At 43.0% G+C, this 288358-nt stretch overlaps 1 protein-coding gene and 1 pseudogene across 2 annotated transcripts; one reads left to right on the top strand and one right to left on the bottom strand.

The window, feature by feature from the left end:
• Positions 1-53350: 53350 nt before the first annotated feature.
• SFMBT2 (Scm like with four mbt domains 2) lies at positions 53351-262987 on the top strand. Of its 2 annotated transcripts, none has more exons than XM_067700782.1 (21): positions 53351-53517; positions 73186-73337; positions 88177-88271; positions 90922-91162; positions 149764-149852; positions 151505-151751; positions 159720-159817; positions 181488-181589; positions 185720-185867; positions 201155-201237; positions 207598-207724; positions 217690-217803; positions 220668-220710; positions 222520-222590; positions 225199-225338; positions 238254-238363; positions 244123-244298; positions 246368-246534; positions 246914-247177; positions 247932-248060; positions 258105-262987. In XM_067700782.1, exons 2-21 carry the CDS (start codon positions 73238-73240, stop codon positions 258243-258245), a joined length of 2685 nt encoding a protein of 894 aa, XP_067556883.1. In that variant the 5' UTR covers positions 53351-53517; positions 73186-73237; the 3' UTR covers positions 258246-262987. The 2 variants fall into 2 exon arrangements, with proteins under 2 accessions (XP_067556883.1, XP_067556894.1); XM_067700793.1 differs by lacking the exon at positions 53351-53517 and adding an exon at positions 56262-56436.
• Positions 262988-285354: 22367 nt separating this feature from the next.
• Positions 285355-286747, bottom strand: LOC137204274 (solute carrier family 25 member 36-like; annotated as a pseudogene).
• Between the last annotated feature and the right edge of the window lie 1611 nt (positions 286748-288358).

The following is a 288358-nucleotide window of genomic DNA, read 5'->3' as shown; positions in this document are numbered from 1 at the left end:
CGTACTGGTCCTGCCAAGAGGAAGTCTCCAAAAAAAGAGATGTGCTTCGTATTCCTGGAAATGATTTTATTTAGGAGGAAAGCAGAGCACACACTTTGAATAGAATCAGCTGAGGCTGCAGACAGCATTTTCATGCAGCTCTACGATGTAGGCAGGGACGCACAGCCTTCCTTAAAAGCATATGTACATTATTGAGAAGGCATATCTCTCCGTTTTCAGTAGGGGAATATCCTGGCTGGGTTTGGGTCTTACTGCATAACCAGGGCACAGAATTGCAACACAGTTGTCCGAATTCTCACACAAAATCAATTAGCAAGCACTTCTGACTCTGAAGCAAAGGGTTAATATAGGGCCTGGAGGGACTCCTCTGGTGGTCCAGAGGTTAAGACTCCGGACTTCCACTGCAGGGGGCGCAGATCCGATCCCTGTTCGGAGAACTAAGATCCCACATGCAGGTGGCCTATGTATACATAGGCCACTCTTACTAAGACGTGTATTTTTATGCTTGAATTGACAGCATTCAGTGCTCAGTTCTAAACTTTACCCATCTGGACACTGCCCCTGATGACTGATATGAGACCCACAGGCCATCCGTTAATTAAAAAGCTGGTCTCCATCACCCACTTGATGCTAGATTTTGACCCTCTTCACTTATTCCTGTTACTTCCACCATCCTAGCTCCTTCACTCATTGGCTGTGTGACCACCAGAAGTCGCTAGACCTCTCTGAGTTTCTGTTTCCTCATCTGTAAAATGGGGTAATAATCTCTACTTCAGGAACGGAACACCTCACAACAGCTAGTTTGCAATGTACCCTTGACAGTATGGGTTTCAACCTCCCCTTTTACTCTCCTCCCCCAGCTCTCCCCTCCCTGGTCCCTGCTGGATCTCCATTACTGTAACTCCCAATGCATTGTTTTACTTCTTTCTCTGGCACAAGACCAAAAAAAAAAAAAGATAATAAAATAATCATGTGAATTATAGGTTGCAGACTTCTGTGGCCACCAATTTAAGACTCTCCAGGGACATTTCTGAATAGGAACCAGGTCGATGGCGAAGTCTGCAGTCCACTAGATGACAGCATTTCACATTCAGATGATAACTCTTCTTATTCCACCACACGAAGGATAGGGTGATATGCATCTAGAGGTCTAGAGTGAATTTTCTCATCATTGCCTCTGTGCAGTTTTATCCACGGGAAAGATAGGAATAGATACAAGTCTTTGCCACCTGAGTTACCTAATATTTTCTTGTCTCATTTTATCCCTAGTAATTTTTAAGGGCTTAAATAATGCAGGTGAATGTAACCGGGATGGAAATATTTTTAAATAAATTTAATCTGAGATGAAACTCCTGCTTTGTTTCCTAGAGAAAGAATGGGTTCATAATTGGTAACTTTCAGTCAGCCTAAAATTTAAAAACAGTTTAGTAATGGATTTTGTCTTTCAGTATATATATGTTGCTTTGTGTCTCCATTTTATGTCGTTTAGGTATTTGATTTCCAAGTGCCACGGTGTTTCATTTTTGTTTTCAACGTGCCCAGTTAAAAGTGAAAGTATGTAAGTATGTAATCTTAGGTAGGTGAACTCCTTTCTAGTTGTGACATTGAAAGAATAAACCATAAGGGAAAATATTACTACACAAATATAGTATAGACCATACGAATTTGTATAGACTATACTAATATATTTTAATGTATATCAAAATATCATATATTAGGAGGCAAATAATTAACCTTATTTAATTAAGGTTACCTTAAAGGTAACCTTAAAGTAAGTGAGAATCAAAATTTAACTTCTTAATTTTAAAAAGAGAAAATACTCACAAATCAAGAAGACATAAATAAACAAGTAAATAAAAGAAAATGAGTAAAAGGCATGAATGAGCATTTCATAATGGAAGAAGAGTGATCGAGCAATAAATATATGGAAGTATGTGCAACTCCAGCCATCAAAGAAACAGAAATTAATACTGAGAGACAGTATTTTTAGCTAATTTCATTGGCAGAATGGCTTCTTTTTTCAATTGTCAACTTAGTATCGGTAAAGATGCAGAAAACGGGAATTTTCATACATAACAGTACTGGGAATGATATTCATTTCCTTTAACCCATCATTCCTCGTCTAATAATGTACCCTAGGAAATATTTGCAAAGATCTAGCTGCAATGATATTTACTTTAGTGATCTTTAGAATAGTTAAGAAAAGGAAGCAAATTAATATATAACCAACAAGGAACTACTTGAATTATGATTTTTTTTATGCAAGAGAAAACTATGCAGCTATTAGAAAGGACCTTATAGATTGTCTTAGTCAATGCTCTTCAGTTGAAATTCACTTAATAAGTAAAGTAAGAATGTAAAATATTGAAAGGTCAAAATAAACTTATGAACACTGGAGGAAACAGACTCACCAGGTCACATAGGAGCTGGAAGCGGAAATCAGGTATCAAGACTACTCACCTTTTCACCCATAGATACCTGTGGTCTCCCATCCTTGCCTCTCCATGGATCACGCTGTTACCCTGCTTCTATTTGTAGATCAGCTCGCTTGCTTTACTCATGATATCTCTGCATAACTTCTGTTTGCAGGTAGCATTTTATCTTGATTTCACCAGTCCCAGCCAACTCACAGGACAAATCAGTACAAAGACCTCCATCCTGGTCATTATAACAGACCAGACTTTCACAGCCTGATTCCAAATTACTGGGAGAGAGAATCTGATTGGCCCCATCAGGGGAGAGAGAGAGAGATAGAGAGGGAGTGTGTGTGTGTGTGCGCGTGTGAGTGTGTGTGATGTGGAGTAGGGGGACACTGGCCGTGGAGTGAGTGAAGAGGTGTTATGAGGTGTGATCATGAGGCCCCTAAGGTCACCTTTTCCAGTCCTAAACTGGGTGGAGAGGGTAGAGTCTCTACAGATGGACTTGGCATGTCTATTACACAGAAGAATATTTAGCGATGTAAAAAGACATACAAACTCTAGTGAATGTAAAAAAGAGTGTGCTAAATATGGTATAATCCTGATTTTTTAAAATAAACGTGCATAGAAAAAATTACTGGAAGAATCCCTGGTGGTGGAATAATGGAAGACTTTTTTAAGATTTCTCTTTTCTAAATTTTCTATAATTTTTTTTTTTTTTTTTTTTTTTTTTTTTCCGGTACGCGGGCCTCTCACTGTTGCGGCCTCTCCCGTTGCGGAGCACAGGCTCCGGACGTGCAGGCTCAGCGGCCATGGCTCACGGGCCCAGCCGCTCTGCGGCACGTGGGATCTTCCCAGACCGGGGCACGAACCCGTGTCCCCTGCATCGGCAGGCGGACTCTCAACCACTGCGCCACCAGGGAAGCCCAATATATACATTTTAATAAAGAAAATAAATACAGTAAGGGCATACAAAATTTAAATGAGTAAAAGAGCTTAGGATCCTAAATTAATCCTTATGACAAGATAATCACCCGTATTAACGGGAGACTACTTTATAACCTGGCAGACAACAATACTGTGGTGGGTAATATTCTGAGAATCTCAAGGCAAGGAGTCCTTTTGCCCTAAAGTTCATTACGGTTCTACTTGGGGAATGTGGGCAGTGAACATTTACGAACATGTGTAACCTATAGGGAAAATATCAATACTGGGAAGTTTTTTTTTTTCTTCTAAGATTTCTTTTTTTTTTTTTTTTTTTTTTTTGCGGTACGCGGGCCTCTCACTGCCGTGGCCTCTCCCGTTGCGGAGCACAGGCTCCGGACGCACAGGCTCAGCGGCCATGGCTCACGGGCCCAGCCACTCCGCGGCACGTGGGGTCCTCCCGGACCGGGGCACGAACCCGCGTCCCCTGCATCGGCAGGCGGACTCTCAACCACTGCGCCACCAGGGAAGCCCTCTTTTTTTTTTTTTTTTAAGAGCAGGTCTAGGTTCACAGCAAAACTGAGAGGAAGAGACAGAAGTGTTCCATATCCCTTTGCACCCCTCTACAGCCTCCCCATTACCAGCATCCCCTATCAGATGGTGCATTCGGTACAACTGATGAACCTACGTTGACAAGGTCCTAATCACCCAAAGTTCATAGTTTGCATTAGGTCCGAGGGTTCACTTGCTGTTGTCTCACACGTGGTAGTTTTACGGCCCTAAAAGTTCTCTGTGCTCCATTTATTCATCCCTCCCGCCATCATCCCACCTGGCAACCACTGATCTTTTCACCATCTCCATAGTTTTGCCTTTTCCAGAACATCATATGTTTGGAATCATACAGTGCGTAGGTAGCCTTTTCAGATTGGCTTCTTTCACTTAATAATATGTATTTAAGCTTCCTCCACGTCCTTTCATGGCTTTATAAGTCATTTCTTTTTAGCTCAGGTTAATAGCCCATTGTCTGTTGCACCACAGTTTATTTCTCCATTCATGTGTTGAAGGACATCTTGGTTGCTTCCAAGCTTTGGCCATTATAAACAAAGCTGCTATAAACAACCCCGAGCGGTTTTTTGTGTGGACACAGTTTTCAGGTCATTTGGCTAAATACCAAGGAGTGTGATTGCTGGATCTTATGTTAAAAATATGTTGTTTTACAAGAAGTTGCAACGTCCAAAAGTGAGTGCACCATTTTGCATTTCCATTCTGATAAGTTTTCTAAACATTTACATATCTGTTACAGTTAGTAATCCAAAAAACACTAAGAAAATGTACAATTTTAGAAGGGAAGGAGAATATTTAAATGCTCTAGTAGTTAGGACAAGACCCTTTCCTTACAAACTAACTATATTCTTGTTTAAAAACACACTTTTCCCTCCAACCCCCTCACTTGTCTGTTGGCCCCCAAACCTATAAACTGCTCATAGGCCCTGAAGATCAGCTTGGTAACAGCCTCCTATATCTCTCCCAACACAAATCTCAGTTCGCCAGCAAGAACGACCTTACTTTGTAAGAACGTTTATCTCAAAGTGAATTTTTAAGAGATGCTGAAAACTCCCCACTTCCATCCCATTCTTCCTAGAAAATAAATATCCATTGAAGATTCACTTCCGTGTGTTAAGACAGTGCCCAGAAGCCAGCATTTAAGACGCAAATGGCCCTTGGAGGGGAATGCATTTAACCACGAGCACTTTAGCGTGGGTACTTGTACCAGGATATGCTGTCCAGTTCCCTTCCGCAGCCCCGAGAGAAGGAGGGAGACGAGTGGCCTTTAAAAGAAAAGAATCCAAGATTTGAATGGTTGCCAGGCGGCCTCTAGGAAGAAACAGCTGGGATCAGCAGGAAGGCTCTAGACACTTGGCAGGAATCTACCCTGGGCAGGAGATGGGGGAGTCAAGGTTCAAAGGCAAAATAGCAAAGCGTTTATTTAATTCACAGTTATTCCCGAGAGGTGTCCCCATCTTTACAGTTAACCTCTGGAGTTTCCGATCATCTCCCGTTATACAAATCCGGATCAGCGGGAGAAGCCAGAGCTTTTTCCTCACCGGGAGGTGGGTTGGGTTGGTGGATCCCCAACGGGCTGGCCGGCTGCCACGGTGCTATCCCCGGGGCCTAGGGCCAGTCGTTCCTGCCAAGAGTCATAAATCAAGAGTTTTAACCTGTTGCTCTGAAGGTCGAGTCCACAGTTATTTTTCTTGTAGTGCTTTAGCACCCAGTTGAGCTCATGGCTCATGAGGCTCACAGGAGCCAGGGCACAGCTTGCTCCAGACTGTGTTGGCTGAAAAGTGTCCCTAAGACACACTGCTCTGATGTGGCTGCAACTGAGATTTGGGGTTTTAACATTTTGCTGCCTAGTCGACGCCTACAGTACTTAAAAGGCATTCCATCTCACTTAACCATTGGCGGAGCATATTAGGGGTCCTGGGGTGCCGAGATACTTGCCTTCAAGCCTCTTCCTATCCAATAGGAGTGCTTAAACAAATGCAGAATTAAGTTGTTCATGTGAGACGGTTCGTGATAAATAGTAAGAAGGATGCCGATTTCCACGGAGGCAGCGATGGATGTGGTGGAGAGGGGGTGGGAGTTGTAGGGGGTGTAGGGAGGCAAGGGATTATCCAGTGGACTCAATGCAATCCCGGGGTCCTTGTAAGGAGAAGGCAGGGGACACAGGGTGAAAGGAGATGTGACAACAAAGGCAGAGATTGAAGCGGGTGATGTATTTTGAAGATGGAGGAAGGGGCCACAAGCCAAGGAATGCAGGCAGCCTCCAGGAGCTGGAAAAGGTTAGAACAAAACTCTCCCCTGGAGCCGCCAGAAGGGATGCAGCTCTGCTGACATTTTTACTTTGGGCCAGAAGACCCATTTCTGACTTCTGACCTCCCAAACTGTAAGACAATAAATTGGTGTTGTTTTAAGCCACTAAATTTGTGATAACTTGTTACAGCAGTACAGGAAACGGAAAACACCCAGGGATGGACCATTTCAGTTTGCAATTTTATTTGGGCTGTTTGACAACAGAGAAGGAAGGTTAAACACCCGGACTCTGGAGTCAGATGGCCAGAAACCAAACCCTAGTGGGCAGCTCTGTGAATTGGGTACATTACTTAACTTCTTTGGGTCTCAATTTACATTTTTTGGTAAAATGGATCCCGGTCGTAAGGATTTACATGAGTTAATACAGGTAACATTCTTGGAACAGTGTCTGGTACACAGCAAATGCTCGACACATTTTAGTTCATTCATATAATATTTTGCAGCACATTTCAGCAAATGTTGTAGCTAGGATTGTGTTGAGCTCTCTAATGCTGCTTTAGGATGGCTGCTACTATAACCATAGTAACTGCTTAAAAATCCAGAAAATGGGCTTTTTCAGTACTCACCCCCAACAGATGCTGCACGGCTGTGATGACTTTGCGGCTCGGGGAAAGCCCCCCATTGCTCCTCCACAGCTGCACATACTTCCTTGGGAAGGATTCTCTTTCTTCTTCCTCTTTCAGAGTCTCTGAAGAGAGGATCAGAACATTCGTGCCATCTGGTCTTGGTAGTTCTGTGGTTCTTGAAACCCAGTTTCATTTCTGTTTATGAAGGTAGAAAATCCTCCAGGCTATATTTAAAACAGTTTCAAGACCAGCCTGACTGTACTGTTCCTGGCTCACCCTGGGAAATTGCCCTTCCTAGTAATGAATTTCTTCTCCTTCCTAAACTGAAGCATATACAGGATTTTTTTTCTGGGAGCCCAAACTTGGAAGAGACTGATCTGGGCTTTGTGAGTGGCAATGAACAACGTGTGTGTGTGTGTGCGTGCGTGTGTGTGTGTGTGCACGCACGTGCTCACGCACTATCTAAGCGGGCATGCAAGCATTCAGCTGCACCGTTAGCTGCATTTCAAAGCTGGCACTTGGAGCTCGAACTGTAACAAGAGTAACGATTCACTGACTGTGGAACCGATCTTCAGAGCTGTACAAAGCAGGAGCTTTTAAGGTCAAGCATACTGTTTCTGGGGGGAAGGAACTATTGCCTCATCCCAGGTCAGGAAGATGTTTACCTATGTATCCTTTTAAGAGATTTATGGTTTTAGCCCTTACACTTAGGTCCTTGATCATTTTTGAATTAATTTTTATGTATGGTGGGAGGCAAGGCTCAAATTCATCCCTTTGTATGTGGGTGTCCCATTGTCCCAGCACCATTTGTTGAAAAGGCTACTCTTCCCCCATTGAATTGTCGTGGCACACTTACTGAAAATCAATTGCCTGATAATGCAAGGGCTTATTTTTGGACTCACTGACCTGTATATTCATCCTTATGGCAGCATCACACCATCTTGATCACTGTTTTTTGTAGCAAGTTGTGAAATTGTGAAGTGTGAGTCCTCCCACTTTGTTCTTTTCTCGAGATTGTTTTGGTTATTTGGGGCCCCTTGTATTAGGATCAGTTTGTCAATTTCTGCAGAAGAAAGGTGGCATATATATATGTGTATATATATATATATATATATATTTTTTTTTTTTTTTTTTGCGGTACGCAGGCCTCTCACTGTTGTGGCCTCTCCTGTTGCGGAGCACAGGCTCCGGATGCGCAGGCCCAGCGGCCATGGCTCACGGGCCCAGCTGCTCCGCGGCATGTGGGATCCTCCCGGACCAGGGCACGAACCCGTGTCCCCTGCATCGGCAGGCGGACTCTCAACCACTGCGCCACCAGGGAAGCCCTTTTTGGATAGAGATTGAGTTGAATCTGAAGATCAGCTTGGGGAATATTGCCATCTGGACAATCTTTCAGTTCACGGACGCATCCTTGAATCCTTTGACAGCCTTGAATTCTGAACTAATGTCTCTAATATGTACCTGCCTGCTTAGCAAGGGTCAGGCAGGTGACTCTGACATGTCTAGTCAGAGCACTGAGCAGTGAATTAGTTGGATTTGGGGATATTCACTATCTATGCGCTTTTCTGGGCTGCTTACGTCTCTAGGATGGAGCATGGCACCAAAAGGCCAAACAATTTCACCAGTTCAATGACCACAGGCTTTTTCCCCAGTCTCAGTCAGGTATCAGTCAGATGCTCGATGTTGGTAGGATGAAGTACGGTGAAACTACTTTTCGTCTTCATAGTCATATGCTGTTCTTTTGGGGATGTCATCTACTCCACGTGAGCCTAGATAATGCTTGGGTGGCCTCCTGTGTCCCATCTATTCATCTACCAAAGAGTTTCTTCGAGTCTAGAGCTGGAGAGGGGTGTTCTCAGAGGAAGAGCCCAACGGTCCAGTGAAGATAGTTGCAGTAACTACATCAACCCTTGAGCATCAAGGAATTAGGAGGACATGACAGCTTCTGGTGTCATTTTAGGAAAGCAGGAGCTGGTAGACCCACACTTTCGAGCTGTAGGATTCGAACCATCAATGGGGCTGTGAAATCAATGCAGCAGTTCCCAACCAGAATTCGTGAGAAGTGCAATAACGAATAGAACAAGTTCATCGGGAAAGGTAAGAGTATGTTTTGTTTCTTGAAACTGCGAATACCAATGTAAATAATTTTTGAGGTTTTGGCGCTTTTGTAGCTGCTGCACGTTTGTTACCTCAGCTGCCCTTGTCTCTTTCTCTACAGTGATGAGCAGAAGAGGTTTAAAACAATAAGATCTGAGAATTTAGCTCTGAGCTCGTTAAAAAGAGCAAAGCACAAGGAGATTGAGCTGGACGGACAATGACTCCATTAGCAGTGGGTATTCTGGAAGGGGAGAGGCAGCCTGCTAAATGACCCAGTCCTTTGGAAATAAAGAAAAGAACTCATTCACGAGAAACTGGCCTGGGACTGAAAAATGACCACAGGATTTTACCAGCAAGAAGCCTAAATGTTCCTCCTCATTTGGCCACAAGGAAAACAGACCCAGAAAGAAAGGATTTAACTATTTCGGTTTAAATACCTAAACTCACTCTAACTATGGCCAGTCATGAAACGTGAAAGTTGAAATTGACGATATATGCACTTCTCATGCTAGACAGGCACTTTTTTTTTTAACAGTTTTTGCCATGTGGAATAAGATAAGGACAATTCGTATGTATGAAATTCCTTTGCGGGGAATCAAGGGTAAGAACCTGACCCCCAGGGAATAATGTGCTCCAAATCCGAACTATCTGCTACATCCTTAGCTATTAGGTCAAGGGCTTCAGGCAAGGAAAGTCCTTCAAAATAAAGATTAGGAAGGCATACAGGGCACCTGGGTGTATATCCAGGAGTTTCAAGTGTTTTTTATTCACTAACTGAGACTTAACACCTTGCTGGACAAGGCGGCGGCAGGTCAAGTGTAAGTGAGGACAAGATATGACGTTTAACTCCCATCAAAAAGAAGGCAGGTTCTGATTAAGCCTCAGAATGTGGTCTGAGGAAGCAGAGGTATCATGTGTGTACATGATATTCTGGGTCCAGCAAATCCCCTCCTCCCACTCTTCTCCTGAGACCTCAGGGGACATAGAAGCGCATGTCTATATATACGGTAACGAGTAAAGGACGGTGCACCTTCCCAAGAGACCCCACTGGGTGAAACCTTAAAATTTTCAGTTGTTGAACCCTAAAGATCAACTTGCACCCTTCCTATAAAAGCCCTTCAAGCCCAGGAATAAAAATGCCATCGGGTACAACTCAGCGCTCTGGAAATACGGATTCCCCCCAGCCCAGGGGGTGAGATCCAAGGAGGAGTGTGCCTGCCACGTTGGTGCCTAGATTCCATCCCTGGCACTCCTAGCCACACCTCTTCTCTGCTCTATTTCTTTCCTTTTTTTTTTTTTAATTCCCCACGCTGTACCTTTCATCCCCTTGACTCATTTATTTTGTAACTGGAAGTCTGTACCTTTTCATCTCCTTCGACTGTTTCTTTCCTCCACCAGCCCCGCTCCCTTCGGGCAACCCCCTGTTTGTTCTCTGTATCTATAACTCTGTTTCTGTTTGGTTATGTGTGTTCATTTGGGTTTTTGTTGTTGCTGTTGTTTTTTAGATTCCACATATAAGTGAAATCATATAGCATTTGTCTTTCTCTGTCTGACTTATTTCACTGAGCAAAATACCCTCTGGGTCCATCCATGTTGTCCCAAACGGCATGATTTCATTCTTTTTGATGGCCGAGTAATATTCCATTGTATGTATACACCACATATTCTTTATCCATTCTTCTGTTGATGGCCCTAGACTCTATCCCTGGCACTCATATCCACACCTCTGTTCTACTTTTAGGGAAAAAAAACCCAAAACAAAACATATTTAAAAACCATGAAGCCCACATTATTTGTGGTCTTATTTTTATTATTCTGGGATTCCAGCCACAGTCCTAGTCTGCTCTTCCTTTTTCCAAATTGCCCTTTCTACTCAATTCTTCTTTACACTTTCCCATTTTTGTCATCAACCCTCTCTATTCCTGATTTCTATATGTTCGACTCTTCTTCTTCTCGGGCTGCCCCTACTTCTGAATCCTATGAAAAGGCTTGTGATGGGGGAGGGGGAAAAGGAGACGTAAAACGTGGAAATAAGACGTTGAGGAATCATCCCAAAGAAATGGGACAAATCCGCCCCACTCCCCCAACCTGAGTCCCACAATGAAGTTTCCACTTTGGTGGTTTTTGCTTCTTTTCACTGCCTCTTTGATACATTTCCCAGATTTTTTTTTTCAAGTCAAGGTCGTATCTGCCAAAGATTGAAGGGCAAAACCCTCCACCCAACAGATAACCCACTACATAACATTTTCTAATTTGTATCAGAATGTGCTTGGAATAAGTCTTTTTTACTTTTTTCCCCCAGAGTCGCTTTACCAAGGTTTTCTGGCTGATTATTTGGCAAGAAGCCTTGATTATATAAAGTTAAACAAAGTTTTAAAAATGTAATTTCCTTATATAAACAACAAGTGCTACACTCTGATAAATAACTTCAGATTTGTTTGCTGTTTTATGTAGGTCCTTAATTCCCAATCCCTCCCACTAAGTCTTTCCTTATATCAATTCTAATTTTAATTTTTAAAGTAAGCGCTGCAAATGATCATAGGTTGAATGAGAGCAAAACCATTCTAACGAATTAGTTATTAAAAGGAAGGACATATGGACTATGTGTTAGAATTTCGTATAAATTCACATCTAAAAGTGATCATCTTATTCATTCAACTCATTTTACAGGTGAGAAAACTGAGGCCCAGGGGTGCGGCAAAATTTGCCCAAAGTTGCACGTGAGTTGGGGGATGTCCTGCCTCCCCTCTGGGCTTCTTCATTTATAGTTCTCTCCACCTGGAAACTAAAGGCCAGCACTTAACCCTACCTTCACCCCCGCCCCTTTTCTCCTTCTCAGCCTGGTGGTCACTTTCCACAGAATAATTTCTGTGAAAATCCACCAAACCCATAATCTAGCAGAGCAGCCCCTGCTTACCTCTCTCCCACTTATGGCAACGTGGTGCTTTTCGGTTGTTTATTCGTCAGTCTCGGACTCTGAACTGTGAACACTTTTCCTTCGTTCTTTGACACAGAGCTTCTTACAGTCCCTGAATAAATATTTGCTGGGGGATTTATCCAGGTCTCCGGCTCTCCCAGACCATCCTCTTACTTTTATATCAGGACCTGCAAAACTTAGAGTGTACTTTTATTTGGGACCATGCTGCGCAGCTTGTGGGATCTTAGTTCCCTGACCCGGGATTGAACCTGCGCCCCCTGCAGTGGAAGCATGGAGCCTGAACCACTGGACAACCAGGGAAATCCCTAGAGTATAGTTTTCACATTGGTTTTTCATTCTCTTCGGCGAGTTTTAGGCAAAGAGGTGGATTCCCACTTTTAAAGTCCTTTGTAAAGACAAAATCTCCACTGTGGTCCTCCTGACTCTTAGCTTAGAGACCTATCCAGGATGCTGGGACGCCCGGCAGAGTGTGAGGGCAGTTCCATGTTGCTCTGTGTTCACATGCTACATGTTAACATGCTACTACCCACAGTCACATCCACCTAAAACTCTCTCACTGAGATTTTCAGAGAGAACTTTTCTCCGTTAGTCTTTGTTGAGGAGCACACCATAACTAATTTTAAAATGTAATTCCATTTTTTGTTATACTGGAAATCATTCATTATCTCTCTGGCATTTCATCCATGTCAGCAACTGCCTCCAAATGGTGATGTAAGGATTTTTTGATGAAATGCAGTATTAAAGACTGACCTTTCCCCTATCTTTCTTCATCTTTAAACGTCTGTGTCAAATATATTTCTGCGTTTAGGCGCCTCCAAAAGTTGTAGAACTTGGCAATTCTTCAGCAATGACCTAATCTGGCCACTTTACTGTATAAATGAGGAAACTTGCTCATCACTGAGCGCAGCAAAGCTCAGTGTTTGGTGGAGCCTCAGTCCACTGAGCTCTCTCTGTTCAACCTCCTCCATGCTCTCCCCTGCACGTATGCAAGCCAGTCATGAAGAGACATCCAACAATGGCTTATTCTCTTTGGTTCCATTTAATTCACGTTGAAGTGCGTCCATGACGTTAAGGCCCTGTGACAGCTGGATGTAATGGGGATGATGTTAGTAACAAGGCCACTGATGCACTGTCCTTCTAAATGATTCCCCTTTGTCATTCTCTGGGGATCATCACCATTCTATGCCAAGAAGCTAATTTTTTCAGGGAAGGAAAAGGCGGATACCACCTAAAATGAGACGGCACCTTGTAGCACAGGCAGGCTTGCATGGGGGTTGAGCCAGCCTGTGGGTCCGCGTCTCCCTTAGCTTGGAGGGGTGTTGAGGGTTTGAAAGTCACTGCTGGTGTGGAATACAGCACCTGGGGAACCAGTCTGCCACTCCAACAAAAGTTCCATTCAGAGTAAGGTTTTCAGTTTTACTCAGCCAGGTAACATCTGAAATCACCAATAGCTGGAATGGTGACAATAGCATGAAACTGGACCTGGAGATGGTCTCCAAGTCTATGCAACACTTCTCAAAACTCTACGAGCTGAACGTTAAAAGGAATGTTACTATAAATCATGAAGATCCTATCTGGCTCAAGGGAAAAAACTAAAAGCCTGCCCGGGGCTCTGTTTTCAGGGCCTCTGATGATTTCAGGATATTAAATGTCAGTGACACTCTTGGCCATAAGCTCTTTGACAATGGGTCCGTGGCCCCTGTTGAACAGCAGGCATGTAGCCACGTTACTGAAGATCGCAAATTGGCAACAGACAGAAAATCTAGGTTATGGACTGTAAAATGCCCTCAAGCATTTTCTCAACAAATGCAGCATCGTGGGAACGATCTACAAGGACGCAATATTGTAGTAAAGGGAAAGTTCTCACAACAGGAATGAGGGGCGTCTCGCCCGTGGGAAACCTCACTCCTCTTCTGGTGCCTTAGGTTGTTATAGAAAAGCAGGTGTTGATACAAGAAGAGTCTGACTTAGGAATAAAGTAATAAAGTAGATCAAAGGCAATAAGCAATCGTCCCAGAAACCAACTGCTCGAGACGCTGGTTATTAAACACTGATTTTTGCTCCATAACTGACTATACAGGAGGCCTAATCCAGTCACTAAGGTGGTGTCAGATACTTCGTTTATTCGTTTCTTTATTTAGCAGGTATTTTATTGAAAGCGTATTGTGCCAGGCATTATTATAGACTCCAGAGATAGCAACGTGGAAAAAAGAAAATCTCTGATCTCGTGGAGTGTGCTAAGTAAATTTGAATTCTTCCTGATCTTTGGGCGTTTTTACTTTAGTATAACAGGTGGGCCTGGGAGAAGCTGAATTACGGTACTGGCACAGTTTGAATCTACAGACTGATAGAGTTAATCCTCTTCCTAAAATACACCTGGAGTACCGTGGAAGGCTACACATCTGGTTTTCAGTACATGAGCAGATCAAGTTACAGTGCTATTTATACAATGGAATCCCATTTTGTTCAAATGTATCTGCGGAGAAGAAAGTACCAAAAGGCTTAGCCCAAATTTTATTTATTTATTTTTAATTAATTAATTAATTTTTGGCTGCATTGGGTCTTCTCTGCTGCGCGCGGGCTTTCTCTAGTTGCGGAGAGCAGGGGCTACTTTTCGTTGCGGTGCGCAGGCTTCTCATCGCGGTGGCTTCTCTCGTTGAGGAGTACAGGCTCTAGGTGCACGGGCTTCAGTAGTTGTGGCTCGCGGGCTCAGTAGTTGTGGCTCGCGGGCTCTAGAGCTCAGGCTCGGTAGTTGTGGCGCACGGGCTTAGTTGCTCTGCAGCATGTGGGATCTTCCTGGACCAGGGCTCGAACTCATGTCCCCTGCATTGGCAGGCGGATTCTCAACCACTGTGCCACCAGGGAAGCCCTTTTGTTTTTTTAAATTAATTTTTATTGGAGTACAGTTGATTTACAATGTTGTGTTAGTTTCTGCTATACAGAAAAGTGAATCAGTTATACATATACATATATCCACTCTTTTTTAGATTCTTTTCCCATATAGGTCATTATGGAGTATTGAGTAGAGGTCCTTGTGCTATACAGTAGGTCCTTATTAGTTATCTATTTTATATATAGTAGTGTGTATATGTCAACCCCCATCTCCCAACTTATCCCCCACCCCTGGTTCCCCCTTGGTAACCATATTTTGTTTTCTACATCTGTGACTCTATTTCTGTTTTGTAGATAAGTTCATTTGTACCCTTTTTTAAAGATTCTACATATAAACAATATCATATGATATTTATCTTTCTCTGTCTGTACACCCAAATTTTAAAAGCAACCATGGGATAATGGAGGCATTTCGTTTACCTCTTGAGGCTTGTCTGTGTTTTCCAAATTTTCTATACTGGGGGTGGGAAAGGAAAATGTAAAGGAAGGAAAATTAAAAAGGATGCGATAGCGAGAAGATAACACTGCAGGCACCTGGGGCTCAGCCCTCCTGAGACGTCTGAGTGTCTATGTAGAACGTACACTACAGTTTTCTCCCCAGGAAGCAAGAAGGCTGAGATTTCTATCCATCAACTTCCATCCCTTATTGGCTAAGGGTTGCTCTCAAGGCATTAACTCTCTAGCACTTCTTACCTGTTCTTTATGCAGGACAAGCAACGCTTGTGCCCAAAGAAAGCCCTTGGGTAGAGAGAGACTGGCTCCTTGAGTAAGGATCCTCCAGATTGAGGCTGCAGGGAACCTCTTGGGTGGACTCAGGGGGTGAAGGTGGGGCAGTGACAGGGTCTGAGACACCTCTGGGGCAGACGGCTTGAAAATCCCAGTGCTTTAACACCATGCGAGTTCCCTTTTTGCTCATGTACAGCCTTTACAGGATCAGCAGCTCTCCTGGGCAGCGTCCACGGTGCAGTTCCCCCATCTCAGTGGCCCTTGCTCCTGGCAAGCAGACAGGGAGGCGCAAGGTCATGGAAGGTGGTAAGGATGTCTGGTGGCCCCGCCTGGCAGGGGAGGAGGTCGCTTCTGCATGTGATTCATTTTCCCAAACTCAGCCATGTGGTCCGCACTGAACCGTACAGGATTTTGGAAACCCCATCTTCCTGCAGAGTTGGCAAGCATCTTGCAAGGCTCGAAAGTGAGTCTTGTTTCCTTGCTGAACCCATGAGAGTTCTCTAAATATCTGGTGCTTACTGGGTGCTCAACGCTTTTTAGAAAATGACCCTGAGTTCTTTATACGGGCTATTTCAGATACAAATAATTCTATGTCATAGTACTGAGAGGCACAGAAGAGAAACCGAGGTCTAGTGTGGCCAGTGCCTTAGACTGGAAGACAGAACAGGAGCTCATTTTGCACCTGCTTTGGACAAGGTATGTGACTTTGGACATATTAGCCTCTTGATTTGAAAACGAATAATATCCTGGGACTTCCCTGCTGGCTCAGTGGTTAAGAATCCACCTGCCAATGCAGGGGACACAGGTTCGAGCCCTGGTAAGGGAAGATCCCACATGCTGCGGAGCAACTAAGCCTGTGTGCCACAGTTACTGAGCCTGCGTTCTAGAGCCCACAAGCCACAACTACTGAGCCCACGTACCACAACTACTGAAGCCTGCGTGCCTAGAGCCGTTGCTCCGCAACAAGAGAAGCCACCACAGTGAGAAGCCCGCGCACCGCAAGGAAGAGTAGCCCCTGCTCGCCGCAACTAGAGAAAGCCCCTGCGCAGCAACAAAGACCCAACGCAGCCAAATAAATAAATTAAATAAATAAATTTATTAAAAAAAGAATAAAGTCCTTTATACTTATAACATTCTATGATTATTTAAGCTAAATAGCTGGTTTTATATATATATATAAAAAGAATCTATATTTTTACATTGATTATATATGTGTGTATATATATATATATATATACACACACACACACACACACACACACATTAAAAAACTCTTCGTATTTATGTTGGTTAATTTTTTTTTTTTTTTTTTGCGGTATGCGGGCCTTTCACTGTTGTGGCCTCTCCAGTTGCAGAGCACAGTCATCCAGACGCGCAGGCTCAGCGGCCATGGCTCACGGGTCCAGCCGCTCCGCGGCATATGGGATCCTCCCAGACCGGAGCACGAACCCGCGTCCCCTGCGTCGGCAGGCGGAATCCCAACCACTGCGCCACCAGGGAAGCCCTATGTTGGTTAATTTTATGTGTCACCTGACTGGGCCACAGGGCGCCCAGATTACACATGATTTCTGGGTGTGTCTAGGTGTGTTTCGGATTGAGATTAACATTTGAATCAGTGGATTCAGTAAAGGGTAAAGAAGATCACCCTCCCCTATGCAGGAGGAGCCTCATCCAATCCGCTGAGGACCTGAATAGAGCAAAAGGTGGAGGAAGAACATGGGCCCCTTCTGCTTCCTGTCTACCTGCTGAGCTGGGACACTGGACTTCTCCTGCCCTTGGACTGGGGCTTACATCCTGGCCTCCCTGCATCTCAGGCCTTTGGACTCAGACTGGAACCACAGCACTGACTCTCCAGGGCTCCGGCTTGCTGAACGCAGATGGTGGGACTTCTCAGCCTCCATCATGGCATGGGTCAATTCTTCATAATACATCTCTTCATAGATATTGGTTCTGTTTCATATATTATTGGTTCTGTTTCCCTGGAGAACCCTGACTAGTAAATATAGAACAGGGCCAGGTGGGTTACAACCAGGACTTGAGCGCCCACTCTGGAATGTTCTGTACTTGTTGAATGACCCTGGGTAGTCATACACCTGTGTGTGTTGAACTTGACCCTTTCAGTCATGCCATCTTATTATTATCTTGCTTTCCCCTCAGAGAGGAAGTGTGTTCATCCCGTGGGACAGCCAGGCAGGTGTGTGTCGTCAGAGGTGAGGGAATGCTGGCAGCGGCAGGGGGCAGGGGTTGCATCCCTGTCCTGTGGGCTGTGACAGTAGAAACAACACAGGGCCTATTGAGAAACACGCGGAGAGCACAGCCCTGAGGTCATCTGGCCTCACCCGCAAAGCCGTGTGCCTTGCTCAGTGCTAACGTTTCTAGGGTGAGACGGGCTTTGGATATTTATTACGCACCAGAGACCAGTAAACCACATGCCGATTAAAAGGCTACATTTTTCTAGCTAACAAAACAGTGCGCAGTGCCAAGCAACAGGGAAGTCTTTTTTCAGCAATGTTAACACAGACAAGGCAGTCGGCGAAGGACCGTAATTCCAGGAAACTCAGCTAAAAGAATTTGACATTATAATAGGAACAGTTAGTTATGCATTTAGAGCCCAGTTTATCTCAGAAAAAAAATACTGAGTGTTTTTCCTATCAGATATGGGAAACCATATGAAACATCTTCAGTAACTTTTTCATTCTTCATTCATTTGTTTCATTCTTCATTAAATTCTCCAGATATTGACTGAGTGGCATTTCAGCAGGCATCCATATGGGCCCTTGACATAACCACCATGGGACTTGGGGGTCAAGGGGCACCAACACAAGCTAACATGAAGCTCAATCTACGACTTTTGTCATAACAAAGTCCTTTGTCTGTGACCCTGGGGTCTCCTGTCTTCTACCAGCATCTGTGAAACACTATCAGGAAAGCTCGATAGCTTGTAAATAGAATAAAATCTCAAATTCTACATAATTCCTGACAAGGCCACACAACCAGTGAAAGGTGAAACTTTAATTTGAACCTTAATAGTTTGTCTCTGAAGTCCGCAGTCTTAAACAAACACTTTTCACACTGCATCAAAGCTAGGGAACTAATTTTTCCAGTAGAGTGAAGGCAGGATTTTAAAGGGAATGCTGCATTTGGATTGAATATTGGAGAACAAACGGGCATGTAAGAGAAGACAAGGGAGGAAGGATCCTCCAGGCAGAAGGACTATAGTGCAAAGGCTGGAGGCACACAGTAGGTTCCAGACACAGTGAGAAGGGTGTTGTCAACTGCAGTGCTGCGGAATTGCCTGGGCAACGGGGCAAGAGAGGAGGCTGGGAAGAAAGGCAGAGGCCAGAACATGAGTGGGCATGTGTGCTCACTTATCTTTTCTAGTGGGCTGTGTGTTTGTGTCTCTGCCGTCAAAATCATATGTTGAAATTCTAACCCCCGTTGTGATGGTGTCAGGAGGTGGGGCCTTTGGGAGGTGATGAGGTCATGAGGGTGGAACCCTCATGATGGAATTAGTGTCCTCATAAAAGGACAGAGAGAGCTCCTTCGCCCCTTCCTCCAGGTGAGGACACAGTGAGAAGATGCCATCTATGAACCAGGAAGAGGGTTCTCCCCAGACTGTTGGAGCCTTGATCTTGGTCTTCCAGCCTCAAGAACTAGGAGAAGTAAAAGTCTCTAATGATTAGAATCTATGGTGCTCTCTTATAGCAGCCTCCATGGACTAAGACATTTGTAGAAATTATTTTAAGGATTTTAAACAGGGAGATGACATGACTGGATTTGCGGTTTTGCAAGCTCCCTCTTGAACAGTGAGCAGGATGAATTGGGAGAGTCAGAGAGATCAAGTCAGAAGCAGGTGGGATCATCTACGTGAGATGTGGTGAAGGCCTGAGCTTTGCAGCATATACGGTTTAGGTGCCAGTATGTTAATGTAATGCCTAATGGCAGTAGCAATGAACTTGGAATTACTCCATTCAGAATACTTGTGTTTTTAGTTCCTGAGCCTTGATCTTTTCACTTTATAAAAGAAGCAGAGAAAGTCAACTGAATGTCATGATATTGTGTCTGCCAATTCCAGATGCAGAAGACGACTGGGGAGAAGCTGAGTCCGCAGGCCCTGCGACTGAGGAAAGCATGTATGATACTGAGGGACAGGCTCTCTCTCCTTACTTCACTATGGCCAAGAAACACGGAGAAAAGCTAGCAGAGAATTCCTATCCAAAGAAGAGATCCTCCAACCTTTCCGAGCAGGGCCCACTTAGGCAGAATAACATAGCCCATAGCACATATAACTCACTTTTTCCTCTTTCTTCATAGGAAAAACTCTGGTGACAACAAAGGTCATTGCAGAAGCAAGTTAGGGGTATCAGTGTGAGCATGATGGATTTATCTCTGTTTTGGCAATAGGATGTGGATAATTTATTCTTGGTTCACAAATCACGTCCTTAATTTTATTTTTTTAGTAAAGTATAGTTGATTTACAATGTTGTATTAGTTTCTGGTGTACAGCAAAGTGATTCAGTTTTTTACTATAAATATATATTCTTTTTCATATGGTTTATTACAGAATATTGGATATAGTTCCCTGTGCTGTACAGTAGGACCTTGTTGTTTATCTACTTTATATATAGTCGTTTGTATCTGCTAATCCAAAACTCCTAATTTATCCCTCCCCCACCCCCTTTCCCCTTTGGTAACCATAAGTTTGTTCTCTATGTCTGTGATTCTGTTTGTTTTGCAAATAAGTTCGTTTGTGTCATATTTTAGATCCCACATATAAGTGATATCATACGATATTTGTCTTTCTCTGTCTTACTTCACTTAGTATGATAATCTCTAGGTTCATCCATGTTGCTACAAATGGCATCATTTCATTCTTTTTTACGTCTGAGTAGCCAAATAACGTCTTTAAGTTTAGTTACGGGAAAACTCTAGTCCAAAACCTTGTTTATCAAGATATGCATCACTACACATTGTAGGCTTAGCAAAACAATCCACAACAAATTAAATTGATAACAAGGACACAAAAGAAACAGTAATCTGTGGTTAAAAATCAATAATACCAGCAATTGAAAAAGATAACTTGTGCAGGATCCCCTAAGTGAGTAATATCCATTCATTCTTCCTCTTTCCTAAGAGAGCCTGGAATTTGTTTGAGGAATATACTCTCCCCTACACAGCCAAGCATTTTACGAGAGGCTAGTCCATTCCTAGCTCCTGATGGTAGATTCTAGTTTGCCACCATAAGCCCCATTTGCCTTGCTGGTGATTAATTTAGGTCCGGGCAGGTGACAAAGGCTCTTCAGGACGCTGCTGTGTCAGAATGTATTGCCCGGGAAAGCTTTCTCTACCTTGCAACCTTGAGAGGTGCCGGCCTGTTACAGAGGAAGGAGAGCCAAGGTAGAGCTAAAGAAGTGAGCTCCCACAGCTTTGGACTTCTTGTTTTATGGAATAATAAATGTCCTTATCGTTTAAGCCATTTGAGTCAGATCACTATATCTGTTGTAAAACCCTCCCGATACATTGACACACCTAGAGTGATCATGTACTGACAACAAAACCCCCTTCCAGAAGCTTTGCACTAACAAGCCCCCAAAGAGCAGTCAGGCTTTTGAGAAGAATTCTGAACTGGAATCTTTCATTAGCTCTAGAAATTGCTGATAGGCGTTTGTGAATACCGAGTGTTATTAATCCTGCTGACTCGCTCATTAAGTTACTACTAAGGAGACCTTCCAAGTGAACGTAACATGAAGGTTTAAGAGACAAAGAAAGAATGTCCATTTTTAGACCAGCTCTTGGCAGAGGTTGGAATACAAACATTAAAAAAACAAACAAACAAAAAAAAAAAACAAAAAAAACACTGTCCTAAAAATAACTGGTGACATCCCACCCCAGTAGAGGGACTGGTGGGTAATTTCTCCTACAATAAGTATTCCCAATAGGAGCTAAACTGCTGTTTGTTGCATACAAGCTGTAGATAAAACACACTGCTAAGTTCTAACTACCAGGGGATGGTTTATTATAATTACGGTAATTTAGAAAAGACTCCCATAAACTCATTTTGGCTTAGAATGCACAAACCAGCAAAAAATTCTTTCCTGTTCCTCTTCTGATAGTTATACGCAGACTTTCCACCAGATACTTGTTTACAATCTTCATTAAAAATTTGGACTGGCTCATCAAAGCCAACAATCTGTTCTCTTTGATTTTTTTTTTTTTTTTTTTTTTTTGTGAACCAACGGGTAGTATTTCGTTCTCTTTGCATTCTCTCTAAAGAGTTTGTGAAAATTTACATAATTTTAATTGAAAGATAAGGAAGCAGTTGCCTAGAAAGAATGTGGGACCCTGGGAAGCGGCCCTGTGCTCTCTTCCTCTGCCAGGCTGGGTTCTTCCCTCTGCTTTCACATAAAATGTTTGTGAAATGTACCAAAAACTTAGATGAGAAACCATATTGTCTCAAGGAATTATGTTAATTTTCCTCTTTCAGTTTGCAAGGAATAGAGACTTTCTCTTACTTCAGATGGTGATTTATTAAAGAGGAAAGAAAAAGAAGAATCAGGAAATTACATCAATGACTGGATAGCCACCATGCAAAGGAAAAAAGAACAATGGCTTTTTATCAGTTAGGACACAGTAACAGCATCAGTGACAAGAATTCTGGGGACCAGATAGCTTTTTGTGTCCTCAGACCTGGACATCTGTCACCCTCTACTTATTATGGCCACACTTGTGTCTCTGTTTCTTCTAAATCTGGTTTGCTCTACTGCCATCTACTGCCTCTGAAAGATAGTTTCTCTCTACATAGAATTCCAGGTTTTGACAGTGGTTTTGTTCTTTTGTTTGTTTGTCTGTTTTTTAGCACTTTAATGTTATCATTTCATTGTCTTCTGACTTGTGTTGTTTCTAATGAGAAGTCAGTTATCATTCTTATTGTTGACATTTCATTTTTTAAAAAATCTCTTTCCAATCTCTGACTTACCTGGATAATTTCTATCAACCTGTGTTCAAGTCCACTAACGTTTTCTTTTGAAGATTCAAACTGCTGTTAATGTCATCTAGTGAATGTTTAATTTTAGGCATCCATTTTAGAGTCCTAGAATTTCCATTTTGTTTTTTAGAAATCCCTTTGCTCTCATGAAATACCCCTATCTCTTACCCATTATATTCACCTTTTTCTGTAAATTCTTAAAAATGCTTATAATAATGGTTTTTAAATTCTTGACACTAATTCCAATAACTGGGGTTAACTGCAGGTCTGCATATATTGACTATGTTTTCTCTTTGTTACTGGTCATAGTTTCTGGCTTGTTTGCATGTCTCATAATTTTTTTTTACTGTATTTAAGATATGTGTATTCAAAGACAATGAAAACCGAAGTGTAATAATATTTTGATTTTATTTCTCAGAGAATGCAAGCCCTTTTCTTCTGTTGACAGGGTAAAGGGCTAATTATTTAAATTCCTTCCAGAGTCTAATTGACTGGGTCTTGGCTGAAGTTTTAATTAGATTGAGATGACCTATGCTTAGACCAACCCTCAGCTCCCACACAACTGTTATCTTTTTGAAGTTTTCCATATTTGAGCTAATGGGCTTCCCTTTTAAATATTTTTTCATTTACTTTGGATTCAATTCAGCAGAGTCCTGGAATCCAAGCACTGTGTGAATGCCAGGGTCTTTGTGAGTTGCTCTGAATGTTAGCTCTTTCTTCACTGATTTTTTTCTTGTCAAAGTTTGAGGGTAAGGGTCAGAATGTGAGAGTCAGTTGGGCCAATTTGTTTTTGCACTTGGGACTCTTCCATATTCTGGTTCACCTCTCTGGCCTCCACGATCATCTGAATCTCAGTTAATTTCTTCTCCTCCCTGCAAAGTCTCTCTAGGACGGCCCTGCCATCCTTATTCCAGAAGCTCTTCCTTATGAGCAGAGGCTGTCCTGACTCTCCCTTTGCCAAGAAACAGCTCATTTCTCTGAAATCCAGTTCATTAAGCTTTCTTCTACCCCCGATCTTTGTTAGCCCCTGGGGAGAGTATGATTTTTATATGTCTGGGTTTCTCTTGGTGTTAACCATGTGAGCAAAGGTCTTTCATGTCCTTCTACATTCTAATCTGAAGTGGAAGTCAGGGTCAAATTTGAATTTTTAAAAGTAAAACCATAAAATCACTAAAAGAAAATGGAGGCTAATTTATTTTAAAATTCGGAGTGAAGAAAGTCCTTTCAAAGCAGGATCCGAACCTCAGGATCTCACAAGTCAGAAGGAAAATGATTTACTCTCTCTCTCATATATATGAGATACATATATATCTATACATACATATATTTCTATATGTCTCTTCAACTTCAGTGTAGTAAAATATACCAGAGACTGAGATGACAAACTCAGAAAGAAATACTTGCAACACATAAGACAAAGATGACTTCAAAACATATTAAGAGACTTTTAAATAAATAAATAAATATTTTTTAAAAATGGAAAAGGTAGGTAGCTAACATAAAAATCATCATAAATAGAGTATCCTCACAAAAATATGCTCACACTCACTGAAAATTAAGGACTGCAAATTGGACTGAGACACTATTTTTGCCCCTCACCTTGACAGAGTTAGGTGCTAGCAAGGGTCTGGGAAACCAGCTCTCATACACACTATGGACTGGGTATAAATTAGCATAGCATCCTTAGATGTGTTCGCTTTGTGTTATGTTCAAGTGTTTTTTGGTGATATCTAACAAAGTTAGAAAATTAATACAACCTTTGACCCAGCAATTTCAGTTCTAAGAATTTATTCTACAAATACACTGAACATGCACATAAGGATATATGCAAAAGTGGAACCATTGCTGTATTGTTTTCAAGAGGGAAAACTGAAAATAACCTTAATATTCACAGTAGGGTCCTGGCTCAAAATTTACAGCTTATCATCTCAGTGGAATATTTTGTAGCTAGAAGGAAATTAGTAGAGCTGTGTATGCTGATACAGAAAGATCGCCAAGGTATATTGCCAAGGGTAAAAATCAAGTTATAGAATAATATGATTTATATGTTCCCATTTGTATATATAAATAAGAAGATCTATGGATGTGTATCTACAGGACAACATGCAGAAGGTACACAAGGAATTGTTAAGGAGTGGGACTAAGAGTCTGAAGGGCTGATTTTTCATTTTAAACCGTATTATTATTTGAATTCTTAAAAATCAAGGACCGGGGCTTCCCTGGTGGCGCGGAGGTTGGGGGTCCGCCTGCCGATGCAGGGGACGCGGGCTCGTGCCCTGGTCCGGGAGGATCCCACATGCCGCAGAGCGGCTGGGCCCGTGAGCCATGGCTGCTGAGCCTGCGGGTCCGGAGCCTGTGCTCCGCAACGGGAGAGGCCACAACAGTGAGAGGCCCGCGTACAGCAAAAAAAAAAAAAAAAAAAAAAAAAAAAGATCAAGGACCATAGTTATTTTTATAAAATAAAGGCAGGAAGTTATCACTATGCTATGAAATAGGGCATTTAACAATGCTTATTACTGACTTACATGGATATCGTGTCGTAGACCACATCATATTCTCAAATATTCTCAGAGTCCCTTGCAGAGTCTTGCACACAGGAGAAGCAATGTGCAAATGAATGAACACGTGAAACGATGATTTTTTTAATGAATTTTTAATTTATTTATTTTTGGCTGTGTTGTTTCTTCGTTGTTGCGTGCGGGCTTTCTCTAGTTGCGGCGAGCAGGGGCTACTCTTCATTGCGGTGTGCGGACTTCTTACTGCGGTGGCTTCTCTTGTTGTGGAGCATGGGCTCTAGGCTCACGGGCTTCAGTAGTTGTGGCTCACGGGCTTAGTTGCTCTGTGGCATGTGGGACCTTCCCGGACCAGGGATCGAACCCATGTCCCCTGCAATCGCAGGCAGATTCTTAACCACTGCGCCACCAGGGAAGTATCGAAACGATTTTTTTTTTTTGGACAGTATGTGGGAGATACGCAAGTTTGCAGAATCTATTGATAATGTTAAAATGCTGATAGATTTAACAAATCTCCTTCTTCAGTTGGCCAGGTAATGACCAACTTTGCTGACCTGAATTCAGAGTTCCTCGTCCGTCATAAAGGTTTTGAAATAAAAATAAACAAACTTCTCCTTTTGGGGGGGACTGAGCTGTCATTCCAGGAGAAACAAGGATCTCTTGTCTTGCATGAACTGTGACAGTATTTTGGAAATCAAGGGCCACTGGTCTCAGAGTCAGGATTCTGTGTTCTGTTGTCTTCGCTTTGCTACTAACTGGCGTGTAACCCAAAGTGGGTGACTCTTCCTCTCTGGGCTTCATTTGTGAAATGTTGGCTGATGGCTAAGGTTTCTTATCCCTTTACAATTTTTTTTTTTTAAAGGACAGCCCAAAATAAATGTAAGGAGCACATTCTTCATTTATACTTAAAAAAAAATTTTATTTTTGTACAACAATCCAAATGCTAATTTACTTCCCCAGAGAGGCCAAACCCAGTTTGTAGACTTTGCTCCTATAAATCTGAGGCTGGGTTTTCATTGTCGATGGAAATCTTGGCTCTCTAAACTTTGGCTACTTCGTTTTCTGGGGGTATATATAAGCTCAGAGACATGCATTCAACACGTTTCTGGTTCCCTATGTTACCGATGGATATATAGATGTATATACCTATTTTGTGCTAAATTTGTTTCAGTCATCTAGGTGAAGGAGTATTTAACCTGATGAGTTCACTCCGGCCATTATTTAGAGCTTCCGAACTTCAGCAAGAAGCTAGAGTAAAGCTTAAGTTCTTTTTCTTACACCTTCAAATGAGGTTCCCCAGTGACTCTGGGGAAAAGCCATTCAGTATCTGGCTTTCTGATGTTCCAGCTAATAACTGCTGAACTCTGCTAATTTGCTGAGAAACCACATCGATTGCCGGGCGCACTAGTCTCTGCACAGGGGACATAGTTAAGATAAACAGTGGTTCCTTCCAGGGCTTCGTTTAGCTCTAAAACTAGAAAGGGAAAGACTATTCATCAGTAGGTGAAACAGGACTGTGCCAAAGGGAGTTCAATTAGGCAGAGACAAATGCGGGAAAAGGGAGGGATGGGGTCTGTATCCAAGCACCGGCAGGATCTCCTTAGAAACGGCGGGTTCAGAGCAACCACAGTCCAGCCCCATCCCAGAGAAGCCTCTGAGGACAAAACCCGTGTAAACCAAGCCTGTTTCCTCTGCCCAAGAAAAATGAACTTGTAGCCACCTTGCAGGGCTATTTTAGGATAGAAATGCAGCTGGCTCCTTAGGGAGCAGTTCTGTTTTCTTGGTTCTTTATTTATTTGCAATAAACACAGTTGGGAAAAAAAGCCACTTCTTTCATCACAAGGGTTTTTATCAAGTTATCTTTCCTCTTCACTAGATCAATGGTCCCCAAAAAGGGGGTGATGGAGACCGTTGAATAGTGCATGGGAAGAAAATTGAGAACTTCTAAGTGAGTTTATTTTCCTCTCATCCTTTAAATTCTTCTCCCCCCTTTTTGGTGTTTTATACTGTATCTAATACATTAGTAGATAGTAATATATTATTAGAATTATATTAGTAATAGTACTGTATTAGTGCATGATGACATTCTATAAATTAATAATTACACATTTAGTAAAGAGTTTAGGCCCAGTTATTTTTTATAATTTTTTTGCAGGTAGGGGTATGATGCAGTACAAAATTTTGGAGACCAGACCTTTACAATCTAGAGTCTAAATCCTGGCTCCTGGCTACTTAAAAAGTGACATTGAGTTGCAAGGAAACACTGGCGATTGTGGAAACGTGAGTATCTCCGTAACCCAGCCCAGTGTTATGACAGGTTTTATCGAGGAATAGAACAAGGAAAGACAACAAAATACAACAAAAGTAACAATTCAACGGAAGATAAGAAGAGAGATGCAATGCAAATTATGAGTATAAGAATTTAAAGTAAGGATGGGAATGAAAACAATTTTATATCTTGGGTTACAAGGTGCATAATCATTTATAAAATGTTAAAAATGTATCCTTTTTCTGCGATGGAGAGGTCTCCAAATTGTGGACTCTGGTTCTCTACGTGTCCTTTTTACCACCGTGGAGTAGAAGTAGCTGGAGGCTCCAAGCCAGCTGAGGACTGGGTCTATGGACTGTTACGCTTGCAAATGGTTTGCCCGACCCACTGGTACTCGGCCTTTGAACATCTCACTTAGGAATCATTTGATTGTTTGTTGAAGAGGGTATTTTAATACTAAATTCTCCCTCAGGTTATGCAGGGGTAATGAATGATGAACTTTGAAACCTTGGGACACGCCTAGTGTGTGGATGGTGCCCCAGCAGATATGGCTGTCTACAGCCAGAGTTGGGGGACTTCCCTGGCGGTCCAGTGGTTAAGGCTCTGAGCTTCCAATGCAGGGGGCGTGGGTTCAATCCCTGGTGGGGGAACTAAGATCCCACATGCCATGTGGTGTGGCCAAAAGATAAAAATTAAAATAAAAGAAGAGCACAGGTGGGCCCTGAGTACTTCCCCTGCTTGTGTGTCAAAGCACCAACTCCTCTCCAGCCTGACACTCACCGCTTTGACTTGTTGCATTTCCCACAACAAGTTGAGAGCCTCAGCCTCCGCATCACTTGGTACCCTTAGCTCTTCCCTTCTCACTCCCCACAGCGTCTCCTTGGTCACCTCCTAAGCCCAGGCGCAGCCCTGGTCTGCATACCAGTTGAGTAGTTCAAGGGAAGCTCCATTGGGAAGGACGTCCAATAGGGAAGCAGAACACACATGTGCAAAACCAAAGCTAGGTTTCTTTGAGAGAATCTGATCGATGGAGCTACTGTCAGCCCCTGGGCCTGGAGGCCCGTGAGCAACATTGGATGGGTAGTGCAATTACGAAAGTTACTGGAGCACGGTGCTGATTCCACCCAGCAGGAATGTGGGGCAGTCCCCAGTGTGGCACTGACTACGCTTATGAGGTGGAATGAGGTGTCCCTGGGCTCTCCTTTTGACCGGCAGGGAGCCAGGTGGGGACCAGGTCAAGTGTTTGGGTTTTACACCGATGCTTCTGACTCCCACTATAATCTTTCTGGATCAGCTCCTTGCAGGCTTACTGGTAAAGTGGGCTATTTGATTGTCGCCACATGTGGTTACATTTCCTGTCCAGTTTACGGCATATTCATTTTTCACACGTTACAGGGATTCCTGGACCGAGTGCCCTTTTCAGAGTGCAAGAAACCCACACTCAGCCTGGAGGAAATAACTGAGTGACTTCGGATCCCTTGGGTTCTAACACACCCAAGTGCTCAAACGCCTGAAACAGTGAGGATTTTTTTTTTCCTGTTGGGTAGGTACTTTTTTTAAATACAATTTTTAAAACTTACTTTCCATTTACGATTATTACAAAACATTGGCCAGTGAGGGTTTTTTGATCTTGTTTTGATTTTTGCTTAGAAGTGGGAATCCATTTTTTAACTATTCATTTTAACTAAGTACTACCTGCTTCTTTGGTCTCAGAAATAATGCAAACCTTGAACAGAATACCCTATAGCAATCCTGTGTCTCCTAGCAGTTGCTAAGTGTTCCCAGAAGGCCAAGTGATCTGAGGAGATGTTGTGCATGATCTTAACATGGGACTGGCAAAAGAATCATTTTTCTTCCATGCCATCACCTCCATTTCCCTGTGACAAAGACCAGTGGGGAGGTGCGGCTGGACTCAGTCGCCTGAAAGCTTTGTAAATTACACTGGTGAACAACTGATGGATCATTTCATGGCCAGGGGGCCAGGAGAGTGGGGCCCTACACTTTCCTGTTTCCAGTCTCTGTTCTAATTTCATCTTTGTCCCATCTTACTCATTCTTCTCCATCTTCCTAATCACATTTTCTTCAATAATTGCTGGGGATGCTTTCCATGGCAAAAGCAAGCCAGGGAACTTGCTTCAGAAGAGAGGGCCAAGAGAACAAACATAAGGATACCAAGGGGGGCAGGGGGGTGGGATGAACTGGGAGATCGCGATGGACATATATACACTGTTGATACTATATATAAAATAAGTAACTAATGAGACCCTACTGCATAGTACAGGGAACTCTACTCAGTGCTCTGTGGTGACCTAAATGGGAAGGAAATCCCAAAAAGAGGGGATATATGTATATGTATAGCTGATTCGCTTTGCAGTACAGCGGAAACTAACACAACATTGTAAAGCAACTCTACCCCATTAAAAATTAATAAAAAAATAAAATTTAATTTAATAAAAAGAAGAGAGAGCCAAGAAAAGGCCAAGGGCTCTGTGTGTGTGTGTGTGTGCACGTGCACACACGCTGTTGCTACACAACGCACGCCTAGAGGTGTGATCTCTATTATCATTGTCCTTTCTAGTTAAGTGACTGCCACGCGTTATCCAACCTTGGGCAGCAGTGCAGTGGAAAGAATGTGGGCCTCCAGAGTTCGTCCAACTTAGCACTGAATTCCAGGCTCCGTCACTTATTAGTGGGCATATTCTCTGAGCCTTAATTTTCTGATCCCTAAGAGGAGGATAAAAGTCCCCACCTTGCTGGGCTGCCGCTGTAAGGACTGTGTTCAGGGCATTAGGGACATTAGTTCTCCAAAAATGAGCAATTCCATTTTTCAGACTCTTACACTGTGATGGGTAAGAAAATAATAAATCAGATCTATCTTCTTTTAGGGAGAGTGTAAACGAGATGAAGAAATGATACTTTTTTTTTGGATTAATGATTTCAGCGTCTAGGTAAGGCTCTAGTTGGAGTATTTGAATAACAGATCTCCGTGTTAGCAGGGTCCTTGGTCCCTAAGTTGTGGCACGTGTTTTATGAATGTCATCAGTCCTAATGCTCCTGTGTTTGCCCAGTGGAGAAACAAAGGTCTGCATACTGACAAATTAACAAATAAAGTTCTTCAGCTACTGCTATAGTCCTTGCCAATGTTTCAAGACACAGAAAGAAAAAAAACACACGTACACCTCGCCAAGACTTATAAAAACTGCACAGTCGTTGCAGAAACTTTCCAAGCAAGGAATTTCTCCATAACCTATTTTTTTTTTTTTTTTTTTTTTTTCTGTACGCGGGCCTCTCGCTGTTGTGGCCTCTCCCGTTGCGGAGCGCAGGCTTCGGACGCGCAGGCTCAGCGGCCATGGCTCACGGGCCCAGCCGCTCCGCGGCATGTGGGATCTTCCCGGACCGGGGCACGAACCCGTGTCCCCTGCATCGGCAGGCGGACTCTCAACCACTGCACCACAAGGGAAGCCCTCTTCTTTTTTTTGAAACAGAAAATATGTTGCTTGCTTGAACCAATTCCCAAGTTAAACGTCTGCCTTCATCACTCATTTTTATTACCAGTCTAAACACAGACTGTTTCAATGGAGCCCATTTACAGCAGATAGTAAAAAGGATTCATTACTCATTTTCCTCTTATTATCTTTCAATTGCTCGAGCTCGAGATAGGCTTAAAGTGGACATGAGGCCCCGGTAGCCAGGACATTACAGGAATGCAATTAACAATGATACTCAACACCCTCCAACATCCAGACAAGGGAAACACTCTCTCTAATTCCTTAGCTCGGGCTGCCTTTCCTCACATTTATTCCACTTTCATCTCATTAAACTTCACTTTTTTTTTTTTTTTTGCGGTACGCGGGCCTCTCACTGTTGTGGCCTCTCCCGTTGCGGAGCACAGGCTCTGGACGCACAGGCTCAGCGGCCGTGGCTCACGGACTCAGCCGCTCTGCGGCATGTGGGATCTTCCTGGACCGGGGCACGAACCCGTGTCCCCTGCATCGGCAGACGGACTCTCAACCACTGCGCCACCAGGGAAGCCCCATAAACTTCACATTTTTATAGGAAGTTTTCCCTCTTCTATTCGCTAAGATGTCTCCCTCTCAGTCTGCAATCGTCACAGGACCCTTTCGATGAGCTTGAACAATCTCTTCTTCAAAAACTGCACACAAAACACCGGCCTTGTCACTCTCATCATTAAGCAGAATTTCTCTAGAAACAAGCTGACAGCAACCACTAAAAATTTAGTGGGAGATTGAAATCCAGCCCTGCATGCAAATAATAGCTGTTTTTGCATGATCGTCAATGGTTATGTCATAATCCGAATAGAGATTACAAGCCCCAAATTATGTCCTGGTATTTCTCCCTCGGACTCGTCCCTTCTCTCCAAACCATCTCGATCTTCCTCTGTTTGATCCCATTATACTCATCATTATTTTGATACTTAAATGGAGTTTATTGAAATTGGAATTTATAAATTCTAAAAAAATAGATGCTGAAAAGTCTCTCTGGCTTTTTTTTTCCTCTTAAAATTTTTTTATTGAAGTATAGTTGATTTGCAATATTGAGTTAGCTTCAGGTGTACAGCCAAATGATTCAGTTATATATATATATATACATATTTTTTTTGATTGTTTTACCTTATAGGCTATTACTAGATATTGAGTATAGTTCCCTGTGCTATACAATAAATCCTTGTTGTTTATCTATTTTATATATAGTGGTGTGTATCTGTTATCCCCAAACTCCTAGTTTATCCGCCACCCCGCCCTTTCCCTTTGGTAACTATAAGTTTGTTCTCAGTGTCTGTGAGTCTGTTTCTGTTTTGTAAATAAGTTCATTTGTACCCACTGACTTTTATAATTCAAGTTAATGTCACCTCGCTCTTTTTTTACTCTTTTATTAATGTACTCTTTCATTAATCATACTCATATGGCAGCTTTCTCTATGAAGCTCTAAATCATTTCTAAATCTCATGGTTCCCTGGGGGTTAACTCCTGATGTATTTAATTAAAATGTAGTGGGCTTATACAAACAGGAACTGGCATTCTCCACTTACAACTTACCGTCTATGGGACCCTAAATAAGTCAGGTAAATGCTCTATACTTTCATCTCCTTGTCAATAAAATGAGAATAATAATGCTTAGTTCTTAGGGTTGTTGAGAGGAACAAAAAGGATAATGCCCATAAACTACTTATTGCCGTGCCTGGAGTGTATTAAATGCTTCATAAATAATAGCTATTACGTCTGCACTCACTACTTTTTAGGTGACTATTATGTGACGGGCGCTTTTATGTGCTGTCTTAATTAATCCTTACGAAATTCTGTATAGTTGTCATTGTTCTCCCCATGCTACAAAACGGGAAAACTAGCTAAATGAAGTAAGTTGCTAGTATGTTTTAGAACGGCCTTGGAACTTGGTCTGCCCATCTCCAATGCCTTGGAGGTATGTGTTTGGGTTTGGAAGGAATTGGAGTCCATGCCATAAACATCTGGCCATTTCCTACCTTTACCATCTCAGGCTTTTCTTATGGCCACTTAGTGGCATTCCTGAGCCCCTGTGATAGGTTAGGCTGTCCTGGGTATCCCGTTGCCTGGAGCAACAGAAGAGGCTCATCTAAATGAGAAATGCTTATTGATGATTAAATTAAAGAAACTTGGTGTGATCTTCTAAGAGAAACACTCTTTAGTCTTGGGTAGTTTATTGTGCTAGAGGAAGGAGGGGATGGATTAATGGCAGAAGGTCTTTAGCATGATGTTAATATCAATGACTGCATATAAGTTCAAAATAAGGCAAAAACAATACCGTTTGGGTTAACTTCGATCATACAAGTTAATTCTGTTTTTTCATGATATAAGTTGAGCTTTGGAAAATGTAGTAGGGATTTAAAATCATTTAAATATTCATCTCCTTAAAAGCTAGGCTTTCTGAATCAAAAAAGTTAACTGAACTTTGATTTCTATCTGAATAAATCACTATAGATCAGATCACTTAAAAAAATTCAAAGTGTGCACAAATGAACATCATCAATTTGAGTAGAAGGCACATCTGGCAGTGTTTGGATTGACAGCTCCACTCTTTAGAAATATCACTGAAGTAATGACTCATCATTTGAAAGTGCTGCAGGAGGTCAGGTGGGTTTTTAGCAGTTTTTTGAGCAGTTGAGCCTCTCCCTTTCATAGGAAGTGGAAAGAGAAGGAAAAGGGGAAGGAAGAAATGGAAGGAAGAACTAGGAGTCTGCTATAAAGCTCCAGGCCAGAACCCTTCACATTATCTCATTTAATTCTCCCACTGCCTCATCGGCTACCTTCCTTTAAGCTACTGCACTGGTCCTAGCAATGTCATACCTGTTCTGTACTTGTTTCTCTACTTAGGCCCATCTTTTGGAGCATGCCTCACCCATGTGGATTTGACCTGTGCTGTTGTCTTCCCAGCTACAGTTGGCTCTTCTCACATTTTTCACCCCAGCCTTCCCACATTCTAAATCCTACTTCTGATTTTACCTTCCTCCCTCCTCATGTCTCACACTCCAGCCTGCCTGCTCTACCTCTCCTAACCAGGAGCTGCCCTGCAGGTGCCACTGCTGCCTCTCTCTCAGCCTGGAAATCATGACCTGGATGACACCTTCTCAACTCAGTAAGGTGGGAAATACTCGTCTTATTTTATAGATAAAGAAACCAAAGCTCAGAGTTAAAAAAAAATGAAGCGCAAGACAACAGAGCTAGTTTGGAAGCCAGAATCTGAAGCTTGAAGTCATGTGTTTGACAAAGTAATTACTTAGTTGATCTATAAATACAAGCCTCTCTTATGCCAAAATGCACGCTTTTAAAACTAAGCCCCACGGAGCACAGATAACAAGATACACTAGTTGAATCTTCTATGATAATTCTGGCCCACGGTCTCCACCTAATCAACTCTTCATGTATGTTTGGGGCCATGGCGGGTGCTGAGAAAGGTAGTCATATGGATGTGATCACACCCATGGCGGGAGCTACTATGAGTTATAGTTTAAGGACATAAACACCTATATCGGCAAATATGTAATGAACCAAAATACACTAGCAATAAGGAATAGGGAAAAGAGGCCTCACTTTCGTTTATCCTTAAATTAAAAAGCTACACGTGGAATATCCGAAAAAGAGAAACAAACAATACCCATCTCTACACCCACTATTATTATTCCCCCAACGTTTAAACCCATACTTCCATTTTCAAGTTAATAAACGTAGGCCCTTCAGTTGAGACAAGTCTCTTGACACTTTTATTCAGCCAGCTTTAATCCCTGAAAATGGGAGAAATCAGGATGGTGTTGGTGTTGTCAGTAAATATTAGATCATAATCTGAACAGAGTGTTGAGGGGATGCTTTGATGGCAGGAGGAATGTTCAGCGGGCTGATTGGCCCTGGCCATTGTTGGGCTCGGGGTCATTCACCCTTCTCTCCTACCTTCTCCCCCGGGGACCTGGAAAGGCAGTATTGGGCACAGAGGCACCTTCCCTGCTCAAGAAACACCCTGGGCTTTGTCATCAAGGACACTGCCTTTCACTAGCTGTGTGGCCTCTAGTGAATTCTAAACCTCACTCTGTCTTGGTTTCTTTCACTGTAACTAAGCAGGTCATAACCACCTCACATGGTTTGGGGGAAAATTCAAGAAAAGAATGCTTGTAAAGCTCCCAGCTTTCACAAATAGAAAAAGAGGACACAGTAGATTCTTAACACTACCTTCTTTCTCTCAAAATCCACCACAGCAGGAGAAACAAACTTTTCCTAATCCCAAAATGAAAGGACACACTCAAAAAATTATAGAGCCATCCCAGATCCTGCAGATATAATCATGACACCATTTAGTGGCTAACTCCATGTTTTCTAATAATATATTTGATGCCTAACTCATCGAGGGAGGCTTGCAGACCGGATCAGTTTCTCTTCCTGACACCCCTACTCAAGGAGTCCGTGGAAAATAGGTTCATAGATTTTTCCCGAGGGTAGCTAGAAAGTAGAAACAAAACTGGACTGTGAATGAAGCCAAATGAAGACTGAAACCAGCCAGTGTGCTAAAGTCAGGATTCTACACTTTATCAAGCAAACCATTTTCTTAATTGCATACATGGTTAGAGGTTGTTAGGGTTATTTATAAAACACTTAGGTCCCTTTTTCAGTATGGCGCTGGTGAACTGCCGGCACTGGAGTCTGTATGTGTGTTTTCATGCACATGTTGGTGACCTCAGCAAGGAAAGCATTTGTTCCGTCCTTTTCAAACACAAATATCTGTGGCCTCCTTTCATTTGCTTCCCTCATGGAGTACTGTGTCCCCGCTTCAGGTCTCCCTTTGTTTATGCTGATGTAGTAAACTGTCCCCACGGAGCTCTGGCTAAACATATTAAATAGTCAGCAACATAATCAATTATTTTACCAGCAGGAATGGCTTGTTTATTTAATCTCTCTTTTAAAAATAGTCATTTCTAGAAAGGCATTTCGTACTTTACTTATTTTGACAGCATCAGGAAGCTCCATTGTTAATCAGAAACATGTTAAATCACACAGACATACATAAAGGCAACAGCCAAGATCTGTCAGCTGGATTGACTTTTACAGTGTAAATCTGTAAAACATTTTATAGGAGGAAAACCCTATAGCAGCACGGTAAGCACATACTGTGTGACAAAGCTCAACCCAGATGAATCCACAGACGGAATTGGGCATTAAATACCCAATTTCATTTTAACACACTATTTTCATAGGACAGGCGTACTTGGAAATGAAACTCTAATGATGGGAAAGAATATTAAGAATTAATGAATGTATAGAAAAGATAAAGAGTCAGGGATTCCGAATCACTAAATGTATTGGTTGATTTATTTTGACAGGTGCAGTTTAGTTTTAATGATTTCAAATAACACTTCATAGTAGGGTATTAAAAATCCTGCTGGGTGTGTGTATGTGCACAGTAATAAAATCTTGGTAATGTGAGTTTCACTGTAAGCCTTAGCGGCTAAGTCTTCATTAAGAATAAGTTTCTCTGCAGGTGTGCATGTCAGTGAAGTGAAATTTTGCAGGTCTCTTCTACTTCCTGATTTGATCTTTTTGATCACCATTATTTACGTCAAGTTCGGAATACAATTTCTTTCTGAAGATAACAGTGAGAATTAATCCCCTGGCTAATCATTCAAGCTCTGGTGCTAAGTCTTTACGTTATTTCAATATGTCACTTTGCTTTCTGCCTCAGTTTCCCAAGGAGGCAAGATAGGTAAATTCCTGGTGAGAGACCTAGTTAATATCTGTAAAGAACTTTAAGGTCTTTTTATGAAAGAACTCTTCATGAGGAGAAATACCATGCCATATTAGATAAAAGAGCAAAGACTGTCGATTTCAAACACTGTGGAAGTTACTGAAGAATAAAAAAAGTACCAGAGGCATATAATTATCTTCAGAAAGATGTCTATCACCGGGCAGACTATAATACAGTGATGAAAGGTATATTCAAAAGGTGAAGCCTTCAGGGAATTAAGCACCGTGTCATCGACAAGACTACTAAGATTCATGTTGTAAAAACTTTAAATCAAATATCGTCCATAAGACTGAGTAAAATGAGATAGATCAGTCACATTATAACCTAAATGTAAGCCTTCTAGGAATCCCCCCAAACCTTTCAAGGACTCGTGTTTTCCTCGTGCCTCTTGACATATCATAATTCATGCTTCATTTTTGACTCAGAAAACCCTTTCCATCCTTCCTTATAGACCCCTTTTATACCCTTCCTTATAGACTTTTTGCTTCCTAGTCTCCCTGCCTTGGGTTTCGGGGGATAAGAAAGGAAGATGCCATGTATGTTTGTCTACATAACTTCAGTTTAAATGGAACTTCACTTTGTGCTTGATAACTCTCCCTCAAAAAAATGGCTTATTTCTTTGGTCAATACACAGCCCATTTGGTGCAGAAAGCATCCAACTTTTGCAAAGTCTTGGGAAATATCATGTTTCATTTTGTCAAGGACAAATAACTGAAGCCAAAATATTCTTTCTGAAGACGACCTTGAGAGGTTGGCTCCGGAATGATAATTCCAGCTCTGACGGTAATTTCCTACACGGCATCCACCATTCTCTGCAAAAATACATGCATAGTGAACCACCAGGGATATGGTGGTCTGAAGGGACCATGGGTTCCTGGAAGTGTCTCTGGTCTTTCATTTTTTTCCAGTAGTGCTGATCGGTCTTTAGCCATAGACCATCAGGAACTCTCAAATAATAAGTCACTTGAGTGAGGAAAACAAAATTTCTTTGGAATAAATCCCAGATGAGGATCATTGTTTTTAGAATCTTGAAACTCATGGTCAATTTAAAAGGTAAACACGGACTGAACAGTCAGTGTGATAATGTAAGTGGAAGCACCCACTACATTGCTGGGTACACAGTAAGAGTTGAAAATATCCCAGGTGAATCTTTTATGCAGAAGGAAACGTGCTGAGAAAAGAGATGGATAACAATCTATTACGTGACATGGACAAATCCAACCAAATTCTCTTACGCAATGCGGGTATGAATTCAGGCGACTAGAGCTGGATGTTGTTATGAACTGAATGTTTGTGTCACCCCCAAAATTCACAGGTTGAAATTCTACTCCCCAGAGTAGATGGGGCCTTTGGGAAGTGACGAGGTCATGAGGGTAGAGTTTCATGAATGAGATTAGCTTGCTCTCATGCTGGGTGGTGTAAGGACATGGTGAGAAGGTGCAAAGTGAGCCCTCATCAGACCCTGATCTTGGAATTCCAGCCTCCAGAACTGTCCAGAAATCAATGTTTAAGCCACCCAATCTGTGGTATTTTTGGTATTAACAGGCTGAATTGACTAAGAAACAGGTCAACAACTATTTTTCTGTTCAGCTTTGTTAAACACTAACAAGTGTCGCGTTTTTCAGGCAAACTGTTGTACCTAATTACTTATCTCTAAGCATTCAGGGGGCTATTTCAATTTTCAATCTGCTTCTAAATACTAATTAATCATGAACCCCTCCCAAGAAGTTAGAATTGGGACCAACCATGTTTAAATAACCTATAATTGCTTTATCTCTCCCATGGATGAAAATATAAATGCTTCTGTCCTCCAAAAGGAAAAGAGAAAAAAATTCTAATAAATACCTAATTGATTTGATACTGTTTGGAAAATCAGTTGAGCAATGGAAATGATTGATAATCCTAGTGTACAGCTAAGATATTGCATTTCACATTTATATTTTTAGAAGAGGGTTACATTTAAAATATGGCAGTAATTATCATATCATGGAGAAAACAGCCTAAAAAAAATTTTTTTTTTGGCAGCTGTACCTGAAGACAGGGGAAAAAAACTGATGCTAGGAAAATTGCCCTCACTAAGGAAATACATTTTGCCCAAGACATTTTATCCCATTTGTAGAGATAAGCATGGCTAGGAGTATATTGATTATGGGGTTCAACTGGTTACAGAAAAGCTGAAGTTACTTCCTATTTCTACATCACCTCGAATTCCCACTTATAACCACAAAAAATATTAATATGCACAGTGGTAGTTTAGAACTCCGTGAGTAAAGCTATTTTGTATTAGTCCCTTTATATTTTCCCATTTGCATTTTAATCTTGTCTCTATGGAACATGAGCCTTTGAGTTTGGCTCCTTGGTAGCACTCAGTTTTTTCATCTGAAAAATAATGGAATTAAACTAGATCAGTGTGTCTCAAACTGTAATGGCGCATTTGAACCATCTGGGGGTGTTGATAAACTGCAGATTTGAATTCAGGAGGTTTCCGGGGTGGGACCCTGAGCACCTATCTACTCAGCTACGAAGCAGTACCAGTGATGCTGGTCCAAGGACCGTGTTTTGGTAATGATGGTAATTCACACCTTTCCTTTCCTCTTTATAAGATATGTCGTTAGACGACCCAAGGATTCCTGGGTCTGTCATCACGTTGCTTGAATTGTCTGTTGAATTTAGGACACTCGGTACCTCGACTGCTCTCAGCATCCTGGAAGAAAAAAAAGTCCAGCTTAGGTTTTTCTGTGAATTATTTACAGTGTCTCTCTGCCGTCTACATCGAATGCTGGATGTGGTTAAGTTTTAATAAAAACCACAAGCTTGGAAAAGTCTAAATTCAACTCACCTAAATTTGAGACCACAGACCCTGGCATTGATACAATGACCTCGCTATCCAGTAACTTTCTCTTTGACTCCTTGCAATGTTTTTTGAATACTCAACGAACACCTCATTAAATGGCAAGCATTCGTCACATTTCCTTCCAGTTTCTTGGACTGTGGTCTGTCACCTGTAAATGAGGCAACTCTTACTCTTACAGGTGAGGGAGTGTGGTCTAGATGCTGTAGAGCAAGAGGCAGAGATTCAGGGCTGTCCGCTCCATTGACAGCCCTGTCAATGTCAATAACTATGAAGATATCTATTTTAGGCATTACAACAAACAACAACGTTAAGTGCTGTATTGAAGCACGGTTTTATTTCTCTTTGTCTGCTATGAAATACTTTAAGAGGCTTAGGTGAAAAGTACTGGGCTACTAACATAAGCAACACCTCTCCAGAGCCCATGTGACCATCTTGGGTGAGTTATTTAATTCCTTCCATGCCTTGTATTCCTTATCCTTGTAAAATAGGGTAACTTTTTGCCAGGATTGTTAATACTGAGTTAATACCTGTCAAGTGCTTAGAACTACACTAGGCACAGAGTGAGTACCATGGAAGTGTTTGTCAACACTGCCACTTCAGATCAAACTGTCAGATCTTGTTTCAGACCATATGCACTTATTTAGCTTTTAAGGAGTGATATATTTCTTGATTGCTGTATACAAATTATTATTTAGCAGTCATGATAATCTCTAGTATTAATAAAACCTTATAACATGAAATCTTGATATAGTATAAATATTATTTTAATTTATTTTATTGTACATAGGCGCTGTGGAGGACACAAAAATTGCATGACACCAACTCTGTCCTCAGAAAAATGTATATGCATAGTCTTATGAGGGAGAAAGACACATACCTAAATAAATGCAACATAACAAAGAAGGCCTGTTCCACACCCCAGAGTTGGGAAATATATTCAATATTTCCTGTCCACTGCTCTACTGCAAAACAAAGAAGAAAATCCAAGTCGTTATATTACTACTTTGGGTCCCTGATTTCAAGTTCAAAGAGTTAATTTTAATTTTCCTGAAATTATTTTTTCAAAATGGAACCAGTATTATTGTTTTTCTGATATGGAAAAGTGTAGACTATCTCAGAAGATTAAAGAAGATAGAGGAAAGAGTAATTGCCTCTGGAAGGGATTGTAAGAGGCAGGGAGTCTTAATTCTAATTGTTTTACTCTTGTGTCCTTTAAATTTTGTACCTTGTACAAGTATTATCCATGAAAAACATTTTTCTAAATTAATGGATGCACATTGTAATAGACATTACATGATATATATAGAAAGATATAAAGTAGAGAATGAAAGTACTCCAAATGCTACCATGAACACAACACTTTGGTACCCGATTCCTTCTTTAGGCATACGTACGTGTATTGTTTTTATGAAGACAGGATTGTGGTATATATGATATTTTAAAAATGCTTTCCATGCCAATAAATATAAATGTACAACACTCATTTTTCATGTCTGTATTATTATACACACCAGGCTTGGCTGGTTTAATTGACCCCGTATGGTCCTGTGAGGAACATCTTTGTACATACATATTTGTGTGATTGTCTTGTTTTCCTAGAATATACTTCTAGAAATTCAACTGCGGGGCAAAAGGTCTGCATGTGAAGTTGAGATTGAAAAGAAACATAACATGAATAAAGAAATGAGCTCTTTCCTTTCAATTCTCCATCCACGGGAGAGAGGCGTATTGTGGTTTATAGGCAGGAGAAAAGGGATGGAGTCACTCTTGCTTCCCCATGGCTGGGAGGCGCAGGTGTTTGCCACTAGCATCACCTTCAGTACCCAGGTAGGGAAACGGTGGAAAGGATGAGAGTGGGTCTTGGCTTTAAGTTGTGAGCGAGTCCCTGGTTGAATTTCATTTCTTTTTCTCTGTTTTCCAAAAGGAAATTCACTGCTTCATCTGTGAAGTAGCATTAGCTCTCCTTCTGCTAATGGACTCCTAAGTAGTTAAGGTGAATATCGTGTTAATGCTTTCCTTAAGGAGGGTGGGGCTGGAATTTGAAGGGGATCAGAAGAGCTCTTTAGATGGTTCAGCCTAGATGATAAGAAGAGGAGAGAAATGTGGGGGGGGGGGCGGAATGGAAAATATTAGATTTAGAAGGCCTCATTCAAACTTTAGTTCCCCCTTCACCCCCCCAATATGAGGAAACTTACACTGGAAGGTTACATCACTCATCAAACTCATAAAGCTGCTGAAAGGCTGAGCAGGAAAAGGAAGTTAAGCCTAAATTGTGGTTTAGAGTCATTTGCATTAAACCAAGCACCCTAATTAGGCTCATGTAGAGTTACTAAAGACTAGATGGTACTGCGCATGTCTTTCACCTAGGATTTGCCTTCCTGAATGGTGCAAAAGTTAGCTGGGCAGCCTTGAACTAACACCAATAGCAGCTCTAATTTTTTTTTTTTTTTGCGGTACGCGGGCCTGCCACTGCTGTGGCCTCTCCCGCTGCGGAGCACAGGCTCCGGACGCGCAGACTCAGCGGCCATGGCTCGCGGGCCCAGCCGCTCTGCAGCATGTGGGATCCTCGCGGACCGGGGCACAAACCCGCGTCCCCCGCGTCGGCAGGCGGACTCCCAAACACTGCGCCACCAGGGAAGCCCAGCAGCTCTAATTTTTGCCAGCCTCCTGAATACTTGAGCCCTCCTGGGTTATTTTGAAAGGATCCACTCTCTTCAAGTGCTGGAGGATAATGTGGCATTGTATTCAAACTATTAAAGTAACTGATGCGATAAGTCTGGGATAATGCCTGCAATCTACCTTCAAACCTGAAAGAAAAAAAAGTTTATGAGCAGAAAACACTTTAAACATTTTCTTTTGGAAGTGTGGGAGCTTCACGGAGAAAAGGAAGATCATTTGCAGCTCTGGCTTCAAATCCTATCTTGGAACCATGGCAAGGATCAAACAGAGGTGTTTTTTTCATAAGGTAAAGTGGGCAAGTGCGTGGGGTCGCTTGGTTTCTTGTGTGCTCACTGCAGAAGCCTTCCTCAACTTGTAAGTCTACCCTCTGCTCTCCCTCAGGGGTTCAGAAAATGCGCTGTACTTGAACATGTCCCTGGTTGATCCACATGTGCAGATTCTGTGAAATCTAGAATTTATGTAAGCCACGTTTCTTCAGCCTTATTCAGGTAGACTTTGTGGTCTTTCTTTCACCTTTTATTCAACAGCTATTTATAAAGCACCTACTATGTGCCAGGCTCTGTTCTAGGGGTGGAGGATACAGCCATAGTTAAGAGAAAGTCCCTACTTTCGTGGTGCCAACTAAAAATTGGCACTTGCCATCTGCCTCTACGAGGATGAGGTCACTGGCAACTGTAGCCGCTGATCTTCAACACAGCCTGACAGTTCAGGGCAGAGATCAGGAACGAGGCCCTCTGTGCTCCGGGAAAACCGGCAGAGCAGGCCTTCCGATAGTTAGATATTTTCAGGAGAAGATTTTATGAGCCCCAATTCTTGTATTTCCTCTCATCTAGAAAAGCACTAATCGTTAACAGTGACATCTGCTCCTTCTGAATAGCAGCGAGTCTCTGCCAACATGTGTGCTTGACGCACGTGCCCCTATTCACTAAAGTCATAAACAATACTGACCTCCCCTCCACCTCTCCGGAGCAGTTCCTCAGAGCTATCTGAGATGCTATCTCCTGGGCTACAGTCCTCATTTTGCCCCAAATAAAACTTAACTTGTTTCTTAAAAATAATATGATATGGATGATGGTAAGTCCTGTGAAGGAAAATAAAGCAGGATATAGAGGCTCTGAGGGAGGTGTGTTTTTAAATATAGAAGGAAGTAGAAACCTGGAGGAATTAAAGGAACAAGTGGGCCAGTACTTGAGCAACCGTAGTCCAGGCGGAGGAAGGGTGAAGGCAAAGGCCCTAAGAAAGGGCTGCGCTCAGCCTGTCCAAGGAACAGCTGACCCAGCTCTGGGAGAAGCCAGGGAGGGGAGCAGAGTGGACAGGACAGAGAGGCAGGCGGAAGTAGGAGGCACAGAGGCTGTGAGAGGATGTGAGATCTCACCTGGGTCAGGTGGGAAACCACTGGAGAGTTTTGGGCAGTGAATGGTGTGGCTTGATTTCCTCTTCAAGGGCTCTCTCCTGTGCCTCTGTGTAGGGACCCGACAGCTGGGGGGCAAGAGGAGAAGCAGGAAGGCTGGTTTGGGGGTCACTGCTGAGCTGGCTGACCTGGAGGCTTGGGGAGCCTGACGGCTTGGACTAGGGAGGGAGGAGGTGATGGAGTATGGAATACATTCTGAAGGTGGGGTCGAAGCACGTTGCAGCATACAGTGACTGCCAGACTGCTATCTGTTTACCGAAACAAAACTGAAACGTACTAGGTAAAACATGAAAGTATCAGAAATGGGGACTCAACTATAGTCGTCAATATGGAAGTTTATAAATATAATGATGGATTAAAAAAATCCACCTATCTTTAGTCATTAATAATAAAATAATGTGGTATGATAAAATAACATGAATAAGTACCAGAGCAGAAAACTGGAATCAGATGGGCCATATACCATACCCAGGGGTTCATCTCCTAAGTGGCCCCGGAAGAGTCTAAATCAATACTTGGCCAAGCGTCGGCCAGTTGTGGCAACTCCACAGGCCCATATCATCGATGCCGAGATATGTCAGGTCAAGTCTAAGGCTATCCCTTGCAGAATTCCCCCTTGCTTAGGGGAGGCCAGCCTTTGCACTGCTAAAGCCATCAACTGATCAGATGAGGCCCATTGATACCATGAGGATAACCTGCTTTACTCAAGATCCACCGATTCAAATGTTTGTCCAATCCCAAAAAACACTTTCACAGAAACATCCAGAATACTGTTTGACCCAACATCAGGCACTGTGGCCCAGCTAAGTAGACACAGAAAATTAACTGTCAGAAACTCAAGTTCCTTTCACTCACACTTTTGCAAGAGGGAAGAAAGTTGAGGGGTTTAGGCATCACAATGCTGGTTGCATTTATTTATCCCCGGTTTTATCCTCAAGCTGGTGGTCTAAGGATAAACCTTTCTAAATAAATTCATTTACAAATGAATGTGCGCGCTTTTCCTGTGATAAACTGGAAAATTCACCTTTCTACTCCCGACCATGACTGCATAGGACCTTTTTACCATTAAAATTTCTGGCCTGGGGCCATGACGTTGAATGCCAGGTGAACAATAAAGAAAGCCACCATAAAAAACATGAACAACAATGGGAAATTTACCTCTTGTGAAGAGGAAGGCTCACTTCTCTGAACTATTCGCTCTTTAGAGTGTCCGTCAAGGTGGACACCTTACTTTTTATTTTTGTGTGTGGGTTTTTTTTTTTTTTTTTTGGCTGTGTCACACAGCTTGTGAGATCTTAGTTCCCCAACCAGGGACTGCACCTGGGCCCTGGGCAATGTGAGTGCGGAGTCCCAACCACTGGACCGCCAGGGAATTCCCCTCACCTTACTTTTTATTTATTTTTTTGTGGGAAAATGGACATTTTAATTTAATTTTATTTTTTCAATTTAATTTAATTAATTTTTTAATACAGCAGGTTCTTATTAGTTATCCATTTAATACAGATTAGTGTATATATGTCAATCCCAATCTCCCAATTCATCACACTTTTTAAAGCAATACAATCAGGGTTGTGTCGAGACGAAGTTGCCAGTGTACCAGCAAGTTCTCTCACAAGAGCCCAGCACTGAGGCTCAAGATGGAATAACAACAATATTAATAGTGGCTCAGACCTGCATCATTCTTTGAAGCTGGCAAAATGCTACTGCAGCGTTGGCGATGAGAAAGATTTTGAGGTCTTTACACCTCGAAGGTTCCCCAGTTTGAGAGTCATTTATCCACAGATTTTTAAGAGTACACACCACACTGCAGGGCACAGCATCCCCACATTGTTTTGTCACTAAAATTCAGTTTATAAAAATAGCTTTCTTATTAAAAGCATCGGCAGCCTGCTGCTGGGACTTCTACCCGGCAGTCTCTTTCCTCCTGTTCCAGAGCAACAAAACATAAAGTAAATAAACCCGAAGAGTGCAAGCAATGGGTCACTCAGAAGCTAGGCAAACAACCTTTGCTTTCAAAAAACAGAATCCTTATCATCCTTTTCTTCCAAGAAGCTAAAAAAGCGACAAAACTGATGACTTTCATACCATCTTTCCAAAAGTGTATGCATGATAATATCCCACTCCTTTTACAGAAGGGGAAGAAAGGGAGGTGCCTCACTCCATAGTTTACATTCAGGTCAAGGCCAAAGCCAAGACCAAATTCCACAAACATTCACTGAGCTTTTTCTGTGTACAAATTACCATGGTAAATGTCAGATTCAGGTTGTGATCTTCAGATACGTATTTTTTCACTACGAAAAATTTGTCAGAAGCATTCTTTTAATTGACAAATGGAATGAAGAGAAAAAACCTGGCATTTTTTTAAACTAGAAAATATTGGCTCTTTCAATGTGATTTATGCTACTTTGAGTCAAGAGAAGAAAGATGGAGATATTTCTGTCTCAAAGAATTCCTGGTTTCACAGATTTTCTTTCTTTCTTTTGTTCTTTTTAGCAGCTGAAGGCACACCAACAAAAGGTTCTTAAGAAAGAACAGCCATACATTCCATTTTTATAGGTCTGTTGCTTCTAAGAGTCCAGAGCAGTTTGAAACCAGTACAAATATGAAAGCAAATAGTGGGTAGCACAGTGCTTAGAATAAAACAGACAATAACTTACAGTGACTTGGACTACAGCATTGCCTCACAACATGTCTTTTTCTATGATTTCTTTGACTCATGATTTGGGCTAGACTTGGAAAACTTAGTTTATTATTAAACAAAGCAGGAGGATTAAAGGAAATGTGTTTGTATTTTTATTTTTTAGTACCCAAGTCAAAGCTTTATATCACTGGGTATATTATTACAATACATTTCCTTAAATTCTCTCATTCCTATGAGGTAAGAAGCTATTATGTCCATTTCACAGTTGGTAAATCTGAGGCTCAGAGAAATTCATTGACTTATAAAGAATCTATTAGGGGACACCCCTGGGATTTGAATGCAAGTCTCTTCATTCCTTATACCTTTTCTCCACTATTTTGGGCTGTAGTGTTATTCTATGATCCATCACATGTGAATCTGAAACAGTTTTCTAGGAGTTGGCTATTGTTGCTGTTATCTGCTTTTTGAACTGGGTGTTAAAATTCGTTAGACTTTTAGAGATGGACAACTTTTCACGGAAGTAGTATAGCATTGGTATGTGTGAACGCTTTGCTTCCAATAAGCAGAATGTAACTTCATATGAAGTTCATATGAATCAGTTGCTAGCCCCATTCTTGTTCTGGAATATTTTATTTGCATTTTCAGGAGAGGAAACTATTGAATAGTGAAGTAAGAAAGAGAAATTTAATCCAGTTTTACATAGAGACAGGTAGAGAGGGAGGAAGGAGAGAGAGACACAGAGACAGAGAGACAGACAGACCGAGACAAAGGGAAACCAAAGATGGCAGAGCTGGGATTTAAGTACAAGTCCTTCTGGCTTCCAGTCCAAGTTCTTTTTTTTAAAATTTTTGGCCGTGCCCCCAGAGTGAAAGCGCAGAGTCCTAACCATTGGACTACCAGGGAATTCCCTGCCCAAGTTCTTTCCATTCTAACGTACTGTCTTATGGGGCAGATGTGGATTCAGTAGAACCAGGGAGTTTTCTGAAGGCCCCTGGTGAGTTTGGCAAAAAGGTACCTGTTAGCTTTGAGTAATGCCTAATGCAGCCCAATCTTCAGCACGCAAACGTTTTTGCCTCTTAAATAACATGAATATAGACAGCACTCAATAAATATTTGAGGTTGATTTTTACTTACCAGGAGTTACTTTTCTTCTGTATCTAATTTTTAATACATTTACCTTGTCAAGAAATTGGCTTGGGAAACCTTGAAAAATCCTTGAGTCCCTCCCCGACAGGGTATGAAATTAAAATGAAAACCTCTAAGAACTTACCAACTTTATTTCAGAAGCATTTATAAGTGTAAAAATTAATCTTTACAGGGATAAGGAAAAAAATCACAGCACTCTACTAAAAAGCTACTTGTAATGACCCATTTTAAAAAATGGAAGAGGTTTTATTTTCCAAAGAAACATGTTATGTACTGTATATGTTATTCAAAAACGGAATGATTTCATATGAATATATTTCAGTTTACTTAAAACTAGAGCTGCCAAATTGTTATCTCTAATCAAATATAGTAAGCACTGAATTCTTCCTTTACCCCTGATAGCTGCATTCCCAACACTCCACAAAAAAACTATATAAAAAAATCTGAAAGCAAAAGTCAAAATTTGTTTCCAGTAGATGGCACTGCAAATCAAGGCTTTATTGGTCTATTAACTATTATTTCTTTGACCAGAATAATTATTTCTGTAGTGAGATGCACTAAAGAGACGTATACAGTAAAATCGAATAGGTTGGGGGCTTTGAGGCTACAATGAAGCTGCATTGTCCAGTGTCCTGACACTGATATTTCTTCTCTATTTAGCATAGTTGGGGATTTCTGAAGGTAGCAGGTGCATATAACAAAAGCTGTCTACTTGCTTTTACATGAAACCCACTTTTTGATGCGGGATTTTGGTTGCCCATTTTAATTTGTTTAGTCTATTTTATGTTATACGTCCAAGGGGACTTTTTCTACTTTTGCACAGTGCCTGATTCAATCTCACTCAGGTTAGTTAACTTGCAGAGGCAAAACTGAGCCCGGGTCATAAACCATACCCCTGACCTGTGCTGGTTTTTGGTGTGTGTATGTGTTTGTATTGGGCAATAAGTAGCCTCAGTTATAGAGAATGTAAATAATTGCAGACAACTCCAGTTCTGCCACGTAAAACGTGACACATGCTTACATGACACATGGCCACGGATCAGAGTCCTGCTTTGTATGTTAAGGAATACATGCTTAAAACATATTTAAAAACCATTTAAAGGAGACATTACACAAAACAGAGACTAGAACATATTAAATGCTATCACGTATGTAAAGACACCTAGAAGAGCGTCTGGCACAAAATAGATGCTAAATAAATCTCCCCTCCTCTTTCTACTTCTTTAATGGAGTGCAAGAGTGAAAGGCCAGGCCCTGCTCTGCAGCTGTAGGTGAGACCTCTGTCATTTCACCTCCCTGGACTCAGGCTTCCTTGCCTCTCAAAAGGGCTGGAAGCCAGGCTGCAAGATCTAGAATATTCTGCTTCATATAAAATAAGACTCACAAGTGGAGTATGTGATACTAGGCACCCAATGCAAGTAGCCTCAGAAGCTGGATGTGACTTTCGTCATAATGTTTGTTTTCTTCAGTGAAAAAGAAGCCATCAGTCAAAACTGGCACTTTCACAGCTAAACCATCTCTGCTCTTTAAATAAATGTCCTAGGAAAGTTCAGACATCACGATTTTTTTTTTTAATACACCCTGTGTGTGCGCTGTTATTTTTTTCTCTTGTCAAGGAAGGCTGAAATTTCTTCATACTGTACAGGAAGCAACGGTGGGTTTCTGGAATTTTTAGAAATGGATGAGAAAGTGCTCCAGGTGATATCTTTGTGGAGCCTTTACTCACCACTACGCTCATTTATCCATTTAAACAGTGAGCTCCATCACCCAGGCTTTTCTCAGTGACTCTCAGGTACCTCGGCCCGGACACTTAGATGGGCAAACAAAAACCCATACAGTAAATACAAAAACACAACAGTAATCTAAATGAGGCAAAAATATGACTCGAGCAATACCTTTACTGCTGATCAGGAGGGCAAAGAAGGTGTTTGCCCTACAGATCTGTTCCTTTGTTTTCCTCTTTGTGATCCCAGGGTTTACACCTTGGCTATTTTTAGTTGGTAGAGATGGTGCTGGGATATTACAGAAAGCAACTTGTGGCTTTAGGTTGATAAGCACTCTTTAGAGTTTGAAAGGACTTTACAGAACATCTAGTCCAATCTCCTTTACCCATGAGAAAAGAATGGCTCAGAGACATCATTTGATTTACATAGGTCACACAGGAAATTAGTGAGGAAGCGGCGATGAGGTCATTTGACTCCCAACCCAGGAGTTAAGTGCTTGAATGGGTATAGGGGAAAAGGGTGAAAAAATAAGGGAGTGTCTTCAGATTTCATTCTTAGTGACCTCAGGAGGGGTGATAGAAAAACACAATCTCACCTGGCCTAAGAGACAATGTGTTAAGATCCCAAGCCTACAGCAGAAAGAAGATTGCATACATTCTTCAAATATTTGTTTATTTTCAGGGGCTTTTGGGGGACACTTTTCCATCCTTCCGCTTTCATTTTAAGCTAATTTGTCTAATATCTCAGATTCTCTATGTTAAGGAAGCAAAATGGTTCATTTTCATTAGGGCGTTTCCTCCTACGATAACTTAAACATGGAGTAATTATGAGCAAATTGACCGACATTCTTCTTGGTGTGAAGATTATTGTGACAAGATTTAAGTAATCATATGTCTTTAGCGTAAATAAGGTAAATAATATGCATATAGTTTTCGACTCTTCTGCGATACTTTTTGAAACACACAGAATAATGAGTGGGAAACTTTTCAACTGTTATTTTTATTCCTAAATATTTCCAGTTAGCAAATATAATTTTAATATTTTATATATTTAGCCTTATTCATAGGAAAGAATTCCAAAGTCCCTTGGAAGGCATAAATTAGATGTGTAGGTGTATTTTAAAAGTGATATAATTCATGGCGTCACCATTGTTTAGGCATGAAGTAAGTTACACTCAGTTAGTGTGATCAAAGCCTTATTTTTGCCAAGATTTTTAGAAAATGTTAACAATTTATAGAGAAATCTCGTGGCGTTTATGATGAGATTTACGTGGTTGAACTTCTCTGATTTGGAATGTATTAGACCTTCTTTACTTTGAAACAGTCCTAGTTTTTACCGAGGCTTTATCTTTGGCTAACTCTGCTGTTTTCTCTCCCTCCCACCCCACGCCTTTCTTTAATTGATTTAGGGTGGATTCTACATCTGGAGACTCACATCCCTAAAGTATCTGCTTCTGAAATAAAAATGAAAGTGGGAAGGTATTGGAATGGGATGAAGGGCCGTGTTAATTACCTCGGGGAGTCTTCGAACCAATTTCTTCTGCCTCATTGATGTCCTTGGATAGAGGAGAATGGAGACAGGATGCAAAATAACGAGCCAAGGAACGTTCAAGAAGTCACGTGGGAAAAGCAATATGAAAGTAGAAGGTTGCCGAACTTTGAGAAATTTCACCCTAGACAACGTTGAGATTCTTGGAGGTAACAATGTGATGACCATCGTGTATTGTGGCTTCATGATTTTATTTCTTAATCGCGATAACTATAAAAAATCTAAGTCCTCCACATAGTTCTCCAGACTCACGGGCAAAGTTATACAGGGGTCTGAGTACCAAAAACATAAAGAGACCCCAGTACTTTGGAGGAATCGTAAGATAATGTATACACAGGCTATCGAGTTAGGGATTCGGTGTCCTTTTGCAATTGTTTCTTATTTTGATGAAATAACGTTCCGTTTATAATAATGACTCAAAACGGGTAAACAAACCTAGAGCCAGCGCAATGGCTGCTGCAGCTCACGTCGCCGCAGCTCTTGGAGAGGGAAAGTGCATCCTCTCCGTAAACTGGAGCCGCCCGGAAGTCCTGGCGGGGGGTGGGAGAGGAGCGATCCTCTGCCCCCTCCCGGGCCCGAGCCCCGCGGCGAGGTTTGGGGCACACAAGGGAGAGCCACGGCCACCGCGGTGGACGCAGCGCGGCGGGGAGCCGGGTTGGCTGGAGGAGGGGATCCGCTCTCAGGCCCCTCTGCTGCGGCTGCGCTTCAGCGGTGCCGGAGCTGGTGACCCTGTCGAAGGGAAGGGCGCGCGGGGTGGGTCTCCCGCGCTGTAAGTCCTCTTGGGATGGCACCGTCCACCGCCCCCCTCCCTGCCTACGGGCCAGACTGTGTGTTGAAGGATCGAGAAGACGAGACCCGGAGGTAGAGTCCAGAAGCCTGCCTGGAGTCCCCATTCTGGATCCCTAGTAGCCGCGGTGCACACATGGACTCATTTGGGAGCCGTCTCAGAGTACAAGAGGGAGGCAGTTTGGAGGTGCAGGCAACAGGGTTAATGTGCAGGAGCGGGGTGTGGTCGGTTTGAGGATGCTTCGCCTTCAGTGACCTTCAGGTGAAAGGGGTCGGATGTCCCCAAGAGGAGGGTACCAGGAAGCTGGAGGGGATGCAGACTCCGGCTGGAGTTTGAACTATGAGTCGCTTGTCCTTCCTGAGTCTCAGGTGGTACCTCGAATGAACGTGTGACAGGACGAAGGCGTTTTATACCTCGCAGAGCGCCCTCCAACATGTAGGGAAATACAATTTGCCCAGACTGCAAGTGCACTGCGTCTCACTGCCGCCGAAGCCCCCGAGGATCTCCGAGCTCCGCCCACCGTTTCAGTGGAGGGGCCCTCGCGACCGCGTGGCTTGGCTGGAGCAGTTTCCCGGCACGTCTCTCGCGCGGTTCTTCTAGACCAGCCGGGCCCCGCTGTCGGGGAGAGGACTCGCTAGGGCAGGACCCCGCCCGTCCCGCGCGCGCTCAGACTCTGACCTCCTCTCTCTCGGTCCTCCCCGCGCCCTGTCCCCCGCCCTGCAGAGCGTCCACCTATCCTCCGAGGACCTCTAGCGCCTGAGGTCTCCGGTCCGCGAGGACTCGCGGGGGTGGAAGGACGTGGAAGGACGGGGGAGGAAGGGCGGAGCTGCGAACTCGAAGCAGCCTGGGAGCGCAGGGTCCTCTGGCCCCCCGGCCCGGGCCAGGGGAGGGCGCGGCGAGAGACGTTCTTAAGAAGGAGATGGACACAATTGGGAGACTCTGGGGAATTTTACCCCTTGTGACAGTAGAGCAAAAACCCTGACATAACGTGTCAGTTCTCCGTTTCCCACAGAAATAAATTCTAGCCCCCAGCAGCATCTCCTCGCTCCTTAGTACAGCAAAGCCCACCTTCGGAAGTTCTCCGTCTTGCCCACTCGGGCGTCGCCAGCATTTCCGCATTGGGTACATTACGTTCAGTCTCTGCCCAGCCGTTGCTCGGGCCGGGGAGCTCCACTTTGTCCTCCCCCCACGCCCCGGGCAAAGTGCCCGCGAACCCGCACACGCCGCCGGGAAACCCTGCCCTGCGCCCGTCTGCGCTGACCCTGTTTCACTCCCACCATCGCAGAGGGCCACGTTTTTCTCGGGCAAGATTCCTTTCCCGCCCTACAAGAGCCAGCCCAGGCCAGGTGCCCTCTGCGGTCGCCCCGGCCCGGACATTTCCCCAGGACACGCAGTGGCGACCCTCGTTACCTGTGTCCTGCCGATCTCAGCGGAGAACTGAATTTTCCGACCCCTCTGGGCTCGTTTCCCTGGAAAACCTTTCCCCGACCCCCTCCCGCCATCCCTAAGGGGCCAGGAAATGTTTCAATCTCCATAGAAAAAGCGCAGTTTAAGTGCCGGGTGGGGCGCAGTGGGCGGGACGCGGGTCGCGGAAAGAATTGGATTTCTCTCCGCTCGGAACCAGCCTTCGGCGGATAAAGCGCAAGTTTGTGCATTTGGTCCACGGAGGGATTGCAAACCGACGAAACAGAAAGTGTTCCAGTGAGATGCGGAGTTTGCCCAGATTTCCCTGCAGATGGGTGTGCGGAAACGCCTGTGATGGGAACTTTGTGCAGATCGTGTATGGATGGGAGCTAAAGAAAAAAAGGGAGGGGAGCGGGGCGGGGAGGGGGCAGTGGGAGCGTGAAATGTGCCTCTGTGTGTGTGTGAGGGGGGGAATGTGCCCAGACGCGGAGGCGTCACGGGGGGGCGTCACAGCGGGGGCAATGGAAGGAGTGCGGAACGTCCCGCAGGCTAATTGGCTTAAGACGTTCTGCAAGCGCTTGGAAAAGGTCGTTGAAGGAGTTCGCTGCACACACACAAAATAATAATCTTAAAAAAGAGTGCCGGGCATGCGCACAGAGAGGATGCCATATTGGAATGAGGCTGTAGTGGGAGTCGGCGGAGTGGAGCGGGCGCGCTAGGGAGGCGGCGGGCAGGGAGCGAGCAAAGCAGAGCTAGCGGGTGAGGCCGGTGTCCCCCCCCTCCGCCCACGGCGGCGCCCGGGGTCTTGGTCCACGCCGCGGGGAGGACGAACTTCATCAGGTAGGACGCCGCGCGGTCGCTGTCCCCGCGCCCAGCCAGCCCAGCGAGCAGACCTCCGGCCCGCAGGTTGAGCGCGCCGGTCAGCTTTTTTCCAGCTCCGAAAAAAAGGGAAGCTGGAGCCAGCCCGGGGGTGGGGGGCTGGAGGAGGGGGTGCTGAGGGAGAGGAGCGAAAGGGAAGGACAGGAGGAGAAAGCGACATTACTGGAGCAGAGCCCCAAAGTCCGCTCTGCGCTCCGGGTTGTCATTTTTGCTCCCTCTGTCCCCTTCCCCCGGTCCCTCGGCTTTGCAAAGCCCGGCCTTGCGGGGGTCCGTCCGTAGTTGCAAAGTGTCCTCCTACCAGGGTGCAAGCTGTCCCCTCCCGCCGCCCACCTTCCTCATTTGTGCGCTCATTTTAGCGACGCAGCCGCCCTTGCTACCCCGCGCTCTCTCGTTGGGGTCTCTTTCTTCTTCTTCCTTTTTTTTTTTTTTTTGGTGTGTGTGTTTGGGGTGGCGGGGGGACGGGGGGAAGAAGATGTGGAGTGAGGACTGGAGACCAGCCATCAAGGGGGTTAAAAATCGTGGGCACATTCGGAATCCCCCCTTTGGAAACATTTGCCTGTGCAGCTGAAATGAAATTGTCAGTAGTAGTTTCGGAGCGTGCTCCCGCAGGGATGATCTTTTTGTTCTTTTTTTTCTTTTCTTTATTATTATTTTTTCTTTTACGTTAAAGTAATATCCTGTCACTTGGGGCTTTCCTGTTGTACTCTCATATGACCTTTCAATTACTAATCTGATCTGGTTTGGGAGTTTATTTTTTTACTGTGTGTGTGTGTGTGTGTGTGTGTGTGTATGTGTGTGTGTGTGTTGGTAAAATCCGCCAAAAAAACAACTGTAGGAACTGCTAGATATATTTACCGATTTTTGACCCGAGGCGGCGGGAGGGGATTAACCGGAGAGAGGGGGAGCCTTAGGTGAGGGAAGTGGTTGATTTGCGGTGGCCAGACGCAAGTCCAGAGCCCGATCCGTACTCGTGTTTTCTTGGAAGCAACGGCGGCGAAGGAGTATTTAGAAGCTGTGCCAGTTTCAATATGGCGGGCTAAGGTGGCTTTTAAAAACTGAAAATAAAGGTTTTGAGGTGGGAAAAAACCCAACCGTAGGTGCCATCTCTTAGTTTCAACTCTCTTTGACTACTCCAGTAGCTGCTTTAGCGAATTAAATGGGAAAAAAGAGAGGGAATGAGCTGCCCCAGTTTTTTCCGTGGTTAGAGTCTGCGTGTGTCCAGTCCATTGCTAAAGGGCAGAGGGGTACCGCTGGCCCGGACCGAGGCATCCGAGCACAACTGCTCTGTGTGCCTTTGGATCAGTGTGCATACCTGTGTGTGCAGTTGGCGGGGAGGGTGCCAAAGAGATCCACCCTGAATTCGTGTGTGCGTCTTGGAACCAGACCCTACCATGATTTGACATGACAAACTGCTGACACGTGGTGCAAAATACATGAGGGCAGAGGGAATGATTTATTTCGGCTTTCTAGGAGACCAGTTCTCTTTCTCTGTATGCTGGATCCTGTGTGCGTAAAGCCCGGTAGGTGGAGCGGGGAGGTGCTTATTAAAAGGACTCACTGTCCAGGGTTTCGGGTGAAGTCGGACTGCAGACGTCCGTGGGGTTCTGTGTGCAGGGGGCGCGCTGCAGTTAGCGGTGGGCACCTGGTGCAGTTCGCGCCGCGCCGCGGTGGGGTGGGAGGTGGGGGGGCCGGCGTCCGGGGCATGGTGGGTGGGTGGGGGGAGTGAAAGTGCAGCGGCGGAAGGGCGGGGCGCGCGCGGACCTCCGCTGCAGAGCGTGCATGGGGGAGGGGAGGAGTTGCTTTTGGAGTTGCGCTCTAGGGGCGGTGGGGGATGGGGAGAGCGTTAGCGGAAGAAAGTGTCCCTTGCTCTGATCGGGCTCCGAGAGGGCTGGATCCGCTAGGGGCCTTCTAGGCGAGCGAGCGGGGGTGTCGCCTTGGGCTTTGAGAGGGCGGCGAGGTGCCGGGGAAAGGCCGGCCTCCGGCCCGGGAGAGGGTCAGGGAGCGGAGTTTGAGGGCAAAGTCGGAGCTTGTGAGTGGAGCCCAAGGGAAAGCAAGCAAACCGAGCGCCCTTAGTTGGGAACTGGGGTCCCCGACAGGGGTCGCTAGTGGCCAGGATGCAGCCGCGGAGCGGAGGTCGCGCAACTGTGCCAGCGGGGTGGACCTGGGGGACTGGGGCCACACGGCGGCCGCGCGCCGTCCCCAGGGCCAGGCGAGGGCCGGTCCGGGGGACCTTCTCTGTGCCCGTGGCCTGATGGCGCGTCTTCCTAGTGCGCCAAGATGATTTTAAATCATAGGATTAAAAAGATAGCGCTGGCCAGGTCTGCAGTTACCGCAGAAACGTGGTCTCTGGGCATTTTCAGAGGCCTGGAGGGAGGACCGGTGGGGTCAGCTTGTCTTCCCACTTAGACGGACGCCGCGCTGTCGGATAGGCCAGTCCCTCGCGGTGGCCCGTGGGTGGGGCCTGGGGGGAAGCATCACCAAGATGCGAGACCCCGCGGCAGATTTTCCCTCCGACCTGGGCGGCGGGGCTGAGCGATCCGCGACCCTCAGGCCCAGACGCTCTTCGCACCCCCAGCTCCGGGCCGAGCGCGCGGCGCGTCCCCGGCGCTCCGGTCCCGCGCGTCCCCCCGGGGACAGCTCTCCCGTGGGCTTCGCCCAAGTGGAAACCAGCCTAAGATGGCTCTGTGCTTGTAAACTGCAGTTTCAGCCGGGAACCCCTCCCCTCGTCCTCCTGACGTCGCGGCTGACAAGCGCACAATTCACTCCAACGCCCCGAAACCTGCGATTTTGCACCGAGCTGTGCGTTGGAAGCGAACATACAACCGACTGCGAAGAACATTCCACAGGATTCTCGCAGGGCCCAAGTTTTCCTTCTCTTGGGTAGGAGCGGGAGGAGGGAGGAACCGAGACGAGGCAGGAGCACGGCCGACCCCCGCCCCGAAACCGGGGCTGGGGACTTTCATGCGTATAAAACGCAGGGAGGTGCCCCGGGGACGCGGAGGGTGGCCTTGCGGAGCGATGGCCACTCTCAGGGCCGCTCGTCCTTGACCACATTGGTGGTGTCGGGAGTCCGGACACGACGCCGGGAAGCCTGGGAGGCCGTTTCCAAACTTCTGTAGACCTGCTTGCAGTTTCGCTTTCGAAATTTTCGGGATCTTTGGGTTTATAGAGTTGGGTGGGATTCCAGGAAGGGCAGGGCGCCAGGGGCTGGCCTCAGGGCTACTCGTTCCTTTCAGTGCAGAAGTGAGACTGCTTACCCACCCGGGCGTCCCCCGCGGTGCCTCCCTGGACCCCGAGCGCCGGCGCCTTTGAGGGTCTGGGGCTCCAGGCCCCGCGCTCCGCCCCGACTCCGGAGAGTTTGGTCCCCGCGCCGCGTTTTGTCGGTTCCAGCGGCGCAGCCGCGGCGGATCCGAGCCCACTGGTGGGAAACTGCCTCCGACGCGGGCAGACCCTGCCTGAATCCAGATCCATCGCCGCCGCTCTCTACCTTCCCTCACCCTTCCACCCTTGCACTGTAGCGGAGGGACCCGGGGGACCGATTGGCGTGTCTGTACCAAGCAAATGGACCCAGGTTTCACCAGGTCGGAGAAAAAGCGAAAACAGGCTCAAATTCGGCCCCGTTTCCTGGGAAGTCTTTGGGGGTGGGGAGCGAGGTGGAGCGGGTAGGTGGGGGGGAGGGGAGAGGCCTTGGTGGTCACATAGAATTGCTGGGTAGGCTGTCCTTTGAGATAGGAGATCTGCTACTTTCTCCGTTCGAAGCATTAAATTTGCACACACTCTGCTTCCTCCTTTCCATAAATAAGTAGTCTCAGATTTTTATCTTAGTTCATTGCTGGGACCCTGCCGCTGCCTGGAAGGTGGCCGGGGTGGGCGGGGGACCATACACCCATGCGCACCAGAAACCCTCCAGTCCCCTACCCAAGCTGTGCGCAGAACCCATTCCAGGGCCAGTGGAAACCACTGCCCAGTGGCAGGGCGATTCAGCAGCCCTTACCCCAGAGAAGAGTTCCATCAGCCAGTCTGTCTTGATGTGTGTTGTTCTAGAAGTGCTAGCTGAGACCTGCAGGGGTGACAAAGGAGTATTTCCCCTTTCCCATTAGGTTACCCACATCTTGAACCTCAAACGAGCCATCTGCTGGGACATGAATTTCACTAGTGATGGGAGTAATTGATCAGAGAGGGCTTTTCCTCTTCATGTTTTCTTGCAGAAATTGTGGACTAAGTTTTTGGGAAACCTTGCTGGTTTCCCCAAACCAGCTTTATGATAACTAGCTTTATGATTCTTGACTTAAAAAAAAAAAAAAAGCTGGAAGCAGAAGAGGGACCTGAAGAAAGGGGAAAACCATGGTGATTTTTTTCCCTTTTCTCTTTATAGTAAGACTTTCCTTTGCTGTCCTGGGAGTGCTGTTGGGTCATCAGATCCCATTTTGCCCACTCCAGTTGAGGAGGCATTTTCCACCCTTCTCTCTGTGCCATTGTCCCCAAAGGACTTGCCAAATCTGAGCAAAAATGCTGGGTGATGGAAACATGGCTCTGAGCAGTAAGTGAATGAGACTTCCCTTGAATTGATAGACGGTGCTTTTGGGATCAGAGAAGCACATGTAGTGAAAATGCAGAAGATTTCAAAGTAAAAGAGTTCTTTTTTTTAAAGTAATTTGAACAAAAGTAGTCTACTGTGGAATTTGAATTACCTCCAGTTCTAGTATTAGATACCATTTCTTTCTTAGTATTTCACTATTTTTGGAACTTTTGGAGTTCCCGTAACAGTGTAGAGGCCATAAAGGAGAACTTGTAAAAGGTTCTTGTCCCCAAAAGAAACTAGGACCATAGTTCAAGACACATTCAGTGTTTTTTTTTCTGACTGTTCTTAGGTCGACATTGCCCTAGTAGTAACTGACTGTTCCCATTCTACAAGTAAGAAAAACTGGTTAGGGAAATGATACTTGTCATGACAAACCATCTGTGCATTTGTAGTGGTGACCCGTGATCTGACAGCTCTGTTTTGTAAGGAAGATTCCTGACAGAGGAGGCGATGACAGAATCAGGAGGAAGCCTGGCTTCTAGTTTCAGCGATGCTTCCATCTGGCTGTATGACCTTGGACCAGTTACTGGATGTCATCTTTCTGAGCCTCAACTTCCTTATCTACAAAATAGGTGCTTTGGACTGGAATCTCACTCAGAGATCCCCATGGTTCTATTTGGGGGAAAAAAAAAAAAGATCTGTGGTTCGACACATCTATGCAGACCTGTTCAAGTGATTCATCTTTCAGACTCTTGTCCGGAAGGTAGGGTGGAAACATTACTGGCCATCATTACAGAGGATGTCTTTGAACGCAGGTCACTGTGCAGAAGTAACGTGGTTATTGTTAAGGGATGCAAGTTCCACCCGGGGTCATGATTTCACTTGTGCTCTGGAAAAGGAGAGGTGTAGAGAAAATCGAGGCACACCCCTCTAGCCTTCACATATAATCCCAATAATGGTAGGGCCTGGGCCAGGTCATAAAGAATACAGGCCATAAAGAAAAACCTGATTTGAGTTTGCTCTAATAATTCCTAGGACTAGAAGGGGCCGTTCCAAATAGCCCTCTCTACCCCGCCTGCCCAGACAGGGTGTGTGCTTGGACCTTATTCAATTATATTCATAGTGCGGGTGGATGGCTGCAGCCTCCAGGTAACCCAGCCAGTGAAAGAATCAGATCTGACCCTCCATTTTCCATTCCTGCCCTTCAGGCTGGGCCACTGGGCAAGTACTTCCTCTCTTTGTAAGACTGACGATGTCCTGGGACATTCTCAGAAAACTTGATCTTGTTGGCTAAACCAAGTGTTGGCTGTTTGGAGGTCCGTGTAAATAAACAAGATGTTTATAGACAGGACAGTGTATTGTAAATAAGGGAAGATACTCAATTTAGAGCTTGCGGTCTAAGAGGGAATGTTATATGATTTATATAAAGTTATCAAATAAAATCTTAAAGGATTGGTTTTGCATGATCAGTACAGCAGTGTTCTGATTAAAAGTTGCCACCATCCTACTCCCCATCTGGTTAGTCCGTAGAGAATTTTAAAACGTGCTAATTCTTCGCTATACATTGATAGTTAGGGTCCTTCATGTTACCGTAAGATGATACTCACTACTGTAAAGGTTTTGCTCTCTTGTCATGTAGGTTTCTATTCTTGTGATAAGATAGATGTCTTTGACACTGATTTAAAGAAAGAATCCATTGTGCTTTTGGTTTCATTCTTTTTGATTTTCTTAAAAACAAAAGTGACACATTTTGGTAGATGCCTTGCATTTGGTGAATTCTGAAGTGTCAGCGAGTGGCAAAGAGCTTCAGCAGTTGTGACTACAAAGGAGGGGTTTGGAGCTGGTGGGACGGGGGAAGGTGGGACAGATTTGTATCCTGTGCTATTTTTCCCCCTGCAGTTGTATTGGCTGAGAAAAGACACATTATAAGGTTATTTAAGCATCCTTTCTCATAAATTTGGCAAGTTGTTGTTTTTTTTTCTGTTTCATTCAAAACTGAATTATGAACTCAATCACTTTCAGCTACAATACGAGCATCTGAAATTCCAAGCGCAAGTTCCTACAAAGTCTCATGCAAAAGATAATTCAAACAGATGCTCACTGAAAAAACACACACTTGGATTTGAAAGGGTTGTGGGATTACTCTGATTTGGAATTATCTGTTTACTCAGACTAATATTAAAAAAAATAGTAACTACTTATTTAAGCATCTACTATTTGCCAGCCACTCTTCGAATTGTTTGTATTTGTATATCCTCGATTTTATGAGCGTTGTCACCTCCATTTTGCACATGGGGAGATGGAAAGGGAGCCTGAGTCATTTGCTAGCAAGTTTGAGCAAGAGAGAGAGTGAGGATTTGAATCCTAGTCTTAAACTGTCTTGAAACTGTGTGTATTGATTATCTGCTATGTGTGAGACACAGCCTAGCAATTTAAGTACAATAGCTTATTTAATCATTATAGGTGAGTGCTGGTATCTTTATCGGTAATTTATTGAGGCTTTGGGGAGGTTATACAGGGCCACACAAATAGGTTTGTTTTTTTAAAATATTTTATTGAAACAGTAAGACTAGAGCATTTTCCTTTTGCATTCAGTTCAGACAGTCATGGGAGAACAGAGCTTAAGTCACTGTTTTTAAATTGTGAAGTGAAATTACGCGGTGTTCCTGGGTTGGGAAAGAATGTTGTTCATAGTCACGTGATTTGACCATTAAAGCTTTGGAAAGTGTTGAATTTCTGAAACTTCATCTTGATTTAAAAAATAATTGGGAATTCCCTGGTGGTCCAGTGGTTAGGACTCGGTGCTTTCCCTGCCGTGGCCTGGGTTCGATTTCTGGTCAGGGAACTAAGGTCCCACAAGCCACGTGGCGCGGCCAAAAAAAAAAAAATTGGCTTTAATATAAGTCTGTTTTCTTCCCCCCTCCTCTCTGAAAGACACTACCCACTAATGAGGGTGAGAATATGTTTGAAAATGTAGAAGTAGTGGAGAGTGGAAATCAGACAGCATGGAAAGCTGGGGAAGGAAGTATGAATTTTCCCTTCTAAGTAGCATTGGCCACTCGTGAGCACAGTCTCCTAGATTCTACTGAAGTTCTTGATGTTTTATTGGATTATTTTCTTCTGTGGTATGAAACTGAAGATAAAACCCCAAAGCTGTTCTCCCTGGGACGTCTAGGTCAACTCTGCTTCTCTTTGCTCTTGGGTCATCAGCTCCTTTCAGGCTCCTCCAGGGATGAGTTGACGTCACGCTTGAAGCTGACAGCTCAAAGCCAGCTCCACTTACCCTATGTGAGTGGAAGTTGATTTCACTTCCTTAAAAGTCAAGTTCTGCCAACCAAAGTAGCTGGATTTTCATAGAAAGTGGCTTTGGCATTATTTTAGAAAGTGCACTAAAGATGGTGTGAATACACTATGGCCGGATGGTTAGAATGAACCAGTCTTGGGAATTTAGAAACCCCAGTTCTGGTTCAGAGCTTTTCACGTGACCTTGGTCCAGTGGGTAAGACTCTGCTTCCACTGCAGGGGCCACGGGTTCGATCCCTGGTCTGGGAACTATAAGATCCTGCATGTCTCTCGGCCAATAACAACAACAAAAAAGAGTGGAATGGTAGAAAAATCTAGGGAGGTGGAGGGAAAAGCACAGTGCCACAATTTCGGTTGGATTCCTCTGGTGTTTGCATACATTTCTGTAGGGAAGACGCTGCCTTTCTAAGGGCAGAGAAGTGGACAAGGGCAGCCTTAGAATGAAGGTACGTGGGGGGTGTGGGGGGAGGTGAGGGTTTATCTGGAGAGAGTTAACCTGTGTCTTTGTGAACTGGAGGACAGGGGTCTTGAAGATGATGTTAAGAGATCCAGAGTGCAGATGTTTACTGTTCCAGGCATCCCACTTGTTTTCTTAATTAACATCATGGTTGATATTAACTCACTAGGTTAAAGTTCATCTGTTTCTAATCATAGTTATTATTATTATTATTTTTTTGCGGTACGTGGGCCTCTCACTGTTGTGGCCTCTCCCGTTGCGGAGCACAGGCTCCGGACGCGCAGGCTCAGCGGCCATGGCTCACGGGCCAGCCGCTCCGCGGCATGCGGGATCTTCCCAGACCGGGGCACGAACCCGTGTCCCCTGCGTCGGCAGGCGGACTCTCAACCACTGCGCCACCAGGGAAGCCCCATAGTTATTCTTTCATAATGCATCATCTTTTATTTGTAAACATACAAACCGCAGATGTAAAATCACTACCCCAACCTCTAGCTGTTTGTTGCAGGCTAATGGTTGGACCCTGTTTTGCTCATTTTGCCCAGATCGATTTGCTAAGATTTCCACTGACCAGTCAGCCTGATTTTGGTCCTTTTTTGAATGCTGCAGGCCTCATCCTGCATATTTTGTCTTTGTCCATCTTATTCTCAGTTCTCAGCCTTAATTTTCCACGTGGCCTAATTAAGAAGAGGCTTTTTAAAGCCCCAGAAGATAAAAAGATGTGTGTTGGAGAGACTTACCTCCCAGGTTTTTTGATTTTTGTTTTTTGTGTTTTGGGGGCTGATTTTTCAGATATTTATCCAGTGGCAGGTGACAGGGAGAGGGCTCTTCTAGCTGAGTAGAGTTCTGGGAGGGGTCTGTCAGCCAGGTCCAGAGTCTTCCAAGAAGCATTCACCTCAGTGTGCTAACGAAACAGAAAAGAAAGTTATGCAGAACATAGCTGATGATGCTTCATACTGAAGCTGACAATTTCCCAGATCCTTCAGGGCCACACGCCTAATGGATTGAACCCCTGCCAGATGTGCTCCCCTGACTTCAGGGAAGGAGATGTGAACAGCTGGATGCCGTCATTTATTTATTTACTTTTTGTTGGCGTAGAGTTGTTTTACAATGTTGTGTTAGTTTTTACTGTACAGCAAAGCGGAGTTCCCTGTGCTATAGAGCAGGTTCTTATACCTATTTTATACGTATTCGGGTATATATGTCAATCCCAGTCTCCCAGTTCATCCCACCCCCCGGATGCCATCATTTTAATAAGGCTGATGGTTATGCAGCAACTTGTTTTTCTCTGCTCCCCTCTACCTTGGTCTCCAGCAGTCCACAGCACTGTTACTAAAAACAGCCAACTCTGGAATCAAACCTACCAGCCCTGGTTTTCTGTGTTTTTTGATGTTCTGCTTGGAGGCCAGAGAGTGGCTCAGCGGTAACAGAATGTTTGGAGCCTTGAGTTTGGGTCCTTGTCATTTATTGTCTTTAAAACTTTAACTTAAATATGCTTTATTCTTCCCAGCCAGCTTCAAAATGCAGACTTCCCTCTTCCCCTTTTCATCCCTGCACTGTGAACTAGAGCGACTTTGGGCAGTGTAGCAGATTGTACACTTTGAGTAGCCAGCTGGGCATTGGGGACCCGACCCCCGCTCTTTTACAAAAGCTTTTGGGATCCAGTTTAGACCATGGTGACTGTTTCCTTTTTTGAGACTTTATTCCGTTGGAGCGGATGCTATATTGTTCTCTCCTACTACATACACTTTTAACCAGGAAGGTCTGGGAAAACCCAGATTTCCTGAAATGTTTGAGTGGGAGGGGAGACTTTAGGAGGCTTCTAGAACAGTCCCTGTGTTTTGCAGATGAAAACAGTGTTGCTTGTTGTTGCAGTTAAAAAGGCCAAGAGTACATTCTGCTAAGTGATGGTTACATTATGGGGTAAAACCGGATCTTCTGCAGTCTTCGGTAGGGTTTGTTACCTTTCCCAAGTTCTTTATAACCAAAGTAAATGAGGGTGTTTTTCTTGACTTTGCATAACGATTTGCAGTTGGATGGGCTCCACTTATTACTATCTGATTATTTACTATCTTATTACTCCAGTACATTTCCTTTCTGCATTTAAATGATATCACTGATACCATGTGATTGGTGCCCAGTTTTATGCATACGTAGCTGTGGCTTAAAGTCAGCACCTGAAATGCTCTTCAGTTCTTTTAGGAATCCTCAGCTCCGTTGCAGAACCCTGCAGGCTGCGGTGACTCTCTGGCCGCATCCTTCAGAGGTGGGCTTGCAGAGTCCTGATGGGTACTCTTCATCGTCGGTGTCTTAGTTGAAGGCAGGATGACCGCGTGGTATCCCCAAAGCATCACTGCTCTGCGTCTGTCTTGCTCGAAGTCATCTGATTCATAAAAATCCCCTCAGAAAATTAGATGCTGATGATTAGATGTTATCTATGCATGTCTAGCTTACAGAAGGGTCCTTTGTAAGGTTTCTTTACTTCTTGAGTTCTCATGACTGTGCGTACAACACATGGGCTAGCTTCCCTAAAATGACTCATGCACACGTGTGTGATGTGAGATGCAATTCTCCTGGAGAATATGAGGTTACTTAGCTTTGTTGCAGCCTTGAATCGCTGCTCGAATTCATTCCTCCTAATATTTGTAGGTGACGGGGAAATCCTATGTTTGGAGTTTGTCCAAGATGTTAGCACTAAATGCGTTAATTCTGAAACATCATGCTTCTTTGATAAGGTCCCACAACCAGGCTCTTCTGTGTCAAGTACTTCATGTCAGTCATAAGCTAACCTAAGGTTGGTGTTTACCTCCGTGGCTTGGAAGTAAATTTCTGGTGTAAGAAACCCTGTATCACTACCTTGATGCAAAGACTGATTTATAGTAGATTTAACTGGGTCTTGAAAGGCCTCCGCCGTCTTGACAGTAAATAAGTAGTGAATCATACATAAATAATTGATAGATAAATAGTTAATAAATAAGTAAATGAACTTCCAGGATGGGGCACAGCTCGTCTGCAGTTGGATTAGGTGTTCTCTTCTCTCGAGCGAGTAACTTGGAAGGCTCATTTTCTCATTTTTCTCATGCCCGCTTCTGAACGACCGATTTTGCTCCGTCTGGAGTGATACACTTGCCGTTTGGTTGGGAGGTTAAGAGGTGACAGTTAAAACCATGAATCAGAGGACACAATTTGCTATTGTGGGAATCGTAGGCCACCGCCAGCCCTGGTATTTCTTCCTCAACCTCCTCGTATCCCCTACATCTCTTATTTCCTAGGACGGAGGTATGAATCGGGATGTGAAAACTTAGCATTTCTTATGCTGGGGCAGCAGTTTGCGTCAGATTTCAATCTATTTAGAGTGAAAACCCGATGAAAACCAATTGCAAAATGGCCAGGAGATTGTGGTCCTAATCAAGGTAAATCAAGCTCTGAGCATATGGTAGATGGCAAAATTCCATGAACCTTGCGCCCCAGAGAATCAGTTCGTCTCCCTTGATGATGGAATCGGGAAGGCCTGTCTCTTCTGAGAGAGGCTGTGTTGGCTGGTGAGAGTGGGGAGAGCTGGGCTTCATCCTGCATTGTTAACAGAGTGATCTGCGTGACAGGGTGCGTGTAAAGAGAAGGGAGCCTTCCTTGATAAGTGCCTGGGCGCTTAACCCCTCTTTGCATCTTCAGAGCCATTTACAAATATGGGACTTGCAGATACTCTGTGATTCCAGGCTGTTATTTGCATGTTGCTTCTTAGGGAAATGGAAGCAGTGATTTTCAGAGATCAGGTTTTGGTCACAACGTGGGTTGTGCATCCTTCCGAATCCTCTGAGATTTTCCATTTTGATGGAAATGTTTGGAAAGGTCTTAGCTCAGATTAGGTGTCCTGTGCTCATTTTGAAATTCCTGGAGTGTGAAATGAGGCAGTTTTCTCTGTGATTTAGACATGCTAGATTTCCAAGGGCAGCTAGAGTATGTCTGGAATTCCATAAGCTTTTAGTTTAGGCCTTCACTTTAAATTTTCAGTTTGGGGAAGAGTCTCTCTTCAGAGTCACATAAAAAACAAAACAACTGCACACATTTTTTTCCCGTTTCTGAGTAGCAAGCTTGAAATTGTAAGCATGTTCATCGGTAGGAAAATTGCCCGTTCCTTGAACTAGTTTAAGGCAGGTCCCTTTGAAAGGACTGGATAATTGGGTAACTGAAAAGAAACGCGACATTTCTTTTATTGCTATTATAATAATGCTCACTGGAGTGAGTCCTTCTGAGTAGTACGCCTTTGGACCTTGCCTTTCAATGAATGGAGAGAAGAGTGATTTCTAATGCTAAGGTATCTTCATTAATCCAATGTAAAGTTTCACTTTTTCACCTGAACTTTGAGAATTTTGGTTTCAAAGTCTAGTTGTACAATGATAGTTTAACATGTATCACGTCTAATAAAGAAATCAAGGAGAAAAATGGGGTACTAGCACTAGCTTAGGGAAAGGAGAAAATTTATTGACACACGTCTGGAGATCTGAAATTGGGGCTGCACAGCTTTTTAGTGTTGTGGATTTAGGAGGGAGATCTTGTTTCTCAGAGCCTACACTGCAGGGAAGGAAATGACTGTGTTTCTGGGATGTTCCCTTCTAAACCAGTGTCAGGAGGTGGGAGACCCCCTCCCAGCCCTCGTGTTAGCATATGGGAGAATCCTCTTCTGTGTAATTTGACCAACCTAAGAGCAAAGACTTAAAGACACATTGGGGTTTCCTTTGGGAAGGACACAGCTGGGTCTCTGTGCAGTGGTTCCCAAGGTGTACAGTCTTCACCCCTGCGCACTGAGATGTCAGTCAGCCTTTTCATTCCCCACTCATAAACGTGAGAAACCACAAAGTATTACCAGACTTCTGAGGTAGGCAGCTAATATAAAACAGTAGAGACCAAAACTAACCAAGGGAGAGAAATACCTGCTCTTACAAAGGAGAGAAGAAACATCTTACAAAAAAAATCATGAATGGCCTCAGGGATATAATAGAAGATTTTACATCTATGGAACAAGGTAGGTTGGAAAAAGGGAATATTCAAAGAGTTAAAAAGAGCCTCTTGAAATTAGATTGTAAAACTCCATAGAAGAGCTAGAAGAGGAATTCAAGGAAATACCCTAGATGGTAGATTAAAGAGTAAAGGGGCATAAAAGGGAAAATGAGGGAGGTTAACGAGATTCAACATTGGAATGACTATTAGAACGAAAGAACAGAGAAGACGGAGGGGAGGAAATTGGCAGTAATTCCAGGAAATATCCTGGAACTGAAGACTAGTTTCCAATCTTGAAGGAAGTCATTCAGAGCCCCCAAGCCACAAGCAGATCACCATTTGGTACCTCATTGTGAAATTTCAGAACATCAGAGGATCTGGTCATTAGGATGGGACCAGACTTCTCAACAGTGGAAGCTAGAAGACAATGTGGGGAACCCTCAGAATTCTAAGAGAGGATGTTTTCCAGTTTAGGATTTTTAATTGACATCTAGGTGATTACAATGTTGTGTTAGTTTCAGGTGTACAGCAAAGCGATTCATATATATATTTATATATATTTGAAGATTCTTTTCCATTATAGATTATCACAGGATATTGACTATAGTTCCCTGTGCTATACAGTAGGTCCTTGTGGTTTATCTATTTTGTATATAGTAGTGTGTATCTGTTAATCCCAAACGCCTAATTTATCTCTTCCCCTGCTTCCCCTTTGATAACCATAAGTTTTTTTTCTATGTCTGTGAGTCTGTTTCCGTTTTGTAAATAAGTTCATTTGCATCGTTTTTTAAAATTCCACATATAAGTGATATCATATGATATTTTCCTTTCTCTTCCTGACTTACTTCATATAGTATGATAGTCACTGGGTCCATTCATGTTGCTGCAAATGGTATAATTTCATTTTCTTTTTTGTGGCTGAGTAGTATTCCATTGTATATCTGTACCACATCTCCATTATCCATTCCTCTGCTGATGGACATTTAGGCTGCTTCCATGTCTTGGCTATTGTAAATAGTGCTGCCATGAACATTGGGGTGCACGTATCTTTTCCAAATTAGAGTTTTGTCTTTTCCAGATATATGCTTGAGGAGTGGGATGGCTGGATCATATGGTAAAGAATATTTTTTACCCACCTAAACTATGGGTTAAAACGTGAGAACAGGTTAAAGACATTTTTATGCAAGACTGCACATGTTTCTACTAAATCTTTTCTTAGGAACCTTTTGAAGAATGTGCTACAGGAAAAGGTGGGAGAAAACCAAGTGAGGAAGACCTGGGACACAGAATAAGAGGAGAATCTCATAAAAGAAGTGAAGCAAGATCTCAGGATAACACCTGCTACCAGGCATAGAAGGCAGTTAGTCTAGATTAGAGCAGAACAGAAAGCCTTGGTAGAAATTACTTCAAGATGAAATTAAGAAAATACCTATATATCTCAGTTTATCGAGAGATTTAGACAGTGAATGGAAAAATTGGCTTTGAAAGGGTGAAAAGTATGTAGAAAGCTAAGGTCATGGAAGAAACAAGGCCATCATTAACTCCAGGGAAAACTTGGGTGAGAAAGGAAAAGTAATCATAGTACACCACATGGATCTGCTGTAATGTCTTTTTAGAGCCATAGTAATGGGATCATACCTATTAGGAGGATGTATATATATATGTATGTATACACACACACACATATATATGAAAAGAGAGAGAGAGGTGATGTGAGTGGTAGAGTATCACCTGGTAAAGACAAAAACTGAACAATTAATAAGTAAGCTGTTATTCAGAGATGAGATGAATGCCAAAACAATCCGCTAATAGAGTTGGAAGTGATTGCCTCAAGGAGGAGAAGGGCAGGAGACTGCTGTTTCTTTTTTGGGGGGGGGGAGGGGTGTATCATGTACAAGCCTTGTAGAATATTTGGCTTTTGAAATTATATGCAGACATAACTGATATAAAAAATCATCTGCTAGTCTATTATATCTCAATAAAGCTGGGGAAAATATCTGCTAGGAGTGAGGGACCTAACACAAAGAGTTCCTAGAGATGATGTGATCCAATCTCCTCTCGACTCTTGAGAAAACTGAGGCTGGGAAAAAGAATTTGTCCAGATACATTGCTGCACGAAGAGAATGGCTCTGCCATGAACAATCAACACAATAAGTTCTTGGTACTGTAATTCTTGTCGAACTTTTACGGACAACAAGCTCACCTGACTTCAGGCAGATGGTAAAGCAAATCTTGACTTTGCAAAACAATGGCATTCAGAGAACAGGTATTCTATAAGGAAAATGATTTATAATGCAAAACTAATGCACGTTATTTAATGCAAAACCATTTCTACAAAACCCAACCTTCCTCTCCCCACATTTAAATGACTGCAGAAATATTATGTTCTCTACTGTACTTAGGATAGATACATTTTGATGAGGAACTATTTTTCTCTCTCTAAACAACCCAGGCAAAAATCTTCCTTTAATAAAGCAGTGGTTCTTAGGATGTGGTCCTTGGACCAGCAGCAATCAGCATCACCTGATTAGAGGTACCAGATGACTAGGCATTATCCCAGATCTACTGAAGCAGAAGCTCTGGGCAGGGGGCCCAGCAGTCTGAGTTTTGATATGCGCCCCCCAGGAGATTCTGCTCTTCCTTAAATTTTGAGAACCACTGAATAGTCGATGACATTAAAGGCAATGCTGACCCCCGACTTCTTTAGAAGTTAGGCTCATGGGGGTGAGTCCCCGCTGCGTGGGGATCCTTTTTCATTTCCTACAGACCTCATTCTCCTCGAGGTTTAAGCACCTGGTCAGAATTTAATGTGAACCGCGACTTTTTCGGGGGTGGTGGTGCAGAATAAACCAGAGGCAGCCTTTGGCGTTATTGATGAAAAACTTAGAGAACACTCTGAGTTCTAGAGTACAATCCAATCATCCTAATGACAAGCTTATTACAAAGGGGCGTGGTCCTTCTCGGGTGTATTTGTTGAGATTTGGGATTGGCTGTGTATCAGGGACCGTCAGATAGAGCCGTGTAAACAGGATAGAAGCTTATTTCTCTTGAAGTAATCGTCTGCAGCTGATGGCAGAACCAAGCTCTGCCATCAGTGGGGCCTTCCTCTGCGTGATCTCAGGTGGCTCTGGGGGTGACTGGTAAAGGCCTACCCCTCCTCCAAAGCGTGTGACCTTCTGGTTGAACTCATTCGCTCCGCAAACTTCCCACTGGCCAGAACAGAGTGGTGCGACCACATGCAACTTCGAGGATGGCCCGGCAGTGTTTATTTTGGTTAACTAGTTAGTCCTCCCTGCACACAAAGGAGGAAATGGAAATTTGGGGTGGGAGATGCTTAACAGCCTCTGGTGCACGGTCATTTCTACCTGTGTGCAGGTTCTGGTACATTCTGTGCACAGTAGAATGCCGTGTGATGATCAAGCCATGAGTCTGGGTTCCCAGGACATGCAAAACCTTTGTCACCCCTTTATAAACCTACCTTAAATGGCCCCAAGTTCAGTGATCGCTGAACTAAGGATGGGGGAATGTATAAACAGTCATAGTTCCTATTTTGCTGACTTTTCTCAAAATTAAAGGAAAGTTTGGTGCATAGAAACACAGTCTTGTACGTGTAAGAATTTCATGGATGGTAAAGACAGGGTATTAAAAACCCAATGGGGTAGGAATGGATTATTAACTGCGGGAGGTGGTCAGCTCAGAACTGCACCGCACAAAGTATTTGAGCATAAACATATGGGGACATAGGTTAAAAATGTAAAACTTGAAACCCTAGGGAAGTTAAACTACTGGTATCTTACAATGGCGGAGGACATTTTAGGAATACAGTTTTTAGAAGAAATAACGTGAATTATGGATTGGACTAAGTTAAAAAAAACAGCTCACGTTCCGTACATATATCAGAAGGACCCACTAAAGGGAGAATTGGGGAAAATATCTGCAAGAGTTTTGTGGGATAAGATACGTAGAGCTCTTAAAAATCCATAAAAGATACCAACAAAGTTAAAATGTGGGAAGGATGTGAGAACGCATAGTACAGTGTTCATAATGGTGAAAAATAAAAAAAAACCTTAATGGCCAGCAGTAGGGGAATGGTAAATAAACAACCTGTTCATATTATAATAAAAGTCATACAATCATTTCAAGTCAGGTTTTCAAAGAATTTTAATGATGTGGGGAAAATGCTTTCTATGTGATGTTTAAATGGAAAATGAATTAAAATTCTAAATTCCATATGAAGTAAAAAAAAAAAAAAACCCACAGAGAAGCTATCAGGAGGAGATACTATAAAAATAAAAGAGATTATCCCTGGGTGTTAGAATTACAAGTGATTTTACTTTGTTCCTTTGTAATTTTATTTTGCAAGGCTTCTAAAGAGAGTACAAAGTTGTATACCTTTTATGGGAAGGCAAAAAGTAAACATTGCCAAGGAAGCGAACGGTGACATGTCATTTGCCAAAATAAATACATTTTTGCAACCTGGGGGTAGACAGAGCCTTGCCACTTGCCCTTAAAGAATAATGTGGGGTTTTGGTGTTTATGTCGTTGCTTTTGACTTCTATTTAAAATGATGGGTCTGGTGCATTTAAATTGATCTTATTTTATAGTCACCGATTACCTTTTTATAGTATCTAGTTAGAGGCAGATGGATAGAGTTGAATCAATAGGAATCTTAAAAACGTGAAAAAAGTAAACTTTTTTCCTCCTTTAATAAGGGCTTGACTGATTTACTAATAGTTAGGTTTACAGATTTTTCCTTGAAGAAAAACTTTCTGCCTGGTTACATTTTGAGGTGAAATGATTTTCTTGAATTTGTAAATGAATGAAAAAAGCAATAATAGTATAACATAACTTAGCTGCTAAGACTATTTCTCTTTTGAAATTGATGAAAACCAGCACATTCACTGAAAGCCTACTACATTAGGAAGATTGTGATGAAAGATTTGTGGAATATTATGCAGAAACTGCTCAGCCTCCTTTTGAAGTTCCTTAGGTTTTAAAATTCCTATTTTCTCTTATAACTAGCTCGCTGTACTACAACCTTCAAGAGAGCCAAGAATTGGTGATGATTTAGGACATGTTCCAAACTCAAATACAATAAACTCCTGCCTGCTTAGGCAGTGGTCTGGCTGTTCACTATGGAAGCTGCTAGCCACATATGGCTTTAAAATAGATATATAATGGAATATTACTCAGCCATGAAAAAGAATGATATTTTGCTATTTGCAACAACATGGGTGGACCTGGAGGGTATTATGCTTGGTGAAGTACGTCAGACAGAGAAAGACAAATACTGTATGTTATCACTTATATATGGAATCTAAAAATATATAATAGACAAAGTGATATAACAAAACAGAAGGAGATTAACAGATGTAGAGAACAAACCAGTGGTCTCCAGTGGGGAGAGGGGATGGGGTAGGGGATTAAGAGCTACAAACTACTATGTAGTAATTTCTCAGTTTTTGTCTTAATCATGGGATGCCCTACCAGTTGGCACGTTTCTGTTTTTAGTCTGTTTCCATTCAGCCTCCCCTTGTCTGTCCATCTGTCTGGCATGCAGCTGCCCAAATGATTTTTCTGAAACAAACCTGATCATTTCCCTTCCTGGAATGAAACCCTGCAGTGCCTACTGCCACCTGCAGAGTGAAATGCAGGAATCAGGTCCTTATTTTGGCAAACCAGTCCTGAGGGGCTGACCCTTAGTAGTGAATGTGTCTGGGTATTTCATGGGCTGTGATGTACACAAACTAGATCATAGGGTTCGGTGAGAACCGGCTATAATTTTACCTGTTTTCTCACCCACTCTATCAGAATGTAAGTGTGAAATAGCCATGTTACTACAGGAAAAGTCCAGTTGGTCAAAAAGCACGTTATTTGCAAGCATTGATTCTTTAACTGGTTTTGGTAACGAATCACCTGTGAGACCGCGGACACCTTACCTGTGTGTGGGGATGCTGGGGTGGGGGCGTGTTCCTGCTTCACAGCATCCAACGAGAGAGGAGGGAGAAGCAGGGTGGTGGAGTGTCTTGCCAACGCTGCCAAGGTAGATTGGAGGTTGGCACATCGATTCTATTTATTGGTGAAAAAGTGTCCATCTTAGGGGTGATGATGACCTGTAGAAAGTGGATGCTTCTGTGCCGTGACCTTGTTGTTGACCGTGTGTAGATATGTGCTCTTTAGTCTTCAGTCCTGGTATTTTCTGTTACATGACATTGCATTTTGCCTGTTGTAATGAGGTGGTAGCAGTTCTGATGGGACACCGTTATTTTTGGAGAGTTGAAAAACGCGTGAATACAGTGTTTTCACAGTGAATTACAGTGCCCTGATTTCTGTTGTTGTTGGTTGCCCTTAGGTAACTCTTCCTTCAGGATGAATTAAGAGAGGACGATCCATAGTTGTTAAGAATGGAGAACAGCGTGTCAGCTTCTAGCATGCGGGACCCTTCGTCTTCACCCTTGGAAAAACATCAGAGCTCAGCTGACCGTAACGGAGATCTTGATTCAGGTGCGATTTTGTTTTCTAAATGCATTTGGCCTTTTGACGTCTTGACCAATATCTTCCTGAAAATGTTTAGAAAATATTGGGGCAGCATTCTAGACCTCACATACTGCCTGTTCCTGGGATTTGTGGGCACGTTTATAAGCATATAGCAGCTCGAAAGTTATGCAAAATTTGGTTAGAAATACTGGGCACAGTGGGCTACATTATAGTGAGGTGACCCATCACTTCAAAAACTCAATGGCTTTATGATCCTGCAATCCCACTCCCGGCTATATATCCGGACAAAACTATAATTCGAAAAGATACATGCACCCTAATGTTCACAGCAGCACTACTTACAATAGCCGAGATGTGGAAGCAACCTAAATGTCCATTGACAGATGAATGGGTAAAGGAAATGTGTTACATATATACAGTGGAATATTACTCAGCCATAAAAAAGAATGAAATAATGCCATTTGCAGCAACATGGGTGGACCTGAAGATTATCATACTAAGTAAAGTAAGTCAGAGAAAAACAAATATCATATGATATCACTTGTATGTAGCATTAAAAATAGTACAAATGAACTTATTTACAAAATAGAAACACTCAAAGACACAGAAAACAAACTTATGGTTACCAAAGGAGAAAGAGGGGGAGGGATAAATTAGGAGTTTGGGATTAACAGATACACACTACTATATATAAAACAGATAAACAACAAGGACCTACTGTATAGCACAGAGAACTATATTCCGTATCCTGTAATAAACCATAATGGAAAAGAATCTGAAAAAGAATATATATATGTATAACGGAGTCACTTTGCTGTACAGCAGAAACTAACACAACATTGTAAATCAACTATACTCCAATAAAAAGAAAAAAACTCCATGGCTTAATGCAGTAAATGTTTATAAATGGTTCACACTGTTGGAGCACAGTCAGTGGATGCTCTGTCCCACGAGTCATTCCACACCCTCTTACAGGGCTGCCATCTCAACATGGTGCTTCAAGGTTTGTCCCTGTAGGGGATGAGCAGGGCTGCAGGGTCTTGAATCAGCAATTAAATACTCCAGCACAGAAGAGGCTTTTGCTCAGAACCTCTTGACCAGAATCAGTTGCGTGTTTCTTTCTTTTTTTTTTAACATCTTTATTGGAATATAATTGTTTTACAGTGTTGTGTTATTTTCTGCTGTATAACAAAGTAAATCAGCTATATGCATACGTATATCCCCATATCCCCTCTCTCTTGCGTCTCCCTCCCACTCTCCTTATCCCACCCCCTAGGTGGTCGCAAAGCACTGAGCTGATCTCCCTGTCCTGTGCCGCTGCTTCCCACTAGCTATCTATTTTACATTTGGTAGTGTATATATGTCAATGTTACTGTCTCACTTCGTCCAAGCTTACCCTTGTCCCTCCCCATGTCCTCAAGTACATTCTCTACATCTGCGTCTTTATTCCTGTCCTGCCCCTAGGTTCATCAGGACCTTTTTTTTTTTTTTTTAGATTCCATATATATGTGTTAGCATATGGTATTTGTTTTTCTCTTTCTGACTTATTTCACTCTGTACGACAGACTCTAGGTCCATCCGCCTCACTACAAATAACTCAATTTTGTTTCTTTTTATGGCTGAGTAATATTCCATTGTATATATGTGCCACATCTTCTTTATCCATTCATCTGTTGATGGACACTTAGGTTGCTTTCATGTTCTGGCTATTGTAAATAGTGCTGCAGTGAACATTGTGGTACATAACTCTTTTTGAATTATGGTTTTCTCAGGGTATATGCCCAATAGTGGGATTGCTGGGTCTTAATGGTAGTTGTATTTTTAGTTTTTTAAGGAACCTCCATACTGTTCTCCATAGTGGCTGTATCAATTTACATTCCCACCAACAGTGCAAGAGGGTTCCCTTTTCTCCACACCCTCTCCAGCATTTATTGTTTGTAGTTTTTTTGATGTTGGCCATTCTGACCAGTGTGAGGTGATACCTCATTGTAGTTCTGATTTGCATTTCTCTAATGATTAGTCATGTTGAGCATCTTTTCATGTGTTTGTTGGCAATCTGTATATCTTCTTTAGAGAAATGTCTGTTTAGGTCTTCTGCCCATGTTTGGATGGGTTGTTTGTTTTTTTGATATTGAGCTTCATGAGCTCAATATATGTTGGAGATTAATCCTTTATCAGTTGCTTCATTTGCAAATATTTTCTCCCATTCTGAGGGTTGTCTTTTTGTCTTGTTTATGGTTTCCTTTGCTGTGCAAAAGCTTTTAAGTTTCTTTAGGTCCCATTTGTTTGTTTTTATTTCCATTTCTCTAGGAGGTGGGTCAAAAAGGATCTTGCTGTGATTTATGTCATAGAGTGTTCTGCCTATGTTTTCCTCTAAGAGTTTGATAGTGTCTGGCCTTACATTTAGGTCTTTAATCCATTTTGAGTTTATTTCTGTGTATGGTGTTAGGAAGTGCTCTAATTTCATTCTTTTACATTTAGTTGTCCAGTTTTCCCAGCACCACTTATTGAAGAGACTGTCTTTTCTCCATTGTATACTCTTGCCCCCTTTATCAAAGATAAGGTGACCGTATGTGCATGGGTTTATCTCTGGGCTTTCTATCCTGTTCCATTGATCTGTCTTTCTGTTTTTGTGCCAGTACCATACTGTCTTGATTACTGTAGCTTTGTAGCATAGTCTGAAGTCTGGAAGCCTGATCCCTCCAGCTCCGTTTTTCTTTCTCAAGATTGCTTTGGCTATTCGGGGTCTTTTTTGTTTCCATACAAATTGTGAATTTTTTTGTTCTAGTTCTGTGAAAAATGCCATTGGTAGTTTAATAGGGATTACATTGAATCTGTAGATTGCTTTGTGTAGTATAGTCATTTTCACAATGTTGGTTCTTCCAATCCAAGAACATGGTATATATCTCCATCTATTTGTATCATCTTTAATTTCTTTCATTAGTGTCTTATAGTTTTCTGCATACAGGTCTTTTTCCTCCTTAGGTAGGTTTATTCTTAGGTATTTTATTGTTTCTGTTGCAGTGGTAAATGGGAGTGTTTCCTTAATTTCTCTTCCAGATTTTTCATCATTAGTGTATAGGAATGTAAGAGATTTCTGTGCATTAATTTTGTATCCTGCTACTTTACCAAATTCATTGATTAGTTCTACTAGTTTTCTGGTAGCATCTTTGGGATTCTCTATGTACAGTACCATGTCACCTGCAAACAGTGACAGTTTTACTTCTCCTTTTCCAATTTGGATTCCTTTTATTTCCTTTTCTTCTCTGATTGCTGTGGCTAAAAATTCCAAAACTATGTTGAATAATAGTGGTGAGAGTGGGCAACCTTGTCTTTTTCCTTGTCTTAGTGGAAATGGTTTCAGTTTTTCACCATTGAGAATGACGTGGGCTGTGGGTTTGTCATATATGGCCTTTATTATGTTGAGGTAAGTTCCCTCTATGCCTACTTTCTGGAGAGTTTTTATCATTAAATGGTGTTGAATTTTGTCGAAAGCTTTTTCTGCATCCATTGAGATGTTTATATGGTTTTTCTCCTTCAATTTGTTAATATGGTTTATCACATTGATTGATTTGCGTATATTGAAGAATCCTTCCATTCCTGGGATGAACCCCACTTGATCATGGTGTATGATCCTTTTAATGTGCTGTTGGGTTCTGTTTGCTAGTATTTTGTTGAGGATTTTTGCATCTATGTTCATCAGTGATATTGGCTTGTAGTTTTCTTTTTTTGTGACATCTCTGTCTGGTTTTTGTATCAGGGTGATGGTGGCCTCGTAGAATGAGTTTGGGAGTGTTCCTTCCTCTGCTATATTTTGGAAGAGTTTGAGAAGGATAGGTGTTAGCTCTTCCCTAAATGTTCGATAGAATTCGCCTGTGAAGCCATCTGGTCCTGGGCTTTTGTTTGTTGTAACATTTTTAATCAGTTTCAATTTCAGTGCTTGTGATTGGTCTGTTTATGTTTTCTATTTCTTCCTGGTTCAGTCTCAGGAGGTTGTTCTTTTCTAAGAATTTGTCCATTTCTTTCAGGTTGTCCATTTTATTGGCATATAGTTGCTTGACGTAATCTCTCACGATCCTTTGTATTTCTGCAGTGTCAGTTGTTACTTCTCCTTTTTCTTTCAAATTGGAGAAAGGACAGCCTCTTCCATAAGTGGTGCTGGGAAAACTGGACAGGTGCATGTAAAAGTATGAGATTAGATCACTCCCTAACACCATAAACAAAAATAAGCTCAAAATGGATTAAAGACCTAAATGTAAGTCCAGACTATCAAACTCTTAGAGGAAAACATAGGCAGAACACTCTATGACATAAATCACAGCAAGATCCTTTTTGACCTACCTCCTAGAGAAACGGAAATAAAAACAAAAATAAACAAATGGGACCTAAAGAAACTTAAAAGCTTTTGCACAGCAAAGGAAACCATAAACAAGACAAAAAGACAACCCTCAGAATGGGAGGAAATATTTGCAAATGAAGCAACTGACAAAGGACTAATCTCTAAAATTTATAAGCAGCTCATGCAGCTCAATAACAAAAAAGCAACCCAATCCAAAAATGGGCAGAAGACCTAAATAGACATTTCTCCAAAGAAGATATACAGATGGCCAACAAACACATGAAAGAATGCTCAACATCATTAATCATTAGAGAAATGCAAATCAAAACTACAATGAGATATCATCTCACACCAGTCAGAATGGCCATCATCAAAAAATCTAGAAACAGTAAATGCTGGGGAGGGTGTGGAGAAAAGGGAACACTCTTGCACTGCTGGTGGGAATGTGAATTGGTACAGCCACTATGGAGAACAGTATGGAGGTTCCTTAAAAAACTACAAATAGAACTACCATATGACCCAGCAATCCCACTACTGGGCATATACCCTGAGAAAACCATAATTCAAAAAGAGTCATGCACCAAAATGTTCATTGCAGCTCTATTTACAATAGCCCGGAGATGGAAACAACCTAAGTGTCCATCATCGGATGAATGGATAAAGAAGATGTGGCACATATATACAATGGAATATTACTCAGCCATAAAAAGAAACGAAATTGAGCTATTTGTAATGAGGTGGATGGACCTAGAGTCTGTCATACAGAGTGAAGTAAGTCAGAAAGAGAAACACAAATACCATATGCTAACACATGTATATGGAATTTAAGAAAAAAAATGTCATGAAGAACCTAGGGGTAAGACAGGAATAAAGACACAGACCTACTAGAGAATGGACTTGAGGATATGGGGAGGGGGAAGGGTAAGCTGTGACAAAGCGAGAGAGTGGCATGGATATATATACACTACCAAACGTAAAATAGATAGCTAGTGGGAAGCAGCCGCATAGCACAGGGAGATCAGCTCGGTGCTTTGTGACCACCTAGAGGGGTGGGATAGGGAGGGTGGGAGGGAGGGAGATGCAAGAGGGAAGAGATATGGGAACATATGTATATGTATAACTGATTCACTTTGTTATAAAGCAGAAACTAACACACCATTGTAAAGCAATTATACTCCAATAAAGATGTAAAAATAAATAAATAAATAAATAAATAAAAGAGGAAAAAAGAAAAGAAAAAAAAGGCTTGGCTATGGGGGCGGAGTTTAGGCAGGGGTGGAACTTAGGCAGGGGCGGGGTTTAGGGTGGGGCTGGACCTATGCGTGTGGGGGTGGCGTTGGAGCATGGGGCGGGGCCTTGGCTCAGGACCCTCAGAGCTGGAAAAGGCCCTGGAGGTGGGGCCTAAGCGGGGCGACTTGGGGCCGGGCCTCCGCTTAGGACCTGTGCGGAAGGGGAGAGGCAGCATGTGGAAAGGAGAGCCTCTGGAGTGTGGGTTGCCTGAGTTTGGAGGTAGGGCCCTGGGCGAGGGTGTGTGGTTGGCGTTTAGGCCCAGCGCACTGGAGGGGGTCTCAGGGTGTAGAGGTGGGGCTCTGGGTGGGGGTGTAGGGGTGCGGCAGGAGGGAGGCTCCGAGGGCAGAGGATTAGGCCTGGGAGCCCAACAGGCTCCCCGGTGCCTAAGTGGACACGGAAAGCACTGGCCCCGTTCCCTTCCGTTCCTTCACGGCCCTCCTCCACTGTCTTCCCCAGGGTCTCCCCTGTCGCCGCTGGACCCCTAACCATGGGTGGGTCCCGCTGGGTGTAGGAGCTCCTCTCCTCCCCCAGCCGCCCCTCAGGGGTGCCGGTCCGGGTTTCCAGCCTTTACTTTTGCTCCCCCTTCCCTCCCTCCCACTCCCTCCGGACCCACGTGGCTGGAGGGGGCCTCGGTGGGCAGAGGCCCGGCATCTCAGCAGGTTCCTGGGGGCCCAAGTGGGCCGGGGAAACCTGACCACGCTCCCTTTTGATCCTCTGCCCTCCCAGGGGTTCCCCAGTTCCCCGCTTCGGGCATGGGATCCCTTCCCCTCCCTCAGCCGCTCTTCAGGGGCGCCAGTCCCGTCCCGCCTCCACTTCTCCTGCCCCTTCACTCGCCCGAGGCCCCACATCCTACCTGGTCACTGAGGGCTCTTCCCGTCCCCTTAGGTGTCCGTGGTCCCCCACTGGTGCCTGGTAGGTGCCCTAGTTGTGAGGAGACGCGAATTCTGCGTCCTCCTAATAGCAATCTTGACTCCACCTCCAGTTGGCGTGTTTCTGCCACTGCAAGGGAGGTGGGGAAAATAGAATTTTCCCCCATGTGCCCGGAAAGAGAGGGCAAGAGGATCTGCCCAAGCATCGGATGCCCCTTCCCAAGACCCTTTCTTTTTTTTTTTGGCTGCACGTTGAGGCTTGTGTGGTCTTAGTTCCCCCACCAGGGATTGAACCCAGACCACGGAAGTAAAAACGCTAAGTCCTAACCACGGGACTGCCAGCGAACTCCCCCTAAGACCTTTTGAAAACCTGGAAGGAATCTTTCAGCAAAGTGCATGATGTAAAAGTATTTAGGTCATGTGAATTTGCACTAAAATATTTCTCCTTGTAAGAAATCCCAAACAAAGCAAAAAGCAATCTTTGATTGAATTTCATGTTTAACCAAAGAATTTATAAATGTAACTACTGACTACTTACATGATAGTTTATTTTAAAAAGATAATTTTTTAAAAAGAAAGGATTGCGTTATTTTCATAACAGCAAATTATACAAGGACAACTCAGCACTCTGAATCGTAAACGTTTGCTGTGGTGAATTCATGTAAACAGAAAGCATTAACTCACTGGGCGATTTGACCCCCATCCAAAAGTTATGAGATGTGTCTTTGCATTTTGATGAGACCAGGCAATGACAGGATTACAGATTGCTTGATATCATTGAGTTTCTTAGATTATGTTTCTCAAATAATATCTGTACCTGGAATTATCTTTTTATCTGCAAAAAAAATCTGGAAAACCCTGAAATAATTGCCTAACTATGTTGAAAGATGTTAGTACCTGTTTCAAAAATGGCTTAGTTCTCCCCACTTGTGTTTTTCTGTACATAAAGTAGGAGTGAGAAAACTTCTCCTAAAAGGAGAGCTGAGCCTGTGTCTCCCAATGGAAATGTGGAAATTCTCTTTCAGAGAGAGCATAGCCTCATAGCTGAAGGTTCATCCTAATTATTCTACTTTTATTTAAGTACAACTATACTTTAAAAAAGTCTTTATTACGTTTGCTAAGTGAGGTTATCTTCCCACACTTGGAGTCACTGAGCTTTTAATGTATTTTTGTCGAGCACACATCTGATGCCTGTTACTGCGTTGTTTTCAGCAGTGTGTTTTCAAAGCTGTTTCAAAGCCAACCGTGTGTTGAGTTTTCATTTTCTTGCAGCTGCGGTATAACTCAAGCATGAGTAGATCCTGAAGCCATTAATGGTAACATGGTGTCGGGAATATTATTTGTACTGACTTTCTTTTGGGGCGATTCCATGACGGGGGAAAGCATGAGCGTCAGGTTTGGCACATCTTCAGTGGGGGGATGTGTGCAGTGGGGAAAACTTATCCGACACACGTGGTTAGTTCTTGCTCTTGTGTGGGGCAGCCTGCGTCAAGGTGTTAAGATCTTTAGTAGAAATAGTGGCTCTAAATTACCTCTAAATGATCCTAACATTTTTCAGATCTTGGTCCTGACTCACTTTTTTTTTCCCCCTATATGCCTAACCTGTCCTTTCGCCTTGGAATTTCCCTATGTCCTTGTGTAGTGAGGAGGCATTTAGAAGGTGCCACAAAGATGGATTTCCTAGAGAGGAAACAGATTTAAGGCAGGATCTAAACCTTCGTGGCGAGCAGAGGCCGACTTGTGGAAACTCGAATCTAGTTTGGAACATAGAGATGTTAACAGACTCAAGTATGAGTCTTCAAGTGGTTTATTTTCCCTAGGAGTTTCCTTTTAACCGGTTCATCAGTAAAATAGTTTCCGTTCTGGAATCGGTTGTGGGGCTGTTTGGTTCTGGGACCCACTGTGACGTGCCTAGGGCTGGATGGCATCTTGGTGCCAAGGTTCTTTTCCCCAGAAGTTTCCAGATGAGATTCGTGTGTTGCATGAACCAGAGAAGGCACAGACAGCCTGCAGCTGCTTCTAAGTTGGCTGGCAGGTGCGCGAGGAGAGGTTTGTGGTCCTGAGTTCCAACTGTGTGACAGGCACTCTCTTAAGTACTTCCCACGTGCTGGGTCCCTTCATCCTTCTGCAGCCCAGTGAGACAGCTGCTTTTATTAGCCCCATTTTATAGTTGAGGAAACATCGGATGACAAGTCACTTGGCTCTTGTGTTCCAGCCAGGATTTCATCTCAAGCATCCCGAGGCTCTGAAACGCTGGGCTGTCCCTGTCTTTCGGTGCAGGGAGAAGTTACCCTCATACATACGTGTTCCTGTGAGCACACTTCCCCTGCCCCTACCACCCCACACTTTATGGGACCAGGCGCACCTCAGATCCCTTCTTGTCCTCTCCTCCACTTGTCCCCCGTCCCTCTCCGGTCCCCATGTGTCATGTGACACACAACTGCATCTGCCTGAGAAGCAGCTATACTCGGGCTCTTCTCTGCCAAAGTTTTGGGGCCATAGGATGGAGTCTAATGTGGTTGCCCTGGGGGTGTGCGCATCTGGTGCTGCTGAGGTCCGCCCCCTCACCCCCAGCTGCTGCGATTCCTTGAATGATGGTCCACTTTGCTGAACTAGAAACTTCAGCTTAAAACAAATGACTCGTATGAACAGCTTTTTTATTTTTCACTTTTGCCTCTTTGCCTAAGGGAGGCTCAAAGAGTGTTGGGGTCCGTGACTGACACTCGCGTCCTGTCAGTGAAATCGGCAGCATGTAAAATTCCTCCTCCTCCTGGGGGGCGCCGAGGCCTCGCCGGTAGACAGCCTGGGCGACCCCGTTACAGGGCACAGAGAAGGAAGGGGACCGGGATTGGATTCCTGGAGTGCTCGGTTTCTCCAATTGCAATTTGCTTGCTGGTGATAAAAGCAAGCAAAATAGTGTGCTGACATAGTGATCAGTAGATTCCTTGACATTCTTTTTCCAGGCCAGCTAAATGTAATTTGCTGATGAAGTCTGCAGATAAAGTGGCATTGCACATTTAGACGGGGCAAGCCACCGAGTAAAAGAATTACCCTGGAAACGTGGGCTTGATTTTTTTTTTTTTTTTTTGGGACTAGGAGTATTTAACCAGAGTCCCATGGGCTCTTCTGTTTGGGGAAAGGAGTCAACATTCTTAGTAGAAAAATCTGGATCTCTTACTCTTCCAGCTGGGGACTAGTTCAATGTGACTCAATAATATTTCTCCTCTTCCCCTTTTTAAAGTGTCTTTTGAATACTTGTTGCCTCCCCTAGCTAGGTGGTGGGGTGTTTAGTTTTTTCTGGAAAGTCTCTCTGGCCCTCTGGGGTCTGGGTGGCCAGGACACCCTCGAGGACCTTGTGTTCCGGTGTCTGTCCTCCGGCCCTGTCCCGTCCCAGCCCCTGCCCCCCCAGGTGTAATCTTGCAGCTGTGAACTCAGACCTAGGATTGATGTTGGCTAGTCCTTTCTGAGTTTTATCGGTACCCTGTGTCTGTTTAATGTACTCACAGTGCAAACATTTTCTAAACCTTGTGATCCTACCAACCGACTATCAGCAGTTAAAATGACAAAGATTGAATGTCTTCTTCCTTTCTCTATCCACTTAAAAAATAATATCTAGCGCACGAGAAGGTGCCCTGTAAGATTTCATTCATCGTGAACCTGCTGATTCTCTATTCCTTGACTGGGTGCGGATGACAGGTTTAATATTCTCCTCTGCAAGATTAGTCTTATTTCAGCTTGTTACATTCTACAACCCAAGATCTGATGACTTAAAAAAAGGTAATGAGTCCTGTGTTGATTCCATTTTTCACTGTAAAGTCGTTTGCACTCCCACTTGGAGTATTCTTTTTCTAGTTAACATGAACGATTCCAGTCACATACACAGCTCTCTGTGTTCTAGAATTGGATCGCCACTAAAGAACACTCCCGCCTTCTTCTGAGCTGTGACACTTCCTTAGTAGCTTTTCACAGTCTGCTTGCATGACATCGTGGGGAGATGCCTCTGACCATTTCCGATGCGGAGAAAAGAGGCCGTCAGAGTTTCCTTGATAAAGTGTTTATGGGTTTAAGAAGTTTATGAATCAGCTGTAAATATTTGCTCTGGGTTTATGAGACCTCCACTCATAAACATGGCGTGTCTGTCTCTTGCTCTTTGAAATGTCTTTAGAGAATCAGCTGCTCAGGGAGGGCATAGGTGGCAGAGGAAGTGTTAATATGTTACAGGTTCCGAAAACCCTCCATTTTGTGTTTGTTTTATTGTTAAAACAGCATACTTAGAGTTAAAGGCATAAATCTTTAAAGGCACAAAGGTTTTAATCTTTAAAATCCCATTCTAGGCCTGACTCTTGGTTGCTTTTGAAAGTGTTTGTTTTGATGGCGGAGAGCAGCAGAGTTTTCCTGAGCACTGATCTCACTGACTCATATGTGGGGCGGGGGTGGGTCCCAGTGGTACCTTTTCCTTTCTTTCTTTTTTTATGGATTGTATTTATCTATTTGTTTATTTATTTATTGGCAAGTGGGATCTTAGTTCCCTGACTAGGGATGGAACCCGAGCCCCGTGCATTGGAAGTGGGGAGTCTTAACCACCAGACTGCCAGGGAGGATCCACCTTCTCCTTTCTTGATTGACGGGAGTGAATGCCGGAGTGAGCACCAAAGCTGCTGCAGCGTCTTTTATTGGGAGAAGAGACTGGAAACGTAGCTTGTAATGAATTAAAATTGGGTGGAAACAAAATTTTTGTTAACAGCCTAGATGAGAGTTTTAGGAAGGATCAAGAGCTCTGATGAAGGGTCTCAAAGTTGCAGTTGGGAGGTTTGAGCCTTGGTCTTCGCCTCACCACTGCCTCCAAGTGGTGGAATCATCAGGTCTCTTGCGGTCCTGATGAGGTTCATCAAAGTGCCGCAGGCAGCTCCTAAAGGCTCAGTCTCCACCCGAGTGTCTCTGATTTGGAGGAGCCCGATCTGTTTTAGCAGCTGGAATTGTCCAGAAACCACTCTTCCGGGACCTAGTGCCTCCGTCGGCTCAAGGCCGAGTATCACAGCCACATCCTCTGCTGGCTCTCTCCTCCTTCTTTGCAAACAAGCCCCGGGAGCCCTGCCCCTTCTGTCCTCCTCCCCAGGGGTGGCAGCTGCCTCCCGCCCACCCCCCACCTCCTGGGTCCTCCTGCTGCCCGACTCGGCCCTGAACACATTAACGCTCACCACCACAGAGACAGATAAGCTGGCCCCGGGGTCCGCCTCGGATCCTCCAGGTGGAGAAGGGGGTGATGGAGTGGGGCTGTCTGACCTGGGAAGGTGCCTCGGAGAAGTTCTGGCTTCCACCCCAGGCCACCTGCGTTGGACCCCTGCTTCGTAGCTGGACCTGGTAAGTCCCTTGAGGTGCCCGTCTGTCAGGGTTCCTGGAAGGATTAAATAAGGTGCTGCATGTAAAGCAGTTAGAGGAGGGCTGACACCCCCAGTTCTCGTCACTGCTGTGACAGCCTGTGGTCTCTGGGTGGAAACGGAGGTGCCTGTCAGGGCTGGAGCTGCAGGGCCTGCAGGAGGCGTGGTTTGAGCTGCCGCTGGACGGGAGGGTGTAAGGGAAGCACAGACTTTCACTGCAACAAGTCAGCTACCCCAGAGATTCCGTACCAGGCCACCCTGGCAAGGAAACCGTGCTGCGTCCGTGCCTCCGGCTAGTGGGTCAGAAAACAGACTTGATCACTGATGCCCAGTGCGGCTTGGGTGAAAAGGATTGTGGGCAGAACTGTTGGGTGACCCCCTGAGGCATTTTCTAGAGCCTGACTGCTTTCCCTTTGGGTTTGCCTCCCTGCCTTTAGTAGCTGGAAACCCACCTCACAGCCCTTGGTAACTGGTGACTGCAAGACCTGCTGACTTTTTCCAGGGAACATGATTCTGATGGGAGGGCCTAAACCCCAGGGTGACTCTGCATCTTGGAAGAGCTCCAGGGGAAAGCTTTTCTCTTCAGGTGGCTTTTTCTGTTCTCGGACATTTCATGATAAACCACCTTATTAAAGTTGGAGGTGGAAGTTCTTAGCAACTTGGCTTTAGAAGACGACGTTTAAGGTAACTGCCTTTTGACTTAGTGTCTTCTGATGTTACAAAAGCTATCCTCTTCTATCAGTTCCTGAGACTAGATAGAGTATTACAAGAAAATAACTTTTCCCACTTATAATTTATAACATTTAGGAGCAAAAAATAGTGATAGCCTCCAAGAAGTCTTTCTTCTACCCCCAGGCACTAATTCCCCCGGCCCACCTGCCGGGTTATACCACTTCTACATTAATACACGATTGATCACAGCATTTCTTCTGGGCCAATGAAATGGATTCTTGCTAATAGAAGATACACACGTTGAACGTCAGCATCCATTGAGTGTTATGGAAAGAAAGGAGAGTCTTAACTTTTGAAGCACTAAATGGCCTGCGTGTTTGGACAACCCTTACTACTGCGTGTTCCTTCCTTATAACAGCCTTGCAAATAGGTTAAAATAATGTTTACGGCTCATCAGTTTTTTCAGTGGAAACTATGACATCACATTTATGTTATCTGTATTTTAAAATGAGGTATTTGGTGCTTTTCAACTAAACCGATTATATCTTACTGTACAGTCTGAAATGTTTTGGGAATTGCTTGATTTCCTCCAAAACAGTGATGTTTTAGGAGCCACGTCGTACATTTGATTGCATTTCTCCTTGTTCCTTGTCCTTGGAGAAATGCGTGTCCTGTAGGTTTCCACCTGGGTGTCTTGTCCTGAGAGCTCTGTTTCAGGAGAGGGCAGGAGAGGGTCCCTGGACGGGATGGGAGTGGGGTCAGCTGACAGCCGCTCAGTTGCTGTGGCTAACCGGCCGGGCGCCTCACACCCCTGAGCGGTCCTTCTGGCTCTCAGTGTTTTTCCTTGAAATGACTTTGGAGTCAATGCTTTCTGAAGCCCCAATGATCTATGATATTACTTTATAATCTCCAGCTGTTGTACTGTATATACATCAAGGTGCTCACTTGGTGCCCAGTGGTTTCCTTCACCTTGTCCTCCAACCTCCCCAAAGACCGGAGTGTCTCCAGTGGATAATCTCAAACAGGCTAACGTGCAGCAACTATGCCTTGAAGCAAATCTCATTTCATTTACTGAAGAGCCCTTAATCTTACCCTTGATGCTGTCAGGGTAGTCCAAGCAGAATTTCTTCAGGGTTTTCCTTGATTTCCTCCCCTCCCCTCCCCTCCCCTTTCCTTTTTTCTTCCTTCCTTTTCCCTTCCCTTCCTTTCCTTGTTTCCCCTCCCTCCCTTTTCCCTTTCTTTTTTTCCTTTCTTTTTTTTTTTTTAAAGACGATGTTGGGGGTAGGAGTTTATTAATTTATTTATTTTTGCTGTGTTGGGTCTTCGTTTCTGTGCGAGGGCTTTCTCTAGTTGCGGCAAGCAGGGCCACTCTTCATCGCGGTGCGTGGGCCTCTCACTATCGCGGCCTCTCTTGTTGCGGAGCACAGGCTCCAGACACGCAGGCTCAGTAGTTGTGGCTCACGGGCCTAGTTGCTCTGTGGCATGTGGGAGCCTCCCAGACCGGGGCTCGAACCCGTGTCCCCTGCATTAGCAGGCAGACTCTCAACCACTGCGCCACCAGGGAAGCCCTCTTTCCTTCTTTCTTTTATGTGAAGTATAGTTGATTTACATTGTGTTAGTTTCAGGTGTACAGCAAATTGATTTCTTTATACATATATGTATATATATTCGTTTTTTGATTCTTTTCCATTATAGTTTTTGACAAGATATTGAATATAGTTCCCTGTGCTATACAGTAAATCCTTGTTGTTTATCTATTTTATGTACAGTGGTATGTATCTGTTAATCCCATACTCCTAATTTATTCCCCCCACCTTTGGTAACCATAAGTTTATTTTCTATGTCTGTGAATCTTTCTGTTTTGAAAACAAGTTCATTTGTACTATTTTTTGTATTCCACATGTAAATGATATCATATGATATTTGTCTTTGTCTGACTTACTTCACTTAATATGATAATCTCTAGGTCCATCCATGTCGCTGCAAATGGCATGATTTAATTATTTTTCATGGCTGAGTAATATTCCACGGTGTATATAGACCACATCTTCTTTATCCATTCCTCTGTTGATAGACACGTAGGTTGGTTCCGTGTCTTTCTTGAGTCACCTGTCTCTAAAACCAGCAAACAGAAGCTTTGCAAAGAATTCAACAGTATTCTCCTACACACTGAATTTGTTTCTCTCTTGCATGAAGGATTTTCTGGTTTACATGGAAGGCCAATGCCTTTCCATTCTTCACACTAGTATTGATATGCTTCTGTTTTTTGTTCTTTTTTTTTTTTTGTCTTTCGACAGAAGAAGGCTCAAGCTTGGAGGAAACCGGCTTTAACTGGGGAGAGTATCTGGAAGAGACGGGGACCAGTGCAGCTCCTCACACATCGTTCAAACATGTGGGTGACCTCCTTTCTCCTTCTGATCTGTCTGCGGGGGTGGGAAGGGTGTCTTCAGGAAGATGCCAAACTTACTGGAAGAAAGAGAATGAGCAGAAAAGAGAAATTTGGCCAAGATTTCTTAGAAATGCAGAGGAGATGTGGAAGTGAGTTTGATTTTCACAGAGGGCTGCAGGAAAGGTGGGCCTTGCTTTAATCCAGGGCTGGGCCCCGGGGTGGTGCTCAGCATGAGAAATGGTGTGTGGTCTTAACCTCATTCTGTGCCTCAAAAAACCAGATTAGAATGATGTGTTCTGTGCTGTCTGGGGCGCACAGCCCAAGACAGGTAAGGTTGATGTGAATAAATAAAAAGCCAGCAAACTAGGCAAGTAGGCGTCAATGAGTAATGTCTTCTTAGGAGATGTAATGGCTGTATATTTTAAGTTTGAATTGATATTTTTCTTTTGAAAAGACACCTAAAAGCGTTAGAGCCATTTGTGGACAGACGAGTCAAATTACAGGAAAGACCATAAATATTCAGGAAATGTTTGGATCAAAGCAAAAAAAATCACCGTCATCTATACTGTTTTTTGAACAATGCAAATAGCATGCCAAGCAGAGGGCAAGTCCCAGGAAATAACAAAACTAAGTTTTTACCAGATGTTTGCTTAGATATGAGATTTTGGTAATATATCATTAGCAAGAAAAAGGTTGAGTTTCCAGGACCTAAGTTCTTAGGTATTACTATTGCTTTATTGGAAATGAAAATTTAATACAGAGGAACATTTTTTCCCCCCACTGGGCCTTTCCAAGGCAAAGATGTAGCCTCAGTATCATAAACAAATTGGGGGATTTTCTCAACCTGGTCTTCCTTCTGGCTCTTTTGTTGAATTAGGAAGCCACTTTATTTTAAGGTGACATTTTATTCTTTTTGGAAGTGAAGTGTTCCTTTGAAAAGGAATTTAAGACCTTATTAAATTTACATGACCTCGTTAAGGGTGGATCGCATTCGGATTCTCTTTTTATACTGACACTTATACTGTGATGATTGCTGGTTTATTATGAGTGGGACTGTGGTCATTTAGTGAAACCAAGAGTGAAATATTAAAACATAATAAAACTAAAACTCACCCAGCATACAGTGTGGATTCCGTTTTGCAAAAGCCATTGTAACATCTGCCTTTTACGATGCCAGGGTGACTTGGTTAGATTTCTCCAGGCGCTTTAGGAATGAGATAGAGATCAACAGCTTTTTCCTTCCTTTTCTGTACCAGGAAGTTCTCAGTATCTCTGCATACGGAGTCAGTCCTGTTCTCTTTCATCCAATCCATTCTCCTGCCCCACTTTCAGGCACAGTATAGTGCCCTGTACTGTGGATGCAGAATGTCCCCAGGCCTGTCTGCCAGGCTTAAAGGAAGAGTAGCCCAGGACCCATGGGCGAACAGTTCATAATTCCATCATCTCTTAAGCAGCAGCTACTCAGGGACATCCGATGTGCTGGCCTTAGAATATTATAACTCACCAGGATGGAAAGCTTTCTTTTGCAGGGAGGGCTGGCGAATATTAATAGATGATAACCCTTCATTAAAAAAAAAAAGAAACTCCATTTTCTGAGGCTGCACTGTTCACGCAGTAGCCACTAGCCATCCAGCATTTGGAAAGTGTGTCATCTAAGTTGAGATTGAAACCAAGTAGGACCCTGCAGGGCCTTCCTGAGAACAGACCCCCCTGTGTCCCCACCTCCAAAACTGCAGCCTCCTAAGGCTTTCTCTGAGTTGCAAAGAGCAAATTTAATCAGAGAAGAAAATGTAGAAACTAAGGAAAGCAGTCAGGCAAGACAAAATAGTAACAGTTTAGCCATAACACAAATTCAGGGACCCTTAGTTCCTGCTCAGGGGCTGTAGATAATATCCTGAGCCGTATCCTTGAGTTGATTTGCAGATACTGAAACCCCACCAGGTAGAAGAAGTTAACTACATGCTGACCGCCAGCAGGTAGACCCCAGACTGGTTGGAACCAGAAGGTTGATGATTGAGATTCTCCAAACATCACCCTGTTACCTCACCACCAACCAATCATAGAATTATTCGTGAGCTGGTGACACGCCCTGTGACCCACACCCCTCATCTTGCCTTTAGAAACCCTTCCCTGAAAGCCACTGGGGAGTTTGGGTCTTTTGAACATGAGCTGCCCGTTCTCTTGCTTGGTGCCCTGCAGTAAACTCTGCACTTTCCTTCACCACAGCCCGGTCAGTAGACTGGCTTTGCTGCACCTCTGACTAACGGACCCAAGTTCTGTTCGGTAACAAGATGTGCTGTAAGTGTAGAATACACACCAGATTTCAGAGGCTTCATTGGAAAATAAAAATGTGAAATTTCTCACTACTATATTTTTATATTGGTTCCCTTTTGAAATGATGCTATTTGGGATCTGTTGGGTTAAATAAACTACATTACTAAAATTAATTTCATCTGTTTTATCTCTCTCTCTTTTTTTTTTTTTAAAGTGGCCACTAGAAAATTTAACGTCACACCAGTGGCTTACATTACATTTCTTTTAGATGGTGCTGATCTAGGGCAACAGAAATATTAAGTGCTGTGTTTTCAGTCGTTCACATAATCTTCTGGGTGGACGTGTCTAGTGTAATGACGGATTTTCTGTGTTCCTTAAGGTTGAGATCAGCATTCAGAGCAACTTCCAGCCGGGGATGAAATTGGAGGTAGCCAACAAGAAGAACCCGGACACGTACTGGGTGGCCACGGTCATCACCACCTGCGGGCAGCTGCTGCTTCTGCGCTACTGTGGTTACGGGGAGGACCGCCGGGCCGACTTCTGGTGTGACGTGGTGATCGCGGATCTGCACCCCGTAGGGTGGTGCACGCAGAACAATAAGACCCTAATGCCCCCGGACGGTGAGCACGGGCTGGCCCAGCTCTCGGGTATCACTTGTGATGCTGGTAGAGAAAACCTTGTAGAGATTCAATAACTGATATCCTAGGAAGGTCCAGCACTCTCAGGGTCTCTCCTTGAGTTGCATTAGCCTGAGGGCGCTGGAGTGAGGGGGGACTGGGTGCATTTTCAGATGTTGGAGCTGAACTCGACGGTTGAGCCCACCATGGCCTTTATGCCTTTGAGCCTAATCCTCGGGTGGGTTTCTGGAGGTAGGAAAGGAAGACCGAAGGGATGCCCATGACGGAGGCCTTGTTCTCCCTTTGCTGATAGATTATCTTGCTTTTCTTTTGCTTTAGAGACTTGATGTTTTGAATAGCACTATAGTGCATCAGAAACAGGTTTCTCTAACAGGTTTTAATCTGTCTTGTGTGGGGAGACTGTCAAGTTGAGAAACATGTAGAAAACCAAACAGATGAGGAGAAATGACAGTACTCTCAAAGAGATTGCCAAAGCGTGTGTAGATTAGATCCATTTAGTTGCTGGAAAATGGTGGTTTTCTACTGGGGCGATTTTACCCCCCAGGGACATCCAGTGATGTCTGCAAGCATTTTTAGTTGTGAGAGGGGAGGAGGGGGGTGCTGCTGGCATCTGGTGGGAGGGGCCAGGGATGTTGCTACACATCCTACAATGCACAGCAACCCCCCAGACGGTGATGTTATTGGGCTCAAACTGCCAATAGTGCTGACTTCGAGAAATCCTGCTGTAAAAGAATGGGCTGCCTCTTAGGATGATCAGGAACTCATCCGATCCTGTAAGTGAGAGAAACTGCCTTACCAAAAAGCTGAATCTCAACACCCTGTCCTCTTTGCACTTGAAAACTCCTGATGCTAATTCTCGAGCAGGTGTGATGTCTCCTTAGGACCTGCCTGCCTGTCTTAATTTTGACTTGATATTTTTATTTTGAAGCAACGCGTAAAGTATTAGAGCTGACTCCGAGGTTCCTTGCGTCCATCCTATTCACAATTGCTTTTCCCTTCTGAGCGTTTGTAAAGTTACGTAGAGATGTGTCATAACAAACGCACGGAGTCTGAGTTGCATTTACGTGACGTGTGTAAGGAGTGAATCCGTTGCCTTGGCCTTACCGAATGTGTTGGCCCTTTATCGTCTCAGGAAGAAGAGAGAAGGCCCTTCTTTCTTTACTTATTATTTTTTTAAATTTATTTATTTATTTTATTTATTTTTGGCTGCGTTGGGTCTTTGTTGCTGCGTGCGGGCTTTCTCTAGTTACGGCCAGCGGGGGCTACTCTTGTTGCAGTGCGTGGGCTTCTCATTGCAGTGGCTTCTCTTGTTGCGGAGCACAGGCTCTAGGCACGCGGGCTTCAGTAGTTGTGGTGCACGGGCTTAGTTGCTCCGCGACATGTGGGATCTTTCCAGACCAGGGCTCGAACACGTGTCCCCTGCATTGGGAGGCAGATTCTTAACCACTGCGCCACCAGGGAAGCCCTGTAGCTTTATTTTTAATATAACACCTCACAGAGGGTAATATTTGTCCTTCTGTGCCTGGCTTATTTCACTTAGCATGATATCTTCTAGGTTCATCCACGTGGTAGCCTATGACACGATTTCCTTCTTTTTAACTGCTGAATAATATTCCATCTGGCTTTGAATTAAAACAGCCACTGAGGTGAGACTATAAGATTATTTAATATCCCTGTGATTTCCGATCTGTCATGAAAAAATCAGTCTTTTTTTCATTTTTCGGCTCCTTGTGAACTATATAGTTACTACGATTCCTTTAAAATTTTTTAAAAATTGAAGTATAGTTGGTTTACAATATTATATTAGTTTCAGGTGTACAGCATAATGATTCAGTATTTTTATAGAGCATACTCCATTTAAAGTTATTTCAAAACAATGGCTCTATTTCCCTGTGTTGTACAGTACATCCTCTCTGCTTGCCTGTTTTGTACACAGTAGTTTGTATCTCAAAATAAATCAGTCTTGATGGATGAATTGTACTGATGGAATATTGGGAAAATACCAGTTTTAGAGAACTAGACACTTTCCCACTTGCCAGCTCTGCACACAAAAGCCATGTAGATATGTCCACACTCTCCCAGGAGGGTCCAGACATGAGTTGATCCCAGGGGCAGATACATACCTGGGGACACCGAGAGTGGGGGGCCTGAGGGGGACCGAGAGGCAGGCCCTTCTCCTGTGTGAAATCTTGCCTTTTTGCTGTCCTTGCTTATCTCATGACTTACTCTTAAATTTTGACACTTTTTAAAACACCCGTGGAGAAGATGTAAGAGGGTTTTACTTTGTAATAGAGCCTCTAGTGGATCATTTTAGTGAGAAGTTCCAGGGTACAGAATTTTAACACTCTAAGAGCTAATGGGTTCATTTGGTAAAAAAAAAAAAAATCCATGCTGTTGCTTGAGAAAAGAAGGCAGAGTTGATGAATCAATTCTTCTTCCTTGCCTGGGTGAAAAATGTGGCAGCTGCCACAGTTTCAGAAACACCATCAAATTTGTATCCTCCTGACTCTGTGCTCTTAGGCAACACGCAGACACACTTAAAATGACTAATTGAAAATGAAAAATGGGGAAGCCCCATGAAAAGAGAAACCATTAATGTGAATGAAAGATTTGAAGTCTGTTCAGACCATCCCAAGTGATGCTAATTGGAGAATTTCTTTATTGCTCCTTTTAAAGAACTTTAAAAAAGTTTAGTCGGTGATCGATACAGCTTGGAAATCTCGAGTACAGAGAACAAAGTCAGGAAGTAGCAGGTTCATGGGGCAAGAGGTTTTATTGATTGCTGTAGTGCAGGATAATTATTGCTTCGTAGCCAGAGGTGGCAGCTTGTTCCAGAGGGAATCGTAGAATCTATTCTTGCACAAGGATTCTTGTTGGTGTGGTTTTCTGTCTTACAGAGCTCATTGCACTGTAAATCCCGCAGCTGTACCGGTCGATCTTTGTTGTGGTTAAACTTGAAAGGTGTCCCAGAATATTAACAGGAGTGAAAGCGGTCCATGACACCTCGTGTATTGGTTTGGGAGGCTCCGTGGTGATAGATTTTCTTACTGATCCCAGGAATCGGGGTAGTATGAAGCAGGGACATGGCGTTTGGAGCCAGAAGATCAGGTTTCTTTCCTTGCCTCCTCTGTTAATGTAGGTACCTCTCGCTCTCCCATTTCCTCATTTTTGAAATGAGGAGGTGATAATGTATAATCTCTAAAGAGCTTTCCAGTCTCACCTGCTTTGGTTTGTGATCTTTGGAAAGGAAAGAAGGAAGGAGGAAGGTGCTAGTTTTCCTATTGTGTGCATGAGGAATGGAGTTTCTTTTGGGATTAGGATTGATGGAAATCTAGCCCAGGAGTCTGTGCAAAGCACCCAAGTCAGGTTTCTGTGTGACTTTCTGGGATGGTGAAGTTTCAGTGGGTTGGGAGGCAAACTAGGTTGGGAAATTATGTTGAGCATTTGGGTCCTTTGTCACCTGCCGTGGATAGAATTTCACCCAATACAGAATTGTAGACTCTGGTTCCTCGATGGAAGCCAGAGACCTCGGAGTACTCAGCCCCTGAGAGATCGATCAGTATGCGGATGTCAGTTTCAAAATATCGTTGGGCCAAGCAAGAGGATGGGAGTTTTGGGTGGTTTTGTTCATTGATGGGAGAAAGGAGAGGACTGCCTTTTCTGGTCACACTTAGATCTTTCTGGTCATTTTTGGATTCTCCAAGTAATCTTATGTCTTCTGAAGTCACTGCCCTGAGAGTCATGTTTTAAAATTTTAGATGACATTTTACCAAGCACGTAGCATCCTTTGCAGTCCTGTATTTTCCTGCCTTGCTCTTTTAAGTGAAACTAATCTTTGAATCAATGCTGGCCGTTGTTACTCCTTTAAAGTTAGGGGGAAGGAAACAGCACGGCAGCAGCTCTGTTGTACTTTGTTAAGAGAATTCCCTTAATAAAGACACGTTCAGGGAGACCTGGGTTTAGTGACCAGTTGACCATTCCACGAGCAGTGTCCCTGCTCCAGAGCTAATCGGTACTAATCTTTCATATGAAAAGTATTAAGAAACATAGTACATGAAAGCCTCATGACGTGCGGTGGAGGATGATAGCTCACATTAGGGGAGCGAAATGTAAAACGTTTTGGCTTTTGGTAAATCAGTGAGGCTTGATCTATTCATAAGCACGTGCAAACTTGCAAAGGGCAGCAGCCGAGTAATGATTGTTTATGGTGATAATGTAAGGAAGTCATTTAATCCAGAGACTGTTGCACTGTCATTTATTGAGAAGCAGCAACATTGCCTCTTAATGTCTGGGGTTGGGGAACTCTGGCGTCTGGAAGGTTCCTACGGAGTCCCAGGAAGGAATGCTCCGATAAGACGGCAGGTGAATTATGTGTGAGGACGACCGTCCAGATACCTCCCCCCAGCTTTTACACTGAGAAGTATTTATGTGAGCTTTCTACTGCTGCAATAAAAGTATTGGAATTCCGGCGCCTTAGGAATCATTCCACTAATTTTTATTCTCCCCTTTATTAAAATTTCTGTAATTTGAATTACAAACTCTGCAGTCTTGCCAGAATGACTCTATCTGCCATTCAAAGTTGAATCAAAATTACTGGAGTTAGTTAATAGGTAACTTATTTGAATAAGGGATGTTTATTCATGAAGCCTTAGGAGAAAAGTGTGAATATGGCCTTCTGTTAGGTCGTGGAGGTGGATCCCGCCCAGTTCTGAAACTTGGTCCCAGACTGTTCTGGGGAATTGTTGTTTTCAGTATAGTTGACTGTGAAATGAGACATGTGGCAGTCGGTTCACAGGACCGTAAAGTGAGCGGGTGACAGGACTTATCAGTCTGTAACCATTGTTTAACCGTGGACTCAGAACTAGAATTTGATTGTGTTACATGAGATGATCAGCATTTAAAATTCCTATCTTTTTAAAAATTTAAATGATATTTTAGTAATACTAATGAAACCTAGACAATCACATTGTTTTCATTGGCCACCTAATACTGTAACTGGAATCCCATTTGTACACTAATAAGAAAATTAAATATATTTGCTAAAAACTCGAAGAGAAAAGGTAAACCTTAGTGGCCTCTTGGAGTTGAGGGAAGCACATACTCTCACTAAATATTAGATAGTTTGATGTAAAGAGAAAAAAGCCCATGTTGTAAGGAAGGGTAGGATGTTTTTGATAAATATGAGAGTAAATAAACTAAAAGACATAGTTAATACGTTGAAAAAAGTGAGTTAGTATCTTCTTGTCAAAAAAGCCATTTTTGATAATGGTATGTGAAAGAAGGAATATTCAGGTAAGAAATAAAGTAATCCCTTCTCTGTAGGCACTTCATGGCCCTTTAAAACGACACACGTGGTTTGGAGTCCTATCTGATCATGTGGAGACCCTGTGTCTAGATTCACTGTGGCGTGGACCAGAGTGGACCTGGCTTGCATGTGTGTGCGTGAGCGTGTGTGTGCGCTTGTATGTGTGCATGAGCGTATGTGTGAGCGTGAACATGTGTGTTTGCAAGCGTTTGTGTTTATAAGCATGTATGAGCATGTGTGTGCATTTGTATGTTTTGATCGGAAAAGCATTCGAAATAATTTTGGTGTCTACCATGTACAGATGACGTCATTTAACAATTTGGATGATCTATCGGCATCTCTTGAGAACTTGAGAGATGTAGACCCGTCCCTGCATCCCACACTGCAGCCTCTGCCTCATCCCATGGTCCTTTGCTTTCCATACCATCTGTCCCCTGCTTGGTTCCTCTGATCTGCTCGGGTCCTGTCGGCATCTGGGTCCTCACCTCGAGTGTCAGCCTCTGAGCCCGTGACCTCAAGTTTCCCAGGCGCCATCTGACAACATGCCACATTGGCCTGTATGGTCACTAAGGTTTCCTTCAGCTCGAGAATGTTCTGAATCTAAGAACTCAAAGAGCAATGGATGAGAATTTATGAAAGGGCTCTGAAATAAATAGGCTTTATGAATAGAAGCCTAAGAAACTGTGGGGTTTTTTTTTAACCTATGGAAGGAAAAACAAAGATGAAAAACACAAAGGCAGACTATAAATGGTCTTCATCTAAATCAAAAACCTTTGTATATATAGGTAGTGGTGAACTCTTTGTTTATGAGTAAAAAATTAGTCTTCTATAAATTTCTGTTTGGTGTTTGTATTTATCTCTTGAAACTCACTATACTCCACATGCCGCCTTTATCATTTTCTTGCCTAGTGAATAGCTGAATCACAAATTTTAGTGTTTGAGTCATGGCTCAACAATTAAAAACAGTTTCTCTCACCCACAAAATATTTTATGGTGTCCCTACTATGTACCGAGCAACTCAGCTTAACCCTCTCCTTAAGAGCAACACTGTAAACTGACTGGTGCGATTCTTACTTTATATCTGAAAAAAATGTTGCTTGGGGTGTGTAAATAATTTGTCTCCAGGATGGCATCTTGGATAGATTTTTAAGCCCAGAGCGATTTTTTTCCCTCCCAATTCTGAAATCAATGCTTTGAAAATAGCAAGGGTTGGTGAATGTTTGTTGATTGATAAAGTTGTGTCAATAAGACTTGACTGTTTAGACTTGAAATATTGGACACCTATTATTAAGAAAAATTGTGGAATTGGCTTCTTGTGATTTTTAAGAGGAGGGTAAAAAACTCCTTGTCCAGACTGTTATTTTGTACATTTTTGTCATTTTGTAGGCAAATAGATGGAGGAGATTCGGTCTGGAGCTTCGTTGCCAAATGGTAATCGTGAGATTATGTAAAGATATGTAAATTGTATCAGATGCTATTTGGGTTTTTCTGCTTACAGGAAAACTGTAAGCACAAAAAAGGACTATAAGATTTTCCTTTTTGGTGTTAGTCATAAATGCATTTATTTTCTTTTGCTTCCTAACCCAGCAGCATATGTACTTTAAATCAAGCCGGTGTTTAATTCTGTGTGGAAGTGAGGGTGATTTCGTTTTGCGGGTTTCCTTCCCTGTTGTCTGACTCGTTTCCTCATGGTTAATCCATCATCTCCTTTGCTGTCAGAGCCCGAGGCCCACCTGTCCACTCTCGGCCTTGGTCCCCCACCACCTGTCTGGGGATCCTGGCCCTGGGCTTCTCCCAACTGGGTTCGGTCCTGATGGCCCCATGTAGGGAGACTCAGCTTGCATCCGGCCCCTGTTTCTGCTCTGGGCAGACCCTTTAACACCCCAGTGACCCTAATGTAGAGGCTGCAAGAGAAGTCTTCAGTCGCCTTCAAACAGACTCTTCCCCTGGGCACAGGGGGTCCTCTGGGACCGCTGCTCTTCTCAGCTCCGACCCTGACTTGTGGACCTCCCTGTTCTCCTGCCCTGAGCCAGGAGTCTTCAGTGTGGGCCGTCCAGCAGCCCTCAGTGCCGACTGTCCAGAAGCCCTCAGTGCCGGCTGTCCAGGGCCCTCAGTGCCATCTGTCTGCTCTCCATCATGCCTCTACCTCCCTCTAGCCTGTTGGACAGGTGAGCTTCCACTTCTCTTCTTGCTTTGTGTTCCTGAACAAGTCTCTTGACCCCTCACTGCTTCTTACTAAGTCTCCCATCTTGGTTCCACGTTCCCAGGTCATGCTGACCTTCCAGGGCTGTGTCCCATTCCAGGTCCGTGCCCCACTTCCACGGCCATGCTTCCATTCCAGGATCATGCTTCCAGTTTGCGTCCTTCTGTTTGGCAGGTCCCTGGGAGAGTCTGCCTTGTTTGACTCCAGCTCTAAAGGAATGACTGATTTTTGCGTAGGTTGTCTCCTGAGCCTAGAATCTTGTTAAAGCTTGGTGAATACAACTAATATGCAAAGTCCTGGGGGCTTGGGCAGTGGGATTCAGAGTAGAGTTTGGTGTTGTGTTGATCAAGATTCTCCAGAGAATCAGAACCAATAGGAGGTGCAAATATATAGACAGATTTATTTTGATAAATTGGTGCAGAGAGTTGTGGAGTTTTGGCAAGTCCACGGTCTGATGGGGGAGGCCAGCAGGCTGGAGACCCAGGGAAGAGTTGCCACTCCAGTCCGGTGGTTGTCTGCTGGAGAACCAGGAAGAGCTGCTGTTGCAGTTGAAGTCCAAGGCCATCTGCTGGAGAATTCCCTCTTTTTCTGAGGAGGTCAACCATTTGTTCTATTCAGTTCTTCAACTGATTGGGTGAGGCCCACCCAATCAGGGAGGGCAATCTGCTTGATGCAAAGTCCACTTATTTAAATATAAATCTCATCCCAAAACACCCTCAAGGAACTATCCAGCATGGTATTTGACTAAATATATGGGTACAATGGCCAAGCCAAGTTGACACATAAAATTAACCATCAGCAGTGTGGACTCAAGAGGTATATCCAAGTTAACAGGGCTGTTCTCCTCTACTATCTTAACACCTTCTTAGAGGAGGAATATTCTATGTGTGTTTGTAATTGATATAGCAGTTTTCCCCTTAACAGATGATCTTCCACTGATACTGCCAAATGTCAGTGCTCTTCACAGAATGCTCTGGGAGGAAGCTGAGAGATGGTGGAGTAAATATAATGCCTACAATGCATTGGTAGCTTTGAATTCTCTGAAAGCAGAAATGCCAGGGTGAAGGGCCAGATATTCTCCTGAAAACTGTTGTGCAATGGACAGAGGTTGAACTTCACTGGCTCACTGCCTGCTTCTCAGGAGGACCATCAGCCTTTGTCTCAGAGGTTGGCAGGACCTGCCTGAGGCGGTGTCTATTCCATAGCTCTTGCTGCTGAGCAGACCTGCCTGCTGGGATTACTTACAAGGGATTTGGCTACTGCAGGTGCACATCCAGATACAGGGTTCTGTGATGTGTTTAAAAAGATAGGAGCTCACGTGCCTTTCTTCTGTCTTTAGCTTAGAGGGCATGCATCATAATTGATTAGGTAGCCTGACCTCAGCTCTGAGAGATGGTATCGTGGACCAGTGGTCTTTGATGTCAGTGCTACACTGACACCAGGACAAGAGGGGCTGTGGCCTAGGCTCTGCATTATAGAGACCCCTGTGGATCGCCAGCACCAGCATCTGCATTTATTAAAGAGTACGGAGCTGCCTTGTTCACTGGGGATCTTGCAGTCGGGGCTGGCACGGAGCCGCCCTAATTTTGAGCATTCTCTCTAACTGTTCCGACACCAGACGATCATCCTATCTCTTGTGCCCTTGGAGCAAAGGGCTGTGTCTGAGTGCTGTGGACTGTGTGGGTTGTGGCATTGCCATAAAGGTAAAATAATACATGTATTAGTAAAACTATATTTAATAAAGACAAAACTCCTCTCAGATAATAGAATGTTTTAGAATATAATAGAATTTTCGCATACTGAAGGATCAATTTTCAGTAATGCTGAGTGTCCTTCTTTTTCTTCTTCACTCTTTTTGGTGGTCCATCTTGTGGTTCCAGAGGTACTTAATAATTAGTGCAGAATTTGCAACAGTTACACACATTGGCTGAAGAGTATTTCACAATATTTAACAAAATTTAATTTTGTTTTACAAAACCAAAAAATATATTTTACAGTGTAAATTCATACTGTCCCACATATATGTAGCTCTAGACATGACATGTGTTAAGTGTGATATTGAGTTATCACATTGGCAACTGAATGGATATTGAAAGCTTGGACTGGATAATTTTATTTTTATAACCACTTAGTAAGATTAAATTCTTAAAAAACTAGATACCATGTTCAATGTTATTTGAATATTTTATTTTTCTAAATTTGAGGTTCATGAATTATAATTTGTGAAGGCAAGGACAACAAATTTTATGGAATATATATATATATATATATATATATATATAAAAACAGCTTACCAATTACGGAAGTCTTTAGTTTATCACTCATCCACACATTGCTAGCCCCTCAGCAGAACACCAGCCAAGTCATCATAATTAAATTTAGTAATCTTTAGCATTTTGCCAGCTTACAGTCCTATATAAACCATAGCTTTTTCCATCCTTTTTGATTCTGTCAATTATGAAGACGTATTTGTCAGTGTAGGTGGATAGGGCATACTTCACAGTTGGTTCGCTTGATTAATAACTTAGAAATATTTCCACATATTTATGTGGACCTGAATTTGTACTCTTGCCCTGGGCCCCGGACACATCATGGGCGGGCCTGTTCCGGGTTTCCAACGGGATTTTCCAGGTCCCCTGTGCACGGGAAGTCCTTCCAAGGTTACTCTACAGGGGTCGATTCAGGGAGGCAGTTTCCATTGCCTGAGGTGACACCATTGGTGTCCTTTCATGCCTCCCCTACCCCAGCCTTCCTTCTTCCGCTTTGGAGAAGAATGTCCCCGGGGTGCATTGCTTTGTGACACTAAACACAAACTATCAGTTTTAAGTGATCCCTCCTTTACTCGAGGCCTCATACCTACCCTCCAACCGTAAGAAACGACAATTTCCTTTTTATGTTTAATCATCAAACTTTGTAATGTTACATGGATTGTTCTGCTCAAGACTGAAAATAATTGCAATAGCCTAAGTCCAAAGAAAATTTTTATTTTGTGGTCAGAGAAATTTAAAAAAGCTTAATTATGTATTACAGTATCACATATGAATTTTTGTGGTTGTTTCAGAGAAGTAGGGTCAGAGGAACTATAAAACATTGTGGGGAACAAAAAGATGCTACGTTAGAGTGAGAGCCTGAGGATCTAGGATTTCAAGGAGAAAAAGGAAAACCACACAAACTGACTGCTAATATTCATGTCTGTTTTAAAATGTGTGGTGGAAGAGATCAGATCATTCCATTGACTGTATTTATGGGAGCGATATAGCAGTTTTATTCAAAATGGCATACATGCTATACATAGGAAATGACATCCTTTGTAACTGTTCAAAACAATGCAACATTTTAGAATGCCAAATTGAAAATACATGAAGTGGAGCCATTAGATTTGCAGAAGTAGAACCTGGGAGGTTTACATTCGTCCTGAGTAGCTGATGCCCCGACCTTGCGAGTCTCTGAGTATTTTGAATGTCCTCCCTTCTTCCGTCCCCCTCGTATGCATCCTGGAGATGGGATGGGATGAGATGTGACCCACCCTCAACCCACCTCTCATCCCTCCATCGCCCTGACTCTGCCGTGCTCCTTCAGCTCTCTTGTTCCCTCATGACAGTTTTTTTTATAATTTAGATGATTAGAAGTTCTCAGGGCTTTGGAAGTATTTACCGTCATAGGGCTTTTATGGAGTTATGTGTAAGTCATTGAATTCCTTTGGTTGTGATAAAGTGCACATCTTCCTCTAAGCTCTTCGCTGATGGGAATACAGGACCTGGCAGAGGAAGGTCTTGGGTTGATGGCCATCATGGGTGCCAGCAGCTGCTTTGGTCCATAAATGGCATTACTGTCATAGAATGGAATAATTTTTGTATCAGTCTATAAAGGATTATTTATTGAGGTTCTACTATGTACCTGTTCTGTTATTTTTTTGGTTTGAATATACAGTATGGTTGCTATTAAGTATTCAGTATGACGCACGTTTGTAATACAGTCCGCTTTTGGCTGACGGCATGTACTCATAATGATGAACTTATTTTTGGAAAGGATGTTTCATGTGGCGGTTGCTGTAATTATTTATTTGTCGGTCTTTTCTGCTTTGCTTTGGCTGTTCATTCTTGAGGCTCTCACTCTTGCCTGACTAAGAGGTATCAGAAGTCAATTTGAAATTCTGATCTCTGGAAACATGGATAACGTCTCTCTCCTTGTTTGCTTGGGAGCTGTTCTGAGCCAGCACTTCTTTTTTCTGTTTTTAAAATTTATTTTTTTTGTGTGCTAAGCGTTTTTAAAGGGTGGCTAGCCTGTAGTGGAAACTTACAAGAGCTGGAGACGGACCTGCTTGGTAATGGAGGTCTGAACCCTGATTTCTGGGGTGATCTGCCAGCAGCTAAGTTGAGGAGTCCTTCTCGACCGTATTCTGCTGGTATTTAAATAAAAAAATGTTGTGTCTCTGTGGCTGGCTTCTGTGCAATAAGAGTGCTTTTCGGGCCTGAATGGAGGCATGGAGAGGATTGGTCTGGTTAGTGGCTCAGTTATGCCTCTCGCTGAGTGTAACCTTGTAAAAAAGTCACTTAACCTCTTTGCATCAAACTCCCTGCATCCTTAAAATGGCTAATTAATACCTGACCTTGCTCTCTTGGTGGTGGTGTCAGCAGTAACTTGCATGGCAGATGCAAAACTTCTCTGTAATGGGTTGAACACTGTGAAGCGGGAAGGGCACTTAGCATCACATTTTTTTTCTTCTTTTTTAAATGAAAGAGGCCCTAATGGTCCCTCCCTTAATAGGCGAGGACAGAGGGGGCTGTGGGAGGGAGGACGTGCCTGCATCTAACATGGGGAGCCTAGGAAAACAGCTCCAAAGGCGCAGAGACCCCTTACTTAGCTGGAAGCCCCCCACGCAGCTGTGCTCCGTGCCCAGGACACTGACAAGGAATGCCTTTTTTCCCACTGTGATCTTGGAGAATTTTGGTCGTATCTCTTTTCCGACAGTTATTTTTGCCTTGTGTTGTAATTGTTTATGGATCTGTGATGGCATCTGTTTGATTATAAAAGTAAGGCTTTGTGAACACTGTGTAATCAGAAACGCATCTCTTGGATTCTAAGTCTGCTGCGTAATTAAGTATGTGAACTTGGACTAGGAACCTCCTTTCTAAACTTCTTGACCTTCACTGTGCTCATTTGTAACCTGGGGATAATGATAGCTGCCTTTCAGGATTGTTTAGTGTATGAAGTAGGATTTGTATGACCACCTCAGAGCTGTGCTAAAAGTGTGGGAGAAGAGGGAGAAATGCTGGTTTTTCCCCCTTCATCCTTCTCGTTACAGATGGTAATTTATTCGTCTTTTTGTGTTTTTATTTATTTTTTATTTTAAAGACTTTATCCTTTTTGGGCAGTTTTAGGTTCACACCAAGATTAAGAGGAAGGTACAGAGATTTTCCTCTGCCCCTGCATCCCCACCGTCAACATCCCCACCAGATGGTACATCTGTTACAATTGATGAACCTACATGGACATGTCATCATCAGCCAGTCCATAGTTGACATTAGGGGTCACTCTTGGTGTTGAACGTTCTGTGGGTTTGGACAAATGTATAATGACTTGTATCTTCCATTACAGTATCATACGAAGAGTAGCTTCACTGCCGTAAAAAATCCTCTGTGCCCCACCTCTTCATCCCTCCCCATCCTAACCCCTGGCAACCACTGATCTGTCTTCTTTCTCCATAATTTTACCTTTTACAGATTGTCATAGAGTTGGAATCACACAGCCTCTTATTTTTACACCACGCACAGACTTAAAGCTCCATCCTTGCTATGTGGATAAAGAACAAAGCCTCTGAGCTAAAACAGTGACAACAACAGACGCTAATTGGTAGGAGTGCATGCATGTTGTTTATTGAAAAGCCCTTTTAAATCCAGCCGCACTCATGCACCCCGGTCACACTGCTTGATCTTGAAGCCTAGTGTGTGTCAGGAACAGCGGTTAGAGGCAGGGAGGAGAGCTGTGACTCATACATCCTTGTGTCACAGTTAAATGGTGATCGACAGCCCATTTGCAAGGGAGGAGAGAGAACAACGGGGGAAAGTGGATACCAACCCAAGAGCAATATAATGTCATGGAGTGTAGGAGCAAATAACCCAGTCGTGGGTCTGGAGGGTCTGGGGTTATTACACAGTAACGTGTCGGCTAGTATGTATTAATTGATCTATATGACTCTCACTCCTCAAGGAGGTTTTACTTACTTTGTATCTACTAAGTAGGGGGCAACAGAAAAGGCTAAGCTCAGAGGGGTATGGTGTGGAGAAATAGAGATTGTGAATAGGTGCTGCTCTTTGATAGACGGGTGCTCTGTGAGTTGAATGTTGTATTATTATAACTTCCATAGAGCTCTTCTTTTATACCTAGACTTAGAGTATAAGACAGTCAATATTCTGGCTCCTTAAACGTGGTAAAGCCCCAAGCAGCACAGCCTGGGGGCATTGACCCAGCACACAGATAATAGATGGAATCGATTTTCGAGATGTCCTGAGTTGTGTTGGTAAGCCAGTGGGATGGGTGTGGAGCCTAGGGTGGGGATCCCTGCTGCGCTGAGAGTCAGGCTGCCCCAGAGCGTGGCTGGCTGGGTCCACAGTTGAGGCAAACTCTGTGACCCTTCAGCTGTCTGTTGAGATTGATTCTCTAAGATGACACATTCAGGTCCTCTCTGGTAGATGGTGCATCAGATGGGAGGTTCAGGACACATGCCCCAAGCCTGGGGACTTGGACTGGCCAGAGCAAAGCAAGACCCCAATCCGTGGGGTGGGCTCCTTGGAAAAAAATCTAGAACCTACAACAGTGTTGGGCACTGGGCTTACCAGGAGGGGTCAGGGCATGACCTGACCTCCCCAATGGCGTAGCAGAGTTGGGAAGAGGGAGCTGGGAAATGGGACCCCATGATGCTTCCTAGGGTCCTGAACAGATTCCCTGAATGAAGCAAGCTTGGGCAGGGCCAGGTGCATGCACCCTGGGAGGTTCATAAATATCAGAGGTTCTCAAGACCTCAGAGTCAGAGGGAAAGCTCAGATCACAGAAGTAGAGAACGGGGGGTGAGCCCCTAGACCGGGATCTCCAGTGTCCAGTGCTTTTTTCGAAAGACTTTACTTTTTAGAGCAGTTTTAGGTTCAAAGCAAAGTTGAGGGGGAAAGTACAAAGAGTCCCCATAGGCACAGCCTGCCCCATTTTCAACATTCCCCCCTTTTGTTGCAAGTGGTGAACCTACAGCGTCATCACCCAGAGTCCATATTTTGCATTAAGGGTCAGTCTTGGTGTTGTACATTCTGTGGGTTTGGACAAATGTATGATGACGTGTGTCCACCATTGTAGTGTCACACAGAGTAGTTTCACTGCCCTAAAATTCTCTGTGATTCCCCTGTTAATCCTTCCCTCCCCTCACGCCATGGTAACTACTGATCTGTTTCTGTCTCTGTAGTTTTGCCTTTTCCAAAATATCATACAGTCTGAACCATACACTGTGCAGCCTTTTCAAACTGTGTTTTTGCAGTTGGTAACATGCACTAGGGTACTTCCACGTCTTTTCTTGTGTGTCCAGTGCTTTTTTCACTTCAGTTCTTGGTCTCCTTCGTGGGTGTCTCATCTTTACCATGGAGATTATCACTTCACACACTTAAAGACCCTGCGGTCCAGATGCTGTAGAAATAACCAGGTCGTGTGCCCCCCTCCCCAATTCCTAAGGGTACCATGGAAGTTCCAGAGAGTTCACACTCAGGACAGGCCGAAATAGCCCGTGGGTTGTAGAAATTGACTTTCCTTAGATCAGAATTTATGTCAATAATTTTTAAAAAATTTGTCTGCTTTCCAAAGATGAGCACAAATCTAGGTCTATACAGCAGCTTGGAGGAAAGAATGATTACACAAAACTATTGTTCATCTTTTCAGATCTTCTTAGGGTATGCAGCAAGAACTTACAGTAGCCAACTGCTAGAAATTTTGTATTTCTAGAGAGATTTAATCAGAAGGAAGTGCTGCAGAATTTAAGAGACATATGATTTTAAGCATTTTAATAATCACTTTTCTGATTATCTGTTATCGACTGACAGAGCTGTTAAACATAGTTGATTAAACAATACAAATTAATAAAAAACCATAATGATGTATTTATACAACGGTGACTGATAGCCCCCCAAAGTCCATCATGGATTGTAGAAACAAGTTATAGCCATTAAAATAATCTGTAATTTTTTGTTTTAACCAGACAGCATGTCAAGTCATTAGCATCTGTTCAGCTCATTTCTTAGAAAATTACGTGATGAATATCTTTTAAGGCTGTCATAAAGCACAATAATCACACCAGCTTCCCCCACCACCTTCAGTCATAAGCAAAACAAAACTCTTGGAAAGACTCCAAAGAAAATAAAATTTACTGGGGACTTCCCTGGCGGTCCAGTGGTTAAGACTCCGTGCTTCCAAGGCAGGGGGCACGGGTTTGATCCCTGGTCGGGGAACTAAGATCCCACATGGCCGCATGGCGTGGCCAAAAAAATAAAAATTTATTTAAAACTTACTTTCTGGTTTAAATGTTATCTTGTCCTGTAGAGGTCAAGGGATGATTTATATGCCTTGTTGTGTGTTACGTGGAGCAATGCCTAATCACAGATACGTTTTGTGACATCAGTAAAGCAACACTCTTTTCAGATTCTTCATCTGCACATCTAATGTGTAATTTGGTAGCCCATCAGAATTAGTTTTCCATCCCTAACGTACGTGGAGCTTTAGAGTTATAAGTTCTGCCAATGGCTCTTTCAGTAAAGTGTATGTATTTACGTGTCCTTCTCGGGTGGATTTCTGTGAAGCATTTCTGCAGGCAGGATGTTCACATAAATAATCAACCAGCTAATAAATGTCAATTAATTCTATTAACATGACTGGCAGGAGTCCTTTAACAAATATTTAAGTACAGTATATTTAGATTAAATTTAGTTTGGGGGAAAATGCTTGCTTGCCTAGCTTCCCAATGTAACTGATCTTTCTCCTATAGCAAGAGAATGTTTTAATTTACATTTAAGGAGTAAAGGTCTACACTGCATACATCTGAATACTGCATGTCAGAGTGTTATGAAGATTTTTAAGTGGTTTTTAGAAACAAAGAGATTTGATCATTTTTAAATTTTCTTCTCAATTTCATGGTAACCTTTCTTCTTTCTTCCCTCTTTCTATTTTTCTTTTTCAAAATTTCTCTTTCCTGAGGGTTTTTCGCTTCCAGCTCACCTGAGGGCCTTGATCGCACAGTTTATGTATCAGGGTACAACGTTGGCTGCTATGACAGAAAGACTCTGAGATACTGTGATTCATGTTGATTTAGAAGTTTATTGCTCTTTACTGCAAGAGGCCAGGCTGAGCAGTGTGGGATGGTGGTACCTCTGTTCCGTTAGATCCATCAGGCACTGCGTTCTCTCCACTTTGCTCTGCACCAGCAGGTGTTCTGCACATCTGCGTAGCGGCAGCTTGATAGATAAGCAACAAGGACCTACTGTATAGCACAGGGACCTCTACTCAGTATTCTGTAATAACTTACATGGGTAAAGAATCTGAAAAAGAATGCATATATGTATACGTAATATAACTGAATCACTTTACTGTACGCTTGAAACTAAAACGACATTGTAAATCAACTATACTCCAGTAAAATTAAAAAAAATTAGCCGTTACAATAAAAAAAAAAAGGGAAAGGAGCATCCAGGGCCCGCTGCTCACCTCCCATTGGACAGAACTTGGCACTTGGCCATACACCCTTGCAAGGGACGATGGGAGATGTACCCAAGTAGTTGACAGGGCCCAACTTTGTAGCCAAAACTCCAGGTGGAGTTTACTAACAGAAAGAAGGGGAGAAAGAGGCCTGAGGACACCTAGCGATGCCTGCCACACTTCATGTAGCTCACAAAATTTTTTAGGATGACTATTTCATCCTTGCAGAACATCTCAGGGAAATGTCAAAATGCCTGAAAGATAGAACCAGACTACTTTGTTTCTTTGGGAGTCAAAATACATCTTCTGTAGCAGATACAGTACCTTAGATTTCTAACTGGCAGTATCTGCTGTTGATTTAATAGGATTTGTGCTTTCCCTGGTATTAACTTCTAAAGAGATTAATGACCCACGATATCATTGCCTTTCTAATAGTTGCAGTATGTTTTTAAGTTGCAGCCCATCTGGAACAGTACATAAAATCATTTATCACTTAGGCTAGATTGCTGTTTATGTACTAAAACATAACATATTGGACCTAGATTAATTTTTTCATTTTTAGATTCTGTTTTTTTAAGCTTGAGTTTATCAGTTAATATATGCACAGTATTTTAGAGACAAATGATTTTAAAATGCTCTTTAAAACAAAAACCTAGCAGTGTCTTACATCCTGCAAAATGTCCTCTTTCTCAAGGTAAGTTTAGAATACTGAGGTCAGAAAGATCCTACAAGCGTCTAGAAAGAAAAAAATTATATACAGGTTATATACAGACTGTTGACTAAAATATTTTGATTCAGTTACTTTGCACAAAGATAAAAGGGGAGGTTATGGGGTGTGTATGTTCTTTGATGTGAATGGTCAAAGTTAGGCTCAAAGTTAGGCCAGCAGCTCCTGCCATTTTGGACTTTTGTCTTTAATTAAGTACCAGTGAGAGAATTGGGGAGGTGAAGACCACAGAGTTCAGAGCCTTACTGTTGCCTTAAACATGGTAGGAACTTAGTGCTCGGATAGGTAGCGGAGATTCATTCAGTGTTTAATAGTATCAGGGCTGTTTGTTGGCACTAGAAGTACAGTGGTGAGCAAAAGAGATGACGTGTCCACTCCTGTAGGACTTACATTCCAGGTATCACATGTGTCCCTGTGGATGGAGGATGAACACCATTTATGCAGATGATTGAGGCCTGCAAGCTGTGCTATCTGGAATCTCTTCTGTAAGTTCAGCCCGTCTTTGTGGGCCGGGAAGTGGGATTCTCACATTTCTGGTTCCTTCCTTCTTGCAGTTTCTGTTTCCATGAGGTCCCTTTCCAGCCCTCTCCTACTGATTGCCTGAGATCACTTCACAGCTTTCTTTTTACCCTCTTTATCTATGTGCCATATCATAAAAAATTCATTTTGATTTACAGATAAAACAGCCAAATGAAAACTGTCTTGTTCCCTCTTCAAGGTGGCATATCCCTACGTTGGGCTCCTGTTCCTGACCCATCAAATGCAAAAATGCCAGGACTTGAGTCTGAGGGAGGGAAGATGACAAATAACCTATTTTCCCTCCCATCATAGGAGGCGGGCAAATCAGTGCAGACAGAAGCAGAATAAAGGATTATGCCAAGAAGGCATGAAACAGCCCTTGACTAACTATACTCAAATTAAAGCACTAAAAGAAATAAAAGCATACCACGGCTTCTTATCAGAAGCTGGGTCAGCGGATGAGAATAACGTGAAGGGCGAACTTTTTCTCCTCTCACTTACTGAAATCTCAGGAGATGTTATAGAACAACCCTGCTCAGAACTTGTAGAAGTTGTGGTGATAAAGTCATATTTTCTGCCCCTTCACCTGAATGTCCCCATGACCTTAATGGTGTGTTTCTAAGTTAGGATTATCAGCTCATTCTGCCTAAATCAATATTGGTTTCTTTTTGTATAGAAAGGTTCCTGGCACAATGTTCTTTTTTTTAATCCCTCTGACACATACATATGTCTCTCCTCCTTTTCCCCCCAAAAGGCTCATAGAATTCTTCAGAAGACATTTTATTGTTAGTAAGATTGCTTTTGTTTTTAATTTGGGTCAAAGTAGCTTATGATTTGGGTCTTTTAAGCAAATGTTTCCTGATAGTTTGGGATAAAATAAAGGAAATGTGGATATTAGTGATTACTTTTTCAAAATTGGAGTTAGGTAAATGAACTTAAATATATATTTTTTTATTAAAAGACTCATTCCTGGGCTTCCCTGGTGGCGCAGTGGTTGAGAGTCCGCCTGCCGATGCAGGGGACGCGGGTTCGTGACCCGGTTCGGGAAGATCCCACATGCCGCGGAGCTGCTGGGCCCGTGAGCCATGGCCGCTGAGCCTGCGCGTCCGGAGCCTGTGCTCCGCAACGGGAGAGGCCACACAGTGAGAGGCCCGCGTACAGCAAAAAAAAAAAAAAAAAAAAAATTAGTGGAAAATCCTTGAGCCTAGCACAGTGAAATGGGGTTTGTTGTGGTCTTAAACCTGTGAGATGAGGAATAGTTATGTTTGAGAGGTCCAGGGTGGCAAGGATTTGTATTCTAGAAAGTGTTTCAAGATAGACCTTGAACTGAGCTGAAAACATGAGTGATTGTGATCCTGGGTGTGAAAGACTGAGAGCTGCCTTCTTTGTCCTGGGGGTTCTCAGGATGGGTGCCCGGGACCCAAGACAGGCCATAAGGGGAAGTGGGTCTCAGATGGCCGTGGAGGCTGGACCTTCAAATAGAGGCAAACGATGTTCTGGCAAAGGAGCCTTTTCTCATGAAGGGCAACAGCCCACTTTTCATATCTTTGGGCCTAACAAGAGCAGTTTTGAACAGATACCCATACAGTGAGTAGGACCCTTGAGTAACGTCATCTTGCATATTTGCAGACTTTCCTACAAACTGCCGTTTTAATGAGAAATAGAGGCGCTGCATCTCTAAACCAGAGCACATATCAGGTCCATGGGCATGGTCATGGCGCACGTTATCAACGAACAGAAACGGACTCTTTTATCTTTTTCATGGGGTTCAGTCTAATTGGATGTAGAAAGTACCCTGTACATTGATACCGTAAACAGTTGGATCTAAGTCCGTGTTTTCTGTCTGGGATCCTTGAATTTTTCTCGTCTGACATCCTCTGTCTCCATTTCCTCTCTCTCCATCTGCTTTCTCCTTACTGCTCAATTTTCTGTCCATTGTTGTGCTAAAATTACACTTTCAGGGCACCAGCAAGTCTTACTGCCGAATTCGGTGGCCTTTTTCTGCGAACCTTCTCATAAGCGCATTGCATTTGTCATTTGTTCTTCCCTTGTTTTCCCAACTGTCTTTTTTTTTTTTTTAATCTCCCCAGTTATCTCCTCTCGATAGCTCTTTACATCCAATTTCCAGCTCTCCTTCACTTTTCTACCTAATGGCACCATTTTAATTTGCTGACACCCCAGAAGGTAAAATAAAATATCTTGTTTCCCCAGAGTAGCTCTGAAGGGGGGACACAGGCTCTGCTCTTTTGACCCCTGAGTGTTTATTCTTCCTTCCTTGGCCAAGCTAGTCATGGCTTGTGTTCAGCTCTGTCCTACTATTTGTGAAACTCTTGTAATGAGCCATGAATTCCTGTTGTGTTCAGATAGAGTTCTAGCTAATTCTACTGTGAAGGAATTAGCGAGAAGAAAAGTGAAACATAATTATGCAGGGAAACAGGCTTGTATGATGCCATGAACATATTTTACACTGTTTTATTATTTTAAGGCAATTTTTCACTTACAGATGATTAAGGGTTTTAGAAACTGTTGGAACTGAGTGAGTTCAGATGGATTGAATTATTATTACGTCTTCGATTTTTATGTATATTCGCCTGACGTTTTACACTAGGAGGTGAAATACTTGTGAAAGACGTGTTTGTCCTCCCTTTGAGGATTTTTTTTTTCTTTTTAGTGACTGAGAGTGTATTGGAAAAACTTTGGTTATGTCTCATTCCATAAGGCATTATAGCCCCAAATGTTTTAAGTACAGATACAGTCGCTAAAACCATCCGTTGAGAGGGTTGTAGCACAGAATTGCTGGCCAGTTGCTTTCGGGGTTAATCTTTTGTTACTTTATGGTGCCAAGAAAAGTGTCATTTCTGATTTGGATTGGATTTTAGCTCATTCATGGGATACCCCATATCCTAAAGAACAGTGTGGGAGGGATTCCTTTTCTAGCTAATGTGCCGCTTCTAGCAGTTGGTATATATGTTCCTATATATGGTTTTCAGGCTGTTACTTTTTTGAGAAAGAGAAGATATTTATTTGAAATTTTAATTGTGTTGGGCTGCAGATTCTTCATATGAACCGGAGAATGGGTGCTTACTCCAAAATCAAGTGACATTTGGGGTCACCAGGTACTCACTGAGTAGTGTTTGCATCTCCTGCCTCCTAGGGCATTGTGACATAGATGGATTGCAAGACATTGGGTCCTGTTTTTTTTCCTGATTTCTTAATTGTAAAATATAGCTAACATGAAATTTAACATTTTGGCCATTTTTATGTGTCCCTTTTGCTGGCATTAACATTATGTTGTTGGGCAACCATCACTGCATTTCTTCTCCCGAACTTTTTCATCTTTCCAGCCTGGAACTCTGTCCCCAGTAAACACCAACTCCCCACTCCCCCCAACCCCTCCCCCATCATTCTCCTCTCTGGCTCTATGAATTTGACAACTCCAGGCAAGAATCCTCTTCTCCTAAACTTTACCGAAATCCTCCAATAGATTCTGTTTTCTTTTGTTTCAAACATTGTTAAAAAAAAAAAAAACTTCTGGTGAACAGCGTGTTTCTGGTTATAGTAACACTTCTACGCTATTTCGTTTTTATCTGTGTGTTTATCGCCCCGCGTAAAGTCCTTGATGTCAGGTTCTAGATTTTGCTACTTGTATCTCTGGCCCTTCAGAGTGTCTGCGATACGGTGCCGGGCTCAGTAGGGTGGTGAACAAATGAAGCTGAATCCCACAGGCAGCCCAGTGGCATTTGATTTGCAATTTTCATTGATGGAAAATGGTAAGAAAAGAGGACAGCATTTTTAAAGCTGAATCAGTGTTATTGTATTGATGGAGGACCATAGAAATCCTTTTGTTTTGCCGTTGATGCTTTAACTACAGCTTGGTATCGGTTCTGGGTCATGCTTTTTCATTAGCAGCTTGACGTTAGGGTCTGTGTATGATGGAAGCCCTGAGGAAGACGGCGTTCTCGTGCTAGTTAGGAGATTTTAATGGTGCTGCCGGGTGACTCTCCGATTCCATTTTGGCTCAGTAAAAAGAGGGGAGAAGTAATTCCAAACAGAAGTGCTGTTAGCTAGTGAAAAGTGCAGCTACTTTGAAATCACGAGGCAGTGCAAAGCGGCCTTACTGTGTGTCTGAGGGTCACGTTTCTTGGCTGTTTTTGGTTTTGTTGTGAAGGGTCGGGGTGAGGTCCCTGCGGTTTCCTGAGTCCGTGATCCTGGTTATCCTCGCCAGGTGGGTGTGACGTGAGTTGCTGGACCAGGTGGGAAATACACTTGTGTTTTTTTTCTCCTTATACGGCATTATGTGCATCCCATAGACATCAATGAAAGGAATTGTTGCCTGAGGTAGAGCACTCGGGGTCTGTGGCTAAAATGGTAGAATAACGCACGGGAGGTTTCCACTGATCCTTTGTCGGGAGCAGTAAACAAAATACATGCTCAACTAAATTTGATTTTCCCCGATAAACTGTGAGGTGTGCTTTCCCCAGATTTTAGATGCTCGTTTGTTCATCACTCATTTCTCTCCTTCAGGGGTTCCCATAACACCAGGGCCTCCTATTGCCAGTCTAGAGAAAGATGAGATTTTTTTTAATAAAGAAGGGAAGGAAGGAAGGAAGGAAGGTGAGGGAGAGGACATATCTTTTCCTCCTGTCATGGAGAAGTTTCTGGAAGTGGAGGGGGCTGTTTGATATTCATATAGCATTCAGTTTGCCCGGGTCCCTCTCGGCAGAGTTGTTCACAAGGTTATCCGACAGCCTCCAAGGACATTCTCACCCCAGGGGCTCTAAACACTGCTCTTTGGACCCCTCCTTGAGTTAAGTCTCCAAGTTATCTTCATCCAACAGATACTTACTAGGAGTTGCTCTGTGCTGGGCATTACAGCAGGTCTTTTAAGATTGAAAGACTTTCAATCGTAAAAAGATTGAAAGGCATTTAGCAGATATTTTAATGGTTCTCTCCATTTTTGTGCCAGTCTTCCTCTTTTCCTATCTCGAGAGGAGAACATTGTCAGAAAGCTGATATCTGGCCAGAAAAAATGATTTCTTTTAGATGCACCTCATACTGTCTCTTTGGCCTATCCTGAGTTATTTATTCATGCGTCCCAGGCCCTGCATTGTGATGCAGAGAGCTGTGAAGGTTGCGAGGGGGCCGGCGGCGGGGACACCAGATTCCTCCCTCCTCCATGTGTGTTTGTGTCTGCCTTCGTGTGATGGACCTTCATGGAAATATCAAGGCTTTCGTGCAGTAATTCTTTTCTCCAAGGGAATTAAAGCAAATGGCCCACTGGCTTGCTTTCATAAAAGCATTTTTGTAACTGGGGGTGGGGGGAGTGAAAGGTGTTAACGTTCCTCAAACATTTGTTCTTGTGCAAGGATAAATAAATATATGTTAGCTTAATTACAGAAGTGAACTATCGGACAATTCCAAACTTTTTCTATCCTTTTCCTGCCCAGTCAGGGGAAACTATTAAAGAATAAGCATATAGGGATAGGGGAGCAAGAAGTACAAACTATTAGATATAAAATAGGCTACAAGGATGTATTGTACAGCACAGGGAATATAGCCAATATTCTATAATAACTATACATGGAGTATATAACCTTTAAACATTGTGAAGCACTCTATCGTACACCTGTAAGTTATGTAGTATTGTACAACGACAACAAAAACAACAACAACAAAAATAAGCATAACCATAGAGGCGTCGGTTGATACTGAAGTGAATACCACTGTTGTAAACTTCTTTCATTTTGTCATGTCTTTGGGTAAAAACTACTTGTATTAGGGTTCTCCAGAGAAATGGAATCAAAAGGACGGACATAGGTAGATAGATAGATGGATAGATCAATAGATATAAGAGGAGATTTATTACAGGAATTGGCTCACAAGATGTGGAGGCTGAGAAGTCCTGTGATCTGGGAATGTGAGCTGGGGACCCCGGGCAGCCACTCTGTGGTCAGTCCAAGTGCAAAGGCCTGAGGACCAGGGCAGCTGATGCTGTAAGTCTTTGTAGCATCCTCCTCCCTCATCGGAACTTGGATGCCTTCTTGGCTACTCTCACTCACTTTATTAAAGTACCTTCATTGGGAAAACTTAAAAGAAACAGAATAAAGCCGAATAAAGCCCAACAGTCACAGCTGGACCAATACGCCGTCAAGTGTAGCTACACACAAAAACTTCACGGCCCATCAGTAACAAGAATCCGTGCAGGTAGCTTCTGTAGGTACCTGTTGCCAAAGAGATGGTACAGGTTTCAGGTCCCATGTCGTTCCTGGAGGAGCCATAACTATTCTGCTTTCTTTTTGCTCAATACCTGTAGGGTTAGACGTGGAGGAGAAGCTGGGCTTCCGTGGGTCTTGGTTGCTTCATCTGTGAAATGGGAGCCTTCAGCTGGATCTGAACTTCTGTGTTGGCCACAGGATGGGGGTCTAGGAATAGATGAGTAATCCTGCAAAAAAAAGACACCACTGAGACTCAGGAATGGATGGGGTAGACGTGGATGGTCGTGAGAGACACACGCTAGTCTAAAAAGCTCTCCACCTGGGAACTCCTTCGGGTCGCCTGTCCCCTCCTGGGACAATGACATTCTGTGCTTACAGGTGAAGACAGTTAGATTCAAGGGACTCTTGGGCGCGTACGTGTAAAGGTTATTTGCTGAGATTATTGTAATACAGTATTCACCCGGTCCACGTGGGTCGTGAGAATTCTTTTCCTGTTGAAGAGTAACCCATTCACAGACGCATGGTTGGACAGCGTGTCAGAGTTAATTATATGTGCTGCAGAGTGATGGAAGGTAGAGGGAAAACCTTAGCACAGGGGAGATGTCTTAGCCAGAGCTCACAATATAATTTTTATTTCTGTACAGTAGCTCGGTTTGTAATGAAGATTGGATAAGCTGTCAGAATACGAGCACAAAAGAAGTCACAGAGGAGTAGCCATTGAGAAGGTTTTCAAGGAAAAAACGACCAACAAAACCCCCTGCGCTGGTCTGTGCCCAGATGTGGTGAGAGAGGGACTGAGGCTTTGCTCCCTGCAAGGCTTGCTGTACTGGAGTCGGGCTGGGACTGGGTTTGAAAATGATGTCAGAGTTCTGACAGTCTCCTGCCACTGAGGGCTGTTCAGTGGAAGGAAGTGTTAGAGGAAAAGGCATCAGAAGTCTTTGTTCCTGTGATTCCCGCAGCAAAAAGGTGTTTCAGTCAGAGATTGGTTTAGTGGAAGTGGCACAGATTTAAAAAACACATTTGACTAGGGTGGTGGCTGGCAGTACCTAAAGGAAGGGGGGCGGTCGGGGGGAGGAAGGCAGGGGGAGAGAGGTACTTAGTTAAGGTGGCTTGGCTTGATGGAGTTTTTCTTGATTAGGTAATTATGGTGATTATCAATTAACAGGTCGTACTTACAGGGTGACACACCTTCTGGGGTGACCCGTGCTCCCTCACAGGACTAAACCGGGGAAGGGATGTGTCCATAAGGCCACTGGGTGCTGAGGTGCTCAGCTTACGTGCTTCCTCCCTCTGGGACAGGAGGGACTAATGCATGTTTGATCTTGGAAGCCGGGTGGTGGGATTCAAATTAATTACGAGGTTTCGCTGAAGAGAGGCAGTTTTAAAGGGAGTCATGAAATAGCAGCTTTGGAACTGGCTGGAGTGGTTATTTTTAATATAATGAGAAATGTTATAAAGTTAGTGGAAGGCATCGATGTATCTTTCAGGTCGTTGAGAAGCAGAGTCTTGAGGACTGGGTTGCTCCAGGGCTCTAAGAGGAATCATAGCCCTCCCCTTGTAAGAAAGCCTTCACACACCATATTTTTGGGCAGAATAAGAGGTTTCTAGATGCTGAGAGTGGTCCCTGGGGCCACAGAGCGTCTTAAGGAATCTCTGTCATTTCTGGAATTCCTGTTGGAATTCCAGAGGCATCAGAAGCCTGTCTGTTCGGCCCCAGTGTGTTGGGCTGGCTTGTTACGCGGCTGTACCTCTGCAGCAGGGGCGTTGCCGCCTCTGCCCGGAGCGTTTCTCCAGCTTGTGTTAGCAACCCTCTGTGATTGATGACGCCATTTCTCCACTTCCCCCACTGCTCTTGTGTTTGTGGGGAGGTCCTAGAACCTGTCCTGTGTGGTCCCTGTGGCTCTTAAGGACTAGCTCTGCCAGTGCACAGAACGGCTCAGGAGAAGCACCCTGCAGGCCGGGACCCTGGAATCAGAACGGAAGCCCCAGGTTCACAAACCTGGGTGGGAGCAGAAGCCGGCATCTCAGCGCGTCGGCCCTAATACCTGTCCACTGTCACTCCGTTGTCAGCTGTTAATGTTTGTTAGTCTGTGAATGCCCTGGGTTTTGAGGTGGTTTCATGGACTTTATGAACCCTGTTATCCCTGTTGTATGTGAAACCAGTGAGAGTGTTGAAGGCGCTGATAAAAACAGCCACATAGTCACAGTAGCAGTGGAGGTTGGGTGCCTGTTGGCCTAATGGACATTCAGGACCAGGCTGAGCCTGGGGGAGAAATGAGACGTTAGGCAAACTGTCCAAGGCTCAGGTCTGTTTGGGTTTTTCATGGCAAATGAGCATGATGGTAGAGATTTTTCAGAAATCATCAAAAAGGGGATTACCTGCTACTCCTGATTTGGAAAGAAGTTGCTCGAGAGAAAGACTCTAGGTCAATAAGAAGTTGAGCCTGGGTTCAAACCATCAGAGAAGATCCTCCTGTTCTCCTGTTGAGAAGAAACGGATGGGAGCTTTGAGGGCTGTGAGTTTGAACTCTTCATAGACCCCTTGTTCTTAAAATCAAAATATTTTTTTTTAAGATAGAGAAGTCTTTGTATGTAGAGAAGCTTTTGTCTTTTAAGCGTTAAGAGAGGATGACCTCAGAAGTGAGTTCTATGTGGGACAAATAGAAATTTAGCATTTACTTTATCAAAGAGGAGATTGTTTTGTTCAAAATCCTGCAGTAGGATACAAATATGCAAAGAACTGAAAGTGGATGTAAATCACACACACAAGTCTACAAAAACTAACTTGAAACGTATCAGAGGTGTAAAAGTAAAATGTAAAACTAGAGAACTTTTAGAAGAGAACGTGGGACAAAATAAAATCTTCATGATCTGGGGTTAAACAAAGTGTTTGTTGATGTGAGACCAAAAACCAGATTGATAAATTGGATTTAATGAAAGTTGAAAACTTTCACTGCGTGAACAATACTACTAAAAGAATAAAGCGAGAAGCTACAGACTTGGAGAGTCTATTTGAAATTACGTGTGTGACAAAGGACTTGTATCCAGAACCAAAAGGACTTTGAAAATACAACATGGAGAAAACAAATAACCCAATTAGAAAATGAGTAAAAGACTTAAAAAGACAAGACAATCTTTTTAGCTGTTTGCATCATTAGTCATTATAGGAATTCAAATTCAAACCACAGGAGATAATTGTACATTCCTATTAGAATTGCTAAAGTTAAAAAAAATTGCTGACAGTAATAAGTGTTGACAAGGCTGGGGAGCAACTGTACCTCTCAGACATTGCTGGTGGAATTGCAAAATGGGAAAGCCATCCTGGTACACAGTTTCGCAGTTTCTTATCAGTTTAACCAGGTGCTTACCCTGTGACCTAGCAGTCGTACTCTTGGGTGTTTACCCTAGAGAAATGAAAACTTAACGTTCATGTAAAATCTGTGCACGAATGTTGATTGCAGCTCTGTTCACAGTTGTCCCAAACTGGGAACAACTCAGATGTCTTTCAGGAAGTGAATGGATCAACAAAATGTGGTCCATCTGTGTAATGGATTATTGCTCAGACCTGAAGTAGGATGGACTCTTGATACATGCAGCCATCTGGAATATTCTCAAAGGCACTAATCTGGGTGAAAAATGTTAGTCTCAGAAGGTTATGTCCTGTTTGATTCCATGATTGTGAAGTCCTTAAAAGGCAGAAATGTAGTGATGGAGAGCCTCACTCTATGCAAGGGCTGTGGGGTTGAGGGGAGACGTGACTACAGAGGGACACAGGAAGGGACCTTTGGCAGGGGGGATGGAACCGTGTCCCGTATCCTGATTGCGGTGATGACAGTGTGAATCTATACCTGTGTTAACCTTTATGCAAGTGTATACCCCCCAAAAGGTCAATTTTGCCGTATAATAGAAAAGAATTAAAGAAGCCGTCCTCGTAACTTCTTTTGTTGATTCAAGTGAGGCATGAGGAGAACTGCTCCTTACAAGGAAGACCTGGTTTCTCCCTGACAGCTGGTGGTCCCTGCTGAAGGGGTGAACAGGAAACTGGCTGGTGGAGGGTCACAGGAAAGTGCTGCTTCCTTTCACGATGACATTCCCAAGATTGTCTTCTTTTAACTGTTAACTCCCTAAAATATTACCCAAGGAAATGCATGGAGAAATCAGAAATCTCCCCCCCTCCCCCCCAAAAAGGGGGAATTTGATTTGGTTTTAAGGGCACATGTGGAAGAGAAAGAGAGATTCCTTTGGGACCAGAAAACAGCGCTTGACTTGATGTGATTATGCAGAGTGGGAGATTTGAAATTTTCCTTTTTCAGTGCACTGGGTGGAGATTTCACTGCATGATTCAAAATCATGGCTAATCAGAGTCATACAATTAAATTACCACGCACTGTTCAGAAAATTAAAGGGTAAACTCAGAAGTCTGTGTGATTTGAAGGCAGATTTATTTTGAGACAATGCAAATGGTTATCTTTGGTGTTCAGACTAATAATAATATTTACATGGAATGTCACGAGTGTTCTGGGTCTTCCAAGCTGTAGCTGCCTAAACTGATTTCAGATAGGAATTGAAAGCTAAAGGTATTGAATAGGCGAGATCAGTGGTTCCCAAGGGTGCCCTGTTGCCGCTTGGGAGGATTTGGGAATTGGGGCAGGGGGATTGATGGGGAAGGGCAGCTGGCATTTGGGGGGCAGGAGCTACAGATGCCAGATGTCCTGCAGCACATAGAACAGTCCTGTACAATGGAGAATTGTTCCATGATCTTGGAATGTCCAGCTGGACATGAAGGTGAAACGTGTGTAATCCATGGAGCCTGGACTCTAATCATTTTTCTAGAGTTTGTTATGATTTTAAAATAGTATGAATTTTTCAGGAATGTGACTCCCTGATGAATTGAGGGAAGACTGCTCTTGTTTTGTTTGGAACCTTAACGAGAGTCGTTCGTTCTTAGAAGATCATCTTTGTACTGATTCCAATGTCCCTGGTAATATTCAAATAACATGCAACACACATGTATCCCTGTGCACCTGTGATAGTTGTATTCAGGGCAGGTATACACGTGACAACACGTATGAATACACTTGTGCTTCTTTCAAGATGTCACATAGAAAAGAGTGCTTCAACAGTGTTCAGTTTAATACTATATTCTTTTAAATTCCAGCTGATTTCTCATAAGTAGGTAAAAGCTTTGACTTCCTCATTCTACCCCCTGCTGGAGCATTTGCATACTGAAACTCACCTTAATTTGGTATAAATTGCTGTCCATGTATTTTTCTTTTATGTCAAAATGAGGACATTTTATTGATTTAAAAAAATTGCATGTAAGGTAGGTTTTGTTACTCATGGATGGCATTTCAGGATCATAAAGGAAATGTTGGAAACAAGTTTATGTGAAGAAAGGTTACAGAGGTAACCTTTATTTATTACAGGGGTAGTAATCAAGCACCAATACCTTGAGTTAATTAATGTATGGATTTTACACTTCTCACAAGTACAACTTTCTTAATCCATTTTTTTTCTCTCCCTTTATGTTATGGACTGAATATTTGTGTGTTCCCAGACTTCCTGTGTTGGAGCCCTAACCCTCAGTAGGGCTGCATGTGGAGAGGGAGCCTCTAAGGAAGAAACTAAGGTTAAATGAGGTCATAAGGGTAAGGCCCTGATCTGATGGGATTAGTGTCCTTATTAGAAGAAGTACCAGAGAGCTCCCTTGCTTTTTCTCTCTTCAACAACAAAGAAGGGCTGCCCTTTCCACCATCACCTCGTACTGTCCTTAGTCTGTTACTTGTCACCACTGCATTGTTATTGAACTGCAGGGTTTAGCAAACCTCCATTGCCTAGTCAACCCAGTATGCTGCAGAGAGAACTTTCTCCCACAAACACAAAAAAACAGATTTGTGTTTTTGTGTGTGTGATTATAATAATGATTCATACTTGCTGTAGAACATTCGATCGGTTTAGGAAAGGACAAAAGGAAGATAAAACATTCATGAAATACCACTATGTAGAGGTGCCCACCATTATCTTCCCAGACAGCTGTCCATGAATGCACTGGCCACACACCTCACGCCCCTCTTTAGACAGGCAGACAGTTTTACATTCATGGGGTCCTACCATAGCTGCTGTCCGGTAAATTGCTTTTAAATCATTGTTCCTGGATGTCCTTGGCAGTAAATAATGGATGCGTGTATAACATTTTAAATAATCGCGTGGAATTCCGTTCTATGCGTGTACTGTGGTGGATCTAACTGGTCTCTACTTGATGGACTTTTAGTATATACATATACACACACACACACACACACACACACACACACACACACACACACACATATCTCCAAATATTTTATATATTAATATATTTTTTTTTTCTAAAAAGAAAAAACATTCCCGTGCAACATTCTTGGAAGACTGCTCTGTTTCAAGGAACTTTTTGTTGATCTGTATTTTCTTTTTTAAAAAACTGTTTTGGGGACTTACTGCATGGGCAGAAAAAGTACAGAGATTAAATAAAAAAGACCTGCACACTCCCTCTATAGCTCTGTCAAGCTCTCACATTTTGACATCCTTCAGATAGAAAAAATAATCCCGTGAAACCCCCCTGTGTGTTGGTTCCCTTCCCCAGTACCCTTCCTGTTGCATGGTAACCACTTTCCTGAGTTTGGTGTTTTTTCCCCAGATGTGTTTTATATCGCATGTCTACTTCTCCATTAGTAATGTATAGTGTTGTTTTTACATGTTTTCAGACTTTACATCAGTGACATCAATACAAATAATGCTTCAATTCGCTTTGTATGCACCTACCACGATGTATCAATTCTCTTCATGGTGGACGTTTAGTTTTTTGTCCGAATTTTCACTCTTATAAACAGTCCTACAAGGAAGTCTTGACTGAGTGTTCCTCTTCCCATTTGAGAGAATTTCTCTGATGATAATAAAATAATTATTTCCCACCGTGGTTACAGTGTAACAGAAGCAGGTGGAAAGTTCCAGTTTTCCCACATCCTTGTTGACACTTGATTTTGCCCTGGTAGGGTTGTGAAATGCTGTCTCTCTATCTCTGATTCCTGCCATGGTTGTGCGTCCCTTCCTGTGTTTATTGGCCGTTAGGATTTCCTTTGACTGTTCTTCCCACCCACCTCTGTCCACTCTTTTTAAGTCCGTTCAGACCTTTCCTTTGCTGTTTGTGCTTTTTTGTGTCTTCAATAAGCATCCTTCCTTTATTCCAAACTCTTCTTGTGTTCTCCTTCTAGAATTTCTAAAGTGTTCAAGGTCTTTATTCCATCTGCAGTTGATGCCTGTGTAGGCTGGAGGGTTATTCTGTGACAGTGACCAGGTTTTCCAGGAACATACATGGAATGTCTCTTCCCTTCTCCAGTGACCTGCAGTGACTTCTCTGTCATAGTTTTCTCTGCATGCATGGGGGTGGTTTAGGGCTGCCTCTTCTGTTCCTTGAGTCTGTTTTCCTTTCCCTACACTGATCCAGGTGTCTTCAGTACTGCAGCTTTATATATGAAGCCCTTCATATCATGCCCCCGACTCTTCCTCTTCACAGGTAGCCTTTTCTCAGGGATGTGCCCCCAGCAGAGTCGAAGCCTCCCCGGCAACCTGATGATCCCGTCAGCTTCTGGGAATGCTGAGGGGAACATAGGGTTGTCAGTTTCAGGGCTGATCGCTTTCAGCTGGAAGCTGGCTCCCATGTTATGGGTACAGATATGATCATTTTCTACGTGTACCGTGATGTGGAAAAGTTTGGGAAGTACTAGTCTTGGTGATCCATGGTCTTTGACAGTCCGCATAAATTTAGAGGTCAGATTTATCATGTTCTCTGAAAAACCCCACTGAATTTTTGATTGGAGTTGCATAGAATTTATTATTAATTGGGGAATTGGTATCATTATGGTATTAAGTTCAGTTTGCATTTTCAGAAAAATTGTATCGCAGATGTAAGTGTTCCTATTTCAACTGTCAAAGACTCGATCTCCAAGCATCCAGATAAGTGATTAAGTTCTACCCTCAAGCAGTTTATATCTTTGAAAGTGGACGAGACAGAGTCACCAACTATTGAAGGTAGTAGTATATTGTGATTATCCTAAGAAATGTACGGACTCTTGTGTTAAACAAATAATTCAAAGGGAGAAGAGACCATATCCTACCTGTCAATCAACTTAATGATTTGGCAGACCGCTCCATCGTGTACGTAAGACAGGATGTTTTATCCCTGACGTTGTTTTTCCTTCCATTGCTGTTAGGACACTCATAAGTGCTTTTGTGAAACTTTGAATTACCCGCTCCTTTTTAAAGGAGACACACATTTTGTTTTTTTAAATGAGTTTTTTCCTTCTCTTCCCTCCCAGAGAGATTGTTAACTTGTTTTATGTACAAGTGATCCTGTAATAAAGGTTGTTGTATTATTACTTAAGAAGAACACACGCTGGACCCTGAGGGTAATCAGTGTTGAAGAGATTTTTGAAAAGGAGAGTTGTGTAGGCAATTTATTTCATTCCCTTTGCTGTCAGAACCAGTAGAGGAATGGGGTGTTGCCAGGGCTGTTAGGCCGGCAAATGGGATTTGCTGGCTGTCATACTAGGGCAGTTTGCACTGTCGAAATCAGCGATTTTAATCTCCCAATGCAGTCTGGCACTTGGAATTAGCATGATGTCATAAAAAAAGTGGACTTTGGGGTTAGAAAAACCCTAGCGCTGAATCCCCGCTTCAGCTCCTCCCCCAAACTGAGTGTACCCCAAATTAGACTCTTGAAGCTTCATTTTCTTCATCTGAAACATGGGGGTGATATTACTTACATTCCGGGATGGTGGCAAGGAGGAAGAGAAACCATCCTGATCCCAAGAGCATCCACAACAATAAAATACTTAGAAATAAATCTAATCAAGGAGGTGAAAGATCTGTACACTGAACATTGCAAGACGTGGATGAAGGGAACCGAAGAAGACAGGCGGAAAGATCCTGCGCTCGTGGAGTAGAAGAATTAATATTGTTAAAATGTTGATACTACCCGAAGCCATCTCAAGATTCAGTGAGGCACATGGCATAACATGTTTTTCCGTGCACGTGGTTAACACATCCATCCATGGGTTCTCCACCTCCCACCTCCTCTCTGATTTTGTCTTCTGCAGTTCATCTTTATGATCCTGCTTTGCTTGGTCAGTTCGGTTTTTTCCATCATTCCACAGACATGCCAAGTTCATTTACACCCCAGGGCCTTTTACCTTCTGATCGGAGCACCCCAATCCCAGATAATTGCACGGTTTTCTCTTCCTTTAAGTCTCTGCTAAAATGTCACCTTTTCAAACAAGCCCTTCCTTCCACTGTAATAATCTTGCCCATGCTAGCAGAGTTATTTTTTTTTAGCATGTATCCTTGACATACAGCATATTTGCCAACTGACTGTTCCTCTTCCCCAGCCCAGAATATCAGGGCACAAAGACCAGAACTTCCACACTTTTCCTCCCTGCAGTTCCCTCAGCCTCTAGGCTCTGTGTTTTACTGAAAGAAAGATTGACTAGATAGCCTTGGATTGATAAGTCGTATTATGGCTCAAGACATATTTAACAGAGTCAGTGTGTTAAACTTGTGCTAATGAAAAGTAAATGTTACAGAGCTCATTCATGTCATACAATTCATGACTGAGCCAGTGGTCCTGCTGAGTCTGAGAACTTGGCCTTGGGCGTCCTGGTGATCAGGCATTTCTAAGGGGGTGAAAAAAATCATACTTTTAAAATATGTAAAGCATACAGACATATAATACCTGAACAGATATAGTTTACCTGTGGTTTTAAAACGTCATGAGGGTGTGGTTTGGAAAAATGTCTAAAAGCGCTTTGTCTTTTAGACAAAAATGTCTAAAATGTCTAAATAATGTCTCAAAATGTCTAAAGGGTGGGGTATTGGGGAAAAAAGGGTGAAAAGCTCTGGTTTCTGAGCAGAGATCAGTGAAAACAGGCAAAAGCTTCCTGACAGGATGCCCCCTGCATCCCCGTGAATGTGCGAATTGTGGGTGTGCCTTCCTGGCTAAGTCAGACCTACCTGTAACAGGACCCAGACACATATGTTGGAATACTCTTACCTATTCAGTATTTATTATGAGTCTCAGAAAAACCCTCTTTTCTTGCTGTGATGCCTATTTTTGTAACATTATGCTGTTACTTTGGATTATCTTCCGATTGTGATTAGGATAGCATTGCATTTGACTTCCTTGTTGTTCCTCAGGAATTTATATGAAAATCAGGTGTCTTTTTCATCCAGAGATACAGTTTTGTCTTCTGCTTCCTTCTCACCAGGGACCTTCATGCATCTTCTTGTTAATTTAATAGAACTTGACACCTAATGTTTGATTAAAATTGGTACATGAATCAATATTTTTCTTAAGCAGGTTAGTTTCCACAAGGATCTGACTCTGATCTTTCACCTCGTCCTCTGTTGACAATGTCAGCTTGGCCGTTAAATGATGATACTGCTGATAGGTGAATTGTTATGTTGGTTTCTAAGGATGGGGTCTCATGACTATACCCATAAGCTCTCATTTGTTTAAACTAACGTGCTCAGGCTCTGCTCTGAGCCTCCCTGGCTCTATCAGCCAAAACGCAGTATACCTGTAGTACATAGGTTCTGGAACTTCTCGTGTTCCCAGATTATTCCGAAGTGGATGGTACCATCTAATGTTTTCCACGGCACAAGGCTGCCTTTTGGTGTAAAGGCTTCCAGTAGTAGCTGTTCCTTTGCTTTTGAAAGGGTTAACTTTTTTGGAGAAGCAACATCTGTATTTGTAAGAATTGGCAATGCTCTGCTACATGGTATATATTAAGGGTAAAGATTTAAATACTGTATATTCTGAGCATTAGGAGTGATAGCTTCTGGAGCAGCTGTTTTCAAGGAAGAGTGGGTTTTAGAATCATATGAGGCTTATTCCCTTCCAAACAGCCTGTCTCTCAGATGGACCCAAAACAACAAAGACCCCCCACCTCCAAATTCACATAACTAGGTTGTTGTGATTGGAACATGGATATTTAATAATATGAGAATGGAAGAGATTAAGGGAGGGCATAATAATTGCCCTTTTTTTTTTTGCAAAAGAAAAGGCAAAGTCTGCATGACCTCAAAGGCTAGAATGTGGATTAGCGGGTAGAAGGTAGTGTGAGTAATTTTGGAACTTTTATAAAGAACTTTTCAGTGGTTGAGAGGAATAAAAGTTGTAAATTTTTAGTTACTCTGATGATTGAAAGGGAGGCTGGATGATCAAATGGATGGTTAACCTAGTAGATGAGTGACTTTTAGGCTCAGTAAACCCACACACACATACACAGCACAGATACTTCACAAAACAGTTCTTCCCTTTAGAAGGATCATTGCATTGTGTTGTGAACTGACTTGTGTCCCTCCAAATTTGTATGTTGAAGTCCTAACCCTCAGTACCTCAGAGTGTGGCTGCTTTTGTAGAGCGGTCCTTTAAAGAGGTGCTGAAGGTAAAATGAAGTCATGCATGGGCCTTAATCCAGTTAGACTGGCGTCCTTGTAAGAAGAGGAAGTTTGGACACACAGACACCAAGGATGTAAGTACACAGAGGAAAGACCATGAAATGGTCTTTGGTTTCTCGGTCTTTGGTCTAATGGTTTCTACAGCAAAAAGAAATACTTTGGATGACAGATGAGCTTTTCAGAAGTGGTGGTACCAGCCTTTCTTCAGCTGTCCCCTGACTCCAGCATAAATCCTTTTTAGAGACTGTGGCAAGTGTCGTTGTACAGCAGATAAATTTAGCTCATGTATTTCATCTACATAATCTGATTGTAATTTATATAGTACCAGCCTAGATAAAGCACAGCCACTTCTTATTACCCAATTTTTCTTGTTGTCAGTGTGATGTGAGTGGGATATTTCGTCTCCCTGAAGGGTGGTGATTCATCACAGCAGTTTGCCAGGGGAGATCATTTGTTGCTTGGTGGAGCTGAGTGACCGCTGGTTAGAGCAGTGAGTCAATCAAGATAAACCTGGGTGGGTTAGTGCCTCTTGGATGACGGTGGATGATGTGATGGATTTATTAGTGAAATTCTCTTTTAAAAGTCACTTTACCTTCTTAGTGGGTGGATTTGCAAATAGGAAAATGACGAGTTTCCACCAGTGGAAGAATCTGCTAGTTTGCAAAATAGAGTGCAGCCAGCTGAGTGTCACAGTAAAAGATAAAATAGCCACTGGAAACCTCTTGCTCAAGATTTATCCTATTAAGTGCAAAGAAGGCAGTTATGTTCTTAGCAGTTCAGCTGTTGGATAGACTAGGAAGAAGACCTTCATCTTGGGTATAATGACACAGATGTTGTCATGGGATTTTATATTTTAAAATTAGCAAAATACTGTGGGTTTTTTTCCCCCAGAGAAAATTTTCTAACCCAGGCTGGCATCCTTTTTTTGTCAAGTTTGTGTGTGACCTGCCTTTTCCTCCCCAGAGTTAGCACGGATTCAGGAAATACAACTTAATATTAACCTTGATAAAAGACATTTTTAAAGAAGGTGCATTTAGGAAAAATCAGGCAGACGCTGCTGAAGTTCAGTGTCAGCGATTCTTGGATTCTTTACCCTTTTGTCATTTGCATCACCTTTTCTTCATTTGAACAGATTGAGAGTGGGCCACGTAACTAAAATATTTAGCGGTAAAGGTAGCATGTGAGTAAATTACCCTTTGTAACAGTCTGAGTTGTTTGTTGCTTGGGGAAACAGGACAGTGATTGTTGACCCCCATGGATGATAATTTGCATCTTTGTAACATTAGTATGTAGGTATGTTTTAATAAAAGTTTCTGTGACCTTCCTGAAAATATCAATTTTGAATCAACTTACATAGGTTTTTCTAAGTCTCCTGGGACATGAATCAATATTACGTTGATCTGCAATACTTATAGTTTAGTAAACAAATGAAATATGTCAAATATATGTAATACTGAAGGTCGATTACTTTCAAACTCTACTTAGAACCTTATATTTCAGTAATTGGGCAACTCTTAGCGATTGTTCCCTTGAGAGTCTCCACACCTTCTCTTTTCCTGAATTTATTTGTGATACAAATGTATGGAGATAAAATGTTGTTAACGGTGGATGGCACATACATGGGATTTAGTCATCATTCAAATTCCATTCAGTATATTGAGTAGACTCCTCCGGGTTGGCCTGGCAGACCATTCTTCCTAGTAACTTTGCAATCGCTCAGAATGTCTTAGGGAGTTCTGAAACAGGTTTACTAATGGACCCTTGAAGCAAAACCAGTTTGTAGGCTGGGCACTCCCTGTAACGGTCATAAGAAAACCGAGTCTTTAAATGAATGACTTGTTCGGGCACTCTCTGCCCTTTGACCCCTTACAGTGGAAGAACCATTTCTGTGGTCCCCACTCAGCCATGGAAAGAAGGTATCAGTAATGATGATCTATCCTCAGTTCCACCAGCACTTCCTGTTGGGCCAGCCAGGATCCTCACTAACACAGAGAAAAGAGGACTGAGATGAGAGAAGAATGTAATAATTGTGGTTTTCTGTATCCCGTGTAATCTTACTCCTTTTCGTGGTCAGCCAAGATAGGTTCCTGTCCAGCTCCTCTCTGGGGCCGTGTTTATGTAACCGCTTATGCAGTCTCCCTAAGATGATGGCATTACAAATATTTCTTTTCCCTTTTATTCCTGCAGAAATAGTCTAAAAAAATAAGAATTGTAACCAGGAATGGTTACGAAAAGAGGCATGTTTCCAGATTAATGCCATTTGGGGCTGGTTTTAAATCTTAGCAGTTTATTGTGTTGGGGGGTGGGTTATTGAGATACTGGATAAAAATGACAGAAATCACCAAGAGCTTGTGATTTAAAAAATTTTTTTTTATTTAAAAAAAATTTTTATTAGAGTATAGTGGATGTACAATGTTGTGTTAGTTTCAGGTGTACAGCAAAGTGAATCAGTTATACATACACATATATCCACTTTTTCTTTTTTAGCTTCTTTGAGCTTGTGATTTTTTTGACAAGTCAATTCCAGGTTGTGGTGAGAATCAGTGTCTACACAGAAGGCCCCGTTTCGTTGTACACTCCCTTCTTTTAAAATCTCAGATTGCCCTCTCCTTCTTCTGTGGAGGGAGTCATGGTTGCAAAATGAGCAGGAAATTTATTCCTCTCCACTCATCTGGCCTGGTTTGTCTGCCCCACAGAAGTTGATGAATTGCTGCTTCCAAGGCTGACCTAAAAGTTTTTGTTTTGTTAAACAGCTATAAATCTGGTTTCAGTGATAACAGGAAGAAAACCATAAGTTAATATCTGTTATATTTCATTGCCTAAAAATAATTGTTACTTAGTAAAACTTCATTTCTACAAATATAATTTGATCTCACATAATTGATAGAAGAAAAGTCCAGGGAATTTGTCCAGGCTGTGTTTACAGCTGCCTTTTTCAAGAACTGTCACATGCAGTAATCCAAATGAATTCTGTTTATGTAATAGAGCAGGCCGGATTTATAGCGAGCGCTCAAAAATGAATTACTGACAGCTGCTGGGACAGCCCATTCCTTTATGTATTGTGACCCTTTTGCAAAATTTTTATTGAAATATTTTATGATATACTATCGTAGTATTTTGGGGTGGTTGGTTGGTTTTAAGAATTATAGAGGACAAAATCCTAGGCACTTTGCTTTTTTGAAATTTCCTGTTCAGTTTCTGAGGATCCTGAGAGAGAGAGAGAGAGAGAGAGAGAGAGAGAGAGATACTAAAATACACCTCCTTCTGTACTGCTGGTGCCTGCACATCAAATACAGCTCTTGTTTTAGGCACCATGACTACCCCAGTTTTCCTTCACTGGGGAGGGAACAGCATACCATAACTTGGATTCTTTCTGAACAGTCCATCTTTAATAACAAACTGGTTTATGGTTTTAAATCATGATTCCTGCACTTTGGAATGTTCCTTATAGTCAATCACTCTTATTCTCCTTTCTTTCTTATAACAACAAGAATCTGGCCAGCTAATTGCCAAGGTAGCTCTGTTTTTGGAATAGCCATTGGAATTCCTGTTTATCCTGTTCAGAAACTTTAACTGGGGAACACCCAGGGTCAAGGTTCAATGTCATGGCCAACTTAGGAGCTGTGAACTCCTACTCGGGTGCTTTGCCTAGGGAGTAACGTCCCTTCTGTCTGTGGTTAACTAATGAATGGTAATTAGTTCCCAAACTTCTCCTGCTGGAGCAAATACTAAGATTGGGGTCATAGTAAGTGCTGAAGACAAACTCAAACTGAAAGAACTGGTTGATTTGTGAAATATTTTAAATGTATGAGTAGAAGAGAGAGGATGCCCAGAGTCTTATTACCAGACAAGTAACTATCTGGATGAAGGTTGCATGGGGACTTTGAAAAAGAAGGTGGTAGAAGGGGGTCGGCTGAAGCTTCAGTCAGGAAGATTGAGGTCAGAATTAAGAAGGTCCAAGTGTTTTCTCCCAGTCTGAGGGTTGTCTTTTCATCTCGTTTGTGGTTTCCTTTGCTGTGCAAAAGCTTTTAAGTTTAATTAGGTCCCATTCGTTTGTTTTCGTTTTTTCATTACTCTAGGAGGTGGGTCAAAAAAAAAAAAGATCTTGCTCTGATTTATGTCAAAGAGTGTTCTACCTGTGTTTTCCTCTAAGAGTTTTATAGTGTGTGGCCTTACGTTCAGATCTTTAATTCATTTTGAGTTTATTTTTTTGTGTATGGTGTTAGGGAGTGTTCTAATGTCATTCTTTTACATGTAGCTGTCCAGTTTTCCCAGCACCACTTAAAGAGACGGTCTTTTCTCCATTGTATCTTCTTGCCTCCTTTGTCATAGATTAGGTGACCATAGGTGCATGGAAAAGATGCTCAACATCACTAATCATTAGAGAAATGTAAATCAAAACTACAGTGAGGTATCACCTCATACCAGTAAGAATGGCCATCATCAAAAAATCTACAAACAATAAATGCTGCAGAGGGTGTGGAGAAAAGGGCACCCTCATGCCCTGTTGGTGGGAGTATAAATTGATACAGCCACTATGGAGAACAGTATGGAGGTTCCTTAAAAGACTAAAAATAGAACTACCATACGACCCAGCAATCCCACTACTGGGCATATGCCCAGAGAAAACCATAATTCAAAAAGAGTCATGTACCACTATGTTCATTGCAGCTCTATTTACAATAGCCAGGACATGGAAGCAACCTAAGTGTCCATCTACAGAGGAATGGATATAGAAGATGTGGTACATATATACAATGGAATATTACTCAGTCATAAAAAGGAAATAGAGACACAGAGGTAGAGACACAAATGTATGGATACCAAGGGGGAAAGTGGGGGTGGGTGGGAGGAATTGGGAGATTGGGATTGAGACACTTACACTTTGGTACCACGTATAAAATAGACAACTAATGGGAACGTACTGTATAGCACAGGGAACTCTATTTAATGCACTGTGGTGACCTGAATGGGAAGGAAGTCCAAAAGGGAGGGGCTATATGTATACATATAGCAGATTCATTTTTGCTGTACGGTAGAAACTAACACAACATTGTAAAGCAACTGTACTCCAATAAAAATAAAGAAAAAGAATTAAGAAGGTCCAGCGACGGAGAAATGCAAGCATGTTACAAAGGCAAGTTGTGCAGTTGCCTCACCAGGAGTTTTGTTTTGTTTTGAGTGGATGGTGTGTTCTCTGACTTGGGGTTGTCTCTCTGGGACCATGTTGAGGTCTTTGAAAATCTCTCATGCTCCCCCCATCCCTTGTCACCTCTGCTCCTTGTGGTCAGTAGGTTCTGGTCCACATACCCACACTAGGTTGACTCTTGGAATCTCCCAATCTCGGCCTGATTTTTTAAAAATATTCTAACCTGAATTCAGTGTATTGTTTTTATATTTTAACCAAAATATAATGACTCTATACAGTATATGCTGATTAAGAAAACTGAAAAAGTAAAATAAAACCATGTCATTTTTCTACTGTGAATTGTGGCCCTGCAGTTAATGTAGATGTTTTTGTTTGCAAAAAATCATCTGCTCCAGTATGTAAGTGATGGAAATAAAATATTTTAAAGATATAAACCAAAAAACAATATGCAGAACATTTTTTCGCTTTGGTGATGTAGAGCTGTGTAGGTGTGTCCCCGTCTCCCTGGGCAGCCTCGAGGGGAGGACTCTTATGGGAGATGCCAGTTAACTTTGGGGGAGGCTGTTTCAAGAAATACCATGTAGCGGCACTGCGAGGTGCTGGGTTTCCTACAGCTGGAAATAGGTGCTCTGGATAGAACGTTGGTGAGGTCAGTAGGAAGGAAAATGACAGTGGCTGGTGGGACAAGAAGAGATGTTTTACGTGGTGGGGGTAGGATGTCCTCCAGAATAAAGTGCCATCTGAGCAGAGGCCTGAAGGAAGGGAAGGGTAAACCCACGCCTTGGGTATAACTGGGGGAAGAGCATTCTGAGCAGAGGAAACAGCCCGTGCAAATGTCCTGGGGCAGGAATGTGCTTGCTGTGTTATAGGGCAGCATGGAGGCCAGCACAGTGGGACAGGGAGGAACATTGGAGCTGTGGCCCATGGGGCCATGTAGACTGGGGTGAAGACTTTGGCTTTTCCTCCTCAGAGGGTTTTGAGCTGCAGAATCGCTCAGAAATGACTTGTGCTCTGAAGGCATGATTCTGGCTGTTCTGTGGGGAGGCCACATCCACGAGAAGATTGTAGCAATAATCCAGGCGGAGTGGATCAGGGTAGTGGTTGTAGATTTGGCAAAAAAGTGATTGGATTCTGGATTTTGAAGGTGAGTCAACGGGGTTTGCTGGTGGATCTGACGTGAGTGTGTTTGTGTGTGTCTTTGGGGGGGTGTTGCTAGGGGAGTTTGAGGGTCAGGGAGAGAGTGTCAGAGCCAGGGGTGACTCCGCAGGTTTTGGCCCGAGCAGCAGGAGAAGCACAGTTATTACAGAGCTGGGAGAGTCTGTGGGCAGAGCACGTGCTGGTGGTGGGGGACCAATAGGTTGTGTTTGACGTGTTAAGTTGGGGTGTTGGTGGAGCCGTCGAGGTGGACGTTGTGTGTATGAGTCTCGAGTTCAGAGAGGCGACCCGGATAGAGGTTTAAGTGGGTGTTGCCAGCATACAGCTGGTGTTTGAAGCCGTGAGACTGGATGAGGTCAGTTAGGGGATGCATGTAGGTGGAGAGGATGTCCCAGGACTGTGTGCTGGGATGCTCCAGGGTTTAGGGGGTGAAAAGATGAGGAGGAACAGCAGAGGACACTGAGACATGATGCCCAGTGAGGTAAGATGAGCAAGAGAGATTGATGGCTCAGAAGCAAGGTGTCTTGGTCAGTTGGGGCTGATTTAACAAAGTGCCATAAACTGGGTGACTTATAAGCAACAGATATTTATTTCTCACCGTTCTGGAGGCTGGAAGTCTGAGATCATGGGCCCGGCATGGTTGGGTTCTGGGTTGCAGACAGCCGACTTCTCTCTGTGTCCTCTCTTGGTGGAAAGGACGCCAAGAGAGGTGTCCTCACCTCTCAGTGGGGGAGCTCTCTGGTGTCCCTTTTCTAAGGGCACTAATCTCATCCATGGGGGCTCCACCCTTATAACCTAATCACTTCCCAAGGTCCCACCTCCAAATACCATCACACTAGGGGTTAGAATTTCAACATATGTATTTTTGGGGGGAGGGTGGGGCACAAGCATTCAAAACATAACACTAAGTGAAGAATGTTTCAAGAAGGAGAGAGTGATCTTATCCAGTGCTCTTAATTACATCAAATACATACATGATTGGGAATTGACCATTGGATTTGGCAGTATGGAAGACACTGGTGATCTTAAACTACTACCTACTTAATCTTTTACACTCTGTTTTGTACTCTACAAGTCTCGCCCCACTTGCTTCATGGTACTTGCTTAACCTGCTTCCAAATAGTTGTACCCTGGCATCAGGCAATTCTGTTCCGTTACAGCCTTTGCCCTTGGATTTGACAGATGAGAAATTGATCTCTGAATCTTGCCATATAGAGTTCTCAGAGCAGAAGGATCTTAAGGGAAGAAATGTGTGAAGGAGTGAGGTTATATGTTGGGATTATTCTCCAGTTGGCAGACCCGTAATTTAGATGTCATTCCACCTCTGTGATTTTGAGTTGTCAGTGACTCTTGTCATTTAGACACACAAAATGTGTTTAAAAAAAACCCTTAAAATTCAATAATAGTTTTTTGCTAACAGGTTAAGAAAATTTACAGGTAATAATAATGTCCTCATAGAATGTAGGGACGGAAAGGACTTAAAACTACAATAGCTAGATAAGAAATCTGTTTTCAAGAACATATTTTCTAGGGGCTCCATTTTTGCCAAGAAGCTCTGTTTTCTAGTCCTTCAGAGACAGAGTCTCGGTGTTTTTATAGGACTCATTGATAGAAGAGAGTTTATGTTTTATTAGTCTTCACACACATGGCAGGTTTAGAGAATTTAACCAGCTCTGGGGCTGCGTTTTATATTCAGGCATGACTCTTAGGTCACTGAGTTTGTCCATTACTTGTAGTATGCCTGCAGGCTGTTGGCACTCACGGTTGGACCTGACTCATTATGTATGAATCATGCCTCTTCTCTTGAAGAACATGTTCTGAATCTTCTTGAACTTGACTTTAATAAGGGGAATTTCATTGCCTGTCATAAATATGTCAGATCTCAATGTTGAATGCTTACAGAATTATTCCATTTCTTTTCTCGTGTTATTGTTCGTATTAGGCACGCACACACTTTGAATGAGATGTATTTAAAAATGATACCTTTTTAATGATTATAATTAGCATGCTTACCAGATTTGAATCTCTTAAGAAAGTAATAGTTACGTATTTTCACAGAGTATTGCTCTTTAAAAAATTTCATTCTACGGGAAATAACATTTAATGAGGTGTAGTTGTTGGCAAACAGGAGTTTTATTTTTTCAAACATTTGTTTAAAATTTGCTTACCTAGTAATATAAATCTTTTAAAGTATACGAGAAGTAGATTGGAGAAATCTGATCCAGAATCTAAGGGTTTTTTTGAGTAATTGTGTTTTACGTCCTTGATTTCTGAAATAATTGGTGTTTTGCATCTGTTTTATTCTCTTAATTATATAATACATGTGTTTGGAGGAGTTACTGTTCTAAAATGGAACTTTTATGCATAGGATGTGAGTTAACAGAAATCTGCCTGTTACAAACGTACTCTTCAGTATATTTGCCACCAACTGTGATAGGTCTGCTTACTCTGTTTGAGTCTTTTCTTGTTGAATGGGGATGAGAATAACTAGTTCATTGGGTTTTTGGAAGCACTAACTGAGATGCTGTATGTGAAAGAGTGCTTGGTACGTAACGAACACTTAGTAGGTGTCTTTGTAATCAGAACTGTAGTGTCTCATACCCGTTGGGTTGGAGAAAGGTGAGAAGTTGTTTCACTTTGGAAAGCTGTGTGGGGAGCATTTATTGGGGCCTCTGTGCTGAGTGCTGGGATCAACAGTGATGATAAGAAAGAGCATGTCGTCCTCAGGGAACTCAAGTCTACTGACGTATATCATAGCCGTGTTTTAATATGGTATCGTCTCTGTAATCGTTCTTTTTAAATTTAATTTTTATTTTATAGTGTAATATAGTGGATTTACAATGCTGTGTTAGTTTCAGTTGTACAGCAAAGTGAATCAGTTGTACATATACATATATCCACTCTTTTTTAGATTCTTTTCCCATATAGGTCATTACAGAGTATTGAGTAGAGTTCCCTGTGCTATACAGTAGGTCCTTGTTGTTTATCTGTTTTATATGTAGTAGTGTGTATATGTTAATCCCAAACTCCTAATATATCCCTTCCCCCCACCTTTCCCCTTTGGTAACCATCAGTTTGTTTTCTAAGTCTGTAATCATTCTCAGTCTTTCTGGGGTCATAGACTACTTTGAGAATCTGATGAACTCAATGCAACTTCTTGGAAGAGGCATTCAACACACACGCGCGCACGCACACACACAAACACACAATTTTGTATTCAATTTTATGAGCTCATTTATTCACTGTACTCAATTTCATGAACTCCGTGAAGGCAGTCACGCACTGTAAGTTAAGAATCTTTGCTTTGGGGAGATAATAACTGGTCAGTCTGAGACTTTAGTAATGAGCTTGTCTAAGATGAGGGGATTGACCTGGCTGCCAGGCTTTTGGTTGAGTGATGTTGCCAGCAGTCCAAATATGGTGGCCCAAGAGATGGAAAAGCCAAGCATGAGCTGGACTAGAGTCATGTGTGAAGGGTGGGTCTCGGTCTCCAGCATCTCTTCTGGGGCTGCTCCAGAAAGGTGAGTGGAGGCATAGTGGTCTGGCTTTGGAGCAAGGCTCTGAGTAGAAGCTCAAAGTAGTAATTTACATTTTCCTGGTGATGTATGATGTGAGTAGTTTTTCATAAGCTACTTACCACATGTATTCCATTTTGGTGCGGTGTCTGTTAAATCATTTTTAAATTTTTAAAACCATTTTTAAATCAGGTTGTTTAAGAGCTCTTTGTATATTTTGGATAACTGTCCTTTATCAGATGTGTCCTTTGCAAATATTTTCTCCCAGTCTGTGGCTTGTTTTCTTATTCTATTGATAATGTGTTTTGGGGAACAGAAGTTTTAAATTTTAATGAAGTCCGATTTATCAGTTTTTTTTTAATGGATAATATCTTTGGTGTTTTATCTAAAAAGGCATCACCATATGCAAGATCATCTAGGTTTTCTCCTATGTTATCTGCTAGGAGTTTTATAGTTTTTCATTTTATATTTAGGTCCATTTTGAGTTAATTTTTTGTTGTTGTTGCTGTCTGTGTTGGGTCTTCGTTGCTGTGTGCAGACTTTCTCTAGTTGCAGTGAGCGGGGGCTGTTCTTTGTTGCGGTGCATGGGCTTCTCATTGCGGTGGCTTCTCTTGTTGCAGAGCATGGGCTCTAGGCACGTGGGCTTCAGTAGTTGTGGCGCACGGGCTCAGTAGTTGTGGTGCACAGGCTTAGCTGCTCCGCGGCATGTGGGATCTTCCCAGACCAGGAATTGAACCCATGTCCCCTTCATTGGCAGACAGATTCTTAACCACTGTGCCACCAGGGAAGTCCTGAGTTAATTTTTGTGAAGGGTAGTTTTTTGTGTGAGGTCTGTGCATAGGATCGTTTTTTGCGTGTAGATGTCCAGTTGTTTCAGCATCATTTGCTGAAAAGATATTTTTGCTCCATTGTATTGCCTTTTCTCCTTTGTCAAAGATCAGCTGACTCTATATATGTATGTCTATTTCTGGGCTCTCTGTTCTGTTCCATTGATCTATTTTTCTGTTCTTTTGACAGTACCGCACTGTCTTGATTACAGTAGCTTCATAGTAAGTCTTGAAGTCACATAGTCTCAGACCTCCCACTTTGTTCTCCTTCAATATTGTATTATTGTATTGGCCATTCTGGGTTTTTTGCCTCTCTGCATACATGTTAGAGTCAGTTTTTCAATATCCACAAAATAACTTGCTGGGGTTTTGATTTGCATTGCATTGAATCTGTAGAGCAAGATTGCAAGAACTGACATCTTGGTAAAATTGAGTCTTCCTATCCATGAACAAGAATATCTGTTCATTTATTTAGTTCTCCTCTGATTTCATCATAATTCCCTCTTGCTCAGGGGAGGTCAGTCTTTTGTTCTATCTGAGCCTTCAACTGATTGGACGAGGCCCACCACATTTAAGGAGGGCAATCTGCTTTACTCAAAAGTCCACCAGTTTAAATGTAAATCTCATCCCAAAACATCCTCTTGTTAACAGGATAATGTTGGACCAAATATCTGGGCACTGTGGTCCAGCCAAGTCAACACACGGACAGTAATGTGAAAGCTGTTGATAAACAGACTGACTCATGTAATTAGATATATACAAAGGGCATGTGGATTTAAATTTTTTTGCAAGCTGCTTTCTTTCTTTTTAAAACATTCCCCTAAGTGGATCATTGGGAAAAATTTGAATGGAAACTATTTAGCTGCAGCAAAGAAGGTAACTTTACAGAAAGAAATAAGTCATGTATGAGGGAGAGAGATATACCGATGAAAATAAAATCTTTAACAAACAATTGTCTTATTCCATTGAATTCAGAGCCCTAGACCTTTGTGATATGTCAATTCAGCCTTGACTGTTTCTCTGTAGTGATAGCCAATAAAAGACCTGTAGGAAATTTTTCCTAGTAGAGAGAAAAAATAGTTGCTGACTCTTTGGAAGGGTATTCTTTAAAAACAGGGAAATGTTTAAAGCAATAGCAGAAATGTCTATAAAGTGAGATATTGACAGCTAGAGAATAATTGAAGGGAAATATGCAAGAATGAGAGAAATTCCATGTTTTATTGGATAAGTCTTTAACCAGCAAACAGTGATAAGGTTTTAAATTTCTTCCAATAGTTTTAGAGGCTATTTATCTTCTAGGCTCCTAAAGATATGATGCAGAGTAATATGAGTTATACCTTGAGAATGTCATAAATAGTTCTTATCTTTATGGCTTTTGTATTGTAAATTATGGCTGTTTATTGGGCTCAGAGGTCCTGGGGAACTTCAGAGAAAGCAGTTGGTCCCTTGGAGATTAAGCTATGGATATATAGTACCTTGTGTTTCTTTAATCTCTGGGTGATGCCCTTGTCTGAAATGAACAGTATCAGTGTTGCCTAATGCAGTAATACCATGTACTCACCCAGAAGGAGAACTCAAGAGAAATACTAAATTTCTGTCCTGTCTCATAAGGTGTTTAATGCGGACTCAATTAAATGAATGATCTCTCGCTTTCTGGGTTATGTGTGCCGAAACTAAAATCTTAAACAGTAACTTACATCATATGTAAGCAGTTACGAGCCACGCAAATGTTGGGTTGGCCAAAAATTTCTTTCGGGTTTTCCGTAAGATGTTGCAAAAACCCGCACGAACTTTTTGCCAACCCAATAAAAGAAGAAACAAAAAGCAATGGCAGTTCCTTTATGAATGCTTGTGGTGTACTATGGTGCTAAATCATGTTTTATCGAAAGGTCTGTGTAATATCCATGGTAACGGTAGTTCCTAATCTGAATTCAACAAGTTCTCTTTCATCCAAAGATTAGTTAAAAAACAGACAAAATTTATAAAACCATCTAGTCTGTCAGACCTTCCCTCCTGTGATAAAATTTTATTAAACACCTACTATATGCAGTTGTTATAGGTACAGGTATATAGTAGTAAGGCAGTGATATGATAATTCCTAGGCTCACGGAGTCATCAGGCGGGGACTCATTACACAAATGAGTGTGAACATGTCATTATAAATTGTACTAAGTCTAGGAAGGGAAAGAATGTGGGATTCCAGAAGAGAACACAGTTTATCATGGAAATTAGGGAAGATCAGGGAGGATGTGAGATGAGGAGGGGTTGGTTGGGGCGAGATGGGGGAAAGTGTTTCTATGAAGAAGGAAGAGGATGTGCAGAGCCCTAATGCAGCCCTTTGGAAGAGATGGGTTTAGAGAAAACCAGGATAGAGAGCAAAGGGAAGAAGAGTGGAGTGGCCCCAGTGATGCGGGATGTTGAGCCTGGCTTAGGAGTTAGAAATTTATTCCAAGATTCAGTGTCTGGACGACATGATCTCATGCCTTGTTTTAAAAGGGTCATGTTGAATATGATATACAAAGTTAAGACCTCTGCTATATCTAATGAAGAATTAACATCTACCATAAATAAAGAGCTCCTACAAATTGGCATTAAAAAAAAAAGGTATCTCTATAGAAAAATACATGAAGAGTAAGTTCCCAGAAAAGAAATCTGAATTGTCATCATGTTTTTTTGATACTAAGCCTCCCTGATATCAATAAAGTGAAAACTAAAAAATCAGTTTCGTATGGTTGAGATTGTTAACAAAATCAGAGAAGTCTGAGAATATAAAATACTGGCAAGAATGGGGGGAAATGGGAAATTTTATATACGCATGGTCATTGTTCAAATTGCAAGCATAATTTTGGAGGGCAGTTTGCTGATATCTAGTAAATCCTTTGCTCTTCTACTCCCAGGAATTGATCCTATGGAATGTCTCCTGTAAAATTTAATGGCCTAGGGCCTTCCCTGGTGGCGCAGTGGTTGAGAGTCCGCCTGCCGATGCAGGGGACACAGGTTCGTGCCCTGGTCCGGGAAGATCCCACATGCCGCGGAGTGGCTGGGCCCGTGAGCCATGGCTGCTGAGCCTGCGAGTCCGGAGCCTGTGCTCCGCAACAGGAGAGGCCACAGCAGTGAGAGGCCCGCATACCGCAAAAAAAAAAAAAAAAAAATTTAGTGGTCTAATCTCAGCCTTACTCTTCCTTGTCCTATCAGCAGCGTTTGACACAGTTGATCATTCTCTTCTTGGTGGAAGTTCTGGGGGGTGAAGTTGAAGGGGCTGAACAGTGACTGAAGAGTTAAGTCTTCTTTGCTAAGTTTGGTTTTGGAGGGGAGCAGGGAGGTAGGAAATTGTCAGACAAGTGAGTTCGAGGGCTTTTTTAAAAAAAAAAAAAAAAAAAAAAGGGATGAGTGATTCCAGAACTTGTGGGTGATGGTTTAGCCCAGTGTTTTTCTTTCCCCAGCAGTTATACGTCTAGTCGCTGTAGTTTTAGAGGGGCCTGGGTGGTGAGTCTGAGTGAGGCTTAGTGGGGACAGAGGATGGGAAGGTTGAAGGACTCAGAGTGTGTGGACCTGGGCTGGGCAAGATTGGGAGTGGGTGGATTTTTAAAAATTTCATTGGAGTAAAATTGATTTACAATGTTTCGTTTAGTTTCAAGTGTACAGCAAAGTGATTCAGTTATACCTACATATATATCTATTTTTTCTCATTTTCTTTTCCCATATAGGTTATTCCTATATTACATACAGGAATAAAGAGTAGAGTTCCTTGTGCTAGACAGTAGGTCCTTGTTGGTTTGGAAGTGGGTGGTTTTAAAGGAAGCAGAACAGGCATGGCAGTGGATCCCTTAAGGAAAGCGCCACCTCACCTCTTGTGTGTCCCTGACAGGGACATTCCGTGATGCTCCTCCAGATATTACGTAATCCCACCAAATCCCCTCAACAATCCATTCCTGCAAGTAGATACGTAGGGAGGTACTTGCCTTACTTAAACAGGCAAAATAAAATACAAGAAGAGCTTATTAGAATCAATTCATTCTTCAGTAAGTTGCGACTTGCATAAGTTGTAGGAATAATTTAACCGAGAAGTGAAGTTTCAGAGCAACTGCTCAAGCCAGATTTGGAGTATAGGGGTAATGACATCTGGTTTGAATGAATGCTGAGTTCTGTGATTATCTCAAGTGGGCTGTTTTACTTGTTTCTATGTGCTTTTGTGCATAATATAAAGAACAGAAGTCTGATTTGGATGTGGAGGAAATGTACAATAGACTTCAGGAACTATAGTGTGCTCTGTTGTGTCAGTTTAAAATTATGTATAAATAGCTGTGTGTGTAAAACATTCATATTGATGTAAGCACTGTCTCATCTATTCACAACTGATCTCGTTCTCCTAAAAAATACCAGCAAGTTACTGTCTCCAATAATGATCTTTGTGCATGGGGTATCCTGTATATTGTGTTAAGACTATTATTTCTAAGTTTAACCAGAGAGATTGCATTTCACTACCATATAGCAGGTGATCAATTTTATAATAATGTGAAGCAGGAATAGAAGATAAAAGTGAATTGGATTCCCATAATGGTTTATACTGGGAATTATTTTCCATGAGGTAGATTATAATTTTTATTGAAGTATAGTTGATTTACAGTGTTGTGTTGGTTTCAGATGTACAGCATAGTGATTCAGTTACACCTATATATATATCTGTTCTTTTTCAGATACTTTTCCTTTGTAGGTTATTGGAAAATATTGAGTAGAGTTCCCTGTGCTATACAGTAGGTCCTTGTTGATTATTTTATATATAGTAGTGTGTATATGTTAATACATTTTTTTTAGATTCCACATGTAAGTGGTATCATATGATATTTGTCTTTCTCTTACTTGCTTCACTTAGTATGATCATCTCTAGGTTCATCCGAGATTATTATTATTTTTTGTGCCAGTTTGTCAGTGTTTCATGATGTGATCATGATGGCAAAATTAGCATTAACATCCAAGTTAGGGAGAGGCGGGTAAGAGACTAGAAGGCAAAAAAGTCACCCTTTTTTGAAAATTCTGGAAGGAATTTTTATTCTAATTATAATTTTTCAAATTAATAAAACATTAATATGTGATTTTATACTCATGGCCATCATTTTGTATCCATTGATTTGGTGTACAGGTTTATTCAAAGTTAAATTTGGATTGCAAGAAATTGTTAGCCTGTAGTTAAAACATCACTTGGAGACATTTCATATATGTGCTTCTGAAAGAAAACTTAGTATGTTATACAAACATTGGAGTGCATTAAAGAAGGAATGATTGGCTACATTATCAAAGAATACTTCACTTTTTACAAGGGTTGATACTTTACCACTTGAGTAATAACTGCTAGGAAGCTTATATTTATTTTCTCATTTAATCCATACAACCATGTAATGAAGTAGCTGCCATTAAAAGTCACCTCTGACCCCGTGATAAGCTAGTTTCAACAAAAGATAACTTCTTATCTATTCCCAATATTGAGGAAATCTCTCAGCATTGTGTGGAGTATTAAGTAGCAAAGGCCTTTCTTTTTAAGGGATACATTAAATCATTTATGCAGAAATACTGACCAAGGTTTTAATGAGTATGGCGTGAATGTTAAACGTTCTAATTATGTAGAATATTCTGAGGTCAACTTATTTTTTCTGTTTCAACCTAAGGTTATCATTGTCTCCATCATTTGCTTCCAACAATTCTTAGGTAATTTCTTTGTTGAATTCTGTTCTTTGGAGCGAAATAATAATAATATTTCTTTTTGTAATTATACAAGTATATTTATATAATGGAAAGAGGTCTGAATTGAAACTTTTCCTCCATTCTGTGTAAGTTCTAAGGAATGTGTGAGTATGTGTGTGTGTATTTTTGTGCACGTATATATGATTTTTATGACATTCTTCACAAGTTATATCTTAATTGAGGCTGTATTTATTATTAAAGACAGAAATACTTCTGTCTATATGTTTGAACCCCAGTAGTATGTAATGTGGTCCATTGCACTTAGTAGGAGCTTATCAGTCCTCTCCAATCATTTTATAATCTATTCTCTTGTTTGTAGGAACAATTTAATTTGAACCCTATGTGAAATATTAGTACAGATTCTTTCCTTCAAAAATCTCCAAGGGAGAGAACTCTACAGTCTTTTATTCTTAATAATATGTGTAAGTGCTTCCATTTATAATTCAGGATTCTCTGTTGCCTCATTTCTTTAGCAAACTCTGTGTTAAAGAATCTTTTCCCGATAAGTCAAAGGCTTGCTGCCTCACATTTTGTAACGGCCCAGTTCTCTGGTGAGCTGGGAGTAGCTGTGGATTGAACAGTCTTATTTATCTCTTCTTCCTCCAGAAACCCCATTAAAGTGATAGTAAAGGAATAACAAATACATAAACCAGCAACAGAAAGAATTGCAGAGGCACCAGCGCAGAAAGGAAATTTCACGTTTCTGGTGGCCTGAGAGCTGATGAAGGCTTGGTGACTGCTGATGCTTGGTAGGGGCTGCCGCAGCCCTGGACACACGTGCGGGCTGCAGCTGGGGGGGGCCCTGGGATCCCCCGCAGGCAGCGGACTTTGGATTGAATGCCCGGTGGGTGGGAGTTCCGCGTGGGGCTGAGAAGCACAGCGTTGAACGGGGTGCTTGTAATTGGAACACCTCCCAGGCTCTGTCTCCCCTACCCCTTTGGTACAACCAAGGACCAGAATCCACAGGCTCCTCCCTCAAGCTCACCTCTGAAGAAATGGGCAGAACTGACCGGGGAGAAGCAGGGAATCTAGTTTGGGAGTTTGCTTCACAGAGGGGAGTTGCTTAGTGCCCACTCTGAGTCAAAAACCTCTGTTCCAGGACACGAATCCCACTTTCAGACTTTCTCTAGTGTCCAGTTTAAGTATGATGCACGACTAAAGGCCACCAGTCACTCCAGGAGAGCCTCTGATACAGGAGAGAAAGAGGCAGATACAAAAACAAAAAACCCATAGGAATCAGAGGATCCAGGGCACAGAAAAGGAGAACATCCTCTAATTACTATAATGAGGGGTTTTGAAAATGGCGTCTGGTAAGAAGAATGTTTAGAAGAAAGGAACAATCAAAGAGCAAGAAAGAACCATTACAAATTAAGAACATGACTGATACAATGGATTCAAGTTGAGCAAATGGCCAGAAAGAAGAACAAAATATCCCCTGTTTAAACTCTAGGACTGTAAGGAATGTGACTTTCCTTTTACCCACAGTGTGTTTGAGTGAAAGTGGCCTCACTGTTCATGGTAATTGTTCTCCCCATCTTTCCAATGAGCAGAAAGGCATGATACAGCCGACCTCTCCATGGACCTGTCTTTTCTATGTGGTGACAGGGAAGGAGAGGTAAGTGTGTCCATCTGACCCCAGCCCAGGTCTCAGTGCTCAGGATCTGCCTGAATGGGCAGCTCTGATGGGTGACTTTGTGTTCCCCCAGACCAATGTCCATAGGAAACAGTATCCTTGAGAAATGGTGAATTACTTTATGTTTACATGTGCTCAGTGGGGCTGGAAATCCACCAAGAGTGGTGGTTTCCCAAATTCTGAAAAAATGATGGTAATCTTCTGCCTTTCATTTGGAACTCCTGTTATAGACAGCTCTCTAATAAAGCAGTTGTAGGATTTGGGGGTCATCTAAAATGTCTTCATAAAAAAAGTGTGTGTGTGTGTTGGGGGCGGGTGTTTCCTTTTTCTGAAACTCAAGTTCACGATGGCTTCCTTAGGTGAGATGTGGGTACCTCTCCAAAATGAGGCATGAAAATGAAAAATGTAACTGGGACTTCTAAAAAAGTGAAGTTGAATCTTTATATAATGTTGTAACAGTAGAACCTTGAAAACATGTTCATGAGAACGTTGTAGAAAGATCCGGATTTTATTCTTCTTATGGACTTCCAGGAGATTCTCTCTATAAGTTAAAGAAATGGGAAAATGATTACCAAGTTGTGGATACACTTTTATCCACCTAAAGTTGCGGAGTTTTTCCAGTTTAATCATTTCTTTCTTGCTGTAAAGTTCACATTTACTGTAGTTAGGTTGCGTGTTAAGTTTTCTGAGATTTAATGTCATTTGAAGAAAAAGATAAGGACCATAGGGCAAGCAATTGGTTTACATTTGAGAGAGATTTTTCTTACATTCATATGCCTTGATTTTGAGTCTTTGAAGAGAGATGTTCTGTAGTAAATTAAAATTCATAGTTTAAAATTTTTTAGTTAGAAATTTATATGTGGAAAATTACAGGGCAGCTTGTATTGCAGTGAATTCTCAGGGCTTTCTGGGCAGTTTTTATTGTACTAGAATTTAACTGAATTGAATATTGTCTAAAACAAACCCATTGCCTGGGAATTGTAAATTCATCAGGCATAGTTTTGTATATATGGCAGTACGTCTTGTCATCGATTTTTACATTTGAAAATTGAGAGTTTTCAGAACTAAATGTCCACTGAAATAGTTGTTCTAAAATTAGCACAGTTCCTGAGAACTGTTTTCTTTCTACTTTCTAACCTAAAATGATTGGTGTACCTTTTGCAGCTAAGATACATTTTTCCATGGAGAGCCATTTGTCTAGATATTCTGTGGCAAATAAAAGCGTGCTTCAGAGCCTCACGCAAAAGCATATTAATGGACAGTTACAGGACCTTTGGAGTGCAGGGCCCCGGATATGTAAATTTCACAGCCATCTCCAGTGTTCTCTTGCTGTGACTCAGACTATTTAAATTTCAACACTGCACAGTGTCTTCACAGGGTGCATACGTATTTCAGAAATTCTAATTTAACTTTGATTACATGGATGTTAGAAACAACCCTTAAATGAAAAACTGAGTTTTCTTCTCATAGGGGATGTAGACATAAGTTCTGTCAGTCACAGGACAATGTTTCCCTCGACTGTGCTAATTGTCACCCTTTTGGAATAAAAAATGAAATGCATATTTATTGGGTGCTGTTGTATATTTTGTCCTAATCTTGAAACTTTTTTTAAGCAGTCATTTTCATATTATCTCTGTCATGCCTGCAATTTAAATGGTTGATTTCTCTGTATGCAAAAGCTTTGAGAATCATAGATGCTAGTGGAAAGACTCCTTATAAGTTTGGCATCTGCAAACTCGAGTTTGAGGCTGGCTCTGCCCTTGTTTTTCCAGTGAACTTGGGCGAAAGTTAGTTAAAAACAGCCACCTCGTAGCATTATTAGGATGATCAAAAGATACAAAGTAAATTAAAGGGCTTTGTAAAGTGAAAGATAAATACAAATTTTAATTAATTTATCTGGTATTCCATTGCTTTGGTCTTCTCAGTCACCTTAGGCAAGCAGCAGAGCTGTCTTAGTGCATTCGGGCTGCGGTAACAAAAATACTGGGTGGCTTGTAAACAGTGGAAATTCATTTCCCACAGTTCTGGGGGCTGGATCCAAGTCCAAGATCAAGATACAGGCAGACCCCATGTCTGGTGGGAACCAGCCTCCCGGTTCACAGACAGACGTCTCGCTGTGTCTTCACAGGGAAGAAGGGGCGAGGCGGGTCTCTTTGATGAGGTTACTAATCCCACTTATGAGGGCTTCATAAGTCTCATGAACTTATTTAATTCTAATCACGTCCCCAAGGTCCCACCTCCTAACGCAGTCACATTGGACATTAGGATTCCACAAATGAATTTTGGAGGTGACACAAACATTCAGTCCATAGAAATGGGTGTAGCATTGAAAAATGTTTGCTACACCTGCTAATGATGGAAAAGGACCCAATAACACAGTTTTCGCCCCAAATATATGCATTTCCTTATAAGTATGTATGTAGAAGGTGGTATTTTATTTGAGGAAAAAAATCCCGAGTAGTAAGAGATGTTGAAGAGGTGGGTTGCTCTTTGCTAAGTGGGTCCAGGTCTAGGACATTGTTGTCCCACCCAAAGCTGGGATTTCCAACTTTGCCCAAATCCCTTTCGTCTTGCTTGAGTCCCTTCCATTTTGATGTTTCTCTTGGTCTTATGATCATTAATGGGTGATGGTGGGAGATATTGACTGAGCTGCAGGTTAGTGATTGAAATAGCAGGTTGCTGCCACTGTTCCCTAAGCTGTTGGCAGTTCTGCCAAAGCATGTTGAAAGTTTCCATCTGCAGTTTGTGGGAATCAATAAAAAATATCTGGTGAGAATGTGTAATAACTCAGTATATACTTATAACAAAACTAGGGTTGTTATTTATTAATTGCATAGATGTGCCAGGTATGGTTATATTTTTCTGACGGGTGTATCTTCTTTAATTCTTATAGCATCACACAAGGAAAATGTTGTAGCACTAGAGGAAAGAGTCCAAGAGAAATTGGGTGAATTACTCAAAGTCATGTAGCCAGTGATGGCAGAGCCCAGCTCAGAGTCCGGGTCTTCGCCACACCGTGAGCTTGCTTTTCCCACCACCGGTGTGCCCTATTTCCCTTGGGTAATAACTCTGTTCCTTTAGGTTTGAGCTAGAAATGGTTGCATCTTGCTTTGAAAGAACCTAAACAATCTATGAACTGCTTGAGTCTCGAACCTTTCACAGCGGCTATGTATTGAACATGGTACCCTGGGCAGTGTCTGGTCTTCATGGGATGTGAAGGTCGGAATCACAGTGGGTGGATGGGAGTCTGGGCCAGTGTGCTGTTCTCATGTGGCCGAGGTTGTGAATCCTGTGATGCCCTGAGAAGGCTTGGGGCCTCTCCCAGGGGTGGATGTAGCCCTAGCTTTGGGACATCTGTAGCCTGGGAGCTATGGCAAGAAAGTTACATCTTTCTCGAGTCTTGGGTTTGAAGCACTTGTAGAATGCAGGCTTCCAAAGGCCAATATTTCTTTTGCAAAAGGTGTCTCAAATGCAGTGCTCTCACCACTGTTTGGGGCCCCAGACAGCCGCCTCTACCTTGGCTTCTCTGCCGTTAGCTTCCTTTGTCTCCCTTCAAGCCTTTATGCTATTTTCAGATTCATCTTATGCAGAGATTTGCTGTTTATTAAACGTGTGTGCTGGCTTTCTGGGCTGTCCACCGTTTTATTCCATTATTTCCCAATGCTCTGTGCTCAGGCCGGGCCGTGTGTCCGAGGGCTGCACTTTCTCCATTTCCTCCCTCCATCACTCTCATTAGCATATGATGTTCCTCTCAGCCTGCAAATCCCTTCTTCCTCTTCTCTGCCTGTATAATAAATCTTAATATAATTCAGAGCCTGGCTTTATTTCCCCACCTGGAAATAAATAAAGCACCCTCATGGAGCTGTTTCTTCTTGGAACCTCCTAAATTCTGTGCTTTGGAATATTTTCTAGGTTTTTTAAAAATAATTTTGTTCTTAATGGTTAGTTAATTCATTCATTAATTTTCTTTTTTTGGGCTGCGCCGCGCGGCATGCGGGATCTTAGTTCCCCGACCAGGGCTTGAACCCTCCCCCCCGCATTGGAAGCGCGGAGTCCTAACCACTGGACCGTCAGGGAAGTCCCTCTTCTTTGTTGTTTACAGAAGTTTCTGAACAGATGATAAGACTTCAGGGCTTCACATTCTTTCATCTCCTTGGTGCCTAGCAAAATCTAGGCACGTGGTAGGTGTGAAGTCACCCACTGCTGACAGATTTGTTGTTGCCATTTTAGTACTTCACTTAAGCACAGCATTTAAAACGAAGAAAAGTCATGAAAGAACACATGTGTACAGAAAAGTGCTGGGATTTTTAACATGTTGAAAGCTCCACTGATTTGTTGAAGTGTGTTTTTTTTTTTTTTTTCTCTCCTTTGTCTCACCAGCAATCAAAGAGAAGTACACGGACTGGACGGAATTTCTCATTCGTGATTTGACTGGTTCCCGGACGGCCCCAGCCAGCCTCCTAGAAGGTGTATGTATTGTTATCCAGCTATTCTCTGTCTGAAGCAGCACAGTTACATGAGCTCACACCTAACAGCACCTTTGCATATATCCTTCTGCGCGTACATGCGTCCACACGGATATCGGTGTCCAAATAGCGTAACTTCCTGTTTTTTCCCAAATTACTTAGGTTACTGATTCTAATGGCACTGAAGAATCTTCACCTTTGGTCCAATCAATAAGTGGAAAATTCGCTTTTATGTGAACACATTTTAAAATAATAACATGTTAGGATAGGTATCCACTATCCTATATGTTTAAGACTCTATCTTATGTTAGTGAATGTATATAAAATCCTGTAGAATAACTGTTTTGTAGAGGTGATGACTAAGCCTATATGTGCTGGGCTGTAGTCTCAAAGTGTATGGATAAATGGTTCCATTCACTATTGTATTCCGGATGCATTATGCCGAAATTTAAACACATACACGTTAAGTAATAGAAATGGCTAACCATATTTAAATGTGGTTAAGGTCATTTTAAGGTACTGAAGTAAAAACAGTTTAATCTGCAATCTTGATGGTGATATGAAAATAATTTTATCATAAAACATTTTAATATTTACATTCTAGAACAGGAAGAGAAATGTACTGTTATAAATAATTATTGAGTCACCAAATCTGTTTGAAGAATGCCCCTGATAAAGGGGAGAACACAATGAATGACCAAGAATACAGTGTGGATTTTGACAATCTCATTATTCTCTTAACATTAACCATAAATTTCTCACCTGTCATAAATGATACTGATATTTTGGAACACCACGGTCTAAAATATAGTCATCTGGTTTTGTTTTGTGATGATTTTTGCCTCGTGTAGTTTTGCATCTCAATGGCTACTAATTTAATTGTTCGGTTGACAAATCAAAATGATGATTGTTCGCCCTTTCAAAAGGACAAATTGTTTTGCTCTGTTAAATTTTTTAAACATATTTGCCTGCAAGGCTGGCTGAACAAACACCCTTTTCCTATGCAAACATGCGCTAAGAAGGTTGCTTAAATGGGGCAGGTGTTATATATATTTTGTAAACCAACTATGGGGTTAAGTGTACAAATTACACAATAGTCTAATTTAGCTGATTATTAATGTGTATTAGGCATTCATCAAAAATGTCCTCTACACATATCCATGCATTACTCACGTAATCAAAGTACGAGAGTGTCCTGATTATGCGAGCGGGGCCATCGTAAGATAAACGTCTGCTGAGTCAAGGTATAAATTGATCGCCCCATATCAGATGTGTCCGTCTATGGGAAGAGCAAACATTCCGCTACCGCATGTTTTCTAGCTCGAGGCAAATTTGGTGTAACGCTTCTTAAAAGCACCCTCGTTCCTCACAAATGCAGTTTTATCTGGGAAGGGTGATTTGTTTGGTGAGAACTTAGCACAAACTGTCATTTTCTATTTACTTGTGGCTTTGTTGTTGGATACAGAGTCGGGTATAATGGATGTGTGCGCGGGAGGGGAGGGGAGGGCGGGGGCAGTGGGGTGGAGGGAAACACCAGACTGTTTGCCAGTAGCTTGGATGATGGTGTGAAAAAATATTATCTTCTGCTGTCATCTGTTTCCATGAGAACCTTAAAATAAAGTTTAAAATAAGGAGTTTTGCTTCTGTTTAAACAGCCTCTGCGAGGGAAAGGCCCTATAGACCTCATTACAGTTGATTCCTTAATAGAGCTCCAGGATTCTCAGAGCCCTTTTCAGTACTGGATAGTTAGTGTGATTGAGAATGTTGGAGGAAGATTACGCCTTCGCTATGTGGGATTGGAGGACACTGAATCCTATGACCAGTGGTTGTTTTACTTGGATTACAGACTTCGACCAGTTGGTTGGTGTCAAGAGAATAAATACAGAATGGACCCACCTTCAGGTAAGGGCCAGAGCTTTGGCTGCTCTCAAGCGTTTTAGAAAGAGATGTGATTATTTTCCTGGATGTCTCTCTGGAAAATGTATTAGCTCTGTGGTGTCTTTTACATCTGTACTTGTGGATATGAAGCGTTTTAACTTCAAATACTTTCTGTAGCAAATAGAACCCAAGACTTCTATGAATAGCGTTCAAAAATGAGAAAGCAGAGCTGGAGGCCGTGGAGAAGTTGATCTGGTTCCTTTGCAATCAATGGTTTGGAAATGAAACACACACTATAGTGGGACTTGGTGATATTCTCTCTTTTTCTTTAGGAATTTGATAGTCTTGCAAGTAGGTTCTAAAGTCTTTGTACTTCTGCCCGTCCACCCATCCACCCACCCACCCATCCATCATCCATCCACCCACCCATCCATCCATCCGTCCATCCATCCATGCGTCTGAATATCCAAACCAAATGCTTATCATTATGTTATCTGTCCTGACCTGGAAATAGCAAAGAGAAAATCATCATGCTTTTTTCCCTGGCATATCATAGACTTTTAAGTAGCTTCAAATACCTTGTCAAATGACTTTCCAGAGACTTAATTGGGTAGAAGAGTGCATTATTCTTCCTGACATACCTAACTGGGCAAAAATCTCAATGTTTATGAAATAACCATTCTTGAATGTTTACTACATGCCAGGTGAGTTTACATCTGCTCGGATGTTTATTTTGATTCCAAAAAACTATTTCATGTGACTATTTCCTTTTACAGCAGAGAAAATTTGAGACTGAGTTTAAGCTACTTGTCCAAGATCACCCAGTCTGTAGGAGGAACGTGCTGTAATTCAAATTCCCAGGTCCCCTCCCTCTTCCATCCAGTTCCCCCTGCTGCCTCTGACTGGCCTTACCAACCTTTCGATATGTAGCTTCAGAACAAAAATGTTGGATTCTTATGGAATTAAAGACGCCAAGGAAGGAATACTCCTTTCTTCCCAAATTTGCTGATTTTCATTTTGGTCAATTTCACAGGTTTATTGGAAGCAAAGACTTGGCTCTTTCCTTCATTAAAATTGCCAGAGACTTTTTTTCCCTCCCATCTTAGTTGCCAGTGTTAGTCTTGAAGACATGAAGCTGAGGCGTTGTATTTCCCTTTTCCGTCAGTCAAGGGCTTTAATTGAAAAAACGTCTTGGTTCTGTGTGTCATGTGTTTGCATTTGAGTTGAATTTGACAGGCATATAGACATAGAACATGGTATTTTATTAGTATTATTGTTGTCAACGTTTTGAGAGGCAGCCAGGAAATCCATTTATACCCTGAGTAATGTGGGGATATGATGACAAACGAAGGGCCTGTCAGTTCCGTGAGAAGAGATCTAAGCTCACGTTTGCCTTGGGATTCATAACCTAGCAGGAGAAATTTACTCTGTGCAGAAAGTTGGGTGTATAAGTCTTAGCTCGGTATCTAATTGCTTTATAAATGTTAAGAAAAACATATATTTGCCAGTGTAAAAATTTATAGCAAAGCAAAGGATTACTACTGGCCCTTAGGTTCTGTGCAATGTACCCTTCCTGTGACATCATGGACTCATACTCAGCAGCCAGAATGGAAGGTGTCCCTGCAGAAACTAAGGAAATATTTCCATAGGAGAGTTCTCTCTCTTCCTGTAGATAATTTGATGTCTTTACAAGACAAGAATAAATTGTGTTTACTCATCTTAGTAATTTTCTGGAATTGTCCATTTCACTGAAGACTTTGGTAAAGGCATTCATCATCAAGAAGTTATCTTCCCAACATTGAAATTGTCAGCAGCTAAACTTAGTTTGGGGTACTGTAGGTTTAAAATGGATATTGGTCAAACCAAAAACATCAGGAGACTTTCTGTTTCAAGCCATAAGTCCTGATGGCAATGGCAAAAAAAAAAAAAAAAAAAAAAAATTATCTGTAGGAAAGGCTGTGGATGGGAAGAAGAAATTAAAAGGTGAAAGGACACCCCCAAATGTGACTCTTAGTTCTTCAGATGCAGTAGTTACAAGATGAACACTGAATTCTCCTACCTGATTCAGCAGAACCACACCCGGGAAGGCAATTAATCACCCAGGTTTTACACACGGGAACAGAACCCAATCCTTTGCATAAATTAATTTCAGAACCCAATGTGACTTGTTAAACTTAGATGGTAGTGCTCTTTCCTTGAATGAAATCTAGGTGGGAGTAAAATTTCACAGTTGCATAGAAAATACTAGGCTGTTTTTTCTTATTCCCAAACACGCTTAAGTAAATGAAAAGTGTTCATCATTGACTGGTGGTAAGTAGAGCTGGAAGGGTTGGGGAGGAGAGCAGGTAAGAGAGACTTTGCGTATAGCATCGTCCCTCGGTATTCACGGGGGATTGGTCCCAGGACCCCAAGGATACCAAAATCCAGGGATGCTCCAGCCCTTTGTATAAAATAGCACAGTACAGTTGGCCTTCTGCATTCGAGGGTTGGAGGTGTTCTGCACCTGTGGTTTCCCCTTCCCAGGTTCCGCGTTCGCGGGCTCCTCCATCTGTGGTTTCTTCCATCCGCGGGTTCCGCCCACTGCAGGTGGAATATTCAGGACCTGCGGGCCGGGAGGGCTGACTGGACTTTGAGAGTGAGGCCGTGCCAGGTCAGCCTACTCTCGATGCCCTCTTTGCTGTGCTGACATCAACACCTTTGCTAAAAGTAACCATAGCGCCTCCTTTCCTTTCCTTATTCTTTCTACTTCTTGAAGGACACAGTATTTCTCAACCGTTTGGTGTGAATAGAGATATAGAAATAGGTGACAGAAAGTAGCTGGCTAGTCAGTCTTCAAACACTGGAGGAGAAGGTGCTGGCTTTTATGCTGTCCGCCAGCGAGGAGCCTGCATCCCATCTTTGGGTGGAATCAGAGGACACGGGGTGGGGGAATGGGAGGTTAGAAAGAGGGGCAAAGTCACCTTGCCCCACTCAACCCACCATCAGGATTGCAGTGCTGCCGGGGTAGGTGGAGTCCAGCTTCAGTGAAGACCAGGTGAAGGAATGGAAGAGGGTAAAATGCCAATAATCATGGGAGAGGCAGTGGCTTCCCGCGGTCCTTAGTGATTCAGGCGTTATCAGGACAGGACTGGGAATCCACGGGTGCCTTTTCTTCAGTGCTGAATGGAAGGCAAATCATGATTAGACAGACCTGGAGCTGTTTTTCCAGCTGTGTACCCCTAACGCCTCCCCTCATTCATTTATTTTCCTGCCCTGTGGCCTTCTCTGTGTTCCTCGAGCTTTCTATGCGTGTCCCCTCTTTTGGAATGCTGCTTTACCATGCCCCCACTTCATCCAGACCTTGGATGAGAGGATTTCACTCACCGCTGAAACTGAAAGTGCGGGACCCATTCTCTGCTGTGTCCCCTGACACCCTGCCCAGCACATAGTAGGTGCTCAGTAAATATGTGTTGAGTGAGTTGACTGCATAAAAACTGGGTGTGTCTAGACAGAAGGAAGGAACCAGCCAAGTCCACCTTCCAGGAGCCAAATAATTGATGGGGATTTGGAAGCCAATTTGGAGGGGAGAGCCCAGGTGGACGCACCTCCACACAAGGAGGACTGTACTGTCCTCTTTCCCCTGAAGTGTTAGGGGGGCTTCTGAGCAAGTAGAGATGTGATCTCTTGTTTAGCACCCAGGATGGCTCCAGGATATAAGATGCACGGGAATGTGGTCTGTGGGGTTCAGGATGAGAATTTCTTCCTTTAAAAGGGTCCACGTGTGAACAGAGCTTGAGAAACCCGACAGAGTGGAAGGAACATGGGCTTGGAGTCAGGGTTCAAGTCAGCTTCTCTTTCCACTTCTGTCACTGGCTACAAAGCTTCTGGGCAAGTTACTCTACTTTGAACCTCAGTTTTTACATCTGTAAAATGGGGATAATCATACATTTGCTGTGCTGCTAAGTATTACTCGGGTGATTGGTATTTTCTAAATATTCAATCTGTGATCAGAGTTTTAAGATTATATTTGATCTTCTAAGAAATTTAAGTAGGTCATTGAGGTCAGGGGTCATTTAGAGGCCCCACCTACTTTCATATTTTTGGATGTTTAGAAAGCAAGATAGAATCTGACATGGTTTTGCAGAAACTAAAGAGATGAAACTTTTTGAAGTTTAAGAAGAATCCTTATCTCTATATTCTTTTGTATATTTTTTCCCTTCATAATCTTTATGTCAACCATTTCCCCCCCTTTTCTTTCTATTTTAGGTAGTTTCTGGAGCCAGAAGTTTCTGAATCTAATTCAGATGCTTCTTCCTTGAACTATTTCTCATTCAAAAAGAGTTGTTTGTTTTAGTTCAGGCTACCTTAACGAAATACCATTGATTGGGGGAGGGGGCTTGAAAAACACAAATCCATGGTTCTGGAGGATGGAAGTCCAAGATTAGGGCATCAGCATGGTTGAGTACTGGTGAGGGCTCTCTTCCTGATTTGTAGATGGCCACCTTCTTGCCGGGTCCTCAGCTGGCCTCTTCTTTTTTTTTTTTTAAATCTTTTGGCCATGCTGCATGGCATGTGGCATCTTATTCCCTGATCAGGGATCGAACCCATGCGCCCTGCATTGGAAGCATGGAGCCTTAACCAGTGGACCACCAGGGAAGTCTCCCGGCCTCCTCTTTATGTGTGCATGGAGATGTATATATCTATATCTGTATCTGTATCTATGGGGTATTGAGAGAGAGCAAGCATGCACTTGAAAGAGAGCTCTTTGGTGTCTCCTTTTACCAGGGCACTAATCCCATCATGGGGGTCCCACCCTCGTGACCCCATCTAAACCTAATTACCTCCCAAAGTACCATGGCATTGAGAGATTAGGCCTTCAACATACTAATTTTGGAAGGACACAAGCATTCAGTCCATAGCACTTCCCAGTGTCTTTTAAGAAGCATAGATGAGCCTTTCCTTACTGGTCAGAGCCTGGTGGAAAAGGAAGGAGAGGAGGGTGTGAGGTGCATGAATAAAGGGGATCACCCCTCCAGGCCTTCGATCACCCGAGGCTGTGAGATGATGATTTTGTTCACTCCTCTTCCTGCCACACTCTCTGTGAGATGTCCTGCCAACATGCACAGAGGGGGACACCTCGTTTTCACTCAGGCTTCTACTTAAAGATGAATCAGGACAGGTTTTAATTGCTTATTACTTCCCACCAACAGAAATTGACATGATACACTCTATTAAATTACCTGCAACACGATCACTTTAAGAACCTGTTTTATGTTCTTTTAATGGTGCTATTTATTGTCCGTACACTTGCCGGCGTAACCAAGCGCCTCTCTGTCTAATGAAACACACACATGGACTGTTGCTCTCTGCTTATTGAAACTAGGAGGTGTTTAGCTTCTGCAGGTGGTTGAGCGTACTGACAGAATTGCAGTTGCTTTTCACCTTTTAAGACAAGGAGTATGCCCTGCCGTGGGGTTGAATTCCATATTAGGATTCAACGTCCTCAGCACGAAGACGAAGAATCTTAAGATTGTAGGACGGAGATAAAAGTCCCGTGAGACTTCCTGGGTGTCTTCACCCATTCAGGCCGCTGTAACACAACACCACAGACTGGTGGCTTGTAAGCAGGAGACTGATTTCTCGCAGTTCTGGAGGCTGGATGTCCAAGATCGAGGCAACAGCAGATTCAGTGTCCATTGAGGACCCACTTCCTGGTTCACAGACAGCGTCTTCTCACTGTGTCCTCACCTGGAGGAAGGGGAGAGGAGCTTTCTGGGGTCTCTTTTATAAGCACTCTAATCTCATCATAGGAGCTCGGTCCTCATGACCTCATGACCTCTTAAAGGCCCCACCTCTTAATGCTGTCACCTTAGATGTTTCAGCATATGAATTTTGGGGGAGGGGGGCATATTCAGATCAAAGCACCAGGCTTCTTAGGCTACTTGTCTTTGGTTTGGTGGAACAGGCATCAGGTGGATGCAACCTTCTAGGGTGATGTGGCTGGTCCAGTCCTGCTCTGCCGGTGTGTGTGAGTCCAGGTGTCAGGAGAGGCTGTGAGCATCCCTCTGGGGATGTCTCCTCGCTCAGTTCTGAGTTTGGACCTGACCATGTTGGGTTTTCATGGCTCTGGCCTTGAGTAATTTTTAAGCCATTCTTCTTTTACCCTCTTCTCTGCCTCAGGGGCTCCCCTTCCCACCCAGAGACCTCAGTTACAGACTGCGGGAGCTCGGGCGCCAACACTTCTTCTTCCCTTTTTCTATCCCCTGTATGTCTGCAGACCCTTCCTCTGACCTTCTCTTTGGAGGTCACCATCCTTTTCCATGACTTGGTCCTCCTTTTACTACCATGTCGAGTTTGAACTCCCCATCGACCTGCTTCCAGAACCCTGGAAGAGTGGATTTGTTTCTGTTCTACTGAGGAAGTCCAGGGTCTTAGTTATTGTTTCCCTCCTGACCCCGTCTTGAACTGCTGCCCTTGGTGTCCTCTGGGCTTTGCTTCCTAGAATCCTGAATTGCCTTCCCTTTTCACCGGGACTTTGATGCAGTGCCCCTGAGCTGAGCCACTGGTATATTCCAGGGAATCTGCCTCACCGTCTCGGGACAATTGTAGGGCTCCGTGAATTGGTCCTTCTCCCTCCTTTGTGGGACTCTGTGATAAGCGAGTCCTCCCTCAGGACCCCCCCCCCCCACCTGTGGAGGTTGGAGGGACCATTCATTCATTCTCTGTAGAGGTGTTTGTTGTGGGGACCTCACTATGTTCCCCCAAACATGTATACCAAGGAGAATTACAGGCTATTTTGTCTCTGATAGAGAAACGCCAAATTGGGGGAAAAAATTCTGCAGCGACGTAAGAGCATAAATAAAAGGCTTGAACGCATTATAGACACTATACACAAGTAGAGCCTATCTTGTCATTAATTATCCTTTATGTGACTTGGTGTGTCTGACAACGAGGGGCGGTGGGTAGTGCATTGATAACCTGGCTCCTTCTGACAGCATCTCTCACCTAACCATAATTGTGATAGTCTGAAAAGACTAAGTAAACTGCTGAAACACAGGTGCTTCAAGCTCAAGGTGAGTTCAGAAGCTATGATCATCAAAATATATGGCCGCCTGCTAAAAAGCAGACATGCAAGAAATTAAAAATATAGCCCCAAAGGCTTAATGTTGCCTTTTAACTGTGCTTAAATTCATATTCATATCCTAGCTGTCTGTCTGAAGTAGCCTGGGTTGATATAGGGAAGGTATAAACATATCTACTCCAAGTGAGTGCTTCTGCAAATCCTATTTTGATAAGGTCTTAAATCTGTTGAGATCAGATCATAAAATTCCCCCGCAGTTTCAGCAATCGGTAAAAACAGTGCTCAACGATTTTGTTCTTTTAATTTTGTATTCAGACGGTGTAACCTCCTTTCGCAAATCCCTTCCCCCCACTGCCTGGGGGAAAACATGGGCAACGTGATGTGTTAGCAACATTTCAAGTGTAAATATTAGACTTGGTTGGTAAATTTTAATTTACCTTTTCATAATTTCCTGACTTAAACGCGGACTATTTTTAGCATATGAGAGCTTGGAGATTTAGTGAAAAATAGGCTGTCATAACTGCAAACGCCAGACAAGAGTCTTTTCTAGTTTGGAAATTTATCAGATAATAAGTTCTTCATCCATGGATCTTACTTCCCAGGTGTTGGAATGGAATTCGGGGCAGTGGATGGATGAAGTGTGGTTAATGTGATTTATACTATTCAATTATGCCCAGAATGCATGCGTATATTCCCTGAAGAAGAGCCCTGTTAAGTTTATTCTTCATTTCTGATCGCAGAATCCCAAATTGCTATTTAATTTCAGGAAATCTCTCTAGCAGGTGGCCTTTTATGGCGGGCAGGGTGTGAACTCTTAGGATTGCTGCGCCTGCCAACTTATTATGAAATCCTGAGAAGATAAAATCCGAGAAAGAACCACCCAGTAGAACATTTCAGCCCTTAAACTCTTATGTGATTTGCTGTTGATACAGAAATCTATCCTTTGAAGATGGACTCAGAGTGGAAAAGTGCTCTGGAGAAATCCCTTATTGATGCTGCTAACTTTCCTCTTCCAATGGAAGTGTTTAAGGTAAGACGTAGATTCATAGCAGTTTTTCTCCGCTTTTCGAGAATAAACTGTGTAAAAAGTTGCCCACATCAAATCATTTCCCACTATTTAAAAAGCTACCTTCTTGGCCGGTGTTCGTTTGAAATGTTTAAAATGTTATCTGTTCCATTTTGCTCTGCTTTGTAATCCTCCCAAATACCCATGTTCCAAGATAATGCTTAAAATCTTTTATCAAGTAATTAATAAGGATATTATAAGGTAATTTGAATCTTAATAAATTTTTTTTCAGATTTACATTTTTTTTCTCCATCTTGTATTATTATGGAAATCTCATTTTCACCCTCTCACTGCTTACCAAAGAAACAAAAGAAAATGGAACAAGTCTAATTTTGGTATTTGCTCGGTAAAGATGATAGAAAATGATGCTTCTCTTGATGGCTTGAGAAACTCATGAGTATCTGTTGGGTAGTAGGCCTTCCTCTAATAGACAATGAAAGAAATGTGCCACGACTGAAATAGATCACCTAGTTCTTAAAACTCTTAAAAATTATGCTTAAAATTTATATGATGTGTAGAATATTAAGTTCTGGGCAGGAGTGATCCCTCCAGCAAGAGGGACCCATAAAACGGTCTCTATTTGGAGCTCGAGTAGGTGGGAAACAGCTCTACATGGACCGTTTCCTAGGAGACTTGTGGATGGGCTTGTGATGGGCTGATGTAAACCTGCTTTTCAGTTCCGAGCGGGCACATTTCTGCAGGGCCGTAGAAGTTTCATGTGGAAAATGAAATTAAAATGGTGTCTAGGTACCGCCTGCAGCAGGAGTGTGAGGCTCGGACTGGGGCGCTGGCTTCCTGGATTTTATTTACGAGGAAGTCCTCGCTCAGAACCTTAACCTAGCAGGGTGAATCACTGATACTCTTGTTCAGCACTTTTCTCATTGGCAACATTGGACTTAAGACCTCTTCTGAAAATAATTATTAAATTATTATTAGCAGTAATAATCACACTGATCATGCAACATTATCTTGGGCTTTTTTTTTTTTTTTTTTTTTTTTTTGCTAACTGACCAGATAACTTCTTTTTCCTCCTCCTTTCCTGCAAAAAATAAAATAAAATAAAAATTAAGAAAAATAGCATTTACTCTTCCGTGAACTGGCTCCACTGCCTCTTCGGAAGCCAGCCCACCACGCTTGTCACTCATTTGACCTCTGCAGCTGGTGTCCACTGTCTTTTCCCAGTGGCCTTGGTGATATTAAAAAAACACTTTTATTGAAGTAGAGTTGAGTTACAATGTTGTGTTAGTCTCAGGTGTGCAGCAAAGTGATTCAGTTACACATATATATAAGTGTGTGTGTATTTATGTATTCTTTTTCAGATCCTTTTCCATTATAGGTCATTACAAGATACTGAGTATAGTTCTCTGTGCTATACAGTAGGGCCTTGTTGTTGTTTATCTATTAGATATATAGTAGTGTGTATCTGTCAATCCCAAACTCCTAATTTATCCCTCCCCCACTTTCCCCTTTGGTAACCGTAAGTTTGTTTTTGATGCCTGTGAGTCTTTCTGTTTTGTAAATAAATTCGTTTGTATCACTTTTTTAGATTCCACATATAAGTGATATCATACGATATTTGTCTCTGTCTGACTTCCTTCACTTAGAATGATAGTCTCTAGGTCCATCCAGGTTGCTGCAAATGGCATTTCATTCTTTTTTATGGCTGAGTAGTGTTGTGTGTGTGTATACACCACACCTTCTCTATCCATTCATCTCTTGATGGACAGTTAGGTTGCTTCCCGTAGTGATAGTTTAAATGTGTAAATGAGATCGTGTTCCTTGCCCTTGAGAAAATAAATTTTATTTCAAAATAAAGTATGAATATATTTATTTTAGAATATATTATACACATACATTTGAAATGTACACGTGAGGAGTTCACAGAGTGATATAGTGGAAATACAAATCCTCCCTGCCCCCCATCTAGACACGGGAAGTTGCGGGTCCATTAGCATCCCTCCACCTGACCTTTCCTAGCTGTGGGTAACCAGCTCCCTAACTTTGGTGTTAACCATTTCCTTGCCTCTCCTTGTAGTATTACTACCTATGTATGTTTTCCTTAATATTACACAACTTACTTTTGACAACACGAGAAACAAGACCAGCCCTGATTGTTTCAGGAGAGGGTGTTTTCCTGCTCTCCAGAGTGGAGGATGACTGGACAGTGCCTGGGTCCTAAGATGGCCTCACTTTCCCACAGAGTTTGCAGGCGAGTTGAGTAGGCACAGTCCTGAGCTAATCTTAGGGAATTAGTTGGGTCATCAGCCAAACTGTAGCTTGAACTCCAGGTACCGGACCTCCCTTAGAAATGCGGACGGATCTGGCTCCGGTTCTCAGAACAGGCCCAGCACAGCATTTCTGTGCAGTGACTTGAATGTTCTCTAATGCTCCAGGCAGCGGGACCTCGAGGGGTCCCTGGGACCTTGCTCAGAGTGTGGTCAGGACAAGCCAGGTGCCGTTAACAATCTGGGTCCAGCTTACGTTGGCATTTTGTCCTCAGCTTACAAAGATGGTAAAACACGGCAAAGCATCTTAGTGCTGGCAGCCTGCTCTCCTCTCACCTCGAGTGACTGAAAGAATCCTGATTCTGTCCTCATGCTTCCCTGAAAGTTTAGGTGTAGAATTCTAGGTCAGCTGTCACTTTTCTCAAGAATTTGGAGGTTTTGCTCCATTTTTCCTTTTCTCCTTGGGCATCTTATATTCTCCTTTTCTCCACTGTTGTGAAATTTCACGATGCTAGGCCTTTGCAGGTGTCTGTTTCCATCCAGAACGCAGGGTACCCCGGGTGTCTGCAACTCATACCTTTAATTTTGGGGATGCTTCTTCTAAAATGACGCCTTCCACCTCTCTTTTCTCTGTTGTCTTCTTCATCTGTGACCAAGTGGTAGTCCTGGGCTGGCTATGTAACTTTTTCTTCTTCTTTTCATTTCAGGTTTTCATTGTCTCCTCTGTTTCTGCTCTACCGTCAGAGGTTTTCTCCACTCATTTGTGCTGTTGGGTTTTTATGAGCCCTTGTCTGGTGCTTTTTCTCTGAATGCTGCTCTGTTTATGGCCTCCTGTTCTTGCAGCCTGGAAGCATGACTTTATCTTGTTGGAAGTATTGATTTTTTAAAGTTTTCTTTTCCCAGAGTAGTTTGTTTCCTCCATGTTGCTTTTAGTTTCTAACTTTCTTGCTAGAGGCTTTCCTTGGAGATCTGAGAATCCTTGACTGTGCGCTCTTGAGTAAGAGGGAGACTGGAAAGCTGAGGGCAGGACTGGTCCATGAAGGGGGACCTTCTTTGTGTGGAGCCTACTTCTTCGTATGATGGTTTTTCCTCTTTAGGTGATTTCCAAGGAGGAGAATTTCAACTTCCCACCTGGGGTTCAAGGTCGAGCTGCCCGCATTCTAGGAGCTGAGTGGCAAGAAGAGAGCCTGGGGTTTCCGTGCTGAGTTTGTATTTTCCTGTATCCACAGACCAGGGACCACCTGCTTCGTCCTCTTCTGAGGAAACTGGAGGGCCACTGGTCTGTAGAGTCAGGGAGGGGAGGATACCTGGGGTCCAACTGCTTCCTAGACAGCTCCCCACGCATCTTATTCTATCACCTCCCACTCGCCCCCAGTTTCATACATACCTGCTGTTACCGATTTCTGAGTCTCCTGAAGGTCCTGCCCTGTTCATTAGGCTGGGTCTCAGCTTTTCTGTAGGAGGCTTGGGACTTGGCTCTGTTGAATATGTTAAATTAGTTGCTTCTTGTTCACCTGCATTTTAGCTTCTATTTAGTTTCTGTTCAAGGGGCTTCACGTCTTTAAAATTCTTTACTGTAATTTTGGTTAGAGTTTAGGAAGAGGTGAAATTAATGTGTGTTTTTAGTCAGCCGTCTTCATGTGGGACTCCCCTTTTTAAAGTCTTATAGCTTGGACTGTAGGGTAAACTCCCACATCTTTCATTCAATGAAACGTAACTCCTTGGCTATAGTCATACTCAGTAAATATTTCTCAAATATACGATGAATTATTGAATGGACAAATGCATTTAACTCACCGATTTGAAATACTTTGAGTTAATGTAGTTACAGATTAATTGGATATGCACTTATTATTTAGAACTATGAATACTAAGACTCAAAATATATAAACATTAATAATCCTCATATATTTTAAACTAATAATTAAGTAACTCAGTAAATGTTTATTGAGCAGTTACTCTCTACATAATTCTCTTGACCCGATTCCAGGGTTTCATAATTGTTTATATTTTCCTCTAAAGTACAGTTGCCTCCTTCCCTCACTTTAATGTTTTTCTGTTAGAAATCAGACTACTATTTTTATGGAGTACATGAGAATTCTCCCTGTCCTCAATATTTTGTTTATAATTTATGGTTGCTTTTTAAAAAATATTTTATTTTATATTGGAGTTTAGTTGGTTAACAATATTGTGTTAGTTTCAGGTGTACAGCAGAGTGATTCAGTTATACACACACATGTATTCTTTCTCAAATTCTTTTCCCATTTAGATTATGACAGAATATTGAGCAGAGTTCCCTGTGCTGTACAGTAGTTGCTTTTAAGAGTAGATACTGAATATTTTCTATTTTTCACAGGGCCTACAGGATGTATGGAGTGGGCAATTAATAAATAAAAATTAGCTGAATTGAAAATTCTGTGTTCTTAGAGCTTGTGAGACGCTTTTACAAATGTTTTCTTTTATTTCAATTTGACAGAAAAGAAAGGGGCAATTTTCTGAACCAGACTTTGTATGGAGGGAATATTTATACACTTAATTTTGAAATCCTGAGAACAACCACTATTAGTTTCCTAAGGCCGTTGTAATAACATACCACAAACTGGATAGCTGGAAACAAGGGAAATCTATTCTGTCATGGTTTTGGAGGCTAGAGGTAAACATCGAGGTGTGAGCAGGGCCACGCTCCCTCTGAAGGCTTTGAGGGAGACATTGTCCCGTGAGTCTGTTCTCACTTCTGCAGAGGGTTGCCTGCAGTCCTTACCATTTCTTGGGTGTGACAGCAGACCTCCAATCTCTGCCTCTGTCCTCACATGGCCTTCTCTATACGTGTCTGTCCAAATTTCCCCCTTAGGGACACTGATCGTTTGATTTGGGCCTGTGCTAAGGCAGTGTGACCGCAGCTTAACTCGAGCGCATCTGCAGAGTCCGTGTTTCCAAATCAGGTCACATTCGCAGGTTCTGGGTGGATATGCCTTTTTTTTAGGGGTTGCTGTTCCACCCAGTACAACGGCATTTCATGGATGTACAGTAATTTAAGAAACCACATAGTAATATTCTCTACCAAGTAATTCCACTTAAATGGAGGTAATTAAGTTCAGAAGCATTGCACGGGGCCATGGGATAAGGTTCAAGCTCTCTTAACAGTTGCTTCATTTTAATAAAAATGAGAGATTTATCGTCCTTAATTTGAGAGAACACTTTAAGTGACTTTTGGTTGCCATATTTTACTGAGAATTCTGACTTCCCTATTTGGAAAATGCAGGTAAATTTCAAAGCATATATTTAGAAGAAAAATAAGTAATTAATGAAATGAGTGCCAAAAAAAGGGGAAGGGATTAAAAGATTTTTTTTGTTATTGAAACATGAATAATGAACATTTTTTTCTCGTAAACCAGTCTCATTATTTAGAGACCCAGTAGACTTGCTGAGAATAATCCATATATCAATACTAATTTATTTGAGAAAAATATTTAGTATATATTCCTGCACTGCAAATCAGCAAGGTCTCTCACTAGCTTTCTTTTTTACTTATTATATTACCTTTGCAAGCCATCATATGATTAACTTATGAAACATCCCACTGTCAAATAAAGTGAAATGCCCCAATTTCAATAAAAGCTTTTTACTTTGTCTTCACAAAGGACTACTAGGGTGGGTTTCTCTCAGAGTTTGTTTCTGTCATGAAATGAAGTTAGTACAGGGCTGATCCAGGTTTTTGGCCAGGGATTTTTATATTGCTTCAGTTCTAATTCACTAAGTATTTACTACAATATAAGGAGTAGATGTGAGGTAATCTAGTTAAGTTTTAAAAATAGGGCCAAGGGAGACTAGACAATCAGAGTCTAACTATAATGAAGGTAGTATTTCATGTGCGAGGCGCTCATAAGCCTTTTATAATTACTGCTACTTTTCATTTTCTGCTGTTCTTGTAAGTTGTAATCTTCATTTGTGACCCCTCTTGTTTGCAAATGTTAAGTTATAGAAGTTTCACTGACAACTCCTATATACATCAAAAAGACCTGCAAATAAGAAACAGCAGTTCCTAATTTGCCAGGTAATTGAAATACAGTACTTTCCCCTTAGAGGAATACAGATGTTCAGTCCAGGGAAAGCGGGGGCTTTTCAGTGCACCTCATTTGTGACTACACCTTGTAATTGCAAGGAAAGAACATTATTTGAAATGTCACTAAAATCGTCCTTCATTTTTACCCCTTAAAAAAGTGAAGTTGTTTGAATTTTTTTTTCATTCTTTCTGTTAACAAAATATTAAAAACCTTTGGTGTTTGAAATACCAAAGAAGCTATTTAGAGATTTGCAGAAGAGTCGAAGGAACTCTAAATAAAGCATTGAGCTGGGGCCATGAACCTTGCATGCCTTCTATGTCGGGGTCCCTAGATCTGCCGCCAGGTTTGGTAATTCACTAGGACCCAAGGTTGTTATAATCACGGTTACAGTTTATTATAGTGAAAGACAGATGGCAAAATCAGCAAAGGGAAAAGTTTCATGGGGTGAATTCTGGAAACCCACACACACGCTTCCAAGAGTGGTCTCCCAGAGAAGTTGCCCAAGGCAACTTCTTAATTCTTCCCATAGCGTGTTGGGCCAACATGTGCTAGGGATGCTCATGAGAGACTCACTGCCCAGGGCTGTCACGGGGGGCCAGCTGTGTGGGTACCCATCTTGCCCAGCACGTACCCGTCTTCCAAACTCCCAGAGGAAAACTGGGGGGGGGGGGTCAGTATAAACCATATGGTTGGTACAAACCGTGTAGGCACAGTAGACCACTCTTACATTTAGGGAAGATTTCATGTCATTGTCGGGTTCAGTTTATCAGCTGTGTCCCCATAGGCCAGCCAAGACCTGATCCTGGAAGCAGACCTTTCTCGGGCCTGCAGTCTCAGGCCTGCTACATGTGTTGGTTCTTCTCTTCACACCTCCATTCCGTCCCTTCACACAGTCTGTTGGCTCTACTTTCAAATTCCATGTGGAGTTCAATCACCCTTCACTTTGTCCATCACCACTACCCTAGTGTAAGCTATCATCCTCCCTGGACTCGTGCATTCATTTCAGAATTTATTTCTGGGCTTGTTACTCACTGCCCCTCTACACTTTGTTCTTCCAAGAGCAGCCAGACAGCTTCTTCTAAAACAAAATTCAGATCATGTCACTCCACTGCTTATGTGGCTTCTGATCTGACTCAGGTGTGATGTGCCCTCTGAGCCGCTTTGCTGCGCGAGGTTCTCATACGCTCTGCTCCACCCGCCAGCTTCCTGCCGTCCGTCCAACACACTAAGTCCTCAGGCCTTTGCAGTGACGCTGCCTAGAAAGTGGTCCCTCTGGCCAATGCCTCAAGGCTTCTTCCCTCTCTTTCTTCAAGCCTCTGCTTAAAATTTAAAAAAGCACCCTCACCTCCGTCTCCCCACAGCCTGCTCGGCATTTATCCGCCCACATAGTCTGCATCAGTTTGCTTTCTCTGCGTCTGGTCTGTTTCTTCTTCCTGGAATGTACCCTCCGTGAAAGGAGATTGTTTATTTTCATGACTGCACCACCCGGTGCCTTGAACAGTGCAGCCCGTCTTAAGCACTCAATACCCATTCTTGAGTAGGTTAGTGAAAAACTAAGTACAGATCTCAACTTAGAAAGTTAAAGGCTCAGGAGAGGTCGTCAGTACAGCTTGAATGAAGTTTTAAGTCCCCGCGAGCGGTTCCGAATAACAGGGATGACTTTGTACAGAGAGGAAGCAAAGGGCTTGATGGGTCCTGTTTGGCGGGTTCAGTACCAAACTGGTACTTTCATGATCAGCTAAAAATACCCCAGGTCAGTTCTTGGCTCAGTGGAGGAAATAGTTGAGAGCACCGAGAAGAAGATTAGGGATGAATTGAAATTAAGAAAACAGCTCAGCATAAAACCCCCCACGTTCTATGACACCCCATTGCAGGTGAGCTTACAGGGCCAATGTTTGCTTCTTGCTGGACGTGATCACAGAGTAGAGGGAATATTGCCTCCTGTATGTTGCCTGTGGGTTTTTTCTTTTCAAAGCCTCTGGCCCTATGATCTCTCAGGGTCTTGACAATAACGTAGTGTCAGGTGCTACGGTGTATGGTGTATGTATTGTTTCCTCTTTAAACACGTAGATCAGTGGACACACAAGGAGCTTAAAGAACACCCTGGGGGGAACGTGTTAGTTTAGGGACAGACTTGGCCGTAAATGACAGGTTTCTGCCTTATGCTCCGTCTGTTTTTCCACTGCTGTGCATGCCTTCCTAATATCACACGCGATTCCTCTGATATGATTGTAGCTATGAACGGATGGGATGCGGTTGGACGGTGATGACGTGATGTTTCCGGGTTATTTCCGTTTCATTGGAGGCTGAGGAGAGATGTGATTTTCAGTGAGACACGTACACCCACGATACTAGCTATGTTCCCTTCCATTGTTGCCTCCCTGACCAATTCCCCATCAATATCTGTGGCCAAGGTGGAGGCTATAGGGAGTCGAGGTTATGATAACTAAGGCTTTTACTTCATCAGGACTCACAGCAGGTAAAAAGTGTACCTGGTCCAGTACTTGGATAAAATACCCAGGCTCCTTTGACTTGGGTAGCGGTTGAATGGATCCAGAATTGTGTGTCTATAACTGATACGCATTAAAAGTGCCCTTGACATCTGTAAATAAAGGGCTTCCACTAATGGCAAAGCAGTAAGTTAAATTCAGCTTGCTTTGGTCTCAAGTGATTCCTGTCTCACTTGCTTCATTGCTTCTTGCTTTCCCCATAAGTCATGTTTAATAAACAGAAAGAAGGGGCCGCTGAGAGAAGGCTAATTGAGAAAAAAAGATGCTACATGTGACCATTATTATATTTTTACACAAACACATAAGGAAAGGCCTTCCATGCACATATTTCTTCTCTGTTGAGAGTGTTCAGGCTGTGCTCATAATACACGGAACAGTCCACATCTGTTATTTCTTTAGCTCTTTTCAGCTTTGAATTATGTATCTGTTGGTGCATTTGTAGATTCAGCCTTTAGGAGAAAACTCCTTGTCTATTTTCGCATCTGAGACCTAGGTTACAGTCCAGAGAGAGAAGGTTAAGAGTGAAAAGCTTTCCTTTCTCATTCCATCTGGTCCAGCCAAATGAATTAGTCATCTGGTCCAGCCAAAGGGGTAAGAAAGGGTGTGAGCCGCTGTTACCATAGATTGTCAGGTTGCGGTTTCTATGGTGACCGACTTTTGCTCTCTTTTGGTAGCTAAATACAGCAGCAATACAAAACTCGTAGCTGAGTTTGGCCTTCAGGTACTAGGATCCTTGGATTCTCCCAGAATTTGCTCGAGGCCACCTATGTAGGGCCAGAACTTAATTTCTTGAGCATGACATTCCCTGTCCCACCTGGCAGGGTGTCTGCTACCAAATAATTTAGCAGTAAGTGTTTGTGTGACTCTTGGTTGCTATTTCCTTCTCACCAACTGAAACCCCAGTGGTTCTTTGAAAGAGAGTCTGTCTTAGACAGTAGGTCATGTTGTGACTGGACGAGTGGCTCGACCCCTGTATCCTGCTGGTGTTGCTGACCTGACTTCTGAGTTTCTGCCCAGCAGCTGGTCCCAGGCTGGCTTACCTCCAGCTCTGGCCCCGAACACCCAGACCTGGGAGCTTGCCCTCTGCCATTCCCTCGTTTGTCCTTCTCATCTCTTTAAAGACTTGGAGAGGTTTGTTAAAGTCTCTCGGGGATGGTGAATCGCAGAGATGTTCAGTTTGTGTCATGCCCATCCTTTGCCACTTTCAGAAACCAGAGGAGGGGCTTGTTTGTGTTATTTTTCATGTGCTCTGGGTTCTTGAACTGCAGCCCACGCATTACGTTAACTCAGAAAGCGCCGCGGGGACATCATGTTTTTATGCATGTTGGATAAAATCTGGTGAGACCTGCTAAAGAGGGCAACTTTGGTCCAACAGTAAAGGTAACGATGAAAATCGCAAAGGCCAGATGTATAGAGAGTTCACTCAACAATGGCTTGATTTCAGGGCCCCCTACACTGCTGCCTGCATCTGCTAGATAGCGACTTGCTTTTAATTCTAAACACTAAGAATTTAAAAATACAGTCCACCTTAGTTATCTGAGCTGTGAGTTATCCTTCCCAAATGGCTTCTGTTGGCCCCTGATTGTTCCGGCTCTCTCCAGTTCCTGGGTTTCAGGGAAAGCAAGATAATATTTGCATGAACTTCATGTCATGGGTGTTGGGATACGAGGAGGGGACATCGATCTCTTATTTATGAAGCAGATGCATTTCAAAGTGATTGTCATAGCATATTTTAATTTCTTCTAGATTTTCCATGCTACTCGCCATTAGTTAGAATAATTAAGAATTGATCATAATTCTTTTTTCTGTGGATGATTTGATAATAAATGATAGTATAGTTGTATGGAGGCAGGGTTTTTTTTCCCCTCAAAACACGGACAGATTTTTTTTTTTGTAGGTTAGGTCGTACTTTTTTTTTTAAGATTTTTTTTTTTTTTTTGATGTGGACCATTTTTTTTTTGTCTTTATTTTTTGTTACAATATCACTTCTGTTTTATGTTTTGGTATTTTGGCCACGAGGCATGTGGGATCTTAGCTCCCCGACCAGGGATTGCTTATGCACCCCCTGCATTGGAAGACGAAGTCCTAACCACTGGACTGCCAGGGAGGTCCCCTAGGTCGTACTTTTAATCTCCGTCTTTTCTTTCATGGATAGGCAGTTGTAAATTGCAGGATCTCAAGTAGGCAGATGGATGTAAAGAGAAGTTTAAGTTCATTCTGTCTACAGAGGTTTAAAATCTAACGGAAAATGAGGACCACGTATGATGGGGCCCCAGCTACTGAACCTTCCGCATATTCCCTCCTGCCTGAGAAAGGCCCCCGGTGCAGAGGTTTGTGTGAGCTGCAGGTGTAAATGAAAGTGTGGGCATCCTTCCGTCCTGCGAGTTCTCTCTTTCCTTCCGTGGGCAGCCAGTGTACAATGAATTTCCGCGTCAATGGCACAAAGTCAAGGATAAGGTGAAACTCTGCCCCCTGTTTCTTCTCCAGCTCCATTTATAACCAGAAGAACCCACATAAACAAATCAGATAACCTTTTTTTTTAAACTGAAATTTTTATTGAGATAATTGTACATTCACATGCAGTTGTAAGACATAATAGAGAGAGACCCCATATACCTACTCTTCACCCAGTTTTCCCCAATGGTGACATCTTGGAAAAAAAACACAGTTTTGCAGCCAGGATATTGACATTGATACAATCCATGATCTTACTCAGATGGCCCCAGTTTTACATGTGTTCATTTGTGTGTGTGTACTTTTTACAAATTTTTTATTTTATTTTATTAAAAAATTTTTTTGAAGTATGGTTGATTTAAAGTGTTTCAGGTGTACAGCAAAGTGATTCAGTTATACATATATATTCTTTTTCAGAGTCTTTTCCGTTATAAGTTATCACAAGATATTGAATATGGTTCCCTGTGCTGTACAGTAGGTCCTTGTTGTTTACCTGTTTTATATACAGTAGCGTGTATATGTTAATCCCAAACTCCTAATTTATCCCTCCCCCCTTTCCCCTCTGGTAACCGTAAGTTTGTTATCTATGTCTGTGAGTCTGTTTCAACAAATCACATAAACATTTACATGAATAGATAATGTTCTGTGTTTAACATTAAATAAAAGGAATGGATGAGTTTAGAATAGTAGAAACCTGACTTAAAGCCCCCCCAGTATTTAAGAACATGTCATGCTTGGAGTCGGTAGAGAGATTTCCAGATTCCAACAGAATTACTTTTTGCCTAATTATCTTGATTGTGCTCAGAGTAAGCACAAGCGTACATGGCACACGTAAGGCGCCTTTGCAAAGGAATTTGGAACATTTGATCATTTCCCTTGTGGTTTTGTACAGGTTAGTCCACTTGCTGGACCTTGGTTGTTTCTGAGCTTCCAGGGCTCCTGGGAGACTTCAGGTCCGTCAGCCAGGGGGGTGGTGAGCAGGGCGTGGCCGACGCGTCACAATTCCTCGTTCTCCTGTAGTAAGTTACACACCTTCGGGATATCTTTGGAATATACAGTATATTAACGTGCTCAGACCCTTCAGGGTGGCGTACAGAATAAAAACGCAAATAAAGCCGTGAAGACTTCACCTGGACGCCCACATCATCCTCCAGTGGAAAGTCATTGCAGCGATGTCGCTTCAGTTGTTGAGCCCAGACAGGACGGAAGAAATGGTACCAGCCACTCCCCACACTTAATCTCATTATCCTCACGATAACCCGACATGCAGGTATTATTAGTCTTCCTGTAACTTGAGGAAAATCAGAGAAGCTGTCCTACCTCACACAGAGCCTATGGTGGAAGCAGGACCCAAATGCAAATCTTAACCGACTTTAGGCCTAACTGCATCTGAATCAGTGGTTCTCAACGGGGGAGGATCTGGTAGTTCTCTCAGTGTCTGGGGGCATTTTGATGATGACACAGAGCTGGGAGAGATGCTACTGGCATCTGTGGGTAGAAGCTGGAGATGGACGGAACATCCTATGTGCACAGGACAGCCCCTACTAACAAGGCATCAGTTGCCCCAGGATGCCAGCAGTGCCCAGGTGGAGAAACCCTGGCTAGAGACTGGGTGCTTTTCTTACCAGGAGGTAGGTTGACCCATGGAAGGCAAGGGCAGCTGGGATTTGAGGACGATGCCTGAGATTTTCACTGTTCTTAGATCTGTGCCAGGCGGGCTGGCAGTTGGCACTTTCCCATTGGGAATCTTCTGCACCTGTGGCAGAAAGAACACAGATGGATGTAAGCCCCTGTGTTTCAGTAGCTCCTGCTGTGTCCAGAAAGGGCAGGACACAGAGTCAGCCTTGCCCATCACTGATTCTTCATTCTCCCTCTGAAAGCTGGATTCCACATGTGGGGAGACAGTTCAGGGCCATTGGCCTTGTTTCCATGACAACAGTTGAGTTGCATTGAGGGCTCTCAGTAGAAGGGAACACCCAGCAATAATTTTGTCAACGGCATCTGGCAGTGGGGTGTGAGGCTGGGGAAAAGCTAACCCCCAGAGCCCCGACTGTGGTTTTCTTTAGCCCACAGCCCTCAGGCTGGACACGTGTGGAGATACCCTAGCTCATTAGGAGAGAAGTAACTAAGCTTAAGAACAGACAGTGTAATCACTGTTTACCTGTACCCACAGCATAGGCTCTGTTTTTTTCTCATAGTGGTGCTGTAAGTAAGGTTGAATTTCTTGCCACTTACAATGCTTTTATGGTTAAGTGTTAATGAAAGGCATCCTCATTGCCCCTGTTTTTTTTTTTTTGCGGTACGCGGGCCTCTCACTGTTGTGGCCTCTCCCGTTGCGGAGCACAGGCTCCGGACGTGCAGGCTCAGCGGCCATGGCTCACGGGCCCAGCCGCTCTGCGGCATGTGGGATCTTCCCGGACCGGGGCACGAACCCATGTCCCCTGCCTCGGCAGGCGGACTCAACCACTGTGCCACCAGGGAAGCCCTGCCTCTGTTGTTTTAAAACAACCAGTGTACCAGTTTTTGGACTTACTGTGGAAATAGTCCTGCTATAATCACCTGTTATGAATTCTTGTGGTTCAGGTTGAAGTATATAGTACTACATTTTCTCATGACTATTTTTTACCTTGATTGAATGCAGGACTAGTTGATAAAATTGCTGTTTACAGCTGTAAGTAAAAAAATGGAAACGCTTATTAGTGTTCAGCTTATAGATGTTTTATTACCTTTTTGTTATAAATATTTCATTGGCTGAGTTTAATTCAGTGCAATGGAATTGAAATATAATAATGCTATTGATTTAATAAATGCTGGCATCCTAATGTACATTTTTAGATGCAACTAATATAATGAGGGTAATTATCTAATGAACATGTGAGCACTAGGTCTTTCATAAAACAAAAAGAGGAAGAGTATGATGAACTGCATTGGATTTTTTTTTTTGGCATAACATAGCATGCTGATATGAATAAAGGAATTAAAGCCTAGGTCATTATATATTGATTTGAATGTAGTACTAAGTAAAACCTTCCTCTGACTTTTCTGAAGCCTGTTCTTGGAAATTATGCAGATTAATTGAAGCCTTTGAAAAGATGCCTATGCAATGTTTGAGGTCCCTACGGACCCAAAACTGGCATGTTGGAACTGAAAAAATTATATGGTGCAGTGTTTTTGTGTATGATGCACTCAAATCACTAAATCAAAGATTTTAGTGCTTAAAAAGAATGTGGAGGGGTGTTGAATTGCATTATCAGTTTTTTTGTCCATTTTTTTTCATATCAACATAAGCAAAAAGAAAGAACCGGAGGATTAAAGATTGAGGATCAGATGGCCACCATTAAGGAAATTCCTGGAGCATTTGATTGTGGAACTCAGGCTGTAAGAATTAGGTTTCTGCACAGGAAATGAGGCACTGCTTTTCTTACATGAAAATCCTCACCAAGTGCATTTTAATTGTGTTGTGTTCATTAGTTTGAACTCCCTCTCCCCTGTGCCACATTCTTCATATTTTTATATCGTGTGGGGTGTATTTATCCAATGAAGCAGGGCTGGCAAGAAGCATCAGCTGTCTTGGGAGTCTGTGATCAGCACATACTAAATTGTAAGACCATAATTGGCAATGCTTCCAGCCTCTAAAGTACACGGAGAGCAGCGGGTTAAGATCCAGGAGGCATTTGAGAGATGAGTTGAACCTAAGATGATCGAATGTTCTTTCTTTTTCCTTGTCTTTTGTCTCTCAATTAGTAATACCTTCTCCTCCTTCCATAGATTAATACTCTGTCACTTATCTGTTTCATAGAGAACCTCAGTATTTACCCTGAAGCTTCGTCATTCTGCCAATGACCAATATTAAGGCAGCTCTGTACAGTAGTGTTTCTTAAATAGCGATGCTTGATTCTTCCAGAGTCAGGTTGTGCTTTCTTCCCAGGGCTGGTAGTCCCTTCAGAGGCACTTAGGGGACCAGTGAGTACCTGGGGATGCTCTGAGGTTGTCTGATGTCCTCTGTCTCACATGTGAAATAAAGTGGGACACCAGCCAAACTGTAAAGGCAGAACAACCAGGTATATTGTATTTTGTCCAGACTTCTTTTGCCAGCGTTGTACATGTATTTATCACATCTCTGTCATTTTCTAACTAAATTTCAAGCTTCTCGATGTTGGGAACCACATCCTCCTCTTTTTTTTCTTCATTCAGTACACAGGTTAGTGCTTAACATAGAGTATTGAGAGATACCACTGGCAGGTTGAGACTCATGGGGACTTTGCAGCTGGGGACGTTTACTAGATGAACCACATTTATCAGGTAAACCTGTCTGGGTTAACATTGATAATGTTATGAGAGATAGGTATCGATGATGGATACCTTGTAGAGCATCATAGGCATTTACTGGACACATTTTTTAAATCTTTGTGGCTTAAAGAACACGAAAGCAGTTAGTAAAAATATAATGGTTCATTGTTGATAAAGACTGATTGACTTTATATCTAAACATTGGGAGATAATTTTAGTGTCAAAATTTTCTCTCTGACGGTTTTTTCATAAACCATTGAAAAGTGCTGTGAATTGACAGCAGAAATTGGAGGTTTTCAGTAAGTGGTCGGTATTAATAGCTATCACTTTTTAACTTGGCAATATCTGTCTTTGAGAGCATTTTAGGAGCTTATAGGTTATAAGGGTTTTGTTTGTTTGTTTGTTTACCATTAGCAATAAAAAACGCAAAGATCCATTTTGGTCTTTGCTTCCTGGTCTGGGCCATAACCTGATAACTAATCACACACAACTACGTAATCTGATGGCTAGATCATGTACTTAGCGTCAGACCACATGGATTTGAGTCCTGGCTCCTCTTTTTAGCTGTGTGTTCTTGCTTAGGTAACTTAACTTCTCTGTGCCTTAGTTTCCTCTCTAAGATGGATCCTACCCCACAGTCTGTTGTGAGGGGAAAATAATAATACAAGGAAAGTGCTCACAGGTATTTACAGTGTGTTCATTGCTGTTACTCTTTCTACCGGCTTGAATATTATAAACCAAACCAAGCTACTCTCAGTGCAGTCAGTGTATCTTAGTAGGAGTGAGTGAAAGCTCCGTGGGGTCAGGAGAGAAGAAAGCTGATGAAATTCGTGTGGATTACGGAAGTTGATGTGTATATAATCTCTTTTACATTGTCATTCGACTGAAAATAAGGTTCCCTGAAGAGTAATTGTTGAGGTAGGCTAGTAAGACAGCCCTCCAGTAAAATGAATGGTATTTTTACTTCTGATCAATTTGAAACTACTTCAGGGCAAAAATAAAACGTGTAGCCATGAATGTAGATGCGAATGACATTGCCAGCCTGTCTTACGGAGTTTTTCTGTAAGCAGTTTAACGGGACTCCAGTTCGTTTGAATAAACAGTATCTCGTGAGTGTGACAGGCACGTTTGTAAATGTCCTGAGGATTTACTGCTCACTCCTGATCTCAGGAATAACATCATTCTTGATCCAATAATTTAGAGGTGTGAAGGATTCTCTAGAGCTTTGCAAAGGCCAGAACGTATCTTTCAACCCACAGTGCATTTCCCATTATCTCTCAGTAGATAATCGGTTTTGTGAATCATTTCAGGAACCAGGAACTCTCTCTCTGTCTCTCTGTCTCTGTCTCTGTCTCCCTCTCCCCACTTAGAACTGAGAATGATTAGCTGGTGTTTGTACATGAACGCATGTGCTCTGCCTGCATTAACAGCCTGAAGTAAATGGTCTAGTAGTGATACATTTGTTTTTCAATGAGAATATCTTACATACTATGTACCCTTTCTTATGTACTAATATGGATGTACATGTATGCACACAAAGAGCTCAGATGGTCTGTGTGTTGGCTTATTTAGAAATTGACTGGTGTTGAATTTTTTATCATAAAAGTCTGTTTGTTGGGAGTGCTGAATGACTCCTTTCGCCTCTGAAATCAGACTTAAAATCCTCAATCCAGTATCTTAAGACCCAGTCTCCCTAACTAAATTTACAGTTCCACCTTCTCAGAATCTTTTCTTCGTCATTCTAAGTCTCATGCTTTTTATATTCAAAATTAAGTTTCACTCCTTTAAATCCCTGGACTGCCGTCATCTTGGTGGTTATAATATTTTGAAGCTACAAGTAAAAATAGTGTTTGTTCTGAAATTTTTTCTAAACCTGGATCTTCCATGGCTGTTCTTCATGCCTTTTCCTTCTCCCTTTTGACAAATGCAGTTTTTGTGTGTATTCTGTGCATCACCTAGTGGCATGGTGTGTGGAACCCCAGTGGTTTCTAATGAATGCCAAACGAGTGAACGAACGAATGATAGAATATAGAATCAGAATGGATGTCAAGGAATCTAGTTTTTGATGTTTCTCCAGCTTAATTCAATAATTATGTCTGGGCATCTTTCTTGGATGAACTGCATAACGTAAATGAGAGGGTTTGGCATTGACTGGAAAATATTGCATGTACTACATGGCTAACAGTCATGTGTTTTAAAGATTTCCAGTGACCAGAAATCTAATGGGCAAGTCCTTTTAGAAAATACTGCCCTTCCTCTCGAGTTCAAAGTTTCTGGCATTACCATTCATGAATAACATAAATATTGGAGTAGCAGATTTATAATCATAATCAAACTCATAATCATTATGGTCTTTGCTCTTGGATTTAAAAATTTTTCATTTTGTTGACTTGCTTTCGAAACTGGTGGGACTTGTACACATTATTACCAGTTTTCTTTTTTTTTCCTTTTAAATGCTGATTAAAAAGTGACCTTAAGAAAATGGAAGTTAGGGCTGGGGATAAAGGGATGTATTTTATAGTTTTCAAGTTCCTTTCTGAAATTTGGAGAGGTTTAATAAGGTATAACAGATAGATATGGATATTTGAGACCAAAATATAAAAAACCAATGTGTGTATGCAGCTACCTCTCAAAATGTCCGGCTTCTTTTTCAGTATATTAAACAAGAGAGTTTAAGAGTTTTCACATAGTTTGGAACAAAAACAGATGCATTTTCGCAAGTAAGAAATTTGTGTGCTTACAACTGAAACCTCGTAGAAATAATTCAAGGTGTAGGAAATCTGAGCCATGATTCGCAAGGGAAAACTTGTTTCTAAAACTTCGTTCACTAAGCATTATTTTTAAACTGTTTAATATTTTAATGTCACCAGGACAGAACATTGTCAACAATATTTTAATTGTTTAAAAATATTAACATTTTATTTTCACCCCACATGTGGCCATGGATGATTTTGAGGTGGGTGGTATTTCTTATGTATGAGCAGAGGGAGAGATTCTCAGAGGTTGACAAGGGAGCACAGGGACATCTATAAAGAAGTAAGAAAATGTGTGGTATCTGCACAAAGTGATCCCCTCTTAACCTAGAGGTACTGTTTGATGCAGGGTGCGCTGGAATCATTAATGATAAGCATTTATAACAGAGTCCACAGCCTTGAAAAGAGAAAGTTATCTGAGGACCAGATTGCTGTCCTAAGCTTGTACGCTTTATTTCTAAGGAAAGGCAGGTCCCACTAGACAACTGTGAGTCAAGTAAGGCAGCAGGTAAAGGACAATCATTAGTGTAGCGTTCCTGGGGGCTTTAGGGCTTCCAGCCCAGCATTGGGAGCTGTGATTGAGCAACCTTCTGGCAGAGATATGAGGTGGGTGTAGACTTAGCTAAAGACTTCAAGTCAGTGGTCAAGGTCACAGTGAGAGCCTGGGATATAGAAAGTGCCTGGGGGTTATGGGTCAACCCTACTTAGAAAGCTGGCTCTACTCAGAGTGCAGAGGGAGGGACAAAAGTGTGTGGGTCAAAGAGTGGGCACACAGTCTGAAATCAAGAGGGGATTCGGACGGTGGGTAGACCAGAAGCCCAGAATGCTGTCAGGACAGCCCTACGGCAGAAACGAAAGGAGAAGCAAACGGGAGAGCAGGTGAGAGATCCAAATTGCAAGCAGAGCCCTAGTGTTAGAGGCAGCCAGGGAACAGGCACGAGTTTCCTGTTATTGGTGAACCGCATCTCAAGAACGTTTAGCTTTGTAGCTGTGAGTAATGGGAGAGACACTGCAGCAAGGAAGGACATTGCTAGCAGAGGGAAACGGAAGAACTTCCATGAAACTAGTACATCATCTTGCCCATTTATCATAGCTACACATGTCACTAGTGCCTGAGGACATTTATGTAATACCAAATAGTACCATAACGACTGCTTGATAAACTTGTTGAGTACAGTCAGGCAACGTTTTATAGTATGTCTTAATTTTAGAATAATTCCTCTTTTCAGAAGGTTAAAGGCTTTTGTGCCTGAAATGGAAAAAATATTTATCTGCAAAATCCACTTATGTGATTCAGTTCTTACTGATAGATACTGGGGTGCGTTGATGTTTGCTGAGAGCATTAACTTTTAATCTTTTCTTTCAGTCATTTTGGGTTTCCTACTTTTGTATTAACACATGTGGTTTCTGGCTCTGCCTTGGTGTTTGGGGTGATGTGTGTTGATTTGCATTAAATCTCTATGCTGTTTCTTTTGATTCCTTTTCCAAGCCACCCTTAAAAGTAAATGCTTTATTTTCAGTAATAAAAAAAGGAAATCATCTCCTGTACCTAAGAATATTTTTTAATCAAGTGATGATTGTTAAGTTCAATGAGTTTTTGTCATGTAAGTCCTTGCCCACGGAGCACATCACCTTCCTCGTTCTGAGCAACCCCCTCCCTGCACGAGGCACCCTGTGCTCCAGCCAGACCCAGCATTTATTGCTCACCCACTGGGTACAGAGACTTGCAGGCAGCTGTGGCCACATGAGAAATGACAGGTCCTTGTGGTTCCATAGGCATTTACATTCTGTACCTGCTTTGGTAAAGCAAAGCGGTGGTGGTGAGTTTAATAAGTGGATCTGGTGTCATACACTGTCCTGTTCTGATCAGCTTTTGTGGGAGGGGCAGGAACAGCCCTGTGGGCTCTGCACGGTCCTCAGAGTTGGGTGTATTTAGAATGGCATCCTTGAATTAATGAAAAATCCACTTTAGGTTCCACATAGAGGCAATATCGTATGATATTTGTCTTTGTCTGACTTACTTCACTTAGTATGATCATGTCTGAGTCCATCCATGTTGCTGCAAATGACATTATTTCATTTTTTTATGGCTGAGTAATATTCCATCATATATATTTATACACACACACACCATATTTACGAAAGAGAAATAGAGTCACAGACGTAGAAAACAAACTTAGGGTTACCAGAGTGGGGGCTGGATAAATTAAGAGTTTGGGATTAAAATATACACACAACTGTATGTAAAATAGATAACCAACAAGGACCTACTATGTAGCACAGGGAACTCTACTCAATATCTTGTAATAATCTGTAATGGAAAAAAAAATCTGAAAAAGAATATATGTATGCATGTATAACTGAATCACTTTGCTGTACACCTGAAACTTAACATCAACTATATTTCAATAAAAATTGTTTAAAAATCCACTTTACATTGGCAGATAAAAGAAAGTCATAGATCCCCAGATATTTTTGTACTTCTCACCCAATTGATGTATTTGGAAACAGGAGGATTTACTTGCAGCTATTATTTCCTCAGGGACAGGCTGCAGAGACATTTATTTATCCACTACTGTTTATACAGACTGTGAGTTATGAGGTGACCTTCATCTCTGCAAGATAAATCCTGGTGTCCAGAGTCCCGCCAGCCTCATCTGTTGCTGTGTAGCTGAAGTGGTTATTGAAACTTGTTTTCTTGAGAAGGCAGGAAGGCTCCACTCACACACATAAGGTTGCTGTGAATTGTCTATAAAACTGCCAGGCACCTATTAAACAGGGGGTGTGGCTCATCTTTATAGAGCAGGAGACGGGTTCTGATTGGGCACAGGGCTGTTTTGGAGTCTTCTATACCCACATGTCCAAGGACCAGTATCAGTACCAGTAACTGATAACCTCAGTGCTCTTCAACACAGAAGACAAGCTGTATCCCCCAAAAGATCCTCCCCGAAGCCTGGAAGTAACTCCAGTAGCAAGAGGCCGTGTTTCCTGAGGAGGCCCCTGCCGTGTTTTAGATGACTGATGGCTTCTATTACTCTGCCGAGCTCTCCTGATGGCCCCTAGGAAGATCAAAGCTGTGCGGTGTGAATTTTTTTTGCTTAGTATAAGTTTAAGCCTGGCCACCAAGGCTTGTTTCTCCCTTGGAAAGGCAATTTAGCCTGCAGAAAATAATTAAATCCGTGATATCTTGCCATAATTAGAAATCTGAAATGGGGGAGGGTTAATGATTTCAATCCGATTTCAGTTGCCCACTAAAACGATCAAGGAAAGCATCCAGACAGTTAGTGAATTCGCTTACAATACCATTGCGTTTAATATTTTCGTTCTTTTCCCCGTAGGACCATGCAGATTTGAGAAGCCATTTTTTCACAGTTGGGATGAAGCTAGAAACAGTGAACGTGAGGGAGCCCTTTCACATCTGTCCTGCATCAGTGACCAAGGTGAGGTCCCTCCCTTGCTTTTCACCTCCGTCTCCGTAGTGGATCCAGTAAGTCTTTCTACTCCAAGCCAACCAGAGGAAATAGGCTCGTGTGGGGATCTGTGGTGACGCAAGTAAACCCAAGGAGGAGGGCCTCCTCTCCAGTACAGTGCTGTCTCAAGCTCCCTTTTATCACTGATATCCGAGTGAGTGTGATCAGATGCCTCCTCTTGCAATGGGTGGGGTGAACTTCACTTGTCCTCCGATAGTACAGGATGCAGACACTCGTGTCCTGCAGAGACTTGGAGGAAGATTCAGATGCTCAACTGTGAGTTCACAGCAGTGAACTCAGCCACTGAATAGGTGGCACCTCCTCTTACTAACCACAGTGACATGGAGACTGCCATTTGTCCCTGTGCTCGTGAGAAGAAACTGCTGATGAGTTTGTAGTCTTCGTAATAGTAACTTGCTTCTCCTGCTGCACTGATCATATTTCATATGATCTATTTTGCAAATACTTGGAAATGGTGAAAAGCAAGTTCCCGTCTCCAGGGTATTAGCACCTCGCTTCCGTTCTCTCATCTGCTTTCATTGACTAAAGGAAAAGTCATACGTCTAATGTTCGTAGATTTAAAATGGAAGTACCGTTTCACACAAAGACATTTTTATTATGGCCTTGATAGTCTTTTAAGATTATAATTTCCCTTCCGCATCAAAGAAATCTCAACGAAGTTACCTATCATAACATACAAAGTATGTGTTTCTACCTTAAAAATATATATGTGTATATACATACATACACACACACATACCATTTATGTCCTGTTAATGGCGCGAGAAACCAACAAACTAAGATTCTTAGCCAACATGTGTTTTACTTAACGGCCTTCCGTGCATTTCCTGGGGTTCAAACGTCAATTCCATTTTAATTTCTTTTTCTGAAGGAGACGGGATTGTTAATGTGGTGATTAATAGTATGAAGTTATTTGAGTCATGCTTTTTTATTTATGATTTTATTCAAGATTTGGTAAAATTCGAGAAATACAGTGGTGATCATGTATTACAGAATATGGGAAATGGTTATAATGAAACGTCCTTTTGTTCTTTGCTAAAGATTTTTTTCTTTAGTGAACATAAATTATTTTGTAACTATTAAAGCAATTTATTTAAAGGATAGCTGTGTAGAACAAATAATGACTTACGCTTTGAATGATCATCTCGGGTTGAAGTGCATGCTCTCGCTGTTCATACACCATTCCTTTATAACCTTTTTATTTGAAATGGCTTTTAGGGTTCTTATTGTGTGTTCTGGTAGTTGGCACATTTTTCTAGAACTAAGGAGTGATACCTTGTTGAACCCTGGCCGGAATTCCTCTTTGTCCCAAGCAGGTGATTCGGTAATGCCAGCTGCCCATTCATCTGGGTATGTGTCATTCCCTTCTCATTCTAATAGGCCGTGGTGTCATCTTCACCTGGTGTTTATAAAATAAACCAAACCGAGGTGCAGTCTGTCAGTGGTCGACACTCACATTTTTCTACCTTTAAATAATTGCAATACATAATATTAGAATGTGACATCCTAATTATCATCAGTTTCAGCCCAGGTATCTTCATCTCATTAAATAGACTTCCAGGGACAGTAGTTTGGTTTTCACAAAAAAGAATCTTCTCTCTAAATACATGTCATTGGAGGTTGGGGGTGAGGAGGTATTTTCTCTGGTTTTTAAGTCACTTTTCATTTTATTTTTTCTTACCCTTTGTACCTAAGATAAAATACTTAAGTCGGGCTTCCCTGGTGGCGCCGTGGTTGAGAGTCCGCCTGACGATGCAGGGGACACAGGTTCGTGCCCCGGTCCAGGAGGATCCCACATGCCGCGGAGCAGCTGGGCCCGTGAGCCATGGCCGCTGAGCCTGTGCGTCCGGAGCCTGTGCTCCGCAACGGGAGAGGCCACAAAAAAAAATACTTACGTCATTCTGTTTCACATTTATCCTTCTTCCTTCTCTTACTGGCCGTGTACTGCTGCCTCTTAGAACTTGGGTCGGCACCTCCCCAGGCACAGGACTCACCTACAGGTCATGAAGTAGTAGAATATTCTTAATGTAGAAGCTGTTTATAATTAAATTTATTTCTCTTAACATTGGAAAAGGTTTTAGAATATTACGTTTGAGACTCTAACACACTGTGCTGTGAAGTACTCATCCTAATGAAAATTTCATTTGTATCTTCCTTGGGGCTTTTCTTCATGGCGCAACTGTTGAGGAAATAAATAACAAATAGACAGGAAGGCAGAGAAGCACATAGCAGATTCAGTATTAAATGACCAACCTTTGGCCCTACAGGGGGACTATGTTGGCGTGATGGGGAGAATATCACCTGTGTATGTGAGATGCATGGTTTAGACAAAGTTTCCTGGAATTTGACACGTGTTGGGTTCTGTTTCTAGGTCTGCTCACTCTGAGCTGCACAGTCTTGGGCAAGTTGGCTAACTGCTCTGGGCTTTGATTCTGAGGCCTGTGGTTCTGGACCAGATGGACCAGTGTCTCTGAACCATTTGGGACCATGAACCCTGATGGATTTGAGGGAACTTAATTTAGCTTTTCCTCTGAAATGTGTGCACAGGAACGTGCATCTTAATAGGCTTGGAGGTTCCTTAGTGCCTGTTCTCACACAGTTCAGCTTTGCTAAGGGATCCTGCCTCCAGAACTATATGATACATCTCTGTGTGAGCATGTGTGTGCGTGTATGCATGAGGGTCTAGATCACATTAATTTAACAAATACTTACGGAGCATTTGTAGACACTGTTCTGGATGCTGGAAACATAAAGTCCCTGCTCTTACAGAGCTTATATTTTGATGGCGGGGGGAGACAGACAATAAATAAAATTAATAAGGAAATAAAGTATGTTAAATGCTAAGGAGAAAGGGGCATCAGGGAAAGGACCTCTAGGGTGTTGGAGTGGAAGGAAGGAAGATGTGATTTTAATTCAGGCTACCAGGAACGGCCTCCCTGAGAAGGGGAAGCTTGATCCTTTGCTCCTTAAAGGCTGTTTCCAAAAGCAAATCTCAGGCAGCAGATTTCTAACGAGTTACTGGAGTTATAACATCAAGAAGAACAGAAGTCAGTTCACTCTTCCTGCGTAGCTTTGAACCAGGTTGCTTCCACAAAGTGTTTTGTAAACCAAGGAGCCAGGAATCAGAGCTTAGTAAGAGGGTTAAGTTTCCTAAGAAAGACTGGTTTATGTCTGTTGAGTTGGGAAAGCGATTTTTTGCCTCTGGCCTGTTTTACATTCTACATTCTTTAAATCCATCATGCTTTTCAGTGTGGCTGTCCACCTGATTTTTGCACTCTGCTTTTTCCATCAGCATGTCTTGTTCTATTTCTTTTCCTCATTGACTTTTTTCCTTAGACTCAAGTAGGTGTTCAACCAGTTCCTACGTACAAAGCGTTTGCTATGCATTGTGGGAATATCTTGATGAGTAACAAACAGGATGCTGTCCTCAAAGGACTTGAGGTCTATTGGGAGAGATAGATGTGGTATCAGACCACAGGAGGGAATGAGAATTTTCGGTTCAGAGGTTCACGTCTGATGCTGTGTGCCAGAACACAGAGTGAGGTGGGGGCGGGTGGGGGGGGCGTTCCAGCAGTAGTGGCTTTGGGGACACATCTTGAAAAATACACGGACGGTGGAGTGGGCTATTTAGACTTGCGAGAATATTGAGTAAGGACATGCCCGGTGTGAGTGATATCCTCTTGGGTTGGAGGGGTGGGACGCAAGGTGAGGCTAGACATCTCTGAGCCGGATGGCGGAGATGGTCCCATCTTGGCTAGGATTTGTCTTACTTGTTTTCTAGCTTGTTTTTCCTCTGGCTTTGGCTGTTGGTTTACTTCTATAAAGTCATGCTGATGTTTTTCCTTCTCTGTCTCCGACATAATTCTGGTTTGTTTACTTTCCATCAATATGACCACAGTGATCAACTAACTTTTTCACAACTGGACCACTTTTGTAATATACACTGAAATTCCAGTTTGTGCTGTGGTCATTGGGATGAAATACGCTTACTGCATTTGGAAGCTGTGCCACTATTTCTTACGAGTCTTACATGTTAATCTCAAGGAATTAACCCCAGGCTCTATCGTCTTTTCTTTCAGGTTTTTAACAATCGTTTTTTCCAAGTGACTATTGATGACCTCAGACCAGAACCTAGTAAACTCTCGATGCTGTGCCACGCGGATTCTTTGGGGATTTTACCAGTACAGTGGTGCCTTAAAAACGGAGTCAATCTCACACCTCCCAAAGGTTTGTATTCTGTGAAAATTTACAGGGTTTGGGTGATTCAGGAGGGCGTCGTATCGTCACTGAAGTGATGCTTCTGTTAATCTGGAGAAGTTTACGCTGTAAAGATTTTAGATGTAGTGAGAAAATAGTTTGTTTCATGGTTAGCCTGACGTAGGAGTCTGTACAGCTCCCTCCCCTGTGGAGGTGTGTGGCCCTGGGCTCCTCCATAAACCATTGTTCCCTGTCTGTTATTGTATGATTGGCAGCTGTGTTGCTGCTGTGTGTTGAGAAAGGGTACAGTATTGCTAAGTGATTGGGGTTAAAAACTTGAACGCGGAAGAGAAGTGACTTTAAAAAGGCAACAACATACCAATGAAGCATTTCTTTACATTTTTATTTCCAGTAAGTTGAATTTTCCCCAGAGCCCAGTTGCTTTCAGATTTCCAACACTTTGATGCCATAAGACATGACAATAATTAAGTTGGGAACCAGGTTGCATTAAAGTCGTTTTAAGTTGAGACCCATAAACCACATGTCAGTAAGGATACTTCAGGAATGTGATGTGTTGTCCCTATAGGTCTAAGGTTTATCCAGGGAAGATGCAGCAAGGAGAAAAGTGAGAAGATGGGAAGGAAAGAAAGGGACTGATAGAAGACAAAAGCAGAATGAGAGTAGAAAAACAAACTTCAGTGGAGATTTTAACAGATAATCTCAAATAAAGCAGGAGTTTTGTGCTAACCTTTTCAAATCACCAAAGATTGGATTACTTGTACTTTAATTGTGCTGCACCTGACTTACCTATGGCGTGACTGTGCTCCCCTGGGCTTTTATCCTAACTTGTGCTCCATCCTCATCCCTATGGAGGAGATTCTTTTGAATTATTTCCATGCAGCTGGTGCTTTTTCCCATTAAAGTTCTTCAGTAATGGAGTGCATTCTAATTACACTATGGTGAACCTTCTACAGAACACTGATTCCACTGTTCTCAGTGCCAAACTCACTGAATCTTCAAAATGAGGATTGCCCTCTGAGGAGACTTAGCTCCAGAGAGTTTATATAGCCTGCCCAGGGCCCCAGGCTTAGTAAGTAGCAGGACAGGAGGTCAGGCTTCTGGTTCTGTGCTCAGTAGTGGGTGGTGAGGACTCCAGTTCACGTGGCCTCAGTGTTTGTGTCCATTTGGGGGCCTAGAGGTGACTATCCAAATCAGTATGCTTCAATTATTCAAGACGGTTAGATGAGGACACCCCTGATATTCCACAGGTACTCTGCAGAATCAAAGACATGATACACGTCCAAATATTTTTATAATCTTTTAAATGATGATGCAAGTGCTATGCTGTAAACATCTATTGGTGGTAAGGAAGAGAAGTCTTTTCCTGCTGTGAAGTTTCAGCAGCTGGTCAGTTTTAGAGTTTGAAAGCCCTCAGGCCAACTTCTAATCAGAGCATGTGTGTGGATGGGTCCCATGTCAGTGAAGAAAGATGTTTTCTAGATATCTAAAATGCTGCTCGGGGGACTTCCCTGTGGTCCAGTGGTTAAGAGTTCGCCTTCCCGTGCAGGGAGTGCATGTTTGATCTCTGGTCAGGGAGCTAAGATCCCACATTCCTTGCAGCCAAAAAACCAAAACATAAAAAATGCTGGGACAAAGTGAGAGAGTGCCATGGACATACATACACTACCAAACATAAAATAGATAGCTAGTGGGAAGCAGCCGCATGGCACAGGGAGATCAGCTCGGTGCTTTGTGACCACCTAGAGGGGTGGGATAGGGAGGGTGGGAGGGAGGGAGATGCAAGGGGGAGGAGATATGGGGATATATGTATATGTATAGCTGATTCACTTCTGTTATAAAGCAGAAACTAACAGACCATTGTAAAGCAATTATACTCCAGTAAAGATGTTAAAAGCATTATTGTAACAAATTCAATAAAGACTTTAGAAATGATCCACATTTTTAAAAAATTTTAAAATGTTGCTTGGTTGGACTTTGCAAATTCCTAGTTAGTTCCTAGTAAAATAGGATCTGTTTAAGAATTTTTAAAAAATGAGTTGGGTATCTCCTCACATAGTTAAAAAAATAGGAAAAACATTTATATATGCATTTTGGATTCATGGATGGCAGAGGTTTAACGTTTACCAGCATCTTTAGATTTTTAAATGTGTTTCAGACGAGGTTGTTCGCATAGCTTGGACCTTTGCTAGGAAATGGGTGTGCTTATTTGGATAATGGCATTTCATGATATTAAGAAAATTGTTTTATATTAATGTAATTGAACTCTTAAGTGTGCAGTGAAATGACGGTACAAATATATTTATGATATTAAATATTTTTATGTCTTAAGCGTTTTATACCTACCGTTTAGCCGTAATTATTGCTTCTTCTCTATCACCCAAGTATTTGTGATATTTGGTGAAATGAAATTGTCTTCATGTCATCTTCCAAACTCTTCCTTCCCCTTTTGAAAGTGAAGCATACCTTTTCTAAGAGGAAAGTTTCTTTATGGATATTATATATTATTTGTAAAATATTGAGTAATGGTGATCAGTACCTTCCAGTAAGAAAATCTCAGTGGTAATAACCATTTTTAAACCCTTGAAGCATTCAGGAATTGTGATCCACCAGTAATCTGTAGAGGTTGTCTTTTGGCTGTGGGATTGTTGTCTTGAAATAGTAGAGCTTTTAGTTATAAACCAGTGAGAAGAAGAGCAACAACTTACAGAAAAAGGTTTATGAATATGAGCAGACACTTCACAGTAAGAGAATCACGACTCTTATGTAAACTCATCATGATAAGAGAAATGCTCGTTAAAAATCATACTGAGATGGCATGGATTTCTCAGATGAGGAAGAAATCCAAAAGAGAAGGAAAGAAGCGGCTCTGTTTTGATGGGAGTCTGGAGGAACAGGATTCTCAGATTTGCTGGCAAAACGCAGGTAGGTACAAACCGTATGGAAGGCAGTTGGGCAAATTTAACCAAAATTGTAGATGCGTTTAGCCGTTGCCTTAGCAGTTCGACGTGTGGAAATTTCTCTTAAACTTACAATTTACAGGTAATATGCATAAGAGTTTGTTTTTTTCTGCAGCATGATATATAATAGCAAAAGACCGGGGAAAATCCAAGTGCCTGTCTGTATGGGATCGGTTAAGTCGATTTTGGATGTTTATATAATGAAAACTATGCAGTTGTTAAAAAGAATGAGGATAATCTCTACATACTGACATGGGAAGCTCTCCAAGATGTACTGTGAGTGACAGATCAGTGAGTTATAGTATGATGTCGTTTTTGTTAGAAAAGAGGTTAATGAGGATATATATTTATGTTTGCACATATTTCTGGAAAGAGACACTGGAAGGTTCCGTAAGAAACTAAGAGACACAGATGTAGGGGACAAACGTATGGACACCAAGGGGGAAAAGTGGCAGGGGGTGGGTGGTGGTGATGGGATGAATTGGGAGATTGGGATTGACATGTATACACTGATATGTATAAAATGGATAACTAATAAGAACCTGCTGTATAAAAAAAATAAATAAAATAAAATTCAAAAAAAAAGAAACTAATGAAAATGATGACTTCTGTGTGGGGTATGGAGGTGGCGACCAGGGCAGATGGGAATGAGACTTTTCACAGAATACGTTTAAAATCTTTTTTTTTTCTTTTTGATCTGAGTGTGAATGTATTATCTATTCAAAAGGAATCATATGATATTACAAGTAGAGAGTTTTTATACCTAAAGGGATCTTAAAGATTATCTCATCAACTCCAATCATTATATGTGTGGGGAAATTGAAGCTCAGTTATGTTAAATGTTAAATGATTAACATTATGATTAACATTAACATTATTAACATTTAACATATGTTAAATGATTTTTTAAGTCTTGGGGCTGAACTTGGCTTGAAACCCCAGTCTTAAGATCCCAAATTGAATGCTTTTTCTGTATAACCAGATCCACCCTTTATTGCTGTTTTCTCTCACTGGTACCTTCGTAAAAGCCATCCTTCTCAGTAATTTGGGGACTTTTTGGTGGCCTTACGCAGGACTGAGGGATGTCAGTGGACCATGACTTACCCATGACGGGAATGATCTATGTGTCAAAGCATTTGGAGAATTTCAATTCTCGAGAATAATATTCCAAGTGTTTGCCATTATAACAAAGCCACAGCTTTAGTTACTGAGCTCCCTTACCATTTGGGGAGACTGTATATTTATGTGTACCATATATGTAGTAAAGTATATTTATTTTTGTAATTAAAGTGAATTAAAATTGAGAGATGCTGGTGGTTTCGGTAGTGATGATTTTATGGTTTCTTTTTGAAGTAACTTGTTAGGTGTCTTACGTGTCAACACCTGGTCTGGGAATCATGCTGTCGGATGTTTTCCAACACCATTCTTGGCTTTATTAATGTATGAAAGTAGATGCTCTTTTTAAAAGTTTGTTGTTTTTCACTTGAATTTTGAGAATATGTAGGATTTATTACACATGTTGAGAAGTGAGTTTAGATGTTTTCTTGTAGGGATGTTCCCACAAAAGTATTACATTGTTTAGATTTCTGCTTATAGTTACAATGTGTTGCCTGATCCCCAAAAGAGAGTAACCCACTCATTCCCCATTGGGAAGCAGCTGATGAAACAAGACACCTGGGTGGTAGAGGAGATGTGCAGACAGCATACATCCCTACTCACATTATTTTGACTCCTTTCCTATTAAAAACATCTATCCCCAAACTTTATATACAAATAGTCTAAGCTAGAATGGATCGAAATGTTTTATTGTTGTCTTTGAGCATGTGCTTTCTTGGTAAGCAAAGGACAGAATCTTGGAGATTTCATCCCATTCGCTGAAACCCAACAAACAACAATTCAGTATTATAGGCTCTCTGAACCGGGGTCAAACAAGTAAATAAATCAAGCAGGCAGAAATGCATATAGGTTGCCAACCATGACTTGCTACTTTTAAATCATTTCCTTAATCTCCTTGGCATGTAACACCCAAGATTAGTCACAGAATCAGCAGGGGCATCTTTGTAGACAAGTGAAGCCTATCCATTTCTGTTGTAAAATGTGTGAGCAAAAGCTAAAGTAAGTCACTTATTTTTGCACTTCATCTCTGCTCTTTGGCCATCTTAATAGACACACAAACTTCACACAATTTAAGAAGTAAAGGTGTTTTTTCTTTTAATTTATTTTATTTATTTATTTATTTATTTAATTTTTGGCTGCATTGGGTCTTCGTTGCAGTGCGCGGGCTTCTCATTGCAGTGGCTTCTCTTACTGCGGAGCACGGCGCGCAGGCTTCAGTAGTTGTGGCGCACGGGCTTAGTTGCTCCGCGGCATGTGGGATCTGCCCGGGCCAGGGCTCGAACCCATATCCCCTGCATTGGCAGGCGGATTCTTAACCACTGTGCCACCAGGGAAGCCCGTAAAGGTGTTTTTTTTAATGATTTTCAAGACCCACATTGGTGAACCCTAATTGGTATTCTCTTTTCCTCAGACGCTGACTCAGGCGACCTAATCCTTTCTGTCATCACCTATTTCAGACATACCAACGGGGACAGAAAATAATAAACATACTCATGGGTGTCCCGCCTCATTTGAGCAGATGCTACCATTTTGCCGTTTTTGATTCAGAGTTTTAAAAAATGAAACAGAGCATCATAGATATAATTGAAGACTGGGTCAACCTTGACTCTTCTATTTCTTACCCCCTATGTAATCCGTCAGCAAATCCAGACCATATTCTCAGGATCTGACCAGGTGTCATCAAGACCACGCTGGTCCAGGTCACCATCCTGTCTCTCCCTGGTTACGCCAGTGACCTCCAGTTTTCTCAGCCTACTGTTAACACAGCAGTCAGACTGATGGTGTTAAAACCTAAAGCACGCACACCCCTCCTCTGCCTAGCCTTCCCAGGGCCATCCCACGTGGCTCAGAGGCCAAGTCAGGGTCCAGGTCATGACAACACCCTTCAGCACCTACCTGGTCTGGCCTCCTGTCTTAAGACTTCCCCCAGTCCTCCCATTCACACCAGCCTCCTTGTCCTTCCTGGAACATGGAGCACGTCGCCCCTTTAGGCCATTGGCACTGGCTGTTCCCTCTGCTTGGGTCACTCCTCCTGCTTCTTCAGTCTTGACCCCGGTGTCCCCTAATTGGTGTCGTCTCTCTTGGCAGCCTTGTTTAATCAGCAAATCGCCACCCCCAACATTTGTATCTCCTTCCCTGCATGGCTTTTCTCCATAGAACCTTTTATCATGGAAAATAACAAGTAATACATATTTTACTTCTTTTCTTTTCAACTGTCTTTCCACTAAAATGAAAGATGAGGAGGGCAGGCATTTCTGTCTTGTTCTCTGCTCCAGCCCAGCAGCTAGGAGAGTGTGGGGTTCTCGGTCATTGTTTGTTGAGCATTGAATGAATTGAATTGAAGTCCCGTCCCCACTCTATTCCCCTCCCTTCCTCTCTCCCGGAACCGTCTCCACCCTCCTCCGTAAGACGACCGCCTTGCTAAGGATTTTATGCTTTGACTGCATGACTGCCTTGGCTTCTGCAGCAGTCTCTCCTTGTTTTTTATTACAGTCACTTTACGGTAGGTCTTGTGTTGATATATATGTAAACAGCATCATGCTCTGTGTATCCTCTGTATCTTTATGTAACTTTTTTATTCATTAGCATTTTGCAGATTTTTTCCACATTGCTGTGTGTAGATTGTTTATTCACTTTAGCTGCTTTTTGAATATAATTTTTGAAACCATTTCCCATTGATAGACATTTAAGCTATTTCCAGTTTTCCCTGTTGCAGATCTACAAATGTAGATCTTTGCACATGTACCCAAGTGTGAGAGATCCTTTGGGAGCTATACCTAACTGGAATTGCTGGAATTCCCCGGATATTACCCCATGCTCTTCTGTGTTGTACAAGTTTACGTTTCCACCAGTAGCGTCTGAGAATTCCCAGTTTACATTGTCCACCCTGTTAGGTGATAATTCTTAAGCTTGAATGTTGCCATTCTGATGGTGGGGAAATGGGCTCCTTGTGTGAGTGGCGTGTTCCTGATCACTAACTAGTGCAGCTGCACACTTCATCATCTGCTTGTTGGCAACTTGTGTTCCCTTCGAATTGTCAATTATATTTTTGCCCTTTTTTCTTTTGATGATGGAAGTCTTTATATAGGCTAATATGAATTCTTTCTCAGCAATGTGTTTCACTAGTCTGTGGCCAGTTTCTTCACCTTTAAATGGTGTTTTATATTATATTAAAGTATTAAATTATAATGTAGTCAAATATCCATCTTTTCTGTTCTGATTTGTTTAAAAGTCATTAGAAATCTTTCCTACTGATGTTCTTCTATGTATTTTTTTTAAGTCTTGCAGTTTGGTTTCCATATTTCCATATATGGCTCTTTAACCTACTTGGAATTAAGTTTTGCATGGCATGAGAAGAGAAAAAAGTTTTGCTTACTTGTTTTTTGTTTTTTGTTTTTTTTTTTGCTTGAATTGAATTGGATTTTCAAATTCGCTAATTGTCTCAGCATCATTTATTGAGTAATCTTCTGTTTCCCCTCTGACTGGTAATGCCACCACTGGCATATAGCAAGTTCCTTTATGGTTGTGAACCATATCTCATTCTTAGTTATTCTGCTTCATTGGTCTATTTGTCCATCCCTGTACAAATACCTCAGTTTATAAAATTGATTTTACTTTATAATATGTCTTGATATCAGGTGAACGCCTCTGCTTTCTCCCTTTTCAAAATTGACTAGTTATTTTTGGCAGGTTATTCTTGTACGTGACTTTTAGAATCAACTTAAAAGGCTCCATGAAGAACCCCATTGGATTTTAATTGGCATTGCATTTATAGAGTAATTTAGAAAATTGGCGTTTTATTTTATTATCTTTCTATAACTTGAAATCTTTTTCTAGAATTTTTTTCTAGAATTTTTTCCTGGGTACATTGTCCTTTAGCTTGCTGTTATGAATTAGATTTTTACATTTTTTTAGAATTTATTATTTTTTATTGGATGTAAACCATCTAATAGAATACCACTGATTTTTGTGTATTTATTTCATATCTAGTCACCTTCCTAAGCAGTGTGTCTCAGGAACAATTTGTAGAAGATACAGTTTAGCTGATTCTTGAAGGTTTGGTGAAAGTAGCTTGTAAAACCGTCTGGAGCTGGTTCTCCTTTAGTTTGTATTTTATGGAGTATGAATGTATTTCCTTCAATGGTTATATATTTAGTCATGGCTACCACTTCTGCTTGAGACAGTTTTGGTCATGTATATATATGTACAGAAGTGTCTGTTTAGCCGTGTTTCCAAATTTCATGTCAGATCATTCTGTTAGGTCAAACTTTCATTGAATTGTTCAAATATTATATGTTCTCTCTATATTTTTGTTTGTTCTATAATTTTCTAAAAGGTGCGTTAAAATATTCTGAGACTGAGGGTTTGTCAGCTTCACGAGTGTGTGTGTGTGTGTGTGTGTGTGTGTGTGTGTGTGTGTGTGTATGTGTTTGAAGCTGTGTAAGGGCATTCAGGGTGAGGATGGTTAGAACTTCCTGGTGATGACCCGCTTTATCCCTAGTGAAGCGTTTTGCTCTAAAGTCTGTTTTGTCTGACTCTCACGTTCATTTGTTTCCTTATGTGGTTTGTGATTTTTCATTGTGAGCTCATTTTCAGTGACGATTGTTATTTCTGTGGGAGTTCCAAAATCTTTAGACCGAAAGATTCGTTTCTTTGGTCTGCTTTTGCGTTAGTGTCTGGCCAGTGTTTTAGGGTTTTCGCAAGTCCTAGAGTATTTATCACTTTATCTTCCTACTAGAAAGTGAGGGTTTTAAAAATCTTTTTATTCACTTCCCTTTCCCCAGCACATAAATCAATGCCTGGTACACGTAGGTGTCCCTGATGATTTAAGGAACTAACGGGTGAATCTTACATTAATTTCTCAGTCTGTACCATACAAAACTGTAAAATTGGACCTTACAGCTGTGTGTGCCACTGCCTTGGATGAGCAAGTGGTTCCTCTCTTTCTTCCCCTAAACGGAACCCTGGGCAGGTGGCAACCATGTCTGCTCCGCTGCTTCTCCCTCCAGGGACAGGGCTAAGATGGTCTGGTTACTTTTTTGTTGACTGAGGCCAGGCATTATAATAATCTCAGCTTCTGCTGCTCACCTTCCTTGAGCACAGGGTTGTCTTCCATCCCTGGGCTTTCGTAAGTAGTTTTTTATTATTATATTTCATCTGGCATCTAAGAGGGGACATTGATCAGCCCACCTTGTTACTGGACTTGGATGCATGGTCTCATTTCTGGCTCTGTGATTCATTCTCGAGCAAAAAGCACTTTTGATTGAATATTTGGGGGGCTAAAACTCTGGGTGTTTTTTTTTAATATCTGAAAACATTTCTGATTGTTGAAAACTAAGCCTCCCTCTTGTTCACTTATCTCTGAATTTACTTCGTTCTTCAGGACTCTTAAGATGGTTTTGCCATTGGCAGTTGGCCTTTACGATGTTAGATTCCATCCTGGGGACATAGCTATATCTCCTAATACTGTTTATGATTCAGAATAACATTTTGAGCCTGCCCCCAGTACATGTCACACGGTGACCATACGTGCATTAAATACTTCTCAACATTTATTTTTATTCTAAAAGATGAGGAAGTTGGAATGGCTGGTGTTTATACTAACTTGACTTATTTGTTTCCCTCCCCTGTCTTTGTTTTTCTTTTTTTTTCTGCACTATTCCATGAATGTAAAAACAGAATAATTCGATTGGAAAATGAATGTGTAAACTTTCAAGATCTCCATCAGGGAGGTCTGGAAAATGAACATCAGCTGAGAATGTGGAGGGGTGCTGGTGGATTCCAAAGGGGGCATGGTAGCTCTTTAAAAAACGACATGGACAAAAGGAAATGCTTTAATCAATTACTAGGGTTTGTATCTTGCTCCCTATAAGCAAACTCATGAAACAAATGAGGAGGTTGTTGAGAACCCTTGCTCAGGAATTGACCTAGCACTCCTGCACCTGAGGACTGTGTGGTCCTGCTGCCTCACCTGTGCGGTGGGCACTTGCATCCTACTTATCACTCAGGGTGGCTGTGAGGCTCACTCAGGAGATGCTATCATGGGCTAAGCCTGAGTAAGTGTTCGAGGGACTCGCTGAAAGCCTCGGGCTTGAAAGGAGAGAGGTCACCATTCAGTAAGGAGAGCAGTGCCCTGGAAAAGTGCCCAGTAGGGCTGCTCTCACGATTCATGAGATTTTCTGAGAAAGGGTTAAGAACCTGCTCTTATTATAATGTGGTTTCTGTGGTGTTGTCTCTCATTCCTGTATCTCCGTCCTGCTATTTGCTGATCTTTGAAGATGATTGTGTCATGTTTCCTTTCAAAGAGAAGTTGGACTAGAAGCTAAAGAAGCTTCCTGTGAACCCCAGGTGCTCCAGCACCTCAAGGATGTGAACGTTCTCTGAGTTGTGGAAGATCTCCCTGGAGCTCTGTGATCTTCCATCATGAGGGGTGGTTTCTTCAGGGCTTTCCTTCCTCATTCTCCACGTCTCCCTCCAGCCTTGCCTTTACCCACTGCGTCACTCTTCCCATGCCGTGTGTCTGTCACTCTCTGAGCTGCCGGAGCAGGTGAAAGCAGAGCACATGCCTGTTTCATCCCCGTCTTACCAGTAACTAAGCTGGAGACGTACAGTGAATTGTTATGAAGTGGATGCATTTCCTTGCTTTAGAAAGTGTTGCCACTTTATAGGACTTCAGGGTATATTTCTAAATACTTTTTTTTTAACTGCAGATTTAATATGCATTTATTCTTTAAAATTCTGATAAAAAGTAGAAAAGTTCCCTATCCTGAAAAAATAACTTTTGGTGTATATTCTTTGAGATTTCTGTTTCCTTGAATATGTAACTTTGTATTTCTATGTAATTATTTTAGACAGCCTTTACAGTGGTGGATTTGTATCATTGTTTTTCATTTTGTCATTCAGGTAGATGTCAAACATGATATTCTTTTGCTATTTTTATTTTTTTTTAAGATTGTACTTTTTTTTCATATCCACCTAGCACAGAACAGGACCTTTTACTCCAGTGGTCTCTTTCTTTTTAGAGAGAGAGAGAGAGAAATCTTTTTTAAAAGCCCTGCCCTTCCCTCCATCCCAAGTCACTGGCAAGGGGTGTGAGACCGCCATGATTGCCTCAGGGTTGTCATGATTCACTTCCTGGTGCTGAGGAGAGACCTAACTTCCTCTAGGAACTGGATACAGTCAGAATTCTGTTAGCAAAGAAGAAGCAGCAGGACGGCTGAGGGGAGGTCGTCATGCTGTATTCCTGGATTGGTTGACTGGTGCTTTGATTATCTTTTTAAGATAGAGTGAAGATGCTGTGCTTTCAAAATTTTTGTATTATTGAAATAATTCATGAACATTAGTGAAAACTTGGAAAATACAAGGAGGTAGAAGAAAAAGCTATCCAGGAGTCCCACCACACAGATAATTATTTTGTTATTTCCTTGTAAGTTTTTCTTACATTTCTTCAGGTCTTTTCTTTTGCATATTTTAATGTCAGTTTGATAATTCTGTGTATGCTTGTAGCAGTCTTTTCATCTAAACTTACAGTAATCATTTTTTCATAACTTTTTTTAGTAAACTAGGTGCAATTTTCATGCCTGCGTGACTTTCCATGGACTTGGCTAAGTTTCACATTATTTTCTACTTTTGGATATAAAGATTGTTTTAAATCAAAATTATTAGTAATGATGCCATTGTATCTTAATGTATCACATTTTATCAGTTTTGGGTTTTTTTTTTAATGGGTTACATTTCCAGAAGTGCAATTGCTGTGTCAAAGTTCATGGACGTTTTTCCTGCCAAATTGTTTTCCAGAATAATTGTCCAATTGCACTGTCAATAGTAATGTTTGCAAGTGGAGCTGTTTTATGTCAATTAATTTGTATCGTAAGGAAAAATGGGTCATTGACCTGTTTCCTTTTGGACCTGTAATAGTTGGAACTTCATGCAAAATAAACACTAATTAAAGCTTAAATAACCCTAGTGGTGGAAGTTCAACAGTGTTGCAAATTTTAATAGCCCAAGGGGTTTTGATTTCCTTTAATTTTCTTTTCCCCTCTGGTGTTTTCCTCCCTCCTGGGTTTAAAACATGCTTTCCTGGCTGTGGTTAAGCCTTAGTACTTCTTGTTCTGTCTTCGTTGATTAATGAGCATAATTGACCCCTGTTGTCTCTATTATAAGAGCCACAGCAGTTTGTTTTTATGTAACAGTTATTTTCTGAGCTGTCACAAAAATGCCTTACAAAGCGAGCTCATTATCAGACTGAAGGAGAAGAATTTTAAGTGATGAAGCGAATAAAGGTCCCTAAGAGAAGGAGGAGGCAGAGGAGTTGAAGCTGTTCAAATATTCAAGGAAAGGAGAGAGTTCTGGGGACAGAATAATGGCTTGTTGCTTAGGTACCCAGCAAGAGTTGGATATATCCTGAAATTATTAGATTAAAAGTGGCTCCCCACAGAGAATTTTGGAGACTGGATGTAGAAGGATTGAATATAGGTCCAAGAAACCGCGAGCCTGGCATTTATGGAGCGGGTTGAAAATCCATTGGAAGTTGGTGGTTATGAACGTGATAGGAAATCCAGCTAAATGTCTATCTGTATAGGGTGTAGAGGTGACCCCTAAGTTGGAAAGTTTTATCTGAACAGATACCGACCATACAGAATACCTAAATTTGATGTTATTTCAGAAAATGGTTTGCTGTGCATTTGTATGGGTTTTTTCCTATTTCTCCCCTTCCCACATGATCTTGATAAGATTTTCCTTTGCTCACAAACTAACTCAGGAAGTAGCAGAGGTCCAGGGAAGAGATATGTAACAGAACGAGGTCTTGACCTTAACAAAGCCAGTTAGCCGTGGGCCTAAACCACCAGGGTCCTTCTGTTGTCAGGATTCAGCTTGTTTCCAGCTGTTCACTTGAGAGCTCTTCTAGGGAATGTCTTGTTATATATCCACTCTTCATCCAACCTGTCACACTTTTCCCCTAGGAGAAGAGAAGGGAATTAACCGCAGAGGGAAGGGAAATAATCCTAAATAGCAATGGTAATTAGTAGTAGTGGCTCTGAATCATGAAATGCAGCAGCTTGAGGAGAGTTTGAAGCTCTTTTCTTTCTCTTGCGGATTAGTAGAGAGGGAAAGCCAGGTACAGAAGACTTAATTTATTTCGACCTTGGTTCATCCAAGTCCTGGTAGAACTGGGTCCTTCATCCAGTTCTCCTTTCTGGTTCAGTATTTTCATAGAGTGAGGTGACTTCTCACCAGTTTGAGGTGTCTTTCGGTGAATTCTTCTATTCTTATATATTAACGCAAGGATTTGCTCCAAAACAGTTACAGAGAAAGTACTCGAAGTGGACGATTACATTAATTGTAAAGAAACTCGCAGTGCCTTGATTAAGACACGTTTGCTTTGTTTGCAAATGTTCAGGAGAAGGTTGGTTTGGTTGCTTCCAGAGCCCTCTGGCTGGAGGGACAGCTCTGGACAGAAGGTCTGGGGGGAAGGGAATGTGGAAGAATGTGCAGAACCTCTTCAAAACCAGCTAGAAAGATTACACAGCATCTCAGGACTCTGAGACGTCTTATCTCCTCGTTGGAAAGTAGTGAGGAGCTGTCACTCTTTACAGGGACGTCTCAGGAGCAAGTTGGGGGTGTGTGTGCTCTGTCACTGATGGTCGGCAGGGGAGGAGGGAGGGGGGAGGGTCAGTCCCTGGGCCAGGAAGACAACTGCCTTCTTGGTTAACCTCCACCCCCATCTTTTAAAGAATTGAGTAAATTGAGCTTACTTAATGAAAAGCATACTATTTTGTACAGGTGGAGGTAGGAAGCAAACAGTATCTTGAATTTCTTCAATATGGAATTTCTGTAGTCTTTCTGCAAGTGTGGATTTAGTAACAGAATTCCCCATGTTAAGTGAATTTGCAGGTGTAGAATTTATGATGATACAGGGCAAAGAATCAGGGGCTTGGCTTAAAAATATACTTAAGAAATCCCTTATAGATTTATTTTACATATACTTAAACCAGTGAAGAGAGAACTGTTAAGTGATGATCATAGGGGCATTTTGCAGTTTCAGGTAATCCTGATGGGTGCCGTATTTTTTGGTTCCATTCCCTTCCTTTGTTCACAGGAAATGCAAATGACACATTAAGAGGTATTTTCCTACCTAGGTTCAGCCATACACTCAACTCCTTTCTTGTTTTATGTTTTTTTTTGCGGTATGCGGGCCTCTCACTGTTGTGGCCTCTCCTGTTGCGGAGCACAGGCTCCAGACGCGCAGGCCCAGCGGTCATGGCTCACGGGCCCAGCCGCTCCGTGGCATGTGAGATCTTCCCAGACCGGGGCACGAACCCGTGTCCCCTGCATCGGCAGGCGACTCTCAACCACTGCGCCACCAGGGAAGCCCTTGTTTTATGTTACAAACTTCTCCCATGTCTTGTTTTGGAGGTCACGATAGATCGATATATATTGTATAATTATGTACCTCTTCCCCCAACCCCAAATGAAATGAATAAAGAAAGAAAGAAAAAAAACATGTTAAAGTTAGTACATATGAATAGTTGGTTCTCAAACTCCCCCAGTATCTCAAATATGCCCCCAAAACTTCATCCGGCGAGGCGCACCTTCCCCAGTTCTCATTTTCCATCCTCCTCCGTGATTCAATTCTAAGGCAAGGTTTATTCCTCCCTGACTTCCATGTCTTTGGAGGATTTCCCGCTAGAATCTCAACTCCTTTTTGGCCATTTGTCTTACCTTCAGTTACTCTTTAAAAAGTATTCTCCTCTAGTGTTGTTTTCCAATAAAATCTCACGGTTTCCACGAAGCTGTCGAGATGTAAGTTCACCTGAACTCAGAATTGATATGAAGGCACGTGTTGTGTATTTCTGACAAATGCCTTGTGCGGGTGTGCTCTGTGGAATGCTCTGTCTCATCTGTTCTCCCCCAGAGCAAATCTATGCCCCGGCATGCACTGACGAGGTAAATTCCCCCCTTCTTCACCTGGTTTCAAGCACCGGATTATGATAATGATGGTACACCCTACCTATATTTAGTACTTTACACTGTCTACAATATTTCATTGAACCCTCATAAAATCCAATATGTTGTCACACATGAGAAAGGGCTTCACCTTTTGGGGAGGGGCCCTATACTTGCTGCCCTTATTACTTTAAATTCCCGACACACCCTGGTGCTGTTCATTGGTCTGAGATGCGGCTTGGTTAATGCGTCTTCTCTGCATTTTCTCACGCACAGGTTACTCTGGCCAGGACTTCGACTGGGCAGATTATCACAAGCAGCATGGGACAGAAGAAGCGCCTCCCTTCTGCTTCAGAAACGTAAGAAGCCTGGTTCTTGCTACGCCTTTACTCATTAATGTTGTCCACCTTGAGCTGTGTAAGTTGTATAAGTTGCTTTTTATTTATTGAACAAGATGAGGTTAGGGTGCTACCCTGTACCATGGGATGCTAAGCCTTTTTGTCAGTCTTGAAAAGTCCTCCTTTCTGTTTTTGTGTCAGTTAGGGAGACGCTGGGCTGTAGTGACAGGTTGACTACTAAACATGTCGTAAGTTTTTCTCTCACTTGTGGACGGTCCAGGTTGTTCCTGATTACCAGGTGGTTCTTCTCCTTGCACTGAGCCTTGGTCTAGGTCTGTACTCGGCTTCGTCTAGTGAGCAGATAGGAAAAGAGAACCAGCAGAAGATAACCCTAGTTCTAGACACTGTAGCTTGATATTGACACATATGACATCTTACTCCTGTCACCTTCTGTCGTTGAGAACTAGTCACTCGGCTACACCATGCCATGAGTGAGACTAGGCAGTGTGCCCTGGCTGGGCTGTCCCCCCACCTTGAGCCTGTACACTGGCAGGAGGAGGACAGAGTTTGGTGGACAGCCAGCCACCAGGGCCACCATTAGCTGTGCACTTGCTGTGGAGTATGATATTGATAAGTTCATTGAATGGGAGATTCTCTGCTCCTGAGGTATATTCTTAAAATATGTTCCTAAATTTTTCATTGGATTAAAGTAATAACATGCTAACCCAACAGTTTTCTGCTGTGCTTACTTTAAGCCACCTCCTTCTTCAAATACAGCTTATTGGCACAGAGACATATAAAATAACTCCGTGTGTGTGTGTGTGTGTGTGCGCGTGTGCGTGTGTGTTCAAACGTGTGTACTTGCTTATTTATAGGAGTTTGTTGTAGAAAATAGTTTACAAATTATTCATGTAAACTTTATCAACCGTAGGAACTAAAAAGGGATGTGAACTATCATGTTCGTTGTGAGAGTGAGGCAGAGATGTATAGCCTCGTATGTTTAACATGCCTTTAGTTATGAGAGTTAATTTTTTATGCTAAGAAAAAAGATGCAGTCCTCCGGTTGGAGACTCCAGATACTACAGTGCAATGTGCTCCCACACCAAAGAATCGTTTTCTGGGCACGTGCGCCTAGAGCTGCTGATTCATTGCTGCCCCACCGATAATTTTTACTCCAGGGATTCAGTTGGCAACGCTTTCTGATGGGAAGAGCTAGCTTAACAGAGAGAAACTCAACAGTGAGCATAAATCATAGTCAGATTTTGGAGAATTAAGTAGGTTGATGACGAGGTCAGCTTGTGCTCATAAATACGGAAACACGTCAGTGGCAGGGTTGGAAATCAGGGCTCCTTACATGATTGAATGAACTTCTACTGGATGACATTGCCTTTCACAAAGGTAGCTTTTCTGAAGCGTTGAAAGAGCTGTATGAAGGGTGTGAGGTGGTGTGGAGACAGCTGTGCGACCTGCCACCATGGGAACAGCATCTGGTTAGCTCTTAAGGCATATTAAGTCCGTGGAGTCTTACTACGCTTCAAACTGTGTTGACATCACTTGTCATGGAATCTGCTGGCCTCGTTGCCTTTTATTTGTGATTGTGGAAACTCCTTATTGCATCCTCAAACCCCTTTGAGGTTGTGCTTTCTTCCAGACGGGAGATTGTCCTTCCCTAACTCTTTAGCCTTGGGAAGAAACTCCTCACATCTCCCCCTTGTTCTGGATTTAGGGAGTTATTTCTTCTGTGACAACAACATGGTTCCCCCAAGATGTCTTTTTATCTGTCTTCTGCTCCCATCAGCCAGCCGTTGTCCAAATGGATCTTTATCGTGGAGCCAGGAGCCATATCCCCAGGTGGCCTCTGAGCTTTCAGGATTCAGCTACCGAGATGAAATCTGTATTAATGAAAATGCTGGCGTATTCATTAGGAATGCACTTGTTACAAAGATGCCCCCTTTGTTTCTTGCTGTCCGTTTATTTAATCGACAGGATTGTTATCTGCCTTGGTGGCACGTGCATTGCATTACTGGTACTTTGCTGGATGATGTTAACAGGCTACAAGTGCTCTTTAATGGAATGCTTATCATGAATCATTTTTTAATCACACATCTCGTGTGTACCAGAGGAGGGGTCGTGTGGAAGTGGATGCATGGAAGACGTTACCCTGGGGATGTTTAGCAATCCGAGGCTGTTCTGGGATGGATTGACACAGGCAAATGCTTAGTAAAATAAACTCAAAGGTAACAGTTTTGCTATTGATCCTTTATAAATTACCCTCAGGCAGTGAGTTGAAATGAAAATAGGTTACACGGTTGTAGCTTTCCCTTATTAAGTAGGATAAAATGCATTCTAACTTACTTAGAGGCTTTTCAGGCAGTGTATCGAGTCATGTCATCAAAAAGAAACTCAATACCTAATATGCATGAATGAGGCCAGACGACTTGCAGAAAAACAGCCAACGTAGAATTCCTTTGATTTCGATTTCTGAAGAAACATAAAGGAAAGGAGCATATTGGTTTCTCAACATACATTGGATAATTTTGTTCTGGTAACATAAAAATATAATTGCATTTTCAACTTAACTTCTATAAAAAGACATGGAAATGTGAATTACCTTGGTTTCTTTCCATGAGTCATATAAAGATGTAATCTCTCTTACTTACAGGAACCTGTTTATCTCAGTTTATGTATTTCAAAGTAGATACATTTATACAGTATTGCAATGTCTGATAAAAAAATTTATAGTAGTGGGTAATTTTGGAAACTTTCATATTTATTTTTAAAGTGTTAGGAGGGAGTTTTGCTTCTAGTATTGGCTGAGTAAGCTCATACTGAATTGATCCCCCTGCAGATAGCAACTATAAATTCTGGGCAGGATACCAAAACTAGTACCTGAGAGACATGGAAAATGAACAAAAGCAGAAGGGTTTTAGAGGGGAACAGATGCTTGGAAGAAAGTAGTAGCAGGAGTGGTCACCCATTTTTTACAGACTTTTGGCTTAAGGTCAGCCACAGTTGACAACATAGGGGATAATGAAAACAGTGATATAAAATTCAAGGTCTTTCTGGCCTGATGAACCAGTTAACAGAATTTGGGCAACCACAGCTACTGGAAAGTGAGGGAAGACTCAGACAGGGGAGAGGCAGGAGGGAAGACCACAAATCCAGTGTATAAACTCTGCCTAAATCTTTAACTGATCCCTGAACCATGTATGGGCCAGGAAAACTCCAAGAAGCCTTGCTAAGGATGAAAGAACTGAACTGAGATTTGAGCTGCTTCTCAAGAGACAGAGTGTATAGTTTGAGTCTAGCCAAGTTAATTGCTTGCTAAAACAGAAAAATCAACACTCTTGGGAGGAATATAACACAATCCAGAGTCTCTGTGATATATATTTAAAACATCCAGGTTTCAATCCAGAGTTGCTCAATGCATGAAGAAACAAGAAAGTCAGACTCATTCTCAGTAGAAAAGATAAATCAGCACAGACCAAATCCAACATGTCCCAGATGTTGAAATTAGCAGACAAGTATTTTAAAGCCCCTATTACAACTAAGCTCCATGGTGTAAAGCGGTGGTTCTCAAAGTATAGTCTTTGCACCAGCAGCTTCAGCATCTCCTGGGAACTTGTTGGAAATATAGATTTGCTGACCTCACCTCAGATCAACTGAATCACAAACTTTGGGGTGAGACTTAGCAGGCTATGTTTTTAAAAAGCTCTCTAGATAATTCGGATATACTCTAAAGTTTCAAACCATTGATGTAAAGGAAAATATTCTTGTAATGAATAAAAAGATAGGAAGTGCCAGAATAGAAGTAGAGAAGATAAAAAAGAGAAATTTTAGAACCAAAAAATACAATATCCAAGATAAGCAAATTCATTGGAAGGGCTTAATAGCAGAATAGAGATGACAGAGCAAAGAGTTCATGACCTTGAAAATAGAAATTATACTATCTGAAGAACAGAGAGGAAAAAAATGATTGGAAGGAAGGGAGGGAAAGATGAATAGAATCCCAGGGATCTGAGCAACCATATCATGTGTACTTGGTGACTCAGAAGATGTGGCCACAGAGATTGTGGAAGAAAAAAATAGATGAAGAAACAATGACTCCAAATTTACCAGAGTAGCTGAAAGATCTAAATTAATGCGTTCAGGAATCTCAGTGAATAAGCAACACAAATACAAAGAAACACAACCTAGTCAAATTGCTGATAACCAAACATAACGAGGAAAATCTTCAAAGCATCAAGAGAAAAATGATATATTCCTTATACAGGAACAGCAATTTAAATAACAACAGACGTCTCATCAGAAACAGTGGAGACTAAGAGATGGTGAATTAATGTCTTTAGAATGCTAAAAGAAGAAAACTGTAATTCTATATCCAGCGAAAATATACTTGTGGAATGAAGATAAAAAGACATTTCATCCAAGAAGATTGTACAAGTGACAGACACGTGAAAATGTGCTGAACCTCATTGGTTACAGAGAAGATGCAAGTTAAAAGCACAATGAGGGCTTCCCTGGTGGCGCAGTGGTTGAGAGTCCGCCTGCCGATGCTGGGGACACGGGTTCGTGCCCCGGTCCGGGAAGATCCCACATGCCGCGGAGCGGCTGGGCCCGTGAGTCATGGCCACTGAGCCTGCGCGCCCGGAGCCTGTGCTCCGCAATGGGAGAGGCCACAACAGTAAGACGCCCGCGTACCACAAAAAAAAAAAAGAAAAGTACAATGAGATACCACTAGACCTACCTATTAGAAAGGCTAAAATTTGAAAAACTGGCAATACCACATGCTGGTGAGGCTGTTTAGCAGCTGAAACTCTGTACACTGTTGATGGGAGTGCAAAATGGCATATTGGAAAATAATTTGTCAGTTTCTTAGAAATGTGCATTTACCATATGGTCCAGCAATCCTTCCGTTTCTAGAGAAATGAGAACTTAGTGTTAGAGGCTGAATTTTGTCCCCCCAAAATTCATGTGTTACGGCCCTAATTCTCAGTATCTCAAAATGTGACTGTACTTAGAGTGTTTAGAAAAGTAATTAAGGTAAAATGAGGTCACATGGGTAGGCCTTTCTCCAATATGACTGGTGTCCGTATAAGAAAAGGAGATTAGGACATAGGCCACATACATGGAGGAAAGACCATGTAAAGACACAGGGAGAAGATGGCCATCTTCAAGCCAAGGAGAGAGACCTCAGAAGAAATTAACCCTGCTCACAGCCTGATCTTGGATTTGCAGCCTCCAGAACCATGAAACAATTAATTTCTGTTGTTTAAGTTGCCCGGCCCATGGTACTGGCTGTGGCAGCCTGAGCAGCTTAATATGCTCACACAAAACTTTGAATGTCCATAGTGGCTTTATTCACAACTACCAAAACCCGGAAACAACTCAGCTGTCCTTCAGCTGGGAAATGGATAGATAAATCATGGTGCATGTGTAGAAACCACTCAGTAAAGTAGACTGAGGTACCCATCCGTGTGATGGCCTGACTGACTCTCAGATGCACTTTGCTTCGTGAAAAAAGCCAAACTGACAAGGCTAAGTAGGGTAGGATTCCACTTAGGTGGTATCATAGAAAAAGTGGAATTACGGGAACAGGAAGCAGATCAGTGTTCCAGGAGTTGGGGGTCTAGGAGGGACTGCTCACCGAAGGGCCGGTGCAAGGGCATTTTGGGGGTGATAGCACGCTCTGTGTCTTGATGGTGGTTATGGCTACAGGATTGTGTGTACATTCACCTGACAGCCCTGCTTTCCTAGAACAGCACACCAAAAAGTGAATTTCCCTCTGTGAATTTTTAAAAATGAATTTTAAAAGTAAATAAAAATAAACAGAGAACAAAGGGAAAATAGAGACCATTTCAGATAAAAGAAAACTGGGAATTCATCACCAGCGGACCTTGTACCAAAAGAAAAGCTAGAGGACAGACATCCAGCTGAAGGAGATGATCCCAGGTGGAGGTCGCCGTCTCCTTTCACCCTCAGATACGCCCTGGGGGACCTGAGTGAGGAGCGCAGGGACGTGGGAGGAGTGATCGGTACCACAGTGATTCTGAGGTTGGAAGGACGCACATGGAACTGGGAAGCCAGAGTGGACTCACCCTCGTGCTCATTCAGCAGATATTGTTAGGCACCTGCCGTGTGCCCAGCGTAGTTCTCATTTCTGGGAAACAAGCGAAGGGTGTGTGGTTCTTTCCTCGTGGATGGTGGGGAAAGACTAAGCAGGCGCGCTCGCCTGTCTGTCTTATCAGTAAATCTGTGTGCGTGCACGTGTGCGTGCGTGCGTGTGTATACATTTCTGCCGTGCCAGCTGGCCACTCCCTTGCTGCGCATTATCTGGCTGTGGTATCTGCTGGCTCAGTGTCAGTTCTGTTTCTGTTTCAGACGTCATTCAGCCGGGGCTTCACACAGAACATGAAACTTGAAGCCGTGAACCCCAGGAATCCGGGAGAACTCTGCGTGGCCTCTGTCATTGCTGTGAAGGGGAGGCTGATGTGGCTTCACCTGGAAGGTACTCACAGTTCATAATCGTTCTGAATTCAGGGTCCACCTGGAGAGGGCAGGGTGCAGATGACGTCAGCACTGCTCAGAAGTGCCCCTTTTGCTTTCCTTTTATTTCAGCTGTCTTAAATTATTCAGCGTTCTTAAATAAGTGAAACTAATCAAATATGAATTTGTTCAGAGGCTCTCATCTTAACTAATAATTTCATGAAATGAGACTCTGGTGCAATAATTATGTTTGGAGCACAGTGGTCTTTGTACATCTCTGATTATAAAAGCTGATGTCACGATTAAGTTAATATGAGTCACTAAAAGTTGGTATTTGAGGTCTTAGTTATTAAGCGGATAAAATTATATGTTTGCATTTTACTGTTAACCATACCCTTTACTTTGGTTTCTTTCGTAGATGTTTAATTTTTCCTTAAAGTAATAACTGGACATGACTTTCTCCCCAAATATATAATAATTTAGGCTTGTTCGTTTAATGATGTTTAAACTGTTCTTCATGGCTGCATTTTATTTCTAATCATCCAGGTAATTCACAGAACCATGCACTTTGTAAGCAGAACCTTGATCAGATTGTGGGCTTAGATAGGAGACTGTCTTTTTCAGATGTTATATTTTCAATGAGGAAGAATTAAAATGAATTTGCTCTCTAAGGTTGTGTCATCTTTCTGTGATTTAAAATTCTTTGGGTCTTTTGTTTGTTTGTTAGTTGTTTGATTGTTTTTCAGTTTCACAGCACTTGGTAGTTATTTCAAATGAATATGGAAGAAGAATAAGATGCTGTAGATGACTAATGAAGTGATGTTAGCTTTCCTAGTCCAGATTTTAAATTTTATGACCTGGTCAACCACCATTGGAATAGAAAGTTTGGAAGGTCATAGAATTGGTGCCAGTATCTTTATCCTCTTTCGTCAGTAAACAAGTCTAAAAAAGCACTGAAGGTTCTTTGATAGGTCTACCATCTAATAAATATTATAGTCTAAGAGATTGGGAGGGGCAGAGAACAGTGATTTTAGCTGAAAGTCCAGTGTGTTGTTAATTCCCAGAAGATAGTTTAAAACATAACTACAGTTTAGGATTTGAAAATCAATCTGAAATAAAAGGAAATCCTCAAAAAGTTGGTAGCTTTGTAGATTTTCGAGTAGAATGGCCTCGAGTTGGAATTAGCCAAAATGTGGACACACGTGTCATGGTGATACTTCTGTAGGTACTGGATTAGGACATGAACTTACTTTCGTTACTGCATATAAAGTTGAATCAACTGCTCTTGGAAAAACAAGATCCCTTTGGTGATTTTGAATCCCTAAATTGAACTTGCTACCTAATACTGTGCTAGGCCTAATATTATGAGAGATTAGAGTCTTGTTTACATGATTAATTTGAAAACAAAAGTGGTAAAGTTCAAGGCCCTTGTTTCATCACTATTATTTAGCACGTGACGGTTAAAATTCTTTGGCAGTCATAATTTATTTAGCAGTTTGTACTTCCAAAGTGCTTTTAGCTGTTAATTACCTAACATAGAGAGCAGTAAGAGTGTCCTGATTTTTATAGATGGAGAAAGTAGCTAAGCCATTACCATGTGCCTGAGGTTCAGTTTCATTGCTCTTGACCTCTTTGTTGCTTAATTCAACATACCCTACAACTTCCCAATTCTTAAAAAGAATGATGAGCAATGTCTAGTGTATATTTAACATTTTTGACAGTCTTGCTTTTTCTTTGGTTATAAACTTCTGGTTTTATAGCAGAGAAATGTAAATCAGCTCATGTCACCTCTTTTTCTTATTCTCCGGAGTGCTTTCATTGGGAGCAATGAAAATTAGTTAACGTTAGGAAGCAGGTCAGAAAATTGATTGTCCATTTTCCCAGACCTTACGTATTAAAAAATTCAAAAAAAACCAATCTGTTGAATATTGTTTACCTGATGCTGTTGGTCAACATTATGCATTTGCCTCATCAGCTAAAGTTAAAATTCATTCAGTCTGCTGATCTTTCTTGAATTGGGGGTTCTGCGGGGAGTTTTGTGTTGATTTTGGGCCCTTCCCGGATGCTGACCTTTTAAAGTGACGAGCTTAATGGCACTTCTCATTATCTCCAAGTTTTATGTATTTAGTGTTTTCTTTCCTCAGTCCTGGGGACAAAATGTTAGAGAGTCACTCCAGTCACTTTGGGGCAATTAAATTATTTTTATGATGATGGTGATTCTTATTATAGACCGTTTATATGACAATTTATAATGTACTTCATACCAATTTGTTAGTTATTTTTATGTAATAGATTGATCTGAAATATTTTCAACACATGGCTAATTGACTACGTTTAGTAATTAAAATGATCATTTTAATTTAGTATTTGACTTCTTTTAAAGTCAGATAGTTCTTTAAGTGCCTCTAAAGGAACTGATGTTGAAGAGGAAGTGATAAATCAAATACGTGAGGTTAGTGTAATATTATTTTGGGTGCATGTTTGGAAAGAATGTCAAGTTCTCAAAAACCGCTGACAGCGAGCCAGGGCCATTTCTGATGATGCGGTTTTGTGCTTGGGAAAGGACGTTGTGATGTTTTCTCTCATGTTAATTATCTGCTCTAGGTTATCATCTCTACAGTTACGAGCATTTATTCATATTCTACGAATTACATTCAGTTTTAGTACCTCTCGTATCGTAGCCCCACACACTGGCTCACACCCTGGTACATCTGCATCTCACGATCCAGGTCACGTTACATTCACTGGTGATCATTTTCTTATGGGACAAATAGGGGGCGGGTGTTCTATTCACTCTCAAAGTGCATTCATTCACGAAGAGGGTTGACATCTTTGCGTTGCCTTCCTTGGTTTCTCTTGTCTCTGTTATTATTAATACTGTTTTCCTCCTGTTTCAAAGAGATGTGATACGTATTCCCTTTATTCCCCAATATTAGGTATTTCAGCCTTTTAGCTGAGGCCGAAAATTCCTTTTGTGTCATAAAAAGTATCACAACCCACAGGCTTCATTTCCACTGGGCTGTTTAGCTCTTTTATTGTTGCCACTACAGGAATTTTTATAGAGAGCTTAGAACATGGTCAGCAAATCCTGGTTTTGACATTGGGAGGCCTATTAAAAATGAAGAGGAGGGGGTTCTGGAACGGCATTTTTGCACTTTGAAGGTGGGGAAGGAATGATGGCCTTCCCATCATTTGTTTCCTGGAGCTTTCCCTTCCGGTTTGTTAAAAACAAACATACAGAGAACAAAAAAATGAAGATGACCCAGAGGTCTGTGGAGAAGTACCAAAATGTCAGTTCAGGGAGCTTAACTCAAACCGTCAACTTAGGTTATTACTAGCATCTCATGATCTTCACTTTCTGCTGCCCTCCGAAACAAAATTTAGAGAAAATAAAATTTTTCCACAGTCAAAACTAGCAAAACATAGTGTATAAATTTCAATCTGTGGGTCTGAGCTGTATATCACTTTGGATGGTAGCTTTTTGAGGAACCGTATCCTTTCACCGTGAACTTCACATCCCCATTGACAAGGACCGAATGTGCAGGGACGTGGTCCCTGATTTCCGCAGGAGATGACCATCGCGAGCCATGCGCGGGCTAAGTAGACTTTCAGCGTAGGTGTTTAAACACCAGCGACGATTCAAGGACGGATGTGATCTCTCCTTTTCCCTCTTCAGAAACGCATACGCTCTGCAGCTGTCCAGTGGCATTTCTGATGTATCTGATTTGCTCCCAGCTTCTTGGCTGTGGGGAGGTGGATCTCGTGGCACTTTGTACTCTGCTGGTTTCCTCTGCTTGCTTTCAGTTTCATTCACCTTTCAAGGTTGGAAGGCAGCAGGCAGCTTGCAGGGACCATGTCCTCGCCTCCTTCACCTGATACCACAGCGTCCTAAGCCGGCTTCCACCTCTGTTATTAGGAGTGCTGGCGTAGGGGTGTAGACCTTTCACTTTCGATGCGTGGACTTTCCCACAACCCTCTCTTTTTGCCCTTGTCTTTCCCATGTACTCATTGGTCATCTGGTGTTTCCTTCCCTCATACGGGAAGGTCAGAATTCTTCAACATCCTTTATATCCCCATTCAACCTCGTCTTCCTCTGTGACTCAAGCAGCGGTTCTGTGCTGACGTGTCCAGATGCCCAGCGCTCACAGCAGACACGTTCAGAACTCCTGTTTCCAGCTACCTGCAGAGCGTCTCCCTGGGGACGTCTGCGTTTCCCTGGGGACGTCTGCGTTTCCCAACCGGAGGCCACTGTTGTAACCCCTGTGTTTGCTCTTCTCCACTTTCCCATCTCACCCAGAGGCACTGTGATTCTACCCAAGTTAGACACCAAAAAGTCATCCTCTTGTCTGTTTGCTCTCCCACTGCCCCCATGACCAGTAGTGACTCCAGGCCCCCCCGCCCCCATCTCTGTCCTCTCCCTGCCACACTCTGGTTCCAAGTCTCCACCCCTTCCTCTTAGGATGTCAGTAGTCTCTCAACTGCTTTCTCTCCCATCCTCATAGAGCAGTAAGGCTTAGCTCTGTATAATAGAGCCCCTGCCTTCTTCTAAGTATTCAACGAGTTTGTATTTCTCACGGAGCAAAGACTCAAATTGTATAACTCAGCATTCAGCCACCCCCTCCCGACATGCACATCTGCCTCCTAGATGTGTGATCCTGAGTACTTTGTGAGTTTAGACCCTCCTTTTTCTTCGTGCAGTTCCATAAAAGTAGCGTAACGGGTTCTGCCTTACAGGATGGTTATGGGTGAAGCCCTATCTATAAAGTGCTCGAGCTGTGCTGAGCGCATCCTAGGAAGTGGGGGAGGTTGATGAGCAGAAAGAAGGCAGCGCCCTTCCATTTCAGCCTCCCCGCCTGGAGCCCGTGCCCCAGCAGAGTGGACCCCTAGTGTCTGTAAACATCTGCGCGCTCTGCCTGTTATCCCACAGCACAGTGTTTGTATGAGAGTTCGCGTGCGCTCTGCTTGCTAAAGGCTTGCTGAATAGATACGAGGAATAAATAAAATCAGTGTCCCTTAACGAGAAAGCGATTTAAGATACGAGCAGCCCCTTAAGAACTGCTGTTTGGCTAACCGAGTTTTGAGACAGTGAGATGTTTTATACTTGTAAGCTAAAATTCAAAAACTCCTTGGTCAGTTTTTTTTCCATGTGTGCTTGGTTCAGTTCCAAGTGAACTACCTTCTGCATCATAACACACGGGAGTCCTGTGAAAGTGCACATTCCTGGGGCTGCTCCAGACCCATGACTTCTGAGTCCCGGGAGCAGGGTCTGGGAATCTGCATTTTCATGTCACCCTCCCTGGATGACTCTTCTGCACGGAGAGTTTGTAAAGGCCTCTAGAAGATCAAATGGGCAAAGAAACTCAGGTGACGCAACCTCTTCTGTCTAGGAGACCAGGTGCAGAAAACTGCTCTTTAAGCCTTTTCTGTAATTTGTGATAAAGTCAGGTGGTTAATAGCATTTTGCAGAGACCTGCAAGAATGAAACAAGGGAAAATGCAAATGTGGAAGTAATTATATTTCAAGCCAGTGTGGGTGGTTTTTAAATCTTTAAAAAGGGGTATGGGCTGCAGGAGGCATTTTGGGGAGAAGCTGCTTTAGCAGATAAGGGTATATATGGGAGCAGGACCTGTATTCTTGCACAGAGGAATGTGGCCCAGGAGTGGGTGCTGTCTTTGAACAGGCTTTGAAGACTCCCAGTCAGTTACACAGGTTCTGAGTGGTCAGCGACAGCCCTGGCTCTGGCTTTCTTAAGCAAAATGGGAATTTGGGGGAAGGCTTTTGATGGGAGGCTGGAGCAGGGAATCTCCTCTCCAGAGGGCTTTGCAGCAGGAACCAAAGGAGAGTTTGGGCTTTCAAGCTGCCGTTGTGCTGAGTGTGACTTCTGACTGACCACGTTTTCCTCACGAGCCCGCCTCGATTGCTTTCTTAGGCTCTGGAGCTAAATTGCTTAGGTTCGAACCCTAGATCCCCCTCTTACTGGCCGGTTGATCTTTTCCTGACCCTCAGTTTACTCATCTATAAAATGGGGATGAAAACCATCCAATCTCTTAGGGTCGTGAGGATGAACCACTTAGAAAAGTATCTGGTCCAGAGTAAGTGCTGTAAGAGTTTGCCATTCTGCGGATGGATCTCTCCCTCCACTCGCGCATGTAGTCCCGTTTCTGTTGTTTTCCTTCAGATGGCTTCCTATCACATGTCGATCCTGCCAGCCACAGTTCTGCCGTCTCTTGACTCCTTAGGAATTTATTCCAGAGCTGACAAGGGATCTCTGAGATCTTGTTCTGGGGGTCCCCATCTGCAGATGGAGGGCCCAGGATAGATGGCGGGTGGGGTTTCCAGCACCCAGTTCTTGCTTTTCTTTCTTCCAGTGCTTTACCTTTTCATCGCACACTCGAGCCCATTACAACTTGGTGTGGCCTTGAACTCTTGATGAGGGCGCTGGAAGAGTCCCTCAATCCCTCTCGCCTTTCTTCCTGTGCTGGCTCTCACCTGAGATGCAGGGGCCATTCGGATTCTATTAGTGTAGTCAGTGAACTTCCTCCATAGTTGCTCCTAGCCTCTGCCCTCACAGCCCTCCTGCCTCTGGTCCCACCAGCATCTCCACTGGTGCTCGCCCAGGCTCATTCCCATCCATAATTTGCTGGGAATGAAGCAGTTACTACCGTGAGAAGTTTGATTGGATTGTGTTCCTAGGAAGACACTTTAGCATCATCACAGCCATACTCTTCTTTCATCCTGATGTTCCCAATAGAAGGGGCCGCCGATTCTATCACAGTGCCCTGCATCCTCTGCTGGGTTAAGCTGGATACAGTCTCTGCAGTCAGAAGGGCCAGAGGCACTTTGTGGAAGTGGATGGGATGCGCTGGTCCGAGGACAGAGTCTCAGGATGTCACAAATTGCAAAACCGTTTTAAGGTTCCAGAGTGATCTCCAACTTTACATGCTGGTACATGGGCCCTTTGAGTGTGGAAAGTCTTTCTCCTGTAGCGGTGAAATGACATCATAGTTTAATTTCCTTTTAAGGTAACTTGTCCTCCCTTAATCCGACCTCTGTGGCCATACCATGTGAGAGCCTCCTTTCTTCTCTGAATAGCTTTGTTGTGTGGTTGTCATTGTGATGATGGCGACGTTGTAGTTGTAAGATAGGTAATTCATTCACAAGGGCTGAAAATACATAAAGTATCTTTGGTCATATTGTCTCCCCCCACTCCTGTCCCTCAGGCCCTTTCCCAGCAGACACCCACTGAATTAGGGTTTTTCATTTCTTCCAGATATATCTCATGCACATGTAAGTATGTTATTTTCCCCTTTAAAGCAGATGGTAGCATACTAAATATACACAGTGTTCTGTGCCCTGCTTTTCTTTTACTCAAATATACATCTTTATGGATAAATATATAAAGAGGTTTCTCATTCTTTTTTATAGCAGCAGGATGGCTATTCCATTATAGGAATGTACTGTAACTTATTCAAGTATGGCCCCATAGATGGAGGTTTAGGCTTCCCAGTGGTTTTTGAGATGAAGGTTTTGGGTGAGAATGAATAAGTAGAATCCATGACTCGATGCAGCTGAAACAAACTCAGAGATTGAGTATGGCCTTGTGTTGTTCATCGGACATTGTTCTATAAAATGATAAGGAATATTGCAGAGGCGCTTAGCGGAGTCTCTCTCCACATAGGTAGTTTTGGCCATCCTGGAATAATCAAGAAGGAGCCTTGGCAGCATTTTAATGACTTATTTTGTAAGCTACTGAGTCTCTAATCTTGGGAACTAATGGGTTATGTTTTAAAAAATTATTGTGAGTCCAGCCAGATATTTCTAGATTCATAAGATTGATAAAAGGAAATAAAAAATTAGTACTCATCATTCAGAAGAGGATTGGAAAAGTTTCAGGTTCACAAATACTTTCCTGGGTGATAAATACCCCACTTTTCCATCAGTTATTATTTAATAGATGCCTTCATGGGCCAGATTTGGGGGTGGAAGGAAGGCAGGACTGTAACTTTCTTGAGAACATGGTTGCTGACACATTTGTAGCTTCAAAGTGTTTGTTTAATTGAACGGAAAGCATGATCGAAGAATATTAAAAGTATGGTAAAGGCGGCCTTAGAAATATATGAATGTATATATTGTTATAGAAGTGTATATGTTAAAGCATTAGTATGAACTAGCAGAACACTGGAAGATAGAAATAGTTCAGGAAGGGATAAGCTATAAAGTTCACTTTATGCTCCCTTTTGAAGTACTACTTTGACCTTGAAAATCTTTTTTGTACCTAAACAGAAATCTGGAAATACAAATGTATCTAGTAGATGAATTCAACCTATTAGCAAAATTGCTGAGTAGCTAAGAAATATGCTCTATCTTTGTGTTTTTGTGAGTCTGAAGCTGAGGCTGTGCCTTGTGAATTGGGAAACAGCCTAGTGACCCTCTTCGTTGGCCCCTCTGCAGAATCCAGCACCCTTCTCGACAAGAAAAGTCACTTCCACATTTGAAGCTACTTGGAGAGTTTCTTTACCTTTTGTCTGTTTTGGATGTCTTCTTGTTTATTTGATGATTTCTTTGGCAAATAGGTTAAATATTGTCTGAGTCATATAATACAAGACAGAAATGCTTTCTTTCAGTCAACCGTGTTGGAAAATAATCTCTATAAACCTCCTTGTATTCTTGTAGCTTATGTATCCTTCAAATTATAGGAGAATTCAGTGAAAAGGAAGTTAGGATTGATAATCACAGTAATGACTTCTCTCTGAGAACAAATCAAAAGTGCAGCGTGACTAATGTTGATGATAATACGTATGTGGAAGTATCCACTGTCAGAGTGTTCAGGGCACTTTGTCTACACCAAAATAACGTTTTAGCGCTAAACTGGGTACCTGCCTTTATCAAATAACGTACTCTAGGAGCCAGCGTAGCTAAAATGGTTAGGACCTTTTGTGTTTGCTGGTATTGAGCTTCAGGAAGTTATGTTTTGAGGGGGAGACTATTCCAAATTCATCACGTGACGTGTGATGGAGTTTCTCCAGTGTTATTTTCGTCTTGATTGGCAGTGAAGAAACCAAAGCACAGCAGGATTAAGTGGTCAGAGCCAGGGAGTCATTCTATTAATAGAGCTCTTTATCTTTTGATTCTTAGTTCAGGAGTGTCTTCCCTCCAAGTGTGTTTTTAAAGAACTATTGATTCGGTGTAGAACTAGTCCTTCTTTTCACTAGTTTGCTGGGTTCTAAATTTACTCTCTCAGTAAGCAGCATTCCTTGGAACCTTTGCTCATATTCCATCCAGATCTCTTCTCTCTTTCAGAGTCTCTCAGCTGCGATACTGATTTATCACAGGCACCGTTATGATTATGAAACAGGAGGTGATACGTAGGCAGATCCCCACTAAAGAGACATTCCTGTATAGGTGATTTTTGTGTGAAATGGCGAAAGTACGCAGACTGCAAACTGAGTTCAGGATGAGTGACTTCCATCACAGGATAAACGAACACGTTCCCTAGGAAATTGTGCTTTGATGATCACTACTTATAACTAGTGTTACTGAGCCCTACTAGTTCCTTTCAACTGGAGCCTTTAACTTTCTTTGGTTGAAGGTTGACCTCTACTTGATGTTGGGTGAAGAAGTCTTGTTGCTTCTACCCCACAAGCTGGACCACTTTCCTTAATTTCAAAGCTGTTCTTAGGAAAGAAGGACGCTCGTTCCTTCTAGCCTTTCTGGCTTAGATGCCAATTGTCCCCAGATCCCTTCCTCTTCCTCCCATTTTCAGGGGGAAGTAGCTCTCCTTTCCAGACCCCCACTTCATGTGAAGGCCTTGTACTTCTGCTACTTCACGTTTCAGGCATTTGTATCTGTTGTAAGATACTGTCGGCTTTGTGCTTAACATTCAGAGGAATGTCTTCCTCCATCTCAGGGGTGCCCTGTATTTTCCTTCCTTCTTCTGTGTCTTTTTTGGTAAAACCTGTTTGCACCTGCTGTCTTGACTCCTTGCAGGCCTGCAGAGTCCGGCTCCAGAGTTCATTGTTGACGTTGAATCCATGGACATCTTCCCCGTGGGCTGGTGTGAAGCCAACTCCTACCCTCTGACCACACCGCACAAGACAGTCTGTAAGTATCGCTCTGCTCGGAGCCCAACTGGGTAACATCTGGGACTTGGGTGAATAAACAGGCAGTTTGGTAAAGATAGTTAGTGGAACCAGATTGTAAAAATCAAAAAAGGTTGTTGATTTCACACAGAGCACCAGTACTTTTGTCTCATTTATCCTTTAAATGTCCGCGTGAGATGAATATTCGGAAACATTTCCCTGGTTGACGAACTAAGTCACATGATGAGGCAGAGAGAGGATCTGGAATCTTCACTCCCCGTTTTGTGTACAATTCATGATCTTGATTAGAAAAAATTTCAGCTAAATACCATACGTTTGTATGATCATATCTGAGAAAGAACTGCTTTTCCTCATGAGGTTTACCCCAAAATAATCATAATTGGTCCCAGTAATTTACTGACATAGATATAAACACTTAACTACTCTGAGCACTAACTAAACCAGTGAGATTTCAACTGGACTTTGAAAAGTGCATCATATCTTCTGATCACAAAAATGCCAAATTAAAACAATATTAGTAATTAAACAGCACAGCATCACACACACACACACACACACACACACACACACATACCACTTAAATACCTACAAGTGTGTGTTTTAACATATATTATTGTAGGTCATTTTCCTGAAAATGGTAACCATTTAAAAATCTTCAAGCCTAAACCATCTCGGCATTTATTACTCCCCGCTAATGGATAACAGAAGTATTATTTTAAAATGTGAGTCCTTAAAGTTAAGGGGCTTTAAGTTTTGTGAAATATATTATATTTCTAATGTTTTCTTTATTAATTTATATGCTAGCTGACTTCTTTGTAGCATCCTACCATAAGGTCCGCTTACGTAGGTGCTCAGAACTTTGCCATAAAGGGAGTTCCATCCCATAGTCGGCGTCCTGTTCCCTGATGTCAACAGATTCTGAAGGACACTTAGGAGACCTACTACATACTCATTACGAGTTGGAAGGGGCACTATCCGTGTGAATCAAAGTAGGGGGCCCAGGTTATAGACAGAGGTGGATTTTAAGGGATTCTTCTGTACCCCATACTGCACACTGAATCTGATCCAATAACAGTGACATCACTGCCCCTCACTTTAAAATATTTCTAAAACTTTGAGCTTAGAATAATTATTTCAGTCTCAAGGGCATTCTTTTTCTTTTTCTTTTATTCTCACTTAAAATGACGCGGTTCCTTGGCCCTCAGTCTCCACAGCCACTGGGCAGGTTCTCCCCGGGTTCTCCGGGTTTGGGCCGGATCCCCTGTGCCTGGTTGTGCCTCAGACAGAAATCTATGCCTGATCCTCGTCCTCCTTCCTTCACATGGATTTGGGAGGCGACGAGCATTCTGAGTTTTGAGTTTTTCTGGATGAAATCCCACAGGGTTAAGATGAACATAGTGATGTTTCCTTTCTGTTTCGCGCTTCGCTTCCCGGTCTGTCGTGTGTGGCTTCTCATCAAAACATCACGCACGTCAGGCATCTCAACCTAATTAGCAAAGACTGAGTTAGGCAAGTGAGTCTACACTCATTTTTCACTTTAGAGATCACAGAATTCATACTTTTTCGTAGTAATTACAGGCAGACCTCTTGTCACAGATACTGCGTTTTTTACAAATTGAAGGTTTGAGGCAACCCTGCATCGAGCAAGGCTATGACGCCCCTTTTCCGACAGCATTTGTTCACTTCGTGTCTCTGTGTCGCATTTTGGTAATTCTTGCAATATTTCTCACTTTTTCTGTGTTATTGTATTGGTTGTGGTGATCTGTGATCAGTGACCTTTGATGTTACTACTACGACTCACTGAACCTCAGATGATAGTTAGCATTTTTTAGCAATAAAGTATTTTTTAATTAAGGTACGTACGTTGTTTTTTTAGACATAATGCTATTACACACTTAGTAGACTACAGTATAGCGTAAATATAACTTTTATATTCCCTGGGAAACGGAAACGTTCCTGTGACTCTTTTATTGTGATACTGACTCTGTTGGGGTGGTCCGGAACTGAACCCACCAGATCTCTGAGGTCTGCCTGTACTGGCATTGGGTACTAAATAAAATCAAGAATACATGAAATTTGAGTCACTATTTCTCTTATTTATTTTTGTTTTCGTCTTATTTCTCACACATACATTTTGCTTTGAAGAGGCAAAGTCTAAATGAATCTGCCAAACTCTGACAGCTTTAGAAGTTCTGTTAGAATTAATTTTTGCTCATGTTGGAAGACGCAGGCTTATCTACGCCCAAATTTATATATGCCAGAAACTCTGGTCTGTCTTTGTGAAGGTGACTCTAACCAGTTATAAATATAAACTGGAAATGTTCTTAACCCCAAGTTGATTATTGGCTGGTTTATGTCACTATTTGACAGACGTATGTGTTTGCTAGGCACCAATCCTCCTTTTAATGATAAAACGTTGTCGTTTCTAAACGCGCCTCTAATCCTAATTTGGGAGCACGCTGCTATGGTAAAATGTTTTGACTTATCACATTTTCTGCGGGGATAAAAGTCATCTGGGTCATCACGCTTATACCAATCCATCTTACCAGCCGTGTTCCTGGGAGGTCTGATGTGTGTGCTCTCTTTCTTTTTATTAGAAGCACATTTTAGAATAAAGTAGCCAGTGTAGTGATAAAGTTAAATGTACTAAATCCTATTTAGAGTTCATTTCTGAAAAGTCAAAGTCTATTTTATGCTAGAAGAAATTAAGATAAAATTGTGGCCTGAAGGAAATAACTTTTCAGTTTTTAAATTGTTACTTTAAAACAGACAGTTCCGTACCTACCGAGCCATTTTAAAAAATGCTTCTTCCTAGCTAGCTATCACAGCTGCTTTTCTTTTTTTCCCTTTTTGCCTGTTTTACAGCACAAAAGAAGAGAAAGATTGCAGTTGTGCAACCAGAAAAACAGTAAGTTTGTTTTTTCACAAAAACTCCGTGGTAAACTCTGAAGTGTCTTTCAAGAGGATGGGAAACAGGGCTGTTTTCGTTAGGGAGCTAGTCAACACCTAGCACAGTAGTAGAGGGGACAGTAACACGTAGCTCCTGTTATTTATTGTGCATCTATTATGTGCAGGACACAGGTCTTGCTTCTAAAGCAGTTTCTTCTCCAGATCGTAACTTCTCACTTTCCTCCCAGCTCAGCCGACCTGAAGGATGCCCAGTGTCCAGCATTGCTGGTAAAGGCACTCTGTGCCCATGGTTCTTAATGCCCCCAGGGGCCCTACAGAGCTGCCCGCGTCCAGGCCTCGGCTCTGCCCGCTCCCAGCCCAGTGACCTGGAGCAGGTTGCTTTATTTCTCCCCATCTCAATACCCTCCTCTATAAAATACCCATTTCTCAGGTGTTTTCGGAAGATTAAATTAGATTCTACGTGAAAATGTGTGGGCCCTCCGTTGCTGAATAAATGTAGGTTACGCCACGTTTCTATTGTAATTTTATGAGGAAGGAGGGTATTTGACAGCCTGTGGACAGGCCGGCTGTATATTTTTTGGAAAATCGTCACTCTTGGTAACATTCTTATATGTTGGAAAAAGTCTGGAATATACTACGATGCACATCCCTTACCAAGTTATTATGTTTTCTGAGTAGACTGTTGGAAAGGGAATTGAAAACAGCGGGGTTTTTTTCATGTACCTGAATTGAAACATAAATAAAATGAAATTGAATAATAACTGCATGGTTATTTGATGCAAATAACAGTTTTCTTGGTATCCTTTTTACATTTCTAACAGTGTTTCAGGTTAATAATCTCACTCCAGTTTTATCTGGATAACATTGAAATAGAGAGGAAAAACTAAACTAACAGTCACGTCATGGAGGCCAAATTTGAATTCATGACTCCTCAATTTGCAGTCCGTGGATCAATGGTTTTCACCCTTTGCTCACATCTGTCACTAGACAGCTCGTTAAAACACAAGTTGCTGGGCCCCGTCTGCAGAATTTCTGACTCAGGATGTCTGTGGTGGGGCCTGAGCATCTCCAGGTGTAACAGGTTCCCAGGTGATGCTGATCTGACAGCTGGGGACCCCACTTTGGGAACCAGCACCATAGATGACCCCACTAAGATCTCTCGTTACCGTTTACTTGGAGTTTATGTAGTTTTCCAGCTATGCAGTTTCTACACAGCCAACCTGTACATCCCCGGGAAAGCCAAGTTGCCTCTTTTCCCCTAAGGTGACAGTTTTTATATTTGTTCAGCAACTTTTTACTGAACAACAGCACAGACTTCTGTCATAGACTCATAAACCTACTTCACATTTTAAGAATCATCACTTCTTAGATTTTCTTTGGAGATTTTGTTTTCAGTGCGGCCGTGGCCCACACAAGCATGAACGCCAGAAATCAAAAGTCAGCAGAAAGTCATTGATGAGAAGTCTGACTTTAATCAAAGTCGATGCAAGCTGACTTTCTGCGTGTCCTAAATATAATTAAGGACATTATTATAATTCTGTAACGAGCGACAAGCCCAGGAGTGACCTAGAGGAATCTCAGTGATCAGTGATGACCCCTCCAGGGGCTGGAGACCCATAGGCTTCTTGGAATTATTGTAAGACTTGCCCGCAAAGATCTTACCTGTTGTTATACATGCACACATTGTATCTGACCACATTCTTAGCTTAGATTTCTCTAATAGTTGCTTTAAGTTATGAAAAGACTTTGCAAGGTACCAGTTTCTTCTAAAGCGTGAAACCCATGGGAGTTTTTTCTTTATCCACAGATCATCGTCCACAGTGCCTGTTGAGAAAATACCTCACGACCTTTGTTTATTCCCTCACCTGGACACCACAGGTAAACGAGCTACTTAGGATGCCCTGACGCTTCCCAGTATGTCGCTGTGACTGGACACATGGATATATTTTTAGGTCAACGTGAGAATACTCAACTTTGAGCCAACTGGCTTTTTTTCTTGCTGCTTATTTACAGATACCTGTTCTTTTAAAAAAAATTCTAAGCTAAATTCCTGGTGCCTCTTCTTTTCTGCTTCTTGATCAGTAGCTCTAGACACTTCCCTTGGTCTGAGGAAAAGGGTCTGTGTGTTACTTGGAAATTACGAGCCCGGTTAGGACTGTGTATCATGAATAATCATGTGGAAAAAGAAGGAGTTGAAAATATCGTTATCAGGCATTTCTTTTTGGACATTTTATGCCAGTTGCACTTGCATGTTTACACTAGTGGTTAATCCTTAAGTCCCTGTGAGCTTTTGAATTGTTCCCTAAAACCCTCTGTTTGAATAGCTGGTTGGGAACAGTATATGTGTTTAATGTATAAAGTCTTGCGTCTTACAATAACCTTTAAAAACACAGACGTGAATTACCCTTTGACCACAAATCTGATTATAGACATCTTTGTACATTAAGTAACATATTTGATTAAGAATTCTATCTTCCAGCCAAAACGAAGCCTGTTCTGAATTCCAGCATTAAAACCTATATACCGTGGAAGAATCCTATTAGGCAAAGGTTTCTTTGTAGTAAAGAGAGCAGTTTGTGAGTAGACTTACTAAGGTTGTTTTTTCCTAAAGGTCTGGGCAGAGTAATCCTATCCCCAAATTTCCATGTAAATGCAGCTATGGACATTTTTTTTTTCTGTTGTATAAAATTCAAAACTTCAGAATGGTTTTAAAAGAACCATGTCATCTTTCAGAGTTGGTAATTGTTATGTTACTCCTTTTTTTTTTTTTTTTTTTTCCGGTATGTGGGCCTCTCACTGTTGTGGCCTCTCCCGTTGTGGAGCACAGGCTCTGGACGCGCAGGCTCAGCGGCCATGGCTCACGGGCCCAGCCGCTCCGCGGCATGTGGGATCTTCCCAGACCAGGGCACGAACCGGTGTCCCCCGCATCGGCAGGCGGACTCTCAACCACTGCACCACCAGGGAAGCCCCTACTCCTTCTGTTTTATACCCAGAAAAGTAACATGTCTCCTTCCTTACCCATTGGTTCTCAGTTGAAGTCCTGTGAGAACAAAGCTTCCCAGACTGTCAAATCACCATCCCAAATGAATAACAAGTTTTTATACAGAAAGAAAGTTTTCATGCTGTTAGTGCAGCTTGACTTGGAACAGTGGCGGGAGAAGATGAGTCTCAGCTGGCTGTGTGACCGCAGTCCGTGTGTGTCGACATCAGGACGCGTCCCAGTGATGACAGCGATACCTCACCATTTAGTTGTTCTGCGTTTTCCCCATGGCAGCTTGAGACACAATTAGATCAGCACCTTGCCCTTTTGCTTTATAGGTAGGAAGGCTAATGAGGAAGATGCAGAGTTAAGCCCCTGGGAGGCGCATTTCACATCCATGGACTGGCAAAATGAGGAAGCTTGACCATACCTAGGGTTGGCCTGGGTGTGGGGCAAAGATTAACAGATACACACTATTATATACAAATAGATAACCAACAAGCGCCTACTGTATAGCACAGGGAACTGTACTCAGTATTTGGTAATAACATATAAGGGAAAAGAATCTGAGAAAGAATATAGATATATACATATATATGTATGACTGAATCACTGTGTTGTATACCCGAAACTAACACAACATTGTAAATCAACTCTACTTCAGTTGAAAAAACAAACAGGAACTGGGCAGTGCTTATTCGAGTGTAATTTGGGTCCCTGTGGTGAAGAGCTTGGCTGCTTCTAGTAAAAGAGGGTACACAGACCCGGTGGCTGAGCGGCTCCACCCCTTGTTGTAGACCTGGAAGAATCTCTTGTCCGTAAGCAGAGTGGATTTTCACAGTTGTGTTCATTAAGGCACCATAGGTAATATTTAAAAAGTAGAAACAACTAAATGTCCATCAGTAAGAGAATAGAAAATTCAGTTGTGTTATATTCACACAGTGGAATACTACACAAAGTGAAAAGTGAATGAATTTTCTGGGTATGCATTCACCCGTTTGGGTGGATCTCAGAAACCTCATGTTGAACTGACAAAATGTTGCAGAAAACCTGTATGGAATATTTTAAAAATAACCTAAGTATCCTGAATTGCTTGTGGATACACATATACGTTGTGTGGTAAAGTTTCTAGACTCTCGTGGGAATGGTAAATGCCAGCTTCAGGGTAGTGGGTTCTTTCTGGGGGGTTGGGTGCGGGATTTCCTGAGGTAGGTTAGGGGAACTTAGCTGTGTAACTGGTGTTTTTCTCTTTAAGCTACGTTGGAGGATACCTTAGTTGTCATTGTCTTATTTTCTGTGTTTTGTGTGTGTGTTTTGAATCCTGCATAATAAACAGAAGGTTCATTTATGTGGTAGAAAAAATAATCAGGATTCCTAAGATATTACTGTGGATGTAAAACGTTCTGATACGAAGACACAGTGCACCTCTGGGTAGTTTTGCCAACGCAGTGAGTTAAGCAGGTTTCTCCGGTCCGAAAGCATCAGCTGTGTTTCTCTTCCCTGCAGGTACCGTCAACGGGAAGTACTGCTGTCCTCAGCTTTTCATCAACCACAGGTGTTTCTCGGGCCCCTACCTCAACAAGGGGAGGATCGCAGAGCTGCCTCAGTCTGTGGGACCAGGCAAATGTGTGCTGGTCCTTAAAGAGGTAAAGCACAGCCACGGGGGACTGGTTTTCACGGGGTGGTGGCCGCGTGGGCACAATCCCTGAAGAAGGGGGTCATAGGAATTTGAGTCCATTCAGGCAACATGTACCATGACATGCACCTCTTTCCTCTCAATCCTGCGAGCTGGAGGCTGGCGGTACAAGGATAGAAATGGCGTTCCTGCCCCGGAAACGCTCCCTGTCTAGTGGGAGGGATGTGCCTTCCCTGCTCTTCGTTTGAGTAAAGTCTTTTGTGAATCATCGCTTTTTTGTTTAAAAAGATGGCCTATTTTGAGCCTTTGTGTAGGTACATTCCTGTGTTTTGTGACAAAAAAGCACCCCCCAAACATCAAACTATACCATGATGAGCGGGTTTTAATTCCCTGGGCACAACGATCCAGTTATCCATTTATCCGTCCATTTATCCATTGAACAAATGTGTGTTCGGCAACTTCTGGGAGCCAGGCACGGCATCAAGTATCAGGTCAAGAAATAAACACCCCCTGCCCTCTGCCCATTTGGGTTTCACGGTCCTCTTGGGGAGATGACATAATTCTAAGTGAGACGTACAGTCGGGTGAAGGCTCGGTGGAGACCAGAGCGTGTGGTCTGGGCGCAGGGGGGGATGTGACGGATCTCTGGATGTGACACTTGATCTGAAGGAGGCAAAGTGATGGCGCCTTGAGTGCACAGCACAGATAGGGCTGCACCGATGGAGTTCAGGGTGGTCACGTGTGGCTGGAGGATAGCATTGGTCCTTACGTATAGGTGTAAAATTCACTGGTATAAAAGAGTATGTTATGTTTTGAAAAGAGAAAATGAGAAATCTGGCTGGCCTTCTGCCTCAGCAGGAGGCAGGATGGAGGAGAGGGTCTGCCTGGGAACGGCTTCCCTGGCATCCTGAGGGATATGGGGCTGAAGCTGTGGGTGACTGGAGCCTCCAGGTGACACCACGCCCGTGCAGTTCCTGCCTTGCGAGAGCCCCTGTGAGATTTCACATTTCATTTCGCCCAAAGAGGATGAGATCATTGCAGCAAAGCCAGAATGCGTTTACCTTTTCAGGCCATCAGCAGTATTCGCAGTTAAAGACTTTCTCATATTTCAGAAAAAAATCTGTCTTAGAGAAAAAATTGGGGTTACAGTTGAGAAGCAACCCTGTAAGAAAGGGACCAGGCTACTGCTGTTGTTATTTGCTCAGGCGAATTTGACGTAGAAGAGGCATAGCAGGTGCTTCCTGCCCGTCCTGAGCTCTCAGTCGTGGGAGGGACGGACAAGCCGGTAGCATCTTCAGGGCAGTCAGGATCTCAGGGTGGGCTCAGGGGTTTGGAGGTCTCAGGGACTTCCTGCATGGCCTGTGAGGTGGGGGAAGGGGGCAGCCTGCTCCAGGGGACGGAAAAGCATCCGGGAAGCCTGGAGCATTGGTGGGATCACGGGAAGGAAAACAGGAAGGAACGCTTGCAGCGCCTTGAATATGAGGACCGTAGGGACAGGCGTGGAAAGTGCAGAGATTCGAATCCAGAGTCTCCTGCGGGCCGGGACCCCGTCCTGGGCGCTTTGCCTGTGTCCTTATTTAGACTTGCTTTTCTTGAGATCTGTCACCTTCATGCTTTACGTTCTGAAATCAAAAAGTGCAAGGCGGGCGCCCAGCCTGAGTGGCGAATGGACCCCACTGATGAGAAGTTAAACGGAGATGGTGGCCGAGGAGGGGGTGGGGCAGCCCCTCTCGAAGGCCATCGGGGATGCTGGGGAGTGAGCTCCAGCCAGCAGCCAAGACATGGTGCACGGCCCCAGCTTGGCCCATAATGGTTATTCTTTCCATCTGACTGTTTACAGGGTAGGCAGGCGACGAGGAGCCCTCCCTGCAGGGTGAGCCCAGAGACGTCGTCCTTTGTAAAGAACACGAAAACCCCACATAAATAAGGGTCACTTCTTTTTTCTTTTTTTTATTAACATCTTTATTGGAGTATAATTGCTTTACAATGGTGTGTTAGTTTCTGCTTTATAACAAAGTGAATCAGTTATACGTATACATATGTCCCCATATCTCTTCCCTCTTGCGTCTCCCTCCCTCCCTCCCACTCTCCCTATCCCACGTAGGGTCACTTCTTTTTTATTTTTTTTGCAGTACGCAGGCCTCTCACTGTTGTGGCCTCTCCCGTTGCGGAGCACAGGCTCCGGACACGCAGGCTCAGCGGCCATGGCTCACGGGCCCAGCCGCTCCACGGCATGTGGGATCCTCCCGTACCAGGGCATGAACCCGTGTCCCCTGCATCAGCAGGCAGACTCTCAACCGCTGCGCCACCAGGGAAGCCCGGGTCACTTCTTTTAAACTCACCTTCCAGCCCCAGATATAAGACTGAATTACCAAGGTAGAACTCTTTATCTGTTGACACCTCTTTTGTTGCTGTAGGATGAAAGGGGAAGGTATCAGCAATTCTATTTACACATCCCTAACACGCACACTGAGAAAGAGAATTTGCTCACTTAGTGCAATGAACTCTGGATCACTCGTATTCTTTCTGGGAACCGATAAGTACAGAAATCAAAATATCCAAAATCCAAAATGATTAACGGTTAATCCAAAGTTTGCTTCAAGGATGGCAAATATAATTAATTTCTAAATGACTCAGGACCCCCGCCCCATTATTAACATCTGTCCTTTGTATCATGCTGTTGTAATACAACGCCGAGCACGTCGCAGATGCCCAGTGAACGCACGCAGATGAACACACACTGAGTTCTGCACTGCCTGACCGTTCTCTCTTCTTGGTGCCGTTTCTCACCATGCTACTCACTGGGTCAGCCTCTGATGTTCCCAGTTCCTTTTAGGTTTGCTGCCTTTACTCCCTCAGGCTGGGAAATCAGCTAACAAATTTAAGTCAACTTCTGTCCATCGACTAAACTTTATTTATTGAGCTCCTACTCGCCATAGAGCCCTTGAATAGAACCGTTGAGGGTGTTCAGCTGCAGCAGAGGTTACTTCCGGGTAGGGAAGGTTAAGGAAGGCCCAGTGAGATCTTCCCAAGAGTCAGCTCAGCAAGCTCGATGCCCAGAGGCCCTTCTTACTGCCAGGGCCGCTGCCTCGGAGAGTGGAGGTTGCTGGAACACTACCCCTAGACAAGCGAGCGCTTACTGTGCATTTAAGTCGGCACAGACCACAGGTCCCGCAGATGGTAGATTTGGTCTAAGAAGAAAGCAAGCCCAGGTTACATGTAGGGATACCTGTCACTGTATAAAATATAGCCCCTAGACCTAATGGACTCTCTTGAGTTCCCCCAGTGCATTCAGCCCTTGAGGGCAACCTTGCCATGGCCGTATCACCTGCCTGAATTTGTGCCTGGTTTTGTTGCCAGTGATCAGAATGGGACAGGGAAGCTCACAAAAACCTGGTGAATGGATGCGCTTGTGTAAAGTCCCCACAAGACCGTTTCACACCCACGTCCCAGTGGTTCCAGTGAGGTCCTTGGGCACCTGCGGACCCTGTTAACAGACACAGTGGCCTTAGGGTCAGTCTCTCTTTGGGGCTTGGCTAGTTTACTACATAATATTTTTAGAATTCAGCAGTAGTTACCCCTGATCAATCCTCTGATAGGTCCCAGCAATCAAGTTTAAAAGCTAGGCCAGAGGGACCTCCCTGGTGGCGCAGTGGTTGAGAGTCCGCCTGCCGATGCAGGGGACACAGGTTCATGCCCCGGTCCGGGAGGATCCCACATGTGCGAGCAGCTGGGCCCGTGAGCCATGGCCACTGAGCCTGCGCGTCCGGAATCTGTGCTCCGCAACCAAAGAAAAAAATAAAAGCTAGGCCAGAGCAGTTTTCTGATGACAGGAACTAGTTTTTTGCTGATGTTCAGAAAATGCATGAAGCAGGAAAGAAAGAAAGGAAGAAAGCAAGCACTTCAGTTCCGTGAGTGCAAGAAAAATGTAAGTCCCACCAAGCCAGTGTTCATGCTAATACTCCTGCTTCAGCCCAGGACCTGGGCATGGTTTCCAATTGCATTTCACTTACAGAGAATGAGGGCATTAGAGCAAAGACAGAGCACGTTCGCTTCTTCAGGCCATCAGGTGTGTTAGTAGTTAAACGTTTTTCTGTCTTTGGAAGATGTAGAGTGATGGCCGTTTTCCCTCTGTCTGGTTCTTGGAGAAATACACGAGGTCTGTGGGCATGGATGTGGAGCCGGCCTTTGGAGAGGGGTCCTGAGGGGTCCTGAGTGCTGAGAGGGCGGTGGACCAGAGGGGAGGAAGTTTCTGGCAAACGGGAGGATGAACGCCTGTTCACTTTCTGGGCAGTGAGCGTCCTGAGCTTGAGTAGGGTTGAGGGCGTAGGGACCTGGATTCCAGAAGGAGGGCGGTGGAGGGGGCGCAGGCAACCTCTAAGATCAGGAGCCCAGTCAGGTCCAGTCACCTCGAACAAGGGGCTCCCAGCGAGTAGCCTGGAGGGGAGGGGCAGGTCGAGCCCATCCACAGCCCCTCAGGTCCCCGGGGCGTTTTGTTGGACCCCCGGGTGCAGTCACAGGGAGAGTGGGCCCTGTGACGACAGACAAGAAGTGATGGTGTTTGTCATAAATGAAACTCGCAAGATCAGGATGGTCGTCGCCAGCCAGGACTGTCCTTTTCTATCCCCAGTACTTTCCCATGCACTCCTGCCCCAGTAACGCCAGGGTCTCCCCAAGTCAAATAAACTGCAGGTCCCTGGGGGCCCTCGGTGAACTTGGGAGGTTTTGCATCCCAAGCGTCCCACACCTCTGAGATCATCAGCATCGTGGGATGGAGTCTTGTCGTCCATTCGCAGAGGCATTCAAAGAACTTCTGCTTCATGCTTTATATGCAAGCTCGTGAGTGGCCAGGTCTGCGGTATTGACTTTGTCTACAGTGCAGTAAGGCAGGCGTTGTGTGCCTGTGTCGGTGTGTGAGAGAGAGAGAGCTGGTGAGCACAGGAGGAAAAGGTGGTGGGGGGCATCTGATGTATTCACTCCTGTCCATGTATACTGCGATGGAAAGTTCAGCTTCTAATGCAGACACACAATGAGATGGGAGAACACCGACCGGGTCCTACTGGCAGAAATGGCTCTGAAAACGCCCACTCAGGAAGAATGGGAGTCTGTGTTTTCATAGCAACTCTGAAGGCCATAGGTTTGAAGGCAGCCTGCCAGGATAAAATCCCACGTGCCTTACAGAGATCTGGGGGGAGCCCAGGGTTTTTCTTAAACATTATTTGGTTTAAATTATTTGCAGTGTGTAACCCCTGTTTTTAGCAAAAAAGAGAAATGTATCATTTTCGGTGGGGAGTCGATAGGAGTCCTTTTTCCCATTTTCCACATCACCTTCCGATGCGTGAAGCTACAGGTGTTAACAGAATTGCTCCTCAGCAGCAGGGGTGACCTGTGTTTCACTTGCTGCCTTTGGGCAGCAGGGTTTCAGCCGTTTAAGAAATGAACATTTATAGAGGGAAAATCGACAGGTTGTGCCTTTTCTGTGGAAAAGCAAAAATATGGCACTGGATTTTTATTGCCTTTTCTTTCTGATGTGGAACTTAGGAGAAAGCAACATGAGTCCTGGACACTCAGGAAACTCTCTGGATCCGTGAGCCTCCCTGGTTGCTTCTTCCCCTCTAGCACAACTGTCTGCCCCACTTAGTGGAGATCGCCAGGCTTGGGACCTCTGACTCACCCTGACACCGAGGGACCAGTCTGAATACGATGGGCTAGAGGGATAAGATAAAATAAGTGAGGCTGGACACAGCTTCAGCTCCACCAAAGGGGGAAAGTTGTTCCTGATTCGTAAAATACAGAGACACACAAATGCACGCATCCACCCTACACTATCCTCCCCTCACTCCACCCACCTACCCACCTACCCATCCATCCACCATCTGTCTATATCTATCTTTCTATCATTTATCTCTATGTATCGTATTCATCCATTCATCTCTCCATCATCTTTCATCTTTCTATCTATTAATCGTTATCTATCTATCTATATCTAGTGTACCTAAAAGAGTCACTTTGGTACTCTTCATCACAATCTGGTCCAGGGATGCAAAGGTATAGACATGACCCATTGAGCCTTCTTGGGTTTTTAAGAGAGTAGGTTGTGATTAGTGTAACTTTGCAAACAGTGACTGCAGAAATGACTAAGAGCCCTGAGTACTGGTTTGATGATGCCAGAGTTTGGGGTAACTAATCGGGTTGCCACCAGGGCACAAAGGAGCCAGGCACGTTCACCTTTATTGAGTAAGATTTTTCTCTCCCTCAATCTGCTTCTGTGGTCTGAATAGCTCTTTAGCCTCAGAAAGTGCAGAGGTCAGTGGTGTGGGGACTGCTGGGTGTATGCGTATTGTTTTTTGTCCATCCGCACCTTCCCAGGGTCTTTCATTCTGTTATCTGACACTCAGCAGCTATTACTGTGCATGGTCACATCAGATACACTCCAGCTCTGGGAAGCCAGCAGAGAATGAAACATCATCCATCCGTCCATCCCATTCATCCATTTAGTCGGTTCCTAAGCAATTCCTGAGTCATAAGCGTGTGCTGGTGGGCACTGTGCTGGAAGCTGGGGAGTCAAGGTGAGCAGGAGATGTGCCCCCCAGGTGAGTTGACAGTCCCCGCTGCAGAGCCTCACGGGGGAGGACTTAGGCATTTCAGGTTATACTGGAAAGAGGAAGAGTCTTGCCTAAGTGACATCCAGTTAAGTCAGTCAACAAAATCAGAGATGCAGACGTGCCTCTGGACAGTATTCTCCGGTGTTCTTGTTGCTGTTGTTTTAAACTTATGCTGAACATGAACCCATTGAGAACAGTGTACCAAGCCTGTGGGTGGTATAAACTATAGCACATACATAATGTATGATTCAGGAATTAGCTAGACAGTGTCCAGGAAGGTTGGCAAAAAAAGTACAAAGTTTTTTTTTGTTGTGAAGCTTTTATGATTTGCCTGTAAAGATGATGAGATACTTTTGCTGAAATTTCTTATTGTACTGTAGGGTAGGATTCTGTAACAAGGAAATCAGTGGCAAATGCTACCTCCTGGGCCTCCATTGACATAGAACATATGGTACCAGATAAATTCTTGGAGTGAATCAATCATTAAGTTTTAGATGTACAGAATAATTTGATCCAATATCAGTGCCCATCTTGAAATTCATTGAACAAATTCCAAAAAAGTCTTGATCGAGCGCCTCCTATTGCCAGGCATGGTTCTAGCTACTATGAATAAAGCAACAAACAAAATGTAGTCCCTGATTTCTCATCAGGAGGGCAGGTTGGTGAGGCTCCCTTCCTAAGGTTTGCACACAGCTGCCTTCTTGCTGTGTCCCCGCATCTGAGAGGGAGGGCAAGCTCTCTGGTCTCTGCTCACAAGGGCACCCCGTCATGGAGGATCCATCCTCAGGACCTCATCTAAACTTAACCACCCAAAGCCCCACCCCCAGTACCATCACATGGGGGAGGGTAGCACTTCAACGTAGCAATTTGGCGGGACATACTCAGTCCATAGCAGAAGGGAAAACCACAGGTGGAAAAGAATACTCTGGAAAATAGTCTAGAGTTTAAGGGCATTTTGCTGCTGACGGATCATGAGCTCAGAGGGCATCGTGGGTGGGTTTGGGAAGCCGTGAGGAGCTTGAGGTTGGGGCAGACAAGGGGGAAGCGCAGAGCCGTATGGGAGTGGGATTCTGGGCAGAAGGAAAGTTCTAAGAGTGTTGCGTTTCTGGTGACCAAGCTGAAGGAAGGTACAGGGTATGATGGGATTCTCCTGTTCGTCTTCCAGGGGGAAGTGGATAATTCCTGAAAATATAGGCTTCTTCAGAGAGTGGTCTTTTAATCAAATTGAAGTGATAAAGTAGGGAGTACTTTGGTGCCGGGGGAAGGGGGCTGCCTACCAGGGAAGCACTGGGCTCCCCGACCTTGCCTTTGAGCCTGGGGCGGGGGGAAGGGCCTGCTCTCCGGGTGGTGGGTTGTCCAGGGGAGGTGAGCCTTCCGTTAAGAATCGAAACAAAGTTGGAGGGCAGTTTCAGCCCAAGCAATAGAGTCCACCTGGGAAAGCACGTCAGATTATTACCGTTCTTATTACAATTTTTGTAACTAATAACCAAAGGAGAGATGAGCATAGTGATTATTAGGTAATATTTGGGGGTATATTAGATGCAGCAGTTGCATTAATTTTGGGGACGTGCCCAGAGCAGTCAGTGATTCGGGAGACTGAATGAAAACACCTACGTTTAAGGGTAAATAACTTGGAAAAGTCTTGTTTTCTTTTCCAAGCTTGTTTCGTGCTTTCCTCTGGCTTCTTAGAAGGTTACGTTTGCGCTGCAGAGAAGGAAAGACCCTGCTGCTTCCTCTTTGCTCTTATGAGAACGTCTTCCTTTCTTTTCGGTTTTTGGTGGCGTTTACTTTTGTGAGCGTTTAAGAGGAAGTGCTGCGTACTCCATTGATAACACTGTGGACCTCTGGGGGGTGTAGGATAAATGTGACTTCACTCTGGGAAAAGAAGCACAGCTGCTACAGTTCATTTGAAACCCAAACTCCTTCTTTGGGTTTGGAGACGTGTTTTAATTAATATTCTCCATTTAAATCTCGTTACAAAAATAAAACTCTTCTTGTCTGTCTGCTCTGCAACTCGCCGGGCCTCTCATTGTATCGACAGCCCAGGTGCTCACATCAGAGTCTTGTCTCATTTTGGTCCTCTCGCACTTTATGTATCCCATCCACCTGGCGAAGCCCTACTGATGGAGTAATGGCTGGTTAGGCAAGAGAAATTTTTTATCATTTTATTATTTTAAAAAACCCATTCATAAAATTATCTCCATTTCACCTGATTTTGAAATTGAAAGAAATCATCTTTGAGGCCCGTGAGGGCCTTTGGTGGTCCCGATTTCTATAAAAAGCTAATTATTGTAACTGTGGCTCTTGGATAGACTGCAGAGCAGAAAGGTCTGCTGTAACAGTGAACATGTTGAGGGGGGCTCCTTTGTATCCAGATCCTTCTTCTGACTTCGCCAGAGAGAGAATATCCTCCTTCCTGTTTCCCTGTGGGCCAGTCTCTCTCTAAATGTTTGCCCTGAAGAGACATCTCCCGCCCTGGCCACTAGAACTCAACAGATGACAGACCTTTGAGGTCGGGAGCCTGTCTTCTTTCCATTAAGTTAGCCCAGCCTGAGCTGTGGGAGCTTATATTTGCGTTCTGAAGTGTTTTCTAATCTTAACACTCAGAGAACTAATTTTCCTATTAAGTGGTTTCCTGCACTTTCAACATTGTTATAACTTTAATCATAGGATATAGTTGAGGTTGGAAACGATCTTAGTTACTTTCGGTGTTCGGGGAGAAGTTTTCATGATAGTGCATGTGGAAGGAAATAACGGAATTCCGTGATTTCACGAAGTGAACAGAAAAACATCCCATCGATTTACGGAATCCTTTGAGTGCTGACCTTGTACCTGAAAGGGCAGGGGCAAGAGAAGGAGACACGCATTCACTGAGGGGCTCCCGGGTACCAGACGCTTGGCGCTATTTGCCTCTTCCCCTGCCGACACCACCTACGCTCTGTTCTATTTGTCTCTTCCTCCCTCTGAGGACCCTTCTCTCTTCTCCTGTAACTGACTCACTCACCGTTTTCTGAGCAAACTTTTGCGCCTGATGGAGCAGAGGTAGGAGAACAAGAGGCGCAGCAGGACGGGGCCGTGGAATGCACCGTCGGAGTCCTCGGAGGTTCAGAGAGATGGGAGCGCAATTTGGATTTGAGAATTAGGTCATTGGTGCCCTTCAGTTTTGTGTACTGCTTGGAGAAGAAGCCAGATTTGGGTGGGTTGAGAATTGGAGATGAAGAATTTAAAAGTATAGACTTTTTTTTTTTTTTTTTTTGGGAAGTTGGGTTCTGGAGAAGAGGCAGTAGCAAGAAAGTCAGGAGCTTCTAAGGAGAGTTATTTTGCGAAGGTGCTTGACTGAAACATAAATACGGGCCAATGAGAATAGAGAGATGAAGGCTCAGGGAGAGTTTGTTTTGTGGGTGGATGAGGACTTCTTGGATATCAAGAAGAGGGCTACCTTAAACATTTTTTATATGCCGAGCTGTTACCTCCTTTATTTCTCACAACATCCTTATTACAGGGGAGAAAATCTTTTCCTCTACCCTCTTAGGTTCAGTAGGTAGGGCCTGTAAATTAAACTGACAAAAGACAGATTAACAGGAGAAAAGGGTTGCAAGAAATTAAAAACCAAAGAAGCCATTAGGCTTGAGATTTTTACATACCATTTTAATAAAAGACAGTACATTGTGGAGAGGTGATCAGACAAAGGGAAAGGGGTCTGGGCTCCGAGGACTGTTAAGCATATGCGGGAATCTAACGGAAGATAAGGGGTTTTTTTCCCTAGTAAGATTTGTTTGTGCAGAGTCATCTCTGGGCCATCTTTGTTTCTCCAGTGACAAGGGTTGTTTTCCTCCCGGTCCCAGAGCGGGGAGGGGGACACTTTCACAGTGTTTTAGGCAGAAAGGGGGAGGGCAGAGAGTTCCTGCAGTGTCTGCTGTTTCTCAGTTGTGTCAGGGAAAAATTAATCCTATGCCAAAGTGGCATATTTTGAGGTGACAAGTTCTGACCCCCTTCATTGTGAACCAGGTAAATGGCAGCGCCCCCATTATACAGATGAGGAAAGTCAATCAAGCATCTTGCCTAAGCTTGATTAGCTTCTAAGGGATGGACCTGGGATCCCATCCCATATCTGTCCAACTTTACAAAGGCTATTGCTCCTCTGTTATAATATACTGTGGGGACTTCTGTGTAGAAGGGTGTTCCCAATAAACATTTCGTGAAGCCTAGGAAATCCAGTGAGGCATTGCTCTAGAGCTAATTTCCTCCTTGAGATACTCAAAGCAATCTTAATGCCAGTTTATTGGGAAGAGTGTTCATCAGCTTCACAGCTAACATCCTGTTAGTTAATTGGGGACAGGGTCTGAGCTACCCTTTGTGATCAAGAGTGTAATAACTTGAATTCTGATGTTTTGCAAGGTACAGTAATTCAGTCTAACTTGGGTCATAATAACAGCTGTCAACTTAGCTATTTTCATGGAGTAACTATAATACACTAAGATGTCAGGTACATAAATTATTCAGCTCACAATTCCAAAGTTTTATAGAGAGCTTGTTGAATTTAGAGACAAATGATGTGACATTGGGAAAAGCCAGGGGAAAATTATTCAATATCACATGCCTTTTACGATTTAATTGCCGCCTGTTTCCACTCTGAATTGAACTCTGGAAGGCATTTTCTTTTCACAGTCACAAAATGCATTTCTCTATGCAGCAAATAAGATGTAGCTCTGGGGCTTTCTCAGCGAAACACAATGAAAAGATTCAGTTGAAAGTTTATTGTCTGTTGATAAACACTGGGTGCGTGATTTCAGCCAGTTTCAAATGGATTTATTTTTAAACTCGGTTTCTGTAAATTGTACTGACAGTAAATAATAAAATCAGATGATTATTCTAATAGAGAAGACAAACACAATAGAACTAACTGCTTGTATTGCTGTGTCCTGGCCTTTTAGCGTCTTGGCTGGAACACGTTCTCTGGATGGGGCTCTACAGGGACCTGGGAACATAGCAAAATGCCACCCAGGCAAGAAAAAGACAGTTGCCATGCTGACTGCAGAGGACAGAATATTTCAAGATCGAATCCTCAGTTATGAGAAGGCTTTGTTTCTCTCAATTAAATCAGGGTGCAGACCACACCAATTACATTCCAGAACACACCGGGTACATGAAAACTGGGACTTGAAAATTTCTGCAGCTTACTTTTCATCTTCTTTCTTCCCGTTAACACTGTGCTGGTCTCCTTCACAAAATAGTAGGCGCTTCAGCAATATAGCCAGTGTCCTTCCAACTCAATAGGGAATTTTTCTCACTCTCTCAGTGGGGTTTTGCTCCGAAACATGGCACGTGAACTCAGTGCCTGGCTCGTTCCTCTTCTGGACGGGGAGGGGCTTCAGGAACGGCGGGTACTGTGTGCTGTCTGTATGCTCCAGGGCTTGGCACAGGGCAGATCCTCAGCGAATGGGCGTTTCATGGAATGAAGCCCCCGAGGTCTCAGTGTTCCTTTATGTGCTGCATTGCATCTTCACATTTTTTTGAGCTCTCTATCCAAATAACAGCAGCTCACGAGCATGCCAGAACTCATGAATGTTCATTGCTAATGAGGATTTGCTTATGGGAAACGAGTGCCTCGGAGCGTGAAGTTGAGGCTTTAGAAGGGAGATGTCTGGTCCCTCTGGGACTGTTGCAGTGGTTCTGACCACGTGTTCATTTTCTCGCACTTGGGACTTGGGAGTGAAGGGGTGGCTTGAGGAAGCTGTCAGATGGTGTTTAGACGCTCAGACTTCCTTTTGAAACACTCACGTCTCTGAGAAATGTCCTAATGTTAGATGTCCATAAATTGGGTCAGCGTCAGGTGAGTTTCAAGTAATTTCTTAGCCCTCCGTACAAGTATCTGAAGCTTATCCAGAAGTGTTGGAACAAACCTCCCATCTCCATCTTAGTGATTCCGTTTGAAACGTATTTTTAAGGATAAAATGGAATTCTTAGTAACCGATACTACTGACGAGGAATCCAGTTGAAGGATGATCCGTGGCTCTTTGGAGAAAATGGTTCAGTTTTTCCACAACCAGGAACATTAGTGAGAGCCAGCCATCCCCTCTGGCCAGCGGTTCACACTCTCCCAGGCAGAGGCGTCGGATTTCACGCCCTTTCTATCCCCTTGATGGCGAGCACGTCAGTGCCAAGCTGCAAAACATTCTCTCTGACTCCATCGCAGCCCATTGCTGACGGGAGGTGCAGGGCAGACAGCTCTGAAGTATCAGCGAAGCGGTTTCTAAAACATTCTCGTTTTAGCAGAAATGGATGCAGTGGACGTTCACGGCGATTCCTTTTTCCCAACAGGTTCTTAGCATGATTATCAATGCAGCTTACAAACCTGGAAGGGTATTACGGGAATTACAGCTGGTGGAAGACCCACACTGGAATTTTCAGGAGGAGACACTGAAGGCCAAGTAAGTGTTTTCAATTCTGGAAAACCAGGGTTCTCAGCATTCTTTGCCTGCCACTTTGAAACTTTTCCTTCCTCTTTTTCACATGGCCCAGAGAAGTGGAAACCAACAGAAGGCTTGTTGTTCTGCAGTTCTGTGCACCACACACAGAGTTTATTGTGTTAAATATTCAGAATAAAAATGTACTGATGGGTTGTTTGATCCAGAGGGAAACATTTATATAAAGAGAGGATTCCTCTTATCATTATTATACGTTTTTCATTAACAGATCTTAATATCTGTTACTGTAGAGTTTATGCCAGATACAATGTTTCTTACTCTGTGACTTGACAGTTTTTAAAAATAGGAAGAACCAATACCTCTCTTTGGTTTTGGTTAATAGGCTGTGGCTAGACATGTAGTTGGTCACTTATTTTATTTGGAAACAGGCTAATTGGAAAGGTAATGTTTGCTTTGCTTTAAGTTTCTTGAACTCTGAAATTGGGAACACCCCCTGGCCTGCTTTGCGAGAACTCAGTTGTTTAGGAGACAGATAGAAAAAGACCCATGTCTCAAGATAACTTTATGTTTAATAATAGTTTTGGTGGTTTGAGAGGGCTTTTAATATCCACTTCATTCTTTTCAAATGGAATAGATCTTCATCGGTCCACTTCCTGTATAATGGTGTCAAAAGGTATCACTTAGCTGTAACATTTGGAAAATGATGCTGTTTAAACAGTGAACAACTTTTCAATGGCTAGAGCATACCTAAGCCCTCCTTTAGGGAAAGTGCCTGTCCTATTTGTAGTGAAAATTAAGGAATATTAAATAACTTATATGACCAGTGGTATTTTCCTCCATGGTTAACTTACACCAGAACTGAGTACAGACGTGGAGAAATTCACAGTTACTCGCATTCATGGTTAGTTATCCACTCAGCCTTTCCTGTGTCTTTTTTGAGCATCTCTATAATTTTAGATTCAACAAAAGTCATGTATGGTCTAATGATACTCCACTAAACCACAAAAATTAAAGGGAATACATGTAAATAAGGAGAGTTTTGGTTTGTTGGAAGGTGTCGTGTCAATGAAGGGTGACACTATACCTCACCCTTCCCTTCCTTCCCAAGAAATACTTAATTGAGCTTCACCTGTAGCCCAGAAAAAAATAAAACATGTTATTTTTCCTATCTAACATTCTGTATTTTTCTACTTTATATAAGCTGGAGATTATCAGACACAGTAGAATACTTTGTTACAATGTCGATTCATACTGGTAGCGGTGGCAGGAAACCCGGGCAAGTATTTATAGAGAGAAACCCTTCTTACGTCTTGTTTTAAAATTTTTCTGTAAAATTCAGTACATCCAAAATACACCCAAGGATATAGAAATAGTAAAAGTACAACGACCTTAAATTCCATTAAAATCTCCCCTGCTCCCTAAGCTAGCCAGAAACTCACTCCGGATTCCCAGAGTGACAGAGAGAGTTCATTTTGCACTGTTGTCACTCATTTTCCCATTGCCAAGTTGATCAGAGCTTTTATGAAACCAGCCTGTTACAATCAAAACAGACACAGCACGACCCAGCCCTGCTGTATCGTAAAGGCAACGTTATTACCTATTATATCAAACATGACAGCGCGTTCCTTAGCAGAATCTTACACAGCAACTTATAATGAGAAAATGTGTGTCTGAACTGGATTTCAAGTGTCTGGATCACAGTAGCATCTTAAAGCAGCTGCTAACAATGGCAGATTTACAGTCAGCGGGAATATCCCTTATAATACTGCATGCTGAGTCACCTCTTTCCTTCTGATGTAAAACGACAACGTTTTAGATCTTGATAACTTTGATGTTTTCATTGGTGCAAAAGGGAGGAGAGAGAGTTGACTTCTTCCCATTTTGCTGAAAGGCTAAGATGCTTTCTTTCGTGAATAAATAAACTCAGCGAGGGCGGAGACCTGCGTTTAAGGCATTCAGTTGTCTTGGTTGTGGTCCTTGAATTATAAAACCACAGAGAGTGTTCTCAGTAAGAAAGGGCATGAGATTCTTCTCTGTAGAGCTTTGGGAACGCTGTCACTTAGCATCTGGGAGTTCTGATTGGTTTTTTCCTCTTCTGAAAAGACCCATTTAGTTGAGAGGATAGGGGTGACATTGACAAGGGTTGATCTGTAAATAGACGAAAAACGAACACTGTCATCTACAGTTGTCCCCCAATGATTTTGCCTATTTAGCCAGCAACCATACCTTTTATGCTAGAACAAATTATCGAAATGTTTGAACAGTGTATAAGAAGCCTATCATATAATGAGTCTTCAACACGGACTGCAAGGCAGAACCAGGAATAGCTTGTGCTAAAGGAAAAGGGGATGCTAGTGTAGTTCACTTCAGCAGCTCTGGAAGAGAACATTGTTTCTTTCCGATGGATTGAAGTTACTAAATTGACCTACATTATTTAGAATTTCTGGAGGAGGAATTTAGGCTATACCTGGCTATACCTTAGGGGGATTAAAAAAAAAATCCAGTCCTGTGCTTTTAGAGACATTTACATGTGTTTTCCAACATGTTATAGAATCTTCCTGAGGGGGAAAAATTGTTGACTCTTGTTTGAATGGCTTTTGTGACAACCTTTATAAAAGCCAGGCGGAGGTTTAATAGATTTTCCCAGTCTCCTTTTGTTACAGTTATGCAGAATATTTAAAGTGGAAATATCCTGATGTAATTTTGAGTGAACTAGATTTCATGATCACTTAGGCAGAAGCAACAAGATAAAGTCAAATCTTTACTTTTAGGTGAGTCACGTTCAGCTCTATGGAAGTGATATTTTGGTTTCTTTTTTCATAAGCAATGACTATTTTGTGTGTGTTTTCATTTATTTTACCTTTTGGGGGGCATTTATTCATGCCCATGCTTTATGAACAGTAAGATGTAATATTTGACTATCAAGGAGACTTATGTGAAAAAGGATTCCCAAACTGAGAGACTTTTCACTGAAGAAAGATTTTGTTGGTTCATGTGTTAATTTTTACTTTGCTCAGACTTGTGAAATTTGCTCTCGTGAAAATGTATGCTGTAAACATTACGTTAAGCAAGAGGGTGAACCCGTTTCTGAAGAGAAGACTGAATTTCGGTGTGTAATAAATTCATCAGGTTATGGGCGTGGCGTTTCTGGGTCACACACAGACCAGTTTAGGATGTTCTGAATTAGAGGTTGTCTTTCATAAAATAAACGCCCACCCCATTTATCACACAGAGTTCCCATGACTTGAAATACAGGAATCAAGAAGGAAAAGAGAAATTTCTGAGGTTGAGTACCTTAAGACTGAAAACTAGTGTTGCACTGACCCTAGTTGTAGATTAAGAATCTACAAGTAAAAGCTTTGTTTTGAAGGAAGTCGGGGCCATCTCTGACTATTTATTGCTAATGAGAAGAGCGATTTTTCTCACTGTGTGCCACGCATCCTTGTTTCTGCAGTTATCTTTTTTCCCCCTTGTAATTCTTCCTTAAATATTTGAGGATGTGAATTCACCTTGACAGACAGGAGCCTTATTCTCCACTGTCATCATAGTCCTGTCACAAGTAAATCTTGCATCACAAGATTTTTTAAAAAGGTCCTGATATGGGTCATTTTGAAAGATGAATGATACAACTTAGGCCAAATTGAAGTCATTCTGCTTGGATCAGTGTTGGCGTTTTCACTTTGTATTTCTTTTTGACTCAACATCCGTTTTGATTTTTCTCAACTCTTTAACTGAAAGAGAAGAGACCGTTTTCCCCAGAACTCTTGTTTGTCCATCTTCATCTGTCTGTCTCCACCCTGCCACATGCACTCACACGTGGACATAAATCCCTACTTTGGCTGATAGGAAATTATTGGAAGGCTACCCACACTTCCTTATTGATGTCAGGGGGAAAACCCCTTCATCTACCCTCTTAGGTTCAGTACCTGGGAGCCTGCAAACTAAATTGACAAAAGACAGGGAAAAAAAAAAAAAAAGACCATTTCTTTCCTGGTGCAATGGATGTACACAAGAAGTGCTCTATGATGTGTAACTCAAAGGGACAGTTAGGGTTTGGAGCTTATACCTAAGTCATCCCTAACCTAGTGGGGGGGAAAGGAGTGGGGAGAAAAGGCCTCTGGGGAAGAACAAATAGGTTTCTTTGGGAAAGACAAGTGGGTTTTTAGGAGAAACCTGGGAGATAAGAAAGTTTGGAATAGTTTGTTATGCAGGCAGGAGTGGCCTTTCTGTCTTCTTTAAGGCCATGAAACTCCTCCAAGAGGGGATTTATGGTAGGCTTATCCCTAGGATGAGAAGCGACCCCCAAAGAGGGGATTTATGGCGATCCTCATTGCTCAGAAATTTCTGCCTTTAGTCAGATAATGGAAACTCCAAGAAAGCTGCCTTCTGCATCTGTTGAACCGTAAACATCTTCCTCTTAAAACAGTCTGTGTGTGCACTCTGAGACTCTGAGTGGGTCCCCACGTTCACGGCAGGGAGGCAGTCCTTCCTGGTCCCTCCATCGTGCTGCCTTCCTGTACTGTTTCAAAGTGTGCTCCCCATCAACCCTGCAATCACGAGGGTGGACAGCAGGTACTCTTAACAACCATTCTGGAACCAGACAACCATTCTGTTTTTCACTTCCTCTATTCAGTAAATTACACGAGATAGTCAACACTTTATTATGATATAAGCTTCGTGTTGGATCATTTTTCCCAGCCATAGGTTAATGTGAGTGTCCTGAGCACATTTAAGGTAGGCCAGGCGAAGCTCTGATGTTCGCTAGGTTGGGTGCATTACATGCATTTCCGACTTAGGATATTTTCAACTTAAGGTGGATTTATTGGGATGTAACCCCCATCGGAAGTCAAGGAAGATCTGCATACAACTGTGTAAAGGAGCAGGTTGACACTGCTGATGAGGAAACTGACAAGGTCAGCCTTCCTTGGTGGTTCTTTCTCTCTCAATTTTGCTTAGTTTTCCAAAAATTAACACAAGTGCTCTCAGCCAGAGCTACCACTACGTGCAGTTTTCCTGGAAAATAAACTATCGTTCAGGATTTCAACTTGAAAATTAGGGTGCACATCAAGGACATAGTTTACTAGGCCAAGCTATTTTGATGTATTCTCATTTCAGTGGACTCTTAAGTTTAGTGAGATGTGAAGTAAATAAAGACATATGATCTGTTGCCAACTGAGAAATTTATCATTATTTTGTACCAATGATAGTTTTAAAAACTGTATTGAAAGGTGACTCAAACCATTTCGAAGAGCTCACCTTTTCAGCCAGCATGGTTTACATCATTATTAAATAGGCATTTGGATGAGGGCTGTAGTACTTATTTTTAAAACAGGAGTCCATCCAACCTGCTTTCCAGAAGATCTGGTCTCTAGTTTTTCGCTGGTGACTTCATGTGGTTTTTCTTGGGGAGGAGAAAGGTTTTATTTCTCAAAGGTCATGAGCAACGAGTGACACTATCTAGATTCCAGAAGCATCCTGGAGGGGTGTTCAATTACGTAGACCCCGGTGAGAATACGCCAACTGGGAATCTTTATTTTGGAATCCTGTTTTAGCCCGGTCGCCACATACATTGCCCATGGCGCTGGGTATTTCTTAAAAATATTTTTGTGAACTCATAAGGAACAACGAAAACAAATGACAGAGAAACCACACACAACCTGCTTTGTTTTTAGAAAGTGAATGGGCCGCTTTGGAATCCACTGTACAAAATAGATCTGAGTCAGTGTGTGGTCTCTCCATCACTTTTTCTTCTTTGTTTCTAGGTATAGAGGCAAAACATACAGGGCCGTGGCCAAGATCGTCCGAACATCTGACCAAGTAGCGGATTTCTGCCGCCGTGTTTGTGCCAAGCTCGAATGCTGTCCAAATTTGTTCAGTCCTGTGCTGGTTTCTGAAAACTGCCCGGAGAACTGCTCCATTCACACCAAAACCAAATACAGTAAGTGCAAATCTGAAAAGAACGTTGGTCTGTGGGCCTACCCGCAGACCATGTAGTCATGTAGTTGGTGGGCTGTTTTTTTTTTTGTTTGTTTATTTGTTTGTTTTTGTTTAAACACCTTTTGCATAGTTTTTCCTAGGAATTGCTACGGGAGAATTCTTTAAGGTTTACTTAGTAGATACTTGTTTCTCTCCTAGAATAAGGAAGGGATGGGGATGTCTCCAGCTCTGCTGCAACCACACTCCAGGATGAGCTGCTTTGTGGTTCTCTCTAGGTGTCAGACACTAATGGATAAGTGTTTGTTCACACCCAAGAACCCCATGGCGTTTCTTGACGGTTTTATAAGTGCCGTCTTTACGGACCAAATTCAAGTGGAAGATACTGGAAATAGACAGCTTTAGTCCTGAAAGAAACCTACACTAGTCGGTCATTTTGCATATAAGGAGTTTGAGGTGTGGAGGCTGAGTGACTTTCCTCTCAGGTACAGTGGTGTGGGGATGTGTGGACACGTGCTTCACTGCAGGGTGGGAAACAGCCGCCGTCATCCAGGAGCCGTGCGTTTGGCATTTTCCTTTGTATGCCTCCAGCCGTAGATAAAGGTTCCTTTGCTGCATCTGGTCCTTTTCTGGAATAATGGGAGTTCCATAGGGAACAGTTGAGGCTTTGGCTAATGAGGAAGCATCTCAGTGTTGATCACAATTGAAAACTGGACCCATAATAGGTTTTAGTTAGTTGATTATACATTCAAATGATAAAATATAGCAATCATTATTGAAAGTTGGTAAATAATTTTCTAACTATTGCTCTAGGAGGTAATACAGACGTATAACTCTGTTATTGAATTCAGAAGTAATGAAAGTCTCCACTGAGAGAAAAGAATAAAGTGTGTAGTTATGTAGTAGGGAATGAACACTATTTGAAAAGACAGAAGGTGCCCCGTTAATTTGGGCTGTGTGTTTGCCAGTTGGTCTTGGTCAGATCGAGAGATGGGGAAATCCTTCGTGACCAGGGCCCTCCAGTAGGTGTTCACTGTGCTTGTTCATTCTTCAAGCTTCAGACTCGGGGGCAGCTGTCGGAGCATCTCCAGTGGGTGTGGTTGCCACCACGGTGTGCAGTATTGGGGGCAAGGAAGGGCAGCAGAGAGAAACTCCTGAAATAACTCTAAGCTTGTTTGGCTCACCTTCTGTCTCAGTCTGCTCGGGCCGCCACAGCAAAGTCCCACAGACTGTGGGGCTTAAACAACAGACATTCATTCCTCCCAGTTTTAGAGGCTGCAAGTCCAGATCGAGGCGTCAGCAGGGCTGGTTTCTCCTGGGGCCTCTCTCCTTGCCTTGTAGTCGGCCGCCTCCTCGCTGTGTCCCCACAGGGTCCTCCCTCTGTGCGTCCCTGGTGTCTCTTCCTCGTCTCGTCAGGATATCAGTCCTGTTGGGTCAGGGCCTCACCCTTATGACCTCATTAACTGTAATCACCTCCCTAAAGGCCCACCTCCAGGTGCAGTCACATTGGGGGTTAGGGCTTCTACAGTTGAATTTGCGAGGGGTTGTGTGGGTGGCAGGTGACACTGTTCTGTCCGTAACAGCTTGTAAACACGAGGGCACCGGGGACAGGTTTCCCCCCTGTGGAGCTGTTCTCTCAGAACTGTTTCCTGAGGTGTAAATGGGATGTGAAGTTTCTGGGTTTTTTTTTTTTGCGGTACGCGGGCCTCTCACTGTTGCGGCCTCTCCCGTTGCGGAGCACGGGCTCCGGACGTGCAGGCTCAGCGGCCATGGCTCACGGGCGCAGCCGCTCTGCAGCATGTGGGATCTTCCCGGACCGGGGCACGAACCCGTGTCCCCTGCATCGGCAGGCGGACTCTCAACCACTGCCCCACCAGGGAAGCCCCGGGATGTGAAGTTTCAATGGTCTCAAATGAAGGAATGATCTCTCTCTCACTTTCCCCCTCCCTCTCCCTTTAGTTTTCCTTCTCTCCTCCCTCTGCCTTGCTCCTGTCTCTATCCTCCCCATCCATGCATGCCCGTGAGTGTAACCTTTTAATGAAGTTTGTAATCTCATCATCTCTCTCCCTGTAGCTTATTATTATGGGAAGAGGAAGAAGATCATTAAGCCCCCGATTGGAGAAAGCAGTGCTGAAAGCGGACACCCTAAACCGGCCAGACGCAGGAAACGACGAAAATCCATTTTTGTGCAGAAGAAACGGAGGTCCTCTGCCGTGGGCTTTGCCGCAGGCTCCGGGGAGGTACGTTCTGCTCGGAAGCTTCCCACATTCGATCGGGAAGCGCCGCCCTGGCTTCACAGCCAAGGCCAGGTCGAAGTTTGATGCTAAATGGTGAGAATCGTGAACCGCCAGAACCCCCTCCTTCGTTGTCGAACGCAGACTTAACATTGCAGCGTCTCGGCTGGGAAGGGGCTGCAGGTGGGACCCGGGGTGGGACCATGGGATCCATCTTCCGAGGCCTCCTTGGACACATCTCAGCGGGAGGGTGGTACCGGCACCTGGGCAGGAGAGGGTCTGAGGTGGAGTTGCGGGCCCCCTCCCCCGCCTTCCCGAGGCCCCCTCCCCTACCTTCCCGGAGGCCCCCTTCCCCACTGCCTCAGTGCATCTTCCGTCCTCCTAGGAAAGTGAAGAGGAGGATGCGGACGCCCTGGACGATGACACCGGGAGTGAGGAGACCGGCTCCGAGCTCCGTGATGACCAGACGGACACATCCTCGGCCGAGGTGCCCTCCACCCGGCCCCGGAGGGCCGTGACCCTGAGAAGCGGCTCGGAGCCTGAGCGCCGGGCGCCCATGGAGAGGACGCGGAGGGGCCGGAGGGCCCGGGCCACCCCCAGTGCCGAGGGGGCCCCCAGGGGCCCGGCCTCCAGCCGGGAAGCAGCGGAGGTAAAGCTCAGGCCACTTCAGCTGGCCCGTCTGGTGTCCCCAGTGGGGCAGCACGGGACCTCACTTGGGGGACCCCTGTTTAAGTTCAACACTAGCAGCTGCTCCGGCTGTGTTGCTAAATCAGGGGCAGAAAGCTTGGTGATTCCACATCCCACGGAGCAGGACGGTGAACCTCAGGATGGGGCTCTGGGAGAAGTAATAGCACCTCTTTTTCCGGAAGGTTTTAAAACCACAGGGATCAGGAGAACAGACAGAATAAGTCCTCAAGGTCTCATTAAACACTAGGCTTTCCCTCCTCAGGAGACCTGTGATGCTATAAAGTGTGTAGTCGGGGTATCTGGTCTCCCCTGAGCCCACGTGTTACACGATCAGCTGGAAGGTCGCTGGCACCAGCGTCACACACGTAACTGGGGGCATAGTGGCCTCGCTCGCCTACACCGGCTCCTGCCCTGTCTCCTCCTCGACCAGAGATCCCGCACTCAGCCCCAGAGCTCCTGAACTTGGGGGTCAACAGCGGCCGTCACTGTGCCTTTTTTTTTAACCTCTAAAGATACACAAGTCTTTGGAGCAAAGTCATAACCCAGACGAGTTGCTAAGAGCATCCCTGGATACCGGTCGCCTCTGCACCTGTCCAGGTGCCTCGTGAGGAGGCCGCGAGTGGTCCAGAAAGCCCGGCTCCAGCCTTCAGGGTTCAGAGAGGGTCCTGCCATCCGGGAAGTGAGAAAACAGCCTCCTGCTTCCCTTCCCTCTGCAGGCGGTGAAGCAAGAGGAGGAGGAGAGGCTGGTCCTGGAGAGCAACCCCTTGGAGTGGTCGGTGACAGACGTGGTGAGGTTCATCAAGCTGACGGACTGTGCCCCCCTGGCCAAAATATTTCAGGAGCAGGTACGGGGTTCCGCTGCGCAGCAGCTCTTCTGGTTCTGAGCCTCTGGGTCTTCTGTGTCAGCTGGCTTCCTGGGGCTTGGCCTCAGCAGGGGGTGGGGGGCTTCCTCGTCCCTGGGGGCAGGGAAGCAGGACACCCGGGCTCCACGTGCGGTCCCACCTGCAGCTCCGTGGGGTCTCTTTGCCGTGCAGTGGAGACGGCAGCTCCGGCCTCTACGAGGGGTTCTCGGATGCCCCTTGGTGAGGGCTGGGTCTTATGCAGCCTGGCCTGGCTGGAGGTCAGGGCTCCCAGCTCTGCCTTGGCTGGCGGGTGGGGTGCGCGTTGTCCCGTGGTGGAGCAGTTGTCGTCTGAAAGGCTTTTGTCTCCCCAGCTCCCCCTTTCCAGTAGAGAGAACAGGCTTCCGTTGGCCCTCTTTTCATTTGTGCCCGTTGGCATTTCTGGGCTGCCAGCTTGTGTAACACTAAAGACATAGGAGGCCAAAAAACAAAAGCTCAAAGGACTGGCTACCGTGTCAGATCTGGAGTCCCACTGTCCCTGGCTGGTCTGCCTTCTTTTCTCCACCTTCCAGAGTCTTCTTATGTTTGTCTTATTTATAACATTCAGGGCTTTTACTTCTCGAGAGAAAGAGGGAGAAGTCTACTTGATCTTCCCAGAGGCAGAAGCCCTCGGGCCGTTGCGCTTTATTTAACGCTGCTTTTGTCACGGTTTTCTTACTTCCTTCACTTCTTTCTTTGTAAATTATTTTAAAGCCTATGGTATGTTAGGTACTACGGTAAACTATGGATAAATGGGCGAACTATTGATATAATTTATACCTTAAAAGTTTTCAATCTAGCAGATGAAATGATATGCCATAAGGAAGGAGGGTTTTTAATCTATATTTTCCCTTAAGTTAGTATGAAAATAAATCCCCACTCTAAACATAATCCACCTTGCACACTTCTCACTGGCCTCACATGAAGGTTCAGGTGGAAGCCTGTCACGTGCTCTACCATGTTTGCTCAATTTGTTGCATCGACATTTCTTGCATTGTTTCACAGTGTAAGCGTCTTTCACGACCTTGCATTTCACTAAAGTACTGCTTTCCACGTCATAAATTAAATATATGTCCATCTAGCTTTTTTTTTTAGATTATACAAACCAATAGTCTAGAAAGAGGGTAATTCAAGCATTAAATCATTAAGAAAACAAGAAAGGCCTCTGATTTCCCCTGTAACCAGTGAACTTCTCAGATTTTCTCCCAAGGCCACCAAAATGCAGTAACGAATTATAAAAAGCAAATTAATGTGGTTCCCAGCTCCTCCCAGGAGAGGGGAGTTCTCAGTGTTCCCAAGGTTTCCACTGATGGAATATTAGCGTCTTCTGTAGACACCCAGTAAGTGCACCGAACGAGTGAATGGTGGCTGGAAGGCCAGGCCACCTCCTCGCTGTCTGACAAGCTGCACTTCCTCTCTGGGCGACACTTAAAAGCAGACAAAAAGAAAAAGGTTCCTTGTCCGTAAAGAACGTGGTAATGAGCATGTCCCTTCATTTAAACACACAAACAGGAAAGAAAGAGAATTGTGAGAAACGTGAGGACTCACATGATTTGGGGCTTGTTGAGAAACTGCATCTCGGTCTTGCAAACAAGAACAGAGCAGAAGGTTGAAATCCTGCTTAAAGCATATGGCCCGATGCAGCATGTTTCCGGTCTGGTGTTTATTACTAGCAGCACCTCGAAAACAGCGTCACATTTGTATACGTGACGAGTGCTGATGACACGGATTTAACACGCGTTCCAGCCGGTCCTATGTTCATTCAGTCTGCACCCACTGAGTGTCTGGTACAGACCTTGCAGTATCCACGAGGCAGATACAGAAGGTATCGGTCTGTGTTAGTCTCAGGGCTTGTTTTGAGACTCACGTGCCGCTTTGAACTGACAGATGCTTTCCAGTTGGGCCTCTCGTGGGACAAAGAACAGATGCTATTTGTGCTGTGAAGGGCAGACAATAAATATAAATATATATAAATATATATAATAAATATAAATATCTGGTAATAAGCAAGAAGGTGAAGACAAAGCTGATTTGTGAAAAAGGCTAAAATACTACTTATACTGAATCATCCTTAATTGGATTTTAACCCCTGTTTATAACAACATCTCGGGAAGTTTCGTGCCTTCCCAAGCCAAGGCATCTAAGAAGGAAACATTCCCGACACTCGGCCACTTCTAGGATCAACAAGGGGCATCTGCTCACATCACCTAAAAGCTTGGCCTTACATACCTACTTATTTCTCTCATAGGAGAGAAAAATAGGTAGAATTTAATTGATTATAGCCTTATTTCTATTTAAAGTTCTATGTTAGACCGTTTCATCTGTCACAGTACAAGGCTGTTCCCGGCGGGGCTACCTGAAGTCCGTGGGCACCTGAGCGTGTATTTTGTTCAACCAGACCTCTAATTACTAATTTGTTCTATCCCCTTTGAGGCCAAACGCCACAGCTCTGATTTGATGGGGCCTCCAGTGGGTCACTCCAGGCGTCGTATGAGTTTTTAGATGAATGAGGAGGAGCTGGGGGTTTATCCACCAGCATGTGAGAGAAATCACAGCGGGTGGAGTCACAGCTACGCGCCTTCACTCCCTGGATTCTGAGTCATAAATTCAGAGACTACCGTAATCATGGAGCATTTAGAAAAATTATAAACTTCCCATTACCAGAATATATGCTTTTTAACTTGAAATGTTATAGTAACTGCTTAAAAAATCTATACTCTATAATTTCATGTTGCAAATATGTACATTATACAGGGAGACTCCACACGTCTATAAAAAGCAGGAAAGTCTTAAATAAAATTTTGCCTATTCATTCACCTTTTGTGAATCAGAGCCATGCAATAAGCAAACTACCCAAATTAGTGGTTTACTTTTTTTTTTTTTCACGGTACACGGGCCTCTCACTGCTGTGGCCTCTTCCGTTGCGGAGCGCAGGCTCAGCGGCCACGGCTCACGGGCCCAGCCGCTCCGCGGCATGTGGGATCTTCCCGGGCTGGGGCACGAACCCGTGTCCCCTGCATCGGCAGGCGGACTCTCAACCACTGCGCCACCAGGGAAGCCCTAGTGGTTTACTTTTAATGAAGAAATTCCAGGATGCTTCAGGTGTAATCCACATTTAGACTAATTCCCTCCTCTTTCTACTTCTGTAAGCCCTGAATATCCCCTCTAAGGAACCACCAACTCCTAAACTGACCTCTGTATCAAAATAAATGTGATTTTCCCATGTACTAAGTATCACTTTTATGTTCTGTATTTTATCTTATCTTAAATTTCTTAAAAATGAGTAGTCCATTTATGGTAATTCTGTATTTAATAGAACAAGTGATTTGCCAGCCATTCTGAATTATATGGGAGCATATTTCTAAAAATTAAATCAACTGTGAGGTCTGTAACTACATGACCAATGAAAAAAATAACTTCTTTGGAACCAAAACAAAAGCTACGATGAGAGGGATTATAAGGGGGGGGTCCCCCCGCCCCCTCAGTTTTTCACTCCTTACAGTGGTGACTTGCATGACTTCACTCCAGTAGCTGGAATTTAGCACATTATTTCTCACAACTCATTTGCTAAGATAATTCTGCAGAACTCAAACTACAGTTTGCTGGTCCTTCTATAACTTGCACACCTTTATAGATTTAAAAAAAAAAAAAACCTAATGATGCAATCAGCAGGTGGAATTTTCTTGCTAATTTTGTTTAACTCTCCCTTTAAATACACCATTCTTATTTCTAGTTAAACCACATTTTTAGATTGCCAGCCTGGCATCTGACAGACAAATACCTCTCTGCCTTTGTAAAAATGCTGAGTACCCCTGAGCTGTATCCATTTTAGCATTCTCATCCAGAGTTTCCAAGACAGAGGGCTGAAATATATCCATCGTAATAAAGGGCAGGTTAGTTCTCCATGCCGGGAACCCCAGTTCTAGGAAATTTGAGGAAGCTCACAGATGCCCCAGCCTGTGTTCTCCTTGCCTTAAATGCCATTTCGAAATCTCCCATCGCTCTTCCAAGGATCAGCTGTCATCCGAGCACCTACATGTGTGCTGGCATGGTGCTGGGCACTGTGGGCGTGGGATGGGAGGTCACGACCTTCTGATGCTCAGGTTTCTCCAAGTCGAAGGAGGTGAATCATTGAGAAAGCCCTTGATTTCCTGTTAGCCGATGATGTGTAAGATCTCTCCTCAACTCAACAAAAATTTACAGATAACCTACGTGCAAGGCACTCTATTAAAAGCTGCCTGAAGACAAAGGTGGGTAAGATGCTTGCAATTCTAAATGCTCCCGATCGACTGGGGACAACAGACACATCAGCAGCTGGCAGCAGCACATAAGAGACTGAAACAGTGTCATCCTCGGTGCAGGAGAGGACGCAGCTGTAGGCAGAGAAATCTGGGAAGATATAGCCTAGAATCGGGCCGTAGAAGGCGATGCCGACTGCGGGAGTGAGGCCGGGTCAGCTGAGCCAGAGCACACACGAGGGGTCCTTTCAGGAAGGTGAGGGAGGTGGGCTTACAGCTGAGGTCCCCGGCGCAGCTGCTGGCTGCGAGGTTGGAGAGCAGGGCCGTGGTCCGCGTGCCTGATAGTCAGTCATGCTACCTGTCCAAACAACGTGTTTTCCCAAAAAGTGTCCCGGGAAAGAGTCCAGATTCCTTATCCAACTTTGTAAAAGTAATTTGGCAGTTTTAGCACTTAATCTTGAGGCCCCACTTTATCTCAGGCATATTTTACGACACCTCATCATTTTGGGAATCCTTGCGTGTCCGTTGTGCGCTTCTGAACGCTGCACCACACACTTGGAAATGCATCTTGTGTTTCTCGAAGTCATGTCACTCTTCCGATGAGCTTGGAATTTGATAGCAGCAGCCACCCTGGTGCTGACTGCACAATCAATTATAGGACCGCGGGACCAAGCACATTTGTCCCAACAGGCAGGAGGTCAGAGTTCGGGGAGTCATTTATGGAAGTGGATCAGACTCTGTGCATATGTAAACCGGCGTGTCTTCATGGTTGATTTAAGGCGCTGTGGATCCCCCAGGGTTAGCACTTGGACCGTATGGGAAGGAATCCATGGTCCTCAAAGCTCCATAAACACTGCGTTTACTCCGACTCTCTGCCCTGGAAAAGACAAACTGAAGGACCATCTCTGAGTTTCTGTTTGGGGATTTGGAGACCCCCTCCCCACTGGATGTGAGTTTTTATTTTGAGGCTATATGCAGCTCAGTCAGTTCCCTGTCATCGTCCTCATTTCTTCCCATAAGAGAGAAGGGAGTCCTCGGGAGCTGAGGACTTGACTTAAAGGAGCTACTCCTGGTCCCTGTCAGCCTGCTTGAGGCACCTCGCAGGAAGCACTGGGGGGGGGGGGGGTGCATTCTGGTACATTCCAGCGTACCCGACAGACGGCACAGCTCTCCCTGCAGGAGCCTCCTGACACTGCTTGTGGTGTCTGTGCTATAGACTGAATGTCTATGTCTCCCCCAAAACCCATATGTAGAAATCCTAACCTGACTCACTGGAGGTGAGTCTTTTGGGAGGTCATGAGGGTGAGGCCCTCACGATGGGATCAGTGTCCTTAAAAAAGAGACCTCAGGGCTTCCCTGGTGGCGCAGTGGTTGGGAGTCCGCCTGCCGATGCGGGGGATGCGGGTTCGTGCCCCGGTCCAGGAGGATCCCACGTGCCGCGAAGCGGCTGGGCCTGTGGGCCGTGGCCGCTGGGCCTGCGCATCCGGAGCCTGTGTTCCGCAGCGGGAGAGGCTGCAGCAGTGAGAGGCCCGCGTACCTCAAAAAAAAAAAAGAGACCTCAGACAGCTTCCTCCCTGCTGTGAGGACACAGCGAGATGTCTATGAACCTGGAAGCAGGTCCTCACCAGACACCCCACTGGATCTACTTGATCTTAGAATTGCAGCCTCCAGAACTGTGAGAAATCCACGTTGGTTGTTTATAAGCTACCATCCCATCCCATGGTGTTCTTTTATAGCAGCCGGAACAGACTAAGGTAGCCCAAGAATACCCTATTCTTTCTCCTCCACTTCTGTTCACCTTCCAGATTCTCTCTTACCCTCTCCTTTATTTAAAAAAAAACCCAAATTTATTGAGGTACAGTTGACGCACAATATTGTGTAAGTGTCAGGTGTACAACTAGTGATTCACAATTTTTAAAGGTTATATTATGTTTATAGTTATTTCAAAATATTGCCTATTTGGGGGCTCTTAATCCCCACCCCTGTCTTGCTCCTCACCTCCTTTTCTCCATCTTTTACCCTTTTCTTTTACCCTTCTGTTGACTTTTAAGTTTACCGAGGCCAATTCTTCCCATTTATTTATTCAGCAGATGTTTAATGAGCACCTATTATGTGCCCGGCAGGCATTTTTCTAGGTGCTGAGGATAGAGCAGGGGAAAACAAAACCCCGTGCCTACACTGATTTGCCTTATCGCAAGGCAGTCAATCAAAGGTGAGGCCACCCTGGCTCCCCCAGCCAGGGCGAGTGTCCCAGGGCCCATCTCTGGCTCTGGGTATCTTTCCAAATTTGCTGTTGGTAGCTACTTGCGCAGGTGTTTCTGCTCCCCGCTGCAGAAGGCGGAAGCCGAGTCTCACTCATTTTGTATCTCCCACATCTCCTTTGGGGTCTGACATATGAATAATTTAATAAATATTTGGCAAAGACATGAAAACAGCTTTAAAAGGCTTATAACACCTCCCCCAAAATTAAGATCCATGAATTTAGGAGGGCATTCCTTCTCTTTCCTTGGCTGTGGTGTGTCAGGAAAGTGTAGAAACTTTCACTTCAGAAAGAAAACCAGTGAGAAATACCGATTCACATCAGAGATGCAGATGCAAATGCAAAATGCAAAATGCTTTGATTGAGAACTAGTCTGTGCCTACAGAAGAGTATGTGTACTGTTTGTACATATGGGGCCTATTAATAAAAGGGACACCCATGAAAGCCACTAACCCAAGGAAGAATCAGGAACTCTGCAACATGGCTGCATGTACCAAGGCCAGCCTCCCTCTCACACTCCCCTTTATTTCCACTGGTGGTTAATGCTACTCTGAATTTTGTGTTTATCGTGCTCTTGTTTGATTTCCAAAATGTTTCCCAGACTAGCATATGAAGGTGCCTTTCTACTCGTCATGCAGAAGCTTCTGTGTCAACACTTAATATTGTCAGACTTCTTAACTTTTGTGGGTATAGAATTATATTGTCGTGTGGGCTTAATTTGCACTTCCCTGATTCCTGATAAGGTTAAGCATCTTTTCTTCAATTTTTCACCATTTTTGTTTCATCTGTGAAATACCTACTCGTGGTTTTTGCCTAATTTAAAAAAAAAGTTCATCTTCTTTTTATTGATTTGTAGTAGCGCCTTCTGTATTCTGGATACTGCTGCCATCCTTTGTCAGTTGTTTACGTAGCAGGCTTTTTCCCCCCGGTTTGTGGTTGGTTTATCTGCTTTACAGTAAACTTTAATGCATCCGACGGGAAGCAGCCGAGTTCTGGCCAACGCGCTCTCTCAGCAGACTCAGGTTGCCACCTCCTAATAAAGGTCCTTGCCTTCAGCCTCTCATCCCTTCCCCACCCTACCGCCTAATTCATTCTGATACCCTGTGGCCAATATTAGGTTGCAGACGCACCTGATAAAGTCACTTATCTGCTTAACGTCCTTCAGTGACTATTTATCACACATCTCCAGAATAAGTCCCCAGTTCCTGTCTGGACCCATCTCAATTCTGCCTTCAGTGTCTCCCTGCACCCCTTGAATTCCATGCACTGATGAACCACTTGTGTTCTCTGAGTCCATCCTCACCTTAATACTTCCCACTGGTGCCCTAGGTCTGAGTACCTCATCGTCCAGTCTCTGAAGCCTTCCTTGACTCCTGTAAGATCGGCTCTGTAGCCTGGCCTGATGGGGCCTGTAGCACTACGTCCATACATTAAGTTCCCTATATCATAGGGGTCTGCTTATTTGTCTACCTCCCTTAAGATTCCTGGCGTCTCCAGGGCAGGAGTCTTTGTTTTGTTCAGTGTGATGCACCCAGAGGCCTTCAGAGTGCCTGGCACCTAGTAGGTGCTCAATAAATGCCCACTGAGTGATTAAATCAGTGGCATCCTCCACTCAATGTGGTGCAGGCATATGGCAGCCACCTTCACTGAAACTGACTGTGGAGAGTTACACAAATATTTTAGGGGTGATTTTCAATTGTAATTAATCTGTGTGTCCAAGGATAGCCATCACAACCTGGTGCAGATGTGAAGAGCTAAGCTACAATTTTCCCCCCAAAGCTGAATTTCAGAAAACCATGATTGTAGTTCCACCGCTGTCTCTCACCAGCTATGTGATCTTAATTAGATCAGCCAGTGTTGCTGGCCTGCACTCTCCAGGTCTAGTTTCAATAGAATATATGTGGATTTGGCTCTGAAAGTGGACTCAGCTAACAGGCCCCAGGCCACGGGGTACCATTATTTGCTTCGTGGTCTTATAGGTAGCATGTGAAAAGAATGTAAAATAGCGTGTAAAGGCACATGTAAAGGGAAAAAAGATACAGCATCAGAAATTCATTGACAGTTTTATGAGCTTGTCTCCTGCTTTCAGGGCCTACTCAAGGCCGCTCTGCTCACTTTGTGGTTTGACGAGGTCAAGTTTGAGTCTTGGTTGAGACGTGGCTTACAGTCGCACACATCACAGCCAGTGCTTGTCCATAATTTAACAATAATAACTGGCATTTGCGTTGATGCTTTTTAAGTTCTTTATGGCTTCCATACGTCTTAGGGGATAATAGTGCATCAAGGTGGCTTTCAAAACCTATCAAATAAATGATGTTGTTCATCCTTAACATTAGTCTTTGAAGGCAAGGCTAACAGTTATACCCATTTTGGGTTTTTTTGCTTTAGTTGCTTTCAAGACAGCTAAATAAACCGTTAGTTTGAGAAAAAAAGCTGCCTGTGTGAAACTCACCGACACGTGGTCTCTGAGATGCGTGCCTGCGTCGATGGTGGGGCTGCCGCGTCTCTGTGGCTCACGGCAGCCCTGGGGCACTGCTTCTCCGCGTGGCGGAGAGCCTGGTGCGTGTGCCGGCTTCAGGGTCTGCACCTGTTCCACCACGACCTTTATCATTACCTCGGGCCTGCAGGCTCTTGGGCCCTCGTTTATTTCCTCCAGAACATGAAGCCTGGGTGAACAGGAAAAGGGGTTGCCCTGACACTCAGTAACCCAATCAAACGATGTCTAGATAAATAAACCCGATTCTTACAGGAAGCAAGCTGGTGAGAGGCAAAGCCCACTGGGGTGATCGTAAAGCCTTGGGCTGAGCCTTCGTGCCCTTTCTTTCTACAGTGAATGCAGTTTCACGGTGATTGAGTGAATATCTCCATCGTGGGGACCCCTGGGTATGGATGCAGAAGGGCTAAGTAAGATAGCACAGGGAGTAGACCTCAGACTCCTCATTCTGGGTGACACAGCTTGTAAATGCGGGGGGTGTGTGTGTGCGCGCACGTGCGCACACACACACATGTCCAAGTACATGTGCCCCCCTCTGTGGAAGATCGTGCTGTGGCATCTTCTCACCCCTTCTGATGGTAAGCTGTCAGGGCTTGGCAGGGAAGAGAGAACGTTTCTCTTGTTCCTGGAGAGCCCTTTCCAGGGCTTAGGTAGTCACAGCAGAGCAGAGGGAGGACACCAAAGCCCAGGAAGGATGGATCTGGGGGCCTGGGGCTTACCAGCAAGAGGCGATGGGCTTAGGGAGAGCCCAGTCCAGCTCTTCATCCCCTCCAGCCCAGGCTGGTGAATTTCACAGCAGCCAGTGTTATCTCAGCAGAAAGATTTCATTAGCCGCGAGATCAGGCAGTCATCAAGCCAAGTCGCCGTCTCGGCCCGCTCTCTGCAGGCTCAGAGGGCACGAGAGCCGCCCCCATGCCCTGGGCCTGGCATGAAGCTCGCCGTGGCTCACGTGTTCCCCACCCCCTACCCCCGTGCACCTTGTCCCGCCTGGGCGCTAACCCGGCTTTGTCTCCTGGCAGGATATCGACGGCCAGGCGCTCCTGTTGCTGACGCTCCCCACAGTGCAGGAGTGCATGGAGCTGAAGCTGGGGCCCGCCATCAAGCTATGCCATCAGATCGAGAGGGTCAAGGTGGCCTTCTATGCCCAGTACGCCAACTGACCCCACCCGCTCCGCCCGCTGTCCCGGTGACGCAGCGCCTCATGTCTCGAAAGGTTTCCGGGACTGGAACTTCCGTTTTCCCGGGACGTGTGAGGCGGTGCACATGCTGTGTCCCCACAAGGCGAGAAGCGCGAGGGCCTCCTCTGCCCACCAGCCTGCTCGAGGTTTCCATGTTTCCAAAGCACCCCGGGCCCCGCAGCAGTGGCTCCCGGAGGGTGTGAATTTCAGCTCATACCCTGCAGATGTGGACATGCATCTCTGCAGACCACGCCCCTGCCTTTTTCCCACCCCAAACCAGGCAGCTTCCTCGGAACAAGGTTTCCTAAACCAAGGCCCACACTTCTTTGAAAACTAAGGTGCAGGTGATGTCTTTTAGGGTGTGACCCAGGAGGAGGCCTTGCAGACGGCTTTAGTGTCATTGTTCCCAGGCACGTCCATAGATGCTTCTTTCAGGTCGACACGTGTGGACCTGTCACTGCAGTTTGATCTGGTGGTGACTCATTTCTCACGCACAGCTCTAGGCGATGTTTCAGGATGGCGGTTAGCAAAGGAGGGACTCCGCCTGTCGGAGGAGACTTCAGGAAGTCTGGGCAGAGAAGGAAGGCCGGGTGTCATGACAGGGAGATGGGCATCCAGGAAGTCTGCAGGGAGGAGGTGTGCTTGCAGCCTTGTACAGAACCTCCGATGTGCTCATTTAACTGTGACCAGGTGAGGAAGGGTCTCCTCTAGCCTCTGGGGCATCTTGAATTGTGTATTGAAGGCAGAGCTTCATTCCAGAGAACAAGAGTGGAGAAAAAACCCGAGGGAAGCTGTTGATCCAACAGCTCCTTCCCTTAGAGGGACACTGTACCGGGTCTCCCGAGGAGGTTCTCTCCAAGCCCCGCCCTGCTCAGTCACCCCTGCCCCGGCACACGCCTCTACCACAGGGTGACGAGGGGCCCTGGCCCTGGAGGCAGCCCCACGTTCTGCTGGCTCGGCCATTGACTGACCCCATCATCTGGGCTGACTTTGAATCACCCTGGACCTCCTTCCGGTAGAGTAACCGGTTTGAACTCTTAGGCGTGTGGCACTGACACGTGTGCCCCTGTCCCTATCCTGCTCCTGCTGTCAGGGAAGAGCCCACGTTGGCCAAAGCGAGAAAAAGAAGAGTGTAATTCCTGCAGCTCACTCCGGCTCTGGTTTGCTTAGGACATTTCTTGGCTGTTTTCATTAAGTGGATCTAGTCATTTGTAGAGAGATGCGTGGCTCCGGGGACCAGCTGGTCTTTTGTACCAGGTGCTTCGTCTGTGTGCACCCTGGACGGATCCAGTGTATTCTTTGAAGCCCAAACGGACCACTGTATTCTGTGCTGGTTGTTGTCCAGATGCCTTTTTAAACTTGTGTGAGGGAGCTCAGGCTCCACGTTGCCCAGGAAGAGCGGGTCCTGCACATCCTCCTCTTCCTCTGGGAGCGTGGTTACCTTGACCTCTTCTCTTTGACGACAGTGCCAGCAGTTCCAGGCAGAATATCCTGGGCTGGCTGACGAGCTGTTCATGTTCCTGCCACGTGAGGGCTGGTTACCTGTCAGATTTCGAGAGGCTCCGTCACTAAGGCTAACCTTTGTCAACGTTCTGTCACCGTTACCGATGAAAAGAGAAAACATACATTTAGTGGTCGAGACTGTGGTCGCCCTGTAGCTGATGCTAAGTCAAGTTTAAACGTTTGGCACTGGGCTTGCCCGGTTGCCTCTGCTGGGAGGCCCAGTGCCTGGCCTGTGCAGACGGGCAGCGTCCGTGAGGACCCCAGCCTGGCCTGCGGTCCCGTTTCTCTCTTCGGTTCCCCACCGCTGCCTCCTCAGCCGTGTGCTTTTGGCCTTAAACGCTCAGTCCCGTGGAGTTGAACACTGTCAACCAGTTGGAAAGGGCATCCTTTCCATGGTGTGGGGCATTTTCCCGTTGCTGACGCGTCTGTGATCCTTCACTGTGGCCTTTTTGAGCTGAGTTCTTCCCGTTGCCTGTGGGACGGGAATGAAGGGATGTGAGGGCTGCAGCCTCCTTTCAGAATGCATGGCACCTTCTCGTGCCCGTTCCAGGAATGGCCCAGAGGAAAGGGTGCTGCATGAGAATAAGTGGATCTCCGGGGCGTAGGGGGAGTCCCTGGGGCCCACCAAGAGGAACTGGAGGCCTCCCGCCCGGCAGCCCAGCCACCATTGCTCGGGAGGCATCCTCTTCCCGAGGGACCAGATGCCCAGAACTCTCCTTGTGCTCGGTCTCTTTGTGGGATCCGCCCTGTCAACCACATGCGCTCGGCGTGTGCCTGGCGGGGAGACGGCTGCGGCCGAGGCATAGGCCACCCGGCTCTGGGGCGAGCGTCCTAAAGGCTGTCTGCGTGCCATCTCCCTGCCCTGCCGCGAGCCAGGAAACATTTTAGGGGCAGGAAGATGCTTTCGCTCTGAGTGTTGCCAGCGTTGCCCTCCAGTTCAGATTCTTTGGGGACATCCGTGATGGGGGTCTGTGCTTCTTCACATCAGCAGGACTTGGGCTGCAGAAGTGTCAGGTGGTGTTCATTTCTCTGTAGGATTCACCTCTCACCAGCTTCTGCCTTAGAGAAAGGACCAGTTTTCAAGGAACATTTTACAGTGTCATTACTCTGTCTTCGTCCCTTATGGCGGGAAGAGTTGCTCTCACACCTGTAGCCCCCAATGCACCCCAGCCCCTAAGATAAACGTTTCTTGGTTGAAACACTTCAGCTGGCAATGCCCCCTCCCCTCTTCTTCCCCAGATGCTCCTGTCTCCCCACTGTCTCTCTGACAGCGCTTTGGGGTCAGAGTCCTCTGCTCTGTGTACCTGCGTCCGGCATACACCAGGCTGCTTATTACCTCTGGGAACGGCCCGAGAACTGTGTTCCCCTTCCCGGCCGAGCAGACCCTGCAGTCTGTATGTACGGTGTGTATCACTTGAAAAGCAGAAGTGCCACCTCATCTCTAAGGCCGAGAGTCCACCACTGAGTCCCGCCCTAAAACTAATGGAGCTTGTATCGACCTCTGACCTCTTGCCTGTTTTTGTCCTGTGTGAGGAAAATATCCTGTCCACAAAAATAGAAACGTAGAAAGGCCACCATTCCGGAAGAACTTCTTGGCTTTAAAAAGAAAAATAACAACAGCAAAAACCCAGTTTCCTTCACCACAGAGTTGCAGAGCGTGGAGAAATCCATCACTTTTAAAATTAGGTTCATGTGATCAAAGTTTGATGACTCAGAGTGCTTGAGCTGTACAGCTATTAGGTTGCGTCGCCTTATTTGATCATATTTGAAAGATGACTTCTTGTGTTTGCTTTGATTCGTTCCTCAATAAATTAAAATGACTCAGGCCTTTCACACTGCCCCCTTTGCCCCACACTGAAGTCTCTGGAAGGTTGATTTTGATCAGCCTTTGAAGATTGGTCTTAGTTTCCTTAATTTGTGTCACAGAATCCTGAGTGTTGTTATCAGGCAAGTTCTGAGATTTGCCTTTTATCTTAAACCAAACGCCCCTTTCTAAGGGCTGTTCTCCCTTCTTTTTGGAAGCGTTAGGGGTTTCATACTTCTTTTGTCGAGCACCCGTTTGCATTTATTTCTGTAGATAGAACTATAAAAACAGTAGTGTTAAGTCTTTGTGGTTTGAGCATCATGGTTGCTTTTTTGGTTAAGATGGTGAGTCTAGGCTCCAAGTCCTACACTATTGTGTCTTTAGAAAGCTGTGGCTAAGCGTGCAATTATTTGAAGGGAAAAATAGTAAATTTTAAGGTATCTGTAGTTTTTGAGGGAAAAGTAATCGTTGGGGAGACATACATACTGCCCGTGTCTCTCTGGTGCAGTAAGTAAATAGCAAGGGAGGCTCTATTGGCAACGATTACACTGTAATGATTCTCTTTTTCCTTCACTTGTTTTTTTCTGTTAAAGAGTTTTCTGGAAATTGCTTTACTCCAACTTAGTTGAGTTTCTACGTTGGGCGACTCTCATAGCTTTTATCACTAGAGTTGATTTATATGTATCCCAGACACGAGGTGGTAAGATCCAACTGTGCTATTTTAGACCCACCTAATTCACCTAAGAATTCTAAGCGTTGACACATGATGCTGCCTTGGGCTTTGGTTAAGAAAAGAATCTCTGGTTTAGATGTACAGTAATAATACAATTTCCTGAGCTGCAGACTTTCCACTTTCTTGGTTTTGTTTAAAAAAAGGCTAGGATACCAGGGAGTCCCGGTAGGCCAAGACCTACATCACCAGGCAGAGTGGGTACTTCATGTGGACCGAAGAGATGTGTTGAAGAAAAAGTAAAGTCCTAACAAACGTTTGCTGAAAATCACTTTACGATGGGCAATCGGAGACAAAAGTTTTTAAATGACAGAAAAAAAATCATCTCATTTGTTGTTCAAAATGGGAACCAGCATGATATCTAGAAGCATAAACTACCCCTAGTTGTGACGAAAGCCCTCTTACTGCTTTGCATTCCAGTTTGAATAGTTTGTATTGGAATTTGATTCATATCTTGTGTATGTTTTGGTGCATAAAAGGGAAAAGTTGGTGTTTTTACTTTCGATATTTGCAGGACAAAGGGCATGTTGTGGTTTGCTGTAAGATTGTATTCTGTATATATGTTTTCATGTAAATAAATGAAAATCTATATCAGAGTTATATTTTAATTTTTATTCTAAATGAAAAACCCTTTTTACTTGAAAAAAATTGTAAGCCACGTTGTTAATAAAGTGAGAATAAATTCTATGGTGGTGTTTGTGTCTTTATGTGGGAAGTTATTAAATATTGTTTTTAAGGTTTGCATTAAGATTTTTTTTTTTTCTCACCATGCACGGAAGCAAATGTTTATAGGGTTTTAATAACCATGGCTCTCAAAATCCTGTGTTACCTTTCAAGGTCACCTGCTAGCTCTGGATCCTTTTACTCAGGAACTTGGGTTTATTCTTTTTATTAAAACATTACTATACATCCTCACGATCGCCTCTAGCCTTCCCATTTTCCATTAGTTTAGTTATTTTATGATTACCTGGTGTATTAGTAGAAACACTCCTTTATGTCTATGAGAACAATAAGTAAACAGCCATATTTACATTTTTCATTGTCCCTGAAGTGTCACAAATAGGTCTTAGGCATCCAAGTTGGAAGAGGAAGAGATATCTTTGCACCATCCTGCCGTCTCTGTCTCTGTCGCCAGATTAGGATGCTCCTTTCCCCTCCCCCACTGCTGCTTCTGGGAGCATCACCGAGGGACAGATAAGGTGAGGGAAATAAGGGGCATTTAGGGAAGGGAGGTGGGGGAGTGCTGAGCAATTCTTCCTTCCAACCACAGACAATCTCCAGCATCTTACTTCGCTTTAAACATTTTCTTTTGCCCTGCTGGCTATCAAGTTCTGCATATAGATTTTTTTGTTTGGTTTTTAATTATGGGAGCTTTGCCTCCTAGTAAAGATTTAATAACAAAACAAAGCCGACGAGGGCAGACAAGAGCGGGAAGCATATTGTTCGTTTTCTCAAAATCTTCTAGAAGCATCTAGGGCAGGATTATGTGGCCAAGTACATATGACCATCATATTTCTACTTGTGATGAAGACCCTTGACAACAAATCTAAAGACTAAATTTATAATAAAGTGAAAGCCGAACACGTTTCCAGACTTCTAGATTGAATGAATTAATGCAAAACAATATCTACGTTTCTCTCCATGTGGCCACCCAAAGCCTATTTCTAATTCTTCCGCCATCTCGCAAGGCTGCTTACAGCTCCCAGTTCACTGGAAGCTGCTTCCCCTTTGAGCCGGTGCTGCAGCTTTATTCCAGGCCTCTGGGACAGCATCCTGCTTAAGGGGGTGCAAAGACTGCATTAAAAAATACTGTATGTAGGGCTTCCCTGGTGGCGCAGTGGTTGGGAGTCCGCCTGCCGATGCAGGGGACACGGGTTCGTGCCCCGGTCCGGGAGGATCCCACATGCCACGGAGCGGCTGGGTCCGTGAGCCATGGCCGCTGAGCCTGCGGGTCCGGAGCCTGTGCTCCGCAACGGGAGAGGCCCGTGTACTGCAAAAAAAAAAAAAATAATAAAATACTGTATGTGGACGTGACCTTGGGTGACTCCAGCGTGAAGGCTGGACATTTAACCGGTCGGTAAAAATACTCCATCAAGATAATAGATGGGCCACAAAGATTTACTAGGGAGTAACTTCATCAAGACCTTTTCCGGAAGTCAGCCCAGCCCGAGCTGCCACACATCCCATGTAATGTGGTTCCTTGGTTGTGTCAGAAGTGCCCTCTGCCATGTGGATTCTCCAAGAACGCTCTTCCTTTGTTATTCTGAAGTCCGATCAAAGCACGATGACCACCACCCCACCTTCCCACCCAGCCTCAAGATCTGCTTTATTGCCAGATAACTGGCTTCAAACTGGGAGTGACAGATGCGCTACGTCTATCTAGGTGTACGTTGCAGAGAGAGAGACCCGGATGGAGACAGATAGCACTGGCTTGCAGGAAAAGTACAAATTGTACTTTTTGGACAGTCCTAGGTTCAAATCCTTTTTCTCGCGTTTGCCAGGTATGTAACATAAAACCTCAGTTTTTGTTTCTGTAGAAGGTAGAGAGTAACATATCCATCCAGGGTTGACAGGACTAGAAGTCGTGTGTGATTCTAGGCGAGTCTGGCCGACAGTAGGTGACTCAGATCCCCATTCACTGGGCCCTTAACCACTTATTCATTGGAATGTCTGGGCCACCACTAACTGCTTCCTTCACTCCCTCCTCAGTGGGAACCTCAGATACCCAGGCCCAAACCAATCAAACCCTTGAGAGCTGGTGCCCGTCCCACCATTTCTGGATTCAGATGAAATACATACCACCGGCTACAGGATCTGGCTCCTGGGGACAGCAGTTGACCAGAAGGGCTGGGTGATCCAAGCTGACTCTCCAGGCATGAGTACCTTAGAACAACACCAGCTCAGATCCACGAAGGAAGTGGGAGGGACCTGGCAGGAACGTGGTCGCTCTGTGTGGCCTGTCCAGAGGGGTCTCACCTACTGGAGGAACCAGCTTTGTTTTCTTAGAGGCCAACTCTCTGACGTAGCACCTTTATATGTTTTCCCTCCTTCCCCTGCCTCGATTTCCATATTCCCTCATTGCTGCTGTCCTGGTATTTTATTCCACAGTAAAAATACTAGCATATGAGCATAGCCTCCTACTCTGTTATCTTTGGAACATCGAGTAAGATCATAGGTGCCAATGTTTTCTAGAAAACGGAGCCTGCAGACGGGATCTGGGATGGGATTGCCACCCGTCTGAAAGCAGTAGGGACCCCGTCGCTCTTAGTACAGGGATGACAGATCCCCACAGCAGCATTGCAGTCACTAAAGCTTTGGCCTCTGGATAAGCAGCAGGTGGAAGGTAAGGCTGTGGGCGAGAAGAGTGACATTAATAAAGAAAAAGGGAAGTGGCGGGCTCAGGAAGGCGGTTTTCAAAGATGTCAGCCACAGGGAAGACCCGCTGAAAAATCAGGCAACAAGATGGCAGAGCTGCAAAGGGTGTGAGATGTGCAGACCTGACAGTTTTCCTTCTGCAGAGTCAGGACCCCGATGCTGAGAGTGTGAACCCCTGAAACCTGGGCTGGGGTTCCTGGGCACATGAGCTGAGAATCTTGAACCTCACATTGCCCCGACCCCTCCTTTGGCAGAAGCAGGCCCCTGGCCTGAACACCGTAGAACAACGTCACCTGAGGGAGGGGCTTTGCAAAATGACGTTATTCTAAGATGTGCCCCTACCCTTTTCCTGCCCACCATCGCTTCCACGGTAACCAGACAGGTCTCGGCGCAGCCGGGCTGGGAATGACAAAGCCTGATGGTGGAAGGACAGTCCACTCACCGAAGGAAAGGCAAGATGTGGCCAGTGCCCCCTGGCAGAAGCTGAGGGACTCTAGTGGGGGTAGATGAGGGTGTTAGACCAAGCCGGACAGAACACTAGACTGGATCTGGGAACTTCAGGACGTTGGGTGTTTACCTGCGACGTGGGGTTTAATATTCTTGTAAGGATGACTTGGTTTAATATTCTTGTAAGGATGACTTGGAATCATTCTGTGATCACCTGGAATGGTTTCCAGATGTTGACCTACAATAAACAAGGTGGAAAACCAGAGCATCATGGTACTGAGGCAGACGTCAAAAAATATAGGAATATGATGGATATGCTATGTAAGTCAGGGCTGTGCTAAGGCTCATTCTTTTTTAGAGTTTGCAGGGACTTGCACTTGCCCTCCTGGGGAAAAAATGAGGGCATCTTGTCCTCAGCCTGTGAGAGTTGGGAATCACGGGACAGCGTGGTGCATCTGAGAGGCACAATGGATTGCCGGTGTTGGGTCAGTTCAGTTCCTCCACTGCTCCCAGGCTTGCAGCTCCTTTGTGGATAAACTCGGCCACTGCGGCTGTTACATCACCTCCCGACGCCGCCAGCTGCTGTGGCCACCCCCAGGGCGAGGGCTGTCATGGTGGCAGCCACAAGCCTTCTGGCGCTCAGGGTCCATTGCTCCAGACCCATCAAAGCTTTCATTCCTCCCATCATCCCTGGGCCCAGATGAAGCGCTGGGGCATGGACTGTGGCTGCTTCAGGTGACAGAACCTGGACGTGCTCGGGGGTTCTTGTCCCACAAGCAAATGTTGATTCATAAGAGACAGGATGTAGCCAGCAAGGAGATTCCTCTCCCATCCTCCCCCTAGATGGACTTCCCCACATCCGGTGGTCTGTACAGTCGGTCCAGAGACACCCCACGTGTCTGAACAAGTACCCCTGCTCTCTCATGAGACCGCGGCCGGCTCCAAAATGCACTACTTTGCACTGACTTTCCTTCCTTCCACACTTAACTTCCCACAGCCTGGGATTCTACCAGCAACGCCTCAGCTTGTAAGCTTATCTTCAGGATCTGTTTTCTAGGGAACAAGCCTGAAACGGGAGGCAGCTATGGTTACACTCACATAGGCAATGTGCAAATAATAAGAACAAAATATGCTGGTGTAATCCAGCCTGGGAAACCTACCAGCCTCGTGTAATTGGGGCCGCTCGTAACACGAATCCTTTTGGAATGACTTTACAACACGGGTTGAAAGTTTAAATTGAAAATGTTCTTTCTGGTTATTAAAGTAATATGTGTGCGTTAAAGAAAATTTGGAAAGTAAGGGACAGTTATTAAATTGCCCTGTTATCTCACCCTGTCCAATTACCACTTTATCGTATTTCCATGTGTATTTATAACACAATCTTGAATCCAGTTGTTTATACCATTTAGAAAACTCCCACTAGCAGTTATTTTATAATCATGTTCTGTGGGGTGGAGCTAAACATCTTTATCTAGCTAATGGTTTTAATGTTTTGATAAATGTTTAAATAATTCAACATTACAAATGTTTATGTACCATCCTCCCAGCTTCTAGAAATAATAGCATTTTGCCGTATTTGCTTGAGATTCATGTATTTTATAAAATCCTATAGATGGAGTTGAAAACCCCTTTAACGCCCCGCTGATTCTATTTCCCTCCCTCACGTCCCAGAAGTAACCACAATTCCAATTTTTCCATTCCTAGGCACAATTTTTATACCATTACTACGTTTTAATAGGACCATAGTAATGTACACCACTGTTTTGTGGGTTTTCAATCCTTTAGTGAGTGTTATCATGCTTCTTGCATCATATTACAATTTACTCTTTTTGCTCAATGTTATACTTATGAGATTTATGTGTGTTCATATAAATATATCTAATTCATTCATTTCCACTGCGGCATGAATTCCATCAGCTATACCGTGATTGACTTATCCAGTCTCCTGTTGGTGGACCTTTACATTCTCGGTTCTTCTGCTATTTCCAAGAATGCTGCCATGAAAGTTTCCACACGATTCTTCTTATACACACACATCACAGTGTCTCTAAAGGACATTTCCAAAACCGGAATTGCTGGGCATGGACTGTGCACGTTTTCGACTTTACTGGGCACTGCAGTGGCGTCCCACGTGGTGGTACCAGTTTGCACTCCTGCCAGGAGTGGGTGAGCTTTCCCTGCTCCACAGCCTTGTCCATACTTGGCAGAGGTTTTCATTCTTGCCCATCTGATGAGTGTGGCAATGGTAACTCAAGATAGTTTTGACTGGCACAGCTCTAATCATGAGTGAAGTTTGTCATCTTTCATATGCTTATTGGCCATTTATGCTTTTTCTCTTGTGAAGGGCTGCTCATCACCTGTACCAATGGTACTCACTCTCTCTCCCTCCTTCTCTCCTCTCTCCTTCTCTCCCTCTGATTTATAAGAGTTTTAAAAAGTAACTTCTTGGTATTAACCCCATATCAATCGTCTGTGTTGCAAACGTGTTTCTCCGCTCCGTTTTTGTCCTTTAACTTCATTTTGTCCCTTGTAATCCAGGAAGGTTTTAATCTGAACGTACTTCAATATGTCACGCCCTTCCTCTATGATTCTTACTTTTATTCTCTTGTTTAGGAAACCATTTCTACTCTGAAGACTTTAAGATGGTCCCTTTTATTTCCTTTTAAAAGTTAATGAGTTTTCCTTTTTCCAATCTCTCTAGAATATTTGGGGGGTGGGGGCTGGTATTTCCTGTGTTATCCAAAGTGGTGGTACCAGTTTACACTCCTGCCCTACAAGGTGGTACCAGTTTACACTCCCTGCTTCACATCCTCACCTGTACTTGGCCATATTTTAAATTATTGCCAATCTGATGAGTGTGGAAACGGGGTGGTAATGGAAAGAGTAAGGCAGTTAAATTGCCCTAATTGCCCAGAAATTTATGCTTTTCCCAGTGACCTGCCATCCACCTGTTTCAAGTTTACAAATATGTGTGGGTCTGTGTCTGACTCTATATCCTGTTTCATTGGTCTGTTTGTCTATCCCTATGCAATTACCACACTAAGTATTATGGCTTCGTAATACCCTTGATGCTTAGAAAGGGAAATCTCCCCATCTTATTCTTCTTATTCAAGGTTGTCTTGGCTATATTTGACTTGCCATTCTTCATCATGAATTTTAGGCACAACTTGTTGAATTCTGTAGAAAACTCTGTTGGGATATTGATTGGAATTAAATTAAATTTATGGGAAAATTTGGAAAGCATTGACTTCTTTTATCCTGTTGAATCTTTTGCACCAGAAGACGGTGTAATCCTTTATTTATCAAGATTTATGTCTTTTATAAGTCCTTCAACAAGGTTGTGATTTCTTTCTCCATAAAAGTCTTACCCATATTTTGTTAAATACATTCCCTATATATATTTTATAATTTTGGGACTACCTTTTTTTCTATTAGGTTTTGCTAGCTATTACTGGGAACTCTATTGATTTTTATATGCTAGTATTCTATCTAGAAACTTCTGTGAACCCAACTGAAAGAAATTTCCATCCTGAATGTTTTGCCTTGCTTTTCGTAGAAGTAGGTGTTTTTTATGGTTTTGGAATTTTGATGTGCAAGATCACTTTGAGTGGAGGTTTTTGTTTTCTCTTTTCTTCTCCTGCTTATTGAATTAATGGTTTTGCATGTGCTTCCATCCATCCTGTAGACCAACAAAACAGAACCAGGTCTGATATTGTTGGGGAGGGCAGCATTCCTGGCCCATGGCGATGTTGCCATGCTATTGTGTATCCAGCCATTGAGCTAATCAATGGTCAACTTATTTCATTTTCCAGCGGTTAAGCTTTGTCCTCATCCTCCTGCTTTCCAAGCCCATTGCACCAGGGTCAGCCTTTCCTTGCCGTTGGAGAAAATCCGCCTTAGCCTTGCTCCAAGCCCTGAGCTGAGCTCCCGCCCCATCCCTCATGGACCAGCTCCTGCCTCATCCCTCATGGACCACTTTCTCCACAAGGACAGAGCTTCCAGTTACACCTGTCTGGGCCCTGCTCCAGAGCCCAGCAAGCCTTTGGCTGCAGCCCTACTTACCACTTTTTGTTTCTCTACCTTTCTGGTCAGTGGAGATCTTCACCTTATTTTTGAGTTCATCCACGATTTTCTAATTTATGTGTCCTTGTTCCATGTTTTGAAGAGAGGATGTGTGTCTAGGTTTAAACTTACAGAGCTATCTTGACTAAAAGTCTCTCCAAAATTACCTTTCAAAAAAATTCTTCAAGAAGCAGGTGGTATTAGAGCATGTTTGGAGACGGAAAATAATTTTTGCATTATTCAGACTATTTAGAAATGAGATCTTTAGCCCATATGAAAATTCATATTCACATGGGGTTCATTTAAGTTACAATTCCCAAAACGCTCAGCTAGTTGACATTTCTAAATGTTTCTTCTGCATAGTTTAACTCTTAGTAAAACCTCGTTTTTCTGCAAATGGTTTGAAAAAACTGCTTTGCATTTTATCCCCTGTGACTTTTTGTCATAAATTCCTGAGAGGCGTGAAGTTGGAGTGTTGTTAAATGTGAGAGTGGTCTGGTCTGTTCTAGATCACACACTAATAATGCTTATGCCTGCCATAATTTGAGCAAAGTGATCCATTCTCTCCCCACTGTTGGCATAAATGATTAAGTATAGATACTGTCTAAATACAGATATTGGTGCTACATGCTACCTATCAGCTGACCGACCTGAAACCGGGTATCCTTCATATATAAATGAGCTGATTTATGCTGTCCCAGTAATTCATGCGAGTGAACAGAAATGGAAACATTTTATTAGATGCTTAAGCATATATGAAGCTAGTCTTTTTTTTTTTTTTTTAATGGTACGCTGGCCTCTCACTGTTGTGGCCTCTCCCGTTGCGGAGCACAGGCTCCGGACGCGCAGGCTCAGCGGCCATGGCTCACGGGCGCAGCCGCTCCGCGGCATGTGGGATCTTCCCGGACCGGGGCACGAACACGTGTCCCCTGCATCGGCAGGCAGACTCTCAACCACTGCGCCACCAGGGAAGCCCGAAGCTAGTCATTCTTATGGGAATCTTAAGAGAACATGAATTCATAGAACAAAAATGTTTCATACTTCCTAAGTGGATATATTGTGCTAAGCCCATTAGGAAAAAGAACAGCCTTGTGTTTGCTGCTCTTAAAAGGGCAGAAGCCACCTAGAAGGGGTGTAGATCAAGTCTCGAAATCCCTGTCAAGGAAAACAGGAGCTGATGTGTGTACAATGGCGGGTCAGGCTGAAACTAAGGAGACAGGGGATGTTTATACTGCTTCCCAGATTCCCGTGCAAGGTCCCAGCCTTTGTTACTGGCTGTAAAGTGGGATTGAAAACTCAAATGCCTGCAGGGGTCAGCAGGACACATAGATGAGTGCAGGGAGCTGGTGGGCACCTGGGAACCAGAGAGGACACACCTGCCCTCTTAGCCGCCGTCAGGAAGACTCTGGGCCAGTTGCTGCTTTATCTTCTCATTTTCCCAGAGGAACCAGAAGTCTCAAATTGTTCAAGGCTGGAATGAAATTCCAACATTTTAAGGATGATGGTGCACCATAAATCCTAGCCTTCTAGGCCTTCTGAACTCTGTAATCTCGACACATTGAGGTCACTGAGTTTGAGTTCCTTCTTTGGGGGCAAGGAGGGGACCAACCATTCCATTTTGCCTGGGATGGAGGGATGTCTGGGGGGCACTTCCAAGTGCTAAAGCCAGGCCAGTGCTGGGTAAACTGGGACCACTGGTTCCTGGGAGTCAATCTGGACGTGACTCCAAACAGGAAGTCCAGGTGTCCACAGGGATGACCTCTTTTGTCTCCTACTTCTGAAAATTATTGTTTCCTAAGTGTTATCCTCTAATTGCTTCCAGTGGGAGGCTGAGTCTATAACCACCTACTCCCCACTGACTGTAGGTAGAAGTTAATATTCTTTATCATTATGAGTCTAACTTTTTCTCCTACAAATAAGGATATGGAATTGAATCTCAAATTGACGTGAAGATTAAGAGCTTATATGTATAAATGTTTGAAAATAATAAATGTGATATAAATGTTTAAATTTTTATTTACCAAGATACTACATTCATTTTCATACTTACAACAGCATTACTTATACATATATGTATAGATGTTAAGCTTAAATAAATTCAAGAAGAATTAAAGATTGGAAGGCTAAGGTAATGAATGTGCACCAAAATAGGGCAATATTTTCATGAAAGGTAGTCTTTATATAACACCAAAGGAGAATAAAATAACAAGTGTGACTTTGAGAGACACGGTAAACAAAGTCTAGAAAATTGTTTGTGCTTTTATGACAGAAGATCACTATTATTAGTAATCAAAGAGTTCTCAAAAAAATAAATGAAAAATATGGACTCCCAAAAGAAGAAAAATTGGAGAACATTGTGGCCAACATGGCTTGGAGAAAACTAACTTTATATGGTAGTTTGGAGCTGTCCCAACCTGCTCTTGTAACTAGATTTGTCATTCACACTAGTTAATGAATGTGTTACTGGCTATTACTGGGTTCCCCCCCTCTTTCCTTATGCAGATCTGATCATCACATCCCAAGGGTCTTTTCTCAAAACGAACAAATAATCATCCCCTCTGGGGCGATCTTGCCACCAGAGAACCACCGACCGACTAAAGCATGTGCTTTTGCATCTCTCACAAGGACCTGTCCCATGAAAGGACCACTTGCTTTTCCATAATTGTTTCTCATCAGATGCTAAATGGCATACAACGTGGAACACGTTTAGATGACATTCTAAATGACAGCAAGATTACAAATAGAAATACCCAGGGCCAGCACGTTTGGTTACTGAGTTAACACTACACCACAATCCGGGGGACTGGGGGCAAACTTGAGACCATTGTCTCTGGTGGCTGAGGAGAAGAGAGGAAAGATTCTCTCCCATCTCTTCTGGCCAAAAAACTCCTGGAATTCCTAAAGCAAGAAATAATTTGATCTGATCTTTCCTTTTGCATCCTTCCACCCTCTGTTTTTTCATGCTTGCCAAGCTTTTGAGCATGTCCTTCCCAGCTTTAGTCAATAACTGCTCAGTGTCTACAGTGTGGTCCCTCCATGCTGGCTGCTGAGGGTGGGACCCAGCTGTGTGATCCTGGGCTAGTCATTCAACTTAGGCCTCGGTTGTTCCTTCTGTGAAATGGGAATGAGGACTAACCTGGTGGAATTGGGACCCTGGGATGGAGGATTTTGTGAGCTATGGAAAGAGCGACACCAAGAGCCAGTTCTCTAAGGGCTTCTTGTGTGGTCGGAGAGACGATGCCAACAGGTGGATGAAACGATGCTGACTGGTGGATAAAGGGAAAACAGGATGTGGCCAGTTGACAAGGAATAATGATACGAGTGACTCCAAAATGAATGACTCACTCAGAATGGCTTAGCTGTCTCTTCGGACCTAGCAAAGTACTCGTGTGTGAAATTAAGATCTTTAGTGTGTGTGTGTGTGTGTGTGTGTGTTAAGGATTAACAAGCTCCCTGTATATCTTTTAAAAATAGAAATACAATTGTCATCTTTTCAGACGACAAATAATTGTCATAATTTTGTAATCCCAAGAGTAAATCACACTGTGGCAATTTGTTTCATGTTTTTTCAGATTTTTAAAATGCAAACATCAATATAAATTACATATGTGCATATATATATATTTCTTACATATCATCTGACAACCTTTTTATACATAATAATATCTCAATAAAGTAAAAATCTACCTTTTCCCTTTTAACAGTTACACAGTGTTTTCCTACATAGCTATACTGCCATTTATTTAAGCAATCCTCCAAGAGAGATACTTAGGTTGTTTCTAATTCTCTGTATTGTAAACAATGATTCAGTGAACATCTTTACACATACCTTCTACACATACACATTTATTATTTTAACATTCCAGTCTTTAATTCTTCTCGAATTTATTTTGGCTTAAAGTCTATAGGTATAATAAAGCCATGATGTACAAGTATGAAAATATATGTAATATTTTGTCCCTTATGTTCTTTTATTTTTCTATTTCCTTAGGACAAACTTCTAGGTAAAATCATTAAATCCAAAGATTTGCATATTCACAGTCCTAATGCCTTCCTACAGGTTGTCCCAACTGATATTCTGATCAAACTGTACAAAAGTGTCGTTCTTTTTATATATTCTCATTGGCAATGGTTAGAGTCTCCCTTTAATTTTTGTCAATTGGTAGGAGAAAAGAAATCGTGACTCCTAATTCTCTATTTGCATTCTTTGAATAGTAAAAATATTTTAGCTTTTCATACACTTATTGGCTATTTATGTTTCTTCTTTTCGGAATCTCCTGGATTCCAATTCCAGAGAAGTGGCACAAAGGTGTGTACTGATAAAATACCTAAACTCGACCGCGTATTTACCTGTACCAGGTGCTTCCCCCTCGGGTCTTTGATCGTTTTCTCCCTTTCGGAATTTGAATAGGTGCTCAATTAATATTTATTGAATAAATAAATGAGACAAGATCTTTACATGAATCATCTTCCTGAATCATCACAACGATTGCTTCAGGTGGGTACCGTTTTCCCTCATTTATAGCCGAAGAAAATGAGGTTTAGGGGATGAACTTGACCATGATCAGAAAGATTGTGTCAGGATATAGAAATCGAGTCTCTCCAAGTCCAGGATGCTGTTACTCCTCCAAGAGTCATGAGCCAGAGGAACAGGAGCTTATGTTAGAATCAGTAAACAGACCCTTTTGTAGAGAGATGTTTTCACCCCGTTTTCAGGGTGATCAAACTGTGTTGCGAGGCATGTAGTGAATGTAATACAACCTGGCCTATTTCTAGCCTAAAATACCAGCCACATCAACCAGTGCTCTTAAGATCAGCATAAAAAGCAGCTTAATTTATTCTAGCAATAGAGTCCTTTGCAGCAAGGATAGGTGAGAAGGAAGAAGGTTCTGTGAATGAACATTTGTGGAGCAGACACCTGTGCCAGGTGCCCGGTATTTATTACGTCATCCAGTCCTGACAACAACCATATGAAACGTGCCACCTGGGCTACGCTTCCCTCCCCCGTGTTCACCCGGAGCCCTGGGCTTAGCTTTATCCACAGTATGTCAAATTCTGGCTCCCGATCCATCTTCCACACCCACCACACTGGGAATTTCTTGAAGGTGGGCACTGTGTCTTGTTCCTTGTCTAAGGAATCTCCGCGTTCTAGCATGTTGCGTGACCCCTCTAAGGCTTTAAAAATGTAAATTAATCACTTGTTGTGTATTGTCCAATTTGGAGAAAGGACTTCAGCTCACCTTGAGGGTTTTAAAGTTTAGAGACATTAGATAATCATGTATATGAAAGAGTTGGAAAATAACCCAAGATATTTTGTAGTGCAGTGCTTGATTTTGCGGTATACAAGATTTAAGAAGCAAAGACTTAAAAGGATGGAAGTACCGTCGTGGGTGGAGATTAATCCTGGAAAGATTTATCTCTTTATTCATTTATTCAGTCTGTTACAAATGCTTGTACTATATCGTGAACTCTCTTGTGTCTAAACATTAACGTAATCCTCAACCTCAAGGCACATACGTTTTAATGGAAAAATCAGATATAAGAAGATCTGAGGCTAAAACATAGTCTTCTAATAGTCTGGTATAATTTTAATAAAAACATAGGGTGCCACTTTCACTCTACAAAGGCCAATTCTGATTATTTGTTTTTTAAAAAATAATTTTTAATGCCATTTGCATCAACCTTTGGCATAATTGAATATGCTTAAGTTTTCCAAGTCTGTTTGAATTCACACGTCTTACAGATGGCAACTCAATAATCTGGCTCACGCTATGATACTAGGACCCAGAGTTCAAACAAGTACAATGATATCATCATCATCAATGACATCCTTATTATTATCATCATCATCATCGACATCATCAGTGGCATCATGGGAACATCCGTCGAGCATTTACTATGTGCCAGGCTCTGTGCTGATTTCTTGTTGGCCGAAGGATGATGGGTGCTCAGAAACAGCACACTGAGATACAAATATAAATAGTTTACGGGGCAGGAGTGACTTGCAAGCAAAGAGGAATTAGAGCTCATACCATCTCCTGATGTCTTAACCTATGTTTCAGAGCAGGCATAAATGGGCTGCATGGGACGACTGTGTGACTGTGGAAGCCTCCTGGGTTGGGGGACCCTCTGGAGATGAACAGTTGAATCAGCTCTTCCTTTGCTAACTCAGCCCCCTAGAGCCAGCTCTCTGCCTAGTGACCCAAGTAAGCCTCCGGGCCATCCAGATTCGCTGTCTCACCCCAGTGGATTGTAGGGGTTACCTCATCTCATCCCCCGACAGGCTTAGGAGGCATTCTCTATTATTATTTCCATTTTACAGATGAGAAAACTGAGACTTAGAGAAATTAAGCTAGTTTATGGTCATCAACCAGTAACGGACAAGTCAGGGACGCGAGTCCAGCTCTCAGTGATACATTGGCATATAGATTCAATCTAATTGATGGCTTCTACATTTGTATATATTTATAATTTTTATTATATCCTACATATTGTACAGCGCCTAGGCAAAGTGTTGAACTCAGGAAAATTACTCCATAACAACACTAAGGGGCATGAAAAATAAAGTTAACTAAAGCTTATTGTTAAACAACAAAAAAAAATCTGTGTTCTCTGGTTCGAAGAACTGAGAGCTTAAACAAGCCTGAAAAAATCCTTAAAGGATCCAACCAGCCAGCAGCTCACAATATCACAGAAAAGAGTATTTTCAGCATCCAACTTCGAGAAGACATTCAATACACATTTGCTGACTGGATGGAATCAAACAAACAGACTTTCGTGATTGATACAACATGGGAACTAATTGCAAAACCTATTTGGGGAACAACTTGATGAAAGAAAACAAAACTAAATGGGCCAGTGTGAAGGCCGTGTGATGGTATTTGAGCGTCTTGGTTTCTGGACTGAAAGGCAGTTGAAGAGAATGTTGTTAAGTGTGGACAACGTGTGAGCAAGGGCCAAATAGAATTTCTTTAACAATCGTTTTGGAAGCTGTTTATACAGTCGGCATATGAAATGCTGTGGAAATAGTTTTTGCGTCTTTGCAAGAGTGACTGCATTCAATGTCCCCAGCAATCTCTGTGCATTTGTAAGGTATGCAAACTTGTAATAACTGCGTCGCCTGCATCTCTTATTTCAGCATTAAAATAATATATTTAAGAGGATATTCATGTAAATGGTATCATTGCAAGATGAAATCGAATAGTTAAGCTTCACGGGAGCGGGGAGGAGTGGTGTCAAATGGTAATGCTGAGCTTGGGTTCCTGAGGAAGGAATTTTCCATGGAAATGCAGCCCTCCGAGATTCTTCTGGTGTTTGGGAAGTCAAATTGTCGTATTAAATGGTGCAGAAATTGACAGATTCCAAACAAATAGAGAGAGTAAGCATTGGAGGGTGCACAATAATCTGGCAATATGGAAATGACAAATTATAATGTTCTCCCCTTGAGTAAATGAAATATGCAAAAGAACAACTACATAACACAATAGAGTTTGTGTAAATCCCTCGGTAGCTACGGTTAGCAAGCTACTTTGTCACAGTTGCATACGTCTCAGTTAATAATTAATGCACAAAATTAAGTTTAAAATCAACTGTAAAACGTTTTTCAAGTTCAGCTTTTACATGAAGTACCATCAGGAAATATCAGAAGGCTCTGGCAACCCGTGGCATAAATCTTTTAAAATATCTGCATTTTTTTCTGAACACTCTACTTCTTTATGGTTATGCTAACTCTTCTTTATATCAGGGAATTTTTCTACTCTGTTTTCAGCCTATCTTTTTTCTTATTTTTTAGTTTTTATTTTATATTGGAGTATAGCTGATTTACAATATTGTGTTAGCTTCAGGTGTACAGCAAGAAGATTCAGTTTACATATACATATATCTATCCTTTTTCATTTTCTTTTCCCATATAGGCTGTTACAGAATATTGAGTAGAGTTCCCTGTGCTACACAGTAGGTCTTTGTTGATTATCTATTTTCTATGCAGTAGTGTGTATGTGTTAATTCCAAACTACTAATTTATCCCTCCCCCCAGCCTTTCCCGTTTGGTAACCATAAGTTTGTTTTCTATGTCTGGGAGTCTGTTTCTGTTTTGTAAATAAGTTCATTTGTATGTAGTTTTTAGATTCCACATGTAAGTGATATCATATGGTATTTGTCTTACTCTGACTTACTTAGTATGATAATCTTTAGGTCCATCCATGTTGCTGTAAATGGCATTGTTTCATTCTTTTTTATGGCTGAGTAATATTCCATTGTATATATATGTACCACATCTTTACCTATTCATCTGTCAATGGACATTTAGGTTGCTTCCATGTCTTGTCAACCTATTATTATACATGGTAACCTTGGTCCTAAAGAAATAGAAAAGTTTAATTCTGCCAGAAATATTTTTACAATCTTGATAGAATCTTAATAAGATTGTGTCTCATTGTGCTTTTCTGTGGAATATGATATGGAAATCCGATACTGGTGGGGACGATAATGTTAATTCATTTTAGTCGACAAAACTTGGGGGAGTGTTCTCTACTTTAAGACCTCAGAGCTCAGTATCATGAAGGATGCAGTAAGCACACAGATTTGCCTTTTAGGAATTTACAGCTCTTTAAAGAATTGTTGGAACCAGAGTTTTTAACACTGGTCTGGTTCTCACTCTCAAAGCAGCATTCACTGCAAGATCCATGTCTTTTTTTAGAGATATATAGGATGTTTATTGTAGTTTATATATAATATAAATATATTATAAATATATATATTTATTGTATATATATATACAATGTATGTATATATGTATGTTTTATTGTAGTTTATATATAATATAAATATATTATAAATATATATATTTATTGTATATATATACACAATGTATGTATATATGTATATATATATACAATGTATGTATGTGTATATATATTATATATTTATATATATAATAATATAAATATATATAAAAAATATATTATATATAATACCAAAATATCCAATGGTGGAGTCCTGGTCAAATACAGTAGTATATCAGATAATGAAACGTTTTGATAGATGAGCTGTTAAAAAAACATGCTTACAAAGAACACTTAATTGTAAGGGAAAATAAAACATATTGTGTGGGAGAAAAAGCAGTTCAAAGAATAGCAGGTAGAATTTTTAAAAATGCATAGTTAATATGTATGCATATATACATGCATACATATCTAAATGAGAGAGAAAAAATGATGTTATAAGGGAAAAAACCAAAAAAATGCATGTTGCAAGATCCACGTCTTCAGTCAACTCCTGATTATTTAAAAAGCTTGTTCATCTCATCCTCTAAGGCCTTGCCTTGTCAATTTCACTGCTTACAGTGAAAGGACCCAAAGAAGGCAAAACTCACATCATTATGGATGTGAGAAATCTGACCAAAGATGCATAGGGAAATGTCTGACTCCTGTGGGTGTTGATCATTTCTTTCCTTCATTCACATGAGTCACCTGCAATTACCATATTCAATGCAAGGGTGCATGTCCTAGGTTTACACCAGGTCTTTGAAGTGGGCAATCTTTGTTTATTTCTGTCTTGCCACTGCCAATTCCACCTTCACTATAACTGTTTCTTTGAAAGTTTGGGTTAGTCTTAACTTCCCCCTACATGGAGTTGGAAGATTTTGCTTTTCACCTGCTCATTTTCGAACGAAAGTGAGTTGCCTCCTATTTACAGAGACAACAGGTCAGCCCAGGGGAAGTTTCTGAAGTGTGTAGACAGGCATGATGCTGAGATGGAAATACTGTACCAGAGGCAACACTTAAAGGACCAGGGCAAGCCAAGTGGCCCTGTCCTCATGGTCAAGCCAGTCTTGGATGCCAGGGGAGGATAAATGCGCTTAGCATAGCAATGATTCTCAAACATTTCCTCTGAAAGTGGTTCTAAGCAACCGTTACAAAGGTACAGAATCAGCGAGACCCAGATGTTATATCAATACTTGGACTTAACCAAGGAGACTTTATGTGCCTTCTGACTGATGCTGGGCTGGTTACCAAGCAACGAGCGATTGAGAGCAGAATAGCAGAGTTTTATAGGAACTTGGCAAAACTAGAGCAGATTCTGTTGGGATGTCCCATAGATGTCTACTCTCTACTCAATCTTTGTTAGACTTGAAATGCATGAAAACAGGAAACTGCCTTTAAATGGATGCAACGTATTAGGAAAATGAATGCCCAATTACTAGGAAGGGAAGTCTTTGGTACAATGTTGGTGGATTGTTCAGAATTAAACTTATGCAAACGGATAAGAGTAAATCGAAATACAGTAAAGCATGCACTTCTAAATGTGCTAAAGAGTGTTATTCAGAAATCATTTATCAGGGACTCATTCTTTAAGTTGAACTCAGTAATCATCCATTACATGATGCTCTCACATTGGATGGCGGGTGAAAAATGAAAGATACTGATCCTCAAATACTAACATGGTATAATGACAAAGTCAATGAATAAAGCAGAACAATTGATCCAGGTTAGGAGAGTTGAATACAGCTCACTTGGGGGTGTTTGGGAGGCTGCTGGTCAAGGAAGGGGGTTTGGAGTCTTCTGGAGAAGACTCCAGATGGAAGGGCTGGGCTGGTTGGTGCTGACTGGACGGAGGAAGCGTGAGTACAGGTAGGAGGGGCAAGGAGGCCAGCTCACCTGTGGAGCGTCAACAGGAATATCGATGGAGGGTGATGTATGCACTCTTGGAGTAGTTTGTACACTGGGTAAGTGCATTGAGGAAGGCCTCACGTGGGTGTATGTAGAGACGCATGTGGATGGAATTGTGGCTGGTGATGGGGGCTGATTGATTACAAAAACATACTCAGTGTAACATGAGGACAATTTGCTACTGCCACCTGGGTTAACCTCTCCTGGCAACCTTGCAGAGGGGACATTATGGGAAACTTTTAGCAGAATCCCTAAGACAAGGCTTGGACCTATAGATGAGACAGTTTCTATGGTCTCTCTTGGCTCTCAAAATTTCACAGTTTCAAATTTTCTCTAATTAATACCACTTATAGCCAAACATCCAGGATCATTCCTATTGCATCCCTTTTGTTCACTGTACCCTTGTTTGTTGAACTGTTCTCCCCACTAATCTGTAAACTCCCAGAGGCCACAAACCATATGTGCTCTTTCTTCTCTGAATCTCCAACGAGGTATGAGAGTTGCATATTATCCCATTGGTGCTTCACCAGTTCTTGTCCAGTTTGGGGGTTGGTATCAGAGCCTCTAAACGCCTGTGTTATTTGTTTTTGAGCATCCACAGAAGAGATGGTACGTCTCCAGTCTTCCACGACCTAATGAGCAAACTCATACCTGCTGTAGCCCAGAATTACTCAGCCAGAACCCGGCGCCAGCATCTTTATTCCCCCAGTTCGAAGTCTTTGATGCAAATTAAATGGAGGGACCCGGTACAGCTCATTTACTTACCCTGCCATTTTAACTGAATGCTCCTTGACTTAATTTTATCCCAGTGAGTATAAAGCATCGAGAGACTCTCCCATAAACATGGAGTTGCCTCTGACAGCTTCTGGGAAGGAGCCCCAAGGGGGTAGCTTGGTGATTTACTGTACTAACAGCACTGCAGAACAGCTTTGGCACCAGGAGTTTCTAGGGCTTAATTACTGCCTTTAAAATTTAAGCCAGAGTTAGGCACTGAGCAGTACCCAGCAGAGGAGGGAAAAAAAGGCATAATTACATAGCAAAAAAAAGACGTGTAAGATGAAGTTGGTGTTATTCTTTGTCGTAGGTCCTGTGGAGACACCAACCTAAATATTTCATCTTTCTTTCTATGGTTAGTATTATCCATTCTTTGTATGGCCTCTATTATCTATACAGAGAGACCTGACCCCTTTGAATCCAAATGAAGTATTCTCTCCAGAGGTATTACAGGACTTTTACCTACACCTCAAAAAATCAGGATTTTTCTACTCCTTTCAGACAATCTCTGGCCAAGGACATAAAAATTCCAGTAGTCTCCGAAAAATGTTCATATACTTTTAATTCTCTGAACCACCCATACCCCCTTCTCTCCCATTTAACTGTTGAAAATATACTATATTTTAAGTACAGTTCAGAGTTCCAAAGACAAAACACAGGAAAAAACCCCACAAATAACGCTGGCCTGCTAGCTATTTTAAGAAATAACAATTTGAGAAATACAGACTTTTCTCTAAGGGGAAAGCCTTTCTTCGAAGTGGGAAATCCCTTTTCATTAAGAAGGAGTTGGTTAATACCCCCCAAAGTTCTTCATCTAATGGGGAAAGGACGCCTCTCATGTTTGCTTCTGCGCTCTGTTGATTGTGCTTTAAGAATTTAGCAGCTGTGTTGGGCTTCCCTGGTGGCGCAGTGGTAGAGAATCTGCCTGCCAATGCAGGGGACATGGGTTCGAGCCCTGGTATGGGAGGATCCCACGTGCCGCGGAGCAACTAAGCCCGTGAGCCACAACTACTGAGCCTGCGTGTCTGGAGCCTGTGCTCCGACAAGAGAGCCCGCAATAGTGAGAGGCCCGCGCACCGCGATGAAGAGTGGCCCCCGCTCGCCGCCAACTAGAGAAAGCCCTCGCACAGAAACGAAGACCCAACACAGCCAAAATTAAAATAAAATAAAATAAAATAATTTAGCAGCTGTGAACCTGAGGGCAATATTCCAAAAACCAGGCACTGATTGCCCCGCGTCCTTGGGAGAGGTGGAAAACCTAAGTGAATGGGAGCTGAATTTTAAAGATGTCTAGAAATTCTGAAATGTATTTTGGGCAACCAGACTAAACAGATCGGGTCATCTTTGGCATTTGGGAGCTAAGAGCTCTGCGGAGAGAAAACTTCAGAAGAGGAAGGGGTGCTTCAACCCCTTTTACCTGCTGCACCCCATCTGCTGGGACTCCTAGCTCCTGAGCCATCTTTCGGTACTATTAGAGCTACTTATAATTCCCCAGTTTGGTGTTGTTGCCACTGTCTTCTCTCTGCCTGGCTATCGGATAAGAGCTCAAACATCACCTCCCCCAGGTAAGATTTCACTGACTTGCCCAGCTGGCCCCAGACACTCCTCTCTGTTTCTTTGGTTCCTCATTTATCTCCCTTGTCACACTGAAATCTCCATTCAGCTTCCTTCCCAAGGAGACTGAATTCTAGAGATCTTGAAAGATGTCTTGATTTCTGTAGCCGCACAGCTTAGCGCACGCAGGTGCTCAGCAAATATTTACTGACAAACAAAACTCCTAGTCACAGGAGCTCTTTTACTATTGACCTAATTTCAAGGGCCACCATTCTGCAAGTGTAATATCAACTTTCCAGTGTTCCAGAGATATGCCTGTCGGAAAACAGCAAGTCGTTTTAAAGTCTGTGTCTAGTGCGTGGATGGATGGTGACCTGAAATAGTCTCTCTTCCCAGAAGATAAAGAGAAATTGGGTGTGATTAGGAAAGATGCATCCCCACCCCTAATTATGTTAGTATGACATGAAACAGATAATAGGGAAATAATAATGTGGTTGAAAAAGTCTTGGCTAAGGAAGGACCAGCAGTGAGTGGGGCTTTGAAAGAGGAGGAGAAATGCATTTAACAGAACTGATGGTGCTATGTTACCAGCCTCTTCATTGGGTTGAATGTGTGAGTCATGTGGCCCTTGGTGGGCTGGGGTCCTTTATCCCACCGAGTTCTCTGATCCTTCTAGCACACAGTGTCAGTTACATGCTCCAGGATTTACATCAGACTTGCCAGGAGCCAGAAATTGTTCTGTGAGATAGAAAACTGAATTCCTGGGCATAAATAGCGGCGGATGATATCTGCTTTCTATTGAGTGTGGCTGGGAGGGCTCGAGAAAATCGTTTTTCTAAAGCCTTGGTATCATTTTTGTTGTTAATTCACTTGTGATAGAAAGACTTAGGCAAATAATTACGATCACTTACGTATATGTTTCTAGCCAATCAGAAAGCACTGCAGTGAGGGACTAGGACACAGGTGCAGCCCAATTGGGACCCTGTCTTGGTACCATCACTACTGGTTGACCTTGGGAATGACACGTCACCTCTCTGGACTTTAGTTCTGTCACCTGTAGAATGGAGAGTTTAATCTAGATGATCTCTTCCTAGCTCTAAAATCCTGCAAGATGAAATCTCTCTCTTTTTTTTTTTTTTTTTTTTTGAGTACCACACTGGAGATTAATTGTATAAGTTTCACACACCAGTATAGCAACATCCATAAGTGAAAGTCTTTTCATAGAATTACAGCAAATATCTTAATAAGGGCCATACATATAATACATTTAAAGTATTAAAGGGTGCAATTGAACTCAACAGCAAAATGTAAAAGCTATATCCTGTTAACATGCTTAATCTGAATTAACTTGAATCTTTCTACGATTTACCATTCAAGAAATTAGGATGGAATAAATTCCTTGTCCAAAGCAGTTTGTTCATTTATAAAACTATAAGTTAATTAGGATCACTAGCTGCTCAATCAGATAGCAGAGGGTCCTTCTTCATAATGTTTATGCTGCCCCAGATACTCATAACGTGGCCTTAAAAAAAAAAAAACACTTGGTAAGGGCAAAGCTGAAAATTACCATTTTCTCTACTAAATAAATGCAATGTATGCAGAGCTTCTGGAAATAATTCAAAGGTTCAAATTCTTAATGTGAAACCAAATAGAGAAAGATTCAGAAGCAGTAAATGTTTTCCACTTTAAGAAAATGATACCTAGGGATGACAGGGGATAATTCAAGTTCATAATTAATAAGTCACTGAAAAGACATTGCATTCATTCATGTATCATTAGGTTAGAAAAGATAAGAGGACATGCTCAAGTCACTGAACTGGCCAAGAATCAACATTTTACCGGTTTATTGTGTCCCAGACTATTACCATTTGAGTTGATACGTTAACAAACAATTTAAGTGTTCAATTATGCTAAACGTAAAGCACCTGTGAGCAGTGGCAACGAAAACATTTTAAAGCTAAAAATAAACACGTTTAGACTACTTCATTTGTCGTCAAAAACGGTGATTACTAATGCCAAGCGATTAACTTTAAAATACAGTGCCAGATTCTCTCAAGGAAATGTAAAAATACTGCTATCATTGTTATTTTTCAGTTTTATAGGAGTTATACAGAAGTTAGAAATTTATGACTGCCAATACTATCTTTGGACAGTTATAGTAGAGTGTATAGTTACAGATGGCTTTGTCTAGATGACTGCAAAAGTGCTCATGGAATAAACACTATACTCTGATTGCCATAAATCAACAAAATGCCAACTGTGTCCTGTGGACGTGGTAGAGGAAATGGCAATTTTGAAGAAGGAGCGCTTCTAAAGGCTTTCTCTTGGAGGCAGCCAAGGGTTTTTTTCACATTACTAAAAGACTAAGTAATGTGGTTATGATTACTTTAATTCCTACAACCAAACTTCCACTTAGGTATAGTTCCGTGTTCCCACACTACTTTCCTTCTGTCCACCAAGCTGGCTTCGGTACTCCATGGTCCACTGTATCTTTTGGTCTTCCCCCTTTATAGCAGCAGCCTGGTGGTGCTATCCGTTGAGCAGGGAGACCACTAATTCATAGGTGGCCATCATAATGGCTGTGTTTGGAAACTATCTCACCAGATGAGCTGTCAGACCACAGTAAAGAGACCCATAGCCTTCTTCTTGAACAAGCAAAGACAGCGTCTGAAGAAAGGATCTAATTTTGTTCCCTCTTCACGCAGTCTTGTTCTTACAGCTTCATGTGGATATGCTATAGTTGTGGCACACATTGTTGAGGTGGCAGCAGCTAGCATCATTCCCACAAAATCGGATGCTTCTTTTACAGACTCTTCATTCTCCATCATAGAAGAAATCTTATATTCCAGTAGTTTTTACTTAATACTTTCATAAATAACAAAATGGATAACAGTCTCTGATATGCCAGCGTATGAAGCCGACATGCCCCCATAAAATCCTCTAAGTCCATCTGTCTGATACACTTTACGGACACACTCAAAAGCGCCCATTTGCTTTTCCCCACGGCTCCTTGCGTCAAGCTGTCACCGAGTCTCTACCAGCCAAATGGGGTTGGTCGCTGTGATTGCGGTAAAACGAGGTTTAAGTTAGTCCATATCTCTACAGGAAGTGACCTGCGGATGGAAAGCATGAGATGACACAATGTCACTCTTTTCTCGGGAGAAATGTACAATAAATGCCTACCAGTGCAGCTGAAATCGTGTACCTGGGTAGAATCAGGATCGAATAAACCATTCAACTTTTCCGTGCAGTTTGAATAAGCAGCAAAGTATATTGCTCTGGAAGGGGCCACCCCCAGTAAATTGCGGCCGAATCCTGTAAACAGAGAACGAGGTCCTTCTTTTTCCGAGATCACCTTTAGACAATGGAGAGGTCCGGGAGACACCGCTCGATTGACACTGGCTCCAGCCATGGTGTTCAGCTGAACTTCAGAGATGTAAAGTGTCACAGAAGATGACTGCAGCCGTGTTTTTACAACTTCCAGTGGACATGTCAGAATAGCTCCCACTGGGCCACCTCATCCTCCGGCGGCAAACAGACGCACCCGCGTGGCCCTCTGGCTCATTCTCCCTCCCGCGTGTCCTCCGGGCGCTGAGGCGGGACCGCAGCTTCCGCCCCGGCCCAGGACTGGAGCCGCTCGGCGCCCCTGTGACGGCGACGGGAACTGACGGAGACGCGGCTGCAGAAGGCGACCTGAGCCGCCCTCCCCGCGGCGCTGCAGCCACGCCGCCTCCCACTCTGGCTCGGTTTTCATCAGGGAGGGCAACGCCAAAGTCTCTTCTTAACAGTGTTTTCAGCACTTTTATAGAGTATTTGTGTTTTACCCTCTAAGAATCATCTATTATATATTGCAAACGTGTAGGTGGTTAATAAATAGTTAAGTTACCGACTTTTTACTCTAAGTTTTAGGAAGTGAGGTTTCTACCCTAGATACACTTGCATGTAATCTGTTTGCTAATGAAATAAAGGAAGGAGGTGGGCATTGAATGAAGTATATCACATGTTCATTCTTTGTTACTTTAAGAAGAATTGGGAGATTGGGATTGACATATATACACTACTGATACTATGTATAAACTAGATAACTACGTATAGCACAGAGGACTCTACTCAGTGTTCTGTGGTGACCTAAATGGGAAGGAAATCCAAAAAAGAGGGGATATACGTATAGCTGATTTCACTTTGCTGTACAGTAGAAACTAACACAACATTGTAAAGCAACTATACTCCAATAAAAATGAAAAAAAATAAAGACATGAATAGTTCAGCTCACCGAATAAATCTTTACCCTGAGAAAAATCTCTAGTAGGGAATTTTCAGGAAGTGCAGACTCTAGGGCACTGGAACCACTCCCTCTAATTATTTTCAAAACAACTGTAAACAAAATACTCTTGATTTGGAAATGATTCCCATTTCCTGGGGCTTTGTGTTCATGACAATCAGTTAAAAAGTGAACGACGTAAAGTACACTGCGTTTTTGCTCCATCGTTTATGCATTTGAACATATATGTGACCAATGATTGGAAATCATTGAATGAGTGGGTAAAAAAGCATAGATTACTTGTCAATATCAAAACGAAGGAGCAATGAGGAGCAGGGGCTTTTTGTAGGTGAGCAAATGGATTTAAAAAAAAAGGCTTCTATTTTATTATAAAAGGAATGGATGGGGTGGGGGGAGGGTTAGAATTTCTGACCATCTAATCAGATCTTCAGCCCTAAAACATAAACCCCCGGTTAGACCTGAGCTGGTGTCTCTGAGTCCATGTGCAGAAATGAAAAGCTCTCTGCCCCACATCCTGGGCTGCACTGGAGGAATTTTAGTTTCGTGGAAAAAGTGAATGATTGGAAATAGGCTTCTACAAACTTTTACTGTTCTGTGGGTAAACAGAGATAATCGGTCTTCAAAGGTCTTTTTGCCAGCCGGGAACTCAATTATAGTGTAGCTATAACTCCAGAAGTCTCTGCCCTGCACCTACATATTATTCTCTGCACAGATCTTTAACAGCTATTCATTAGTTCAAGAGACCTTTGCTGTTATATGAATCACTTTTTGGTGGTACCGAGAAAGTTATTCATTCTACACAGCTGCTACTTTATTGCAACCCTTCCATGCTTCATTTAAATTACACTCTGACCTTTTGAAAATGGGACAGAGATTTCAAAAGTTTATTGGATA

Source organism: Pseudorca crassidens, chromosome 1 (assembly GCF_039906515.1).
Source record: "Pseudorca crassidens isolate mPseCra1 chromosome 1, mPseCra1.hap1, whole genome shotgun sequence".
Taxonomy (NCBI): domain Eukaryota; kingdom Metazoa; phylum Chordata; class Mammalia; order Artiodactyla; family Delphinidae; genus Pseudorca; species Pseudorca crassidens.
Note: the sequence above shows the minus strand (reverse complement) of the source record. Positions and strands in the feature narration are given on the sequence as shown.

Bases quoted from the DNA above. Each gene is read 5' to 3' on its own strand.
- SFMBT2 (XM_067700782.1), top strand. From the start codon at position 73,238: ATGGAGAACAGCGTGTCAGCTTCTAGCATGCGGGACCCTTCGTCTTCA. The intron at 181,590-185,719 runs GTGAGGTCCCTC...CTTTTCTTTCAG, and splicing joins GTCCTGCATCAGTGACCAAG to GTTTTTAACAATCGTTTTTT. The intron at 222,591-225,198 runs GTAAACGAGCTA...TCTTCCCTGCAG, and splicing joins CCCTCACCTGGACACCACAG to GTACCGTCAACGGGAAGTAC.